General features: G+C 48.6%; 9 protein-coding genes, 1 long non-coding RNA gene and 1 other non-coding gene across 41 annotated transcripts in view; 6 read left to right on the top strand and 5 right to left on the bottom strand.

Annotated features, from left to right (window-relative positions):
• Positions 1-8,289: 8,289 nt before the first annotated feature.
• Positions 8,290-33,646, top strand: Dgkq (diacylglycerol kinase theta). 4 transcript variants are annotated; one of them, XM_013147349.3, is made up of 23 exons: positions 8,290-8,862; positions 10,787-10,866; positions 12,217-12,316; positions 12,543-12,628; positions 12,699-12,824; positions 12,969-13,122; positions 13,194-13,268; positions 13,344-13,444; positions 13,665-13,897; positions 13,975-14,065; positions 14,171-14,225; positions 14,341-14,402; positions 14,592-14,742; positions 14,994-15,029; positions 15,448-15,563; positions 17,058-17,209; positions 17,380-17,528; positions 17,726-17,904; positions 18,112-18,212; positions 18,292-18,438; positions 18,531-18,642; positions 18,717-18,869; positions 33,366-33,646. In XM_013147349.3, exons 1-23 carry the CDS (start codon positions 8,571-8,573, stop codon positions 33,450-33,452), a joined length of 2,838 nt encoding a protein of 945 aa, XP_013002803.1. In that variant the 5' UTR covers positions 8,290-8,570; the 3' UTR covers positions 33,453-33,646. The 4 variants fall into 4 exon arrangements, with proteins under 4 accessions (XP_013002803.1, XP_063086126.1, XP_013002804.1 ...); XM_063230056.1 differs by lacking the exon at positions 33,366-33,646 and adding an exon at positions 19,157-20,559 and having other exon boundaries at positions 8,291-8,862; positions 13,344-13,438; XM_003465011.5 differs by lacking the exon at positions 33,366-33,646 and adding an exon at positions 19,157-20,559 and having other exon boundaries at positions 8,293-8,862.
• Tmem175 (transmembrane protein 175) lies at positions 20,872-39,288 on the bottom strand. 4 transcript variants are annotated; one of them, XM_013147351.3, is made up of 11 exons: positions 38,976-39,286; positions 29,447-29,844; positions 29,242-29,280; positions 27,641-27,738; positions 26,010-26,061; positions 25,686-25,721; positions 24,953-25,036; positions 24,587-24,751; positions 23,060-23,138; positions 22,719-22,854; positions 20,872-21,630 (listed from the first exon to the last, which is right to left on the bottom strand). In XM_013147351.3, the coding sequence occupies exons 2-11, from the start codon at positions 29,597-29,599 to the stop codon at positions 20,958-20,960; spliced, it is 1,515 nt and encodes a 504-aa protein (XP_013002805.1). In that variant the 5' UTR covers positions 29,600-29,844; positions 38,976-39,286; the 3' UTR covers positions 20,872-20,957. The 4 variants fall into 4 exon arrangements, with proteins under 4 accessions (XP_013002805.1, XP_003465060.1, XP_023418760.1 ...); XM_003465012.5 differs by having other exon boundaries at positions 29,447-29,630; XM_023562992.2 differs by lacking the exon at positions 25,686-25,721 and having other exon boundaries at positions 29,447-29,630; positions 38,976-39,288.
• Positions 39,289-39,401: 113 nt separating this feature from the next.
• On the top strand, positions 39,402-83,312 carry Gak (cyclin G associated kinase). 12 transcript variants are annotated; one of them, XM_063230048.1, is made up of 28 exons: positions 39,402-39,688; positions 43,194-43,255; positions 46,618-46,677; positions 47,447-47,561; positions 52,218-52,360; positions 55,678-55,803; positions 56,400-56,489; positions 57,617-57,752; positions 58,244-58,356; positions 59,619-59,709; positions 60,603-60,726; positions 62,694-62,743; positions 63,238-63,386; positions 63,964-64,086; positions 64,663-64,796; positions 67,199-67,393; positions 67,595-67,712; positions 68,091-68,170; positions 73,719-73,912; positions 74,708-74,854; positions 75,667-76,143; positions 76,460-76,633; positions 77,524-77,634; positions 79,052-79,177; positions 81,262-81,504; positions 81,780-81,925; positions 82,541-82,717; positions 82,807-83,312. In XM_063230048.1, the coding sequence occupies exons 1-28, from the start codon at positions 39,544-39,546 to the stop codon at positions 82,906-82,908; spliced, it is 3,951 nt and encodes a 1,316-aa protein (XP_063086118.1). In that variant the 5' UTR covers positions 39,402-39,543; the 3' UTR covers positions 82,909-83,312. The 12 variants fall into 12 exon arrangements, with proteins under 12 accessions (XP_063086118.1, XP_063086116.1, XP_063086119.1 ...); XM_063230046.1 differs by having other exon boundaries at positions 52,218-52,453; XM_003465049.5 differs by having other exon boundaries at positions 39,403-39,688; positions 81,262-81,486.
• Positions 83,313-102,449: 19,137 nt separating this feature from the next.
• Cplx1 (complexin 1) lies at positions 102,450-122,514 on the top strand. 2 transcript variants are annotated; one of them, XM_003465013.5, is made up of 4 exons: positions 102,450-102,588; positions 103,752-103,848; positions 118,880-119,055; positions 120,903-122,514. In XM_003465013.5, exons 2-4 carry the CDS (start codon positions 103,818-103,820, stop codon positions 121,098-121,100), a joined length of 405 nt encoding a protein of 134 aa, XP_003465061.2. In that variant the 5' UTR covers positions 102,450-102,588; positions 103,752-103,817; the 3' UTR covers positions 121,101-122,514. The 2 variants fall into 2 exon arrangements, with proteins under 2 accessions (XP_003465061.2, XP_023418761.1); XM_023562993.2 differs by having other exon boundaries at positions 102,473-102,588; positions 103,755-103,848.
• An 8,379-nt stretch (positions 122,515-130,893) lies between these two features.
• Pcgf3 (polycomb group ring finger 3) lies at positions 130,894-183,853 on the bottom strand. Of its 2 annotated transcripts, none has more exons than XM_063230043.1 (11): positions 183,654-183,853; positions 173,513-173,551; positions 173,095-173,235; positions 172,430-172,547; positions 171,471-171,567; positions 170,547-170,602; positions 163,585-163,692; positions 162,039-162,127; positions 153,133-153,270; positions 149,042-149,122; positions 130,894-132,598 (listed from the first exon to the last, which is right to left on the bottom strand). In XM_063230043.1, exons 4-11 carry the CDS (start codon positions 172,536-172,538, stop codon positions 132,392-132,394), a joined length of 885 nt encoding a protein of 294 aa, XP_063086113.1. In that variant the 5' UTR covers positions 172,539-172,547; positions 173,095-173,235; positions 173,513-173,551; positions 183,654-183,853; the 3' UTR covers positions 130,894-132,391. The 2 variants fall into 2 exon arrangements, with proteins under 2 accessions (XP_063086113.1, XP_003465098.1); XM_003465050.5 differs by lacking the exon at positions 130,894-132,598 and adding an exon at positions 144,504-148,409 and having other exon boundaries at positions 183,654-183,849.
• A 136-nt stretch (positions 183,854-183,989) lies between these two features.
• Positions 183,990-210,887, top strand: Slc49a3 (solute carrier family 49 member 3). 9 transcript variants are annotated; one of them, XM_063230035.1, is made up of 10 exons: positions 184,003-184,450; positions 188,943-197,525; positions 199,377-199,950; positions 200,118-200,194; positions 200,633-200,770; positions 200,853-200,969; positions 201,263-201,415; positions 201,533-201,690; positions 201,797-201,906; positions 202,471-209,347. In XM_063230035.1, the coding sequence occupies exons 2-10, from the start codon at positions 197,262-197,264 to the stop codon at positions 202,677-202,679; spliced, it is 1,800 nt and encodes a 599-aa protein (XP_063086105.1). In that variant the 5' UTR covers positions 184,003-184,450; positions 188,943-197,261; the 3' UTR covers positions 202,680-209,347. The 9 variants fall into 9 exon arrangements, 8 of the variants coding, with proteins under 8 accessions (XP_063086108.1, XP_063086109.1, XP_063086110.1 ...); XM_023562994.2 differs by having other exon boundaries at positions 184,013-197,525; positions 199,377-199,535; positions 199,737-199,950; XR_010040824.1 differs by having other exon boundaries at positions 183,991-197,525; positions 201,801-201,906; positions 202,471-202,502.
• LOC111755500 (U6 spliceosomal RNA) lies at positions 189,573-189,679 on the top strand. The gene has a single exon (XR_002790050.1). It is a non-coding gene; the product is annotated as a U6 spliceosomal RNA (small nuclear RNA).
• Positions 201,532-210,695, bottom strand: LOC134471380 (uncharacterized). Its single transcript, XR_010040825.1, has 2 exons — positions 210,533-210,695; positions 201,532-210,388 (listed from the first exon to the last, which is right to left on the bottom strand). It is a non-coding gene; the product is annotated as an uncharacterized LOC134471380 (long non-coding RNA).
• On the top strand, positions 210,831-212,119 carry Atp5me (ATP synthase membrane subunit e). 2 transcript variants are annotated; one of them, XM_003465051.5, is made up of 4 exons: positions 210,831-210,984; positions 211,199-211,253; positions 211,421-211,519; positions 212,036-212,119. In XM_003465051.5, the coding sequence occupies exons 1-4, from the start codon at positions 210,949-210,951 to the stop codon at positions 212,059-212,061; spliced, it is 216 nt and encodes a 71-aa protein (XP_003465099.1). In that variant the 5' UTR covers positions 210,831-210,948; the 3' UTR covers positions 212,062-212,119. The 2 variants fall into 2 exon arrangements, with proteins under 2 accessions (XP_003465099.1, XP_063086112.1); XM_063230042.1 differs by having other exon boundaries at positions 211,421-211,583.
• Positions 212,120-213,421: 1,302 nt separating this feature from the next.
• On the bottom strand, positions 213,422-253,377 carry Pde6b (phosphodiesterase 6B). Of its 3 annotated transcripts, XM_003465052.3 has the most exons (22): positions 252,871-253,377; positions 239,342-239,494; positions 238,936-239,025; positions 224,525-224,665; positions 224,374-224,448; positions 223,898-223,962; positions 223,244-223,310; positions 223,014-223,061; positions 222,171-222,320; positions 221,795-221,938; positions 221,352-221,417; positions 220,356-220,502; positions 218,872-218,979; positions 218,399-218,508; positions 218,209-218,296; positions 217,829-217,929; positions 217,625-217,732; positions 217,361-217,424; positions 217,144-217,218; positions 216,808-216,891; positions 215,417-215,567; positions 213,422-213,989 (listed from the first exon to the last, which is right to left on the bottom strand). In XM_003465052.3, exons 1-22 carry the CDS (start codon positions 253,339-253,341, stop codon positions 213,928-213,930), a joined length of 2,568 nt encoding a protein of 855 aa, XP_003465100.2. In that variant the 5' UTR covers positions 253,342-253,377; the 3' UTR covers positions 213,422-213,927. The 3 variants fall into 3 exon arrangements, with proteins under 3 accessions (XP_003465100.2, XP_063086104.1, XP_063086103.1); XM_063230034.1 differs by lacking the exons at positions 239,342-239,494; positions 252,871-253,377 and adding an exon at positions 228,887-229,026 and having other exon boundaries at positions 238,936-239,017; XM_063230033.1 differs by lacking the exons at positions 238,936-239,025; positions 239,342-239,494.
• A 27,535-nt stretch (positions 253,378-280,912) lies between these two features.
• Positions 280,913-281,005, bottom strand: part of LOC100732458 (holocytochrome c-type synthase-like) — a 12,555-nt gene continuing 12,462 nt past the window's right edge. The window contains exon 5 of the mRNA XM_003465015.3: positions 280,913-281,005. This exon is cut by the window's right edge and continues 1,577 nt beyond it. The gene's annotated coding sequence lies outside the window, so the exon portion shown is untranslated.

Here is a 281,005-nt window from a genome sequence, read left to right as displayed (position 1 = left end):
AGGAATGCACTAAGCTAAGAGAAACCAACTGGAAATCCAATCCTGGTGCTATAACAGGAACAGATAAAATCTCAGCTCGGAAGCTAGAACCCGCACCATTGGAAGCCGCAATTTGAATTTCCTGCTGCTGCTGCTGCTGCGTCCAAATCGGCATGGCAGGGAGAGAGACCCTCGAAAGCTCTGAGAGAGGGAATCTGCGAACGGAGTTGAAAGCGAGACTAGCAGACCAGCTGCAGCCACAGCGTGACTTCCAACTAGCACATCACCTCTCAGTCCCCATCATGGTGCTGTACAGCTCCAACTGACCCAGAGGCAATGGGATTAATAACATGAAGCAACCTTTTACTACAGGTCAGCTGAGGCACCAGCTCAGGGAAGACACTCTGCAAGATAAGGGTGCTGTCCTCCAGGATAAATACACGAAATTCAGCCAACTGCTGCCCTCCAGATGAAAGGCCCAATAGATGAATGCAGTGACCCAGAACCAATGTGTGGATGGGTCCCTTATTCCCAGTGACTGCATACACCGAATGTATGCTTGCCATCCCATCAACTAAGGCTATTTTATTAAATGTTTTTGTTCTCAAAAGTTTTGCATTTCACCAGGTGGCACAACAAGGACTTAAACTAAGCCTAAAATTACAATCAGCAAGCTGACCACTTGGGGGTCTCATGTCCATGGACTATTAGACAACCAAGAGTTTCCCAAAAAAAGTTTCTGTCGTACAGGGCTTATGGGAATGTAAAATACAAGGGAGCCCTGCTTGCAACAAAAAGTTTTATTTTGTAAGTAATAAAATGTCTCTACTCTGAAAAAAAAAAGAAAACCTACCCAAAATGTGTTGTTATACATTTTAAGTAGGTTTGTTTTATTATATGTAAATCCTATCTCAGTAAAGCTGAAAAAAACCTGAATGGATTGGTGAACTGCAGATTAGACCTAACTAGAATTAAACAACTGGAAGATAGAGGGGGTAATTCATTCTGAAACACAGAGAGAAATAATGGAAACTGCAGGGTATCATGGTGTCAATAACGCTCACTAGAATCGGAGGGAGGGGTTGGAGAAATAACTTTCTACAAGTGGTGAAGGTTATGGGTCCAAAAGTATTGTGATCCCTGAGGGGAAACCCACAGAAGTGAAAACATAAGCACTTAAGAGTACAATAGCTAAGGCCAGAGACAATGGGGAGATGCTAGATTCAGCTGGAGGAAGAGAGACCCATCTCATCTGACAGGCCCATGGCAAGATGAAAGCTGACCGCCAGCAGAGGACAGTAGATGAAAGAAGGTTTGTGATCTCCAAACTGAATCACTTGTAACCTAAAACTCTTATGTGTGTGTATGTATTTATTATCTTATGTACTCTGCCACTGAGCGCCATCCCTAACCTCTTTTATTTTCAAGACCAGGTCTTACTAAGTTTCCCAGGCAGGGTTGAGCTTGCAATCTTCCTGCCCTGGTGTCTCAAAGTGTGCACTGCCACACCTGGATGGAAACTTAAAATTCCAGATTCAGCAAAAAGTACATTTCAGGCTGGATACAGTGCCACACGCCTATCTCAGCTACTTAGGAGGGTGAGGCTGGAGGATCCCTTGATCCCAGGAGCCCCAGGCTAGGGGGGCAACATGGCAAGAGCCCATTTAAAAATGAAAGCTGTTGGGGTGGGGGATTTAGCTCAGTGGCATAAGCGCCTGCCTTGTAAGCAGGCAGTCGTGAGTTTGATCCTTGGTACCAATAAAAAGGAAAAAGAAAAAAAAAAGAAAGCTGTTATATATATTTCTAAAAGAAATTATGACTGAATAGAGACACTGTAGAGAAACAAACTCTAAATATTTGTCCCCATCAACTTCCCATTGAGGCAAACGAGTGTCCTTGCAGCAGGAGGGAAATGGCCCTGAGGAAGCTCAGAGGCGCAGACAGAATGTGTGCCAGGTGGGCAGTTATCAGATGCCAAAATTTATACCACAGCTAGGGAACAAGACTGTGACAGTACCTGTGGCATCTGCTGTCCTCCTGGGCACACAGACTCTGCAGGCATAATGACATTAAGGATTTGAGATGAGATCATCCTGGATTATCCATCAGCAGAAATGTCACCAGTGTGTGCACCTGAGAGGATGACAGCGAGCTATGGAATCCAGAAGAGAAAGCTGAGGTGCAGCCCCACAGGTGTGATTGATCTCCAGTTTCAGCCGCTCCCCACAAGCTTTGGGTTTGTATTTGGGGTCTGCAATGTGAGTAGACAGGGTCTGTGGCCAGCAGTGGAGCCCACACATCTGCTGCGCCCTCTGCTGGGCACTGCCTGGAGCTGGGCTGAGTCCTGTGTCAGACTGGCCGGCTACGGGTGGGAGTTATGGCACTCCTGTATGCAGCCAGGAAGCCCCATTGCTGTTCACCCCTTGGGCCCCAGGGGGCTCTGAGGGTCTCCAGCACCTGGGGCAGGGCTGACTTCTGGAACCCCGGCCTCTGATCAGGGACGAGACAAGTGGGATATCTAGAGGCCAGGCCTTAGCTTCCTCTGTCTCAGGAAGGATTGGGGGGGAGGGTTCAGGTCAGAGTCAGTGAGGGTCTCTGCCTCCAGCCAGACTCAGGTGTCGGACATGGGCCCTGCTGAAGGCCCACAGATGAGACCACGGAGCAGTTTCCTGCATACTGTGCTTGCCTGGGGCTCAGGCAGTGAGAGAGGCTGTTGAAGCCACCACAGTGGGCAGCCTGTGACACTGGGGAAGACACTGTTGATTCAGATTTGGGAGTAGACTTGGTAAGTGAGGGCTGTGCAGCCCCAGAACCCGAAGGTGTCAGCTGTAGGTATCTGGAGTGAGTGTGGCAAGCAGATACGTGGTGACGGGGGAGGGGGGGGGCTTGGATGTAAAGCTTGGGCGCTTCCCGCACACACTGAGTGTGACAGACTGTAGGATACCCGGGGAGCCCTCAAAGGTGTGTAGTGTCACCTCTGCCTTGCTGGCTGTTGCAGTGCATGCCCTGTCCAGGAGAGGAGTTTTTACCTGCTCCTGCTGTGGACTTGGTGACTCTGTCCCGATGGGCTTTGGGGCTTCAAGATGGGACCAGAATCCAGCTTACTCACACACTGTGAGACTATGAGCCCCCCTTTCACTTTCCAGCTGAGGAACATGCAGAATTGTTCCCCTGTTTTGAGTAACCCACAGCTTGCATAGGCAAGGCAAGGTAAGAGCTCTGCCACTCTCTGTCCTTGAGATGATCTTGCTGAGTTCCGCAGGCTGGCCTCAAACTCATGAGCCTCCTGCCTGTCTCTCGAGTTGCTGGGATTAGGGGTGTGTACCACCATGCCTGGCCAGCGAAGCTTTGGCTATCAGAGGAGAGGGGAGGGTTGAGTCAGCTGGCTGCCTCCAAGTGGCCCTGCTCTGCCCTGTCACCCCATGCTCCATAAACTCTTGTTTTCCTCTTAAATAAAATGTAGATTATATTTCTAGGCAGGCAGACAATTTCCATCCTATTCTGATTTTATTTACCATGTGTTGTTACTTTCTGTTTCTTGATGCTCTGTCCTTTAGGGCCCTACCCTGGTCAGATTGTGAACCAACCAAAAGGAGTCCCAGGTACCTCCTTTAGTAAACTCCAGACTCTGTCCTCAGCCCTAAGTCCTGGGCCATGCCAGGATATCTGCCCTCCAGCCTGCACCCTGTGCCATCAATCCAGACTACCCAGCAGATGCCTGGCCTCCCCGACCCCCACTTTGGGACACCAAAACATGCATCTCCTTGGGCAGCACTCTAAACCTGACCACATCTGACTACATCTCCCTGGGACACATTTCAGAATGAAGTGTGGGTGGGGAAGGAGGAGGCCAGAGACAGAGCATGACCAGAAGGAACAGGTCTCGGGCACCTTGAACATTTTCTCAGTGGGGCCTTCAAAGGTGAAGATACACAAAGGATGGGGATGCAGCAGGGAGACTTTGGTCACATGACCACATGGCTCTGCAAAACTTGCCAGGGTATCATGACCATTGTGGAGCTGCAGCTTCCTCTCTGCTGCATGGGTGCTGGGGAAGTGGTGGCATGGCTGAATGTGGCTGAATGGGGCCTGGTGGAATCCACGTGGGTCCCTCTTGTCCACTTCCTGTTCTAGTAGGGCAAAAGCCAGACATCCTGGAGCAGAAAACAGTTTCCAGGAGCAAGGAGGATCACATCAACAGCAACTGCTAGAATAGAATTGGGATCTCACTGAGCAGCCAGGATGCAACAGTGTAGTGAGATGCATGGAAGAGGGTCCCAGGAGGCTCAGTCATCTGGAATCGCCCTGCTGCCAGGTGAGTCGGCAGGTGTAGCTGCCAGAGAAAGCTACATTTTCTTAAACAGGCTGGGAAAATGGCATTTCAGCATTGCTGTGAGACAAAAAATGATAAGAAACTATTATGGTGTAGCACACAGTCATGAATAAAAGCCACAGTAATTTCTGGTCAATGCTTGTGATTAATTTAAAAATGTTTAATTTGTTATGATTTTTTCTCTTATCCAGAATAAATATACCCTAATTATCTAAGTATCATAATTCCTCAGTCTTTTTTTCTCCAAAGGGGCCCCTCCATCCAGGATGGACTTCACATGTGCTGACCTGATCACCTGCCTGGCTTCCTGGGTGTCGGTGGAAGTGGGCCTGGACCTCTCTCACCATGGCCCACTTCTGTGCTGGCAGTTCTGAGCTGCAGGAGTAAGAGTCACACAGTCCCAGGACTCAGGCTTGGCTGCCCTCAGCACTGCTGCTCTTGGAGAGGCTGTGGAGGGGCCTGTGCTGGATATGTGGACAGCCCTCTGCAGGCAGGCCGAGCCTCCTTTGAAACAGCTCCCAGCTCTGCACTCATCCACATGCAATGCCTATTTGTAGCCCACAGTGGATGCTCAGGCAGCTCTCAGAACAGAAGCTGCAGGAACCACTGGCACACAGGTCCTACTGAGCTGGAACAGGGCCACCTGCTACTTAACATTTCTGCCCATTCTGTGAGGTGGTGTCCTTGTTGAGGTTTCTTTCTTTTTTATTTATATTTTTGGTACTGAGGATTGAACCCACAGCCTTCAAACTGACATTTACAGCACTTATTTTTTGAGACAGGGTTCACTAAGTGTTTAAATTGCCAGCTGGGCTCTAATTTGTGATTCTGCCTCGGCCTTCCAAAGTGCTGGGATGTGCCACCACATCTGGCTCCAGGCCTCTGCAGTGCCACATTTTCTGTACTTCTGAGCTTCCACTGGTGATAGAAGTGGTGTCTCAGGTCCCACCAGCAGCAGCTGTGGTGTGCCTCATGGAAAATATACAAGTGCCAGGGATGCATCCTCCCAGCCGGAGCAGAAGGAACCAATCCACAATGTGCACATACCCACAGCCATGTCTTTCCATGGGAATAGAAGGCTTGTTTTAATGTTGATCAGAGGCCAAAACTTCGACCAGGCTGGTGGGATCCAGCTGTCTATCCCAAGCAGCAGTTCCGAGTTCTATGGTTCAAGGGCTGCAGTCACCTGTCAGTGAGTTCTATGCAGGCCAGAACTGCCACAGTAACGAGTATCAAGCATTGATGTGACTGCCCAGAGAGCCACCTCCAGGACATCTAAAGAACATCTACTAATTAGTAAGAACCAGAAACCAAATAAACAGCTAGGATGTGTAACAGCTCATTATGGATCCCAGCAGCCAGGGCTGGTGACACTCCCAAACCAGCAAAACGCTGGTGTCCATACACAGCAATAGTGCCTGTGCAATTTAACTTGCAAAGGCTTTGGAGAACTCAGACAAAGTTCTGGGAGGAGCCAGTGCCCCTGGCCATGCGTCACAGACCCTGGTGTCTTAAACCACAGAGACACATCATCTCCATCCTGGAGGCTGAAAGCCAAGATAAAAGTGTCACAGGGCCGGTTCCTCCTGGGCTGAGAGGGAGACTCTTTCCTGGGCCTTGCTGTAGCTCCTGGTGATGCTGATTGTCCTTGGTGATGGCCTGGCAAGCTTCACCTGACCTCCACCTTCACACAGAGCTGTCCCTGCATGTATGTTGGGGTCCTGTGTCCAAATTTCCTCTTTTAAAAATATAGCAGTCCTGTTGGACAAGAGCCACTGTGAGAACTTCATTTATTTATTTTGGTTTTTTTGAGGTAGGATCTTGCTATGTAGCCCAGGCTAGCCTTGAATTCATGATAACCCTCCTCTCAGCCTCAGCATTACAGGTATATCCACCATACCTGGTGAGACCTCATTTTAAATTATTTCTGTGAGTCCTAGTGTCTAACTGAACTCACATTTTGAGGTGTGGGGGTACTCTATAAGAACTTTGGGGACATGATGTCCCCTCAAAGAGCAGTAAGAGAAGTGGACCCTCATCAGAACTGGATTCCATCTCTGGCACTGAGAAATGAAGCCCTCTATGTGGACTGCCCAGGCCAGGTCCTCTGTTCTGGGAGGGGCCAAAGGAGAGAAGGTACCCAGAGCTGCTGATTCTAGCCTCCAGGGTCCTCAGGAGAGGTGAAAGTCCTTCCTTGTGGACGCTGTGTTGAGCAGTCATTAGAGTTCTGCTGAGCTGCTGACTGCTCTGAGAGACATTCTAGGGAGCTTGGAGAGAACTTGATAGAAGGATCACTTATTTGTAGACCACTTTAATTAATATGCCGGAAATGGGAAGTTCTGGCTGTGTGTTTTCCTTTCTGTGATGTCTCCTGTGCACTCTGCTGGGTCCTGACTTGTCCTTGGGCACTGTTTTTCCCTGATGTCAATATAGAGTGACTGTGGGCACTGTGGCCAGGTCACAGCCCTTCCAGGTTGAGCCTGGCACTTGGAGGGTGAAGGTAGAGGGGCGCTGAAGAGTCAAGGACAGAGAGGATCCCCCAGTCAGAGGCAGAGCAAGGGAAGCGTAAGCATCTTGCTGACTGCCTCTGGACACTGGGCCAAGGGACAGCTAGTGTCATGGTTTATGTCTGTGGCCCCCAGGCCTCATTAGTTTGCACTGTGCATTTGTGATGGTTCATTGTCTAGTACTTGGATTGATGGTGTCAGTGTTACACCCACATAGGGGTGGAGCCAGGATGTGATGTAATGGCAGGAAGAAGGTGTGTGTTGCTCTTTTGCGGGTTCCTGCTTGCTGTTTGCAGCCGCCATGAACTGCGGCCCAGCCATGCCCGCCTGCCTTGGAGCCAACTGAGTGTGGACTGAAACCTCCAAAAACTGTAAGAAATAAACCTTTCCTTTCCCAACTTGGGCTTCAGGTATTTCTCTTAGCAACGAGTAAAAAGTAACTAAGACAGCTAGGAACGGGTGCTGGACTTTTCCTGAAAGCCTTACTGAGTCTTTGTACTGCTGGTTCCACCTGTTGGGATGTTCTGTCCTCAGCTTCCTGGGCACTCACTTCAAGCTGCTTGTCCACAGCCAGGGGTGTTTCCAGACTTACTTATCCATCAGTTTGAGGGCAGCCTGTCCAGATGCAGCCCTTAGGACACACTGCAGGGCCAGTGCACAGGGGACCCAAGGTCCCCTACCAGCTTCTCCTAAACAAGACCAGCCTCCCAACTTCCCAGTAGATCCCCCCAAGGGCAGGTGGTCTGCCTCCTGTCTGGGTCCAACTGTAGCAACTCCCACACAGGGAAATCACTCTCCCCTGCCTGTACCCTTCCTGGTCTTTCTGGTCCCTTGGGACTGCTAATTGTACTGTGCTGCGGAGTGTGGGCACCTCGAAGCCCATCAGGGACCAAGTGGGTCCCCACCAGGCCTCCTTAATTCTAATCCCTGACAAGGCCCACAGAAGCAGGGAGTCCAGAGCAGTGCTGGCAACAGAGACGGTGACTGTGTGGACATAACTCCCAAGAGAGGGCAAAGTTGTGTACACTGGGGCTGTCTCTCAGCTGAGCCCGACTCTAGCTGGCACTGTGGTGGGGCTGGGCCTTTCCCACCAGCTACAGTGTTACCTTCCTGTGAGCGGAGCTCCACGGGCCTTAGCCTATGGGCTGGACAGGAAGGGAGTTCCATCTGCCCTGGGACTTCCAGACGGTGCCGCTTCTCACCCAAATCCCGTCCTGCGTGGGAAGCGTGGGTCTGAGGAGCCGCAGGTGTCCCCAGCAAGCTCGAAAGCCCCGGGCTGATATCTCGAGGCTCTTTGCAGGGTAATGTAGTCCCAATTCCAGCCGCGGACCCGCCCATCCTCTCAGGGCGGCCACCCTAGCCCTGCAGGCCCCGCCCCTCACATGAGCCCGCCCCACATCCCTCAAGTCTCCGCCTCTCAGACCACGCCCTACAGACACCCTAACCGTCTCCCGGAAGTCGGCCCCTGCAGACTTTGACCCCAGACCCGCTATGCTCCCGCGACTCCATTCGGGGAGGTCCCGCCCCCTCCAAAGGCTCCTTCATGAGTCTCCTCCCTCCCGTTTTCTGGCAATCTCCACCCTCAGGTAGCCCCGCTCACCCTGAGCCCCCGCCCCGTGACTCGGTCCCGCCCTCCACGCGTGCGCAGTAGGCCGCGCAGTCGGAAGCCTGGAGCCGGTGGAGCACCGCTTAGTCCTCGCCTAGTACCCGGCCTTCTGCTCACCGTCAAGGCTCGGGCGGCTGGGCCGGGGATGGCAGCGGCCGCCGAGCCTGGGACACGTGCCTGGCTGGGCGACGGCTCCTCGAGGCCTGGCAGCCCGGCCTGCAGCCCGGTCCTGGGGGCCGGAGGCCGCGCGCGCCTGGGAGCGGGACGGGGGTCGGGGTCGGGGTCGGGGCCGGAGCAGGCGCCAGGGCGAGCGGGCGACACAGCCTCGGGACCCGCCGTACCGAGCCACAGCTTCCGGAAGGTGACGCTTACCAAGCCCACGTTCTGCCACCTCTGCTCTGATTTCATCTGGGGGCTGGCCGGCTTCCTATGCGACGGTGAGCGTGCGCCGCCGAGGACAGCCTGTCCTCGCGCCCGCCCGCGCCCTGTCCTGGCCCTAGTGCTTAGGGTGCAGGCCGGGCCTGGATGTCGTCCTCAGTGCGCGGCTGCCCACGGCCAGGCCGGCCCGCGTGAGCCCAGGCTGCCTCGCCCAGGTGTGGCATCCTGTCCTGGCCCCCACCCGCTTCCAGGCCGCCTCTCCCAGGTGTGGCATCCGGACTAGGCTCCCACCTTGCCTGGCCCGGAGCAGGGGCAGCCTTCCCTCCCCTGTCTCCCTACGCTATCCTGGAGGGCACGGACATTTGACACTAGTGTGTGCTTGTCCAGTCCTTCCTGCGCGGGATGCTTCATACATGGGTGCCTTCTGACCCATGGGAGTGGCCACCTTGATTTCTTTATCAGTTCTTAAACTGCCCAGGTGGCTCCCTAAGGTGGAGGCTGTGGGCATGTTGGCTAAATCAGCTCCACGTCTGAGCACACTGGTGAGAGATGGTGACAGAGGGCTGAAGGTAGAAGGCTAGACCAGTGGATCCACTGTAGAGGTGGAGCTCCAGATATGAGGCTAGGCCCTGGAGAGGTGAGATGATGAGGCAGAACTATAACTCCAAGGCTAGACCCCAGATCCTTGCAGAAGTGAGATATAAAGGCAGGACTCGGGCTAAGACTAGACTCTGGGCCCATTACAGATGTGACCCCTAAAGGGGGTCCTCCAGGCTGAGGGGCTCAAGACCCCTCAGCTAGTCTGGGGGCAAAGCAGCTCATGTGTTTTAGGGCTGGCTTGGGAGAGGGTCATAGGCCCCTCACAGGCAATGTCTGGAGAATGGGCTGGGACCGGGATAGACAGAGCCTGACCAAGGTGTGGAAAAAGTGGCCCCTCTGTGTCCAGGAGCACCCTTGGGTACTGCCTCTGGGGTGGAGAAGAAAGCTGGCCAGTGCTTTCCAAGTACAATGAGTGGGCTGCCCTGAGAAGGGTCTGACCTTCCTCCTGGTCCCCACTTCTCTCATTGTACCCCAGGCTGCTTTCAGGAATTTCCCCAGAGCAATCTGTGGAGGGACTTTGTCTTTCCTCTAATAGGGCTCTAGTGCTGAGCTGCAGGGTACCTTCTTGGGGAGCTGCTTTTTCCACTAGTGGGTGGCTTGAACCCCATGGGCAGTTTTATCCCAGGCAGTCTTGAGGTTGTGTCCCTTTGCCCAGTCCCCTGGCCTCTTTTGCTCTGCCCCCCACCCCCACCCCCGGCTCTGAATGTGCTGGCACAGGCTGCCTGCTGCCCCTTTAGGCCAGCCCTCCATCCTTCTTACACCTACCTGTCTTCCTTCCAGGAAGCAGCATTGCCCGATCCCTCCCACCCAGCCTTGGTTCAGTGTTCACTGCCTTTGGGGCCCAGGGCCATCTTCCCTCCTGGGGGTTCCTGCCTCCCAGAGTGCCCATTTGGCTGCCTCTGCCTGGCATAGCTATGGGGCTCTGAATGAGCCTGTGTAGCTGGGGGTGAAGGAAGGATGTCTTGGTTCAGCTCTGGGGCTGTACAGGCATGCACCAATTCACAAACACCCTGCCAGCTGGTAGCTCCAGGCTACCCCTCATGAGGTTAGGGCCACTCACTTGATGACAGGACACACTCAGCATCTTTCAGAATGGCCACAGTGCCAGGCCTTGGCTGTAGCCTGTCATGGGATCACAGTATCTGTGGTGATGTCCCCAGGGCTCTACTGTGGTGGTACTGACAGCAATGGTCCCCCCTCCCCCCCCTGCCCCGCTCAATGAGATGGGACCAGGAGACCTAGCTTTGGCAGGGCGACCTGCCGTGATGGGTGCCTGAGCCCTGCCACAGGATGCTGGTGCCCTGCTAAGGGCCTGGGGCTTTTATTGAGTGGGATGGTGGCTATCCAATGGGCAGTGGCAACTTGCAGCTCTCCCTCCCACAGTCTGCAACTTTATGTCCCACGAGAAGTGCCTGCGGCATGTGAAGACTCCATGTGCTGGCGTGGCGCCCAGCTTGGTGCGGGTGAGTGCTGTGGGCACGGGTGTCCGCTCCAGACCACACTGACCCTGCCTGTCTTTCAGCTTAGTCATACTTAGCTGGGGAGCTAAGGGCAGAGTCCTGCCCAGAGATGAAGCAGAGGAGCTACCAATGGGCTTCCAGAAGGGAGTTGTGTTGAGAAAAGCTGGTCCTGCCCAAAGGCCACAGATGACAGGAAATCTCCCAATGAGGAAGTTCAGGGAGTATAGGATATGTCGGGCAGGGAGCTGGGTGTGTGGCTGAGGGCAGCCTGAGGGGTTCTGGGGGATGGGCACAGTGTCCACTGCACCCTGCTCTACCTAGTTGTGACACTGACCAGTTTTGCAAGAGGTCACCATTGGGAGAAGCTGGGCCAAGAGCATAAGAGCTTGCTCTGTGGTTTCTTACAAGTGCACACAAACAGGCAGCTAATGTGACAGGCTTAAGATGGCTGGTTTTGGTCATGGGCTTCCCTCCATGGGACCCTTGGAGGGCAGTAAGCCACCTGGCTGGGGTGTGGGCTTCCCTTCTGTGGGCAGTGCTAGGCTGAGGAGGGCTGATGGTGCCCCCACCACATCCACTGACCTCTCCCACACAGCGATGGTGGGCTGGGTGCAGGACTGGCTGTGCAGTGGGCTCCAGTGAGGGGGGTCCACCTGCTGTGGGATGAGTTTGGCGGTGGTGTCCATCCCATGGCAGTGGAGAATGGCCTGGTTACTAGGCCTGAGTGCAGGAGGCCCCATGGGGATGTAGGTCATGTGTTGGGCACACCCTCAAGCCATCAGAGCTGGCAGGGTAGCCTCTCATGTGGATGTCCTAAGGCTGCAGCTTTCGTGAGTTCATTCTGAGTTTTCTTTTTTACTTTATTAAATTAAAAAAATTCAAGTATGTATTCCAAATATACACATGATGGAAATTTAGAGGATATAAGATTTTTCTGTTGTGTCTACACTAACTTCCTTTTATTGTGCCTGTTTAAGTTAGTATCGGAATCAGGATGACTGTCTACCCTTGCCTCTCTGTGAGCTCCCAGAGAGGCGTGTTGGGGACGTGCCTGACAGTTGAGCCCTCCTTCAGTTGCCTCTCTGTGGGCTCCCAGAGAGGTGTGTTGGGGACGTGCCTGACAGTTGAGCCCTCCTTCACTTGTGTGGTTTTAGGGCCCTTTCCCTTGCTCCCATTCTGCTTGATCAGCTCCAGGCCAGGCCTCCTGGGAGGCAGTGCCTAGCAGGACTAGGATATCCACAGACTGTCCTGGAGCAGTCCCAGCAGGACATCCTGGTGGGACCCATGGAGAGTGGCAGGCAGACAAGGGTGAAAGGTGGGCAGCCCAGACCTGAGGTTGTTTGTACCCTGCAGGTTCCTGTAGCCCACTGCTTTGGTCCCCCGGGGCTCTATAAGCGAAAATTCTGTGCTGTCTGTCGCAAGGTCCTGGAGACACCTGCATTCCGCTGCGAAGGTACAGTCCTTCACTCAGGCACCTGGGCTCTGCCATACACAGTGGCCCAGGGGCATGAGTGGAGATGTAGGGACTTCTAGGGGATGCAAGCCAGGCAGAGCACACTTGGGGTGAAGGGAGCCAGGCCCAAGGTGACAGAGGTTGGGTTGGCCCCAGCCAAGTGAGGCTGGCAAGGAGCATGGGAGTGGGGCGCTACCAGAGAGCCCTAACCCTGCCCACCCCCCAGTGTGTGAGCTGCACATTCACGCCGACTGTGTGCCCTTCGCCTGCAGTGACTGCCGCCAGTGCCACCAGGATGGACACCATGATCACGTGAGTGCATGGGAGCTGGGGCAGGATGGGCAGCTGGGGGCAATTGCCTGACTGCTCCCCTGTCCCCCAGGACACCTACCATCACCACTGGCGGGAGGGGAACCTGCCTTTGGGTGGACGTTGTGAGATCTGCAGGAAGACCTGTGGCTCCTCTGATGTGCTGGCTGGTGTTCGATGCGAGTGGTGTGGTGTCCAGGTGGGCACTCAGGAAGGGAAGGGCAGGGAAATCTCCAGTGGGCACACAAGATGGACTGGGGTAGTGGCCATCCAGGTGGGCATATGGGGATGGGATAGGGCCTTGCAGCCTCTGTGGGCACCAGCTTACAGCTGCGTCCCCTAGGCTCACTCACTGTGCTCTGCAATGCTGGCTCCTGAGTGCACCTTTGGGCGGCTGCGCACCATGGTTCTGCCCCCTGGATGTGTGCGCCTGCTATCCCGAAATTTCAGCAAGATGCACTGCTTCCGTATTGCAGAGACCACAGCCCCAGAGCTGGGTGAGCAGAGGGGAACCTGGGGGTGCAGGGCCAGACAGGGTGCTGAGTGTGAAAGCCTGCTCATCCCACAGGTGACAGGGATGATGGCATGGATGGAAGTGCTGCTTTGGGCCCTGGCAGGGATATGCCAGCAGCCCCTGAGTCCAGTAAGTGCCCCTAGTAGCCACATCTCACCCTCCTGTCCTCTTCTCCTGAATTCTTAACTGCTCCCCATTGACCAGGTAAACAGACCCTGAAGATCTTCGATGGCAATGACACCATGAAGAGAAACCATTTCCGCCTGGTTACTGTGCCTCGCCTGGCCAGGAGTGAGGAGGTGCTGGTAAGGGAGGTCTGGGATATCAGGAGGCCTAGTGCCCCTGGCCTGCAACCTTTCCCCTGCTGGCTCCCTACCAGCTCTCCTACACTGGGCTCCCCAACACCTGGCCTTCATCTGCCCCACCTCTCTCTGTGCCTCATCTCCTCCCTATACCTGGGCCCTCTACTCCTGCACGCCTGCATCTTCATACCTGTTCTCCCCACCGGTGCCCCACACCCTGTAGGAAGCGGCGCTGAGGGCCTACTACGTCAGTGAGGATGCTGGGAACTTTGAGCTTCAGGAGTTTCCTTTGCCCTCACCGGCTGCTGATGCCCAGGCCCCAGGAAAGGCTGGGAGTGGTGGCTCAGCGGAGGAGGATAGCAGCAGGGGTTCTGGGGCCCGTGAGCCTGAGGCCTGGGTCATCCGTGCACGGCCCCGCACCCAGGAAGTTCTGAAGATATACCCTGGCTGGCTCAAGTAAGACCCGAGGCTTTGGGTCTGGGGCAGTAGTGGGAGACTGGCCATGGCCCAAGCTTTGAGCGTATCCCCCACAGGGTAGGTGTGGCCTATGTGTCCATCCGGGTGACTTCCCAGAGCACAGCACACTCCGTGGTGCTAGAAGTTCTCCCATTGCTTGGACGCCAGGTGTGTATGGGCCATCTGGGGCCACTACTTCATGGCCAGGCGCTGTCCCTGTGGGTGTGCTGGGAGAGTACAGCCCCAGACCTGACACTCACCCCCCCTGCATAGGCTGAGGGTCCTGAGAGCTTCCACCTGGTGGAGGTGCTCATGGGCAGCAGACAAGGTGAGTACAACCTGTCCTTTGCCACTCCTGCCTGTGCCTTGCCTACCTGTGCCCTGGGCTCAGGGTGGCTGTTATGGAGGTATAGGGGAGTTGATGGATGTTTGTGCCTCTGCAGTCCAGCGGATGGTGCTGGCTGACGAGGAGTCCCTGCTCCAGCGACTTCGGGACATTCGGCAGGTCAGTGGGGCAGATGCCAGCTTCTAGGAGAGCAGGCCCCAGGGACCCAAGGGGCGTGTGGGCATCCAGAGTAGGCCCCATCCTCTCACATGGCTTCCACCAGGATGCCCAATTCCCCTGGTGGAGGAATATGAAACAGCCCACATGGGTGGTGCTGCCTAGCCTTCTCAAGCCCAGTCTCTTCTGCAGACATCCCTGCGGCAGGCCAGCCAGACACGATTCTACGTGGTTGAGAGCAGGGCTGTGGCCCCCCATATCTCCCTGTTTGTGAGTGGCCTGCCACCTGGCCTGTCCCCTCAAGAGTATGGCAGCCTGCTGCATGAGGCCATGGCCACCAAAGGTGTGACCCCGGGTGGAATGCGCACGATTGGGAGGGAACTGATGTGGGCTAGGTCCTCCTACCTTTCCCTGGGACTCTTAAGTGCCCTTCCTCTGTGGTCACTCCTCAAGGTGCCTGTATTTTGCTTGTGGAGGCACAGGGGCCCTGTTCTGGGGGTGGGCTTAGAGGTGCCTGGGCTATGCCACACTGGATGTGATGCCACAAGGGTTGGTCTGGGTGCTGGATACTCTGACCACCATCTGTCTGTGCAGCTGCGGCGGTGTCCGTGAGCCATGTCTACTCCCAAGGTGAGCTATTGCCTGACAACATCCCTGCCTGTAAGGCCAAGGCCACCCTTCTCTCTCCTGTGGGCACAGGCTTCTCTGCTGCAGCTGTCTGCCCAGTGATGTGTCTGGTTTTGTCCTGGTTCACTTCTGATGCTTTGCTGAAATACTCTGAGGCTTGGCTGTTGTCTAAGACTTGCCCTTTCCAGTCTGTGCCTTTTCTTGGGGAAGAGTTCATGTGCACCTGGCCTCCCCATTTTGGGTGCCCATAGCCCTGCAGTACCAGTGGCTCCAGGCCAGGGGTAAGGATGGGGGTGAGGGGCACCCCCCTGAACCCAGCCTTCCCTGGACATGGATCTTGTTGCTGTGGACCTCCCTCAGTGACTGACCTGAGCAGGTTGCATAGGCCAATCTGGCCTGAGTAGTGGCTCCCCTGTCACAGGTGCAGTGGTGCTGGATGTCACCTGCTTTGCTGAGGCCGAGCGACTGTACATGCTAGCGAGGGACACAGCTGTGCATGGCCGGCCACTGACCACCCTGGTGCTCCCAGATGTGCTGGTGAGTGGGCAGTTCCAGGCCAGTGTTCATACCCCTAAAGATGTCCACACCCAAGGATGTCCATACATCCATGCAGCTGGGCATGGTCTTGTCTGCCATCTTCTTGACTTTGCTGGGCTGGCAGGTTCCATCTTGATCAGCCTGCATAGTAGCCAAGGATTGATAAGGTTGCTCACTTTACAACAGAGGGTGGAGATCAGAGTATCTATACTTGTCCAAGGTTGCCCAATGGCAAGACCTATTTCTTGGGGCCCATGGGGCCAGAGTTGGCTATCTGGATGCTGAGGCCTCTAGCCTGTGGGGAGATTGCAGGATGCAGGACACTGCTGTAGACCAGACGAGTATGTACGTACGCTAGTGACTACCTCACTAAGGACAGAATGTGACTATTTGTGCTGCTGCTCACCTTGGTGTTTTGCAGCCCAGCTCTGAGCCTTGGGCTGCTTCTGGCCAGCTGGTAGAGTTCCTGATCTTGGAAGCTACTGTCAGGAGCCGGTAGTGGCAGGAAGAGGATTTAAGCACTGGGCAGCGTAGGGCTAGAGGCATAGCTTGTGGACATGGCATGTATGAGGCGACCCCAAGTTCTGCAACCAGACCCCACTCTGCACATGTGCAGTGCTGTTTGAGTCTCAGTCTGCTTGCCCTGAGGGTCCCAGGAGCCAGGTGTCCATGGCTGTTCTGCACCCTGAACCTTGATCTGTTCTGGGAGCAGCATTAGAGCAGAATGAGGCTGGCATCTGATCCTGGGGTGGGTGACACTCTGGGTCCCTCCTGCCTCTGCCCCGATCATTGCCCGTGGAGGCAGCCTTGCTGGATATGAGGCTGATGCCACTTTCTCTTTCCTGTCAGCTGCCTGCCCTGGGTAGTCCTGCCTACCAATGGGCCATGTGACCCTGAGTGTGTCCTTGCCCCAGCCACGGCCCACCCTATGGGTGTGCCTGGCCTGTTTGTCTCTTCTCAACTTACCATGTCATGAAGGCTCCAGCCCAGCCTACCCTGTCTAGATTCCTGAGCTGCTTCTTGGGCTTTTGTTGGAGAGATAGGTTTGTCCCAAGCCCAGAGGGTTGGGCAGCTGCCTATGTGCCAAGTACTGCCCCTGAGTACTGCTGACTTTCAAAGGATGTGGGGTGGCTCCTTGAGTCCAGCTGGCTGGTTGTGCCAGGCAGAGGCCCCTGTGGCTTCCAGGCTGATAGGTTCAGGGCTTTTGGCACATATCACAGTAAGTCTGGCCCTGGCCTTCATGCTTAAGAGTTCCAGTTGGCTGGCTGGCAGCCAGGGTAACCCTCTTGGGGAAGGCTGTCCTGTGTTCAGTCTTATGGTGGGGACCAACATGTGGCCCTGGGGCATGGCAGGTAAGGATGCAGCCTTGTCTTCCTCAGGAGGGATACCCTAGCTTAGAGAGATTGTGGTCCCAGGCTGGGCACTGCTACTAGCTGACATGGGGGACCACAGGAGACCTCAGGCCCCATCCTCACCTGTTCTTGCCCCTCACAGCACACGAAGCTGCCCCCAGACTGCTGTCCCCTCCTTGTGTTTGTGAACCCCAGGAGTGGGGGCCTTAAGGGCCGAGACCTGCTCTGCAGTTTCCGGAAGCTGCTGAACCCTCACCAGGTCTTCGATTTGACTAACGGGGGGCCACTTCCTGGGTAAGTGTGGGTCTATGGGCATACACAGGAGGCACCCTGCCCTGACCTTCCAAGTCCTCTATGTGGCTAGAGATGGACATTTGAAAACAAAAGGGGTATGTGGTTCAGGGTAGGTCCTGCCTGCAGCAGGGCACCCTGCAAGATGGCGCGTACTCCTTTCTCCCACACAGGTTCCATCTCTTCTCCCAGGTGCCTTGCTTCCGCGTGCTGGTGTGTGGTGGCGATGGCACTGTGGGCTGGGTTCTCACTGCCCTGGAGGAGACACGGCACCATCTGGCCTGCCAGGAGCCATCTGTTGCCATCTTGCCTCTAGGCACAGGTGGGGTCCTCCATGGAGCAGGAGGGTGGAACCACAGGGTATCCCTCCCCCAGGTTTTGCCCCAGGTCCATGGTGGGACCCCTGACCTTTCATGGTATCTTCATCCTGTGGTGGGGTCTCTGTCTTATAGGGGGGCTGTCCCATGGTAACCCCTCTATTGTGAGGTAAGGTCCCTCCACGTCTTGCCTGTGTTCCAGGGAATGACCTCGGTCGGGTCCTCCGCTGGGGTGCAGGCTACAGTGGAGAGGACCCATTTTCCATGCTGGTGTCTGTGGATGAGGCAGACGCTGTGCTTGTGGACCGCTGGACTATCCTGCTGGATGCTCACGGAGCTGCTGGTGCAGAAAACAGTGTGCTGGATGCAGAGCCCCCCAAGGTACTATGTGGGCTCTGGCCCTTGCTGATGACTCTCCTGTGCTCCCCTGCTCCCAGCCATGCTGTGGGGCACACAGCCTTCCTGGGGTGCTGAGTGGCTGTGCAGGGCAGCCCAGCAAAGGGCCCGCTGTGGCAACAGAGCAAATAGGGTTGGAGGGGAAGCAGCCAGACACAGCACCGGCATCCTGGAAGAGTGCTCTACCCCTAGATTGTGCAGATGAGTAACTACTGTGGCATCGGCATTGACGCTGAGCTCAGCCTGGACTTCCACCAGGCTCGGGAGGAGGAGCCTGGCAAGTTCACCAGCAGGTACTGCGGGGTGGGCAGGCGCACCATGTTTGGCCACGTGCTGCCCCTAGTTGTGACGCTGACTTGTTGTGCCCCATAGATTCCACAACAAGGGTGTGTATGTGCGAGTTGGGCTGCAGAAGATCAGCCACTCACGTGGCCTACACAAGGAGATCCGGCTGCAGGTAGAGCAGCGGGAGGTGGAGCTTCCCAGCATCGAGGGCCTTATCTTCATCAACATCCCCAGGTGTGCAGGTGCTGCCGCAACAAGGCTTTGCAGGCGTAGGCTGGGCTGGGCCCTGGGCCTAACTCTGGTACACCCCGCTGTCTCTCGGGCAGCTGGGGCTCAGGAGCTGACCTCTGGGGCTCTGACAGCGACTCAAGGTTTGAGAAGCCACGCATGGATGATGGGCTGCTGGAGGTAGTTGGCGTGACAGGAGTTATGCACATGGTGAGCACTGGGCCATGGGCAGGCTGCTGTGCTGCCCCATGGCCTGCTAAACTGGCTCCTCCTCCTCCTCCTAGGGCCAGGTACAGGGCGGGCTGCGCTCTGGCATTCGCATCGCCCAGGGATCCTACTTCCGTGTCACACTCCTCAAGGCCACACCTGTGCAGGTAGATGGTGAGCCCTGGGTCCAGGCCCCAGGACACATGATCATCTCAGCTGCAGGTCCCAAGGTATGGTGGGTGGCTGCAGCTGAAGGGTGGGTGGGCCTGGGCCCTCTATGCATCAGGAAGCCTTGGGAGCTCAGGTGGGCGGTCAGCCTTTCAGGCCCTGTACTCCTCAGTGGAGATACCAGGATTCTCAAAGAGGGCCCGGACAAAAGGAGCCTAGCAGGCTGCAGCATTGCCCTACCTCTAACAGCGCCTTTGTAAGCAGAGCTGACAGTGGTTGGCTGCATCCGGGTCCCAGGGCCACAACCTGGTGTCCCCAGCTCTGATCCATCCTGCCCATCTTGGAACAGGTCCACATGCTGAGGAAGGCCAAGCAGAAGCCCAGGAAGCCTGCAGCCATCAGGGGGGATGCTGTGCCTGCCCCTGAGGGCAGCGCTAAGTAGGGGCCTAGAGGTCCAGGTTGCATTGGAGCCGTCCATTCAGTGGACTTGTTGCAGCCCTGCCCACACTACCTTCCTGGGGCCAGGATGCCTGCAGCCCTTTTCTCTATCCAGTGTCACGTGGAAACTGCTAGGTGGATGGGGGCTTCTTTTCCCCAGCCCTGCATAGTGGCTGGGACAGGGGAGCACAGGGCTCCTGGCAGCATAGCACTGGAATGAACTGTTTGGCGGCCTCATGTCCCTCAGGCTATCCCCTGGATGTCCCTTTGGAGCAGACATCTGGCGTTCCTCCCCAGTGTGGGCAGGCAGTGTGCCACCCTGGTGGTTATGGGGTGACTGCCTCCTGCCTGGCTCAGAGGTGTTCCTTGACTCCTCCCTTATCACTGCAATGGGGTTCTGCCTGGGAAGGTGTTCATGGGTGCTGGGTGGTACCCAGTCTCACTTGGGAGAGGGGATCTCTGTTTACCCTCTGGCAGGGTGAGCGTGGGTGGCTGCAATGTGGCAGCTGGAGTGCGGGCTGGGCCCCGAGCATTCCTTCTCAAGCCCCTGGGTGAGCATGTAGTGCTTAAAGGGGACCAGAAGCAGGGCTTCCTGGTCCAATCGAGTGAACATGTAAATAACACCTGCCACATGGAGGAGTGGAGTGGATTTAATGCCCTTGTTGTTAAATGTAGCACTTTACATAATGCTGTTTGCCAGCAACCTATGATTTATGTGCACTGACAAAGACACAGCTCCCACTCCACCCAGGCAGCACTGCTGCTGAGCCCCACAGGGAATGCTGTGCTGGGACCTGCCTGGTGTGAGTGAAGCTCTTTCTGTGCCCAACAGCTGTCACCCCCCTCCCCCCATGCTGGAGGAATCTGACCAAAAATAAGCAGCTCACACATGCAGGGAGTCTACAGCAGCTCCCCAAAGCAAGGGACCACCAGGTTATGGTGCTGGGTTTGCACTGTAGTGGGCCTCAGCCCTGAGAGTGGTCAGCAGCCTCCCTGGAATGTGCCACACCACATCCCTTCCCTGCTTCTGTGAAAACTGCAGACACACACACCCTACTCTGTTGGGGCTCGGCATAGCAGTCCTTATGTTTACATCACTTACCATCTCCAGAAAAGTCTCTAATGGTATAGCTAGACTTTGACTTCAACTTGCTAAATTGTTTGTAAATTGTGCTCAGTGTGGTCTGTCTTCTATTTAAGTGAGATCACCTATAGGGCTGTGATCCTGAACCTTAGGCCTCCTCCTGTGACTTACTGCTACCTGAATGTGATCTTATACTTGGGACAAATAGAGTTGGGTTTCTGTGTCCTGTAGTGCCCTCCCTTGTTCTTGTGTCCAGTGAATGAGCATGGGGAGAGGGGCCAGTTGGACTGAGGGCCCCAGTAGTGCTGCAGGAACTGGGTAGCCAGTCCAACCAGCTGAATCTTAAGAGAGGTGCTGCTCAGGGCTTCAGGCAGAGGCCAAGGCAAATGGAGTGGGGTGGACAGAGGATCTGGGGTCCTGGGCAGCTTGGCTGCCTGAAGCCATTCAGATGCAAACCCAGGGCAGCTTGTTTGAAGTTAAGGGAGAGACCAGTATTTTTCTGGCAGTATCTGGGTGAGGAGAAGCAGAGAGAGAAGCATACATCCTCTGGATAGACAGTGTTTCACAGTGGACAGAATATCTACAGCATTGGTGGGATGGGCAGGTAGTGGGTATGGCTTCTGTAGTGCTAGCAGGAGGCAGGCAGGAGGGACTGGGTGTCAGTGTCCACCTCACTGGCCTGGCCTGGTGGGAGATGTGCTTGCCGCAGGGACTGTAGGCCCTGCAGGGCCACCAGGGCAAGGCGCACGAGCAGACGCAGCAACAGGAAGGCGAAGGGCACGGAGATCTGCATGAGGTGGAAGATGGCTGTGCTGAACCGGCTCAGCAGGCAGGTGGCAGTGAAGGCCAGCAGGCTGGCGCAGGGATACAAAGCGAGCTTGGCAAACATGAAGGCATGTTCTCGCCCACCAAACCGCACTGCTGGCTGTAGTGTCTCCGCCTGGTGCAGCAGGGCTGCGGTCCAGATGGCAAACTGGAAGATGCTAGCAAAGAAGATGATGGCGCAGCTGACGCGTACTCGCTCAAGCTCGTCCTGGGGCTGCCGGATGAAGGCTGAGGTCTGCTGGTAGGCCAGGGGTAGGCCACCCACAAAGGCCAGTGACAGTGTGTTGAGTAGCCCCATAACCTGTGTAGCCTTGCGGACGTGCAGGAAGAGTGAGTGGTGGGCGAACCATAGCAGTCCCACGGTGGCGAAGGAGCCGAAGTATGCCAAGAAGTGTGGCCCGTATTCACCCAGGGCTGCCACCAGGCTGCCGTGGAACTTCTCCATCACGTCCTTGGGGTTTGGCACGTTGTCCTCGCTGGGAAGTGAGAACACAGGACATCTGTGCCAGTCCCCTAGGCCCAGGTGGGAGAGGGTCTAAGTGTCACAGAATACATTTCAGGAGAATTGCTAGATACTCATCACACTGCTAAGTACCTCCAGCACTCATCAAAATGCATACCTGCCTGGTACCTGTGGGTTCCTTGCTGACCAGCAGGTTTAGGGCAAGCCCAGCCCTCCAAAAGCCTGGGGCCTCCCTGCCTCTGCACCCCTCTGAGAAGCACCAGCAGGGACCAGACACCACTCTGGGTGGGCAGCTGTCCTCTAGTGGTATATCTGGGGTGGGCACCAAGGAACAGCAACTTTTATCAGCTGGGTGCAAAATGAGTGGGCAGGATGGAGGCAGGATACAAAGCCTGGGGGGCTGCATGGGACAAGATCCACAGGGCACAGTGGCTTTCCTCGGCCAGGCTGTCTGCCCCAGCCACATCCTCCTACCCCTAAGGAGAAGCAAGGGGAGATTGTCCCTCATAATCTTTTTTTTTTTTGGTACCGGTGATTGAACTCACGATCTTCTACTTGCCAGGCAGGTGCTTATGTCATTAAGCTAAATTCCCAGTCTGTCCTTGATATTCTTAAACCAAGGCCTCAGGAATGAGGTACTAAGAAAGGTTTGCTTCCAATTTTTAAAACTTAATGAGTTAAATAGGCAGTATCAGGAAAGTAAGACTATCAGATACAGAGCATAAAACCAGAATGTTCAACATGTTTAATGCAGCGACTGTGCCCTGAGATGGGGAGTGAGGACCAGACAGTTTTTTTTCAAGAAAGACTTAAGTGAATAGGACACTTAGAAAAAGAAGCCATCAGTGAGTTCAGAAATCTAGCAGAGTTGAGTGTCAACAGTGGCAAGAGGAAGGGCTGATAACACAGAGGGGACTAAGCCCCAGGGGTGCCATGCTGTGCCAGGTCCCCTCTACCTGGAACCCCAACTCCAAACCACCCTCCCTCCACTTTCTGGGAACCCTGCCACCTCTGGTGTGGGGCCACTCCTCCTCTATATGCTCTCAGCTCACAAACGAGGCACCTGAAAGGGGACTGGACAGCCACTAGTGGGGTCCTCACCAGATGTCCAGGATGAGCAATGTGGCCACGATGGCATAGACCCCGTCGCTGAAGGCTTCTACACGCTCCTTGCTAAGGGGCTCATGCAGGTCAAAGGTGAAGAGCTCCACATTGTGGTCTGGGGGCTGCCCGTGACCTATGGATATGCCAGGAGGGAGGAGTTGGCCTGGTTCCTGTGACTGTGGGGCCAACATGACCATCACTACCCTCATCCCCAAGGGCTGGGTCATATAGGCCAGAGAGAGGAGATGGGTAGGGTACTAGGGATCAGGGCAGCCAGCCAGAGTCACCATGCAGCGTGTCCAGCCCCACCTGACATCCTCAGGGGCCTCAGTGCCTACCCACGAGCCTGTCTCTGCACCACCTGGCAGCTTTGCTGATGTAGGGGAGGAAGATGATGGTCACCATCAGCAGGTATGACTGCAGGGAGACACAGAAAGTCAGCACCTGCTCTCACAGGGTGGGAGCTGTGCACCCTGGAACCTAGAGGCTACTCCAAGGAAGGGGCAGCTGGAGAGACAAGAAAAACACGGCATTGTCATAGGTGAAGATACAGAACCCAAGCTCAGGACCCTATGCAGAGTGCAAGCATATCCACAGATAGAGTGGCAGCTTGATGGGAACACAAGCAGTGATTACAACTCAACAAAAGACTGGAACCCAACTGGGATCAGCTTTAAGACATGGGAAGACACTTGGCAGAAAGGACACCCAGTGCAAGGGGGCATCACCACCAACACCAGGACCCTGGAATCAGAGATGGCACCTGTTGATGAGGATGTAGAGAAAGAAACTTCACATACTGCTGATGGGGAGGCAAATAGCACTGTTACTATGGCAAACAGCGTGGAGTTCTCAAAAAACTAAACCTAGAACAACCACATGATATAGCAAGTCCACTGCTGGGTGTGTACACTACATCTCAAGACAAATGTGAAGAGGTGGCACATCCACTTTCACAGCAGCACTGCTCACAAAGGCCTAAAAACCCAGCATCTGTGACTGAGAACACTGGACAACAAACAGGGGCATAACTCTTTATAGCTCAATGCGATGACAGAGAATTGCACCACAGCCTCTCCACGTATTGCCTGCTGTCCTCCACCTGGCCTCATCAGACATGCCTGCCACCTTTGGACTGTCCCTCTCAAGCCAGGAGTTGGCTGCAGGCCACTACTATCATGCCCGCTCTCCTTGATGACTGCCTGCCTGTGCAGGCCTTACCTGTCCTCACCCCATGCTGGCCACCCTGTCCCCATTCCTGCTGCTCCTGACCAAGTGAATATAACCAAGGACACCCTGCCCAACTCACATCCCTCTTGCCACCTCTTTATGGTCCAGCCCCAGCCTGAACCACTGCCTTCATCTCTTCCCTAAGCTGCCGCCAGCACAAAATGATATCTGTGAAGCAACCAGGCCACATGGCCAGCCATGGACTTCAGCACACACTGAAGTCCACCCGCCTTCTTGCCCTCACCAGACGCCTTGCTGCCAAGGTACTCTGCTCTGCCTGGCCTCTTGATTTGGCCCTTGAGGGAGGGGCCAGCAAGGTCAGGTGTTCAGCAATGACTGTAAGGTCACAGGTACTCACCAGCTCATCTGCTCTACAACTACAGTCCTGGACATGCCCACTAAACACTTTCATCAGCATCTTCCCCCAGGGTGCAGCCTACTGGTTAGAAACCCAGTGGACTAAACAGTGTACATGTGAACAGTCAACGAGCTGGCTCTGATGTCTGTGCCACTCACTACCAAGCTAGGGTTCTCATTCAAATAGAAATTGGCTGCTGGCTTTCAAGCCCATTGGCAGGTCTGGGCTTCTGTGCTTGAGCTGAGCCCTCCCCTGGGGCTGTCCCAGCAGCACTCACCATGGGGAAGAAGAAGAGGGAGAAAATGGCTGCAGCAAAGCACAGCGCTGGGCCACGGAGAACGAGGAGCAGGATGTGCCGCTGGGTCTCGGCCCTGTGGGTGGAGCTGCGGAGCTGCGGGCTCAGCAGGTGTGGGAAGTGGAAGGCATAGCCTATGATCAGCGCCTGTGGGTGGGCAGGCAGCCTTGGTCAGCATACACAGGCAGGGGCTGGGGGGGCTCCTGGTGGCTGGGCACCCCAGGGTGTGCCAGGTGAGGATGGGAATCCCTGCCCTGTGCCTGATGCTGTGAGGACATCCAGCCCAGGTCAGTAGGGCAGTTGGCACCCACACATGTGCACCCTCCCACCTGCCAGTCGGCACCCTACCTGCACAGCCCCGATGGTGATCACACACACACAGAACAAGAAGATGCCCAGAGGCACATCAGGGAAGGTCACCATCAAGGAAAACTGTGTCCAAAAACAAAATTCATGAGATTATCAGGCCCTGCCCTGGAGCTGGCACTGCAGTGTGCCTCCTGGAGCCATGCTGCGTGCAGCAGACAGAATCAGCTCAGCTGGGGATAGGGCAAAGTGGGGGTCTGTCCATCTTGCCCCCCGAAGAAGCAATCCCACCCACTGAAGCAGGCCTTAATGCTAAAGTACTGTCAAATCCACTGTGAGTCCCCAGATCTGAATTTTCCGTATCACTGTTGGACTGACTGTAAGTATCAAACTGAGTGTAAACATGAGATCTGAATGTGAACATCAAACTCTGAATGCACTCTTGCTTCAGCCCTATGGGGATAGGTGGGCACAGTGCAGCAAGGCCTGGCAGGAGCTGGGGGGCCAGTGACCCTCTCATCTGTAGTCTCTTGGTTTTCGTTCCTTTTTTTTTTCAAATGGGTCTCAGGTCTCACTATGTTGCCCAGACTGGACTCAACAGATCCTCCTGCCTTAGCCTCCCAAGAACCGGGGAGCACTGTGCCCAGTCCAAGTGGTCTGTGCCTTTACCCATTGATCGCCACACCTTTCCCCTCCTTGCAGCCCTATGGCCGAGTCCCTGAACCAGTTCCCTGCCCTGCATTTCTAAGCAGGGATGGGAGCTGGCTGTACTCACTGTGTAAGGCAGGAGAGTGATGGTCATCATGCATGCCTAGAGAGGAGGGAGGGAGGGGTCAAGGTCGCATAGCCTGGGATAGGGGCACTGCAGGGCAGTGGCCAGGTGCCTAGAGGCCTGTGTCCCTGTCCAGGATGGGCAGGTGGGGTAGCTTTCCTTGGCATCCTCAGGCCCACAGCTGAGCTCTGGGCCACATTGCTGAGACATGGGGGCTTTCAGGGCCTGAGGGGCCAGAGCTGGGAGATAAGCAGCTGGCCATGCCTTGACTCCTCCTGGGGGATTACATTACAAACCAACATTTGCAAAAGGACAGGAAAAACTTACCAGGTTGAGCAAGGCAAGTGTATCATCTATTTTCCCAACAACCTGAAACAACCTACACAAGGTGAGAACAGGAAGAGAGGGGCCGTTGGTTAGAAGTGGTGTGAACAGGATAGAGCACACAGTCACGGCATTCCTAGCGGGCACTGTGCCCCTGAGCTGTATTCCCGGCCCAAGACGTGACCTTTGACCAAAACACTGCTCTGCAAATGAGGTTCAGAAAATTCAAAGACAATGACACACTTCCCCTAAAAACATATTCTTCATTCCCACGTGTTCTCTTGTTTTGCTTTCAGTTTAAAGTACTCAGCTCTGAAAAGAACCATTGCAGACACAAATGTGTACATGGGCACAGTGTTTCCAAAGCCCCTGGAGCAAGTTCATCCTGTGGGCCAGGGCCAGGACAGCCACAGAGGCTGGACTGGCCCAGAAGCCCTGGGGAGCATCCTTTAGCTGCCTGCCTGCAGGTGCATATACCAAGGGCTCCCTCATACAGTCAGCTTGCTCTCCACAAAGTGCTCTTTCCATTCCTTTGACAAGATTTCGCACACTGAGCTAAAGCTACCTTTAGCCAGGGAAAAATATGAGCCTGGCCTGCCAGATCTGGGCCCTACCCCAGGGTTTCCCTAGCAATGTCAGCCCTGGTTCCAGACACTGCAGATAGCACAGTCCTGCTCAGGGTTCAGCTTTCACTGAAAGCTGAACAGGGCCATTGCCTGGGACCCAGCAGCTCTGCAGGAGTGCCGAGCGCCTTGACTGTGCATGTAGGCAGCATCCTGGAGCAGGCAGTAAGCACAGAGCAGCTTCTCACAGCCCTGAGCAGGCCCAAGCCCCGCACCCACTCTGCTGACAGGGCCTCGGTATAGAGCCTCTGGAGAGTGAGCCACAATGTTCAGCCAGGGCAGCTGGGCAGAGCCAGCAGCCACCCAGTACTGCTAGCCCATGAGCCTCCCACACACCACAGAGAAAAGTAAAGTCCTCCCCCTGAGATCTGACCATGGCAGGCCATAGGCACCACTAGAAATAGTTACCACGCTGAGAACAGAATATGACATAAAATGTGTGGCATTTCCAGCACAGTGCAAACACTTAGCAAGATCTGTGGCTTTTTCTGTTCCCCAGCATTGACTGACAAGCACTTCCTCTGGACAGACTATTGCACGTCCACAACCTGGGGCTACAATGTTGCTGCCAAGGTTGGCAGTCAGGGCCCCTGGATCTTGAAGATCTGTTTTCTCCCCAGATCAAAGCTCAGCCCTTGCCCTCCAGGGAGTGGGACAGAGCTGGTACTGACAGGGCCCTGGCCCTACCAACACAACTCATCTGTCCTATCCTGCTGCCTGTTGTAGCAGGAGAGTCCCTGGCTGGCTGTTGCGCATGCCAGGTGGGAAGGCCAGCAGGAGGTGCTGAGTGGCTCAGGAAAAGGCCTGCCTGGGCATGTGTATGTCCCCTCCACTGTCCCAGGACAAAGCTCAGAACAAGAACCCGAGGAAAGAGCAAGCGGGGTTGGCCTGTTGACCCCAGCCCTTTGGAGAAGCACATGATAAGGTGTAGGGCCTGTGGACACCCTGGTCAGTGTAGATCTAGTGAGTCCCAATGGTGAGGACATCACCTTGGACAAAACTGACCCCTACCTGGCATGTGCGGCCCAGGCCACCGTCACGATTAGAAATGTCATCAGGTAGACAGCAATCCTGGTGGCTAGAAGTTTCTGCATACTTCTGTCAAACTCCTGGAGTAAAAGAGCACTGTTATGAAAACACAGTGACTATATTCCTGGGTTACCCCTCTCCCTCCTCTAGCCCCCAGCCCCAGAGTCACTGCTGTACTGTGGGGCAGATGTCCATAGGCGCCAGCACACCACAGAGGTCAGTGTTCTGGAAGGCCTTCTGTTCCAGGCTCCTGGGAGGAACCAGGAACACAGATGAGCCATAAGTGAGCAGGCAGAGCAAAAGGGCAGGAAAGACAGAGGGGCAGTGGCCTAGCCACCCCTCAGAAGCTCGCTAATCCCCTACGCTATCACCCTGAGGTTTACATTCCAACACATAAATTTGGGACGAGGACACTGACAGCACAGCAGGGTCAGACCTGGCATTGTCCAGGAAAGTGGCCCACAAAAGCTTATGGGACTGCAGGTAGGGCCTCCTTAGCACAGTGCTCAGTCCTGGCTTTCAAGAAGGGTCCAACCCTGAAGCCTGTGGCTCCTAAACTCCTCGGCCCATGTGAATGTAGATTTGAGTCTGCCACAAACTTCAGCCATGAAGCTGCTCTTCAAGTGCTATTGTATTCTGAATTATGGACGTTCAGCATTGACTGGTTTGGTCCCCTCTACCCCTCTACCCTCTGGTTCTAAGGATTGAACCTGGGGCATCATATACACTAAGTAACCTACCATTCTGCTATGTCCCAACTCTTTTTAAGAAGACAAGTCTTCTTAAGTTGCCAGTCTGGTCTTGAGACCTATAATCCTCCTGCCTCAGCCTTCTGAGTAGATGGTGTTCGCCACCATGCCCAGCCTCTTCCTTAAGGACAGAGGGCTCAGGTATGAAGTGCTCTTCAGCATTGTCTGGGACTCCCTTAGGAGATAGCCAGGCTTCATCACTTTTCTCTGGATGTGTCCATGAACATCCAAAATTTTCCTGAGAACCAGTTAGGACTGAGAGCACCAAAAAGTCTCAGTCTCCAAGATAGTGCTAATGCAGAGGGTTCGCTGCCCAGCAAGCGAGTAGTGCTGGGGTGACATGATCTCACTTGGGCCTCTCACGGTCTCATGGCTGCACTCCGAGAACTCCGTTCTGAGCCTGTGGTGAGATGTGCACTTCGCTGCACTCCGGACCCTGCCCACCTCAGCTTTCCCAGGAGCCACGTCTCCCTCAGAGCCAGCTTCCCCAAACAACATGGACAGCTTGGGCTGCCATGGGCCCTGTGGCCAGCTGGACGTGCCCTGTGCAGGGCGTCCCAACTTCCCATTCAGCCTTGACCACAGCATAGCAACTCTACTGCTCTGTCACATGGTGCCTGGGTCATGTGGGGAAAAGCAAGGCACAGTGTACACCCAGGCGCCTTCCCACATGTGGAGCTCTCCAATTCAGCAAGCTGACCATGGACACAAGTGCTCTTATACATCCTTTTCCTCTTTCTGCCTGGGTGGCAAGCACAGATGCCACAGTGGCTAAGTACTTCTCTCAGCAGGAGTCTGTCCCCCCACCCTAGACCGAGAAGCCTACCCTGTTACCTGCCCTGGAGAGATCTCCGTATGTGTCACAGGCAAGATCTGCAGGAACAATGACAAAGGAAGACACATTTCTTGGCTAGGCGCCCTTGGGAGGCTGTGGTACTGGGGACTCAGGGCACATGCTGGGGGCTCCAACCCATCCGAGGGACTAGGGACTTGAGGGTCCTGGGAGAGCCAGGTAAACCGCGGCAGTGCCCACACTAACCATGACGGTGGCGATGATGGACAGCAGTGCATCGCTGAAGCCCAGCATGCGGTGGGAGCTCTGCGTTCCCTCCTTGGCATCCTCATCTCTCCTGCCCAAGCAGGAGTCTCCCTGAGCATCTGGTACTAGCTCCGTGTGCTGAGGTCCAGACATGGTGGGTTTGCTGTCCGGTGGTCACAGGAGCCTGGGGAGGCGCACAGCTCTGAGCATGGAGTGGGGTGCTACAAGAGGCCACCCCCCTGGGCTTCCATCACGAGGGTGGCAGCTGGGCATGGTGAGCAGTGAGGGATGCTTCTACAGGTAGTCCCTCCAGATTTTGTAGCCTCCAGGTTAAAAGCACTAGGCTCTATCGCGGAATTCTGTGACTGGGCAAGAGATGTGCTGTGTCTCACGTGCCCCTAAAGAAGCAAGCAGTAAAGCAAGGTGTGACACAGGTAGGTGCTCAACACACCATGTCACTGAGAAAGGGTTTCAAGTTTCTGGGTTCAATGACAGGCTCTGCCCCATAAGGTGTTTTTATCCCAGACAAGTGATGCTCTGGGGCCAGTGTGGAACCCCACAGTGAGGAGCACACACAGCAGACACCTGGTGGCTGCCCTGGCTCAAGGATCCTAGGTGGTTTTCATGCGAGGCACAGGCCTGGGAAGGCACAGTGGCTGGCTCAGCTGGGCCCTGGGCAGGAAGGACACCTATGTCTGGGCACAAAGAGCTGAATGCAGTCACAGTGGCTGGCAGGAGCCAGCTGTGTAGGGTTGAGCACCCTGCATCCCAACTGAATGGGTTAGAGCATGACAGAGGGTCCACTGGGCAGTGTGCTGAGCCCCATGTGCAGCCAGGGGAGGGGGACAAGAGTGTGGCAGGGCCACTGTTCCGAGGGGGAGCAGTCAGGTGGCAGTGGAGTGGATCTAGCAGCACAGAGCCAGAGCAGCCTGAGACATGGCTCCTGCAGGGTGGAGGAGGGTTGGGGGATCGGTGGAGCTTAGCCTAGAAATAGCCGGAAGGGCTCCTTCAGCCCTTCCTGATACAGGGGAGCCACCTGCAGACTGCTGAGGGCACAGGCTGGGGCAGGGGGAAACAGTACCTGCAGGGAGAGGTGAACGGGATATTGTAGCATGGTATAGGAGGTGGGGGCTTCCCAGGCAGAGGTCAAGGCCACAAAGTGCATGTGTCACTGAGGAGGGTAGAGAGCAGGACAGTGCACCCAGGGAGGGTGGCTTCCAGAGTGGTAGGGGCAACCACAGTACAACAGATGGTCAGTGGGGGCAACAGCAGAGCAGACAAGAACAGTGAACACCAGCCAAAAGGACGTCCCAGAAATCCTATCCCCAAAACAGTAAAGGTGGTTTCCAGCAATTTCCAGAGAGGAAAACAAACTGTGAACAAATATATAAGCTATCAGGTCTACGACTGCAGCTCAGTGGTAGAATATTAGCCTAGCAGGTATGGAGCCCCAGCATTACAAAAAAGAGAAAAAAAAAAAAGAGGACTCAACTTTGCCAGCAATCAGGAATATAAGCGAAACGAGAGATATACCAGTTAGACACCAAGAGTCTTGTCAGCAAGAGTGGGCCAGCATGAAGGGCAAGGGACACCTAAGGGACCTGGGACATTGGGAGTAGAGATGACTGGCAACAGCTCCAAGGTCATGGTGAGCACAGCCAGGGCAACACAGCTGTGCCTCAAGGTCTGTGAGGAAGCAGCCACTGTGTATGGGGTGAAAAGGATGAAACCAAAACACAGCTCCAGCACTGCTCCCCTGCAAAACAAAACCGAGTTAGTGCTGCTCAAACATGGAGAAATGGAAGCCTTTGGGTACTATGGGGTGGGTGGGTGGGAATGTACAATGACACAGTTGCTGTGGAAAGGTGGAAGGTGGATGCTCAGAAAATTTAAAAGGGGACTGAGGACGCTGCTCAGTGGCAGAGCATTTCTCTGGCATGCATGAGGCTCAATGCCCAGCACTCAAAAAAAAAAAAATTAAAACCAGAATGCCTTAAGATCCATCAATTCCACTACTGGGACTATATTAACAAGAACTGAGGCAAAGATCCCAAGAAGTATTCATTCTCCCATGCCCACAGTCACTTTATTCACAATGACCCAGAGGTGAGAGCAACCCAAGTACCACCTGTGGACAGGAGGCAAAGGCAGTGCTCACACCCATGTACAAGGGACCCTATGTACCACGACAGGGCTCTGAAACATAGGCAGCAGAGTGGACTGCAGCATCAGGCTGAAAAACGTGCTAGCTACAGAAAAACACCACGTGACCCCACTGCTGTGTGGTCTCTCCAGCTGCCAAATCCACAGATACAGAAACAGAATGGGGCCTCAGAGCTGGGGAGAGTGGGAGAGCCTGTGATGAGCTTTAGACTGAGGGCTGGAGTCTGGGCATGAATGGTGATGGGCAGCTGCATGGCAAAGTGAATGAGTTAATGCCACTGAACTATGCTCTTAAAAATGGGTAAATGGTAAATTCTATGTGTTTTTTATCATAAACAACATAACCTGATGCCTGGCACTTAAGTGTCCAAGACAAGTCAGCTACATATTCACATACAAGATTGCTAGTCACAACAATGAAGGGAAGGAGACAAGACTGAAGACAGAGGACATGGAGTGGAGGGATAACATCACCAAGCATGGGAGGGTTTCTAGTGCTGATGGAAATAAAAAGGAAAACCTGGAAATTTGTGAGAGGAGATGGGTGAGGCTTTAGATCCTGGGGCAGACATGCTGTATGTGAAGCCCATACCTAGACCTGAGCACAACACACACCCAGTGGTGTGCGGTACCAGACAGACATCTTGGGATGGAGCCAGGGACAGTCTGGAAAGGGAGATGCTGGGGCTGAGTCTGGAAACATTTCCTGCAGTGACGAGTAAGAGACATCTATAAGTGTGTCCTCAGCACTGTTCCTAGCAGTTTAGACTCAACATCTTAGTCTTCACACATGCTGCAGAATTAAGTGAAAGGTGAGAAGGAACTGTGTGTAGGCGTGTGTGTCACCAGGAGAGCCTGGTGTGTAGCAAAGTGCAGAGGGCTTGAGAAGGCCAAAGCACAGGGCTCAAGCTGGGAGGTACACCTGAGAAAGCCATGTCTATGTCACAAAACAGCCCGCACCCCTTGCTGAGTCTGGATGCACCCTACAGATCATGGACTCCACAATCTTTTCTTCATGAAGATTCCAGACGTTAAGTCTATTATCACACATGTGATTTGCAACTATGTTCTTCCACTCTGATGGGCTGTCTTCTTATTTCCTTAACAATTTTTGTTTTGTGGTGCTAGGGATTGAACCAAGCCCTTAAGCATGCAAGACAAAAGCTTCCCCACTGAGATATACTTCTAAACCTCAACAGTACATTTCTAAAGTATTAATGGATTATTTTAAAAGCAGTCTTAGGTTCAAAGGAAAAACTGAGCAGAAAGTGTAGTTTCTTAGCAGCCCTTTATATTGCCCTGAAGCCATTATGAACATCTTGCAGAGTGGTGACCCAGTGCTGATATATCACTACCAAATGACCCATGGAGTGGCATGGTTCAAGGCCTGGTTGGGCGGATGGGCAGATAGTTAATTAGTAGACTGGAAGGATGAAGTAGGGTCCAGAAGAGCGTGTGCTGACAGTTTTACTAAGACAAAGGCCAGGCGTGGCCTGTAATTTGAGCACTGTGGGGTGGGTAGGGCTGAGGCAGGAGGATCACTTGAGTTCTGGGCCAACTAGGGCTATAAAGTGAGCTCAAGGCTAGCCTGAACTGTAGAGCAAGACCTTGTTTCAAAAAGACAAAAAAAAAAAAAAAACAACATGTCAACATGTAACACATCTATGATCACTGGTAACATCTCAGGGCACAGGCACATCCCAAGGTCACGCCTCATAAGCATTCACGTACCTGTGCTCATCTGTTTCCACACCAGGCCCACAGCATCCCCAGTGCCTGGCCTACACCGGATGACACCAGAAAAGGGAGTGTTTTGTACAGACCTGCCTCCTTGGACACCTAACTCACACATGACTGCATCTCAGAGCCAATACTGACCTCCTTAAAGGACAAGGAAGGCTAACCCCTAAGAGAAATGCTGATAAACAGCCTCATCACCAGAGTGCCCCAACCCCAGGAGTCACTTCTGCATGCACAAATGGCTTGTGCTTGGGGCAGATGCAGTGGTGGCATTGCATCCCCACTGCCCAAAGGTGTCTCTTTTTATAAACTCTACAATAAACTCTACCCAGACTTGTGTATGGTCCATGTGTCTTGGCTGAGTTCTTTCATTAAGGGCACAAAGAAGTGAGGGGCTGGTTCCTCACTGTCTCAGGACCCAGCTTCCGGGTTTGTAGTGTACTCTGTGGGCTTTCAGAAGTGTAGGGTAGGCATCCATTAGTATACAGAGTAGCTTCCTAGCCTCAAAATGCTTTATGCCCCATCCAACCACCTTCCCTCTCCAGTCCCTGGTCTCCAGTTTGCCTTTCCAGGTGTTGTGTTGTGTAATTACACAGTACGCAGCTTTTCATTTAGCAACATATATTTAAGGTTTCCTGAGGTCCTTTTGTGTCTTGAGAGCTCACTGTCTTTTATCACTGAATATTGCATTTTAAGGACATTTCATAGTTTATCCATTTACCTTCTGAACATGCTGCCCCCTTTCAGTAGTATACTTTAAAGTTCTAATTATGTTTTTTTTGTCATTGTGAAACATGGTTTCACTATATAGTTCAGTGTAGCGTTGAACTCACTTTGTAGCCCACACTGGCCTTGAACTGGCAGCAATCCTCCAGTCTTAGCCTCCTTAGTGCTAGGATTATAGGTGTATACCACCATACCATACTTAAATTAATTCTCTTAGTAAAATCAGAGGTTGAATTTAAGGCCTTTGCACTGAACTACATCCCAAACTCTTTTTTAAAAAAGTTTTTTGAGATAGTCTCACTAAGTTGCCCAAACTGGGCTTCAACTTGTGATCCTTCTGCCTCAGTCTGAGTGCTGGACTGCAGCTGTGTACCAAGCTTGGCTAAATTTTATAACTTTGATGAAGCTCAGATGATCTCTTTTATTGGTGTATGATCTATCTCTTCAATTTACTGAGGGCAGTTTTTTTTTGTAGTATTCAATGTGTAAGTCTTGCTCATCTTTTTAAAAACTTTATTCCCAGTATTTTACTTATTGATGCTTTGTAAAAGATATTTTTCTATTTTCAATTTCCAGTTTGTTGCTAGTATACAACACAATTAATTTTTGTACATTTATCTTGTATCCTGCAATCTTGCAAAACTCATTAGCTCCAGTAGCTCATTTCTGTAGATTACATGGGACTTATTTATACAGAATACGTTTTCAACTGCCCCTAGAGGAGGCAGACACTAGGCAGTACCTGGAGACATCTGTGCTGCCATACATGGTGTGTGTGACTGGCATCTAGGGGGCAAAGGCCAGAGCTGTCAGACATCCCATAACTCACAAGGCAACACTTCCCACCAGTATGCGGGAATGACCTAGCCCAGCACGTCCAAGGCCGAAGTGCCCTGACACAACCATGTTATCTCAAATCAAAGTCATTTTCAACCCAGATGTTCTTTTTCTTGCCTCACTATGGTGGCTATAATTCCCAGTGCAATACAAATGGTCACACCAGACCACCTCGATTTGCTGCTAATCTTAGGAATAAAACACTGTCTTTCATGAATCTGCATGAAGGTAGCTATGTTTTTCATAGATACCCTTACCATATGGAGGAAATATAATTTTACCTCTAGTTCACTGTTTTGAACTCAGGAATGGATAGAAAGGATTTTTTTTTTTTTTTTTTTTTGTATCAGGAACTAAACTCAGGACCTTGAGCTTGTCTGGCAGGTGCTGTGCCACTGAGTTATATCCCCTGCTCATCAGATATATTTGATATCAAATGCTTTTTGAAATATCTTGAGGGCTCATTTTGTTTTTTGTTTCTTTTGACATGGAGTCTCACTTGTTAGCGTAGGCTGGCCTCAGCGATCCTCCTGCTTCAGCCTCGCAAGTGGTAGGATTACAGATGTGTACCACAACACCTGGCCTGATCCATTTTCTTTTTCATTCTTAATGGTGAATTATATTGGCAATTCTTCAAATACAAAGCCAACTTTGCATTCCTAGGACAAATCCCAACTGGTTATAACATGTTACCTTTTTTATGTACAAACAACATCTTTTATATCCAAAATGCTTGGAACCAGAACTGTTTTAGATCTGGGTTTTTAAAATTTTGAAATAACTGCATATACTTTATCAGCAGAGCAGTTAGCACTCAAAATTTTGGATTTTGGAGCATTCTGTATATTTGGATTAGGGATACTCAACCTGTAGTGTTGGATATCATCTGCTAAAGCATATTTTACAACTTTTGTTAACAATGCCGTTAGGAATGAGTTGGAAAAATATTTCCTTTAATTCCTGTGATTTTAAGTAGGACTGGCATTATTTTTTAAATGTTTGGTGGGATTCCCAGAGGAGAGGTTAAAATCTGGAGCCTTCAAGGGAAGATTTTTAACTATAAATTTAATGTTTAGTAGCTAGGAAGTTATTCAGGCTACCTATTTCTTCTTGAGCAGCTAAAGTAGTTAATGCATTCAATGGATTTGTTCATTTAGCCTTAGTTGTTGAATTTATTAACAGACTGTTATGGATTGGAAACTGGTGGTCAACTTAACACCAGCAGAATTAAGTCACCATGGTGCTGAGTGTAGATGTTCCACTTGAGGAAAGCTGCCAGCATAGAGATGTGGAGAAGGAGAAGAAAGGCGAGGCGTTGTGGGTTCTCTATATGTTGCTGTTTGAGCTGTTGATTCTTCCAGAGAAGCTCTGGTCCTTACATCGAGCATTGCTTCCTGGCTCCGGAGGGGAAGACATGTGCTGCTTCATCTCCAGGATGAACTCATCATGCTGGCTTCCTGGCATGTACTTGACTGTGTTATCATCAGAGGAGCTTGGGGCCTCCCTGTCACTGAGAATGGCTGTAGTGCTTTTCAGGATAGCCCTGGTCTTTGTTGTGAGTGTGACTTCTCAGCTCCACCATAGAACCCTCATCCCACCAGCACAGCTCCTTTACCCCACTGGCATAGACTTCTAGCTTCCACCGCTGATATTTGGGCCTTCCCAGCATGGATTTGAAAAAAGACTGGCAAGAGTTCTTCTTGTGGGCTCTAGACCTCCAGTTGGACTCATGGGAGGCATTGCTATGAGTTCTGGGTCTTCATCTGGACTCATGTGGGACATTGCTGTGGGATTCAGGCCCTTGGCTGAATAGTCTATGTCGTTGGTGTTGTGGATAGATTTCCTGCATTTTCTTGTGTTAATGCTGGGTGACCATCATAAAATATTATAAACTCCATGTCCTGATTTTAATTGTTCTCCTGCCAATCCGACTACAACACTGTCACTATAATATCCTATCTCCTTAGTAGTCTCAAGTTCTCATTCCCAATAGTGTTAATTTTTGTCTTTTCTACTTCTTATTCAATGTGGTCAGTCTTTTTTCAGCATTATTGATCATAAAGAATCAGCTTTGTTTCACTGGTTTTCTTTCATTTTTTCTATTTCAATGAATTGCACTATCATCACACTCCTTCTTACACTTACTTTAAGCTTCATTTGTTTCTAATTTTTTAAAACACTCATTACTGATGAGACCTGTTTTCTGATAATGTGCTAATAGCATCTCACAATTTTGAAATGTTGTATTTTTATTTTCATACAGTTCCAAATACTATCTTTCCTTTGATTTCTTCTTTGACCCACAGGGAATTTAAAAGTAAGCTCTCAACTACAAAATATTCAGAGGACTATTAATTTCTAATTTGGTTCACTGTGGTCAGTGAATATACTTGATAGTGCTGAGTATTATCTAGCTTAGGAAATGTTCTTAATGCTCTAAGGAAAAAAAGTGTGTATTCTGCTATCATTGTAGAACTGTTCTACAAACGTTCATAATTTCAAGTTCGTAGATGATGTTTGAGTCTACTATACGCTCAGTGATTTTTCTTAGGTGCCTTTTCTTATCATTTATTTGTTTTTTGAGTCAGGGTCTCCCTGTGTAGTTCAGGATGGCCTTGAACTCCTCATGTAGCCCAGCCTGACCTCTAACACTGAATGATCTTCCTGTTTCAGCCTTCCAAGTGCTGGGATCACGAGTGTGCACCACTATGCCTGGTTCTATCATTTACTGACAGAAGAATGTTCTCCAATTCTCTCAACCTCTAACTACAGTTGTGACTTGTTGATTTCTTCTAGCAGTTCTATTAGTTTTTTTGTGTATTGTATAACTTTTTTAAGTGTCTATCTAGGATTGGTATATTCTTTTGATCAATTATTATGAAATAAAAGTCTCTTAAACTTGGTGATATCCTTTGCCATGACATCTACTACAGGGAAATCAAGACCACATATTCAGTTTTAGATACATGTGTATGGGGACAGGGATTTAGCTCATCAGCATAAGCACCTTCCTGGCAAGCACAAATCGTGAATTTGATCCCTGGTACAAAAAAAAAAAAAAAGTGTGTGTGTGTATGTGAGGTATCTTAAGAGTTCAGGAAAGAAAAATGGAGACACATATTTTGGTTTAGATGGTCAGCAAAAGTGCTCTACAAATATTCATGAAAATGTCTGAGTAGAATCTGGCTTTCAAAGTAGTTTACAGCACTTAGAAACCTCAACTTGGTCCTAGGTCACGCAGTATGAATTTACAGCCTAAAACCATAATGCTTTCTAGTGAGTTATTTAGGTTTCTTGCAATAGCTGTTTTAAGTCTTTTCCAAATCACAGCATAAACCTTAGGGTTTCTACTTCCTGTCACTTTTAGAAGATGCCTTCTTTTCCTCATCAGAAACCAGAATTCCTTGTTTCATTCCAATAAACACAAAAAGTAACCTGCAACGGCAAGCCATTTTTCCTCCTTCTCTCTTATTCGAAAAAATCTTTTTCCTATATGCCCAAAGCCAACACCCTAACATGTACTCTGAATGCCCCTGTTCTGTAGCCTTCTCTTTGCGGGGTACTTTCCATCTTAGAATACATGGCCTTTCTCACACAGTTCCCTCGTTACTCTATGTACCATTTCTGTCTCACTAGCGCTTTGTTCCTCCACCGTGACCCACGGCTCAGATCAAACTGCTCTTGGTAAGCTGCCCACGAACTGGCTGTCTCTAGGTCCAACGTACATCTTCCCATCCCTTTTCTATTTGACTTTTAAGATAGCAGGCGTTAATCTGCCTCAAAAGGTATTTTTTTAAAGTTTGAAACCCTGAGATTAAGATGATGATGACTAGGCTTCCACTCTGCAGGCGCAGGGCTGTGTCTTACCTGCAGGGGGCAGCTTTGGGTGGCTGGTGGCACTCGGGACTCTGGATCCTATATTGCTAGATAGAACTTTGCAACACAAGCTAGAGAACTGGGCTTGTAACACTTTAAACCTTCAGCCTTTCAACAGCAGCAACGAATTCATTTTCACTCTCACCCTAGGTGGGCTAAGAAGCAAACACCGATGTGTGCAGGTTACCTAAGGGTCGTCTCTGGTGACTGGTGTCAGAAGCCCTCGGGCTGCTCAGGTCTCGCTTTAGCTCGGGGCATCAGCGCCAGCTGCGTCGTCTTCAGGCAGTCCGCAGGGCGGCTCCAGCCGAGGCGACAGTTAAACAACGCTGCGCGCCCAACGCCCCCGACGTCCACGCTACCGCGGCAGGCAGAACCTCGCGGAAGGGGACCGACAGCCAGACCAGCGGGCGCGTGTCTAGAGCGGGGCCCGGGGCCAGCCAGCTACGTTTGACACTGGCGGTCACCAGCGTTATTGCTAGCCTCCATACCGGTCTGCGCCGCCGCCAGCAGCAGACGGGAAGTAAGGAGCCTGCTCGCGCTGAGGAAACAAGCGGCGTATTTCCGGATCGCCGCGAAAGGGGCGGGGCCGAGGCGCAGCGCCGCAACGTGCTCGCGCTTCTACATCACGGCGCGGACGGAAGATGGCGGGGCTGTTCGCCGGCTGCCGCTGATCGGGCGGAGCGGAGTCGGACCCGCAACTCTGGCCCTGGCGCCGACCCGAGTCTGGCCCCCACTGCCTCCGAGCGGCCATCGCCATGTCACTGCTACAATCTGCGCTCGACTTCCTGGCGGGTCCTGGCTCCCTGAGCGGAGCTACCGGCCGCGACCAGAGCGACTTCGTGGGCCAGACTGTGGAGCTGGGCGAGCTGCGCCTGCGGGTGCGGCGAGTCTTGGCAGAGGGTGAGGCCCGCGCCGCGCGGGGGCGTCGTCAGGCCGCGAGGGGCAGGGTTAGCCCGGCTCGCCAGTGTCAGCGGAGGTTAGATCGGGTCAGGAGGTCATCACTGTATGTGTATGGGGGGTGTCAGGTCACTGTCAGCGGGAGTTAGATCGGGATTGGGTTCACCGCTGTCGGCAGGGCTCAGCGAGGGTTAGGTCATTGTCAGCAGAGCTGACATAGATCAGGGCTGGGAGGGTCATCACTTTGAGCGGGGGTCAGGTCAAGACTGGGAGGGTCTTCACTGTGAGTGTGGGTCAGGTCAGGGCTGGGAGGATCATTACTGTCAGTGTGGGTTAGGGTCAGGAAGGTCACCACGTCAGCAGGTGTCAGGTGAGGGTGAGAAGGGTCACCAATGCTAGGGAAGGAATCAGGTCAGGGCTGGGAAGGGTCTCCATGATGGGATCAGGGTAAGATCAGAGTAGGAAAGATTTCCACAGCCAGGGCATGGGTTAGGTTAGGGCATGATGTGTCACCATTGCTTATGGTGTGGGTCAGGTCAGGGCCTGGGGATTACGGGGAGAATATGAGTCAAGACCTCTGAGGGTGACTGCTGAGTGCGGGCTGGGTCTGTCCAACGCTGGGCACACAGTTGGAGGGACATAGGGCCCGAGTCAGTCTAAAGAGTCATGGTCCTGTCAGGAGACCTGGGTCTGCAGGCACCTCCACTGTCTGAAGTAGAGGCAGTGACAGTAGGCGGGAGGCCCAGATAACAGGCTCAAAAGGCATCAAGAGGTAAGCAGAGCTCTAGAGAAGGGCAAAAGCATGGCCCTTTGCATCACATCCAGGGATGTGCACCTGCGGGTTTTACTGGTCATTTGGATGTTGGGATTGGCTCTCCTGATTTCTGGGGTGCTCTTCAATCAGTGGCTGCACATGGTGCTGAGGCAGTGGAAATCCTGCTGTCCTAAGTGAGGGTAGAGGGTGGACAGTCTGGGTCCCCGAGTCCCAGTTTCTCTTCTTACAGCTCCTGGCTGTAATCTATGAAAGGGCTTGCAGGATAGAGGCTGTCAGTTTGGTGTCCTGAGGTGTCTTTTGTCAGATTTGTTCATGCTTCCTGAATGTCCTTCCCCACACAGATTGATTACTGGTGTGCATGGAGTTACCATCTTTAGGTTTTCCTTGCCTTTGTTCAACGATTCCCAGGACTATGTCAGGTCTCAACGCCTGTAAAGTTCCTGGGTGAAAAATACTTGTGTTCTGCAGCCTTGGTGTGGGGAGAAAGAGTGAGGCCCTGCTCAGTACTGCTAGCTCTTGGGGCTAGAGGATCTGGCACAACATTGTGATGCCCTTATTGTAGAAGACCTGAAGGGACATTCTGGCTGTAGCATTGTCTAACATTTCTCTACTTTGGAAGCAGATTTTTGGGCGTGATTTAGTGAGGTTTGGCCAGAAAGCGGGAGGGTTCTGTAAAGTAGGAAGCTTATGCAGGTCAGGCAGCAACCGGATGCCGAACAAGGAAGTGAGCTGTGGCAGTGCAGAGCACTTGTTTCCCTTTGCTCTCTAGGTGAGCCAGGAGAGAAAGAATAACCAGGGCAATTATGAGCCAGACTTCCTCCTTTGACTTAGTGGTTTGAAGCCTCCTTTTGAACTGAGACAGGGTAAGAAATCTGTAGTATTTTACGGAAACATTTAAACAAGCTTCTGTACACCTGAGGCAAATATGTTTACTGCCACTACCGTTTACTGCCACTTCCTTGTTCAGGAAAGAGAAGGGAGGGAGGATTTAGTACTGACTGACAAACAGAGTTTTCAGGAAGTCATGACCCAGAGAAGTGGGAGAGGCTCTCTTTGGGGCCAGGATTGCCTGTCTTGCGTGCCAACAAGCGTGCATTCAGATTGATTTGAAAAGCAAATTATTAGGTAGTCGCAGTGCACTGATGTTGTAGCACATACTACTTTCCAAGCATGCCTAAGAGTCCTGATCTTGAAAAATTTCCTCCATGTTTATCCTACAGTTTTATGGTTTTACACTTGTATATTTATATCCATAGCCAGCCGTCACTATATGATCAATATATGTTTAGCTTTTTAAGAAATTGTCAACATTTTCCAGAGTGGTTGTATCTGTTGACATTTCTATAAGGCGTGTATGTAGGTTTCAGTTGCTCTACCTCTAACAACACTTGATCTGATGAGTATAAAATTCTAGACATTCTGATAGGTGTTTAGAGTATCTTATATTCTAACTGTAGGTTTTTTGTTTGTTTGTTTGTACTGGGGATTGAACTCACACTTGTCAGGCATATGTTGTACTTTAAATTTGCATTTCTCAAAAAAATTTCCATTTCTCTAATGGTAATGATGAAATACCTTTCTATGTGCTTGACTACCCCTAGTGTATCCTTGTTGATGTGTCTGTGCTTTTTGCTCATTAAAAGGTTTGATATTATTGCATTTTTGGATTTATGTTTCCTGGGTAGAAGTCCTTTTTCAGATACGTGATTTGCAAACCTAATTAGTGGATCTTCTTATTCTCTGATTAGTGTATTCAAAACAGCAGATCTTTTTTTATATAGTTCTTTTATCTTTTTTTTAGATGGTGTTTCTGTGCTTACGTTTAAGAAATCTATACCTGATGGTATAGAAATAAAGTTGATTTTTGTATCTTGCTTTTATGCCCTACAACCTTCCTAAATTCACTTATTAGTTATAGTAGCTGTTCTTTGGAGATTTCACCAAATTTTCCATGCAGGAGATTATGTTACCTGAAAGTAAGAATGTTTTTGTTTCTTCTTGTGATCTGAATGCCTCTCATTTATTTTCTTCTAATTGCACTGAAGTATGATACCAAGTGACAAGGACATAGCCCTTCCTTGCCCCTGGTTTTTTTTTTTTTTTGGTACTGGGGATCGAACTCATGATGGTGCACTTGCAAGGCAGGCACTTATGCCACTAACCTAATCCCCAGCCCCTTTCCCCTGGTTTTTGAGGGAGGATTCAGTTTCACTGCTAGGTAGGATGCTCCTTTTATCCTTTATAGATACTCTCTACTCCAAATTTGGTGACAGTTTAAAATTTCACAATGTTATTCTCTACTGGGAGAATACTACAAAAAGTTTAGCAAAGGCTGGGCATGGTGGTTTATGCCTATGATCCCAGAGTTTGGGAGGCTGGGGAAGGAGGATCATGAATTGATGGCTATCCTAGACTATATAGTGAGATTCTGTCTCAAGAAAAATGTTTGGTGAGTTAAATCTTAAAACCATCTGATAAAAATCTCAGAAGAGCTACTGTTTTCAGAGTATTGGCTTTTGGTTTTGCTGATTTCCCCTACCTTGCCCCTTTTTACTGATTGACCTGAGGCTTGCTTTCCTATCATATCAGTGGCAGTGGTGGGTAAACTGAGTTACAGTTCTTCATGGGAAACAAATTCTTGTCTACAGCCACAAGGCTAGGTCTGTTTTATTTAGTAAAGGCATTTCTAAATTTAAATCATAGTATTGAACTGATACAGAATTTTATTTTCAGGAGGATTTGCTTTTGTGTATGAAGCTCAAGATCTGGGAAGTGGCAGAGAGTATGCATTAAAGGTAAAGAGAATAGCTGGTGTGTGTGTGTGTGTGTGTGTGTGTGTGTGTGTTGTTGGTTTATTTGTAGGCATCTGTGGAACTGTTTTCAGAGATGGGTCCTTATTACTCATTTTGTACCTGCTTTACAATTCATCTATCTGTCTTCTCTTGTCTCCACCTTGGGTTGGGGATGTCTTCTAGGTTTTCTAGCTGATGGGGTGGGGGCACTAGTCAACCTTGGAGGCAGGGTGAGAGTGATCTCACTGAGGGGTCACAGCTCCTTGGTTCCAGATGCCAGAATAAAGATCCAAGAATTGAGAAATTCAGAAGCCACTTGTGGAATTTGCACCCACAGAGCATGTGCAGATAGGGTCATGGTGGGCAAGAGGAGTCTCCATGACCTTGGTGCAGAGCAGGGCAGCTGTGATGTTTTCCTGAGGCACTACTGTAGGCCTAGCTGCTGAGAGCTGGGTGGTCCCCACTAGTGGATTCCAAAGGGCCTGGATTTGGCTGTCCTTGGCTAGTACCAGTGTCTGCCTGTTGGATCCTCTTGCTTTCCCTGTCTGTCTTGTTTTACTCTGGCTCCTATTTCTATTTGCTCTTGTGTTCTTGCCTTTTAAGGGTTACTCGAGGATTTTTTTTTTAAGGATCTTTAAACTTCTGTCTTGGATACTTTTCTCTGGTTGCTAGGACAAAATACCCAACACCCAAAATTAAGGAAGGAGAAGGTTTTATTTTTGGTACCAGAGATTGAACTCATGACCTGGTGCTTGCCAGGCAGGCACTTCTACTGCTGAGCCAAACCCACAGCTACAGGAAGGAGAGGTTTATTTAGCTCACGGTTTGTGGAAGTTTCAGTCTGTAATGAGCTGGCTTCTAAGCAGGATGCATGGCACAGGAATAACACTTCAAGGTGGGGGAAGACAGTAAAAGCAGTAAAAACAAAATGCAGGGAGCAAGCTTCTCCTCCCTTATATTTTAAGTAGGCTATGCCCTGAGGTGAGTGTAGCACTCACACCATCTGGCACAGACTGAGGATATTTACAAAGCAAAGACCTTAGCTCCCTGCTGAGTCCCGTAGTTAAACTTCTAAACTATTCAAGTTGACAGAATGTATCAACCATTACAGTTAATCAGGATCTAGAGAGAAAGACATGCTTATTATCATTTTACAACTTGAACATTATAACACAAGTTTAACAATCCTTTTGTTTTTTTTTTTTTTTTTTTTGGTACTAGGGATTGAATTAATGACTTTGTGCTTGTCAGCAAGGTGCTTGCACGAGGAAGCTAAATCCCAGCTAAGGTTTAACAATCCTTAACAACCAGTATTAAATCTGTCAACATTATATTACATTAATATTCTGCCCCTGGCCCCTCAAAGATTAATACACATCCCTTTATGCAAAAAGCATTTAGTGCACTTGCAAGAGTTGCCAAAGACCTAATAGTTTTAATATTGCTGAAAAGCCCAAGTTCCAAGTCTCCTTTGAGATTTAAGGCAAACTCTTAGCTGCAAGCCACTGTATAAATGAAAACAAAGTTAAATACTCTAACATTCAATGGAACAAGATAAACATTTTCATTCCAAAAGTTACAAATGGGGATACAAAGGATTGGGACTAAAGCAAGTCCAAAATCCAGCAGGCCAAACATTAATTCCTGTAGTTCCATGTCCAGCATCTGAAGTAATCTGTGGCACATTGTGAGCTCCAAAAGGCCTTGCATGGCTCTACCCCAATGCACTTCTGGTAGTTGTAGCTCTCATAGCTTCTCTCTTTAGGCCTGCTTTGCTACCTCCTTGCAGCTTAGATGATCCATGTTCTTGGCTTTTCCAAATGTCTGGAGTCTCCACTGCACACACTTACAACTTCACACACTGCCTGGCCTCCCAGAATTTTTTTCCATACCAGGGATTGAACTCACAACCTGGTGCATGCCAGGCAGGTGTTTGTGTCTCTGAGCTAAATCCCCAGCCCCCTCCTAAAACTCCTGCTTCTTTATATACCTAAAACCAGTACCATGTGGATGATGCCAAGGTCTGCTGCCAGCAGGAGCAGTAACCAGGCTTTCTTCTCTCTTGGCTGTAGGGATCAAGTGCCTGGATCACTGGGCACTCTGACTCCAATTCTGAGGAACAAATTTTCTACACTGTTGTCATTCTGGAACATGGTGCTCCACGACCTTCTCCTCAAAGCAAAGTCTTTCACTTTTGCAGTTTTGAGGCTGCAAAGGGTGGAGATTTATTGCTTTTTTTCATGTCTTCAGACCATCTTTTCTGTGCTGTTTCTTCTCAGCAATCAAGATTTCCTCAGCTCTATCTTGCAATCCACCGCTTTATTGGCGCTTCCTTTCTGGCTGGACTCACAATGTTTTAAATCATCCTGTTGGGCTCTTTGCTCTTGATTTGCAACATAAATATGGCTAAAAGCCTACAACAGTTGCGGTACCACATTCTCAACATTTGATTGCCTTGAAATTTCTTCTGCAAGATTAATTAGTCCACTACCTTTAATCTCAGACTCAGGTAAAGTCTCTGGATACCAGCAAAATACAGACTAAACTTTTTGCCAAGCCATAACACACATTGTCAGGAGTCGAATAACCAATACAGTCCTTCCCAGCAGAAACTTGAGCTTGGTCTTTACTAGCAGGATTTCCATGAGCCTTTAGATCTGAGCTCTGACCAGAATCCCCCATACAAAAAGCCTAAGGCATTCCAAAACTACTCTTTTAGGTGACATCTCTGAACTTTTCCAAACTCTTCCCGCAAGCTATTCTCAAAGGCTCTTGAACTGAGAGGTGAGGTACAGTCACAGAAATGACTCCACTTCGCTAGTACCAAATTCTATCTTGGTTACTTTTCTCTCATTGTTGAGACAGAATACCCAACACTCAAAATTAAGGAAGGAAAGGTTTGTTTAGCTCAGAGTTTGTGGATGTTTCAATCTATAATCAGCTGACTCCAAGGAAAGGTGGCATGGTAGAGGGGTAATACTTTAAGGTAGCAAAAGACAGCAAAAGCAGCAAGAGCAAAAAAAAGGGAACAGGCAGCTTTTTGATTCCCTTATATTGTAAGCAGGCTGCCCTTCCAGGGCAGGTGTAGCACTTACCATCTCCAACCCCTCCTTTTGCACAGGATGAGGATATTTACAAAGTAAGAATTATGGTCCTTGCTGAGTCGCTTAAACTTCTAAACTTTTCAAATTGATACAGTGTGTTAACCATTATAGCTTCAATCAAGTCAAATATTAAAATGCAGCTAAACAGGTTGTGGGCTGTCAGATGCTGTGCCTTTTCTGGAATATTTGTCTAAGATAATCCATAATGTAAAGTGCAAGGTAAATGATCTTCAACCTTCCTCATGTGCTATTCCCCAACAGCGATTACTGTCCAATGAAGAGGAAAAGAACAGAGCCATCATTCAAGAAGTTTGCTTCTTGGTATCCTTTTCCTGGGCCTGAGGTCTGGTGCCATCACTTAGGGAAGCACTGACCTGTGTCAGGTTGTGACCATCAGCCACCAGAACCGGCTTTGTGTCATTCTGCAAGATATGTTAAAATTGGCCTTTTCCCTTTACTGGGTTTCTTACAGATTATTTCCAGTGAAAAGTAGTTTTTTCCCTGCTTTTTACTCCCTAGGTCATAGTAAAAGATTCAAAGATTCGGGATGAGGGGTTGCGGTTCTTACTCAGAGATCTCCTTGCCTGGTAGTGCTCCCCCATCTGGCTGAAGGCCTAGGTGAGGGCTGTGTGGACAGCCATGGTGCCAGCAGGCTTCCATGTGGCCTCCTGCTCAGTGCCTGCCACACACAGATGATGGGTATGTAGGCTTTTCTTGTTCTCTGCTGCCATGCATGTCCTCTAGGACTTGGGCCTCACATTGCTGCTGGATGGATCTGCTTCTTTCTTCAAACTTTGCCTGCTCAGAGAACAGGGTGGCTACCCAGCCGTGGAAAGCATGGACATGGTAACACTCATGGCCTCCCTACTGTGGCACCCTAGAGCCTCTGCCTGCCTGCATCGCTCTCTCTACTGCTTTCTCATGCATGCTTGGCTTCTCATGACCCCATGTGGCCATCTTCATCTTTCTGTGCAGCCGGGATGTAAGGTAATTCGAGTATCATAACTGAGCTCTCAGTGCTTTATATGTTTTAAGTGTACAGAATTGAGGACATGTTCGTATGTGTTCTCCTTTAACAAGATATCTGCAGAAAAAACTCTCTGGCCACCCCAACATCGTCCAGTTCTGCTCTGCAGCATCCATAGGAAAAGAGGAATCTGACACGGGGCAGGCAGAGTTCCTGCTGCTCACAGAGCTCTGCAGAGGTAAAGTCCCTCTGGGGCCCAAGGAGACTGCTTGTCGACATGTTTCTAGGGTCCTGTCAGATGGCACTGGTCTTAGCAGAAGGGACAGGACAGGCATCTGGTGATCTCAGTCATCTGGAAGGCTTAGCTGGTCCCTCTCTGGGTTGTAGGCTCTGAGGAGCAGGGTCATTCATGTCTTCTCAGTGACAGAATGGGCTGGCACACAGGAGGCATTCAGTGAGCTTGTAGGAAGGGAGAGCAACACAGTCACATTCCTTGTGGCTGCATTATGCCTTGGCAAAGAAAGGGGCCTTCGGAGGGGAGGTGACTTCCTTGAGGTCAAACACAAGAAGGCGTCAGGACAGGGAGAGACCAGAAAGTTGGTAAAACCCTTGTGGAGTGCTGTTGGGCCAAAGTGGTTGCCTGGGTGATGGTGAGCTGCTGAGTCCTGGCTCTGGCTGCGCAGTGGGGAAAGGAGTCTGGGGGTGGTGGCTCCTCCACCGAGCAACTCAGCTGCAGAGCATCTGCTGGGAGCCAAGTGTCTGCTGGGTTCAAGCTCTGTTTCAGGCCTTGTTGTCCTGTGAGGGAGCTCTTCTCTAGGGCTGTGGCACAGTGGCTCTTTGATGTCTGTTTCCTGGGCAGTGAATATAGGCAGAAGAGGCCCAGAGGAGCAATGAGGGAGACTGAGTCAGGGAGCCCATAAAAGCAACCCAACTGTGTGAGAGCTGCCGCCCACAGGGCATAAGACAAGCTGTTATGGTAGTCAGCATGGGTAATGGCGACTAGTGGAAGACAGAGGATGCTAGGGCAGCTGGGATGACAGGTGGAAATGGTGGGGTCAGCTTAGCTGAAGGGAAAGGCGTAGAGGTGCCCACGGGGCTGGGGTTTTGCTGAGTGGAAGGAGGCAGCACGGTCTGTGCAGGGCTGGAACCTTTACTGGCACCGGCAGAAAGCAGGGGGAACAGACTGAGGGGATTCTCTGGCCCTGTCAGGGAAGGCTCTGCCCAGCTGTGCCCTCACTTGTGCTTCCTGGACCCCTTGCTCACCAATGACTAGATGGCCGTGGTCCCTGTGGCATCTGCTATGCATGGTCAGGAGTTCACTGCTGTGGCTGGGACTGTGGTACCTTAACTCTGCACAGTCACCCTTGCATGGATTTTTTTTTCCCTCCTCAACTTTTTATTTTGAAGTTTCAAACCAACAAAGAACTTGGAAGAGGCACAGTGGACACACCAGATTTTCCTTTGTATCACCAGATGTCAGTCATGTTACCAGCTTCCATGTTCTTGCTGAACCGTTTAAAGAGAAATTGCAGATAGCAAGTCTCAAAATCCTTTTTCTCATGTGTAGCCTGACTGCAGTCCCAGATCTGTCCCTAAGGAAATCTATGTGATGTAACAGCATGGCAGCCTGTTCTGCTGTCTTCAGCTGTCCTCCGTATTTTGGTCATGCTGCCCCAGCCCCACACAGCGCCACATAGTTCCTGTGCTGTGGTTAGTTGTGAGGCCACCTGTGTCCTTTCTGCTCTGAGTGGTATTTCTGCCAGCTACTCTGTTGGCAGTGCATGATGTCTGGGAACTGGTTTTGAGATCCTGGGCTGCCCCCACAGTTGGGAAAGATGCGAGCCTTGGTGGTATAGACATCTGCACTCAGCCTTCACCTGGAGCCTTCCCATTCTTAGGTGTCAGTTGCTACTTTGATATTCAGTTACAGAAGAACATGTGCCAAATAAAAAAACAGGCAATGTAGAGTTGAATAGATGCTTACATACCTAGGGCTTGTTTTTTGAGTTTTTATTTTGGTTTAGGTTCTGCTTGAGACTAGGTCTCATTGTGGAACCAGGCTACCCTTTAACTAGCTATGTAGCTCACGTTAGCCACTAACTTGCAGTCTTCCTGCTTCAGTCTCCCAGGTAGCTAGAATTAAAAGCTTGTACCACTATACCTGTCTAGGAGTTTACTACATGTGCTTACTTTTAAACATTCCTTTTAAAATCACATATCTTTTCATGCCAATGAAGTGTGCCCCTTACCCTTGAGGACTTTTTCCCAGACCAGCAATGGGTGCCTGAACCAAGGGACAGATCAGAGCCTCTGACAGCTGCAGCATGACTGTGACAGTTGCTCTGATAACCAGGATGGCTACTGACCCAGTGAGAATGGGCTGGGCCTTGGGCTACCCCCAACAGGGACCGAGTGTGGCAATGTGAGATTCTATCACACCACTTGGGATGCCACAACATAAACCCTGTGAATTGTCTGTGTCTGGAGTATTCTATTTTATGTCTTTGATCATGGTAACTGAAGCCTTGGAGGGTGGGCTGTGGGTGAGGGGTAGCTTCCTGCTCACCTCACCATGCTTAGAGGCGGGGGTTCCTGAGGCTGAGACAGTGCTGGTAACTCATAGGTTCAGTGTGAGAGCTGGTGAAGCTGGTTGAGTCCTGTACTGTGTGGTGGACCAGATGGCAGTCAGGGCATGACTCTGCCACCCCGCACACTTGGACTATGCTGGTTGAGGCTGGGGTGGGGGTGGGGGCCCTACAATATCATTTTCCCAGGTGCTGTTTAAAATGGACCCTACCCCCATCATTTGGGAAAGTTAGAAGTCTTTGCATGAGTAGGTTCTGGAGATCCTAGTCCTGGAGGATTAGAGTGGAGCTGTTGAAAACAAAGGTATACTGCTGTGGTACCCACAAGTGGAGCAGTGAAGAAGTTGGAGGGTCTGGGCTCAATTGTTGTCCCTAGCTGCCTCTGTGGGGAACGAAGGGTCCAACTCCACTGCCCAGTTCCACACTCCAAGGGAGGCCATGCTTCCTCTCATGGTGACTCAGAGTCCTTATGAAGTGCAGTGCCTGAAGGGCATGACACCTCATGAGACTGCCCTGTGGGGCCAGAATGGGGGTGCAGAACACTGGAGATTGGAGGACTCGGGGAGCACTGTGCAGCAGCAAGTCAGGCTGAGGAGGTTTCCAGGCCAGACTCCCGAAGCTGAGCTGAGTGACTGCTGTGTGTCCTCCACTGCATGGGGGCCTGAGGGGAAGGGAGGGCTCTTTGGCCATTCCTACTGTCACAGGTGGAGTTTTTCTTTCTGTGGTTTGTAGAATGGGACTGGAACTCAGGGCAAGTGCTCTGCCATTGAGCTATATGCCCCCAGCACTAGAATTTTTATTTTTAAAAATAATCCCTTAATTCTCCCTAAGAATGAGCCACTGAGCACAACACTGCCCCTGCTCTGGCCTCTAGGCCTGGCCCTCCTTCCCTGGGCCCAGCCAACTCTTCCCGTTCCTCCCGAAGCCTCAGTCCCTTAGGGTTGTTGCAGACACTGTGGAGCAGATTGGCTTGGGGGTGGGGGTTTCAGTCCACCCAAGGTTGGTAGCCAGGGTAGCCTGGCCAGCAGAGCCTAAGATCATTCCAGGCTGGGAGCTGGGAGGGCATCCAGATTTGGTCTGGAATCCCTGCTGTGGGCATGTTCCTGAAGCTCCAGGTTGAAAGTTGCATTAGAAGTCCTTGCTCTGAGCTGCAGGAGGCCAGACACATATGAGCCTATGTTCCCTTTCTAGAAGTTGCAGGGGCCTGGAGGTTACCAAGGCTGCCCTTGGAGCGCTAGCATCTTACTCTGGTACACCTTGAAGCTGCTGCTGGCCCTGCTGTGTGCAGGCCCCAGGGTCCCTGTGCTGTCCAGGTGAAGCTGACAAGCTTGGAAGCCTGAGCTGCGGCAGAGAAAGGGGTGCACATTCAGATGAGGTGGGCAGTGAAGCCCCCGAAAGAGGTGTGAGGTGTGAGGACAGCACAGTTGGGAGCAGGGAGGAGATGTAGTCACTAGAGCGGTGGCCCTGATTTGTTGGCTGGCGCTGTGGTGTGGCCTAGCCTTGGAGCTGAGTGGGACCTGGATTGTGGGCAGGGGATGCCTGGGGGCTGTTCTGTGGAGAGTAGGTGCTGGGGCCCAGAATCAAGGCTAGGAGAGGTGTAGGTCGAAGAGGCCCCAGGCAACACCATGCTTTGGGCTACAGGCAGAACTGAAACCTATGGTGGAGTGGGGTGGCTGGAGAACATGTGGGCCTGCACAGGGCACCAGCAGTATCCTAGCCGTGATGCCTAGATTCTCATATCTAGTCCCAGTGGAGCTGGTGATCCCTTGAGAGCAACTGGGTGGTGTCAAGCCCAGTGCAGGTTTGGTGTTGTGTGCACAGTCTCGGAGGCGCTGTGGTAGTACTGGTGAATATCGTCTGTACCTAAGGAAGGGCAGTAACCTTTGCACAGACACATTGAGAATTCATGTTTGTCATCATCACTGCAGGTGGTCTGTAATCACTCTCTGTGGCCCTGTGAAGCATGCAAGTCCTTGATCTTTCTCTGCCCAACTAACAACTAGGATGTGTTTTTTTCACTTGGGCCTCCATTCAGTGGCCTCGCTTTTTGTGCTGCTCCATGCCTGCTGCCCCTGAGGCGTCCCACACCTGGGGCTGCAGTGATACCTGGTGTCCACAAACCTCCTGCAGCAGTGGAGAAATGGCAAACAGCACTGGCTATGCAGGCTGACTGGTCAGGTGCCAACTGTGGCTTCAGATGAGCCAGTGAATACGAGGTGCTGCACCAGGCAGACCCAGAACCCACCCCTGGCCTGGAGGGCATGACATTTTTTGGGTCCAGAGTGATTGAATTGAATTGTCTCTTTTAGGGCAGCTGGTAGAATTTCTAAAGAAAATTGAAGCTAAAGGCCCTCTGCCCTGTGACACCGTCCTGAAGATCTTCTACCAGACATGCAAAGCTGTGCAGCATATGCACAGGCAGAAGCCGCCCATCATCCACAGAGACCTCAAGGTGCCAGCTATGGGCACAGGTGCCCTCACGTCATTTCATGCTCTGGATCCCCCAGGCCGAGGCCTTGTGAGCGCCTCCGTCCGCTGGGCTCAGGCACTGTTCCCACTCTTGCTTTCCTCCTACCACGGTGGCATGGCATCCTAGGGCATGTGCATGAGCCACCTTGTGTCCTCAGGGTTGCTGCGGCCCTGCCACCTGTTCTCTGTCCTGCAGGGTCTCTGTCCTTGGAGTTGACCTCCAGTATAATGAGGTGGGGTAACAGACCTGCATGTTGTGAGTTCACCTTTTCCTGATTGTTAACAGTGAATATTTTTGGGTTTTTAGTCATCAGTGTCTTACTCTTTAGTTGGCTTCCCTTTAGTTTTTACTTTTTTTTGTGGGCCCTACAAGTTTGATTCTGTGTAGCTCTGTGTATGTCCTTGTTGGGGGCTTCCTAAGGCTATGTGTACTATGGGAATTTTTTGCTATGTCCTGGTCTTTACTTTGCTGTTGTCTTGTCAACTCCAGACTTCAGAGAATCACCCAGTATCCACCAAGCTTGTCTTTGACCTGACTTCTTACCAAGGCAGATTTTTTTGTGTTGAAAGCTTTTTAAGCTGTTTTATTCAGAGACTCCTGTGTGCTCATCTCTGGGACCTGGAATGTTTTTTACATCATTGTAGCACTCAGGCCAGCAAAGCAGACATAATCCTGGGGGATCAGCTCATGAATGTGTGGTTGGACAATGCACCCCTGCCAGGCCTTCAAAGAAGGTCTATAGGCCTCTAAGTTCCTCTCAGTGCTCAGTCCACTTTGACTGCCTCAGGTATTATACTCACCTGGGACTGACGGTGTGACTCAGTAGGGGCAGCATCTGTCTCTCCACCAGAATGCCCCCCCTCGCCTGGCTTCCAGAGCCACAGCTGCCTCAACTCAGGTGGGTTCTGCCCAGGAGCTGGTTGTTTGCCTACTCCCCCAGGTTTCTGGCCTTCATGTGCCTGTGAGATTCCAGGGCATGGGGTTTCACCTCAAGTGTCACATGGTATTGGTCTCAGTGCTTCACTGGTCCCCCATTTCACTGTGCTTTCACTTCCCCTGGCCCAGGGTCAGGAAGCAGTTTTCCATGGTACATACCTGGTTGGGGTAGGTTTTGTCCTCTGTGATTTTGACTGGGCATTCTACGTGTGAGTCTTCTCGTAGAACTCAGATACCATGGTGAGCCTGACTCCCTTGATTGGACTCCCAAACTCAGAAACATTTGGAAAACTGGTTCTGAGGTGATGAGGTGACTGGTGGCCAGATGCCTCCCTGCTCTGCAGACAGTTGTCTGCCTGTTCTGGGATCCTTCAGGATTCTCCTCTTCCTCCTTACCTTCCTACCTCTCTCCTTCCTCTTTGCTCTTTTGTTCCATAATTCCTTACTCATTTCTTTTTGAACTTTGTGCAAACAGGCTTATCTTCTGAGGTTCCAGAAGCACATTGCCAGGCTCACTATGTGGTGAGCCAGGGTTCTTGGGCCCTGTAGTGCATCTGTCTTAGTTCTGCCTTTGGCCCCAGGGCTTCTGTGGATGCTGAGGGTTTTATTAGGGCATCAGAGTCTTTGCCTGTACTGTGACAGGGGTTAATATGGTATATGTGTGCTTGCCTGTGTTTTCTTAAGGAGAGCAAAGAACAGGATAGGGTGAATGAAAAGTCTGAATGTGAGCTTGCCCTGCTGTGGACTGTTTGTCCTCCAGTGCAGAGGGTGCAAGGCCCTCTCCAGCCTACTCTGCTTCGCCCTATGGCTGTGGTGTAAAGAGCATGTGCCCATCTGGCTGGTCGTGGTCTTGTAGCCTCAGGGTCCTGCGGCAATTGCCTTGCCCGTGAGGCTGCATCTTCCCATCATAGGACTTGGGTTTCCTTCAGGTGCCTGTTTTTCTTTTGTTCTTTCCCTGTGGTTTTCAGGCACTTGGGGCAGGGGTTCCCCTCTATGACTGCCCTGCTGCTATCTGGGGTGCCTTGGTGATGCATGTCACTTGAGGGCTGTAGGCATCTTCGGGATGCCAGGACATCATTCCTTCTTGCTACCTCTGTGGACTTGTGTCCTCCTTTTGGGCCAGACCCTCCAACTCCACTCCACTTCAACCCACATCTCCACAGGGCATCTTGCGGTGAGTGTGGTGCATCCTTGGGCCAGTGTCTGTGCTGTGACTAAAGCCTTGCACAGGGACTTTTCTGCTCCTGTTGGCTCTTTTGGTCTCAATCATGAATCAGTTTTGTAAAGTTGCACCAGACTTCTGCGAGTTGATTAGCATTGTTGGAATTCTGTAGCATGGTTGATAGACTTCTGTGAGGAGCCATTAGGGCTGTGGCACTGCTGGCTACAGGGTTTGGGTCCAGCACCCTTCTCTGGGGAGCACATCCTCCAGGACAGTCGCCTAAGGAGTGGGCATGCTAAACTGTGAATCTGTGGACCAAAATCCATGTAGTTTCACATGTCTGAAATGCTAATCTTCCTGTGAGCCCTTCCCCCAGGCATTTAAAAAATATGAACTGTTCCTGGATTGGAGATCCTGGCCAGAGTTGGCTTGTACAGGGGCCACTACTGGGGCCACTGGGTCAGTGTGACATCTTAATGACATTGTACCTCTTAGTGGCTTTGTGGTACTGTGTTGGAAGCTTGGCATTTCCCTTTGTGCTTTTCATTTAAATTTCATCTCAGTTGTTTTATGGTTTTCCATGAGGGAGATATTTTGTCTGTTATTAAGTTTGTTCTTGGGTTGTATTTAATTTAATTACAAGTGACTTATTATATTCTTTTGTCTTTTGTGTTTTCTGAGGGCTTGTTGTATCCTGTGATTAATTGGGATTATCTGTTTGATTTATAGTGATTTTAACTTTTTTGTTTTTCTGAATTGTGGGTATATTGCTTCTGATCAGAAAGAATTTAAGATAAGGCAAGACATTGTGTACACCCATAGTCCCAGCATTTGGGAGGCTGAGGCAAGAGGATCACCATGAGTTTAAGGAGGATCACCATGAGTTTAAGGCATACCCAACATAGGGATACCCTATCTCAAAAGAAGAGTATAAAGTGAGGCATAGTTCCCTTGAAGAAAAGCCTTGCTGACCTCCAGGAGACCCTTCATCCCTAGCTCTGCCTAGGAGTGTGTGTGTGTGCTGCATTGCTGCTGCTGGTGTGGAATTGGCTGCCTCTCTGCAGTGGGGGGGGGGGGATAGGGTCCGTGGGAGCTGTGGCCAGCATCACCTGCCTGGTGGGACTGTCTGCTAGTCCCATCTGATGCACCTGTTACTTTTGCTGAGCTATGACACCTATGGCTGTCTCCTGGTGTCTTGCAGGTTGAGAACTTGTTACTCAGCAGCCAGGGGACCATTAAGCTGTGTGATTTTGGCAGTGCTACCACCATCTCCCACTACCCCGACTATAGCTGGAGTGCCCAGAAGCGAGCCATGGTGGAGGAGGAGGTGAGACCTGGTGGTGGCGCTGTGGGCTGAGGAGGCCACTCTGGGCCACTATGGGCCCCTTTCCTCTCCTTTTGGCTCTTGTAACCTTTGGGTGCAACTCTGTCTCCCCAAGGACCAGGATGTGGAGATTGCCAGTGCCAGGCTCCAGGGCCCTCAATGTGCTCTCATGGCTGTTGGCAGCTGAGTGGGATGTTTCAGCTCATTCTCATGTCAAGAGGCTCTGACCCTTGTTCTCTGGGGTTTTTAAAATTATTGTAAAACACGTATAGCATGAAATTTACTGCCGCAGTCATCCTGAATGCACGGCTCAGTGGCAATCAGTACACTCAACATCACTGCCACTTACCTGCAGAGCTCCTCTGTTACCCACACAAACATCTTTAAAGTATAGTTTAGAAACCACTTGCATGGCTTATTTCTGCCTGGAGAACCCCCTCCAGCCGGGCTGTCCCTACTTCAGTCCAGGGGCCGAGGCTCTTCTGGGGCCTCGTGGGAGGATCAAGAGCTGCTGTGGATCACTGCAAGACTAAAAACACTGCTTGCCTGTAGCTTTTCTGTGAAATAGTCATCTTTTTTTTTTTTTTTTTTTCCTTCAGATCACAAGGAACACCACACCTATGTACAGGACACCAGAGATTGTAGACCTGTATTCCAACTTCCCCATTGGTGAGAAGCAGGATATCTGGGTGAGCTAAAACACTGCCCTGCTGGTTCTGGACCGATGTCCTGGTCAGAGCCGTTTGCCTCTTCAGCCCCCCCATTCCTTCGCTGTCCTTGCTCTTTATCTTGTGAAGACTCACTTGAGTGCTAGTGGGATGACTAGGACCAAGCCAGCTGGTATTGCTGTGACTTTGCCTGCTGATGCTGCCCAGAGGTATCCTGCCCTTCAGGAACGTGTCCCATAGGCCAAGGGCAGCTCTCCATTCCCACTGGCAGTGGCCAGCCAGCTCCATGGCAATGCCTGAAGGGCTTGCATGGGGTAAAATAGTGTGACCCTGTCCAACTGAGATAGTGGCAACCCCTTGAGGCACAGCTTAGCCCCTTCCCCTGCCAGCCAAGAGCCTCTGGTTGTCTTGTTGGTCTTTGATTAACTGGCTTCCCTCAGACCCCTCTCTGGCTTTGCTCACTGTGCTAGAGTGGCTTATGGACCCCATGGACATGTTGACACTTAACCTACTGGCTTGTTGTAGAATGTATCCCTGAAGATGCAAGGAGAGGCCCAGGGTGGGTAATGGATCCCCAGCGTGCAGATCCATCTGTTTCACTGCATGGGAGCTCCCTGCACCCTACCAGGGCCAGGCCTAACTCCCTGGCATGTGTCTGTGTTGGGTCTGAGTTGAGTCTGCTGTGCTAGGGTGGGGAGAACCCTATGCATTGGTGTGTCAGCTTGTTACATCTTGGCCCCAGCTTGTCACCTCTTGGCCCCCCAGCAAGTGGCTTGTGACAAGTTACTCTCAGCACAGGTCTGGGCATGAGGACACAGCTGACATGATTCATCTGGTCCCCACTGTGATGCTCCTAGAGCTGGATGGGGCTGAAAACAACCTTTTGATCTGAAAATAAGGGTTTGGAACTTTGCCTCTATAGTCCAGAGAGATCATTTTTCTGGATGAGCATGGAAGGACTGAGGCTTCTGGTGTGGGTCACCTTGCCAACCTGCTCAGCCAGCATTCATGAGCTGAAAAAGGGATGACTTGTAAAACCATTGAGACTTTGGCAGGTGCTCTCCAGGATTCCCAAGGATGGGGCTGCCCCGTGCCTGGCTTTCAGCTTGTGCACTGGAGTCCAAGGCTAAGCTCCTGCTCTCCCACAGGCCCTGGGCTGCATCCTGTACCTGCTGTGTTTCCGGCAGCATCCTTTTGAGGATGGTGCAAAACTGCGAATTGTCAATGGGAAGTACTCAATCCCGGCAAATGACACACAGTACTGCGTCTTCCACGACCTCATCCGTGAGTCCTCGCGCATGTGCTGCTGGGGGCCCTGCTGAGTTCTGAGTGTCACCATCCCACACCTCCTACCTCTGCAACTGTCCAGCAGTATCTCAGTGGCTTTGCCTTTTGTGAGCTTAGGCTATTCTAAGTGGCCCTTTTTTTATGTGTTTTGTTTTGTTTTCAGCACTGGGAGTTGAAGTTATGGGAGCACTGAGTTATGTCTACCCCTAGCTATTTTTCTGTTTTGAGACAGGGTTTTGCTAAGTTGCTCAGGTTGGCATTGAACTTGAGATTTTCCTGCCTCAGTCTTTCTCAGGGTAGGCATTTCTGGCATGCGCCATCATGCCTGTCTTGAATGGCCATTACTGCTGACTGTATAGTTTTCTCCTTGTTCTCTTGCCTCTGATGTCAGTATTGTGTGTATAGCAGATGGGCTGGTGCTACTGCCCAGCCTGGGCCTAGGACTCTGTCCAGCGTGGGCTGGGCATGACTACTATGTTCTGTTGTAGGCGCCATGCTTAAGGTCAACCCTGAGGAGCGGCTGTCCATTGCAGAGGCCGTACGCCAGCTGCAGGAGATTGCAGCTGCAAGGAATGTGAACCCCAAGGCGCCCATCACAGAGGTGAGGCCTGACATCTGTGCTGACCCTGCCTGCATTGAGGGGTCCGAGGTGTGCGTTCTCAGCATCACCTTAAGATCTCCTCAGCTGGTGGGTCCTGCCACAGCCTTGGGGAAGTCCAGTGCTTGGGCCACCCCTGAGGGCTGCTCTGACAGCAGTCCAAAAGTCCTTGCCCTGGATGCTGCAGTGCATGAGGTCTTTTAGTTCCTGGGCTTATGCATTCAGTCATGGCTCAGGGTCTCAGCTGTGGTCACTCTCAGGCTCAATCTGCAGGTCAAGGACAGGCTGGGGAGAGTGGGCAGGCCAGGCAGCTCTTCGGCCATTTGGCTGGAAGCACTTTTTGAAGTAGCAGTGAGATTGCAGGGAGTGGATGAGTTCATAGGTTCCTTTGGGTCCCACCTGTTTGCCACCCTCTCCTGGAGCACTGGTCCTTTTTCTGTGGTTTTGAGTCCTTTCAGCCTTGAAGCTGGAATTTCCCAGGGCTGTGGATGTGGGTCTGTGGAGGGTGTGTGTGCCGTGTGGAGAGGTCAGAGTGACTGGCCTGAGTGCTTAGGGATGGGGACTCTACAGGGGGAAGGTTGAGGGTGCTCAGGGTTCTGGTTTCTATGGAGGTGGCATTGAGTGTATAGGCCAGGGGTCAAGGAGTGGCAAGAAATGAGGACATTGGCTGGTGGATCCCCTCTGGGGGCACTAGGCAGGGATAGCCTGAAGCTGGGTGCCAGGTACTCTGGGTTGGTAAGTGGATGGTATAGATGACATCATCAGGACTGTTGGGAGAACTGTGGAGGTAATGAGTTGGTTTCAGAAGGGACCGAGAGATTGAGAGTGACGGATGGTTTTACACAGGGTGACTGAGCCTCTGTGCCTCTGATTCTTAGACCCTTCTGTAACCTGAAGATGCCCTCAGTTGGGTGTGGGAGCTGGGCCCTCGCTCTTCCCACTATCCAGAGAGGAGTGGCCACTTGCCAAGGGGAAGACGAGTGCATCTGACTTTAGCACTTACAGAACCCCTTAAGCCTTTCTCTGTACCAGAGAACATCTCATGGCTGGAGGAGACAGAGGGCCAGCCCACCTCTGAGCACTGCTAGTGCCCTTGGGTTGTGTGTAGTCTACTCCTGCTCCAGGGGTCCAAGGGCTGGTAAGAGGGAAAAGGAGCAAAAGGAGATTGTAGTCCAAGGGCAGGGAGGATCTGCCATGAGCAGGGCTCAAGCAGCAGCCGAATGTGGCTGGCTTGTGGGAGCTCACAGTACCTCTGACTCTTCCAGCTGCTGGAGCAGAATGGAGGCTATGGGAACCCAGGGCCATCCCGGGCACCACCCACTCCTGGGGGACCTTCAAGCAGCAGCAACAGTGGAGGTGAGACCTGCCTGCCCCCACCTGCAGGGTGTCCCTCTGCATTGTGCCCATGTGCTAGAAACCAAGTCCTCATCTGGTGGACAACCTGTCTCATGGGAGCTTCGTGGGAGGCTGCAGGCATAGGGTCCTTGAGGCTCCACAATTACTGGGACTCTTGCTCAGCTGAGTGGAGGTGCTAGTGTGGTGTCAGATCCAACAAAAGCATTTATAGACAGTCAGCTGAGGGTAGTTGCAGAACAGGGCCAGAGGGACAGGGCCATCCCAAGGCAGTTGTGGGCACCTCACTGGGCAAGGCCCTGGCCCTCCTGGTGTCCAGGTTGTTGATGGGGTCGGCCTGGTGGGCACAGCTGGCCTGTCTGCAGCTTCTGTCCTGGGGTCCAAGGTTCCACAGAGAACTCCACCGAAACTTCAGCTGGGCCACAGAGAAGATGATCTGAGTAGAGTGTCTGGCCCCTGTAGGGTGAGCTGTAGGGTGTATGCAGGCAGTAGGGTGCCTGTAGGCAGCATCACAACCTTGAGCTGACACAGGCGAGGCCCCTCCATCTCTTTTCAGGGGCTATGGCAGGCTCTCTGAGTCCCTCCCAAGCTGTCTATTCCCTGAGGAGGGCCCTGGGTCCATATGTGGTGGGGCCCACTTATGCCCTATGTGGCCAGTGTCTCCATGGATTGTGGGGAAAGGGCCTCACAGTGTCAGCTCTCTGCCTGCGGTACTACACAGGGCCTTGGTTGCCTCTGCACCAGCTTGCCCTCAGAGCCTCTGAAGGCCTCACACAGGACCCTGTAGTTTGGGAGCTGCTCCGTTGGCCTCCAGTTGGAGCTCATGGCCAGGGCAGTGTGCCTCCTTCCTCATGCCCCATGGCCCTGTGACCCTCTGAGACCTGTTTCCCCTACAGCCCTGGCCTTAGCAGAATATGACCAGCCCTATGGCGGTTTCTTTGACATCCTACGGGGCGGGACAGAGCGGCTCTTCACCAACCTCAAGGATACCTCCTCCAAGGTCATCCAGTCTGTGGCCAAGTAAGTGCAGGACAGCCTGTGCCAACCTCCCTCCTACCAAGTGCAGATGTGGGGAGACCCCAGCAGTCTGCAAGCTAGAAGCACTGTCTGTGGAGCCCTTTGTGTGTTGGCTCTAGGCTCACAGCACCCATCTTAGAGTCTGGCTCCCTCTGTGGACACCCTTGTACAAGTGCTGTTTGTTTCTGTGATGTAAACCAGCAAGGCGGTGATGGGGTGCGGTGATCCTTCTCCCATATATTTCTCTTTAGTTAACATGGTCACCATGGAGGCCTGGCCACAGGGCTGAGCAGTGTTTGAGGTCACATTCTGATATGGAGAGCATGTGATGGGGCCAGAGCTCTGTGGTCACACAGCCTTCTAAGTATGGTGACACTTTGGCCTCTTGGCTTCTTTTTTTTTTTTTTTTTTTTGTACAGAAGACTGACCTCAGGACTTTACACTTGCAAGGCAGGCATTTATGCCACTAAACTGTATCCCTGGCCCTTGGCTTCACTTTCTTTTGTGTCATAATTGTCCGTGAGTGTTCACAGCTCTGACAGTTGTATGTATGCACCTGTGAGCATGCATCATGCACTTGTGAGCATATATGTGTCTTACAAGTGTGTGTGCTGCTTGGTATGAATGTGTACATGTGTGAGTGTGCAAGCATGTCATACATGTGAGTGCATCTACTACATTGTATGAATGTGTGCAGACATTGTGAGCACATGTGATTTCTTCCTAAGAACAGAGCTTCACACGCACTTGGTATGTTGGATTGACTCCAGTAGCAGTGCGTTCCTCTAGCTTTGGCTGGTCTCACAGAGCAGGCCGAGTATGGCCAGATGGTGGTGAGCACCCCAGCTCTGTACCCAGAGTGGCCCTACATTCTTGTACCTCCCAGGCAGTATGGGTTGTAGATCTGATGGATGTACCTTTCTGTGTCCCTGGAGCCTACCTGCTAGACTAGAGTTTGAAGTGGATGTGAACCCTGTGGTGCTTGGTCCCTTTTCATGTTTGTACCCTGCTGTGTCCTCCACGCACCTGTGCAATTCTCCAAGGGTGGCCAGGTCACTGCCAGGTCTGGTGGTTTGCACTCAACTGTGTGTTCTTGTTTTGTTTCTTGCTGGTAATTGTTACATGTACACTTGTCCTGGTCAGTGGTTCCTCTGCTAAATTTTGGAGTACTGGGCTTGCCTGCTCTTCTGTCTGTTTCACTTGTCACCTTGGTCAGCAAAGCTTTGGCCTTAGCTAACTTGTCTGTAGTTCTGCAGCGCTTGGTCCTTAATCCTTGACCCTTGTCTTGGTGGCTTATCCATAGTGGTGAGTGAAGAGTGTGGCCGTCCTGCCCTGGCCCTGCCCAGGGGTGCAATGCAGCTCCCTGTGTTTCATTGCCAACTGGCTGCCTTTGCACTCTTCTCCCAAAGCACTTTTGGCTGCTCTTCCAAAGCTTTTTCTCAGGACAGAGTCTAGAATGAGCCTGTAGGTTTCTACCCAGTTAGCGTTGGTCTGTACTTTATTGGTTTTGTTGACTTGCTTAGGGAATAATTGACCTCTCTAAGCTGACTGAAGCCACCACCAGGAATGTATATGTCCCTGTGGATTGGGGTTCCCTTCTGCCTTCTGTGGCCTGCATGGGGCCTTGGGTCATCTGCCACAGTGCCCTACCAGTCCTTGAACCAGCAGGACCCATGCCCACCATCCATGATGACCTCACCTTTGTATCCTCTCTGAGAAACAGCTCCCACTGTTGCTTCTCTAGGACCTGTGGGAATATAGGAAGGCCATTGAATCCCTGCAGGTGCTGATTGCTGTATAGTATCATGTGGGTATCACTATCGTATGTACCATGTGGCATCCTGTGAACATGATCACCTCAGGATGCAGCCTGTAATGGGGTGGACTCTGTTTTCCAAGACTGAACTCAGCTAGATGTGATGTGCTATCTAGTATTTTCTATATAGTTATACCTTCTTCTCTGATTCCAGCTATGCAAAGGGCGATCTGGACATATCTTACATCACTTCTAGGATTGCTGGTAGGTCAAGGTGTAGGGTGCATCTGTGCCCTTTCTGTGCATAAAGACAATTTGTGGGTCTGGGCTGGTAATACCAGAGGTGGCTTGCTGCCTCTTTAGCTTTCTAGGTAGCTGGGAATTCTGCTGGGCCTGGGCACCATCCCAAAGAGGTAATATTTGGGTGACCTAGGTCTAGTGTAGTTTCTGGCCCAAGTAGTGGGCAGCCCAGTTTTGGCACCATCCGGAGGAGCTCTGAGGTCATGGGATGAGGCCACACATTTACACTAGGTCTCCAAACAAAGCATAGTTGAGAACACTCACCATGACACTTGGAGACCTGCAGGCCCTCTCAACCATGTCTGTGCAGTTGAGTGGAGGGATCTCCCATGTTGGTGGTCTGAATGCCTTGGGCAGTAGCGAGGCTAGGCATCCCTGCTAGACAGGAAGGCAAGTGTGCGTGGCAGGTAGAGAGAGCTCCTGGGGTCCTGGGTGGCTGATGGGCAGCTCTGTTTCAGTGATGTCATTCCCTGCTGAGGGCATGGAGTCAGCTATCAAAAATAATATTGAAGATGTGCGGTTGTTTCTGGACGCCAAACACCCGGGCCACTATGCTGTCTACAACCTGTCCCCGAGGACCTACCGGGCATCCAAGTTCCATAACCGGGTGTGTGGCCATAGGTTTTGTCTTGGTGGGATGTGGCGGTTTTTCACTGTCTTTAGTGCAGTCAGTCTGCCCCTAACTGTGCTAGATTGATCTTGATCTTTTCCCAGTAGCCTGTGGTACATAGATGAGGCTCTCACCAGATGAGGCTCTATGTAGGGAGCTTGGGCCTGGAGGAGCAGCGCAGGGCAGGCCAGGGTAATCTTGAGGGCAAGTGGGATGTGTGTCTTGCCAGGGAATGAAGGATGCTGCTTGCCAGAGCTGGGTACCTCCTTTCAGCCCCCAGGGGAGTGAGCATCTTGACACAGAATCTTCCCTGCTTTTATGACCTAAGGCACAGGAAGGGTGACTCGTTTTGTACTGTCAGTGAGTTATGTCACATGTCACAGAGGGCCAGCAGCATAGGCAGATACCTGCATGCGAACTGTAGTCAAGGAGGGTGCCCAGGACAAAGCTACCATATCCTGGAAGTCCCAGGGGGTGCTGTTGGGCCAGGCAGGCAGCTGAGGAGCACTGGTTATGTGTTGCCAGCTGAGCTCATGGCATGACTGGCAGCTGAGCCAGTGGGACCTCTCCATAGGTTACCGAGTGTGGCTGGGCTGCCAGGCGGACCCCAAACCTCCATAGCCTGTACACCATCTGCAGGAATATGCATGCCTGGCTGCGGCAGGACCACAGGAACATCTGCGTCGTACACTGTATGGTGAGTGCACAGTGGCCCTGTGGTCACTGGGCCTGGGTGGGGGTGTTGCCAAGTGGGGTCAGGCAGAGGCAACCATTGCCATAGCAGGTTCTGGCCTGGTGGATGGACCACTGGGGAGTTGCTGTCCCCACTGTGCTTTGGCTGTGACCCATTGGCTGACTTAAAGGCTACTTTGTTGCATAGGGACTTCAACTTGGCTCCCCCATAGCCAGGCAGATGAACCCCTAACTCTGGTTTTCCATCGGACAGGGTCTGAGGACGGGGTCTGTAAGCCTCTTGTAGGCAGCTTAGGTGCTGCTGTGGGTGGTGTTGGTGGAAGTCATTCAGATATGGGCACCTGTGGGGCCAGCACTGAGTACTGGGTAGACAGTGACACTGCCTGGCCCCATGTTGCAGTAAAGAGCCCTTGTTCTCTGCTGGCCGTGAATCTTATGGCAGGGGTAAGAGTTCTGAACGTACCCTAAACTGCAGTGTATCTTCCCTATGGCCACAGTTGTGGGAAATATACAGGAACCTCACTCCTGTCCCATGCATGTGTGGCCAGGTAGGAAGGAGCCCTATGTCCCTTTGTCCTAGGATGGGAGAGCAGCATCTGCCGTGGTTGTCTGTGCCTTCCTGTGCTTTTGTCGCCTCTTCAGCACTGCTGAGGCCGCTGTGTACATGTTCAGCATGAAGCGCTGTCCACCAGGCATTTGGCCGTCCCACAAAAGGTACCAGGGATCCTGGCTGAGGACAGTGACACCTCTGGCTCTGTGGGCACTGAGGTGACACTGCTCTTGCTGCATTCATTCACTAACCCTTTCTTAGGGCTGAGTCAGTACCACTCTGGGTGCCAGCACAGTGGCACATAGCAAACTGTACAGACATACTGCAGCCAATATACCTGTCCATGTCCCGGGCAGCAGCTCTTCCTGCAGGTGTGGAGCCTGGTATGGCCCTGCTCACAAGGCCAGCTCTGCCATCAGATGCCATGCACACAAGCCCTTTTCCCTCCTTGCTGAGAGGGGCTCCCTCCCCACCCTATGAAGGATGCCTAGCTCGATCCTCTCTAGCCTGTTCCAAGTCTGCTGCGTTCTCCAGCTTCACCTACCCACCTCTACACCTGTGCTCTACAGTGACAGGGACCTTTGTCTGTCAGATTGGAGAAGCCAATGCATGGCATAAATGCTCCCTTGATGAGCTTTATCTGGTGAGGACTTAGGGACCTGGAATAGCCTCCTCCTTCCACAGGACTGGGTCTTGGTGTAGTCATCAGAGGGTCCTGAGAGTAGGCAGCACAGGAGCAGAAGGTGATGTAGTACTATGAGGGACTCCTTCCCCTGGGGGGCAGAAATGTGACAACCAGCTGGACCTTATCATGCTTCCAAATCCCTTGGAACAGCTTGAGCCACTCCAGGCCCCAGTGTCAGGCACTCATTGTTGGTGCATACATGGCTGGTCATAGGGATGAGGTGGAGCTTGGGGGCTGCAGCATAGGAGTGTACACTCCTCGCAGGCAGTTCAGTGTTCACAGAAGACCAGGAGAGGTCGAGGAACACACAGGCCCCACCTGGTCCTTTGCCCCTTGGGAGCAAAGGGGTACTAAGCACTGTTTTGGAGCTTTTAGAGAAACGTAGAGTAACTGGTTGTGCCCATGGCCCTAGTACAGACGGCGCAAGGCTCAAGGTCCAACAGTGATGTCAGAGAGGAAGACATGCACGGGAGTGGAGAGAGAAGCCCTGGAACGCTATAAATGGGCCCTGCCCAGCTGTAGAACCAGCTGCACACAAAGACAGCAGAGTCAGCGAAGGACCAGAGATCACAGCTCTGGCAGGCCCTTGCAGGTGGCAGGATATGAATGTGTGCAGTCCCCAGAGAATGGGGTAGAAACACTGGAGGAAACTGGAGGAGAAGCATGGGAGGTTCCTGAGTTCACAGCTGACTCCCAACACCCAGGAAGTGCAGGACACTGAGTGGGATTGAACCTAGACAGATGAGGAAACCCACTGAACTTGTCTTGTTGCAGACCATTGCCACCAAATGCAACCATGCATTGGAGGAGCCTGTGTAGGGCAAAGGTTTGGACTGTAACTTGTCTGAAGCCCTCGACAGCTGGTATACATGTTAACTGCCATAAATATTATGTCAGCCAAGAAAAAAATGAAACCATAGACATACCCAAGAGAAGGTAAAAGATAAGAAGGAAAGGAAACTGAGAATGAGGACAAGTGGACAATGCTGATGTGGCAAAGGAAGCGAGAAAGGGCAGTCATCAGTCCAGGGAAGGTGGGGCTGCTAGTGTGATGTCTGCAAGAGGAGATTAGGACAGTGTGGAGCTGGCAGCAGTGGCAGGCAGACTATGCAGGGCCAGTCACTGGATTCTGTGTCCAGCCCATTCAACATAAGTAGTGTTCCTTCACTTCTGGCAGAAGAATGTGACATCCTGACTTTGTGCAGATGCCTGCTGGGCCGCCACAGTATCCAGTCTCACGGGAGCCTGCGGGAGGTGATATTCTTCCCCCATGGCTGCTTCTGAAGGACGCCTACAGAAGGAACCCCCACAATGGGAAATAAGCATAGGATTCCCCTAGAATCTCCCCATGGGAAAGTAAGAGAAGCTGGGTCACCAAAGAGATAGAAAACATATGGTAGTGTGATAGTATAGACTTCATCATTTCTCTTGAGATCCGTGGAGGAAGTAGATAGGAATCAGAGGTCAGCGCCCCACCTGACATCGTGGGGAAATTGTGACAAGAGAAACTGACACATTTCTTTCAAGTATGCAATAAGAAAGAATTTTGAACCATTACTCAAAGCTCAACAAACTTATAGGGTGGGAATCATACATAGAAATGTGTTCTCAGGCCACAGAGAGTAAAACTAGAGCTTAGTAACAGACAAACATCTAGAAGAATGCCTAAATATTTTAGAATTAAACACCTTCTCAATGACTTGTGAGTCAAAGAGGAAGTCTCAAGGGTAATTTAAAACAATATTTTGGACTAAATGAAAATTACAGTGTTAAGTTTGAGAAGCCACTAAAACATTGCTTCATGGGAAATGTGTGGCATTGAGTATGTTGAAGATCCAGTGTGTCGTGCCCTTGGGGACACGCTGGGCATGTCTGCCCCAGGTACATCGAGTACGTGTGTGACATGGTAGCAGAGGAGCCCATCACGCCGCACAGCAAGCCGATGCTGGTAAAGGCTGTGATCATGACCCCCGTGCCGCTATTCAGCAAGCAGAGGAATGGCTGCAGGCCCTTCTGTGAAGTCTACGTGAGGGATGAGCGCGTGACTACCACCTCCCAGGAGTACGACAGGATGAAGTGAGTGCAGATGTAGGTGTCCCTCCTGTGCCCCCAGCATACCTCTGAGCCCTGTAGGAACAGGAAGCCATGTTACCTCCTGAGTTCGAAGAAGTGGGGCCTTGGGTGGGGTGGGGTCCTTTGTTGTGCGCATACCACCAATTATGAGAGAAACTGGGAGTCCTTGCTGTGGTTTGTGAGCTGTTTCTTATTCTGTTCTAGGGAGTTTAAGATCGAGGACGGCAAGGCAGTCATCCCCTTGGGCATAACGGTTCAAGGCGATGTGCTCATTGTCATTTACCATGCCAGGTCTACTCTTGGTGGGCGGCTGCAGGCCAAGGTAAGGCTACCTCAGCCGAGTATGCTGCCAGCTCCCTGAGCTCTCAGGCCTCAGCTAGGCTGTGGAGGAGCTGCAGCTGTCCCGTGGGCCGGTCCCTAGCACTCCATGCGGCACCTGCGGATGGGACTGTACCCAGAAGTTCCCTGGTGTGGTACCACAAGGGGCTGCTGGGCATGGGCCTTGGGCCCCCCTGCCCCATGCCAAAACACTGCTGCTCCCTCACGGCCAGCACCTGGCATCTCTGTGTCCTAGGGCCTTACACGTTGCAAAGAAGGGGTAACATGATCCAGGCTTGGGGGCTCTGCTTTTGAGCAGGTCCTCTATGTGACCTGAACCTCAGCCCCAGTCCCTTCTTCAGCCAGGCTTGCTCTCTTGCAGATGGCGTCCATGAAGATGTTCCAGATTCAATTCCATACTGGTTTCGTGCCTCGGAACGCAACCACTGTAAAGTTCGCCAAGTACGTGCAGGATGGGTCAGTCTGTGGGAGGCTGTGGATGTGGCAACCAGCAGGTGGGTGCTGGTCACACTGGGCCTGGGACCCACCTATCCTAGGCATCAGGGCTCCTGGGGCCCCAGTAGCTTTGACTTTGGACCTGTACCTGTGGCCTGATCCATGTATTTCTTTCAAGACTTTACCTGCTCAAAGCCAGATGTGGTTTAAGCTGGCATGAGAGCACTTGATGTGCTTTCTGAGCACCATGTGTGACTGCTCTACTGGGCACTGAGGTTGGAAGGAAGATGCTGGCCCTTGGACTTCAGAGACAGATGTGAAGCTGCCACGAGGAGAAGGCCTTGGGTGACACGGCACTCAGCAGTCGCTGTGTTGTGACGCAGGAGTCGGCTCTGCTCTGTGGGACAGCATGGCACAGTGTAGCTGTGGGCAGCAGAAACATGTCTAGGCTTGGGCATTTGGGTCTGGCTGGTGGTTCTTCTCAGATTCACTGGGCTGGACCACACCTGTAGGGAGCGGGACTGCGCCAGCTCCTCTCACTAGGTGTCTGTTCTTGCTCTTGTATTGGTACCTTATTTATTTTATTTTCCTAAACCTAGGCTGTCTGATTCTTCCCACCGTAGTAGAGGCATGCTTTTAAAAATCTCTTTAAAGACTAAATGACTGAAGATCAGGAGGAAAGAATATGTGAAAGCGCTGCAGGATTTGGATAGTGGGGTTAGTGAATGGGGCTGGGAGCAGAATGGCTGTGGCCTGAAATCTGCCCTGATGCTTTGGCCTGCTCCCTGTGCTGAGATACAAAGGGGCAGGGACTGTCCTGCGGAGATGATTAAGGTTCAGTTCAGCTGTGGGCCAGGTCCTTTATCCACTAGGACTGTGGCCTTGTCAGAGAAGGAAGAACAGAAACACCGATGCTGTCCTGTCCTTAACACTGTGGACTTAAGGACCCAAGGCCCTTAACTCAGGACTTTGCAGGTCCCCAGCAGCCAAGAGCTCTTCACCAGGTGGCCACTGATGTTAACCCTCTGAGCCTCACAACTATAAGCAGGGGAAACCTTTATTTGTAAATTACTGAAGTCTTTTGTGTTCTGTTATAGCAACAGAAAACTGACCAAGACAGTATATTCTAGAAAAGTGGGCAAGATAGAGAACCTCACCAGACCTGGAACGTACAGAGAGGCAGATGTGAGTTTTAAAACAAAAATTTCACAGCCAAAATGAATTCAGGAGGGGGGTTTAGCCACAGATTAGGTAATGAGTTTGTAGGAAAATGTCTTTAGCTTGCAGAACAGAAGAGGCTGTGGAGAGCAAGACACTTGGACTGGTCTGGTGTGCTGTGTCTAAGGTCTGAGGGTGGGAGGGAGAGAGAACACACGTGAATAGCTGCCTGACATGGGAGAATGGACTGCAGTGGTTCCCAAACCATTGCTGTCGGTAGCAGTCTTCTGTACTGATGCATTGGGCTGTCCTCAGAAGCACTACAAACACTGCAGGCCTGGGTAGTAAAAAAAAAACCCCACCTGAGACCTTTACAGTCACAGACTCCATGGAGTCATCATCTATAGACTGACAAGGCTGATGACTGATTTGGCACAGAGCAGCATACTGCCAGTGCTGGAGGAAAGCCACCTGCCTTCTACATCCAGTGAAGCTGTGTTCAGCCAGAGCTGTATTCAGATTTGTGTTCCAACCAGCAAAGGGAAACAGTGGCAGCACTAGTAGCAGAGTCACTGCCCAAGGTGGTGGGGTACTCTGGAAGCAGGCCTGAAGTGTTAAGAAGGCTTGTGGTGGAATTAGGTGCTGATGACCACAATGTGAACAGCAGGACAACATTGTGGATTTAGGACTTTCCAGCCACTCACCTGAGTTTTTCAGCCCCAGCAAGCTCCATAGTGCCCGGCAGGAGGTGGTGCTATAGCCAGGACACTGGTGAATGGCAACACAGCCTCATAGGGATATAGTCCCAGGTCAAGGCTGCAGGGGCATGAGCACGGGCCTGGACAGGCTGTTCACAGAGGGCCTTGTGTGGTCAAGGCAGTCCTGGACTGTGAAGCTAGAGGATTGACCATCAGGAAGAAAAGCAACTGCAGCTGTGGCCCCTGGACCTGTGGGCAAGGACCAATGTCACCTTCCCTTTGAGACTGCTTGTGCTAATGTTTGGACAATAAGTGTTAAGTCTTGGTCCCAAACATGGCTGTTCTGTACATTTCTCAGAGAAATTACTGCCTTCAAACTGATGGCACCACCAGGCTGAAGAATGGCTTGGACAGGCCCAGCTTGGCCAGTAAATAAGTTCATGAGGGGTGTGGGCTGCAGCATTACCAATGTTGGCAGTGTGCCTCTGCTAAACCACAGGTTTTATAGGGTTTAGATCCCAACAGCAAAAGCTGGAACCAAGAGCAGCAACCCAGAGGACAACCTTGCTGGAATGTGGCGAACTCCACGGGGCCTACTACAAGGATGCTCTTGGGAGAGGGTGTGCAGAATTAAAAATGAAGCCTTGACAGAGGTCATGGTGTCCACCAAGGGATTGTTGGACCTAGCCTCTTCCTCCCTCCCTGGCACCCTTGCTTCCTGGCTGTGCAGTGAGCGTTCTTCCTATACCACAAGCACCTACCACAATGTATTATTCTGCCACAAGCCCAGAGCAACAAGACCCATTGGCCATGGACCGAAACCTCTGAAACAGAGCGAGTAACCCTGCTCTCAAATTTGACATGCAGGTGTCTGTTTGGAAAAAGCCAACACTCGCAGCCTGGGCCTTCTGAGCAGCAGAAACCCACTTCTCACCAAATGGCAAGGCAGGATCTATCTGCTGAGTGCCACTGTTCTCAACTAGGGCTCCTCACGCATCTTTGCATGGCAGAGGCAGGAGCCACCCTATGCTGTCATTCGCTTGACCCCACATTCCTGCTTTCAAATGCAGTACAGGCATTGGGCTCATGGGTATCTACCTGGGGCCAGGGCAAAGGAGTGTAGACACAAAGCACCTTCCAGACTACATGGAGGCACACAGTTCCTCAGGAAGCCTACCTGATTGCCTATTTGGGAGAAATCTTTCTCATAGCATGCACAAAAGCTATTTTGAGACTGGTCACACACCCGAGTTCACCAAGGCTCTATGGCATGGTTCCCAGGAGAAAATGCAGGCTGTCTTTACCACCTTCAGAAGCCTCTTAATGGAAAACTGTGAAAGGAAAGGTTGGTAGTTTATGTTAAGTCCGGTCAGTTTTTCATCAATAAGCAACTTAATAGGTTGCTAGACAGCAGTCCTGGGAGATGTGTGCCTGCCAGACAGAAGACATGTGCAGAACACTTGAAGAATTATAGAATAAGGAAAGCAGCCTGTTGCACACAGGCAAGGTGTGGACATGCAAGAGGCTTGTGCATCTGGAAAGGCTTGCCGCGTCAGTCACCAGTAAGTTCAGAAGCCATCACACATTCTGCCTTTGGCCCAGACAGCAGGCAAAACAATAGAATATATAGGTGAAGTATGGGGTGGCCACAGCTCAGGCCCTTGTACCCCTGTGTGTGTATCCTAGGGCCCTGGGTGCCCAGAAACAGGAGGACCATCAGCTACTTGCTGTCAGTAGCTGGGCCTGGAAAACTCAAGGGTCCCTTGGCAGTAGGATGGCCACGCTGTGCTGTGCATGTGGGGTGGGGTGGGGAGTAGGGAAGGCTGGGCTTTTCTGCCCTGTTCTCGGGGTGAAGAGCCAGAGGCCTGGCTCCTGTGGGCAGCCCATGTGTGCCACTGGGCCTGGGCATTGGAGGAAGAGGAAACCATTCGTCATGGCTGTGAAGGCTGGGAAGCCCCAGGACCCAGCACCAGCATCTGGTGAGGGCTGCTTGGCTGTGGCCACCAATGGAGGAAGCTGGGAGTGCCAGAGCCAACCCTGCACCCGTTTCCATGTGACAGCACAGCTTATCACCTGCAGCATTGACTGTTGTGTTGAGGTTAAGTTGCCAGCACCTGAGTGCTGGGGTCACATTGGGGCCACACTGTACTGTGTCGGGCATACTCATCCTGCAGGTGGTCACATGTTCACTGAGACAGGCTTCACTACATCACCATAGGTGGATGCAGGTACAGAGGCTGGAGAGAGGAAGGTGGAACATGGATGACCAGATACTGCCTTGTACCTGTGCCAGTCCTTGGAGACTGGCTCATAGCAGGCCAAGAGACCTGAGACCATTGAGAATCAGAGGTTTCAATGTCCAGGTCAGAGTCAGGACTCCAGAGAGCATCTTTGTCATCCCAGACAGGCATTTCAGAAGCCCCTCCATGCCCTTGTGGAGCCTGACTGAGTTGGTACCCGACCTCCAGAGCTGTAAGCTGAATCCTAAGGTGCAGGCCCCAGGGGCCGCCCTCCTGCTCACAGACTCCCATTGTTCCCTCACTGCTCTGCAGGCTCAGGGCCAGTCTCCAGAGCCAGCCAGACTGCAGGCTGGGTGGGGGTGGTGCTAGGAGCTGCCACCTGTCATCCCTGAGTAGCCCACCTGCCAATCCCACCTGGCCTCCATCACCTCAGCCATGTCTCTGCGCTAGCTGTGCCCACTATCTGTGACTTGGGCTGGAAGAACCAAGGGTCCCTGGCCAGAGGCCCAGTGAGAAGACGTGTCACAAAGGGTCCAGTCTTCTGTACACTGGAGTCGTGTCTGATCCACAAGGAGAAGCCAAGGGTGATGCGTGTCACCATCACACCTGCTCATGTCTGAGGGAGAGGTGGGGTCAGCCAGCACTTTGCCCTCTAATGCACTATCACCGCTGTCCCAGTGCTGGTGACCAGGGAGCTGTCCATAGGTGCCCTCCGCATCTGGGCTGGAAAGGGTCATCACTTTATTGTGTTTTTAGTGTTGAGGTTTTTTTAAATATAAAATTTAAGTATAATGTGATTTTTTCAGGCAGCAGATGATGCAGGCCATGGCTTAGAGTGCTGCAGAGCCACCCTATTAGGATGGTGCAGTGAAATGGCCAGTGTCACCACCTGCAAGGCCTGTTTGCAACTGGTGGCGCAGGTTGGAGGCCCTGCAGTGCCCCTGCCTGTGCACCCACTTCTCACAGCTTGGGCCAGCTGGGCACAGAGGTGGCCCGCCTCCCTGGCCCCACTGCTGTCTTGCACAAGATCCCAGAGGTCTTGGTTCATGGCTGTCTGGTAATGGTTAGGGACTCCTCAGGGGATATTGCTGTGTTTATGGAAAGTATACTTACCACTAGCTGAGCATCCATGATGCATGTACAGTTGAGGGGACAAGGACTGAACTGTTCTGGGTTGCCTCCCCTCATGACCTCCACCTGGCATAGGCATTGCTGTGCTTTGTGGCAGCTATCTTCTCCTCTAGTCACTTCTGAACACTGGCCCCTTGTGGGTTTGGGGGTCATGGGCATAGCCCAACCTTCCTCAATGTTGACGGAGCCAGGATGTAACTTGGGTGTGCCAGCCCTTGCTGGGGGATCATTGGCCCGCAGGGGAGGGCCGCTCAGAGCAGTGTCATGGGGGCTGAAGGATGAGTGAGCATCTTACAGGTGGTCCTGACCTGTCTGTGGGACCCACAGGTATGACTTGGATGCGTGTGACATTCAGGAGAAGTACCCGGATCTGTTCCAAGTAAACCTGGAGGTGGAGGTGGAGCCCAGGGATAGGTCATGCCAGGAGGCCCAACCGTGGGAGAACACCAGCATGAGAGGGCTGAACCCCAAGATCCTGTTTTCTAGCCGAGAGGAGCAGCAGGACATCTTGTCCAAGTTTGGTAAGGTCACAAAGGTACAACAACACATATAACATGCCCACTTGCAGATGGCCTGGTTCTGGCCCCTGTTGCTGTGTGCAGTAGCCTGTGGAGTTCTGGGCTTCTCTCCAGCTGGCAGCACTTTACCTGTCTGGAGCCCTGGTCCTGATGCTGGGCCCCTGCTGGAGCCATGGGAGCTATAGGAGGTGGTGGGGGGACTCTCAAGACTGTAGCTTAGAGGAAAGGGGCCATGGCATCGATACAGCTGCATCCCACACTATGTCACCCATTGCAGGTATCACACCCCCAGCCCAGCCTCTCCTGGGAGGTCCTTATTCTCGGGGCATAGTAGACTCCTTTCTCTGAAGCAAAGCGGAATTCCTCTGCAAGCACTTCAGCCCTGGAACTGCTGCAGGGGTCTTGGTGGGGCGACTGTGACCCAGTCACTACCTGGGATTCGGTTGTACCACTTGGTGATGCGGGTCACATGTGTAAGAAGATTTGCCTGGGGACCTGTAAGTCATGTTGGTGGCCCCTGTTCAGTTAAGAGGCCTCCTTAATTCAGAGCAGCTCCATAAAGTAATATAACCCCAGGCAAGCAGGACCGCTAGAGTCCTGATCTGTGTTTCTTCCGTCTTGCCTGAGGTGATTTCGTGTCCCAGGAGGGGCATGCTTACCTCCATCATGTCTGGACCCTGCCACCCTGTGTCATGGCTGTGAGTGTCCGTGGCCAGGCTCCCCAGTTGTCCCCGACTATGGGCCTTGTCCCAGATCATACACTGCCACAGGTAGCTAATGCCAGCCCTCTCCTGGCAGGGAAGCCAGAGCTGCCCCGGCAGCCGGGCTCCACAGCTCAATATGACGCCGAGGTGGTGTCTCCAGAGGCTGAGCCTACGGACTCGGACTCACCGCAGAGCAGCAGCGCAGATGTGAAACACTTCCTCCACATGCTGGATTGGCAGGGTATGGTGGGGTGCGGCCCTCCTTCCACCCTAGCATGGGTGTAGTCCACGTGTCCGTCCCCCCCTCCACCTCCGTGGGCCTGAGGCTCCATGCCCATGATGGTACGGCATCACCATGGCCTGCAGCTGGGTGTGGGTTCCTGGGCCCCCTATGCCAGCTGGATTTGAATGTCTCACACACCAAGAATTGCTTCTGTGTTCTTAAAAATTTAAATTAAAAAAAATTGCCCACAAAGGCTATAGTGCTGGTTCAAGCCCTCAGACATTTGTGGCCAAGTCCTCTGCATCCGGCCTGCCTTGCGGCCCTGTGGGTGTCATGTCCCCCCACTATTCCCTGATTCACTGCTGCTATCTTGACTGGATTTCCACTCTGCCTGGCTCTCCTCCGCCTCGTCACTCAACCAGACACCTAGGAGTCATCCCTCTGGTTCTGCAATCCAGGGCCACAACTCCCCACCCCCTGCCAGGAATGGAGGTTCAACTAGCCACTCCTGAGGAGTGCTGGTTGTATCCCCGCTGGCTGAAGAGTCACCCATGGAGTGGCACACGTGGTCCTGGAGAGGCCAGTGGAGCCCCCTACAGTCAAGGCTCAGGGAGGCGTTAAAGCAAAGCCTGGAGCTTGCTGGAGGGGCATGAGGCCCAGGCCTCAAGACATGCACCTCTTCTACCTGTATCAGTCTCTAGGTGCAGTCTCTAGTCTCTTTTGAGGCTGCAGTTCGAGACAGCTACCCATGTATCACCCTGTCCTGTCCTCATTTAGCCATACCAGCCTATAGCTCTACTGACATGTTGGGTTTTTTTGGTTTTTTACAGGAGAGAAAGAAACAGAGACTGGTATGGAAGGATCGTCTTCTAAGGAGAGCCAGGCTGTCCTGATCACAGATAGAGACGAAAGCGAGGCATCAGATGAAGAGGCGGCCTCAGTCCCTAACAGAGACAGCCAGCCTGGGGCCAGTGAGGACTTACCAGGCCCCATTGCAGGGAGCTGGCAGCAAGACCTGATGCTCGACACAGCCACCCCAGCCTCACCACAGGAATCCAGGCCTCAGGAAGATGGCATTGACCTCCTGGGGCTGCACTTGGAGGCAGCCCCAGGACCAGCTGCCTCTGCATATACCTCTCCGGCCCCCTCCAGCAACACTGCCCTGCTCAGCTGCCTCCTGGGGCCACCTGAATCCACTCTGCAGGGGCTGCCCAATGACCTGCTGGGCAGCGAGGCCCCACTCCTGGAGAGTCCAGCCCCTCCTCTGAGTGTACAGAGCAACCCACAGGGAGGACCCCCTGCCACAGGTACACCCTATTCCCCAAATGTATGTGCCATCTTGGAGAAGCCAGCCTTGGCTGTACAGTGCCAGGCCCTGCTTGCTCCTGCGCACTGGCCCAGCTCGCATCCTGGCAGCCAGCCTTGCCCTCTGGCCAGATAGCATCTCTGGGATGGGTGTCTCAAGCTGCTGGGTGTTGGAAAACAGGTGTCTAGGCCCCTCCTGTGGGCAGCAAAGGCCCAGGGCAGATGGCCATGGGTCTGGGCACAGGGCAGTGGCCCAGGCTGTGCTTGTAGAGCCCTAGGTGCCTGATGTAACCACTGACCCTGGTGCTATCTCCACAGCTGACCCATTTGACCCCCTCCTTCTGGCTCCTGATGCTGACTCCCAGCCCTGTTCCCAGCCTGACCTCTTTGGCGAGTTCCTGCATGCAGACCCTGTGGCAGCTCCAGCAACCTTCCCCGAAGTGCCCACCAGCAGTGCCCCGCTGCCATCCAGTGCCACCTTCCTGCCCCTAGGTGAGCATTTACAGCAGGCTGTGCTCAGGAGCCATGCCATCCATGTGGTGGTGCTCTCTAGCTCCAGGGCGCCTGTCGGGCACTCACAGGGTTAGGACACTGATTGACCCTTCTGAAGGTTTTTCTTGGACTCAGGATTGTGGCTGTGAAAGGCAGGCCTGCGTTACCTGAAGCATTTATAGGGGTCAGGCTCAGAACTGAGTTTGGGAAGCTGAGGCTGGGAGGCATGAAGGCTGGTGTGCTGGTGAAGAAAGTTGTACCTGGGATGGGGCCTGGCTCCCTGGGGCAGCTTTGGTGGAGAGGAGGCCCACCTATTTCAGATGTGGTCCAGGTGAGGGTGCTCACATCATCCTTCAGAGGAAGCTCAGTGCTGAGCAGATGCTCCTGCGTGCAGCCCACAGTTCCTGGCTAGCGGGGGACAGTCCAGGCTGTGCACGCGGGGCGTATGGAGGACACCCACGTGTCCGCTGTGCCATGGAGCCCAGGGGCTCAGGAACCATGCGAAAGTAGGTCCTGGGCTCTGCATGGCTGCACAAGGGTTTCTGAGCTGATCTTGGACAGCATGCCGGTGTCATTCTTGTGGCTGCCTTGTGAGGTGCCTCAAAGTACCCTGTCAGTTCGGTGGCCCTGTGTTGCATCCTCATTGCCCATCAGATAGTGCCAGGAGGCAGCAAGGGCTGAGCCCAGCCTCAGCTCTGTCTGCTGGCCAGGAGAATGCAGAAGTGGCAGCTGCTAGGTGCTTGAGTGCTTCCCACCACATATCCGTGTGGGCCCCCAGGCCGCATGGTCCCTGCACACTCAGCCTTCTCACACAGGAAGGGAATGTGAGTACTGGGAAGGAGGAGGCCTTGGAGGGACCCTCGTCATGTTTCTTTGGCCACTTCTTGCAGGGAACCTGCCAGCAGAGCCCAGCAAGGTGACAGCCTCGTCCAGTCACCAAGACCTGCTGGGAGGATGGGATGCCTGGGCCGAGGCTGCTGTGCCCGAGCTGGCCTCAGAAGGTAGGGTACCAGCTCAGTTCATGACAGGTGACGGCACCACTTTCCAGAGGAGTTGCTGTCCACCCTGCATGCTGGTCCCCGGGGGTGTACTTGGTGACTGTGGGTGCTGCAGCCTTCTGTCCTGCGGGCAGATGTCTTGGAAGCTTCACATTCTGTCCCTGTGCCTCTGTGGGATTCTAAAAGACCAATTTGTTTTGGTGCTGCGAGCCCTGCTCAGATGAGAACCCCTGCACCCCTGTTGCTCTCCAGCCCTGGCATCTCCCTTCGGGACGTGCTGATCAGACTATTGGCCTGGAGCAGCTGCTGCCCTCTTTCTTGTGCAGTTTAGTGATAGCTTTAAAGATGCTTCACCAGTTCCATGGGCTATTGGTGCTTTGGATTAGCATACTTCATTACAGACCAAGGTGACTTGTATTTCATATATTTTTAGTTATTCTTCGGAGAATTTACTTTTTTGCTCCTTTCTCACGTAGGGAATTCTCATTTTTCTTACTGATTTGTGAAAATTCTACATATGAATAATCACTGTGGGGGCAAGATCTCACTGTGTAATTCAGACTGCGCTTGAGTTCACTACATAGCCCAACCTGGCCTGGAACTTACAGTGATCCTCCTGTCTCAGCCTCCTGAGTGCTGGGATTACAAGAGTATGCTATTATACCCAGAAATTTTTTTTTTAATTTTATTTAAGGAGAAAAAAAAAAAAAAAAAAAAAACCAGAAAAAGGGTACAAGTTATACAGAATTCAGAAAAAAACAATAGGAAATCACTAGTTAATTACATATTGTCATCTTAGAAATAGTTGTTCAAGTTACAAAATTAAAGCATATAGAGGGGACTTTCAAACAGTGAGACTGCAAACAGTTTTGTTCAGTGATCCAACAAAACTCAGTAATACAGTTATCTATCTTATATACTTAAATATATATGCAGTTATATCTTTTAGAGAACTTTCTTTTCCTTATTATACCCAGAAATTATCTTTTTTCTCTTTTTTAATGTCTTTTTGAGTCAGGGTCTCACTATGAAGTTCAGGCTGGCCTTGAACTCTGTGTAGTCCAGGCTGGCCTCAGGCTCATGTTGATTCTCCTGTCTCGGCCTCCTGAGTGCTGGGATTACAGGTGTGCTGCCACACCTGGATGAATAGTCATAATTTTTAATGACTGCATAATATTTCATCAAGGAACAATGTGATTTAAGATGTTCTCCCATTTATATTGTTGTAAGGTATGTCATGAAGAACACTCTAGGTAGATTCTACCAAGTTGTTCCTCACTGTTGGAGTGATGTGGGTGTTGAGCAATTTATTGTGGACAGGCTCATTTGAGTGGTGGTTCTGTGCCCTACCCCTGCTCAGGCTGAACCCAAGAGTCTCTGGAGGGTTTTTCTTTGTCTGATAGCCTCCATCCTTCTCCAGGATCCCTCTTTCCTTCTGGAGCTCAACTGACCCCTGCCGGTCCCCACCCCAGCCAGACCAAGTCTCAGAGCCTGGATCCATTTGCTGACCTCGGTGCCCTCTGTGACCTTGGCTGCAGCCTCCCAGGTAAGGTGAGAGCAGGCCCTGAGTGCCTGAGGCAGCAATGGCTGCCAAGTGTCCTTTGGACACTTTTTTTTTTTTTAAAAACCAAGTCAGAGTCTTAGTGTATAGCCAAGGCTGGCCTCAAACTCATGGTGGTCCTCCTGCCTCAGCCTCCTGAGTGCTGGGATAACAGGTGTGCACTACCACACCCAGCCGTTGGCTAGCATGTGGTACCCCAGTGGAGACTGTGGCTACGGGTCCTGCCTGGCTAGGTGGTTGCTGTTGGGTGGTCTTCTCGTGGCTGTGCTGGTCCCCGAGGTCCCAGCTATGCAGTTGCTCTGCTGGCCTCGTCCTCTCCCTGACCAAGAGTTCTGGGCAGCCGTGTGATTTGGGTGTGCTGGCCTCAGCCCGACCCCCTCTTGTCTCCTGGCCTCCTGCTGCTGTTGTTCTTTTCTGGGAGTGTTTTTTTTTTTTTTTTTTGGTCTTTTTCCTTTTTATTGGTACCAGGGATCGAACCCACGACTGCCTGCTTGCAAGGCAGGCGCTTATGCTGCTGAGCTAAATTCCCAGCCTCAGGAGTGTTGTTCTTTAAATTCTTGGGTTAAAAAAACAAACAACAAAAAAAAACAAAACTGTGCTGTTTTCTGAGGCTGTGTCCCTGAGAAAGGCTCCCCTACTGTCTGTCTTCCGCCCTGTGTGCTGGACTGAAGTTGCCTCCCTCTGGTGCCAAGGGTGCTACAGGTCTCAAAGCAGAGAGCTCTGAGGAACATGGTGCCTTTTCTGGAGGGAGCCTACAAGGCTGACAGCTGGGTAGAGGATGGGCCAGCTCAGCACCACAGACAGCAGCACAAGTTGCTTCCCCATGCCTGTGCGCCACGTGGTGCCTTCTCTGTGTGGAGAAAGCCATATCGGGACTCGAGATTTGGCTAACTATAGCCCCAGCACACGGGAGATGGAGCAGCCCTTGCAGTTGACGAGCCAGGTGCAGGAGCCCTATAGACAGAGCCCAAGAGCAGGCTAAGTGACAAGAAGCCGAGCACCACTGAGCCACACTGGAGGAGACAGACCAAGTATCTTGCTAGCAATGTGAGCTGTCTCCTGAGAAACTTGAAAAGAAAATGCAAGACAGCCCCAAATGAATTAAAAGGAAAAGAAGAATTTTAAAAATCTAAAAACAACTTTAATTTTTAGAAGAATGGATAGAATTTACAGATTGACAAAAAAGACAAGAGATACCTTTGCAGAGCCCAGCAAGCCAACAGCAAGAGGGGACATCTTGCCAGGAACAAGCAAAGTGGGACGTCCCACAGTCAGGAACACGGTGGGCATGTTCTCTGTACTGCCTTGTGCACCAGGAGGCTGCATGGGAAACATGGGAGATAGAAACCTCCTGCACCCTGCAGAGGCAGCACCCAGCCCTGGGAGGTCTAGGAAGCAGACTTCTCACATGCACTGGTGGTAATGCAAATGACAGCCACTCTTGGTCAGTTTCCTGCAAAACTAAACTGCAACTGCCACACTTCGCTGCTGGTTACCCAGAGAAGTCTGCAGTGGCTTCTTCCATATGCTGTCTGTGCTGGTGGCAACAGGATGGGTGAGGTGCACTTCCATGCCAGGAAGCGCCCCTCCCTGTCAACAGCTGACTAAGGGTCTTTGAGGGTTCAGAGATCCCTTGTGGGTTCCACTTGCAGGATGCGGTGGACTGCCAAGGGCCCAGCTTGTGTCAGTTAGCCATGGTGCTGCCGGAATCTGCACTATGGAAGAAGGCACAGACTCTTTCTTTGGGGCCATGTATGCTGGCATCGGCAGGTACCACCCTGGGAGACCGGTTGCAGTCTCAGGGACCCTCAGTTTCTGGGATTCTAATTACTTTACAGAAGTTAAAACATCACATGCAGGTTTGAAGTGCTCAGGCCACTCTATGCATTGGGAATGCTGGCCTCCATCTGCTGTGGATGGGTGTGCAGGAATGTCTCAGTGTCTGCCCCTCATACATGTGAATGGAGCAGGCCACCTTGAGTGACTATGTGTCCAGGTCCAGCAGCAGTCTCCCTATCTGTATAACCGCTGTGTGACAGTGGCCTGAGTGTCATGTGGTCTTCTCCCAGGCTTGGCTGCTGGACCCCCACTTGGAGGCTTTGTTCCCAAAGCAGCCCCTTCACCCAAAGGCGGTAGCTCCTGGCAGACAAGTCGGCCACCAGTCCAGGGCACGTCATGGTCCCCCCAGCCCAAGATTCCTGCCAAAACTTGCGTACCGCCAAGGCCAAACTACTCCATGAACTTCAGTGTGATTGGGGACCGAGAGGAACGGGGCGTCCGCATGCCCAGCTTCAGTGAGTCACATCCGGGAGGTGTGTGGGGTCTGTCCTGGGTGGTGGCAGGTCTCATCAAGGTGCCTATGGTGAGGTGTGGCATCCTGCCTGTTGGCATCCACCCTGGCCTCACGCAGTCCTCCCAGCGTAACTTCTCTGTCAGGTTTGGCAGATGGTATTTGGGGGCCCACGGTCTCTTCCTGTCCCTTTTCTGAGGAAGCCTCAGAACAGAGACTTGCCCTGTTCTGCCCACCAGGGGGCTGGGCAGAGTGGGAAAGGGGCAGTGTCTCTGCAAAGCTCCTGTTCTCTTCCAGCTCAAAAGCCAAAAGTCTCAGAGAATGACTTTGAAGATCTGCTGCCCAACCAAGGCTTCTCCAGGTCTGACAAGAAGGGGCCAAAGACCATGGCAGAGATGAGGAAGCAGGACCTCGCCCGAGACACAGACCCCCTCAAGCTGAAGGTGTGTGGGTGAAGGGCTGGATGAATTTGTGTCTGGGAGCTGGCACCCCAACACATGGCACCTTTGCCCAGAGCAGGCAGGACAGGATGGGTTAGACTTGCACCTCTTGGGCCTGAGGCTCGAGTAGAAGTTCTGCAGCAAAGCACCAGTGTGGGCAGCAGTGTCACCTTAGGCTTCTCTGACTTGGGACACTCAGTATGGGGCAACACATGACACCTTGGTCAGCTTTCCTATCATGGGTCTGAGGAGCATCCTTATTTGCAGATTAGGGTGGTACGTGGCTCTTAAGGGCACAAGCTCTATCCAACCACAGAAACCACCTTGTCATATTGGGCCCTGAGTCCTGAGCTGGAGTGACTGTGCCAAGGGGCCAGGATTTGTGTCCTGCGAGTGACAGACATTGCTGGCCCAGAACACTGCTATGATATGGGGGACCCAGGGCAGGACTGAGGGGCTGAGGTGGAGCCCTGACAGGTGAGAGGGATGGAAACTGTCTGGAGGTGCCAGGCTATCCCCAGGGAGCTGCCACTGAACTCCCCCATGGCCAACAGTTGGCAGCCACTGGGAGGACGGTGCCAGTGGGCTGGTGCTCAGCGTGTGTGGGGTCTCCCACAGCTCTTGGACTGGATCGAGGGCAAGGAGAGGAACATCCGTGCGCTGCTGTCCACGTTGCATACAGTGCTGTGGGATGGGGAGCACCGCTGGACCCCTGTGAGTATGGCTGACTTGGTGACACCAGGGCAGGTGAAGAAGCAGTACCGCCGTGCGGTGCTGGTCGTGCATCCGGACAAGGTGAGCTGGCGTGGTGGGGTGGGCGAACAGGCAGGCAGGTGGGATCGGGAAGCCCGCTTACCGCTTCTTGTCCCTGTTTTTGTTTGCAGGCCACAGGGCAGCCCTATGAGCAGTATGCCAAGATGATCTTCATGGAGCTCAATGACGCCTGGTCTGAGTTTGAGAACCAGGGCTCGAGGCCCCTCTTCTGAAGCCCTGCAGTGGCTGTGTGAGCACTTACAAGGTCAAGGCCAGGTTGGTCTTGAGAGTCTCCCAGGCTATGGGACGCGACACCGATGCAGCACAGGCAGCCCAGACCCTCCGCTCCCTGCTGTCCCATGTGGTTCCTGGACAAACACCCGCCTGCAGCGCAGGGCAGAAAACATTCCAAAGCTGAATTTTGTTTCATTTTTTTTTCCTTGTCCCAGAGGAATGGTGTTGATTTATGCTTCTTCCACAGTTGTCACAGTTTGTGATTCATCCTTTGTTTGGTGTCTGTCACCCTCCAGCACGCTGTTGACTGTGTTCACTGCTGTTACTTCCTGGGCTGGAGTGTCCATCCCACTTTGTAATCAGTCTGATGATCGTCTGTACATAATTAAACTTTTTCTGATGATGCTGTGGTCTCCAGCCTGACATTGGCTGTGCCAGGCTGTCTCCTGTCCCCCTCAGCCTGTCACCTGCCACTGCTCCATTGGATCTGGACCCTGACCTGCAGCTGGGGTGGACACCAGTATGGCCAGCAGTATCTGAGCACTGCACTGGAAGGTTCTGGAGACAAAGCAGAAAGGAGCCTGGGCTAAGGCGCAGCCTCACTCCACTTCTTGAGAGCTCCTCCTCACCGTCTTCCCCCAAGTTCAAGACCCCATCATGGGCTGCAGAGTCGGAGCTTGGTTCATTGCTTGGACACCTGCTCTGCTGGCCAGGTCTGAGCCCACTCAGGCCTCTGGGATGACTGTAGGCCATTGATGTAGTCTAGGAGGTCGCCTACAGCAGGCAGGCCAGGAGCATGGAGAGCCCAGTTACTGCTCCCGGGCACATTGTCCAGAACTTCCTGGGCCCAGGGTGCCATGAGACTGAAGAGAGAGGCAGACAGGTCCAGGGTCACTTGGTGATGGTGGCAGCAACACTGGAGGATCCTGCAGCATGGGTCAGAGGAAGGGCGCATACACTGGTCAGGACAGTGACATCATCAAACTGCTACCCCAGTTTCGTCTTAAGCCAGAGTGGTCGGGCTTGTCCCTGGCCTCAAGTCCTGGTGTGAAGCCCCATGCGGGGCTCTGAGGGTTTGGTCTGTTCACAGTTTGTGGGAAACCATGCAGGTAACCTCTCTACCCTGTCACTGAGGTGACAAGGAGTGTTGTGCTGCCCATAGGCTGCCCTGGGCCTTCAGGATGGCTCTTGTTGCTTGGATTAAAACCCGTTACCAGCAGTTCTCAGGACTGCACCTTCATGGCAGTGACGACGCTGGGTCTATGGGCCCTGGTGTCCCCTCACCACTGGCCACTTGCTGCCACCCTGTCCAAGGCCCCACATAGCTTCTTTCTCTAAAATATGAGTTGTATCCAGGGACGTGAAATGAGGCTGTTGCCCTTCTTGGGATCTGTGTCAGCTGCCTGGGTGTGGGGCAGAGAGCAGAGCATGTTTGAAGCCAATGGCAAAAACAGTGTGTTGAGGCTGTATGTTGTCAGGGATTGTGACTCAGGACACAGAATTTATAATATTATTTATGATAGTCACCCAGAGTTAAATACAAGAAAGTTCAGGAAATCTGTTCATAACACTGAAGACCCAGAATATTCAGACAAGGGCCTGGATCCCATAGCAATGTCTGCATGAGTCCAGCTGAAGAGCTGGAGCCCATAACAATGTTTCTCATGTGTCCAGCTGGAGGCCCAGAGCCCACAAGAAGAACTCATGCTAGTCTGTTTTACAGATTTGCACTGGGAAGGCCTGCAGGTCAGCAGTGGGAGCTAGCAAGTCTATGCTAACAGGGTGAAAGAGCTGAGTGTTCTACATTGGAGCTGAGAAGTCACGCTCAAAATAGGGACCAGGGCTCCCCTAAAAGTATCACAGCCATCCTCAGTGACAGTGAGGTCCCAAGCTCCTCTGACAATGAAACAGGTACATGCCAGAAAGCCAGCATGACAAGCTTTTCTTGGAGATTAATCAGCATACATCTTCCTCTCCAGAGCCAGGAAGGTGATGCTAAGAACCAAAGCTCCTCCAAAGTGAACCACAGCCACTCTCTGCAACAAGGTCCCAAGCTCCTCCAATGAGAATGGCCAAATTCATACTGGGGAAGCTAGTCATGAGCTCTTCCAGGAGAACCAACGGCTTGAAGCAGCAACACTTAGAACACACAACGCCTAGCTCTTCTCTACGTCTCTGTGCCGGCAGCTTTCCTCAGATGGGTCATCTACAATCAGCACCATGCTGATTTAATTCAGCTGGTGCTAAGTTAATCACCGGTTTTTAATCCATAACACTGCCAGAAACGCTCGGGGACCCAAGAATGAGGACCACCAAGAGCCCCAGGACTCCCATGGGACCTTGTGCTGGGAGAGGGAACCTTGGCCACTAGAGGGCAGTGTGAGGTGTGGTTCCTGTCATGACTGTGGCCAGGATGGGTAGATGTCCTGATTTCAGTGGGCTCCTAGTCACCACCTAGGACAGGAGGAGGATCCCAGAGGGAGGCTGCTAGTGTCTCTGGAGGATATGGAAGTCTCTGCAACCCTCCCCCTGGACGCCCCTGGTGGGGCCCTGGCTGTTTGGCCACCTGCAGAACCTGTAGCCCACAGGCCCCTGAAGCTGCAACCTGATTCTGTCACTTGCACTCCAGCTCCCAGAGCAGTACCTCCCATTTTCTTGCATGGCCGCTATTTTTAGTGTCAGTGCTTTTAAAGAATAATGAGCAACCTAAATAGGTGCTGAGACACTCACATCAGAGTTGTTTGCAGGCAGTCGCCAGCCCAGCAGGCCCTGCAGTACCAGGAAGGGCAGCACTTACCCTAGACCTGGCAACAAAGGCTGGGATCTGGGGGTCTGTGGGGCATTTGGGCAAGATGGGCATCCTCAGGGTCCCTGGAGCCCAGGAAGGGAAGTCAGTCCTGGGCACGGCCACCCCTGGCATCTCCACTTCTCTGCCCTGGCCCTCAGACATTGATTGACTGAAGCTGACATTCTCCCCACCACTGCTGTCCCTCACACCTCCCCTTCTAGGCTCAGCCCCAGCCTGCCCTTTAGGATACTGGCTAGCTATTGGGGCTCCTAAGGGGCAGGGGAGCCCCTCCTAAAAGGAGGGGTCCTAACTGCAGGTCAGGGGACTGGTCTAGGCGGAATTGAGGCCTGGCCTTCCCTTCGTCAGTGTCTTCTGCCCTTGCTGCCAGCATTGACAAGCATGCATTCACAGCCAGGCTGCTGGCCATGCCCTCCTGAGCTGAGTCTGGCTCTGTTCTCAGGATGTAGACCTGAGGTTTGAGGCACAGTGGATGTCCACACACAGGACCCACGAGAGACTTGCTGGTGCTGCCTCCCACAGAACACACAGCCACACTCACCCCAGGACACCCGTGAGAGGCCAGCCAGAGATGCCCATTGGGGGACTCAGGCCTGTGCACACTGGTGCATCCTCTTGGGAAGAGCATGGCTGCTTCCTGCAAGTGAAATGTGCACTTCTTGCATGACTGCATCAACCAGGTGCTTGCCAAGACCAGTGGCAACATGATGCACAGAGTGCTGTAGCTGAGGGCTGGGCATGTGGAGGGGAAGAGGGGCCATCTGCTGGCTGGTAACATGTAGGAGAAGAGGGGTGCCAACTGGCTGCACAGCAATGGTGTTGATCTTGGGTGTATGCTCAGTGGAGGAAGCCACCCTGAGGCAGAGTGTGGAGGCACGAACCAGTGCATAGGACCGGCAGCGACGGTGTCTGTGGAGACCTAGCTCTGCAGGTAGAGTCCCTGTGCCCCTGGAAGGTACCTGCGCCAATGGCTCCCTGAGCCCCTGAGCAGCACCAGTGGGGCATCCATGACCCAGGAACAGGCCAGAGAGCTGGGCGCACAGACAGTGGGGTTCTGGAAAGGGCTGGTGAGACCCCCAGAGGATGAGAGGCCAGCCACCCCACCTGTCCCTGGAACTCCTGCCCCCTCCAGGGACCTGGCACATGGCTACAACCCTCCCACACTCTCCTGGGGACACCTTGGGGGAGCCCTGGCATTTTCCCCAGTGCATGGCTGAATAAGGGAAACCCCAGGCTTGAGGTGAGAACTTGTCTTCACCACAGCCCTGCAGGACCTGAGACTTGGCCCCTCTGGGTGTGAGCTGCACTAGGGAACAGATCAGATTGTTGTCACATCTGTGAGACAGCCACTGATGTTCAGCAGCTGGAGGAGGGGCAGGCTGGTGTCCTGGGCCCACATCTGGGAGTCTGCTCTGCCTTTGGCTGGAAGGCAGCATCGCTGGCTCTGCACCCTTTCAGCCCTTCATTCACTCAGCAAACACAGGCTGACCTCCTCCAAGTGCCCTCCCCATATCCAGCTCACTCAGCCACACAGAGGGGCTAGCACAGTGAGAGGCGAGCGAGATGGGATGCCTAGGAGCAGAAGGGAGCTCTGGTCCACAGCACTGCTCTCAACTGCTCTGCACTCACCGACTGAAAAGCAGAAGTGATCAGAAGCTGAGTCCTGAGAGCCCCGCCTCCAGAGTGAGGTTCAGGTCCTGCCCACTTGCCATGGGGAGGGGACAAGGCCAGGCCAGGCTCATCCTCTGGGAGACCTGAAGATGTCTGAGGGTGTGCTAGGAAGGCCACTAGCTCCAAGATCTGCTTCCTGCCTGCATCCATGCCCACAGCCCCACATGCACCCACCCAGCTCAGCCCCTAGGCCTGGGTGCCGGACTGAACCCTAACTAGGCCGTCTCCATGGGCTTGGGAGTCTGGCAGCATAGGCAGACTCCTGGACTCCTCCCCTCGATCAGTGTTGCACTTACCCATCCGGCACCTCCCCAGGTTGCTGGCCCCTTGCCCTGCCTGCATTCAGATTTTCCTTGGGCCAAGTGGGAGGTCCCTGTGGCCAGCCCCCACCTGCAGACCTTTAAACTAGAGGTGACAGGGTGCCCCCCATGCCTTTTGGTTCTGAAATACCACAGTCACTGTGAAGAGAGGCCCGGCGCAGCCCCTCATCATGGCCGCCAGCAGGCGAGCTTGTGAAAACCTGCAGCTGAGACCTCAGCCTTCACCCCAAAGCTGATGGAGCATCAGGGAAGCAGCTCCCTTCCCATCCCACCAGGAACTGCACAGAATGTATGAAGCAGCTGTTTGGGGAAGTGAGCAGCAGGCAGCAGGGAGCAGGAGCCAGCGTAGAAAGCCTGGTATGTGGTCAGAAGTCAGAGTTCAGGGGTCAGAGGCAGAGCCCAGACAGGAGGGAGCCCCAGAAACCTTCCCAGGGACACACGTGTTGGTAAGTATGGAGATGCAAACGTGTGTGCATGAACATGTGTGAGTGTGACAGGAACTTTGACAAACAGGAACAGAAAGAGTAGAAACTTGAATATGTGGATAAAAAGCGAAGGGTCTTTTTCTCATTTTAAATATTTATGTTTAAAGGAATTGCTAAAGTTAAAACAATCCCAGTGTATGGTGGAGTTTATGATATACACTGAAGTAAAATAGCATCAGAGCATCCTCTGTCAGGTGGGAGGCAGGACACGGCCTGATGGCTGGCAGAGATGAGTTAATGTTGAGTACTACAAACCTTGGCAGACCCTTTAAAAACAAAAAGAGAAAAAGATAAAGATGTCACTAGTGGTGGAATGAAACTGTGGAATCCTATAAGGTAGTCATCCAATTCAAAAGAAGTCAAGGAAAAAAGAAGAAATAGAAGAAATAAAAAACAGGTCAGTTAATAGGTTAGTTAAAATGTAAGAATATCAACTAAAAGGGAGCAATTTTCAGAACAGGTGAAGAACAATGTCCAGCTATTACTGTGCATATGAGCCCATTGTAAATAAGACAGGAAGGAGTGAGGTACCACACAAAAAGTACTCATGGTTAATGTTCAATGCCCATGTCAATATCTCAAAGTAGACTTTAAAACACAAAATTGACAAGCATTTCACAATGATTCAGGGTTAAATATATCAGGAAAACATAACATTCCTAAATATGCATGTTCATAATAGAGGAATTTTGTGATATAGAAACAAAAACTGACAAAGTTTTAAAGATAAATACATAAATCAACAATTATAATCAGCTGTCTCTATACCCCTCTCGCAGTAATAGAACAAGTAGACAGAAAATTAATAGATATATAAAACCGTGAACAACAAACTGACCTCATAGATGTTGCAAAGGCTGATGCAATCATGTTTTTTTTCAGACGACTATAAAGCATTCACAAGGGTAGAGCATGTAAGTCTCAATCAGTTAAAAAAAAATAGAAATAGTACTGAATATGTTTTCTAATCAGAACAGAGAACTCAGTTGTAGAAAAAATATCTGATCATCATCCCTGGGTACTTCAAAACTAAATAGCAAACTTCTAAAATAACCCATGGATTAAATAGAAATTACAAAATAAGAAATGAACATCAGTGTGTCAAAATTTGTGGGAGACAGAGCAATGCTAGGAGAGGAGTTTATAGCTTTAGCTATTTATATTAGAAAAGGAGTATCAAGAGTAAATTTTTGGTTTTGGTATCAGGAATTGAACTCACGACCTCACACTTGCCAGGCAAGTTCTGTGCTGCTGAGCTGTATTTTCAGCCTCAAGAGTAAATTTTTTTTAAAAAAAGAGTAAATTAAACCCAAAATAAATTGAAGGAAGAAAAGAGTAAAAATAAGTGCATAAATCAATGGAATATCCAACTGTGGTACACATATCTGTAATCCCAGCACTTGGAGAGGCTGAGACACGAGGATTGCTATGAGTTGCAGGCCAGCCTGAACTGCATAGTGAGACCCTGTCTTAGAAAGACGAAAAAAAAAAAAAAAAAAAAATCAATGCAATAGAATCTAAACCAATAATGAGGGGAATCAGTGATCCTGAGCTTTGAATTTTGAGATCAATAAAATAGATATCTATAGACTGCTCAGTAAATAAAAGAGACAAGATATAAATTACCAGTGTCAAGAATGAAAGGACAGAGGGCTGGGGATTTAGCTCAGTGGCATAAGCGCCTGCCTTGCAAGCAGGCAGTTGTGAGTTCAATTCCTGGTACCGATAAAAACGAAAAAGACAAAAAAAAAAAAAAAAAAAAAAGAATGAAAGGACAGGGCTTTCAACTCTGAAGCCCTTTACCACCTTATGGTAATTGTCTATTCTCTTTCTTTTATCCTTTTCCCTAAATAAACCATCTTTTGTTATACTTTAAAAAAAAAAGAAAGAAAGAAAAAGAAAAGAAACATCACAACAGGATCTACTGACATTAAAAGAATAGTAATATTATTAATAATTTTATACCAAACATTCAATCCCTTAGGTGAAGTGTACTACTTCTTTGAAAGATGCAATTACCAAAACTGACAAGAATATTTGGAAATTATATAAACACAATAGGATTAAAACTGAAATTCTTTCAGCTCACTTTCACAAATATCTGCACAATCTTACTTATAAAAAGTCCTTGCTGCAAAAAGAATAAAAAATCCACAAAATATAAGTAGAACTAAGTACATGGAGAGATACACATTGCTCGTGGATTAGAAGACTCAAGAATATGAAGATCAGCTCTCCTAAAGCAGTCTATACCTTCAATGCAATCCCACAGAAATTTTCATAGAAATGTGCTAGCTGACTCTAAAACTGAATTTAAAAACATAACCTAGAAAATCTGAAAAAGTTTTGAAAGAGTACAGAATTAAGACACTTAACATTCCTGCCTGTGAGACTTCCTGTAAAACACAGAAAATGTGTTGGCTTTGGCATAAGGACGAATCACATGGATCAGTGGGACAAAAGAGAAAGGGACCCAGCTACATACACATCAACTGATTTTTTTTAGAAAAAAATTTTATTTTATTTGGAGGGATAGCAGGAATTGAACTCCACCTCATGCTTGCAGGCAAGTGCTGTGCCACTGAGCTAAATCCCTAGCCCTCAATTGATATTTTGATAAGATTCCCAAAGCAAATCAATGGGGGAAAGAAAACTTTTCCAACAAACAGTATTTGAATAATTGAGTATCCTTAGGAATAAAAATGAAACTTTTACCTCCTTATGGTAGCCACAAAAATGGATTATTGTCAAGCATGCTGATACATGCCTTGTGGTCCCTGGACTGTGGGAGGCTGAGGCAAAAATATTTTTTAAAAAATAGATCATAGATCAAAATGTAAATGAAAACTACAAAACTTCAAGAATGGAAAACTGCAAGCTTGTTGCAGAAATGATTTCTTAGGTAAGAGTCAGAAAATGACAAACAGGGTTGAGAGAGAAACAGGTTGACTTGAGCTGGGGTAGTGGCGCACATCTGTTGTCCTAGGTGTTCATGATGCTGCGTGGGAGGATTGCTCAGGCCCCAGAATTTCTGGCCATCCTGAGCAGGGCAGGGAGGCTTCATCCTATACACACACACATAAAAAAGCCAGCAAAAACATACAGAAGAAGTGAGCAAATGGACTCATTACAATTAAGAATTGTTCCTCAGAGATACTTAAGAAAAAAGGAAGGTAAGGGGCTAGAGAAAATACATGCAACTCATGTACCAAGCAAAGATTTGCATCTAAAGTATTTAGAAGAAAAGTGTTGCGATCCCCACCTCACACTCACCGCTCAGGTGAGGACCTGAGCCCGGGGCACTGGCGCTGAGCAGGCCCCGCCACTGGAGCACCCCCAAGGTCCCCGGGTGGGTGAATGTGTCCTCACCACTGCCAGGCCCACGCAACCAGAGGTCCACGGAGCCGCAGCTCCCGCCGCCCCATCCACCAACTCCCTGGATCTGGGCCCTGTCCCGGAGGGTGTGAGAAGAAGAGCATGTTGTGGCATCACGGGCACGGAACCGGACCTGCTGGGATGCATCCCCACCTTCACACTCGTGGCTCACGCAAGGACCCAAGCCCACAGCACCCGCTCTGAGCAGGCCCCCGCTGCCAGAGTGCCCCTAAGATCCCCAGGTGGGTGGGTAAGTCTTTGTCGCCACCAAGCCCGCGTGACTGGAGCCCCACAGAGCCACTGCTGCAAACAGAGCCCAGAGAAGCTGCTTCTGAAAACACCTCTTCAGACAATCAAAAATACAGAACCAGAACTTTCCAGTTTCCTGCCATGATCAACCAGCTTTGGGGAATTGGGCCTGCCTGCCTGCGCCCTGAACTCTGGACTGGGCGGCCTAGAGTGTGTCCCCACACCATCCCAAGGCCCTGGGAGGGAGTTTAAGATATCTCAGGTAACAGCAATTTGGGGAGGGCAGCAAAGTTCCCTTCAGCATGCTTTGGAAAGACCCTAAGCAGTATGGAGAGGGCCAGAGACCCCCTGGACACACCTGTCTGAAAGAAACCAGAAACATGACAAGAGATAGAAATTTTAAAAAAAACCTCCAGCCACTGGGAAAAATAAGCCCAGGAGAGATATATACAGAAGAGAAACAGTGCAGTAATCATGCAATATTAGATACCAGCTTCAGCGCACATAAAGAAATACCTTAATGACCTCATAGACGAATTTAAAACTGTACTTCTGATCCAAGTGAGGCAAGATATAAAAAGATTAATTAAAGAAATGATGAGCCCCTCCCAAGAGAACACAGGTGGAAGAACAGAGGAACTCAGAAAAGGAAGAGAAACCTTTCATGAAGAATATAAACAAAATCTAGAATACATGAAACAGATCCAAAGAGACTACCAGGAAACTAAAAACTCCTTTGAAAGCTGGCAAAATGCCTTGACAGAAACTAAAGTTGGCCGTTTGAAACCTGAAGAGAGATCTATGGTGTGTGATCACAAAAGAAAAAATCTCTTTTAAAATAACAAGGAACCAGGAAGAAACAATTCAAAGGCTAGAAGATGACAAGAGGATTTATAACAAGTATAAAAAATGTGAACGAAGAAGCAGGAGTAACTACAAATGAACTACAAAGAATATTCACAGATATAATTAAGGAAAACTTCCCAAGCATAGAAAAAAGAAATGATATCCAGATAAAAGAGGCATACAGAACTCCAGCTACCTACAACCAAAACAGATCTACACCCAGACATATAATAATCAAGATTCCAGAAATCCACCACAAGAAGAGAATATTAAAAGCAGCCAGAGAAAAGATTACCTACAATGGAAAAATTATCAAAGTAATGACGGACTTTCAACACAAACTCTCAAATCGAGAAAAGCCTGGGGGAAAATAGTCCAAACCCTGAAAGAAAATAACCTCCAGCCAAGACTGATGTACCCAGAAAACTCTCTCAAAATTAATGGAGAAATGAGATATTTCCAAGACAAGGAGGAACTGTGGAAGTTCATGGCCACCCAACCCTACAAAAAATACTGAAGGACATTCCAGAGAGAGAGAAAAAAAAATACCAGGATTCCAACAACAATGGCAGAGAGGCCTCAATGAATGGGGCAGAAAGTGGAATGAAGGAGTAAAGTGGACAAATAATAGCAGAAGAATAAAATGGCAGAAATGAGGCAGAGACAGTAAGCTATAATCTTTAATATAGATAGCCCTGAGACACTAACAAAAAAACACAGGCAGAGTAGACTAGGAGGCAGGATTCATCGAGAAGCTCTAAATAGGAGATCACTCAACCTGAAAGAGAGTTAATAAACTGAGAGTCAAAGATGAGAAAACAATGCTATATGTGACAGGAAACCAGAGAGAAATAGGGACAACTCGTCCAGATAGACTGGAAAGCTATGACACTTTTGGGCAGTGTAGAACTACACAGCTGCAAGGAAGGACAACCTTATGACTTTACTAAGTAAAGGAGTACAGCTCAAGATTAAGCTCAGGAATAAAAAGGTTTAGCAACACTCATATAGATAACAGTTTGGCCCCCTAATCTAAAAACTAAAAGAGCTAGTGGGACCCAAAATATACAAAGCACCCCGAGAAAGGGAAAAGGAAAGAACTGTCTAAAAAAGGAAGGAGAGGGCATTGTTAGTGTATCAGGATTTAAAAGTCACGGTAGTCTTATTGCTCCGTTTAGTTTTGATTATTTTTTGTTCTGGTCTGTCTACCCATATTAGATTTGAGGGCACAGACAACTAACCCCAAAATAGCAGGTTATACCATGGTAACTATCCTTAATTTCCTACTAACTTATACTGAAACCCTGTATTACTTACATTGTCTTACTATGACTGATCTTATTTGAAGCTGGTTTGTTAGACCACTGTTTAGCCTTGACTATTGTATCCTTGGTAGTACTAAGTCTGGGAGTGGAGAAAACTACTCTGAAGATGACAAGATGTAAAAGATACCCATTCTGGTTTTGATTATTAACTGCTTACAGTTCTACAATATCTCCAAAGTTGTGTTTTTAATAAAATAGCTATGTAATGTTATGTTCAGTTATATTATGCCTGATGATGTGGACAGTTCTATTGAAAATGACAAGAGAAAGCATAGTAACTACTGTAGATTGTGGTCCTATATGTCTTTTTCATTTCATGTTTTTTCTAGGAATTTATTTTGTTGTCTTGTTTTGATCTGTTTTTCCCTATAATACATAAAGGATAGATATACATGTAGAGAGTCACACATGGGAAGAATTTCTGAACTATTTACGGGAACAGATTATATAATACACGATGTAATGAATGGATGCTCTGAAGAAGAGACACTAAGAAACCCAGTGCTAATTCTGTAGCATTATGATATGAAACCTAGCAATACTATTATTCACTGTTCAGAATGATGTTAGTCTAGTCTCTTATGTTCAGTTTCAGCATATGTAAAGATAAAGACAGCTAGTACGAAGAGACTGAGAAACATTATGGTAGACATTATTGATTTTCTCAAAATCAGGTTTGAAGACCTGAAAAGCCTTCATCATCCTGTAATGATCTGATTAGTTCTATAATGTCCAGTATATATTCAATGTGTGTGAAGATGGGGACAACTATTTGGAAGAAAACTAGAGACAATAAGATAGTGAAGATCTCCAGTGGACTTGCTTTGAAATCTATGTTTCATTAAAGTGTTTCCTTATCAACTGTTTTGTTCTGTTTTGCTGTGTTTAATCTTACCCTCTTTAAGTTAAAAAACAAGTGTGTAGGACTGATAACCATATTACTAAGTTCTTGGATCATTGAGCAGAACTGTTTGTAGTGTCATTGTTTGAATATCACTTTGTATGCTTTAATTTTGTAACTCGAGCAATTATTTCTAAGATGACGGTATGTAACTTATCGACTGGTGATTTCTTACTGTTTATTTTTCTGAAATTCTGTACTGTTTCTACTCTTTTTATCTGTTTTTTTCTTTAAATAACAAAAAAATTGAAAAAAAAGAAAAAGTGTTACAACTGAGTCGAGCATAAACTACTCATTGTTCTTAAAGGACAAAGTGTTTTGTGCATATTTCATAAAAGAAGATAGGAGATGAGGGTGGTAAGTAGGAAGGATAAGTCCAGCAGTAGCTGCTGGGAGGAAATGTAGGTTTCAACAGCAGTGAGGCTGGAGGACTTCTAGTTTGAAGGCTGTCCTGTCCACCTGAGGGTGGGGCCCTCAGGCCTCAGACAGAGGTGAGAACAGTATGGTGCAATCTTCCTGGAAAACATTTATAATAAGCACAATGTGACTGAGCCCCTGTGCACCTACCACTAATGGGAAGCCTGCTTCCCTCAGGTAACCAGCGCAGGCAGGGAGAGACAGCCAGATACACCTGATGTGCTTGCAAGCTGTCATTGGAGATGCTTGCTTCCTGCAGGCAGCCAATGCAGGCCAGAAGAATTAGACAAACATGTTCCTGTGTGCCTGCTGCCATAAGGCGAGTCTCAGTGTAGCCATGCAGGCTGAGAGAAGCAGCCCTGCCACCACACACCCCTGGCCATCGAGGAAGCCTCAGTGTAGCCACATGGGTCTGGAGGAGCTTGCCCCACACCCCACTGCCTCCCCAGGAATCTAATTTCAGAGAAATCCAGGTGTCTGGCCCATCTCCCTGCACTGCAGAGGGGCAGCCAATGCAGAAAGCACCTGGGACCCCACAATCTGCTGTCCAGAGGAACCCAGGAAAATGTCAGGATGAAGGAGCAACAGGCAATCTCTGACTTCCTGCCTACACAGAACAAGTCCAAGAGACACAGACATAGAAGAAAGTGGAAGTTGCTTACCTGAAATCTCTGGGATGATGGCAACTGAAATGAAGAAACTACTTCATGAGGCTGTAAAAGAAATCAGATCAGGAATAATAACTCAGGTAAGAAGAAATGACAAACGTAAAGAAAGGACTGCTGAGAATAACTAAAGAAGAGAGAAGAAAAGCATAGGACATTGAGAGAAACCTTGAATGAACATTGCAGAGAAGAATTGGAATGCATGAAATAGACTCAAAGAAATACCCAGGAAATTAAAAACTCCACTGAAAGCTGGCAAACCACTTGGAAGAAACTGAAGATGGACTCTCAGACCTTGAAGACAGGATGGTAGCTAGCAATTGTGAAAGGAAAAAATCTCTTTAAAATAACAAAGGGAATAATAGTCCAATGGCTGCAAGGTGATGCAAAGAAAAATAATTCAGGAGTGATAAGAGTCAACACAAATGACATAAAAAGACTATTTACAGAAACTAGCAGAAAACTTCCCAAACGTGGGAAAAGGAACTGGCATACAGATAAATGAGGCGTATAGATCTCCAACTGGCCATAACGAAAATAAATTTGCCCCCAGACATATATAATAATCAAGATTACAAAATTTAGCACAAAAACAGACTATTTTTTTTTTTATCGGTACCAGGGATGGAACTCATGACTGCCTGCTTGCAAGGCAGGTGCTTATGCCGCTGAGCTAAGTCTCCAGCCCCAAGAACAGGCTATTAAAAGGCTGTTAGAAAAAAAAAAATAGATCACCTATAAAGGAAAAGCCAGCAGAATCACAGCAGACTTCTCAACACAAACCCTTGAGTCAAGAAGATCTTGGAGTGAGGTATTTTAAATCCTGAAAGGAAATAACTTCCAATCCAGATTGATGTACCCCGCAACACTATCTTTCAAAATTAATGGATAAACAGGATGCTTCCATGACAAAGAACAACTGAAGGAATTCATGACTACCAAACCAACCTTAGATGCAGTGCTGAAGAATATTCTAGAGAGAGATAAAGATGATCCTCGTTCCAGAAATACTAGTAGAAGGGGGTCGCCAAACAGGGCAGGCAATTGAATGGAAGGGGAAAGTGGAGGGGCCAACCACAGGAGGATAGCAGGGCAGAGACAAGCCAGTGCATGTTGGCTATAACCATTAATATATAGGGCCTCAATTCACCAATAAAAAGAAACCCAGAAACCCAGAGAGACTAAATAAAGAAACAAGATCCATCAATATGCTTGTTGTATACAAGAAACACACTTAAAAGGAACTTAATAGATCAAAAGTCAAAGGAGAGAAAACAATGTTCCATGCTACAGAAAACCATTAAAAAATAGAGATAACTTGTCTGTCAACCACGGAATGGATAAGAAAGGTATGGTGTTTTTATACAATGGGAAGCTGCTCAGCTATAAAGAAAGATAATCTCAAGACTCTTGTAGATAAATAGACGCAACATAAGATCACGTTCATGGGTGAAATGACACATAAGGCTGAGCATGATGTTTTCTCCCTAGCACAAAAAACTGAAGGAGTTTGTGGGATCCAAAATGTACACTAGGTATTGTGAAGGTGATGGAGGAGGAAATATCTAAAAAGGAAAGGTGGTAGCCATTGTTAATTTCCTATTATCTTGTTTTGAATTCTGTGTTGTTTTCATTAGGACTGATTTTATTCTTATGTTTTGATTGTATTATGTCCAATGATATGGGCAGCTATTCTGAAGATAACAAGAGACATGGCAGCCATTGTTGATTTCCTATTATCTTGATTAGAAGTCGTACTGTATCACTTTCATTGTTCTGTTTTGATTGGCTTTATCCTGTTTTATTTTGTTCAGTTTTATGCTCTTTAAAATAAAAAAAAATGAGTGTGGCTGGATTCCAGTTGCAGGCTCCGCCTCAGAGAAGCCAACTCACATTTCCTTGCATTGTACTGAGTGTCCAAGAACCTTTATTCATCACACCAAACCAGTAATGACGTAGATACCGGGTGGGAAGGGAACCGTGACCAGCAGAAAAGAGGCTGACACAAAAGGCACAAACTGCTGGCTCACTCTCCCTGTGTCCATCAGAGCTTCATGGTCCTGAAACAAGCTCTTGGCCCTTGCCAGCTGTGTCCTTCCAACCAGTGTCCTAGACACAGCACCGACTGTGGGTGAGGAGGAAGTGGGCTATGGGGCCCTGTGCCTTGCTGCTCTCCAGGGAGCCTGGGTGAGCCCATGTGGTGAGCACCATTGCTGCTGTGCCCAGGGCCTCACAGGAAGGCTTGAAGGCCCACGTTGCAGAGAGGGTTGGGGCTGCTGCTGGCACCTATCACGTCCCTGGCTGTCCCTGTGGCCCAGACTATGCTCTTCAGGTTGGGTCATGTATGCCCTGTGTGGCCAGCTGTGTCCTTGGGACCTTTCCAAACTTTCCCACCCCATCTGCACTTTGGCATTGTCCTGCTGCTGCACTGCCCAGGGTGGACGTTGGTTCTCCATGCTTTCTCGAGTGATGTCCCAGAATTCCCATCTATCTTCCACCCTGGTACCACCTGTGTGACCACCGTCTGGCCAGAGGCCTTGCAGGGGCAGGATGACGTGAGCCTCACTGCAGATCAGGTGGCTTTTCCCATCACCCAGCCAATGGCAAGTCACATCCATATCTAGCTGTCCTCAGAGGCCCCAGGTGGAGAGAACATTTGCCCCGTACTTCAGCTCAGACTTGCAGACCAGTGGCTGCAGCTGCTCCTCAGCATCGCTGGGCTTCTGGCTGTTTGTGTGAGGAAGCCCAGGCTGCCTGTCCTTGCCTTGTGAATACCACACTCCTCCCACTGTGCCCTGGCCTTGCTGTTATGGTGTCTGGGTCCCTGACCTCAGTTTCCCTACATCCTCCTCTGCACACAGAATATTTGAGTCTCTGCTACTTAATAGTCAGTGTCACCGTGGTTCAAAAACCCATGATTCAACTTTTATTCTACTTTTTATTGAATTGACACTACAAACTTTGGATCAAGATTTCCCAGGGTCAGATAGGAGCAGTCTGCTGTGGCGCCAGGATTCCCTGGTAGAATGAGGTTCTCACAGTGCTTGGCTGGAAAGAACCCGCCAAAGGAACCATAGAGGCCCAAGATACTGGGTTCAGAGGCATAGGCTCAGGCCTGGGGGCAGCAAGAGTTCACTCAAGTGAGGATAGGGAAGATGGGTTATACCAAACCCTCAGCCCGAATGGAAGGCCCCAAGTGCAGCCCCAGGAGCAGCCTGTAGGTCCAACCACAGCCCAACTCAGCCTCCACCCTCAAGGGACACTCACAGCCCTTTCCTGGCCCCCACATCTCTCACTTCCTGGACTCAGGAGCACCCAGTGCACCCCAAGGTGCAGCCTGTCTGTCTCCACACCAGCCCCTCCCCCGGGCACTATCCTTAGCACCATGCCCCCTCCTGCCCCAGTCTGAGTGTCTTCAGCTTTGCCATGTGGACACTGCACAGCAGGATCCACACCTGTGTCCCTGGAGTGACAGTTCTTTCTTTGAGGACTGGATGTAACTCCTCCTGTGTGCGTGTGCCACTTGTTCTCCCTCATATTGAGAGTGGCATGGAGTATCACTTAGGGTTCTGTGCTTTGTGCTGCTCTGACCTGTGGGCTCTTCACATGGGTGAGATGTCCACACTCCCTAACCTTCCCCAGCACCAGCCAAGGCCAGGCTGGGGCCAAGCCACAGTGGCCAGGGTTGGGGGCTGTGGACCTGGGATGGCCTTCCAGAGGATGTAAGCCAGGCCTGGCTGACCCAGGAAGAGCCCAGGCAGGTGACTGGCAAGTCGACCCTTTCTGCCCAGAGTGCTGCTCCTGGCTTCATGGTGGTAACTGGGCACCGCTGGACTGTGGCTGGTGAGTCACTCACTGCTGGGAGATGGGCTGTGGCACATAGAGCTGCTGAGTCCTCGGCTCATGTTCCCACAAGCCAGCCTTGCAGAGAGACCTCAGGATGGGAGGATGCCAGGTGCCATCCTGCCACACTCCTCCCATGCACCCCCGGCAGTTCTCTGCACCTCTGAGCTCCTGCAGCTGGATGCTGTCCTCCTGGCCGAGCAGCCTGAGGGGATCGGGCCACAGTTTGACACCACAGCCCTTATCCCATGTGATGGAGAAGCCACCCCTGCCCACCACAGCCCCAAAGCAGAGTGACTCCACCCCAGGCTGTACACCTGCATCTTACCTGAAACACGTCACCCCAGGCCTTCCTCTTGCTCTTGGAATGTCTTGGTACTCTAGGCCAGGGGAGGCAGCTGGCCTTTGATGGCACAAGTTGGGTGCAACAAAGGTTGGAGGAAGCCAGCTTGCCCTGGATGGTGACAGGCAGCTAGAACTCCAGACCTACACATGGGCTGCAGAGGGCCACCGTCTTCCACACTGGGGCAGCCATGGGAGACCACAGCCTGCACCTCCTTGGTCCCTAGTCAGGGTTCTGGGCCTGTCCTCTAGCTCCTGGATGGCTTGGCTCCTGCCCTGGTTGTTTGGGGTCCTGCAGCCCACAGAGCGAGCCTGAGGCATGGGCTCTGGGGTACCCTGATGTTTTGCACCATCCTGAGGTCCCCCAGGAGGCTGAGAGCCAGGGCTGGGGCCTGGACAGTTTGACTGTATCTTGTGCCTGGCCAGCATGAGCTGGTGGAAGGCTGGGTGCTTTGAAGGCCAAAGGAATGGACTGGGCACCCATGTGGGAGGCAGTGAGGCTTGGGATGGGCCCTGCTAAGCGACGTCCACCAACTGGCTTGTGTCCCATCCTCTCCCGGGACTCCAAACATGGCTCCTCTTTCCATCTCCAAGTTCTACGGCCACAAAGGACAGCATGCCCAGGGCTCTTGGACAGTGCTGACTATCCAGGTCCAGGTATGGGTGTGCATGGCTGTGAAATGTCTGCCCTCTCGGAGTCCAACCTGGGAGAAGGACAACTTTTCATCCTGCTTCTCATGTGTTCACTTTTCAAGTGAAGATGAAGTCTTGCCGGAAATGGTGGCACCCACTGCTGTGCTGGGTGCTGCCTTACCGAGTTTTCATTTATGGTTTTTGGATCACCTCAGCCACGTGGGTCCCATGACAGAGATATACCAGGCCCCACTAGGGCTGGAAGTGACTCCAGAGAACCCTGCCAGCAACTCACCGCCTTCCACACAACCCACTCACTGGCCATCAGCCCCTTATCCCACCCTATTCATCTTCCCCAAGTCCCATTGTCTCCCTGGATAGGACCTTGAGACTTGTAGCAGTCCTCAGCCCTTCCAGAAGTGTCCTCATTGTGACCGGGTGATGGCTGAGTCTCCCCCAGTTGTATCCGAAAAAGAAAGCTGAGAAAGATAGTTGCCTGTGTGGGCAGACATGCAGTAAACACAGAGAGATGGGCAGAGACAGGGAGAGACAGAGATGGGCAGAGACAGAGACAGTCAGAGACAGAGGGAGGCATAGAGACTGAAGGAGATGGGATAGAATCTAAGGCTGGCAGGGCACTCTCCTCTGGACAGTGCCTGTCCCTGGCCACGTGGCAAGTTCTGCATCAGCACAGAGTCTGCTGTTCAGTGCAGGGTCCCCTAGCCTTAGATCTGGAGGGTGGACCTGGCACTGGGCTTCTGCTCAGAAGCCCAATCCCTGGGTATTCCCATTCTGAGAAACTCAAGCTTTCCTGGTGCCACTGGGACCCAGCAAACTGCCCAACATAGAGGTAATGGTCCAGGTCCAGTATGGGGTCAATCTGGGGTCTTGTGGGGTACAATTTTTCCTTCCCAGGCCTCGTTCCTTCTCTGGTCGTCATCCTGGATCTCACTCGCTGGGTGGAAGGCTGGGCAGTGTGGGCTCAGGTGTATCCATCTTGTGCACAGGATTAGGTGCCTGGCACACTCCCATGGCCAGCTTGGTGCCATTGGGGCCCCGGTAGCTGTGGAGTTTCCCCCCACCCTGCAGCAGGAGGAGTGGGAAGTGCTGGGGTTGGGACTCCTGGGAAGCCCGGTACCCACTCTTGGCCTCTCTGCTGCCAGGGTGACCTCTGTGGAGGTCCCCATTGACCAGGGAGGAGGGGCCAAGGCACAGACAGTTGGGCTCCCAGGGTGGATGAGGCTCTGTGATAAGTGATGCAGTGTCCCTGCAGTGTCCACTGATGGCCATGAGCCTGCCTTGGCAGGAGCCCAGCGCTCCTGGTGTCCCCGCACGACCCTGGCCTGTCCGCCAGGGACCTGGGTAGGTGGGCCAGAGCCGACCTTACAGTGCCTACGCCCTACAGTGCAGCGGCGGGAAAATCAGGTCGGAAAGGGGGCAGGCTGGCATCTGCAGTGACCTTCAGGAGTCCCTGCCCGGTGTTCTGCACTGGGCGAGGGGGCTCAGCCTCCGACCCCAAGCAAGAGCCCGCAGCTCTAGGCGGGACAGGCCAGTGCGTTGGCAAAACAGGCTGGGGAGGGTTGGCTGGACTCGGGGGGTCTCGGGCCAGGCGCGGGCGTGGGGGCGGGGCGCGGCTGTCGCCTCTCCCGGAGCCACCGCCCTCCCTCCTCGTCATGCGGGACGCGGGCGGGGGGCGGACGCCTCCTGGTGACGCGCCCTCCTCCTGCCCTTCAGCGCCGCCGCAGCCGCCACATGGACCCCGCCGGCCCGAGCGCGCGCCGCCGCTGACTGCAGCCGGAAGGTAACTAACTGGTCCTCGCGATCCCCAGACCCCTTTGCTCCCAGACCCCTGCTTTGGCTCCTGGATTTCCCCGCATCTCCGGTCTATTCAGATCCTTTCGGCGCCCCCAGCGTCCCCCAGTACCTCTAGGTGCCGCGGGCTCCTGCTCAGCCCTGAACCCCCGCTCCCCACCTTGAGCCCCTAGGACCCCTGACTACCCTTTCCTTTACCCGCCCCATGTCCCCCGCTGAGCGGGCGCTGTCCACTGCGCGGTGCTGAAGCGGCCCGCGGTCCCTGGCCGCTTCTGAGTCCCTGCGCCTTGTTATTGCTGTCTGCATCCCTCTCCCGTTGCTCAGGACATCCCGAGGCCACCGGCTCGGCCCCCTGCCTGCCCACAGAGCCCAGGGTCCTGGTCAGGGCCTCTCAGGTCCCTTCCCCCAGGCAAGCGAAGTTTGGAAGAGAATAGCTTTGCGGCAAAGGCCATCTGGGATCTCTCCCATCACCACCCCGCCTTGAGTTCCCAAGGGGGTCTCTTTGGCTGCCCAGGGACAACTGTGAAGCAATAAGTCCCTTGGGACCTGGGCTTCTGTGCCAGGTGACACCCCTCAAGGCAGGGGCACTGCTGCATTATGGTCTTTTAGGAGGCCCCCACAGAATTGCCTAGTAGGCATTCCACACTCAATGCCCCCACCACTTTGGGGGCTATACCCCTGCATCCTCCTCTGTTCCCTCCCCTCGCCTCCCTGCCAATGCTATGCCGAGGGCCATAGAGGTCACTGGAGTCACCCAGGGACACAGCCCAACCTCTGGAAACTATCAGCTGCCACAGAGAGGGTCTGAGATCTGCCATTCTCCTCTTGCATCCTGTAGACAGACTACTGCCCCACATGTGGCCAGGATCACCCAGGGGCCGGTGACCAGAGGCGGCTGAGAGCAGGGCCATGACCTTCAAATGCCCTGGGCCCCACCCCCACTGCCTACAGCCTGGTGCAAGGCTTCTCTGTGGGCCCCAGTTGTGAGACCCCCAGTAACAGCTGAGAGCCAGGTAGGGAACACACAGGGCCAGCTGGGTAGGGTGCCCATCCTGGGCTGAGTTCGAGGACTGAAGCCTGGCAGCGAGGACCCTGGCAGGACCAGGGGACACAGAGGGTCTGAAGGAGGCCTTAACCCTGTGCTCTCCCCAGCAGGGACTCTGCCTCCTCCTATGTGAGTCCTGAACCCAGTGGTCACCGAGGAACCAAGCCATCATCATGGAGTTTGTGATGAAACAGGCCCTGGGAGGTAGGAGGGCTGGCTGGGTACAGGCACCCACTTGGTCATGCATGCCCAGTGTTGGGGGCCAGAGGAAAGAGGGGGGGTGCCCACGACCCCTCACTCACATCCGGCCTGGGCAGTACTGCAGTGGCAAAGCCATAACAGCAACACGGTGGGACAGGGTGGCACAGAGCCAGCTGTGGCCTTTGGCTAGGACTTACCTGGGTGAGGCCAGCATGTTCCCTTGGGAACCAGAGCTGGCTGGATACAGGACAGGAGAAGGTTCTTTGTGACTCTCAGTCTTGCAGGATGAAACACACATCCATGTGTGTTAGGACCTTGGCCTATGCAGCCTGGGACTGCCGCTGGACATGGTGCCCTGTCTCTGCCTGGCCCAGGGCCATCCTCATATAGCCAGAAACTGGGCCTAGGACTGGAGCTGGCAGGGGACGGTGATCTGAGTTCCTGCAGAGGAGCAGGGATTGTGGCAGGAGGGCTGGCATTTAATGGCAGGGGTGTCAGGTCAGCTCACCCGTCAGGCCTTGGCACTGTCGTGGGTGAGTCTCAGACCCCAGAGCTGCCTCCTGGGTTCCTCAGAGCTCCTGGGAGACACCTGCCCCACTGGTCACTGGCTACAGTGGGTTTCAGGCTCTGTGGGAGACACACAGACAGCAGCATGTCCCAGAGAGAGGGGGATAGGTAGATGTCCTACATCTCCAGAGGAATGCTGGCCACTGCCCCTCTCCCACCCAAGTCAAGAGGAGGCTACTGGCTTATAGGAGGCTGGTGATGTCACCACGTTGTTACAGGCCAGCATCCTGCGCTGGTTGGGACCTTGTTCTAAGCTGCCAGTTCCAGGCTGTTCCAGATAATTAATTAAGTGGCTAATTCAGGCCCTGAAGTGGGCTTTGAGAAAACCAGAATATCTGATTTGCCTGTCTACATGGCTGAAATTAGCTGAGTAATTGCCAGCCTGGGTTCCCTCTTTGTTCCATGTCAGCCCAAAGTTTCTCCTGTGGCAGCAGCAGTGCAGCTTCTTGGATGCCTTGGGAGCCCCAGGAGGGTGGCCGGAGTGGGCAGGGCTGTGGCACATAGGGTGGGAAACACTCTTGCCCTGGGCATGCGCTGTGACCGAAATATCGTCCACTTCTCCGAGCGGGCACAGCCACCAGGTCTGGGGCACCAGGTCCCTCTCACTCACAGGGATCAGCTTTGGTATCTCCACTGTGTGTGCAGCAGACAGGAAAGGGCCGGACACAGACGGAGGTTCCAGGTGGACAAAGCCTGGGGACAGACCAAGCCTGACACTGGGCAGCTGGAGGAGGCTGCAGAGAGACAAGGACAGGACAAAAAGGACAGCCACAAACAGATGGAGAAAGAGTGAAAAGGACTTGGGGCGCACAGGCACAGAGGGGCTCTGAGAAGAGAAGGGAGAGAGGAGGAGGAGGGGGGAGAGAGAAAGAGAGCAGAGACAGGAGGTGCTTGCTGAAGCACCCTAAGGCTTATGGTGGTGCTTGGACCTGCAGAACCAAGGCTGGAGGCAGTTGGGGAAGACCCTGGGCCAGTCCACACCTTGGCACTCCCTGTAACGGGGCTGGTCAAGCCCGGTCACTCTTGGCCTTCAGGCTGTCTTCCCACCACGGAGGAGAGAGTGGCCAGGCATACCTGGTGTCTGCGGCTCCAGGGTGCGCAGTTCTGAGCTGCTCACCTCAGTCCTACTGTGGAGTCCCCAGAACAGCTGGGCTCTACATGGTACTGTACTGTGGGGGAGCGCAGCCAGGATTTGGGGACCTGGGCAGGGCAAGGGCCTTGCACGCCTCTGCCCTGCCTGCTCTGCCTGGGTCCCCAGCAGGTTCCTGGGATTCTCTGCCCTCAGAGATACTGACAGAGTAAGGCTGGGTCCTCAGTAGAGCTACAGGCTGAACTGGGCTGCAGGAAGCAACAGGTGCAGAGGGGACACTCCAGGTGCGTGCGAGGGAGATGCTTCTGGACCAAGTAGCCTGGTGACAGTAACCTGAAGTGGCTCAGCCGTGCAGTTGGGGACCTGGTGGCGGCAAGTGTTGTCCTTGGTTCAGCTTTCATGCTCATCCTGCTTCTCACAGTCTCAAAGTGGCTGCTGCTGCTCCATCTGGCATCATAACCCCAATCAGAGGGAAAGCTAAGGAACAATCATTCACCTGCTCAGTGCTGTGTTTGAGAATCTCTTGGGGTTTCTTTTTAGGCATCCTGAGCTAGAAGTAGCTGAAGTGGTAAAGGCTAAGGTGGATACCTGGATCCCCAGAGGTCAGGAGCAGGGCATTGAGTGGGAAGTGCGGGTTTTCAGGCCCCTGCCTCTACCCCTCACAGGCAGTGTCCTCTTTTCCTGCAGGCATCAGCAGACACTTGAGGCTGAAATACCAACACTTGTACTTTGCGTGCTCTTAGCTGAGCAGAATTGCCTCTTGCCCCAAATCCTGGTGGCTGGAGGACCCTTGAGGGAGGCGCTTTGCTGAGCCCTGCAGGACAGTGCCCCTCAAACTCTGCGGCAGGGAGACAGCCCTTCTGTGTCCACTTGCTCTGGAGGATCCATATTAACAGCTCCTGTACGCATGCATGTGGCTAAGCCCTCACCCTGCAGGCCAGGCCAGGCTTGGTGCAGGGAAGTTAATCAGACAGGAATTAATGAAGCTTCTGACGGAAGCTGGCAACTCCAGGGCCCAGACCTTGAGAGCCTGGCCCAGCCCAGAAAGGCCCAGGAGAGTGGTGTTGGCTGGCGATCCCTGCCCTGGGGTGGGGTTGCCATGGGGCACAGGGCAAGTGCCCAGCCAGGGCAGGAAGCCAACAGCTGCGTCTTTCCAGACCCTGCCCCATCAGCCTGAGCTCTGGCCTCTGCAGCTGCCTACTGCTGTCCTCTCTCAGCAGCTGGTGACCAGGGGGACGTCCAGGGACACTGCTGAGCAGCACCCTTTTTACCTCTTGGACTGAGACAAGCACAGCCCCTGTCTGTAGGCTCAGGGCTTCTGGGTTCCTCTCCACAGGGCAGGTAGCCCACAGAGGCCAGCCTGCTGGTCCTGTGGGAGGGGTGAGCTCTGAGACCAAGGGTGCTGGACACTATCGGTGTTGGCGTGGCTGCTGAGCATGGCTGTGTGCACCCCAGGCCCAGGAACTGGAAGATGAGTTGGCTGTGGGCTCCTGCTGCTGAAGCCAACTCTGGGGGAGGCCTTCTGGCCCCGTGCTCTACCTGCAGCTGCCGCCACTGGCCTTGTCTGTGTCCTGCCCTTTCCATGGTGGCCCCTCTCCAGCCCTGGCCCTTTCCCCTGACACTTGCCTCCCTCCTCGGCACCCTCCACCATGGAGGCCAGATTCCTGGGGGGCACATCACACGGTGAACATGCGGTGAGGGTGAGCTGCAGGAGTCATAGCTGCCCTGAAGCTTGCGGCTACCATCTGTCACCGAGCCCGGCCTGGTGTGGGGCCCTAACTGGCACTTTCATCTTGCCCAAGTCCTTGGGCATCCTCTCCCTGGGCCAGGATGGCAGCACCTGGGGGTCCCCAGAGCAGCTATGGGGGGCAGAGCAGGCAGACTTCAGAGAGGGAAGGAGCCAAGGCTGCTGGCCCTCCAGGGGCGAGATCTAGAGGGACGGGCAGGAAATAGGCAGTGAGCTTGGCTTTGGGGCCAGGATGGCTTCCATGGGGCCTCAACCAGTCCCCGGGGCCTTGGTTGAGGCCCAGCACCCAAAGCCACTCAAGTGCCACAGCATATGCACCGAGGCCTCTGTGCCCCTCACCATGAGGCCACTGGTGGGCAAGGGGTTCAGGCCAGCATGACAGCTCTCAGGGGCAGGGCTGTGTCCACACCAGGACAGGAGTAGGCCCTCCAGCCAGAGTGTTTTTGCTTGCTTTTTTCGCTGAGCAGTGGGCAGCAGGTGGACGGCAGACTCCAGTCCTACCCAGTGGTCATCTCTACCGGGACCCTGAGGCCTCTTGGATGTGAGTTTGCTCCTTGGCCCAGAAAGCAAAAGGATTCTGGCTCTCTGGGGTGCCATGCTCTGCCACAACCCTCCTGGGGCCAGGATTCTGAGGGCAGTATGGGGAGGTGCCTGGGTCAGGCAACTCAGCAGGTGCATCGCCCACATCCTATTTGTAGAGATCTGTCACATCTTGTCCTTACTCAAAATTTCCTCCTAGAAGCCAAGTGTGGTGCATCTCTTATTCCAGTGACATTGGAAGCTGAGGCAGGAGGATCACTTGTGCCAGAAAGTTCAAGGCCAGTCTGGAGACACAGTGAGGCCCTGGCTGAAAAGCACAAATTGCCAAACATTCCTCTTACATAAAATTGCCATATGATGGCTTAGTCTCTGCCTGGACATCTACTTTGATGCCTCGTGTCGATCCACTGGGCCCCCACTATCCTTCTGTGGTTGTTTGGCTGCACTGTGCTCTGAAACACACAGAGCCTATTCTCCTCTCTCACGCCAGGGAGCTGACACCCTTCTGCCTGCAGGTCTGCCTAAGCCTGTCTTCTCTGGAAAACGCTTTCTTGCTAGATACAGTATTGCTCACCTGTCATCCCAGGACTCGGAGGCTGAGGCAGGAGGATTGCAAGTTCAAGCCCAGCCTGGCCACTTAATGACTTAGTGAGACCCTATTTCATCTTCACATATGGACTAGACTGAGTTCACATTTTGAAGTCTTATGCACACTGTGGAATCTGTGTGCCCAGGGCATCTGAATCCTTATGGATCTTTCATGTACTTTTTAAAAGTATGTGTTTTATTTTTGACTGAAATGTGGTCACCTGGGAGGATCCATAGCTCAGAGTCATACCGTCTCTCCCTGGAGCTTAGGGTCATCCAGATGTCCCTGCGATGGAGGCAACTGATGTTTTTTGTTAAATAGCAAAATTTCACTGTAGGGAACTGAAGCAATACAGAAAAGTACAAGGAAGAGATGTAGCTAACACAGATACCGGCCATTATGCAGGATGATATTTGTGGGGGAGGGAAGGGGGATGAACCATATTAGTGAATTTCCCTGCAGGAAACAGGAGGAGCCTGCTGGAGAGGGGAGCTGTGCAGGGTGGGTGCCACGGCCGCCCTGCCACTCACATCACCACAAACGCGGCATTGCTTAGGGCACTGTGAGGTCCCAGGCCAGGACGCACAGCCCAGACTTCGGAATGCTGCCTGCTTGGTCACAGGCTGTTAGTTTTGACCTCTGAGATACCGCTTTTCACTGCCCGGCAGCCGTGCTTCCACAAGGAGACCGTCGTGTGCATAACGTATCCTAATGGTTTTTCATGCCCTCCGCTCCCTCCATCCCTTGGCCCCCTTCCCATTTACAAAAAGTCAGTCTCCCTACTTTCTATTGTCTTTTAATTCACTTTATTTGTATTTTGGGTTTCTCAAATAAGAGAAACTGAGAAATATTTAAGCTTGAGTGTCTGGTTTATTTCCCTTAACATGGTCTCAAGGTGCATCTATTTTCCTACAGATGATGCAAGTTTATCTTACTGATGCTAGAGAAGTACCCCACTGTACGTAGAGACCACGTGTTCTTTATCCACACTTCTGCTGATGGGCATATAGGCCACTTATGAGGTTTAGCTATTATGAATTGTTGCTGCTATTTTATGCACGGTGCTGCTATAAACTTGAATATGCATGGATCCCTGTATTCCTGTAATATGTAATATTCCTGTAATATGATGTCTGTAACTTTTTTTTTGTTGGGGGGAGGGTACCAGGAATCGAACTCATGACCTTGCATTTGCCAGGCAGGTACTGTGCCGCTGAGCTCCATCCCCAACCCAGTGTCTTTAGCTCTTTTGGGAAGATATCTAGAAGGAAATAGCTGGGTCAGATGGAGTTTGCAGGTTAGCATTTTGAGGACTCTCTATACTGATTCCTACAGTGATTTACTAGTTTGTAATAGCGTGGAAGGGCATTTGTTATTAATTCATTTCTGTGATGGCCATTCTCTCAGTATTGTATAATTTGGTTGTGAAGGCTGACCTCCAGGACGTGATTGTTTTCAAGGCAGAGTCCCCAGGGCAGAATCTGGGTCCTGTGGTGTCAGGGTGACCCCCACTCCAACCCCAGTGCTCACAGATTCTGCATGGTGAGTGTTGGGCGGGGGCTCTGTCCCACTCAGAGAAGAGGCACGGGAGGGTGCATCTTGAATGTGGGTGACACCTGGCATTTGCCGCCATCTTCCCACTTGGGGTGTGGGTGTGGCGCTCGAGCTGGGGGGGCACATGCATTGTTAAGTACCCTGCAGTCTGTGATCCACAAAGCAGTGATGAGTCAACAAGCCTGAGGGGCTCCGTTGGGTGCTGTACTTCTTTCCATCCCCTGGCCAGGTAGGGTACACAGCTTCCCCCCCAACCCTCTGCCAGCTGATTCTTTCCCACGGATTCTCCCCTCACCCCCAGCAGCCCACAGTGGCACACTTTCGCATGGATGCCAGTTGTGGCTGGCCATGGCTCTGTCCTGGAGAACTGGCCTTTCCCACTGGACTGGTGACTGAGGCCTCAGCAGTTTGTTTGTGAAGCAATTTCTGGGTGTGCCTGGGTGAGCTGGGGTCTCTGTTCTCACTCATGGGATGCAGTTGGTCTGGGTAAAACGCCTGGTTGGAAAGGAATTCCTCGGAACTTTGAAGCCATTTCTCAGCTGTTCCAGCTCATGATGTTGCTGGTGAAAATTCAAAGGCCAATCCTATTTACACGGCTGTGGCCAAGACATCTGGTTAGTGTGTAAGTAATTAATATTACAGTCAAAGGCACATTACATGAATCCCCCTCAAAGCCCTTCCCCTGGCTTTGAACACCATTATTCATACCATCATTCTTGCCACTTTTCTGAAGCTGGTCTGGAGTTCTCTTTCCACAGCGTCTACGACGTGTGAGCAAAAATACAACAAATGCTGCTGCTGAGCACCATCAGCAGCTCATAAAAGCACGACCTAGTGTTCCCACCTGAGTTACCAGATCTGGCACTGTATGACTTCCGGCTCTTCCCTTAAGTTAAAATGACCAGGGAAATGTTTCGAATCATTTCAGGACATTGAGGCTGTCAGTTGGTTCTTTCCTAGCTTGTTCTTAGTATTTATCAGGGGAGGTCAGAATGTTAGATTAAGGATAATTTTCCCCACAATTTCATCCAGCTTTTCTTGTTATCCTGACAATGTGCTCATGATTATGACTTTTTCTCTTTGTCTTTTGGGAATACTTGGGGTAAAAGGAAAAGGTTGTCCAAGTTGAATAAAGAAATCAAGATCCATGCCTGCAATACCAGCCCTCAGGAGATTGAGGCAGGAAGATTGCTGTGAGTTCAAGGGCAGCCTGGGCTACATAGCGATTTCAAGGCCAGCCTGAACTGAATAGTGACAACCTGTCTCAAAAAATTGAAGGAAAAGAAAAAAAAAAAAAGAAAGAAAGCAAGCATCAAGAATGAATGAACCATTTGAAGGCAGAGAGAGTACCAGGTATAGTGGTGCTGGACTGTAATCCCAGTACTTGGGAGGCTGAGGCAGGAGGATTGCTGAACTCAGGGCCAACCAGAACAACACAATGAGACCCTGTCTCAAAAAGTAAAAAAGCAGGGCAAATATTTTGAGGAGGTTAATGGCCATGTGTCTTCTACTCTAATACATTTTTAGCAATTAATATCATGCCTTTATATACATGGTCTGATTTCTCAGGGGCATTTACAGTTCCTCTTTGATCATGGCATTCAGAAAATTTGAGATGTGGGCCTTGCTGTGGGTCTTGTTTTGTCCACTGTCGGTGAGGTATTCACTTTGGGAATACTTTTTGCCTGGCTTCCTGAAAATGTGTCTCCCCATCCTCTGTGCCCTCTGCAACTACTGAGCTCAGCTGTGGCCTCCCTGCCGAGCTCCAGTCTTTTTATGTTCTCTGTTCTGTTCACCTCTCTTTTGTTCTACTTTCTGAGGTGTTGCCAAATTTTATCTTCTAATATTTCAGCTGAATTTTAATTTTCTGCATTTATATCTTTCATATAGTATAAAAAGAGCTTTCTGGGTAAGGGTATTAGCGTGGGTCCCTTTACACCCCTGAGTGGTCCATCCACGCAGCAGGCAGCAGGCAGCCCGGTCTGTGAGCAGCCCCACCTCGGCTTTGTGTCTCACCCTGCACTGTGGCCTGTCCTGGCCCCAGCTTCTTTCCTTGCTAGAGATGTTCCCTGGGTGCCTGTCCCAAACCCCATGAATGCCTGGCTGGCCCTGCTGTGTCCAGGGAGCAGTGCTCTGGCCTTCCTGGTGGCCGTGGTTTTCTCTCTGCAGAAATGGACAGATGTGGATGCTGTGCACCCTGGAGATGGATTTGGGAGCAGCCGCGCCCTGGGGCTGAGGGAGGTGCTTCTTTCAGGACACTCACACTGCCCCTGTCCTCTCAGTGCCAAGGATGGGTTTCTACTGGGCACCTCTGGCTCAAACTCTCTGAGGAAGCCTTGCATCCTCTGATGCCTCTGTCGACTTGGGCATGAGGCTGAGTGGAGGAAAGGCAGTGGACCAATTTCTGTTACTCGAGTCACTTGTCCACGCGGGCTGTGGCAGACGGACCCAGGTTGGGCCTTCCTATGCTTCCCCTGGCAAAGACAGTGTGCAAGCCCAGGGAAGTCTCTTTCCCTGGATCACTGATCACATAGGGGTTGGGGTATGAACCTGTGATTTTGGGGACACACAGAGCCCATAGCTGAGTTGTACTCTCTGGTTCAGACACTGACTATGCTGTGACAAGGACCGTACACTCTTCCCCTAGGGTTTGGGCAGCCTTGACTCAGAAGAGGCTAGAGCTGGAAGAGGTACAGGGCTGGCATGGGGAGCAGAGAGGGCACAGGGATACTACCCACACTGGGAATGATGATGAGGTCCACAGGAGGTGGAGCACTATTCTGTCACGTTGAGAGGGCACAGACAGGCTGAAACAGAGCAGTATCTCAGTGAGTCAGTGTCTTCTTGTCATGTCCGCAAGGCAGACCTGGTCACACATCTCCAAACTGCACCCTGACAGTGCATAGCATAAATGACACCAACCGAGATCCAGTCAGACCTCTGCTGATCTAGAGTACATGTCTAGTTCACCTCTGTCTCTCTCTGTCTGCCCTCCTTTCTTTCTTGATACTGAGTCTCATTGTGTTGCCCAGGCTGGTCTCAAATCTTGAGTTAGAGCCATCCTCCTGCCTCAGCCTCCTGAGTGCTGGGACCACTGGCAGGTGCCACTGTGCCCAGCTCAATTCTACTTTTAATTACATGTTTTGAATAATAATAATAATAATGTGATTCAACATTTTTCATTTGCTTAGCAAAGTTTTGATTGTTTAGTAATCAGCATTCATGTTCATTGATGATTGATATATTTTAGATGAATTTTTGTTATTTACCAGTGCCTTCTGATGTTTGCCATTAACTTCAGGATTGTCTGGTGTTTCTGTTGTGTACATCCCTAAAGTTCAACCATGGGGCTGGATGTGGTGTCCTCAGGGGGTGTGTTTTCTTGTCTTTTTTTACCATGCCTGATAATTTTGGACAGAATCGAGCTGAGCTTCGAATGCACGAAGTCAGACAAAGCTAGCTGAGAAATAGACATACTTACCGTGGCAGGGTGAGTGATAAAGGGTGGCAGCTCCATAACCGGCAGACTGAAAAATTGCAAAAGCAATAGGGTGTGCAAGGCTGGAACAACATAGTGGCCAACCTAACCTACAGACATTACCAGTATCTGAACACAGCCAACCGGAAGCACATTCTGTCCAAGCACGCACAGAGCATCTGCAAAGGCAGGCCATATTCTGGGTTACAAAACAAATCCAGAAAATGTGAAAGGGTTCAAGTGATACAAACATGTGCTCTAGCCACAGCAGAATGAAATGAGAAGCAAATAGCAGAAATGTGTTGGTCAGTTTTCTGTTGCTATAACAGACCATCTGAGATAATCAACTTAAAGAGATGCAAGGTTTCTTGGGGCTCTAGTCCATGGTCATCTAGGCCTGTTGTTTTAGGGCAGCAGCAACATAGCACCTCAGGGCTGGAGTGTGGGGTATGATAGAGAGAGAAGCAGGCTGGGTCCCAACCTTCCCACCAGAGCACAGAGGCTGAGCTCCATTGCCCTAGAGCATCACCAGCTGGCAACCAAGCCTCTGGCACTTCAACTCAGGTAAAGAAAGACATCTGGAAAATTCCTAGATATCTAGTCATATCTAGTATGACTCTTTCTGAATGACCCATAGGACAAAGACTAAATCAGAAGGGAAATTAAAAGCATATTGAATGGAATGGAAATGAAAAACAACAACAAAAAGTCAAAATTTGTGTGCCTCTGCTCCTCACAGAGGAGGCGGGAGGGCACACTTCCCACCATTACTGTCCCTGGAGAAGCCAGCACAGCTCAGGTGCTCAAGGGGCTGTAATGACCCCACATTTGGGGGTGTACTGGATAGGACCTGAGGAAACCTGAATGGACAGTGGACACCAGCAAGCACTGCGCCCACCTCGGGGATGCCCTGACTATGGCTTCTCCGACAGGGAGGTGGACTTGGGAAGCAGCGGCACTGCCTCTTACTGTAATTACTCTGTGAACCTAACAGTCCTCGGAGCCTTTCTTGAAAACATGCAAAGAATTGGGACAGCTGCTCCCCTCAGATTTAAACACCTAAATCAAAAATGGGCATCTGAGGTAAATACACGCTTTTCAGAGGAAGAAATACAAACAGTAAATAAATATGTGAAAAAAAGTTCAGGCTGGGGATTGAGCTCAGCAGTATAAGCACCTGCTTGGCAAGCGCAGGGTTCTAAGTTTGATATCCAATACAAAAAAAAAAAAAAAAATTCAACATCACTGGTCATTCAAGAGATGCAAATTAAAACGACACTGAGATTCCACCTCACCCCCCCAAAAAGGACTAAGTCAACCAGTAACAAACGCTGGTGGGCTGTGGGGGAAAAGGAACGATTCTCCACTGTTGGTCAGAGTGAAGACTGGTGTAATCACTGTGGAAATCAGTGTGGAGATTCCTCAGAAAACTAGGACTAGAGGTCCCATTTGACTCAGCTATTCCTCTTCTGGTTATCTGCCCAGAATTAAAAACATCATACCACAAGGGATGTATGTGCACCCATGTTTATAGCAGCACAGTTTGTAATAGCCAGATCTTAGGAACAACCTAAATGCTCATCGACTGAGCAATGGATAAAAATGATGTGATATTTTTATACAATAGAGCATGGCTCAACTATTAAGAAGGATAAACTGGAGAATTTATGGGTAAATGGATACAACTTTATTTATTTATTTATTTATTTGTCTTTTTCATTTTTATTGGTACTGGGGATTGAACTCACAACCGCCAGCTTGTAAGGCAGGCGCTTATGCCACTTAGCTAAATCCCCAGCCCCAGGATGCAACTTTAGATCATAGGCATATGTGAAATAAATCAGACACGTGCAAACATCGTATTATCTCAATAGTGTGAGACACTGAAACTATATATATATATATATATGATAGTTAAGATAATTATACTACTGATTTCTTCAAGTTCACTGAGGTGAAAGATTTGTCCTGGTATTGTTCGGACAATTGAATGTAGATGTCTTGTGCTCTGGGTGAATGATTTGGGGATGACAAGGTGCAATGTATTTACCAGTTGCCTCTTGATTGATGTGGAGTTTTTTCTCTTTGAAATAAAATGGATTTGAAAAAACAAAACAAAAAAGGAATAGCTGCACCCACAAGGAGGGCAGGATAGCATGTGAAAAGGCACTAGGTATCCTTGGCTTGAAGAAAACACAGCTCAAAGCTGCAGGAGGCCGGGTCACACTCATTACCAGGCCAGCCAGCTCTGTAGGAGCTTAAAGTGGTGCGGCCAGTTAGGAAAGTTCAGCTGTTTCTTTTCCTTTCCTTTCTTCCTCCTTCCCTCTTTGTTCTCTCACTGTTTCTCCCTTTTTTCTCTTCCTTCCTTCCTTCCTTCCCTTTTTCTTTTTCTTTCATGCTGAGAAATGAACTCAGGGACTTCACATCCATTCCTTTTGCTAATTTTTGATTTATGAGACAAGAGCTCACTAAGTCACTGAGTTGCCCAGGTTGGGCTTAAACTTTTGATTCTGCCTCAGCCTCCAGACAGCTGGGATTACTGGCATGCACCATGTGTGACTTGCTTGACTGCTTCCTACAAGTGAAATCTGGGCTCCTGTGTGATTTTGTCGCCTGTGTGGTCCTTTTTAAGGGCAGTGACCATGCAGTGCACAAATGTCCACAGCTCAGGGCCACCAGGTATGGAGGACCCATGGGTGCCAGCTGGGAGGACAGGTCAGGGTGGATGCAGCAACAGAGAAGCCAGCTGGCCACATCTGTGGTTTCCAGGCTTCTTCTGTGGAGGTCCATGAAGCACTGAGGCACAGCCTAGAGTGAGGGGTGGATTTGCACCATGGGGGTGCAGATGGGAGGAGCCACACAGGCTGCCAAGGACCCCCTGGGTGATGTTCTCGGGTCTTGGTGTGTTCACATCACTGTCCTGTGCCAAGCACACTAACGTATCCCTGCCGTTGGTCTTCGTGTATGACTCCTGCCTATGTCCTGCTGGGCCACAGGTTCTTCCCTGTGGTGTTGAGGCTGATTAGGGGAGAGGATGTGGCCACCTGGAGCCTTTCCCAGAGGAACAGGGAGGCTCAACCAGCCTGGTTGTCACCCCTGCCTGCCTGCCTGGCTACAGGGACAGGTGGGTGCTTGGGGTGGTAACCCCGTATCTGTCTCTGCTCTTATGTTTGGCTGATGTTCCCACCGGACTTGGGCCCCACTCTGTCTCCTTCTGTCCCTGTCGCTGTCCTTTTCTCCTCTGCCTTAGTTTCTCCCTCTACTCCTCCTCAGCTGGCAACACTTGTGCTGATTTATAAAAATAACCCAGAGGATTTCCTTTTTTCCTCCATTCCAAGAACACTCTAAATATTGTGGGAATTATCTGCTGCTTGAATGTTTGAGTGATCCCATCTGTGAATTCTTAGACATCATTGTGTCTTTTACATTCTTTTGAAAATGAATTTTGTACAAGGCCTCAGGGGACTGTGTACTGGGGGTGAGTTGCTGCATCCCTGGCCCTGTCACCCCTGCTCTGGTCATTTCCCTAGCTCAGGCTTCTCCTGCTGCGCCCATGTCTCTCACCGGGGCCTTTCCTTGTTTTGTCAGCTAGGCCTTCCCAAGGCACCTGGTCCTGTAGGTTGAGGCATTGCATCTTCTGCAGAGTCCTGCAGAGGTGCAGCTGCTCTGAGTATCACCTGTGTTACCTCTCAGCTGACAGGGGTCTTGCACTCTGAGGCTGGGTGGTGGATCACAAACTTGTCCTTACTTTGAGAGCTGTTTATGTGGCCCAGCATGTTCCTGGAAGCTGGAATTATAAGTCACTTAAAGTGTGTATTTCTCTTTATTGTGAGGAGAACACAAACATCACCCTTTCAACTAGTTTTAAAGTACGTAGGTCTGGAGGCTGGAGATTTAGCTCAGCGGCATAAGCACCTACCTTGCAAGTGTGCAGTAGTGAGTTTGATCCCTGGTATCGATAAAAACAAAAAAGACAAAAAAAAAAAAAAAAAAAAAAAGTACATAGGTCCGTGGCATCAGACACATTGCCTGTGTTGTGAGAACCATGTCTCCTTCCAGAGGCTTCCTCTCTGACCCCGCAGGAAGGGGTGCCGCCTGTCCCAGCCTCAGTGCATCTGACCAGGTGATGTCCTCTTCCTGGGACACCTCCCCTCCCTGCCTCTCCTCTCCCCTCCCTTCCCCTCCTCTACCCTTTCCTCTTCCCTGTGCGCTCTCTTTTCTGAGTCCCTCCTCTTTCTTCCCCCTCTCCTCCCTATCCTACATCCTCATCCCTTTCCCTTCTCCCCCTACTCCTACCTTCCTCTTCTCAGGTCATGGGCTTCACTCCCTTTGTTATGGTTTGTGTGTAGATGTCCCCTCAAAGCCTCAAGCAATCATGCATAGATGGGGCTTTTTCAGAGGTGGCTGGATCTAGAGTGTGTGATTGACTTATGTACAATGTGAGGATTAAAGATGTGTGATTACTCAATCAGTCCACTGATTGGTTTGACATCACCCTAATCCCAGAGGCCCCTCCTCCTAGGGGAGGTGAGCGCATGTGAAGACAGGGTTCTCTTCCACCTACACCCACAAAGGCAGAGTGGTCTCTCCAGGGCTCCTAGGGGAGGAAAAAGCACTCCAGATCCAGCTGTGGGGAGGGCAGGGCATGGGAAAGATTCCACAGGGTCACTGGGTTCCAAGATGGATGCTGGCTGTGGACATGAGAGGTATGAGCCACCCACTCCTCTCCTAGGGTTGGTTTACATGAAGTCCTGGTCTCTGATCTCCTTTAGTTTGGGCACTCCTGGCAAGGATAGTGTCAGAAAGGGCCCCGCACCATGCATGGTAAGGCCAAGGCACTATGGGGGTGGCTGGAGCAGGGCTGGGTCTGGGTTCGGAAGCTGGCAGTACCCTGCTGTGCCCGGTGGGCAGGGGCCAGTCTCAGGGATGAGCCCAGGGCTGCCCGTGTCTGGGTGCTATGCTACTCAGCTCACCAGATCAGATGAGGGCCAGGGCTTGCAGCTGCAGTGGGAGGCCGTAATTATAGGTTTCCTTCTTGCAGGCCCAGCAGCAGGGCGTGTGGGGAGGGTTGTGGGGCCTGCGAATCAAGCACTCACAGTGGGAGGGATGCCTTGTGCTGAGCCACTCACAGCATCTGCCCAGCCAAGGATGCAGCAGCCCAGGCAGAAGCTGTCCTGCCATGAACCTGCACCCCACTGCACCTGTCCTTGGGCTACACGGGGAGGCCTGGGAAGCAGACCACAGCTGTGCACCACAGACACACAACTGCAACACAGCCATACCCTCCAGTCCAAATCCCATTTAAACCGCCGGCTGCTGCCCGAGTGTAGATCCACACATGTACTGCACATACACACACACACACTACACTCTCACCAGACAGCACTGAGCCTCTCCCCTAGAGGGACACTGGCATCTGACCCAAGACATGGAAGTCCTGAAAGTCTGATTCTGCCTTTCTGTCCCCAGGGGCTACCAAGGACATGGGGAAGATGCTAGGGGGTGATGAGGAGAAGGACCCCGATGCAGCTAAGAAGGAAGAGGAGCGCCAGGAGGCACTGCGGCAGGCGGAGGAGGAGCGCAAGGCCAAGTATGCCAAGATGGAGGCTGAGCGAGAGGTCATGCGGCAGGGCATTCGTGACAAGGTGGGCACCAGGCACATATGGGGCAGGGGCCATGCTCTCTCAGGCCAGCCCGGGCTTCCTCCCACCTCTGTACAGCTCTGGGGAATCCCAGGTGGATGTGGCTCATGTTGGGGGGTCAGCACCCTCTTTTCCTGCAGGGGGGCTGTCCTGGGATCCTGGCACGCAGGGAGGTATAGGGAGGGGTGGGTCCACCCATCAGGTGTGTGGCCTGTCAGGGTTTGCCCCCAAGGCTCAGGGCATGGCGTCAGGCACCCAGGGCTAGTTCCTCTGCAATTTGCAAGATGGGTAGGTGGCAATCTGAGGGATATGGTGAACATGTCCTCTGGGTACTGTTGCTGGATGCAGTTGCCTGGCATCTTTGATCCTAGTCCATGTGGGGCTGGCTTTTGACTCTGGAGATGGCCTGATTCCATCCCTGGCCAAATGACCCCAACTCTCAAATTCAGTAGAGGCAGCTGCAGGCTCAGAATGACCCTAAGTCTCCGTGTACAGACTGGACTCAGGCCAAGCTGGGTGACCCATATCCCAGCCTTATGTCCAGCACCACTGACCTGGTGGCTCAACCCTGTGGAAGGCTCCCTGCCCCACCACCTCCAGATGCCTCCATGTGTCAGGAGCAGAGTCTGCACCCTGGTTGGAGTGAGGCCCCACCTCGTTCTGCCACCTTCCCAGTCCACAGAGTCCATAGGACCTGGGCACAGGCCTAGCGCTAACCTGGGAACAGGACCAGTGAGTGCCCCAGCCCCTCTTACCCCACTGGCAGGGCATTGGGCAACACGGTGACTGCCGCCAGCACTGCCCTGCTATAACAGTGCCATGGTCATGGGGTTAGGGGCGTGGTGCCCTGGGATTCCAACTGGAGGTGCCCCCTGCCTCTTTACACCCAGAGACACCTGCACCCCGCAGGGAAGAGACAGCTGCCTCCATGGAGACATCTCTGGGACATCCCCTCTAGTGCATTCTGTGTACTTCTACACAGTACACAAAATGGGGCAATCCTCCCTGCTCGGGTGGTTTCTTGAACCTGAGGTCTGGGACCAGGACCTAGCTGAGGGTGGTCTGTGACCCTCAACTCTGGGGCCAGCTTGCTCCGCTGTCTCCATGTGAAGGGTTCGCTGTCAGCTGGCTCTGGCCTCCCCAGGTTTCTTGCACTTGCTCCAAGAGGGTTTGGGCAGGGTGGGCATGGAGGCATTGAAACCAAGGCTGCTGAACCCAGACACCTTCCAGCAGAAATTCATCCCCTGGGTACTAGAGGCCTAGAGAGGTCCCTGCTGCTGCTTCCAGCTCCCTGTGGCTTCTGTGATGGCAGCACTCTCCCAAGTCTGTCTGTTCTGAGTCTGTGTGCTCTTTCTGTCTCTTGAAAGATGCTCTCATTGGATTTAGGGCTCCCTCAACCCAGGATGAGCTTATCTCCATACTTGCCTTAGTTACTCTACAAAAACCATTTCCAACTACAGTCATGCTCAGAGTTCAAGGTGACACGTGACATCCACTGCAGAGGGACACTGGGGATGGGCATGTAGGACACAGAGGTAGTAGAGGCCTGGCATCTTGCTGTGTTGCTGAGGCCACATCTAGGGCCCCTGCTGAGGCCTTGTCCTTGTCATGGCGAGGGACCCTGGCCAGGCCTCCAGTGGAGGACTAGGGGACAGGTCCACCTTGCAGGGAACTTGAAGTCTGCTGCTGCTTTTTTTTACCCAGGGCAGCTTTCAGGTGCCCTTGTGCTCTGTGGGGCCCCGAGCTCCTCTAGGGAACCCCTTCTCCTGAGGTGTTCCTATGTGAGGTGGGCTGGACTTCCCTTGGGCCTTTCTCTCTGGGTGTCAGCCACTTGACCCCCCTCCCCGCAGTATGGCATCAAGAAGAAGGAAGAACGTGAAGCTGAGGCCCAGGCTGCCATGGAGGCCAACTCAGAGGGCAGCCTGACCCGGCCCAAGAAGGCTATCCCACCGGGATGCGGTGATGAGCCAGAGGAGGAGGACGAGAGCATCCTGGACACAGTCATCAAGTACCTGCCTGGGCCACTGCAGGACATGTTCAAGAAGTAACACGGCCTGGCAGCCGGGAGCCGAAGCCCCTACCTGCCCCCTGTACAGACCCTCTCAGAGGCCCCCAGGGACATCGGGAGCAGCACGGCTCTCATGCCACTATAAGCCATAGTCCTAGGTCCACCCTTCCCGTGCTCCTCCCGTGCTCCTCCCACACTGACCGACACAGCCCCCCATGCTGGTTGGACCCCCCTGCCCACGCATCCACCACCCAGGGTCACCCCAGGACCAGCCCCTCATCCATGCTGGGTGTGGTCCATGCAACATGGGTAGCTGTGGGGTTTGAACTCAGGAGCACAGCCATAGTTGGGGGTGGGTATCTGGGTAGGGCAGCAGCGGCACCTGGCCCATCACACACGACCTGGGTTGCTGGGCCTGATAAACCCTGCTTCTGTCTTCCTGTCTGTTCTGCTGCCCATGCCAGCCCGCCCAGGCCTTGCTGTCTGTGTCCACAGGTCTCTTTCTGTCTTTCCCTCCCTCCTCTGGGAGGCTCGCCTCAGCCTGTTCCCATCTCAACCAAGGGAAACAAAGAAACAGGTCCAGAGTTCTGTTACCTGTGCAGCGCATGCTTTCGACCTGCTCCTCCCTGGCACTGTGGTCCCAAAGGGGCTCCTCCCCTTGCCAGGGGACACCTGCACTCCAATGCTTTGGAGACCTGAGAACATCAAGAGGGGTGCTGACAGATGGGTGCAGGGGCTCAACTGTTCCTGCCCTTCTTCGTGGAATGGTGTAGGCCCCAGGTAGGGGCTGAGGGGCTCCCTGCGCCCAGACCAACAGACCCAAGGGAATTGGCAGAAAGACCCTAGTGCATTGTGTCCACCTTCCTGTGCCCCTCCCTCGTTTGCCTCCCCCATGTTTAATTTGCATCACAATATGTTGAATCTCAGGTAAATGAGGTCTTCAGTATTTGATGAGTTTTATCTTGACAGAAAGGCTGTTGCCTCGCCCGACCCCTAGCCCTTTCTGTCTACATCAAAACTGCATTCAGTGTCCATGGGGTGGCAAGCCAGGGCCATAGCATGACACTGATCTTCATGACCTTACATAGTTCTTAGAGAAGCCATATCAATTAGACTGCAATACTAACCACGGACACCCTTCCGTCCAAAGAGGCGAAGCATGCCCGGCGCCTGCGCCCTGCTCGCCCCTGCCATCTTTTGCTCCTCTTAGGTCCACGTCTTTTTAAAATGCTTGTTTCCACGTTGAAAAGCCAGCTCTGAGCAGCCTGGGTGTTCTCTCATGTCAATTCCAAATCCGTGGCCAGTGCATGGGTGCCCAGGGCCGCCGAGCTTAGCTAGATTTGTGGGTGTCACTGTCTGTTTGTCTGCACCTGGCCTCCTCCTGCATGTCGGAGCCCTTGTGTGTGGTCTCTCTGGATGGAATCACAGCCAATAAACAGTGATTTCACACCGTGTGGCTGTCTATCAAGTCCCCACTCTGGCTGGATGACATCTTCCTGCCCCATCAGGTAGAAGATACCTCCTCTTGCTGGGGCAAATACTGGGTGTCAGGTCCTGACATATCCCCTGAGGGCAAGCCTCACCTATTATCCCTGTCTGGAAGGCTGCCTGTACTTTTGAGGCCTGTGGCAGCTCTAGGCAGTCAGACTAGGGGGAGCTTGGAGTCCATGCTTACACTGTTGAGTCTTCCCCAGCCCCTCTCCTCTGCAGCTCTGGGTCCCATATTTTTCAGGGCTAGGGCTGAGACCAGATAACACTTGCCTCCCCTCTGGGGGTCATGCCCATGCCCAGTCCACCCTGATGCTCAGTCCCATCCTGAGGCTATGGCCACTGATATCCCTAGAAAAGCCTTGACATACCTCTTGGGGCTGTCTCCCATAAGGTAGCATGTCTGGGTGTCCAGTGACCTTCCAGCAAGATCAGGCTATTCTCAGAAGGCAGAATGGTCCTCTATCCCTGATGAGGTCGCTCCAAAGGAGCTACTACTCTCTACCACAAAAGTGTCTCCCACACCCACCCCCTACCTTGTGGGGAGTGTGGGCCCTGGATGGGGCACTACTGAGCCATTCAGGGGATTGCCGTCTACAGAGGGAACACAGCTGTCCTTCCCAGCCAGATCCGAATGTCAGTAGGGTCTGGACAGCATTTCTGCAGCTTTGGCTGCTTCATGTGGCCCCCATAGTTCACCACTCTTAGCCTCCACTACTGGACACCCTGTCCTCCACTCAACGCCTTGTCTAGATCCTGCCTGATCTTGTGCAGTGACCTGGGTGTGCTAGGTTAGCTGGGACTTTGATCAGCCCATCCTACAGCAATTGGTTGGATCCTGGCTCCAGGATATGGGGTCTGAGTCCTCCAAGGAAACACTGGAGCCAGGCCCTGGGTAATCAAGATCCCTGCTCCCGCACCCTCTCCAGCGATGACAGAAAGATAAATTCGTACTGTAAGAAGCAGTAGATTCCACTATGGAGGAAAATGGCTATGGAAAGAAGCAGAGTGCAATGCTGAGCGCTGCTGCATCCTGGGTGGTGTGGGGACCACAGAGGCAGGGGGGAGATGGTGTCCATAGGAAGGTGCCATTCGGGGGCAGGGACGGCAGGGGCTGCTCTGTGTGGTTCACCTGGCCCCCTCCCCTGCGCAGGCCCTCGCGGCTAGCATCGCAGTGACAAAGGGGTGACTTCCACGCTAGGAAGGCGCCCTGGTACTAGAGCGGACCCAGCCTCTCCTGGCAGAGCCACCCACTCAGCCATCCGGGTCCCGGAGGCACGCTAACAGGCCCAACAATTAATCATTTTGTCCAGATCTGCTAATCCGCAGCGAGACAAACCCTGTTGGACCTGCAGAGCCAGCGGGGCCGGAACCCTGGGTCCGGGCCACCTGTTCACACCATCTGGTCCCCGGCAAGCCTGGGACCGAGAAGGCGCGCAGGGGACGGAGGGGCTCGTCCTGACAGCCCGGTGCCGCGCAGCGTCGCCGCCAACACAACTCTTCCCAATCCCTACTGAGTGCGCCTCTCGCCTCCGCTTTTGGCTCTGAGAAGGTCACGTGCAAAAACGTGCGCGGCCAATCAGAGCCAGAGAAGCGATATTGCCGGGGGAACCCGCCCCGCCCCTCCTCCGTGGGCGCCTGGCTGCAGACTCCGGCTTGGACCAGGTTTCTCAAGCCTAACCCTTGGCACCCACGCTCTTGGAGGCATCGCCTACCCCGGCCCTCTGCCTCTGGTTCCGCCCCCACGCCGGTCTCTGACCACGCCCGCTCAGTACCACGCTCAATGGTGGCTTACGCCTCCTCCTTTCTGGCCTAGCCTTTCATCTGACCCGGTTTCACCCCTCCATTCTGGCGGCTCCCTCAAGCCCCACCCCTTTGATCCCGCCCCCCCTAGTTCTTCCTCTCTAACCACGTCCCTTATAGGCCACGCCCTTCTAAAAATACCCCTCTGTCTCGCTGCCCTACATCCAAAATTTTGCACTACCCTCCCTCCCCCCTCTCAATCCTGCTCCTCCCCAGGCCCCGCCCTCCTCTGCCCCTTCCCTCTCAGGCCCGGCTTAGACCACGTCTATGCAGTGGGCAGTGGATTCCGCCCCCAACCCTCCCGGCGGACAGTCACGCCTGTCGGAGACTCAAGCCCAGCAGAGAATGCCTCAACCCGGGGATAACACCGCCCGGGGCAGCCTTCCCCCATAGTCTTTTACTCCTCCAGGCTGAGGCAGAGAGGACAGGGACCCCGCCAGGCTCCTTCCAGGTCCAGCAATTAGGATTCAAGGGGCCCAGGGCTGAGGGATCCAGGGGTGCCAGTCCACATCCTGCCCTTGGGTGGCTCGGAACCCCCAGCAAGGGCTGCCTCCTGTAACTTCACCTGCTGTCCTGGGGGCCAGGACAGGCCGGGCACAAGCTGAGGACCCACTCCAGGCTGGCTCTGAAACCGTGGTAGGGTCTATGCTTTCCTAGACCGAGCTCGGGCTGCATGCAAGCCTGAAGGATGCCAAGTGCTGAGAATGCTGGGTGAAACAGACTGGTCCACAGGTCCACTGGTGCCAAGCTAGGGGAAGGTTCTCGGCCAGAGTACTGAGCAGTCTTCACCACTGGCCCTGGATGCTCGAGGTTTGTGACACATACCTGCACGTAGGCCCAGGGCCAGTGGTACCTGGGAAGGTTTGCGCCTCAGAGCATGGGCGTCGAGCTGCAATTCAGTGAATATCCATGTAATAAGACTATCTCTTGCACCCTTCAGTGAGTCCACTGAGATTCATGCTGTATAGAGAACAGAGGACTTTGCCTGAGGAGATCTAGGGCCCTGGTCAGCTGGATAAAGGCCTGAGGTTGGGACTGGACAGGAGTGGGTCATGGTAGAAATGACCAGGGAGGGTCTGTTACCCTGGCAGAAAGCAGAAGGGTCATGGAAGTAGGCAGATGGCTATGTGTTGCTGGAGGAGCTGCAGGTGGGCACTGCCCTCTGCTTCGCTGCACCAATAGCCATTGGGGTCTCCTCGAGCTCTCCCATAGGAAGGTTCTGCACTTGGCCAGTCACCAAGAACCTGATCTCTCAAAGCATTCCTGGGTTTCAGGGTCTGTTGCTCTGACTCAGCCTCTGTCCATGTATGTCCTCGGGCAGGGTAAGAGAGTGGGCACATCCTGTGGCACTTTTTGGTGCCCTCTGCACTCCTCTCTGCCCCTAGCCATGGCAGGGCTAGGAATAGGAGCAGCAACTTGACAGGACTGTAGGCAAAACATCAGAAATAAGGTAAAGTAATCAAAATTCACCAACCTGGAGAAATCTAGGCCTGGGGCAGGGAGTAAGGAAATATAAAGCAAGCAAATGAACCTACCATGGGCAATCATGGCTGTCCATGACACAGCTGAGAATTCTGGGTGGTCTAATCTGAGAAAGATCACAGCCCAAATGGAGTTGTTATGATTTATATCTGGATGTTCCCCCAAGCCCATGTGTGCTCAAAGGTGGGACCTGTGGAAGGTGATTGGATTAGGAGCCTTGTGGCTGCCTGGTTGGTGTTGGGAGGTGAGGCCTAGTTAGAGGAGGAAGTTCACTGGGTCAGTGTCCAGGAAAGGTGTATGTCTTTCCTGGCTACTTCCTTTGCTCTTCCTGTCCCTATTCCCTAAACAGCTCTCTACCAGACCCTTGTGCTATGCATTCTACCTGGTGGGGACGTAGCTGAACAGACTAAAAGATAAGCCAAATAAACTTCTATTCTTTTTAGTTGTAAGTGTCTGTATTTTGTCTCTACAACAGGAAACTAAGCAGGATGGTTCACACAGATACAAATCCTAAGTCAGTATGCAAGCTGGAAGTCTCTGCCAGAGGTGCAAACAGCTTATGTGATACTCTGCCCCTGAGGTGGCTTCACAGGGTGCACAGCATGGTAGGGGAAAGGGTGACTTCACAGTGGAGCCACCTGCAAACACACCTCAGGTAATCCAAGTGACCATCACTAGTGACATGTTGCATGGCAAGCTGTGCAGATCTACTGTGCTGTGTGCAGAAGGGCATAGGACTTCTGTGGTTTTCCTCTCAGAAGCCATCACCTCTGTCCAGTCATCAGAAAATCATCAAACCATCCCCAGTGTGGAATGTGTGCAACATACCTGACCACCCCTCCTCAGAACTGCTAAGGTCACCAAAACAAAGGAAGCCTGTGAAACTCACTGCCAGGAGAGCCCAAGAAATGTGACAGGTGAATGTCATGTGGTGTCCTGGGAAAAATCCTGGGACAGAAAAAAAAAAAAAAAACCAAATAATCCCTAAGAGACTATGAAGAGAATGCTCTGGTTCACAGTAGTGTGGCTATGTGGACTCATTCACCACAATGAGCTGCTAATACCAGGGAGCTAGTCAGGATCCAGGAGCTCTCTCTGTACAACCTTCCTTGGCAAAAATGTACAATGATTCTCAAATTAAATCTCTTTAAGAAAAATTCACTAACCAGAAAAGGAGTAATCCAATTCAATTAACATTCAAACTCTAGCAAGTAACAGACATAGAAAAGAGGGGTCCCCTCAGCATCCACTTGCCAGCAGAGTCTCAATCATGTAGGATGGAAAGTTGGGACTTCCTTATGAATTCCTCTTCTTCCAACAGGACAAAGTGGGAAAGGCTGCGGGGAGAGGTTTGGTTAAAAAAAAAAAAGAGAGAGAGAGAAATAGAGTCAAAATTGACTTCACTGTGAGAACCCCATTTTGAATGGAGCAGGATGGAAAGAGCCAGCAAGATACCAAGCAGCCACTTTATAGAAAAACAACCAAACAAGTCACTTCTGAGTACAAAAACACAGACAAGAACACAGGCTAGGAGAAAAATAACAGGAGAGCGGAATAGAATAAAGACATTAACCCAATAAAACCCAAAGTTCTGAATGAAACAGAATGTGACCAAAAAGGTATCAAATGAAAGGGATTTAACATATCTCTTCAGTGATGAATAAAATAGATTAAAAACCAGGAAAAAGAGTTGGAAGATTGTATTTCCTATTTCAAAGAGAACAACAGCAAACTTGGCCTGATGAACAGAGAATTCTTTTTATTTTTTTGGTCTTTTTCCTTTTTCTCGGTACTGGGGATCAAACTCGTGACTGCCTGCTTGCAAGGCAGGCTCTTATGCCGCTGAGCTAAATCCCCAGCCCCGAACAGAGAATTCTTTTATTGTTTTGTTTTGTTTTGATTGAGACAAGGTCTTGCCATGTAGTCCAGGCTGGCCTTGAACTTGCCATGATCCTCCCAGCTCAGCCTCCCAAGTGTTGGGGTTACAAGCATGTGCCACTACACCTGGCCAACAGAAGTCTTTACTCAACTGCAGAATATACAGGGGTACCAAGAATCAAATTCAGGATCTCATGCTGGCCAGGCAGGTGCTGCACACTCTTAAGGTTCATGTAAATTTTTACAGAAGTCAACTGTCCAGGTCACAGAGTCCCTATAAAACTCAGGATTAGGGTAAAATGGGACTTGTTATTGCCCCGGGGTATCTGGTCTGTAGATCAAGGGAAATGATCAGAAAATCCCATATGTTTGTAAATTAAGCTTCCATGTTATCCATGGGGCAGAGAAGAAATCAAAGTGAATTGTTGTTTTTAATGTAAGTCATAATTGACTTAAAATCTAAAGAGCAACCACTTAAATAACAGAATTTAACTATGTTTGTCCAGCTCAAAAACTAATAGAATAACAAATGAAACGAAGTAAAGGTAATTTGTATACAGGGGACAGAAATAGAGGGGAAGGAAGCAAACAAAGTACAAGAAAAATGGCAAGAATAAATCCCCATACCCAGTTACATGAGACAGCATAGCAGATGCCTTTGCATCCTCATGTGGCCCCTGTTCTGCTGCTGGGTATGGTCCTGTCCTGGTCCTTCCCAGCTGTCCTGTATCTGCTGCACCCAGTATCTGGTCTGGAAGGCTGCACCACGTGTGAGCAGCTAGCAGTTCCTGGTGACAGACACGGTCCTCAGCAGCACCTGGCCTCACAGTGACCACCCCAATCTTCAACCCTGGGAAGGAACAAACCTCCGCTGTCCCTTTGTCACCTGTGAGGCCAGCACATTAAGCCACTTGCCATGTATCAGAGTATTTCAGCCCCTGTGCTCAGGGACATCTTATAGTTGTCACTCCTCAGGAGAAAAGACTTAGTGTCCAGTGATAAAGGCCTTTTTACAGGAATAAGGATATGCATAGTGAGGTGGAGAAAGTTCATGAAGCATTGGGTCCTTCTGTGATAGAAAAGGAGACAACCTGCCTATTGTCAGGCCACTACACACTGCTGGCAGGAGGGGCTGTTTTGTCATTTCTGGCTCAGTCTACACTTGCTATGCTCAGACCTACTGGAGGGTGCTCCTTTCTCTCATGATACATGAGGGCCACCGAGCAGCTTCATGGTATTTTGGGTGATGGTCTGCCTAGTGAGGAGGCAAGGCTGGAGGGCAAGGCTGTGCTCCTGTCCCTGAGTCACCACCCCTTTGCTGGGCAGACTTCCAGATGGTCTAAGAGCGGGCACTCTGGATTAGTCTGAAATGCGGCCATTGCTTGCCAGATGGTGGCAAGGATGTGGTGCCAATGGCTCATGCAACATGCTATGCAACTGGCTCATGCAAACCTAGCTAGCCATGTTGGGACACCCAGTGTCTTGAGTGAGAAAGGGCCATTTAGAGGGGCTGCAGAAACTGCAAGAGACCTCAAGTGGCCTGAGATCCCATTTCTGTGTAGCTAGAGAGACAAAGTGTCAGCCAGTAGGAGAAAAGAGATGCAGGGCTGCACAAAGACAGCGAGGAAGCTGCTGGGCTTCCTGTGTTGTGCCAGGCCTGATCTAGAGGAGTCTTGCAGATCCCCACCTCTTGCGAGAAGACGAGTGTCCCTTGTCTGGAAATGTGGACAGGAGCTCCCAAGATGACTCTTGCGCCCCAGGCTGCCCCTGCAGCTGGCCTGCTCTCATGGCCACCATTCCACTGTGCAGAACTCTGACACATATTGCAGGAAAGTTCCTGAGCAGAGTTCCTCAGTGCATGCGCCCTGAGATGCCAAGACTTCAGTCTTGGCAAGGATTCCTGGAGCCAGTCCCAAAGCATGGTACAGAAAAAAACCAATGTCTACCATATATGAGATGGAGACACAGGAATGGCCTCATGGGGACATGAAGAGCAAGGCCAGAGGTCATCATAAACTAAAACATAGGGCTGCAGTGTGCCACGACCCAGTGTGGCTCCTGGGGTTCTTGAGGTTAAGGACCACCATAGGTGAAGAAAATAAAGACAAAGCTGGAGTCAGGTGTTGCCCTTATCTTCCTAATGGGAAAAAAGGAACTGCTCAATCACTGTAGCACCTTTATTTATATACTGGGAAAGATGATGTCCATTTCAGCCCCTCTGGAATGTCCATTCCAGCAACCCATTGCTTGGCAGGCCTGGGCCCCTTGCCTTCTTGGTGCTAGAACACCTTGTTTACACAGCTTGTTTTGGTCTTTTCGTTTTTTTCTGGGCTGGCCTTGCTTTCGCCCCACACATGTAATCAATCTCCAGCTTCAACTGCTCCCTACATATCCTTCTTTTTTGTTTTGTTGTTGCACAGGATGGGTGGTCAGTTGAAGCTAGAGGAACTGTGCTGGAGAGCTCTGTAGATCTTTTTATTTTAAGTGCAATCCAAAGATTTTAAGTTCCTGCATTTCGCAATTGAAACCCTATGCAGTCCATTAATCTGTGACAGTAGTCAGCCACCAGTGTAGTTGGCAACTGCCAAAAGGTATTAGTGATTTGAGTTTCTTTTATAGCATATTACTTTAGCATTGTTTTATAGACCTTTAGTAGTTGTACATTTTCTGCAGATGTTCAAGACCAAGTTAAGGTGAGACCTGTTTTAAACACAATCAATTTTTGTTATCTATCAAGGTCAGTTAGGCCTCCTCAGGAACCTTGGAACCAGCTGTAGCACCTCTTAGTTCTTCTGTCAGTGTCAGCCGTTCGGATGAGTCACGGCCATTGCTTGATCAAGTTGCTTTCTGGGAAAGCTTGGGAGATTTTTGCTCCTGGTGACTCTCCTTAGGCACACCACACACCGATCACTTTCCTCAGTGGTCTCACAGTCTTCTTGATCAGAATATCAGGGACTCACTGAGTATAGGATTTTAACACACAGCAGAGGTTCTCTCATGTCCTGAGTCCTCACTGACCTTCAGGGCTAGAGCCAAAATACTGGTTGTCCCCTTGGCCTATCTGTCTCTCTAATTGTTGGTCTCTGTACCTCGGATGTTGAACATCCAGAAGAAAAGACTGACAACAGTACAATGTAGTAGAGGCATTATCATCTTATCTAAATATGAAACATCTTACAGCATAAAACAGAATCATTATTTTTTATTTAACATTTAAATACCTATAGAATATTAAGTTACATATTTTATATAGAAAATCAGAAATCAAAACCATATCTGATGTTATAACATGAGAATCATGATGACTTTTTTTTTTTTTAACACAGTTGAATTTACATTTTTTTAAAACAGAAGATATCCCCTTTCTGGCCAGTCATCCCTATCTAACACATAAAAGCCTTTACCTAACTTGTTGACCTTTAGTAGGAGGTACATCTCATAAGCATTTGTTAGAGGCAGAGGTCTGAATCTGAAACAAAAGGTTGTCGCCATAAACAATCTGTTTTTACATCTTCAAAGACCTGTACATCTGGAGGCATGAATATATGAATACACCATGAGGTTAACGACAATCATTTGTCATAATCATATGAAAACCTTTGTATGGGCATTTTTAAAATCAAAAACCTTTGGTATTATTTCTTTTAATGATGACCACTGTGAACATATTACAATAATATTTATATAACTTTAGTTGGGGATGTCTCCCATAAGGCTATGGAGATCACTGGGGCCTCCAATCAATGAACAAGAGCTGGTAAAATGTTACCAGGTGACCAATTTCTTATTCAACAATTGAAGTCCTGTCTAATAATCTCAAAGCCAAGGGATTTTTGTTTAATAATTTTTCTTAAGAAAACTCCAATCATAACATTTAACATATTATTTTTGAACAATGAGACTCTCAAATTATGATAAGCAACAATGTACATTACATTTACACAACTGACTTCAGCATCATTTTGACTAACTGGGAACCCCGGTGGAAGCATGTTTTGTGATTCTATAACTCAAATAAACCTTGATTAAATGATCTATAAATGCAAAAGAAAAAGGGAAATTGCTGAGCTCAAAATAAAAAGAACAGCTGTTCACAAACGGACAAATGGACAAATATGGACAATCTGTACAAATTCAAACAGCCGTAGAAACAAACACAGAGTTGTTGGTGTCCACAAGAACTCTCCAAATTCCTGGAGGCTATTTCACTCCCCTTTGCTGAACTACCTCACTTCTTATACCCCGTGTCCTGGGGTTTGAAACACCTGTCTCTTCCAGCACCCCATGCCCTCAGGGTGTTTCCCAGGCACCCTGTGCCACTTGGACACTCCTGTACGGGCACTTGTGCTCTTGGCTCCACATGTGTGAGTGATTACTAGCTCAGCGGCTTCCAGCAACAGCTTAACGGACAGGACAAACAGATACACAGACAGACTTAAAAACATCTTTCACAATCAAAGTGTACTCAAATATATTTTAGCCAAACTGAGTTACAAGAAATTTTTAAAATTGTAGAATTTGTAATTTTAAATAGACTAGTCACATTTGTTGTAGGTCAGTTAGCAGAGGTCTCTTATCAAAGAATTTGAAAAAGACAAACTCTTATCTATAATTAACATATTTTTGTCATAGGACTTAGCATGTACTTCTATCATCTATTTCAACTTTTTAAATTTTTGGTTACCATCTCCTGGGCATCTTGGGTAAATTAAAGTTGATTCTAGCTTCATCCTTTTCTAATGGACTGTGGCGTGGTCTCCAAGGCATCACTGCCATAAGAATCAACATCAGCTTCTTGAGAGGTGGAATCAACTCCTTTCCTGGGTTTGGGCCCACAATACAGCTGGACAGCACACACTGGCACCCAGGTAGGTCATTTAGCTTTTCCTAGAAAAACACAAGCACACCCTTGACCCCACATTAGCACTTGACTGGGTGCTTTCATTGTCCAGTATGAAGATCTTTCCAATGGACTCTTTTTAGATTTGATTTGATTACATTATCTATCTGTTGAGGTAGTTTCATCTTTATTAGAATTTAAACAATTTAAATGGCATTTACTGCCAAGTGAAATCTATTATGAGATGAACTCTCCCTTTTGTTTTTTTTGAAATTTAAATTGTGAACACATTTAGCTTACTTTTAGACCTGAAGGTTATAAAGAATTTTTGTGGTAAGGTATAAAGAAAATGGAAACTGCATCTTATATTTAGGTACCTTGGGCTCTCCTGTGACATGCAGGTGGTGCTCCTGCTCTGGGCTGGAGGCCCTGCTGTTGCTGGAGATCTGAGCACCACTGCAGTGTAAATTTTTGATTCATAAGGCCTGTGCACAGGTGATGGGAAAAACCAGGGTGACTTGGGTAGACCAGAGCCGTGTCCCACCTCTCTAATAAGTATCAGAAGATCCAAAATCCTTAGGTAACCTTTCTTTATTTATATATTTTCCAATTTTTGCCAAGGGAAGAACAACCAATTGAGCAATACAATAATCTAGGAGATTTCAACTGTGTTTTGAGTAGATTGAACCAGCCTGAATTTTTAGAATTTTTAAAGATTAGTTATTGTATTGGTTATCTGAAGTTGTCTTTTGTAAGAGCATTTTGTAAACAGGAATCAGCAAACTGCAAATCAGGACCACATTACCCCCCAACCAGTAGGAGCCTGCCGGGCCAAGCAGGGCCAGGCGATCTCGGAGAAGCTGTCTGAGCTGTCACACCCCTACTCTTTGGCAGGGCTGCTGAAGGCCCTGCTGGAAGTTTTTCTTTTATAACAGTTTTGAATTTACATCGAGTGGCCCAATGATACCGTCTTCTGCACTCTGGACAGATAGTGGAACGTTTTGCTGAATGGACAGTTAGTGGCTCATGATATGGGCAGAAAAATGACAGATTCCAAAAAAATTTTAAAAAGCGCTTTATTAACTGAGCTCAGCAGTGATCCTGTCCCAGGAGGCAGTCAGGAAAGTGTGTGCCTGAGCCAGGGACTGCAGGGAGTTATAAAGTAGCAAGCCACAAGGGGAGGAGTCAGGGTTTGTCCCTTTAAAAGGAACCAGGTAGGCAGAACAAGCAGTTACAGAAACCAGGGAGGCAGGGAAGGGTTACATGGTGGGTGCGTTACAAGGTTGCAACTTAACTGGCAATTATACAAGTTCTACGGGAAGAGAACAAGTTATAATGAGTGCAGCACATTTTGGGTCACTTTTGAGCTTACAACCTTCCCCAATGCTTTTGGTCATTGAGTCAAATCTTTGACTCTGTTGCATAATCATATGTAGGTAACTGGTTATATCCTTTTTGTCTAAGAATAAGCATTGTAACAGCTTGAAATCGGTCCTGGATGTGTTTCAAGAGGTACTTTATAATACATGGGCCAATGGTTAAGGCAAGTAGGAAGAGGATAATTGGTCCTATCAGAGCAGAGAGCAAGGTGGTCAGCCAAGGGGATAGTGAGAACAAGTTTTGAAACCAATTCTTGTCAATTTGTTATTTGCTGTTCTTGCTAATGGAGTCTTTGTTTTTAGTTTGTTTATGCTATCACCTATGACTCTAGAGTGATTGGCATAAAAACAATAAGTCTCTCCTAAGGCTATGCATAAGCCACCTTTTAAAATGAATAATAGGTTTAGGCCCCTACGGTTTTGGAGAACCATTTCTGTCGAAGACCCTAGGGGTTCTTCCAATTTGGATATAGAATGGTTTTTTTTTTTTTTGTAATTTTATTTAAGGAGAAAAAGAAAAAAAAGCAGAGAAAGGGTACAAGTTATACAGATTTACAGAAAAAAAATAAACAGTAGGAAATCACTAGTTAATGAATTACATATTGTCATCTTAGAAATAATTGTTCGAGTTACAAAATTAAAGCTTATAAAGTGGACATTCCAACAGTGAGACTGCAAACAGTTCTGTTCAATAATCCAACAAAACTCAGTAATATCATTATCTATCTTATACACTTAAATATACATGCAGTTATATCGTTTAGAGCACTTTCTTTTCCTCTCTTTTGTACAATGACAATTACACATTTTGGGTTTTGTTGCTCCCACAGTTCTTACTACTTTTTTGGAAGAGAGTAGAACCAAATGTGACATAACAGAACAGAGTCAGTCAAATCAAAAGGGTGGGCATAATAGATAATGTAAAAGCATAATATAAGGTGATCAACAATGGTTACCATAATGCCTCCCACTATCTCTAATAGAACTGCCTATATCATCAGTTATAATAAAATTGAACAAAACAGTAAAGAACAAAACCAACAAAACCAAAACATTGGAGACATTATAGGTCTTCAAAAGTAGATAATAATCAACCAGAATGGGCTTCATAATGAATCCCACTATTTTCACAGCTGTTGCCTAAACTTTCAAACCTGGTACTATCAAGCAAAGCAGAATAGAGGAACATCAGCCAAAACAAGATGGTGAGAGCAATACAGGGCTTTAAATCAAGATAATGGAAAGTCAAAGTGGGTTACTATAATATATCCTGCTATTTTTTGTTTATTTTTCCCTTAATTAAAAGGATAAAAATAAAGAAGTAAATAATAAAATGGAGAGTGAGATAAAAGAGGGCATTAACAGCAAAACAGCACAGATCGAAACATAACCATTTAAGCAAAATAGTGTTTCACCACAAGATAATCCCAACATAAAAGTAGTTACCATATTGTCTCTTTCCTTGAAATCTTTGAGTATAACTTCGTATACTGTAGCATCAAATATATCAAAACAATGTAAAACCATTTAAGAGAATGACAGTATTACAGGGTATTTAGAATCAACTAACAGAAATGAACAATGGTTTCTGTATAATCTCCTTGTCTATAAAAGTTTTTGCTTATACTATCATATATAATAAAATCCAGTAAGATACAACCTGTTTAGATCAATGGAAACAGAAGAACAAAAGCTTGATGAGACTTCAAAACAAGATGATACTAAATCAATATTACCTCTTAAGACGTCATTTTCTCCAAAATAGCTGTTCCTATCATTCAATCTTCTCTGCCTCATTTCTGTTGAGCTCTTTTTCTGTCATTAGTTGTCAGTTTGTCTTCTTCATTTTGTTTTCTGTTCCATTCATTGTGGCCTCTCTGCCACTATTTATGAATTCTTTGTATTTTTCTTTTTTAGAATATCCTGCAGTATTCTCTGTAGAGTTGAATTGGTGGTTGCATATTCCCCTAGTTCCTCTTTATCTTGGAAGCACCTTGTTTTTCCATCAATTTCCAGGGATAGTTGTGCAGGATATATCAATCTTGGCTGGAGATTATTATCTCTCAAAGCTTGAATTATTTCCCCCCACGCTCTTCGTGATTTGATGGTTTGTGCCGAGAAGTCTGCTGTAATTCTGATGGGTGTTCCCTTGTAAGTGATCTGTTTCTTGTCTCTGACAGCTTTTAATATTCTGTTCTTGTATTGGATTTCTGGAATTTTAATTATTATATGCCTGGGTGTTGCTCTGTTTGGGTTGTAGGTGGCTGGGGTCCTGTATGCTTCATACAACTGAGTATCTTTACCTTTTGCTAAATTAGGAAAATTCTCCTGGATTATTTCTGTGAGTAGTTTTTGTAGTTCATTTGTTTGTGTTCCTACTTCTTTTATGTTCTTAATTCTTAAGTTATAGATCCTCTTATCATCTTCTAGTCTTCGTATTATTGCTGTTTGTTTCTTTGTTATTTTTAAGAAGTTTTTCATTTCATGCTCCCATATTACAAATCTGCCCTTCAGTTCAGATAATCTGTCCTTAGTTTCTTTCAAGCTGTTATGCCAGTTTTCGATAGAGTTTTTAGTTTCCTGGTAATCTCTTTGAACCTGCTTCACGTATTCTATGCTTTCTCTATTTTCTCCATTAAACAATTCTCCCCTCTTTTTCTGTTCTTCCATTCCACCATCTGTTTTTTCTTGGGTGGTGCTTAGCATTTCTCTAACTATTCTGCTTATGTCTAGCTTCAGGTCATTAATAACTTCATTCCTGAACTTGTCTATGAGGCTCTGGACATAGTGCTTTATATCTATTGGTGCTGTGTCTGCTATTGCCTCTTTCTCAGGATTGGGGGCCGAGGAGCCTTTTTTATTGCTGCCTCTTCCCATATTCTTTGTTCCTTATATATGCAAGCGTATATAGGAGGCCTAGCTTCCTTCCCTGTCAGCCACAGTCTGATTGAATTGCGCCAGCTAGGTGTTCCCACCCACCGCAGCGCACCAGGAAGTTGCAGACCAGGCAGCCTATGCGGGCCCGCCCCTCCAGGTCAATCTACCTTCAGGCGCTGGGACCTGGGTTGTGCTAGCCTACTGGGTCTCAGCCAGCAGCATCACATAGGCTAGGCACTGCTCGCCAATCCTGCTTGAGAGGGGGATATGTGACTGAAGTCACTGCAGTGCCCTGTTCCCACAAATCTGCCCGGTCCCAGAATGTCCTCTGTTGGAGTCTCCTAGACAGTGGAAGAGTCCCAGTTTCACTCACTGCAGGTCAATGCACAGCTCCCTGCCCATCCTGCTTTCAACTCTGTTCACCAATTCCCGTTCTCAGAGCTTTTGTGCGTCTCTTTCCCTGCCTAGCCGATGTAGACGCAGTAGCAGCGGCGGGAAACCCAAATCATGGCTTCCAATGGCGCGGGCTCCAGCTTCCACACTGGGGCTTTTCTGTTCCTGTTATGGCACCAGGATTGCATTCCCAGTTGGTTTCTCTCAGCTCAGTTCATTCTTGGGTCAGCGGGGCATATCTCCACTTGTTTATGATTCCTTACTCCGCACCATTCATGAATTCTAAGCTGGGTCTTTCAGAGAGCCTCCGTAGCTGCTACTATCTGTCTGCCATGTTCTCCCAGAAGTCGGATATAGAATGTTCTAGTGTTGCCAAATCTTTGTCTATTAGGGCACTCAGTTCTCAGCTAGCTTCAGTCACCAATTATTAAGCTTGTAGCTCTGAATGCTGTGGCTCCAAAGAGACCTAGACCCATCAAAACTGGTATTAACATAGGAACTGCTTGAGCTGTCCTAAAGAGGTCAGATTCTAAATTTAAGATTTTTTTCCATTAGTGCCAGAATACCAGTAAACTTGGGGAAATACATGTGTAAGAATACACAGTTTAGTATGCCTAGTAAATAGATCAAGCATGACACAAGGAGTTAAACCTGAAGTACAAGCAAACCAAGATCCTGTAGGGACTTCCAGGTGTTGACTTGGTGCCTAAGAGACATTAGTTATTATAATAGAATCAGAACATAAGTTTGCATAGGGGCTAGAGTTGAGGGTATAGGCAGCAGATCTAACATAAGTTCTATTACCTTGAATATTTTTAAAGGTAAGGATGGGTTGAATTATGGCCAGCTAACAAAGCAAGCTGTATATGACAAGCAGAGAGGACTATCAAGAGCATTTTGACAATTTAAGTTTAAGGGGGGTCTTAGTCCGAGTAATGGTCCATTTATCTGTATCCTGAAGGGAGGACTTTGATATGTGAGTGATGTATCCAGGTAGGTTTTCCTGCTACTTTGACAGTCATAGGGGTGCTGAGGATGATGGTATATGGCCTGGTCCAGTGAGGTTCAAGAGAAGAAATGCAGGAATGGCACTTAAGTGGCACTTGATCTCCTGGATTAGCAAAAGCGGAGTTTCTGGTGTGGGCAGAAATTTGGCTTGGTATTCTCGAAAGAGTTGGTGGATGGAAGTCAGCACAAGTTGAAGAGCCTATAGGGACTTAATCAAACTGGTTAGCAGTCTCTGCCATATGAATACTATCAGGGTGGGGGATGAGGGGTGGTGGTCTCTCATAGACTGCCTCAAAAGGGGTTATTTTATTTACATATGGAGTACAACACAAGCACAGGAGGGCAAAAGGAAGGAGACTCATCCAGTTTTTGCCGTACTCTAAAATCAATTTGCTAAGCGTCTCTTTCAGAGTTTGGTTTATCCTTTCAACTTGACCTGAACTTTGGGGATGGTAAGCACAGTGAAATTTCCAATCAATCTGTAATAACTGAGCAACTTTATTAGTGATGGAAGCTATGAAGGCCAGACCATTGTTGGATGCCATAGATAAGGGAAGGCCAAATCTAGAAATTATTTCATATAAAAGCTTTTTGACAACAATTGAGGCGGTTCGGTCTTTGTCGAATATTCCTCAGTCCAACCAGTGAAAGTAACCACTCAAACCAGCAAATATTTATGTCCATGTGGTCCTGGTTTTCCCATGTACATGAAGTCAGGTTTTTAGTGTTCTCCTAGAAAAGTTCTCCGGTATCAAATTTCCTCTGACTTTGTGGTGACTTTGGTATTTACTTGTAGACATTGTGGGCATCTTTGACTGACTTCCTTTGCTAATTGAATCAGCTTGGGAATGAAGTACTTGTTCCAAAGCAACTCACTCAATTTTGGAACTCCTAGGTGTGAGGCCTGGTGGATTTGAAGAATTAGGTCTCTTTCTAAGGTAGTGGGTATTAGAATTCATCTGTCTGGCAACTGAAACCAATTTTCAGGGGGCTCTTGTTTTGCTTGCAGTTGTCTAGCTAGCTCGTGATTTGACTTGGAATACACCACTTGGGGTAAATAAGGGAGTGGCAGAACTGGCAGCAAATGGGCTGTAGGCTGCACAGATGACTTTAGAGCTGCCTCTCGAGCATTCCTGTCAGCGAGTGCACTTCCTATTGTGATTGGATCTTTTCCCATTTTAATGGCCCCTGCAATGCACCATTGCTATAGATTTGGGGAGCCAGACAGCAGCTAACAAGTCCAAGATAAAGGATCATTCTTAATTTTTGAACCAGCAAAGGTTAAAAGCCCCCTCTCTTGGTAGATTGCCCCATGTACATGAATGGTAGCAAAAGCGTAACAGCTATTCGAGTAGATAGTTGCCCCTAGATCCTCAGCCAACTTTAGGGCCTTCGTGAGGGCAATGAGTTCAGCCCCTTGAGTGGAGGTGCCTTGATCCACAGGTTGGGCCCAAATTACTTGTGTTTGAGTGGTTACAGTCACCCCTGCCACCCATTTACCTTCAAAAAGGAAGCTGCTACCATCGGTGAAATATTCATCATCTGGATTCTCTAATGGAAGATCAGTAAGGTCTTGACAAAGACTGGCAGTGATAGAGAGCAAGTCCATGCAGTCATGGATGGGTACCTGTGGGTCATCATCTGACAGCAGAGTTGCTGGGTTTAAGATGGTAGTCTCCTTGAATTCAATAAGGTCAAGAGTTAAGCAAGGGGTCTGGTACTGCACAATCCTCGTCCTGAGGAGGATTTCAATTGCATGAGAAGCCACAACTTGGAGTTTCTGTCCAAAGTTAATTTACTGCCTCTTTTATTGCCAAGGCAGTGGCTGCGATGGCTCGAAGGCAATTCGGCCAGCTCAAAGAGACTGGATCCAACCTTTGAGAGATAAGCAACTGAGAGGTGCCATGGTCCCAACATCTGAGTCAATACCCCCTTTGCTATCTCATGCTGTTCTGCAATGAACAGCAGAAAGGGTTGGGTCAAATCTGGTAGGGCCAATGCTGGAGCTTGGGCAAGGGCCAATTTTAGTTTTTGGAATGCTTGGCTTTCCCTCTCAGTCCAAACAGGTGGGTCAGAAGGGGTTCCCCAGCTGTAGCATGGGGGGTTATGTTCAGCAGACAGAGAGGTATTCAAAGTGGGACGCTTAGAAAGTAGCACCCTTCCTTGCCACATGGGCACCTGCGGGACAAAACTCTTGTTCACCGGCAGAGTGTACCCCACTCAGTCTTAAGGAATGAAGTGGCGGGGGTGTGGGCAGGGCCAGCACGTGGCTTTAGGGATCCCACTGGCAACAAGAAGCCAAGCCCAGAAGCCAGCACGACCTAAACTGAAGGACAAAAGACGCTCCCTAATATGGGCAGGCATACCACATACCAAAGGGAGTCAGGGAAGATGCCAGCCTTTGCGGCCCGTATCGCCTGCCTTACAGGATAACCCCAGTCCCTATCCAGCAGGCGGTATGATTTGAGAGACTAGTGTGTTCACATCAGAGAGGCCTCCAATAAAGGCCAACTGAGAAGTTGATGGACAACGCCCCAGGTTAGGCTACAGGAAAGGAATTGGGGTTCCAGCCTGCCATTCCTCCCTGCAGTGGAGAAGTGAAGAGAACAAGGCTGAGCCAACATTTAGGATTTTTTTGGAATGGAAACCAAAAATTGAACTCAGGACCTTGTCCTTGCCAGGTAGGAGCTTATGCCACTGAGCTCTATCTTCAGCCCCTGAGGCTGCATCTAGAGACGAGCTCACCCAATGTGGCGAGGAGCAAAACTCCATGAAGGTGAACCTGCAACTCTAAAATAAGAGCAGCCTACCAGGAACCAGGAATACCCATGAGTCTCCATTCAGACTGCAGATGAAAGCAGCAGAAAGGGCAACTCGCAGAGGATGTGCTCCCCCGGAAGGCAAGGCCAGGAAGACCAGAGCACACATGTGAGTAAAGCCAGCCCACAGTGTTGTGTCGTGGACAACCAAGCCAATGCAGAGTGCTCAGGACTAGAGTAATCCTCTAGTCCTTTCACAGCTTTTAGACTATGGCAGAATTCACAGGCTCAAACCCTGAATGGGTAAGTCACAAGACAAATGATGCTCACCAACTGCAACGCCCCGTGTGCAACTTCTTTGCCAAGAGAAGTGGGTCACAGGGGCTGAGCTGTGTCGAGAGCCTGCAAGGCCTGTGTAGGCCCTGCCATGCTGTACTCTGGCAGGAGACAGCAACAAACTTGGAAAAGCCAATCTGGTTTCCTGACAGCAGCAATGTTCCTGTGCTCCTATTCCCCAGCGGCTTAGGAACAGCACTTCCTCTGACAAGCCTGTGCGACTGTGGCCACGACAGGACCGAGTCGGGTTGCTTATGCACAATGACTTTCTGAGAGGTGTTTACCTAGGCCACTGGGCCAGACTCCACGGCTCTGGTTGAGCTCAAAAAGGGCAGCATGGTGCTCCATGCATGGATGAGGAGAGTGAGAAGAGATCACCTGGATGACTGGAGGAACCCAGGGGGGGCATCCTAGGCCTCAAGATTGTGCTGTGAAGGGCACCTGAATGCTGCTAGGCACCAGGACTGACACTCACTGAACACTTCCAAGAAGATGCTAAGGCGTCAACTCTTGACCTAGGTAGTGTCTTCCATTGCAGTAACCACCTGCACGTGATGTGTGTGGAAGAGTCAAGCAGCTCCAGGAACAGAAGTCAGACAGCCTCAAAGACAGAGTCTCTTTCTCTGGTCTGTAGCCCATGGCATGCTTGCATCCTTGGCAGTCAGCAGGGCCAAGGTCGGTGCCTGCATCCTCACATGGAGGCCCCATCACAGAGACCCTGTGTGCCTGGCTGCCTGGGGCATCTCACACACGAAGAACCTTATGCGTAGCATGCCATGTAATTTTCATTCACATAGTCCTCTGGATGGCTTATTCTGCACTAGGAGATAGTGGTTACCAAATCCAATAAGCAGAAGGATCCCTAGGGCAAAAAGCTGCTCTCCAAGGGGAAGTCCACATGGTAAAGTGGAAAGGGCTTCACCAACACAACGGTGCTGCAAAGCCACCCATGGTGCAACCTTCAACATAATCCAATGGCTGAGGTGCTGGGCACTCTGTCAACCTTTCTTCCTATCCTGCAAATTAGGACTACCAATGACCAGCTCCTGGGATGGGAAACACCTCTACAGATGAGGGGCACGTGACAAGACCAGGCACCGACACACAATACCCAGCCAAGGCAGAATGACATAGCCCTCTACCCAAGACTCAGCCTTCTTCTGAGGGCCAAACCCAAGCCACAAAACAGCTGCAGGGTCTATGCAGGACAAAAGGAATCAGAGACAAATGCCAACAGGACCCCAGGATTGATGGTGTCAGTGCTACACCCACAAAGAGGTGGAGCCAGGATGTGATGTAATGGCAGGAAGAAGGTGTGATTGGCTTTTTGCTGGTTCCTGCTTGCTGTTTGTAGCCGCCATGAACTGCAGCCCAGCTAACAGCAAACCTTGGCGGCATCCACAAGGTGCTGATTTTAGGTGCAAGGAAAATGCACAAATTCTGAGGGTAAGACGGCTTCCACCTCGATTACAAAGGGCCTGGCAGGCCAAGCAGTGTGCCCCTGAGAGGGCAATTTGTGAAGATGTAAAGGTGAAGCCAAAGGTGCAGTGGAAAGCCCAAAAGTTTAAAAAAGCCAAGAATGTGGATGATCCAAGAAAAGCTGCAAAAAGCACAGAAGATTTAAGAGAAAAGCTGCTGGAGTTAAAATCGCCAGAAGTGCCGTGGGAGTGGAATCACCCAAGCCTTTTGGAGCTTATAACCAGTTTGCTTCAGATGCTGAGCGTGGAACTCTAGGACTTAATGTTTGTCCTGCTGGATGTTGGACTTGCTTTGTTTCCAATGCTTTATATTCCGCTGTTTGTAACTTTTGGAATGGTAATGTTTATCGTGTGCCTTTGCATTTCAAAAATGTTTAACCTTGTTTCATTTGTACAGGGGCTTACAGTTAAGAGCTTGCCATAGATCTTAGAGGAGACTTGGGACTTCAGACTTTTCAGCAATGCTAAAACTGTTAGGACTTCGGCAACTCTTAGAGATGGACTAAATGTCTTTTGTATAAAGGATGTACATGAGTCCTGGGGGCCAGGGGTGAGATGTCTGTGGCCCCCAGGCCTCATCAGTTTGCATTGTGCATTTGTGATTTGTTCATTGTCTAGTGCTTAGATTGATGGTTTCAGTGCTACACCCACAAAAGGGTGGAGCCAGGATGTGATGTAATGGCAGGAAAAAGGTGTGACTGGCTTTTTGCTGGTTCCTGCTTCTGTTTTTAGCCGCCACAAACTGCGGCCCAGCCCGCCTGCCTTAGAGCCAACTGAGTGTGGACTAAAACCTCCAAAAATTATAAGAAATAAACCTTTCCTTTCCCAACTTTGGGCTTCAGGTATTTTGTCTCAGCAACAAGTAAAAAGTAACTAAGATACCACCCGACATCAAAAGAAGGTCATTCGAGTTCACAGAAAGTCCTCAGCCTTTTAGGGTAGACAGGATCTCCATATCTGGCAGCTGGATCCCTAAAATCCTTAAAATGATTAAGAATGAGTTGCAAGGGTAACAAAGGGGAGGAACCTGTTTGGTCCATAATAGTAGACACGCGAGACAAGGGTGCAGAGAAGCGAACAAAGACAAGATGGTGGAGGCCTGCCACACAGACAAAGACAACATGGTAGAAGCCTGCCACAAAGACAAACACAAGATGGCAGAAGCCTGCCTCATAGACAAAGAACTATCCAAAAAGCTGTAACAACTGGAGCAGGTTCTCGACTTTGCAACCAGGAGCTGGTTAAAATCACCAGTTGGCCACTCTCCTGCTTGCTAATCGTAGAACTGTCCCAGGAATTTAAAATAACCAACTTGCTAGCTGCAGTCTAGCCTAGGAAAAGCATGCTTTTCAATTGAGTAACCCAAATAGCCCCACAAAAAATCATCTAATTTAGTTAACTCAAATTAATCAGCTAAAAAAACCTCTAGGAAACAGTTTACATATTAGGTCTGGCTCAAATTATAAGGGCTCGCAGTAATAGATGAATCAGGATTACAACGGGAAGATAAAAGTGTTTGGGAACTAAGACAAGATCTTGGTGACGTTTCGCTGAGGTGGGAGCAAGTCTGTGAACTTGACTCCCCAAATGTGCACCCAATGAATCCATATTTTGTTGCATCTCTGGATTTCAAATGCACAGGCAGAGAGGGCTGACCATTCCTTAACAGATCATGTCTTATACTCTTACAAATATTTTATATAATAAATTTCCAGCCTCAGAGAATTTTTTCTTCTGCTTTTATTACAAGCATATAATATTAATTGGCAAAACACTGAATACAAGCTTCACTATCATGAAATCAAAACATTAAGCAATATTTCAAAAAAGATTTTAGACAAAAAACTAGTCACCGATGATACAAAAATTACACACCAACACAAAGCATAAAAAATGTAAACTTTCAAATTAAACAGTCAAAAATATGTATCTGCATTATCATTTCCATACACTGTGATAGCTTTCATTAGCTTCCATGTGCCGTGGGTGAAGGCTCAGGCTGAGCTACTGTCCCCGACCTATATCACTAATACCCATCTGAGTTACTGGAATGGACACTCACACCAATGCTGCATGCACCTCAGGGACACACGCCTCAGCTCACTCTTCAGTGTACTCAGGGATGGGACAGTAACACTCGGAGAGGCGGCCATGGCCCCTCAGCCATTCCCGAGGGGCACAATATGTGTAAAGATTATAATGTAATTTAAGGATGATTTTTTACTCTACTTATCCCAGTGACTTCCTTAGTATATTTAAGTATGAAGGCAGAGAAACACATTTATTTTCATGTTAAGGTCACATGTGATGTGATAGGGCTTAAATGATTTCCTGAGGAAACAGATAAACTGGATTCTTTTGAGATTTAGCTATTTGCACTAAATTTATTTTGAATGTTTTGAGATCACATTAAGTATTTACGTACAATGTAGAAATCAGCTGGCTCATTCCTAGGTCATTCAATTGGGGGACCCATTTCAGATCACTGTGAAACGCCATACTGCACGCCTCCAGAGACAAAAAGACACTGAATGCCAAGCACAGGCCTCAGGGGCTGGCAGGCCAGGAAAGCAGCACCATCAAGACTGCAGGCTGAGGCCACTTGATCCCAGCACCAGAACAGTGGGCCTAGGGTCCAATGGGCTGCAGTGGCACTTGTTCTTGAATATTGCTGGCAGGTATTCACACGCCCCCCCCCCCCATACACACACACACACACACACACACACACACACACACGCACGCACGCACACACGCATGCACGATCCCAGTAACAGCATTCATAGAGCAACAATGAAAAAGAAAAGCCAAACAGGCAAATGCATATATTTTGAAATTCCACCTATATTCCCTTTCTGTTTAGCAGAATCGATGCTACATCACAATTTAAACACACCTAATAATGCATGTTGGAATCTATTGCACAAAAGCATAAAAATGCTCTTCATCCCTATAAAAACATATGAATTAAAGCCTACTCAAAGTAAAAGAAGCTTGCAAAACATCTTACAATTTCATCTTATATGCCTGTAAATAAAGCTGGACCACCAAAACCAAACAACTGGATGGGAATATATGATAGAAGGCTTAAAATAGAATAAATAATTTTATAAAGTTAAGTTTTCTTTTTAAACCCCCCAAATCTTAAATTCAATATTATATATTCTGAGTTTTCTATTTTTTGTGAAAACGGTGTCCAGCGAGACCACGTGCGGGAGAGCCTGGTCCCGCCGCTGCCGGAGGTGTGCAGGGCCCATCTGACAGCCTTGGCTTTACCAGCACAACAGTGGTGAAAACAACTTCACAGCAACTCCATCTGCTAAGAAAACTTACAGGACCAATCAATAACTGATCCTGGTGTTCATGCTGGAAAAAGTAAAATGCAGCCTTTGATGTCAAATGAGAGCTTGACAGGAATGAAACGGACCATCCAGAGCGTCCACAGATGCAGGTTCCTCCACTCCTGGCTCTGAACTAGGTAAGGCTACAAATCAGACCACAGGCAGAGGGTGCCAGGATGGTCCTGCAGTGAAGACAGTCGCATGGTGGAATCTTAGAAAAATAGGTACTTTTGCTGCTGAGGTTTGATCAGGGTAATGGTGACAGAAGCTGGGTTGCTTAGGGTGGGTGGCACCTGGCCAGAAACTGGGCTGGATACGATATCCCACCTTGCTGCACATTGAAATCTATCAACTTAGCACCATAGCAAGTCAAGTGACTCCAAAGGTAGCTACAAAGTTACAAATATGAGATTATACAGCAATATTAAGTTTGCTATAAAGGTGAATTAACTTTATTCGAATTTGGAGGCTCAAACTGTTTAATCCTTCTTTAGTTTCACCACACAGGAAAATACCTAAATTCTAATGTTACACTTAAAACTGCATTGTGATAATGTGGTTTTACAGAATGCTTCAGCAGTACATGTGGTTTGAGGTAGACAGGTAATATTTACTCATAAATCCTTGTGTAGTAACTCTAGAAACGATTTGGATGAATAGCCAGCTCAGGAAATGGAATAATCCACACAGTCCTGGGCTTGAACAAAGAGGTGAGTTTTGACCAACTTCTAACCAAGGCTTGTGTTCATTTTAGAAAGGCCTTGCATCAAAGCTTGCCTGAACAAGCTAACGGATCTTTCCTCATGATTGACCTTAGGTCTCACTGGCCACTACTTCTGACATTTTGTGTACGTGAAACAGGAAGCAGAAGAAAACAAATGGAACTGGATGCTGACAAGCCCAAACACAGCTTTCAAAGCAAATCCAAGAAAAAGTTCCAGTCACTAAGGGAAACACACAAAAAACCTGGCCCTCAAACATATGGAGATCCTCTTCTACCCAGGAAGGGCCAGAGGGGGCAACCCAGACCAATGATCAGCTTTGGTCTTGCTCATTAGCAAGGGCCAAAGAGGGAAGGTCAGGGTGGGCCCAAGGCTCAACCAGACCACAGCCTCCAGGCAGCATGGCAGCTGCTGTGAAAAGCAGCCCCAGCTCTTGCAGGCCCACTCTCAGGTTTGAGGGAACAATGTCTCTGCGCTGGCGGAGCTTATTTTCTCCTTTGACAAAAACATCTCACATTTGGGAGGGGAAGATCTTGCCTGTAACCAAAAAAGCAACTTGGGCTGGGTGGAACTGGTCCCAGCTGCCTAGCTCAAAAGCTGCCTTCTGTGAAGCAGGGCCACAAAGCACAAGCCATCTCTCCTCGTGGGAAGGAACCTAGAGACTTTGGTCCCCCCAAGTCGGGAGGCGGTCTCCCTACAGGCTACACCTCCATCTGATAAGCACCAAAACAAACACCACCATCGTTCTCACCACCACAAAAATGGGAAAGAAAACGTAGGAAATTAAATAATGGCACCAAACAATTTGTGCCAATTTTAATAAAAGCATTTTAAAAAACAAGAACTGTCTTGCCGGTCAGTGCTTACCTGGCAAAAACACTTCTGGTCTACCCTGCTGAGTGTGCCTGAATTGTGATGGGAACCCTGGGACAACAAAGGCCAGACTGGGGCTGGGTGGTGCCATGCAAGTGGGAACTCAAACACTGTGGCTGGGTCATGGTACTATGCAAGCCTCTTTGGGTACGCTTTTAAATTAAATTTTTACATATCTTCTAAGTCTTCAGGAAGCTAATAGCAACATAAATATCATTCACTGTGAAAACATGTTTCAATAACTTAGGAAGGACTCAATAAAAGTAGTATTTTTGAGGCTTATCATGAAACCCAATCCAGGAACTAAACTGAAATGAACTCTTGATTCTCAAGACCTGGAAAGCAAGCAAAGGCTATCCATGCCAGAAGGTGGCGTGGACGCCTGCTGCAGGCGCTCATTCCTCTACCTGTGGGCTGGAGCCAGAGACGGGCACATTTGGCTCCATAAAACTGCGAAGTGTTTTCATCCTCTGTAAACGCGTGCTGGTAGTGTCTTGTTGGGTGTGGATTCTTTTATACAAAAGTTATAAATATTCTCTATTCAGAAATCTGGTCTGCACGCACCCAGAGGCAACATTTTTACGGTGCAGTCACTGTGGACAGCCAAGTGCAGCAGGGTGCAGGCCGGAGTCTGCAACGCAGGCTCACAGCAAGTCCATCTTGGGTCTGTAGTGCAGCAGGAGGGGGGCCTTCTGCAAGACAAGGACACATGGCCTCAGGGGGCAGTAGGTAGATACTGAGCCCACATACATGTGCTCAGAACAGCGCATGAACACACCTGTTCTTGGGTGACGTGCAGCTGCAGAAGCCCTGTGTTGTCTAGGACCAGGGGCCAATGCAGCGCTCCAGTCCCACGCCAGACTATGTGCCACTAACTCCACCTCTGTTCCTCCCACCACCCAGTACCAGCTCTGCTCTGAACCCTGGCCTTGCTCATCCCAGCCCACCCCCCTTGCCATCAACCTGGGCCCTGGGTCAGTCCTGGGCCTTGGTCATCCTGGCCCAGTTTGGCCATCTAATATCCTATTGCCCTAGGTAGCAACTTGGCTGAAAGAGCAGCCTCCAGACAAGGACTACACCATAGGCTTTCTGCCTCAGAAAGGCACCCAAAGCCTCAGGCGTTTGCTCTGACTAGAGTGGTCACTGCCCCTGGCCCTTGATATCACCAGAGAGGAGTGAGTGAGGACCCCAGGCCCAGGGAGCCTGGCCTAAGTGGATGATTTCAGAAAGACAAGTGTTTCACAGCAAACCCTGTGGCAAAACACGCAGACTGCATCCCATCAGTCTGGAAACCAAGCAAAAAAAAGCCAAATAAGCACCTTACCTTGAATCTCCACCGTGTGACCACCACAAACTTGAGGGTGTGGTCCTTGCCCAGGATTTCCTCATTGCATAAGATGTCCAGCTAGGGGAAAGGAACTATGGTTAGGCACATGGTGGACCTACAGAGAGACCAGTGCCAATTAGGGCAGTATATGTTCTGGGTGTGGTGGCACCCCGTCCCCCCAGTACTTGGGAGGCTGAGGCAGGAGGATCATTGAGAGTTCGAGTCTGGACTAGGCTACAAAGTGAGCTCAACCAGCTAGCCTGAGCTGCATAGTGAGACACTTCTCAAATATAACAGAACAAAACAAACAAACAAAACTAGGGCAATGTGAGGAATAAAGTGTGTGAGTCTTTGAAATGTGCCCCTCCCCGGGTACTCTTAACGGGAGGAGTCTGGATGTTTGTTTACTCATCTCATTGTTAATGGATGCAGACATATGCTATCTGTCAGAAGTGTCCCTGCAAGGGTCACCTCTCCCACAATGAGGACACAAGGATGTGACCTGGCCTGACTGCTTCACACATGTGGTGAGACATGCATACTCAGCCCTGCCCCTTTGCCCCAAAACTGCAAAAGCCCAGGTCCCTGACTGGCTTACTGTCTCTAAGGAGGCTGTCCACTTCTGCAGGGGCCCTTCACTGTACCTCTGCCTGAGCCAAGAGCCATCCCTATGCCTACCTCCATACACTAAGGAAAGGCCACTTGGTGGCACCATGGTGCCGGGGGGCGCAGGTGGGAGGTAGAGTTACTCACCCACCATCCATCCCACAGAGCTATGCCACCAAGCTGTCTCACTAAGGGCACCCTGTGCCCTACATGTCCCCTGCTGGCTCTTGTCCTCTCACTGTAGCAGGGGAGGGAAATAATCACCCCAGGTTTTTGTAACAGACTATTTTTAGAGCACTTTTAGGTTCATATTAAATGGAGCAACATGACCATCCCCACTCACCCTGCTGGCCAATCCCACCATCCATTTCCACATCCCAGCTCTCCTTTGTTCAGACAGGGAACTGATGCTGATGTGTAGCCTGTTTCATCTAAGAAGCTGCCCAGTAGGTGTCCAGAGCACATGCCAATTCCATCTCCAAATAGTGCCCCATGCTGGCTTCACCTCACCAGTGCCAATGCCCAAGCCTGGTAGTCTAGCTAGTATCAGTACTATCTCACTGTTGACTTCATTAGGGTTTGCCTGAGTGTACAGGTGGTGACCCAGATGGTCTCCTGAGTTCTTCTCTCAGTAGAGGGCAATAGTTGCCTCTGGGTATCTGTGTGGCCATTCAGTTACCTCCTAGTGGGTGCAGCTCTGCTTCACCACACACTGGGATGAGCACCACAGGTGGTTGCTGCCCCTGGCAAGCTGTGGTGTCCTTCCTGATGGTGGGTCCCAGTGATGCTTGTCCTCAGTGCTCAGGTCACTATCTAGCTCGTATCTGTGGAGATGGTGCCCTTCCCACTGCATCCTGTGAGACCACTGTGACATCCTAAAGACTGACTACCTACCATCTGCAGGAGACATATCTCATGCTCTCTGCCTGGCTCCTGAGGATGACATAGCCCTGTGCCTGGAATTCAGCCTCTTCTGGTGCCTCCTCCCTTCCAACAAGCTTAGCACCTCTATCTCCACAGGAGCTCATTGTAGTCAAGAGTTTACGAGAGAAAATATTTAATACAGGACACATAATTTATAGGATTATTTTATAATATTCACCAAAGAGTCAAATGCAAGGAATACAGGAGATCTGTCCACACACCAGAGACCTAAAGAATCTAACTGAGGCTGGTCCGATGGCAGTGGGTTATCAGAACTTACTAACATTAGTGTCACTAAGTTGATATACCACCCCCCCCCACTGCTAAATTTGACTGGCTTTAAAAAAAAAAAGAATCTAACTGAGTGCCTGGATCCCACTGCAATGTCCATCTGAAGACCTAGAGTCCATGACAATGACCTCCATGAGTCCAGCTGGAGGCCAAGAGCCCACAATAATGTCTCATACAAGTCTGTATCAAGTATCCCCACTGGGAAAGCCCAAAGAGCAGTGATGGGAGCTAGAAAGCCAGCAGGATAAAAGATCTGTGCCACCAAGCTGAGGAATCTGCTTGGCTGCTAGGAAGCGAAGCTCAAGGTAAGGACCAGAGCTCCCCTAAAGAGACCTGCAGCCATCATCAGCTTCAGCAAGGACCCAAGCTCCTCTGACATTAACAGCTGAGTTCCTATCAGGAAAGCCAATGTGACAAGCTTCTCCAGGAGAATCAACAGCATACCATCTTCCCCTCTAGTTCCTGTTATGCTGTTGGCAACAATCCTCAGGTAGGTCCTCCACACCCAGTACCATGCTGATTTAGTTCAGCTGGTGTTACAAGTAGACAATTAGTTAATCTATCACACAGGCCTAGCTACCTGCCTGTGTCTGTGTCTCCATAGAGAAAATAGAACAACAGAAACTTAGTAAAAGGACACTTCATTTCTTTCTCTCTTTTCTTCCTGCATCTGGATTTGGTTTTTCCAGTGGGCTCCAGGTGGCTGGCCCTGGCCCCTTGATGGCTTCACTGAACCCTAGGCCCTAGCCCTGATCATAGTACCAAAGCCTAGAATTCTGAAGTAGGTGTGGCAGGGCTGTGCTCCAAGGGCTCCTGGGTACCTCAGTCTATTAGTTGTAACAGAGCAGCAAAGGCTGAGGCACTGACGAAGAGCAGAGTTCATTTCTCACAGAGCTGGGGACTGACATCCAGGTCATGGCACTAGTATTTGGGGAGGCCACAAGCTGGAAGAGTAGAAAATGAAGCCTGTACTCAAACCTTCTACATGGCTCAGGACCTCTTTCCTGAGGGCTCAGGATCTCACTGGTCCATCTCCCCGAGGCCCTACCTCCTAGCACACTGCACTGTGGCAAAGTCTCTGACATGGGGCATCTGGGGGACACATTTAGATATAGAGAGAGGACTCCTTCTGTGCTCCTGGCTTTTGGAATGTGGCTGCCGTCGTGCATCTCCAATCTTCAGCCTCATGTTTATAATAGACTGTCATCAGATTTAGGGTTCAGTAGAAAATTCGGAATTATTTTTTCTTAAGATTCTTAATTTCATTACACATACATATGCCCCTTCTCCAAAGGCGCATCCATCTGCAAGTTTGTCTAGAACATGGGGAACACCTGGCTCTCTCCTTGCCCTCTCTGGCTTCCATGTCCATTTTCCACACAGTCTGAGAGGGTTTTAAAAGCTTAACTTCAAACCATGTATCCTACCTGGGGTTCCCACTGAGCCAACCCCTGCTGGTAGTTTGTACCCTCACACAAGTGGCATTACCAAGGGTGCTGGGGTCCCATGCTTGTTCACAACTCTCTGCCACTAGCCACAGCACTCCAGGTCTATTTTAGTCTCGGTAAATGATCAAAACTGTAAACTATCATATCTACCCACCCAGTCAATCATGGAACTAAAAAATAGAACCCCCCTCATGATGAAAACCTTCAACCAGTCCTAAAGTAATCAATTCTCCTGGGTTTTAAATCTTTATTGTTGTTTCCCATATTACCATGAAGGGCGGGAAAAGAAATAAAGGGGCTTTTTCCTGATTAAAAGTTTCAAAGATCCTGAACAACTGCTTCTAAGATAACAATATGCAATACATTAAGTAGTGTTTCCTAACTTTCTACTTTTTGAAATTCTGTATCATTTCTAACCTTTTTTCTATTTTGCTTTTTAAAGTTTTTTTTGTACTGGGGATCGAACCCACAACCTAGCGCTTGCCAGATAGGCACTTACACTGCTGAGCTAAACCCATGGCCCCCATCTTGCTTTTAAAAAAAAAATTTTTTTTTTTCAAAGATACAAGGCATAAAGGATATAATTAAAAAAAAAAATACAAGGCAAGTGTGGAGGTGCATGCTTATAATCCCAGCACTCTGGGAGGCTGTGGTAGGATTGCAGGTTTGAGCCCAGCCTTGGCAACTTAGTGAATTCCTACCTCAAAAATCAAATCAAAATCTCCAAAATTGTTATACATATACATCTTAAATATTTAGAATGCTCTCCTTTCACAAATGAACACCCTTGATTGTCTATGTCCACAGTACACAGATTACCTCATTGAAAGAGGAAAGGTTGAGCTTCTTGGCGATGAACTTCTTCAGGTGCAACACAGTGGCCTGGGCTGAGCAGCGAATCCACTTCCGTTTCAGGCCCCGAAGTTTGCTGCTGTTGCACTCCAGGCAGATGCTCACCTAGAGGAGAAGGCAGCATCATAGTGGGTCCCCCTGCATCTGTACCCACTGACCCCAACTGTAGAAGGCTGGCCTCTTTGAAATCAGACATCTGCTTTATTCAGACTGCAGAAAGAATTGTATTTCAAGGATCTTGTACAAAGTCTCTTAAAACCTGTTTAGTGTCTGCCTGCCCTCTGAGCAATACACCCTCAACAATGGCTTCCTCATACATAGTAATTCTGAGAGCTTCATGTTCACCATGGGCACTGAGATCTTGTGTTCTGCTTGAGTGGCTACCCCTTGTAGGAAGATGGCAGAGGTGGCATGAGGTGAACAGGTTTATAAGTAATGCAGATATAGGCATAGCCTTTGCTGCTTTCTTAGAGCTGCATGGAGACAAGTGAATCCTTAGCAGAGAAGAAGCCACGAGCAATGTCAAGTTGTGGCAGTGCATAGTGGGTTCTGTTCCAGATGAACAACAGCTCAGCTGGATCAGAGTTTTGTATACCTTGATTCACAGTCAGGTCAGCTAAAAGTGAGCCTAGGATCTTAAAAGCCGGGGACGCCTGGCAATGAAAAGGCAACCTGCTTTGGGGGAAAAGCCTATTTCAGACCTGCTGAAGAAGTCCACCTACCCAGACGACTGTATGGCAGCACACACAGGGTCTGAAAACTCAATGAAAGTATCAATAAGGGAATTAACAGAAATGTGTGTCTACAGTTGTTAGAGATACAAAAAGAAGACTTTAAAATGTAAGAACAAGCAAGCATAGGAGACAACCAAATATAACAAGCATTTACTAAAACTAAAGACCCACTGGATGGTTTCACTAGTCTTGGCCATAGACAGATGAAATTCCTGAAGGTTCATTTGAAGAAATTACCCACACTATTTTTGATTCGTTTTATTGTTTTTATTCCCTTTAAAATAAAAAAAAAAAAAAGAAAAAGAAATATAGAAACAATGGAATATGGTGGTACATGCTTATAAATCCCAGCATTTGGGGGATGCTGAGACAAAAGGATCACGAGTTTAAGCCTGGCCTTGACAACTCTGTGACTTAGCATGACCCTCGTTCAAAATAAACAATAAATTAAAAAATGGCTGGTGAAGTTGTTCAGTGTGAAGGCTCTGGGTTTAATCCCTGGTTACCCAGCCCCCCCAACCCCCCCCAAAAAAGTAGCATACAGACAAAAATACCAATTAAGATAACAGAACAAAGGAAAGCTCAGAGAAAGGAATACAGATTGACAAGTCCAACAAACTCAAAAGCTCCCAGAGAATGAACAGAAAATAAGGGAAAGATAAATTTTAGGGGAGAATGATTAAGGAGTTCCCCAAAACAAGGAAAAATACAAACCCTTAGATTTCTAATCCTCAGATTTAGGAAGCAAATTTAGATAAAGAGAAATATACACTCAATTTAAAGGTTCCCTGAAGGGCAGTTCACAGTAGGGCAGGCAGTGCCCAGACAGCAGAGGTCCCACGACCTAGACAAAAAAACTAAATAATGGTCACAAGTAGTAAAAAAATAAAGCTGTCTACAAGCAACTACAAAAAGACACAGTCTAAGAAGATAGATGCTGATGTAAGAAGTAAGACTGCCATGCAAAGTTGGACCCTGGCACAGCTAGGATATAGGGTACCTGCAGACTCAATTACACTTGGAGTTTTTCAGATGTGTTTATTTAAGCACTTTGTAACCAACAACAGAAGCAGGGTAAAAAAAAAGAAGTTAAATAAAATTTACTAGCTGGACATGGTGGCACGTGCCTGTAATCCCAGCACTCTGAGGCTGAGGTAGGAAGATTATTGTGAGTTCGAGACCAGCCTGGGTTACAAAGTGAGCTCAAGGTCAGCCTGAATTGCACAGTGAGACCTTATCTCAAACACAAACGCACACACACACACACACACACACACACACACACACACGCGCGCGCGCTTTATTAATTTCCTGACACCAAAAGCACTGTATGTGTGAAAGAGGGACACAGAGAAAAATATGTATAAAAGAAAGTGTAAGATAAAGCAGAAATAAACTCAAATTTAACTGTGAACACAGAAAATATAAAATAAGTTGCCAGCTAAGAACTTCTTGTTTGGTTAGTTAAAAAAATTTAAGAAACCAAAACACAAAGCAAAATTTTAACCTAAAGAAAGTTGGACTACCTAGATTAATTAGATAAAGCAGGTTTTAAGAAAAAAGACAAATGAAAAAAACCAGTAGGGATGGAAGGTACAAACCCTAACCCCAAACCTTGTACGTGGGGCCAGACGTGCACAGGTCCTGCCCTACATGTCCTGAGTGCAACAGTCTAGGTGTAGTGGCCATCGGGGGACACTGAACTGAGCTACCTTGCCAGGCTCGGGCTAACCTCAAAGTGTAGGTCTCAGATCCACCAGGCTTCCAACCAAAAGGACAATAGCTACTGCAAATTCCCATGAGAATTTCCAAACTAAAGAGGCCACTCTGGGAAGGCAACAGCTAGCCTGAGTTCCCCACACCTCAGGAACTGGTCCTCGCGGGAAGCTGAAGGAAGCTAGAACTTGAGCAAGTAGCCAGTGTGCGTGCCTGCCAGCTAGCCTGCAGCGAAGCACGTGTGCACAGGGATATGGACCCACAGTGAGACTTTCACGATGCAGTCTGAGGCTGCGCCATGCCCCATTGATAGGTGATGCAGGTGAGAAAGTTAGCTGATGGTGGGTGGGGGCTCTACCAAAGGCCCCATCTCTTCTCTAAACATATTTACAGAACTTCCACTGGAATTGTCTAGTCAACTCAGCAGTGACTAGTTTCTAATTTTTAGGTAGAACACCAAAGTGCTACAGTTATTAAGACAGTTCTTTTTGTTGTTTGTTCTACTGAGCTGAGGGTCTGCATTTCCCAGGCTGTTCTAGAACTCCTGGGCTCAAGCAATTCTCCTGTATCAACCTCCTGGTCATTAGAACACTAAATTAGAAAAATAAAAGGATACTTGCTTAACCAAAAATCGCAACTCTGGTAAAATAAGTAACTGCAACTGAGTGAGGTATGTGTGGTTTGAGCACATCGGGAGGCAGCAGATCTGTGGACCAGAACAGGCCTGTAGAGACTTGCGGTTAGCTCAACTCATTTGGCCCACCTTCAGCAAGACAGCAACTGGCCCTCCTCCCACACAAACGAGCTCAGTGGGTTATACCCTGACTGTGAAAAGCAAAACTTTAAACTTACGAATGCAAAACTTTATCTTACAAAACAAGGTAGGTGAACCTATTTATGACCTGGGGGTAGGGAAGCATTTGAGGTAGAAAATACTGACAAATTTAATAATGCCCAATTTTAAAACTGTAACAATGGGCCACGAGCACTGGATAGAGAAGCCTGCAAACACAGTAACAGGGCAGGCCATCCCTACACAATGAGAAAAGAATTGCACAATGCAAAAATGGACAAAGAACACATACAGGGAGTTTTTAAGTGAAGGAATGAAGCAACACTGAAGAGATGTTCAGCACCACTGGAACCTGGGCGAACACTGAAAAAGATGGAGTCCACTGTTATGGCCACACTGGGCTGAACTTCGGAAGCCCCACTGTGAATGCAGTGAACTGTAGTTTGTTGCTACATACTGAATGCAACAAGCTCCAGCATACTTAGTAGGAGCCAAGCAAAGCCTGTGCCTTGGCGTATTGCCAATGCACCAGCAAGTTCCACAGGTAGCTTGCAAAAACATAGCAAATTCAGTGTTTCTGTACTTGCTCAAAACTGCCAAATACCTGCCTAGGCTCAAGGCCATGGTGGGCCCATAACCACTCATGTAGAGCCAAGGCATGCAGCACTCCGCAGTAAGTGCTGAGACTCGTTATCCCCATGCTGCATTTCCTTTTACAGGTTAACAAGGGTTCACCTGCCACAGGGCCTCCTCACCTTACTGCCTGCCCTGCTCAGGTTTCCCTGTCCTCTCCTACTCTGGCAGCCCTGGGACACCTGCTCTACCTGCTTTTGCCCTGTTCTTCTTTGCCCACATAATGCCCCCCGACAGCCTCTTTCCTGCCACAAAGCATCTGACCCTGCCTCTCTACCAGCTGCAAGGTCCCTGAAAGTAGAATGCCATCTCCCCAGTCACTGCCTAGTACAATTCACACTGGTGTGGCAGAGCCTAGTGAGTAAACACATAATAAGGTGACACTATATGGATGGCAGAGGCCACTCTGGGAAGGCAACTCTTTTTTTTTTTTTTAATTTTATTTTAAAGAGAGCAAAAGAAAACAGAATGAAACAAAGCAAATCAGAACAGGAAAATGCAAGCAACACAGCACTTTACAACAAAACAACTGGACATCAACAGTAGCTAACATAATGTCTCTTTTCTTTGAAACTGTTGAGCATACTTTCACACACGAAGGCAACTCTTGGCAGACATATTCAAGCAGAATTCAGAGTGAGAATAAACTGAATTCTCAAATCTGGGTGCGAGAAGGACTAGGCTAGAGGATGCTAGAGACCTGAGGTTGACAAGCCTGATAAAAGTGGGAGAGGGGCTAGGGATTTAGCTAGTGGTATAGCTGCTCCTGGCAAGCCTAAGGTCCTGAGTTCCATTTCTGGTACCCCCCTCAACACACACAAAAAAACAAAAATGGAAGAGATGTGAGGAACAAAAAGACAGAAAGCCCAAATGACCTTTCGAATGAACAAAGGTAAAGGAGAGGGACTATAAGGGAAAGAATTAGATGCAGGAAGCAAGGGTGGAGCTGGGGGTTGAGCAGCACAGGGGACTAAGGTCCCAGGTAGAACAGCACAGAGGACACAATTTACCTGTAAAGCATAGGAATTGGTCTATATGGGGAATTTCTATGGAAGCTATGTCACTGTCACTTCTGTCCAGAAGACAAAGAACAGAGGCCTTCCTGGTTTGGAAGATATTATGAGTCAGTAAACCTGATTTGTATTGCTCAGCAGTTCACAAAACTGGTTTCCCTCAAAATGGAACAAGATTGACCCATAGCTTGTTCCTCAGCTCACAAGCAACTAGGGGTCAGTGGCTAAACTGTGGAGTCAGGTGTGGCCACACCTCTTCAGATGGGAAAAAGAGCCTGTATATGTAGAGGCACAGTGAGCAAGAGCCTCCTAATTTCCCGATGAACCAACTGCACAGGAGGAGCCCAGCTACAGTCCAGTGTGGTCAGGAATCACCATGTGGTGGCTGTGGACACCCAATCTGTTCAGCAGAGTGGGCAGGACCCTCTGCATGGTGCCAGTGGCTGCCCACCCACCTAGCAGAGAACCCAGACCAAGGTGCCAGGTTAGCAACAGATGTAGGTGGGGCGGCTTGCACTTCTACGACTGGCTTTCCATTTTCTGCTTCTCATGTTTAGTGTTAAAAGTACATAATCTAGTCAGTTCATCTGAATGATTTAGAAAGTTTACAAGGAAAAATTATTTCAAATTTAGAATTCTGTATCTGCCCAAATTACTCAAACATGAAGGGAACAGTAAAGACCATACTGTCACACAAGTACTAAGAATGTTGACCAATCGTGCACTGCTCTCGAGTGATGCAAGAGTACAAAACAGACCCACTGAAGAGGAAGATAAAGGACATACTCAACAGTATACAAAAGAAAAAATAAAACAAAAGCCCCTAAAACTATAAAACTTCTTTTAGCTGGGGTTGGTAGCACATGTCTATAATCCTAGCACTCAAGCTGAGGCAGGAAGTCTGTGATTTCAAGGTCAGCCTGAGCTACATAGCAAGATCCTGTCTCAAAAAACCAAAATATACAAAAATTAAAAACTTCTTATTAAATCTAAACAATTGGTAGTATCGTGTCAAAACTTGAATAAAATTAAGTAATAATTCCTTGAATAAAATTAATGGAAATAAAACTACAAATTATCAAAAATGATCTGGAATAAATCTTTAAATGACAAATATGTAAGTTGAAGCATGTCTAAAAACTTAAGAGCAGTCACAAGAAGAAAAAAACATTTAACATTCTCAAACTACTGGAGGAGAAAAAGAGAAAAGAAAACCAAAACCCAATCTAGGAGTCAATAGGAAAGAAAAGAAAATACAAACAAGATGCCTCACACCCAGGAGTTAGACAGCAGTTACCACAGACATGAGTGTGCTCAACTCCTCTACTAAAAAAAGACAGAGACAGAGAGAGAGAAAGAGACAGAGAGAGAGAGAGACCGACCTTGAGATGGGTTTAGAAGCAACAATAATAGAACTTCGTACAACCCATATGTAGATCACCACAACACAGAAAAGGTCAGAACAGAGGCAGCAACCAAAGCAGCAGGTGTAATGTTTGTGTCAGATATGACAGGACTCAAAGTTCAGAAACTTCAGAGAAAGAGAAGACCGTTGCAGTGATGCGAAGGGATCACTGGGAAGGGATGGGATGTGAGTCATGAGGCCGGGTACCCCAACAACTGAGTAAACGAAATGTAACTGAGAATGACAGAGAGCAACAGACCGAACAGTAATGACAATACTGAGGGACTCAACACACGGACAGGTGCAGACGCCTGGCAGCACCTCCCTGGCCTGCTCTGTGCTTTGTCATCGTCAGCCTAATAGCTCCACATGTTGTAACTGTGAAGCCAATCAGTGTTCACAGAAACTAGGACAGACATCACTACCATCGTCCTCCCTTCACAGGTGGGGAAACTGAGGAGCAGTTGTAATTTGTGAAGGCCATGTGCCAGTTATTGAAAGAACCAGAAAGCAAGCAGATGGACTTCCAGGGTCCATGTGCTTAGCTACCACATGGACAATAAAACCAGAAGCAGGAAGAACAGCTGGACCCCAGTCCACCTATACCAGTGGACACAAGAGAGTTCAGCCCCTAAGCAAAGGTCAACATATAATGTCTGTCATCAGAGGAGGACAAGAAAAGAGCAGAGAACTGGCAGCCAGTGCAGGGTGCTCACTTAAGATTCCTAGTTCAAAAAGGTAAGGTGATGGCACTGGAGCCTCACAGAAACGAAGGCCACAGTACACCAATCATCAGCATTGGGACCAAAGTCAAGAGGGATGTGACTAGGGACACTGGGAAAAGCACACAGCCTGGAAAGTGTGAAGAGATAGTGTACACACAAGGAAAGTGGTTAGCTTCATAAAGCCCAAAAAACCTTCACATATGCTTTAAGAAATCAAGTACTTGAAGTGAAAACAACTAACAAAAGACAGCAACTTTAGGCTGGGCGTGGTGGTGCAAGCCTCTAATCCCAGCACTGAGGGAGTGGTGGGTTTGAGGCAGGAAGATTGCTGTGAGTTTCAGACCAGCCTGGGCTACAAAGTGAGCTCAAGGTCAGCCTGAACAGCATAGTGAGACCTTGTCTCCTCTCTCTCTCTCTCTCTCTCTCTCTCTCTCTCTCACACATACACACAAAGAAAAGAAACTTTTGAAATGCTGGGGTTAAAAAAAAGACCAAAATTATTAACAGCAGTGAAAGAATTTTAAACTGCAAAAACAAAGATTAAGTAGAGGAGAATATGTGTACAGTTCTATATACATCCATAGAAAATCATACCCAGAAATGAAGATGGGCCTGTGGCAAGACTGCAAGGTCTCAGGTTGCTCCTAGAGCTGGGGCACAGATGAGAACACCACCTCTCCACTGAGGCCAGCAAGACAGGATCCACTTGACTCAAATTTGAGGGTCCACCAAGCTACCCACAGATAATGCTTCTGTTATCTATTATCATGCAGTTAGAGAAGGTGATCTCTGCTCTCGCTGCCTGTAGGTCAGTCACCCTACCCTCTCACCAGCAAGCAAGACCCTATCATCAGGTCCCGTACATACACAGACTTGTCCCTATTTCTTTGGCTGTCATTGGTAGTGCAGAAGTAGATAAACTAAAAACAAAGATTTGACTATTCTGACCCCAAACCATGCTATGGTTACTACTTCTTCTGATATGATCAAGACCAGCTCTGTTTTCTGCAGAGATGTAGCAACTGCTCTTTATATCCACCTTCCTGTGAGATTATTTCTAGCCATCTGCTAGACCCACCATGAGGCCAGCTCAAGGGAATCAGCATCTCATACCAGCCTTTTACCCTGGGTCATTCAGCAAACCCTTAACAATTCCCTATCCATTCCTCACACCTCCCAAACCCTACATGCTGATGTCATCACCTACAGAGCCAAATGAGGTTCAACTATTTTTCAGCTCATTATCAGGACTTATGTAAGATAGTATTACCTGAGAATAATAGCAACTTTTGCTCTCATGTCTGTCTCGTTTTTGTTTCTACATGATATGGGCTAAGGCTCTCAAACTCATAGCTGCCTGGCATTTGCTTATTCCTAATTTTAATGAGGCAATGATTCTGTTTCATTATGAAGTATGAACTGCTCTAGGGCGTTCTATAGACAGGAGTACAGAATTTCATGAGACCCTTCCACAGCGCCTCTGTGCTGCTCTTGTTTCCTTTTTCACTGAGTAATGTGATACATGGGCATGAACAAAGTGTTATGTGCTTACTTCCTTTCACTGTGCTGCTGGGGTCCACTGCTCTCCTGCAGTTTGTACAGGCCCAGGAAAGCTCCCGACAGACAAGGGACAATGTTTTGAATGGTGAAAACCTGTAGCTAGGCTGAAGAATATGAACCTGAGTTGGCCTGACACTTTTTATGTTTGAAGCGTTTTAGTCCATGCTTAGCACTTTGGTAACTTAAAGAAAGATAAAGTAAGGTTTTGAGGGAGAAAGCTCTGGGGCATTTTATCTTGGGTTTCCTGAAACACTGCAGCCAAACAGTGATGAAAACTGCATGCAGAGTACCCACCTGCTCGTCACTCCTGTGGTAGTCATTGTCTTCTTCCTGTCTTTCTTCTGCTGTCTCTTTGCTTGAACTGTCATCTGCTTTGGTTTCACCTTTTAGCATAATAAACAGAAAACAGGGTATAGGCTGAGCACCCCTAAGCCAAAATCCTAAGTGCTCCAAAATCTAAAACATTTTGAGTTATAAGGAGAAACTTCCACACCTGACTCTATGTGACAGGTTGTAGCCCAACACAGGTACACTAACAATATTGTGTAAATGTACCTTAAGGGAGTGTAAAACTTATATAATACAAATGCATTCATGTCTAGACTGTCTCCAGATATTTTAGATAGGGATACTCAGCCTGTATTATGTAGCCTAAAATGTTACACTATTTTAAAACTAGGACACACTCTAAATGCGTTGATATCCACTCTCCCAATAGTGGACATGAGAAGCCTGCTACGTGTTAGAGCCACGCCACAAGTGGCTCAGAACACTACTTTCCTCCACAGAGCAGGCCTCCCTGAGGCTAGCTGGGCTTGGTGGGCTTGTCCATAGATGTCTGGGGAACACTAAAGTACTGGCACTGGTGAGAGAAGCAGACAGCTCCCAGAGCCATGCAGAGCTCATCACAGCAGCCCGTCCCAGGGACATCTCACTCCTGCAGTCTTGCTACACTGTAGTAGTCAAGACCAGCTTCTCCCAACTCCCAGACATTCCCCACTGACCTCTGCAGCCTGGCCTGGCTTTTCTCAACACCTGGCAGCTGACTCTTCCAGTGGTAGTGGCCAGGGTGCTCTCTCATCTCAAACAATCAAGGAAGTCTAAAGGTTCTCCCCTCTCTTCTGCTGCCCTCTACTCTTCTCCTCTTTCTTTCTTTCCTTCTTTCTGTACCGGAGGAATGAACCCAGGGCCTTGCCAGACAATCAATCTAACACTGAGCTACATTCCTAAAAAGATTTCTCTCCCCCACCCCAACCCCTTTGGTTCTGGGATTGATCCCAGGGCCTTTACACCCAGCCCTATTTATTTCTTTATTTAAATTTATTTCTTAATTTAAATGTTGTGACAAAGTCTTGTTAAATTGTCCAGGTGGTGCTCAAACTTGTGATCCTCTTGCCTCAGCTTTATGAGTGATGAGTTTACAAGGCATATGCCAGATCTGATATGGTCTAAATTTCTTTCCACCAGAAAAAACAACAGATCTCAAAGATTTGAATATAATATTTAGAGATCTTAAAGTATCATTAACTTTATGACAAAACCAAATCATTATTTTTCCATTTTATAATAAAGTAAGCAGAGTTAAAACCTTATCAGTCCACCTTCCACTACTTCTTCATAGGCACTATGCTCCCTGCCCTCCGCCCTCCACCTGACCTCCAGGCCCTTCCTGGGTCTTCTTGCTCTCCATATCAAAACTCCTACGTGTGGCCACCCTCCTGAACCATGGGTCTGTGATTTTCTGGTGAAACCACCATGGGCTCACCTGGAGACAGTGTGAGCCCATGAGAGGCCTGATAAGCCAGCTACCATAACTTATGCAGCACTGTGGGCCACTCACCATTCCGGGGATCCAGGTGCTGTTTTGCAGAGCATGCCTCCCCCTTAATGTCGCCTGGCACCTCCATGCCCAACTTGTGATAGAACTCCCTCTGTTTCCTCATCTCCGCTATTAAAAATTAACAGACAACATGTTATATATATGTATCAACTCCCTATGATGAATGTAATTACTGTGTACTGAAAACATATACTTAAAAAAAAATCAGTGTTTAATTTTAAGCAGACAAGGAATTGTAGTAAAGTTCTGTACACAAACATCACACAAAGAGGGCTGTAGGTTCGGATTATGGAGTTTGGAGACTGCTACTAGTATGGAAAGAAGTGCAATGTAAACACTTGAGTCAGGCTGGGATTTTGCTCAACAGCATAAGTGCTGGCCTAGCAAGCTTGAGCTTGTGAGTTCAATCCCTGGTAAAAAACAAACAACAACAACAAAAAAAAAAACACTTGAGTCGGATATGGTGAACAAGCGCCCATATCACAGGCTTGTGGGAACACTGAGATGTGATGCTGGTATTCAATGCGAGAAACTCCAATGGACAGACATGTTCTGGACCTGCTGGGGACCCTCCTGGGACCATGACAGCAACCTCCTTGTCCACCTATGTCATGGACACTCAGACATCACTACAGACAACAGGTGACTGCCAGAGGCCTCAGGTGTCTTGTGCACCCCCCAGTGTAGCCTTGCTACCCAGTCCCCCATCATCACTGCAGCCATAACAGGCAACAGTTTTGAGTTGCACAGCACTAGTTTACTAGAGAGATGTCCAGGGCAGCTGTCTCATCCCAGAACCCTGTACCTGTAAGGTAGGCTGGTGGGGCTCAAAACCTACCTGCGGGAGGACAAGATAGTATCCAAGTCTATCCACAGTGGGTTAACAGTGCCCTCTTGTGTCTATGGCCAGCAGTCACAGTATAACAATCTAAGGGAAGCAGTAGACAGGCAGAATTTCCTGTGGAAGCTGTCCATTTCCCTTTCATCTACATTATCAAGCTTTTAGGGCAGCTTATACTATCTTGAGATGGCCAGCATGTGCCCCTGATAGCTAGTCCAAAGGGGCTTCCAAGTGTAAGCATGAACTGTGCTCTCTGGGGCAGGAAAGCAGGACCACGATGGCATCCTGCATACCCCAGAGCAGGATGTGAGACAAAAACAGTTACTGACTTTTAAAACATCACTATTGTTAGACTGTGGACTGAACCAAGGGGTTTCGCACTGAGCTATATCCCTAGCCCATTTTTTATATTAAAACAGGGTTTCACAAGTCACTGAGTTGCCCAGGCTAGGCCCGAACTTGCAATCTTGTATAACCCTCCCTGAATGTTGGGATTACAGCAACACACCAAACTACTTTAACGTTTAGAAGCAAGTGATAGAGCACAAGACACGGGTTACTACTCATGACACTCAGGTGGCAAAATTAAAATAACTATTCAACCCACTGACCTATAAATTGCTCTGTGAAAAATAATTTATGCATAGGTGACTAAGAAATGCTTCATTAAACTCTGTGTATGTGTGTGGTACTGGTGGACTGAACCCAGGAAGGGCATCCTACCAATGAGTTATAAAATTTGTGTGTTTTAAAATTTTATTTTGAGATGAGATTTGAGTTGCTTAGGCGGTCTAGGTCAAACTTGTGACCCTCCTTCCTCAGCCTTCTAAGTAGCTGGGATCACACACCTACACACACAATCCTGCTTCATTAAACTTTAAAAAAAAATTTTAAAACGAAAAAATAAAAACAGTACAGAATTTCAAAACACAATAGATTAACAATTGTTAATATATTATATATTGTTATCTTCAAAGTAGTTGTTCAAATTACAAGATGCAGGCATGAAAAAAATGATCAAACAATGAAAGCACAACAAACTGTTTTTTTTTTTTGTATCAGGGATAGAACTCATGACCTTGCGCTTGCCAGGCAGGAGCTTATTTTGCTGAGCTAAATCCTCGGCCCTAGGCCCTAAACTACTGTTCTTTTTGATGAGATCAGTAGTATAGTTCACACACACACACACACACACACATTTCTTCTTTTCTCCTTTTTCCCATTTGCTTCATTAAACTTTTTTTTTGTACTAGGATAGAGCTCATGACCTTGCATTTGCCAGGCAGGCAGTATGCCACTGAGCTACAACCCCAGCCTTGCTTCAATAAACTTTTTTTTTTTTTTTTGTCTTTTTTGTTTTTATTGGTACCAGGGATCGAACTCACGACTGCCTGCTTGCAAGGCAGGCACTTATGCCACTGAACTAAATCCCCAGCCACCTCAATAAACTTTTTATCTGTGTATTTGTTTTCTCCTACAGACCAGATCTTCAAGAGAGCCTGGGAGAGCCAGTCCTACACAATGGCAATATAGGAACAAGGGTATAAGGCCATGAGTGATATGAAAGGGAGACACCTCTGGAAGAAAGGTTGTGCACAGGCTCTGGCAAGACAGCAAAGGGGTTAGCTGGAAAAGTGCTCTGGTACACACTACACAGCAAGCAGCTCTGCAGTGAAGCAGGAGGCTGGCAGTGAAGCTTCAAAGGGGACCACTGAAGGCAGAAGCCTCCGTGCTGATGCCTTGTTTAATGCTCATTTCTTTACCTTTTACCAATCAATTAAAAAAAATGAAGATAGAAAAATAACACTCTTTAGGCCAGGGGATAAAGGTGCAGAAATATTAAACTGGGGCCTTTCTGATGTTACATCTAAAATACTGTAGGTTTGACACAAAAATTCTGCTAGTAATCCCAAAAGTATCCAGGTAAATACATCCAGGTAAATTTTGCTAAAGTCTTACATGTAACATTTTATCATGGCTTGTGTCTAGGTGTGCCCCAAAGCCTCATATGATCACAGATGGAGCTTTTTCAGAGGTGGCTGAATCTAGAGTGTGTGACATGAATTGAGTTATGCACAATGCTAGGCTCAAGGGCACTAGGATTAAGATGGTGAATGCTCCTCACCCTAAGTTGCCTGAATACAAGGGCTAGAAAGAGCTGTGGTCAACCTTTGCTTGTTTTGCTACCTTCTCCCTCCCGACCCCCACTGTTTCTCCTCTACAATGCCACCCTGCCTGGGAGCCAGCCAATTATGCACTGAAACCTCTACATAGCTAAATAAACCTTTCCTACTTTGAGTGTCAGGTATTTTGTCTCAGTGAGAGAAATATAACTAAGATACACTAAAAAATCAGAATCAACTGAAATGTGTGTCTGAGAGCAGACATCTGGCCAGGTATAACTGCTGCAGCAGCGATTCCTCATTCAGCCTTCCCAGTCATGCTGTACTTGCTGCCACCAGAGGGGACTGGCGAAGTAAAAGCAGCACAGGTGTCATGTGTGTGGGTCATTTCAGCAACAGAACCCTGAAGCTACTGACAGTGAGCAATATGGGGTATGCTTGCTGTCCAGGGGCACATTCTTTGATGTGATGCTATGGTAAAGAGACTGCAACACAGAACCAGCAGAGGCTCTACCAGTGACACCCTACACTAGTAATGATGAACCTTTTAGGGTGTTCAGTGATTACAAAGAGTTAGCTGTGGCACACATGCTATGGGTTTGCCACCAATGCCTAGACTAAGAAACTGAAAGCTAAGGGCACTGATGCAGGCCCAGCTACACAGGAGCATGAGGCAGGTGGAGACAAGATTGAGAGTACACTGGGCAACTTATTGAGATGCCTCAAAGCAAAGTTTTTAAAAAATATAGCTCAGTGGTGTAATACTTACCTATCATTTGTGAGATCCATACAACCATCTAGCCAGATGCAGGCAAGGCATCTGAGACCACACACCACTCCCAGTAAATTGTTCAACCCACTGGGCCAGCCTGATGGAGGAGTCTACAGGCTATGACAAGCATCATGTGGTGCTAAGAGGCTGAGCTCCAGGAATCAGGAGCAAGCCCAGGGTTAGTGACTCAGCCAGCACATGATGGGATTCCAGCCTGGGCCACAGACATTCCCTGAAAGGGAAAGACCTGAGAACCTAGCCTTGTAGCCCGCAGGCAAAACTGAAGTTTTGCATAGAAGTCTGGTGACAGGGCAGAAATGAATATCTATAATTTTCTATTGATGAAGTTTAAAATACAGCAATGAGAATCAAGGACAGTTTTCTGGAATAAGAAATATAGGATCTGTTTTGGGGGACAACACTTGCCCAATTGAGTTAGAAGTTAATGCTTCCTATTGAAACTGATTAGACATGTCAAAGTTCATCTGTCCTGAGATTTTTACATGTATCATCTTTGAAAATTTCTTTCCACACAGAAGCACTGACATCTGTCTAAGGAATATAATGTTGATGCAATGTGTCACACTGCACGTACCTGTGGGATGCTATGAAATTCTACTCTTTATTCTCCATCAAATCATTAAACTGCAGATTAATCACTTCTCCTTGAAGGTCAAGTGGAAACCCCTCCAGTGGAAAATTAAATGGATTCTGAAATATGGAAGCTTCTTTGCACTTGTATCAATGTCCAGAATACTTCTGGATCAGTAACTACACCTAGAATAGATCTGCCACAGGTGAGGATGCAGATCTCATCTTCCCCTAACTTCCAAAGGCTTGGGATGGTCCTGTGGAAGTTGTGGTTCTGATTTGTGCTCCTCGGCCCGTGTCGGAGACTTGTTGCCCAAGATGGTGCTGTCAGCAGGTCTTAGATCACTGGGGATGTACCCTCAAGGGGATGGTGGGACCCCAGACTCTTCTCTTTTTCTCTCTTGCTTCCTGGTCACAAGGTAAGCAGTTTTGCTCTCCATGGTGGCTGACTTGGCATGGGGCCAATCAACCATGGACTGAAACCTTTAAAACTGACCCAAAATAAATTGTTTCTCTAAAGTGGATTAACTCAGGTACCCTGCCACAGTGACAGAAAGCTGACTAACACATGCTATTGGACATTATGTGAGTCAAGCAGCATAGTTGTAGAAATGACTTTCCTCACTCTGCAGTGTTATTTCACCTTATGCTATAAGACTGACTTGACTCAGAAACATGATCAAGTACAGGAAAGCCAAGTCAGAGCCATTCAGTTTAACAATAGTGGTTAAAGTGCTGCTTCTCATTTACAAAAGTGCCAGTTTCCACCCTTAGCTCAAAATGAACAGAAAAAACTAGAAATACACACATACTTGCTTACTGCTAAGTCACAAAAATTCATGTGATAGAGAAGTTAGGATATTCAGTTTCTGACTCTGACAGAAATTCAGAGCTCTGAAGACAGCCATGGCAATACGAGTGGCCAGCAGCAGTCTAACAATGAAATCCACCATGGTCAGCACAAGATTAAGGTGTTCTCCACAAGATACTTGTTAATAAAGGAACTGCAAGCCTCAAATGCTTGACATTTTTATAAGCTTCACTGCCTTGTCCAGCCTTCCTTCTACCCACATGCCTTAGGGCAGTTCTTCGCACACTTCCCTAGGGTGTCCAGGAAAACCCTCAGGGGCTATTCCTCAGCACCCTACCCAGCACTGACTCTACACAAGCCCAGTGCCAAAGACTTGGGGACACAGGCACTGAGAAGTGATAGCCTTGCTCTGTACTCATGCCAGTGCTGCTTTTCCATCCTCCTCCATTCTATGCCATTCTTTCGTCAGCCTAATGGTCTAAAAAAACCCATTTCCTTCCCTGGACATGTCTCTCCCAGAAAGTTTTAATAGACTGGCTATGCCAGGCATGGTGGTGCATGCCTGTAATCCCAGCACTTGGGAGGTAGAGGTAGTAAAATTGCCATTAGTTTGAGGGCAGCCTGGGCTATGTAAGTGAGTTCAAGGCCAGCCTGCACTAAACAGTGAGAACCTTTCTCAAAAAAAAAAAAAAAAAAAAAAAAAAAAATCAAAATAAAAAAACAAATAATAAACTAGTTATTAGTAAATAAACCCTTTCTGGGTCTGGTTAACAGCTGAGCCAATCAGAAGCTTACTCTGTAGCCTCAATTTCACTTATTTTGTAATGAATTCTACAAGGATGAACTATTCTGTTTTAAACTTTCACTTTTTTCCAGACGCAGCCATCTTCCCCATAATTCTTGTGAGCTGTGATGTCTGTCTGGGGACAGCAACTCCAGTAGCAAGAAGGTCCGACACCTGCAGACCACTTTCTTCTCTTTCCTTGTTTAGACACAATGGGTACAGACTGGTAACATTAAGTTTTGGCAGAGTGTTGACCCAAAGTGCTTGACGGACAGGCTGAGGTTCATTGTGTGCTGACTGAGTAGTCTGTGGTCTATGACAAGACCTGCTGTCACAGCACGGAGAGCGGGCACATGAAGTTGGCAAATTAGCATGGCTGTGTTCCAATGAAACTACAGAGGTGCCTTGGTTCATGAACTTAATTCACTCCATAATTATGGGGAAGATGGCTGCGTTTGTGTTCATTTGGGGAAGATGGCCAAAGTTGTGTTTATCACCCGATGAAAAGTTCACAAACAAAAGCAAAATTTTGCCAAATGCTTCTGTTTATGAACTGAATTGTTCACAAACAGCATTCGTGAACCAAGGTATTACTGTATTCATGTAATGTAAAATTTTATTTTATAAAATATTCACGTATCACATAGTATTCTTTGGGTTTTTTTTTTTACAACCATATAGAAAACATTTTGTGCTCACGTGACCTGTAACAGCAGGTGGCAGGTCAGACATGCTCCTTGGTCACCTGCCAGTATAAGGAGGGACCAGAAAGAAAGAAAAATGTAATTTTTTTGTCCTAGCAAATCTTCTTCACAATAAAACCAACAGGTACTTTCATTGTGTCTATAAGAGAATACCTTGTCTTTAGAAGCAGAATGTGCTGGGCATGGTGGCACATGTCTGTAATTCTAGCCAACGCATCTGGGAGCAACTAGGTATCTAAGACATTCTGTCTGCACTACATAGTCACATGAGAAAAGGACGGTTCTGAGACCACGTCCCCAAGTATGATCCAGAGCTGAGGAGGTAATGACACTTACCTTCCTGGAGGCCTGGCACCAACTTGTAAACAATGTCCTGCATGGTTCTGTCATGACTGCAAAGCAATGGAATAATTAAGAGTCAATGAGGAATGTTCATTCTGTAACTCTCACATATTTCTCACTTAACCCAAATTTCTGAATCACAAACTTAGTTTCGGTAGAATTTTCCTCCTAGCTTGGAAATAAAAATGCCTGATGCCAAAAGTTACCTATGTCCTAAGCTAATTAATTATTTAATTCAGGTGCTAGCTGCTTACAAACACTTCAAATAATGCTACAGGTTATGACTAGATGTCTCCCCAAAGCCTCATGTGGTCATAGATGGAGAGTTTCAAAGGGGGCTGAGTCTAAGGTGCATGATGCTGGGGTTAAGGGTGTTCCACCCTGGGTCTGGGCGGCACCAATTAGTAGTCATTGGACACCTTTCGATGCCCATGCCACAGGGCACAATGGCCATGGATGGGGCTTCTCCCAGAGATGCCCATGTAAGGAGCATGACCCAGGAGTGCTGTCTGAAAGCAGAAGGGCTGCTGAGAGTTGGCCGCTCTTACTTGTATGTGGGGCCCTTGGGGATCCTATACTGTCCATGTACCCCTTGGCCATGTGTGACCACTTGTACAACTCCACAGTAAGAAGCTTACCTCCAGAGCCTGTCTCCAAACTTCTCCCTTGAGTAGCATGGAGGCATTTCATTTCCTCAGAGCGGTTCCTACCCTGAAACTCGTGCTAGGCTCTGTGTCCTGTCCCCACACAAGGCCACGCTGATCTGCACAAAGGTGGGTCCAGGGCCACCTTCTGCTTCCAACCTAACACAGCTGGTTCAGTGCAGCACTGAAATTCCCCAAAGGCCCAGTGCTCACCGGCTTGCCATCTGATGCAGTGTGGAGTGGCCGTGAGCAGCCTCCCAACTGGGGCACTCACCCAATGTACTGTAGCGGGTGGCTCTGGTGGATCACAATCCTGCAGGTGGGGCAGGTGTTGTTCTCCTCTAGGTACTTCACCAGGCAGCTCCTGCAAACTGTCAGTACACCCAGGTGAGGGATCATGTGGAGATGGGGATGGCACCCTGTACCCAGTGAACCTCACAGGAGCGGACAGCACATTCTACCTCACCCAGAGCACACCCATCTGCCCCTGCACAAGGCCTCAGCTCCCACATGAAGGCTCTGAATGTGCCTAGGTGCCAGCACCCTGTCCTCACCTGGCCTAGGCTTGGGGACTGCATGGGAAGGGGACAGTGAGGAGGCAACAGACAGTGGGTAAAGGGCTGAGAGGCCATCAGAATACAACTACATTTATATTTTCCATGAAGTTGACCTAAAAGATTACACTTCTTTTGCAGCATGACTAGGTAAATAACAATGAAAATCAAAGTATTCCTGCCAGTTTCTATCAATACAACTAACTTTAAAATCAAAATTGACAAGTGTTTCCTAAGGAGAAAATACAAAATTGGAAATCATCTGCACTTCAAGTTCACTTTAATAAGGTATTCCAGGAGGTCCATGGTACATAACCTCTGTTACCAGCAGCCACACTTCTAGATGACCACAGCATCCACCTGCTATTCCCACACAGACTGAGATCCCAGATAATCAGAACAGGCGATCAGGTGTGAGAAGAGCTAGTAGATCCCTCTCTCTGACAGATGTGAGGACTTTACTCCAACTTAAGACATAGTTATCTCTCTTTGCCAGGCATGAATACCATTTCTCTCAGGGACTGAGGTACTGACCACAAAAAGCTGGCTTCTTACATTCAGCTCTCCTAAAGAAGCCTCACTTCAGGGAACTGTCATGGTATTTTTAGTTTGACATAATTTTCCCAGCCCTACTGCCTTCATGACCATGGGGCTGGCTGGAGTACCCAACCACACTTACATGTGTGCAGGCACTCGGTCACCGTTGTGGCGTCAATGAGGTACCCACTGCACAAGCGGCAGGTGATGTGGGCGTTTATGTCCCAGAGCTTTATCTTTCTGGTCAACATCTTTGGCTTCTGTAGGAGAAATACACATATAACTAGCAACATGCAACTGCCGCTAAGTGCTATCCAGGGCTCAAGCACGACAATGGCCGCAGCACAACATGTGTGAGCCACCCACACTGAACCCACTTCTGCAGCTGGAGGACACACTCCATGGGGAGTGGCATGACAATCCCCTTGGCACACTGCAGCCATGGGGGATACACCCTACTCTGGCCTCTCTGTTCCCATACCCTCCTCCAATCCCAGTGAGGGGAGGTTAGGCAGGCTCAGCAGGAGGGGACTTTATGGAGAAGAGGAAGGCAGGCAGAGAAGGGCCTGGAGCTGGGGATACAAGGTTGCAATGCTGGGACACCCAGGAGTGGGAAGAGCCCATTTGAGCAGCTGAGGTGGAAGGAGCTGGGGCAGAGTTGCCTGATCAAGAGCACAAAAAGGCTTCTCAGGGACATAGTGAGCACTCAGCAGCAACACAACACCCACACACACAAGAAACCCTGCAGATGGAGCCACTTTGCCTCCCCTGGATGCCCTGTGCATGGAGACCCAATCTGGGCCTCACCTCCTCTGGATGTCTGCGTGTTTCTCCTCCTGCCGTGGCATGGAGGCTTCAGGCCACCATGCAGATATGATGATTACTCCTCACGCTGCTCTCTGGTTCACTTCTGCACCTTCCTTCTGGCCCTTGCTCTCTTTCCATTTTCTAGCAGAAAAACAAAACTATTACCTCTGGTCACAGCACAGCATTGATGTGGCCCCTGGATAACCTTGCCCCACAGATCCTCTCTCTGGAGTGCTAAGATGATAGCTCTATCTGAAACACGGAGAGGAAAACCAGGTACAAAGAACTCCACCTAGTGGTTGGAGATGATGCTTGTAGGACCTTCTTCATGGCTCTGATACTTACACCCAGCACCACACTTGGCACAGCACATCAAGTCCTGGCCACTGAGAAAAGGAAGGGACTGATCTGTACTCACCTGCAAGGGAGAGCTGGAGTCCCTGCTACATGGTGAAGCCTGTTGGGAGACAGAGCAGGTGTTACTATGGGAAGACACAGGATACCTACTTGCAGTTCTGTACCTTGCTTGGTGAAGCACGCCTGCTTGTTTACTTGTGCAAAACAGGCAACGGGAAATGAGAATTAGCCATAAAGGAGACTCTATCACAGAGACACAGCCTGGTGTTTCCAAACCCTGGCCAGCCTAGAAGCTATCAGAAATCACAAGCAGAGATGCAGGCCTGAGGTGGAGGAGAGGTTCCAACATACACACTACCATGGGGGCCTTAAAGGTAGGATGGGACCCCCAGGGCAGATCAGAATGCAGAGCCTGGGGAGGGGCAGCAAGTGGCAAACTTTATTACTGGATTCATGTGAAGTCTGTGATTTCTGCGTCCTCACATCCAGACTGAGCCATCTTCTTTCCAGTCACAGATATTCCCATCCACTCAACGAATATATGCTAAAGACTCTGTGGATTCTGGCCCAGTGCTGGGGCTCAGAAGATGAGTATGAGGACAGCGAGTATGGTGTTCACAGTACCAATGGCTGAAGGCAACAACAGGGCAGCAGGTATGGCTAGGGCATCCCTGGCAGCATGACCACAGGGTCTGAACTTGAATGACCACACAGGGACTCTGGCTCATGGACCAGGCAAGTGGGGGCTACTACACTGTGAGGGAGCCCTAGAGCTTCACTGGGCTGTCCAGGTGTCATTCTCCAAAGTCACTCTTTAGGGCTCTACTAGCAAGAGACCCAGGGCTTCAGGATGACACAGGGATGCAGTCAGTTCAGAAACAAGCAGCTCTTGCATGCATAATCAGGACCCTCCTTCTGTACCCACATGGACATTTCTTCCCTTCAAGTTCTTCCACAGCTGCATTTTTTAGCAACCAATTTTTAAACTCTGCTAACTTTCACCAAAAGAGCCAGTCTTCCCAGGACTAACAGGCATATCGATGAGTTCAGACGATGAGCAGATGTGCTACTTGCTGCCCTCTTCCCAGGATGGCAGCCTCTAAGCACAGGAGAAATACTCAAGTGGTTGCTGGACTGAGGAACCAGAAGTTTTAATTGTATTTAATTTTCATTAAGTTGTGGTTTGTGGGTCCATGTCCAGCTATGGGCTCCAGACCTGAGTGCCACACAATTCACAGAGACAGTACTTCACAGAGGTAAATCATCTAGTATGTCCAGAGCTGACAACTGCTAATCAAGCCAGGAGGAAGAGCACCAATGGACTGCAGTGCCGACACACAGGCAGGACATGAGCATAAACAGCACCGAGAACAACTTTATGCCAATAAAAATGGAAACGTATATGAAACTGATGAACTGCTGAAAAAATAATCCATATGAATTGGGACAAGTACAGAAAACCCATTACTATTGGGTTGAGGGGGTAGTTATAAAATGTCCCTCAAAGAACACTCCAGGCCTAGAAGTGTCCAAGAGGCTCCTCCCAACCTGAGAACAAACCACTCTATCGATGAGGACATCAACAATAACAATAACAAAAATATTTTGGGGTTGGGCTGTAGCTCAGTTTGGGGGATGCGATGCTTATTTAGTCTGTTCAAGGTCCTAGGCTCACTTTCCAGCACTGGGATTTAAAAAATAAATAAATAAACAAACAAACAAACACAAAGCTAAAGACAGTATTTCCAACTCACTTCACAAGACTAACTCCATGTACACCAAACCCTGACAGGTCCAAGCTGAGAGGAAGATTACAGACCAGCCCAAGCCTCACCAGAACATCAGCCACCCTCATCCGGCAACACACAACAGACAAGGCCATCTCTCCAGGTGAGGTTTATCCCTACAACACAGGGGGTAGCCATGTGAGAAGAAAAAGTCACTTACAACTAAAGATTAGAGAAAATATATTCTTCCCAACTGACTCATAAAAATCATTTGATAAAACCCATTGCCATTCATGATTTTTAAAATTCTTTCTTTTTGGTTTTTTGGGACAGCATCTTGTATAGTTTAGGCTGGCTTCAAACTCGCAATAATCCTCCTGCTTCAGCCTCTCAAATGCTGGAATTATAGGCATGTGCCACCATGCCTGGCTTAAAAATTCTTAAACTAAAACTAGAAGGAATTCTCTTTAACCAAACAAAAGTTCCATGAGGAGCCCTCATTACTACATACAACTGCTGTAAGATTCATATAGGACGTCTACAAGTCACTGGCAGGAAAAGGTATAGGCCCACCAGCAGAGAGCAGGTGAAGATGATGACCCCTGCCACATCCTGGGCAGGTACTGTGGAGGGGAAGGACACCTACAGGTAAGAGTGCTCACAGAAGACCACATGGGGACATCCCCAGGACACAGGGCTTCCCAAAGCATAGCTGGGCCAGCTTGGCTGGGTTGTCGGATCCTTGAGTCAGCACTAGGCTGGTGGACTGCTGCATGTATGCATGTGCGTCTAAGAAAAGAATACATAATAATTGAAACAGGACAGCAAAAAGCAACCTTAGAGGCCAAACTGGAAAGACCTCTGAGCCTCTGCTTGGTAGTGAGTACCTGCCATCCCCATGTAGATAAAGTCAGAGAAGATACTAAAGAAAACAACCTTCTGATTTCAGGCGAGACTTGTACAACAGAAAATGAAGAGCAATCAGTTTCATCAAAAACAACTGGCTTATTTAAAAACACTAGAAACTGAAACACACACACACACACACACACACACACACACACAGACTGGACGTAAACATAGTCCTCAATGTCCTCACCTACTTGGGAGGGTGCTACATGGTATGTCCCTAAGATACACATACCCTGTGTGCATGTCTGCTTCTTGACTGAAGGTATAGGAATGAGGGGGCCCTCATATCTTGTTTTGAGTTCAGGCTGGGGATTTATTTTGAGACACAGTCCCATTAAGTCACTGAGGTACCCAGGCTGGCTCTCACTTGTAATCTTCCTGCCTTAGTCTCCTGCTGGTGCTGGGATTAAAGGTGTGTGCCACCCTGTCTGGCTCACTTCATGATTCTTGTAGGCAAATAAGAGCAGAATCCTACTGAGGCACTGGCTCCAGAGTTCTCTCTTGCTCCCTTAATGTGCATATGTGCTCCCAGTAACCTGCACTGGGTAGGATCTATAGACCTCGAGTCTGGTCAGCAGCTGATCCTAATTTACCACAGAAAGATATGTGAAAATTTAAACTGAAATATTAAGCTTGTCTAACCATCCTGGTCCTACTTCAGTATTGGAAACCATAAGCCATGCTTCCCAGCTATATCTTACAAAGCCTTGGGAGACAAGAATGATCACCGAAACTCAATACGACAAGATGCTATCATTAATGTGGGTGACCTGCCTGAGATCAGGCTGAGCCCTGAGCAAGTGACATCCATCAGAGTGAGCATTTAGAGTAACACCTATCACATTCCAAGCCAGTACATGGAGCCTAGGCCAGCACTAGAGTTTCTAAGAAAAACATACGAGCAGAGCTGGGCATGATGATGCACACTTGTTATCCTTGAACACAGAGGAGCTGAAGCAGGAGCACTTCCAAGTTCAAGCCCAGCCTGGTAAACTTAGCAAGACACCATGCAAAATAAAAACTGAACAAAAAGGGCTGGGTTGTAACTCAGTGTTTAATCTGTAGTACCAAATACACACACACACACACACACACACACACACACACACACACACACACAGGAATGAGTCTTTTTACAAAGTAAATAGCCAGTCACAGACCTCTACTTGGACTGGCCGTTGCTGCTTTGATGGTCCCAGAGGCAGGAGCTGTACTTTCTGGCCCCAGCGACCCATCCACATCAATACTTCCAGCACCATACTGTTGAGACAATAGTATCTTCTTTTGTGGCCAACACAGGAGAGCCATGGGTACACATTGGCTGAGGACCTGACTTGCCACCTCTCTCTCACTCGTGTCCCCAGGAACCTTGCAGGTTCCCCCCATGGCTAATGATGGGAGATGTTCCAAGATGGCTGTCCTCTAGGAGGCCTGTGGTCAACTTCTGATGGCAAACTTGATTATGCTGATTAAAACCTTCTCTGAAAAAGCAGCATCATACCCTGTCCATGACAAATCACAGGTTTATGCTGAGACTGGTCCTTCCAGGTCTGGAATATGGATGCAGAGGTACCTAAAAGGCTAATCAACAGTACTCTGGGCTTCACTGGCAAATGGCACTCTGCATGCTGCCTTAGCCACCACAGGAAGGTAGCCTGTTGGGGCCCTGGACTCATCCCTGTACCTCTTCCCTACTCTGGGTGCTAAGTCCTTTCCTAGTGGCAAACTGTCCTGGAAGGGAATCCGTCCTTTCAGAAAACCTACCAGCCTTGGGCTCAAAACTTCTCAGAACAGAAATACTCCACCTGCAATGGCTTCTCCATGTGCTACCTGACTTTGGCTAGGAACGACAAAACACATCCCCCATGAGGACTCTCTGAGTAGTCAGGATGGACAGATGCAGTCTCATACCAGGACTCCCTGAGCATGGTGGCGATAGGGGAAGATATCATCCCACACCAGGACTCAAAACTCACTGCACATGGTCCTTTGTGGCCAGGCTTGATGTATCTGGCTCAGGGAAATTGCTAAGGAACATCTGTTCAGAAGATCTAGCTGGAAACTAGCTGAGGAAATGACACACCTGTCCACCTTCTTCCTACTGTTTCAGATCCTAAGTTACCTCAGGTGTTACCACACTGTATGCAGCTGCTCTAAGACTTCACAATAGTGAAAAGATGTGTAAAGATTAAGCAAATATACAAACGGAAAATTGTGTTTCTGGAAGCAAGTGTTGGGGACCTTTTTCATCTGTCAGGGTTGTTACTACAAAATACCCTCAAAATGGTGGCTCACAAACAACATAAATGAATTTCTCAGTGCTGGAGGTTGCTTCAAGTGCTTCCACAAGGAAAGTGGGCCTGGGTGTCTTTTATAAGGCACTCATCCTCTTCAAGAAGGCGCAGCTCCCAAAGGCCCACTCATAAGGTCCCTATGTTAAGGTTAGGGTTCCAATCGGTGAGCTTGGCTGACGGCATATGTTCAGACCACAGCAAATGCTCAATGCATAATTCTTTCAGTTTTTATGTGTTTTATTTCTTGTAAACATTTGAACCAAAAAGTAAAATAAAGCCCCTTGAAATAAAAAGAGAGCTCAACCTTCTCTGCCCCAGCCTCTTGGCATGCCAGTGCCTCACCCCTTTCTCACACATGGCTAAGATGGTGATCAGGGAGCATTTTGATGGTTTTAGCAATCAAATCAGGTAATACATGCATGGTCTTCAGAGCAGAGCCACAGTGGGCAACAGTCATAATCAGCTCTTAGTTATGGTGTGACACAAAGCTCCTACTTTGGCCAGGCCCTACTCAGGAAGCAGAAGATGAAGCAGGCAGGACATGTGGGACACTTAAAACCCTATGAGACCCATCCAGCATCCATGGGCCCCAGGACCCCATGAGGCTCTAAAAGACCCACAGAGGACTTTTACAATAATGGGCTTTGAGGCATCTGTAGACATCTTTCTACTCTTTGTGTGCTTAGGAAGCATCTGGGATTTGCTGTTAAGATAGCAAGGTCAAGCAAATACCAATGCATTTCCCAAAAAAACCCAATTAACTTCCACCTTCTACATTTACCTAAACACTAACAGTTTCTCTTCAAAAAAGCAAATCGGCTTCACCATGGGCCAATAAGGACACACTTGGGCAGCTGGGAGTTTCCTGGTGCACTGGGTGGCTCCTTTTTTTTTTTTTTTTTTTGTCTTTTTCCTTTTTATCGGTACCGGGGATTGAACTCACGACTGCCTGCTTGCAAGGCAGGCGCTTATGCCACTGAGCTAAATCCCCAGGCCCTCACTGGGTGGCTCCTTAAGAGTGCTGGGGCAGCACTCACAGCTGCTCCTGGGGTTCTGGCTCTCATGATTTGATTCTGGTAGATCAGAAAAATATTCTGTTATTGTTTTTTTAAGGACCCTACATTTTTAAAATTTAAGGACAAACCATCAACTTGTGAACTGAAGAAGAGCTCATTTTGGAAGCAGGATGGACTGTGCAGCATTTTCACATTAACCACAGGTATTAAAAGGTTGATAGTAAGACAACAGGGAACTGTCTCTAAGTCTTAACATATTTCAAATGAAAAGAAAAATCATACCTTCAACTTTATATCTAACTCTGAACATGACAAGGCCATAAATGAAACAAACTCTGCCAATGAATAAAGGGCAACAGAATAAGACTCACATGAAACTTGCTTTATAATCAAAATCAAACAATCTAAACAAAGAATTCCAGTCAAAGGCAAAGGATCCCCTCCTTACCAGCAGCCCTGTGATCTTGAGTGGAATCTCTCAAGGTCTAGAAAAAGGGAGGGGAGAGTGCCCTGGCCTACACCCTTACCCAGGAGCTTGGCATATGTCTCGTACACTATTTCAGAGAGGACATACACAACCGATTGCACAAGTAAAATGTACTAGTACTCTTTCTTCACATATTAAAAATGCTTAAGAAAAAAAGTTCTTACAAAGCAGTTTTTGGGACCACATAAGTGGCAGGAATAACATTAAGGGACCTTGACCTAGGGTCAGAGGACTCAGTACCACATACCACTGTTTGAATCTGGAGAGGTCTCGTGGCTTAGCATAGTATTCTAGGTGGTCAGTTAATTCTTAGGTTACCTTTTTCTATTTGTAACTTATCTTTCCTCATTTGCAGAGTCCATGCATGGAAATGATCTCTGCCATGACAGCAATCTAAAGAACCTGCACAGCTTGACCAGTAGGACTACTGGAACACATTTCTCTACATGCACTCTTGATTTGCTCACAGCATGAGTGCAGGCCATGTAGCACCTCTGACCTGACAAAAGCCAGGCTCACAACACTACTGCAAGTCCCCCTCCTTCTGGTATGCTCGCCCCTCAGGGTCTCTACTACTCTTCACAGGAGCCACGGGTCTTACTTCTAATAAAGAGAATTCAGCAAAGTGATGGGGCCCACTCCTAGGTTAGGTTGTAAAGACTGACTTCCTTCTTGTCAATGTCTGGCTCTGTCACTTGCTCCCCCTTGGCTACCTTTCCGAGGCCCCAGGAAGAGAAACTGTGGTCTTTAGCTGACTGCTGTAGAAAGGAGCCTGGATGGGCACTCTGCCCCTGGAGACCTCAGATGAGGCACCCAGTTAGTATCATAGGGCTCTACTCACAGAGGCTGCTGTAGGGTGAGCCAACAGGCCAAGCCTGGGGCCCTGACCTGCAGAGACTACAGGGTGACCTGACTAGCTAGCTGGGTCTGTCTCAGACTACATGGTAATCTGTTTGGCCAGGCCTGGGTCCTTGACCTACAGTGACTGCAGGGTGACCTGCCAGACTAGACCTGTGTCCCTGACCCACAGAGTATGTAGGGTGACAATTGGTGCTGGCACGGGGCACCAAATCTTGGGGTGATTTGTTCCACTGCAACATATATACAACCACTCCATACTATTCACACCTTTAAAATCCACAAAGAAGAAATTGAAGAGCCCAATCAATCAATATTGAACACAATATTTCTGGTCTCTTCCAAAACTTCACAAAGCAAATTAAATTATACAAACAGTAAATGATGTCAAAAGAAAGAAATTAACTCAGAAGTAAGCACTGACACACAAGTCTCAAGTGTGGCTACATCTGGAAATACAAGTTTCTAGGCTGGCCCGTTCAGGGGTACCATTTGGTTGACAGTGCTATAGAATCTAGTGATTTCTCAATGGGTGTAGTGGTGCACACCTGTAATTCCAGCACTGGAGGCAAAGCTGTCACAAGTTTGAGGCCAGCCTATGCTATACAGTGAGTTCAAAGCCAGCCTGGACTACACATTGTCTCATAAAACAAACAAACAAACAAAAAAGTTGTTTCTCTTCAGGAACTAAGAAATAAAATCCAGAACTGGCCTGTTTAAGGGTCCCTCTTGGGAGTCCTGAGAGCACAGAGCTTCAGGACTTACGATAGTTCAGGACTATGTTCAGACTAAGTTAGTTCAGAACTAACTTACTTACCATAGGACTTACCATAGTTCAGGACTATGTTCAGGCTAAGTTAGTTCAGAACTAACTTACTTAGTTCAGGAACTAAGAAATAAAATCCAAAACTGGCCAGTTCAAGGGTCCCTCTTGGGAATCCTGAGAGCCGAGCTTCAGGCCTTACCATAGTGCCAACTCCTGATGAGCCCAGTGGCTGCCTGCCCTTCACACCTCTGCTAGCTGTCCACTTGCCGATCAGTACACTCCTTGATGCCTGTGGCAGGCTACTCTGGGGGCTGGACTGGATCCTGTCCCGTGGCTTCTGCTTTCTGGAAACACATCCTACAGGGTCAGCCCACCCTTATCAAGAGCGGCACTCTGTGAGATCTTAATACTTCATGAAGCATCTCCACCTACTTTTCTATGACTACTAGCAACCAAAGGAAAACACAGGCAGACTCTAGATAAAAGGCCACTTTGAAGTTTTCAGAGAAACAAAGACTGTTCCCTAAGATCCACTAATGCCTTCCCTTCCTCTCTGGAGCAGATTGGGAGTCAAGATGCCAACTTGCCACCCCACAGCCTAGTCCTCCACTTTTCAGGCTGTGGGCCATCTGCCCCAAGTTTGGGCCCAGAGAGTCTTGTCTACTCAGGGAGTTCCCTGGACACTGCATGCTCCCTAGGACCTTGTAGGAGGGGAGTGAGACAGGAGGGTGAAGGTGCTGGATATTGACTGAGGCATAGGCAGGTGAAGCCCACAGCTCAGCAGAAGAGGTACAGGAACAGCTCCTGGGTTTGGGCACCACAAAGTTCTGAATAGGGCACCTGGAGCCCTTGAGGTCAAAAGGAGAAACCCAACCTTGCCTTGCAGCTGGTCCCAGATCCCTGCCCAGGTACCTCTAAAGTCTGTGGAGCCAACTCAGAAATTCATAATGTTGGGGTACTCAAGGGTTGCAAAAAACAGCAGGTGTTGAACCTGTGGGGCTCACGTGACCAGAATTCCCACATGCCGGACCCTGCATAGCAGAGGGATACAGGGGGCCAGCGACACAGGCTCAGGGCATTTTCAGTGCCTTCTTAGTTGTTCAGACCCCTGCCCCCATGCTCAGGGTGTGTCTTAGTGTTCTCTGATGCAGATTCTCCTTGACAGGACCCTGATCCCAGATGACACTCTGGGTTCCTGATCACCAGAATTTCCAGAATTCTATGTCAGGAGCCTTCCTCATAGTGTAACCTCAAAGTCTCAGTTTCCCAGGGATAAAAAGACCTGAGGGTCCCAAAAGTGCTCAGAGGATTGTGTTAGGACTAGGTTCTGCTTCTCCCAGAGGGCTTGTTTCACAGTATCAACCTCTCCACAGCCCTGTCCCAGGGTCCCAGCCCTCCCTGTGTCCTGCCATCCTGTCCCTTCTGTGACCTATCCTGACTTGGACCCCTTCAGGTCCTTGCATTCTCTGGAACCTAACGAGTCCTCAGGTCCAGCTCTGCTTGATGACACTTCCCAAGGGCCCAGGGGCCTGACCCTCCCCCATGGACCTGTCGTTCCCAGTTACCAGTGCTGCGTGGGCCCTGACCAGTCTCAGGGACTGACCTTCCTTGGTGAGTGCCCTCCACAGCTCCTGCCTGCTCCTGGGTTCTGCCCTTCCTGGGGTCCTGCCTGGCCCGAGGTTTTTGCCCTTCCAAAGTCCTGCTCTCCTGAATTCCAGCCTAGTCAAAAGTACTCCGGGATCCCACTTCAGCCCTGGTCAAGGTCCTGCCAGGTCTAGGATCCAGAGTAGTTTGGAGTCCAGCCTGGTCGAGAACCAGCCAAGTCCAGGGTCCTCCCTGGTCCAGGATCCTGCTTGGTCCCGGTCCAGCCTTGTTGGGGGTCTCGCCTTGTCTGGGTCCTGCCCTTCTCAGAGTCCAGCCAGGTCGGGGTTCCCGGGTCCGGGTCCTTCCTGGTCTGGATCCTGCCTCCGTGGCCCCCAGGTCGGGCTCCAGCCTCGTCGGGGTCCTTCCTTCCCGGGGTCCCGCCTCCCCGCCAGCCCGCCGAGAGGCTCTGGGCTGATAGCTTTCCGCCGGACCTGGGCCGAGGCCGCGGCCTGAGGAGCGGGCGCGCGGGACCAGGCCGGGCGGGGCGGGTTCACTGACCTGCGTCTCGGGCGGCGGGCGAGCGGGCGCACACGGGGGCTCGCCGGGAGGGGGAGGGGGCGCCGCTCCCTCCCGGTCCCCCCCAAGAGGAGGAGAAAAAAGCCGTCCGGAGTTTAAAACAAAGAGGCGGAAATGCCCGAGCTGAGCCGAGCGCCGTGTCGGGGGCGCCGCGGTTGGAGCATGCGCAATATGCAGCACGGCTCCCACCCGGCGGTCGGAAAGGGGCGGAGCCTGAGGAGGGCGGGGTCAGGGTGGGGCCAGAGGACGCAGGCGCATGGGGGCTGCTCGCCACTGAAAAGATGGAGTTGGTGGGGCGCAGTGGGCGGGGCGAGGTCCGGAGGCGTGGTTACAAGAGTAAGGCCGGGACAAAAGGGGCGTGATCTAGAACAAGGCGGAACCCGCAGGCTCGGGGCCGGGCGTGGTCACCAGGGAACTGCCTCGTGCCAGCGAACTTGTTGGCGCTGCACCCCCAGACTTGGGGGCCTTTGCCTTGGGCCACGGGGGGCTGGCCCTGGGAGAGGTTCCTGAACGGAAGCCACTAGCTACTTGCATTCTCTTCATCTCGAGAACCTGAGAAGTGTGCTGAGCATCGCGGGCAGACAGGTGCAGATGCACGCTCAAGCTGTGAGCCCCGACCCGGACATCCATGCCGCATGAGGGACAACAGGGAAAAATGCGTGTTGGCCTTGGAGACAGTGGTGAGCTGGTCTGGGTCTCCACGGGGGGCCGAGGCCAAGGAGGGTTCGCTGGCGCCGCGGGACAGCTATGTGAGACCCAGGAGCTGGAATCCCGTGAGGGTGAGGCTCAGTGAAGCGTCTATGATTGTAACATCTGGAAATGATGGTCGTTAAAGTGACCCCAGAGGTGCTGACGTGAACTCTGGAGTCCAGGAGCAGCCGTTCTTCAGCAGGGGATCATAGTCCTTAGCCATGGCCTAGGGACAGGGGAATGAGAATGCACAGTGGATTCACGGTGGGTAGTGGGCTCAAGGGAGCAAGGCAGAAAGTGCAGATGTACAAGAGATGTTTGAAAGCATTAGGGTGCCAACGCAGGCAACCAGCTGTGGCTCTGTGGCTTTGTTGCGGGGCCAAGAGGCTGCTCTTTTCTGTGAGCTCTGATGGTAATGCTGATGGGTGGCCCGCTAGAGGGAGACTACCAAGGACAGAAGGCTGCTTGGCAAGAGGGCCCTGGGCCAAGAGAGCAGCTGCCTCTACGGCAGCCCAGCAGCTCTTTTATGAGGCTTGCTTGGAACCAACGAGGTTAGAACTTGTCCTTCTGCTGGGATGTGGTTAGAGAATTCCACTCCATATAGCAACTCCTGGCTTTTCCTGGAGGCCATCAACTCTACCAGCTAGCTCTAAGGATAGGTCTCTGGGATGCACCTTCTCTCCAGCCCTACTTCCACCGTGGCCAAGAACTGATGCAACAGAGCTCACCCACACAGCCCCCAAAACCATTTTCACTATAGAATAGTGACTCCTATAAAACCTTGCCCCTCAGGCTAGCTGTACTCCTATAAAACCCTGCCCCTCAGGCTGCACTCCTTGCCCCAAACTCTCACCTGGGTGCTCATTGACTTAGCAGGGATTGCCCCTCTGGGCATTGGCCCAGCTGCTCCCTGCCCCCACAGTGTGCCTCAGTGCTCTCCTGGCCTTACATGCTTGTGAAAACCTAGTTCTGGACTGTTGCCATACTGGCGAGACTGTCAGGAGACGGAACTCAGTTGCTTTTGGGAGTGGAGGGAGCTGGGCAGTATCCAGCAAGTGACACAGGCACTGAGCCTTTGGCCCAGCAGCAGTTTTCAACTAGGATGTGTCCCAAACGTGCACTGGCAAAAATACAAAACACATAGCACCTGCCTGACAAGTGCAAGATTGTAAGTTCAATCCCCTGCACCAAAAACCAAATAAAACAAAACAATGCAGGCACAAGACCATTAACTGCAGCATAATTTATAATAAAAAAACTGTTCATGTAACCCCCTAGGTGTGATCAGTTATATAAGTGATAAAACCCCCACATCTTGGGCACCTACACTTGGAAGAGATGCCACCACACTTTTTAAAGTGATTTTCAGCAGGACATAGCCCAGAAGTGGGGTGGGTGAGGGTTTGCCAGGTGCTGTGTCTGCCAAGGACAATATTGAATATGCTGTCCATTTGCCTATATTGAAAATCCTGTGGATTTGGGGAAGATGGTGGCAGAAGCAGGAATTTTCAATCAAGTCCTCCTGTGAAACACAAGAGTGGCAAACAGGAAAACAAAACTCAGGTGACAGCACTAATTACAGAGCCGGGTGGAGGCCAAGCTCCAGGCTTACCACGTAATTAACACATCTACACAAGGTCCTTGTCACCCTGTTACAGTTTTGATCTAAAATGTCCCTTAGAAGTCTCAAGTGTTCAAAAATGAAACTTTTGAAGATTGGATCATGGGGGCACTGTACTGGTCTGGTCAGAGGAGGTGAGTTGCTATGGGTGGGGTATGACCTTGTCCCCAGCTCCTCTCCCTGTCTGCTTCCTGGCTATGATGTATTGAGTATCTTCTCCTTGCTGTGCAGTTTCTGCCTTGGAATCAACAACCATGGACTGTGGCCTCTGAAACCTTCCCTTTAAATTGTGGGTGTCAGGTATTTTGTCCCAATGACAAGAAAACTGAGTTATACCCTCTCAAGCAACTGAGACACTGGACAAAGCAGATCAAATCATGATTTGTAGTACTTGGGACACTAAGGCAGAAGAATCACCATGAGTTTGAGGATAGCTTGGCCTACATAGCAAGACCTTGTCTACAACAAACAAAGAAATCATGATTTTTCAGATGGGACATCAGGCAATGAAGGCCTTGACCCCTGAGAGAGGGATGAGATAGGGCCCTAAGGGACACACAGCTGGAGCCAAGGTAGGGTGTCTGTTATGATTTGTGTTTAAGTGCCCCCCCCAAAGGGGCAGTTGTGGAGGTAGCTGAATCTAGTATTTGTGATTGGTTTGTTGTCTAGTGCTGGGATTGGCAGTACAAGTGCTGCACTCACCCAGGGGTAGGTAGCCAGGTACAATATAAGGGAGGGACTGAGGTGTGCCTTTCCCTTTTCCTCTTTTTGTTCTGGTTTGTTGCTGGCATGAACAGCTGCCCCTTAGCCTCACCACCTTGCCTGGGAGCCAGCTGAGTATGGAGTGAAACCTCCAAAAACTGTAAGTTTAATAAACCTTACCTTCCTTCATTTTGGAGATCAGGTATTTTGTCTCCGCAATGAGAGAACAGTAACTAAGACAGAATTTGGTACCAAGAGTGGGGTTGTTGCTGTGACTGTACCTGACATGTGATTCAGAGCCTTTGGGAATGGCTTGTGGGAAGAATTTTTGAAAGGTTTAGAGATGTTCCCTGAAGGAGTAACACTGGAACACCTTAGGCTGTTCTGTATGGGAGATTCTGGTCAGAGCTCAGAAGACCAGAAGGCTGATAGAAAGCCTGCCAATAGGGGCTGGGGATTTAGCTCAGCGGCATAAGCGCTTGCCTTGCAAGCAGGTGGTCATGAGTTTGATCCCTGGTACCGATAAAAATGAAAAAGAAAAAAAAAGAAAAGAAAGAAAGCCTGCCAATAAAGACCAGGCTCTGGAGATTTCTGCTGGAAAGTACTGCATTGGTAGTTGGACTCCACAACTGTGTATTATGGCTTGGCAGAAAGTTTGTCTGCATTTTGCTCATGTCCAGAGACTTGGCCTGAGACTGAGATTAAGGGTGGTGGACCAACTAATCTGACAAGAAATTTCAAGGCAGTCTAATGTTGAGGTAGTGGCATGGCTATTGTTGGGGGCTTTTAGCCAGATTTATGTTGTGAATCAGGAGCAAAGAGTCCAGCAGGATGATTTGAAATGTGAGTTTGGTCGAGGAAAAAACTCCCATAAAGGAATGGGGATTTAGCTCAGCAGCATAAGCCTCTGCTTGCCAAGCACTAGGTCATGAGTTTGATCCTCAGTACCAAAAAAACAAGGCAAAACAAAACAAACCTCCAGTAAAGCTGGACTGCAAGCAGCAGTAGGTCCCCATGCTTTGTAGCCTCAAAACTGCAAAAGTGAAAGATTTTGCTTTGAAGAGAAAGCTGCAGAGTGCCATGTTCTAGAATGGTGGTGGCAGCAGCCACATGAGGTTCCAAAATGTCAGTGGCTGCACCAAGTTCCAGAATGGAGGCAGCATAGAGAATTTGTTCCTCAGAATCAGGTTCAGAGTGCCCAGTGATCCTGGCACTCTACTCCCTACAGCCAAGAGAGGAAAACCTGGCTACTGCTCCAGCTGGTAGCAGATCTTGGCAGCATTCACATGGTGCTGGTTTTAAGCACATGCAAAATGTATTAGTTCTGAGGCTTAAAAGGCTTTCACCCTGATTTCAGAGGGCCTGGGAGGCCAGGCAGGCAGTGTGCCCCTGTCAAGGTAGTGTGTGGAACTGTGAATGTAAAGCCAAAGGTACAATGGAAAACCCAAAAGTATGGAAAAGCTAAGAACATGGATCATCTGAGGAAACCTGCAAGGAGGGAGTAAAGCCAGCCCAAGAGAAAAGCCATGGGAGCTACAACCGCCAGAAGTGGAGTCACTCAACCTTTTGGAGCTCACAACCAGATTGCTTCAGATGCTGAGTATGAAACTCCAGGATTTAATGTTTGCCTTGATGGATTTTGTTTTGGTTCTAATCCTTTATATCCCCCAGTTCGTAGCTTTTTAAATGTTAATGTTTGTCTTGTACCATTGTATGTTGGAAGTATTTAACTTTGTTTTTTTTTTTTGTACAGGAGGTTACAACTAAGAGTTTGCTTAGATCTTGGAGGAAACTTGGGACTTGAACTTTTCAGCAATGCTGAAACTGTTAGGACATTGGCAACTCTTAAGAGATAGATTAAATGTCTTCTATGTAAGGGATGTACATGAGTCTTTGGGGGCCAGGGGTGGCATGTTATGGTTTGTGTTTAAATGTCCTCTCAGGGCTGGAGATCTAGCTCAGTGGCGCAGTGCCTCCCTGGCAAGCATGAGGCCTTGAGTTTGATTCCCGGTACAAAAATCAAAGCAAAACAAAAAACAATGGTAAAACATACACTTAAATGTCTCCCCAAAGGCTCATGTCATAGAGGTGGCTGAATCTAGAGTTTGTGTTTGGTTCATTGTCTAGTGCTGGGATTGGCAGTGTGAGTGCTATTCCCACCTAGGGGTGGGTAGCCATACACAGTATAAACAGGGACTGAGGGATGCCTTTCCCTTTTGACCTTTTTTGCTTTTGTCATTTATTGCTGTCATTAACAGCTGCCTCTTAACCTCACCACCCTGCCTGGGAGCCAGCTGAGAAACCTCCAAAAACTATAAGCTAAGTAAACCTTTCCTTCCTTTTTTTTGGGGCATCAGATATTTTGTCCCAGTAAAGAGATAAAAGTAACTGAAACAATGTCCTTGTGTGCCCACTGACCCAGGAAGCCCTCATGGCCCACTGGCAGTCAGCATGCTTCTAGCAGTGGATAGTAAACTAGACTGCTCTGTTCAGTCAGATACAGTCAGGAGGGCTGGAAGGGATCAGAGTATTTCCAGATAACTTAGCTCTGTCTTGAAGGAGGGTCTGCTGAGATTCAGACAGTGAGTATGTGCAGGGAAGTAGGCAGTAGTATCCCTGGTCAGGAAGAGGAGCATGGCCTGTGGGGAGAGGCTGGTTACCCACATGTCTGAGAAACAGGACCAGGGTAACACAATGTTAGGGGTTGCAGACCATGTGCTGGGCCCTCTAGAGCTGGGAGGATCAGATGAAAAGATAGATACCTCCTCAAAGGCTTGCCAGAAAGACAGGCACGCCTGTCACAAGGATGGGAATAGCATAGAACAAAACACATCCACAGGGGCAAATACAAATGTGCAGTGCAGTTTAAAAAAAAAAAAAAAAACCCAGTGTTTGCTTCAGCAGCACATATAGTAAAATTGGAATGATGCAGAGAAGATTAGCATGGCCCTTGCCCAAGGATGACACGCAAATTCATGAAGCGTTCCATGTTTTTTTGGGGGGCTGGGTATTTAGCTCAGTGGTATAAGCAGCTGCTTGGCAAGCATGAGGTCGTGAGTTCGATTCCCAGTACCCCCCCCCAAAAAAAACCAGTCAGCGGGTGTTGTAGAACTTGGAAGAACCAGCTCCTCAAGGAAAACTGTTGGAGAGTGGAGGCTGTCAATTGTTTATATTCTCATACAGACTCTGCCTCCATGCTGAGCAGGTGAAGGTTTCTCTCCATAAATGATCCAGCATTAAGTGAACAAGAAATAATGGAGTTAAAGTAGCCACATGAAGTAATGGCTGTGGGTGGTGCCCACCAGGGACATGTGGTTGTCTCTGTGGCTCTTATGGAAGCAAACACCATCAGCACCCTCAGGAAGTCTTGCCAGAAACTCAACCTGGAACCAAATGCACAGAGGCTCAGACGTCTTTCTGCCCTGGTGTCCCTGGGAGCCAAGATCTGCCCCAACTGCCTCCTGCCACATATCTGGCAAGGCAGAGGGGAGCTATAGGCAAAACTTCCTGCAGGAGTAGCCAAGCTGCTTCTCCCTCTTGCCCTCTTTCCCCTTTCTCACCTCAAATCCTCTCCCAAAGAAAGTCCTGATTTGAGTCCTAGCTGCATGCTCTGCACCCCGCATCCTGCAGACCATGGTTAGGTTTCATATCCATCTGTGGGAAATGCAAAACATGGGAACAGGCATCCTGGGTTGTAAGCAAAAACCTAGGGCAAGGGACTGGGGATTTAGCTCAGTGGCATAAGCGCCTGCCTTGCAAGCCTGTAGCGGTGAATTTGATCCCTGGTACAAAAAGAAAAAAAAAAAAGACAATAAAGGTATGCAAAGGAGATAATAGGTTGAAAAGGAAGTAGAAGGAGGGCTGGTGCCTTCCCTAGGGTCTAACTAACCCAGACAAGTGCATCCTACAACAATCAGGGATTTTAGGCAGCACAGTGATGCATACCTGTAATCCCAGCACCTGGGAGGCTATGGTAGAAGGACCAGTCCAAGTTTTAGGTCGGCCTGAGCAACATAATGAGACCCTGTCTTAACCCCTCCTCCAAAGACCTGGGGATTTTATTTAGTAACAGTGTATCAATATCAGTTCAATTGAAGCAAATGCTCTACACTGGTACCAAATGTAAATGATAGCAGAAATGTGAGTAGAGGCTGGAGATTGGCAGTATGTGAGAATTCTACTCTGATTAATTTTTCTGTGAACCTAAAATTGCTCAAAATAAAGTCTATTAATTTTAAAAGGCAAATTTATGTATAAAAGTTAAAATATATTCCAAAACCAAACTAGTGTGGACCTAAATAAATAGAAAGACTTCTTATGTGCATAGACGGGGGAGACATTGTGTTTAAGGTCCAGTATGCCCCAAAATAATCATTGAGCACAGTCCATACCAAAGGTCAACTAGCTTCTTTGTAGAAACTGACAATAAATTGAAATTTGATGCTAAAGTTCATATGGCAGTTCAAGGAACCCAGATAGTCAAATGGTCTTAAAACGAAGAACAAAATTGGCAGAGCCTTACTTCCTGATTTCAAAACTTAGTGCACAGCTACAGGGTTAGTTAGAGTGGTGTGGCATTGTCATAAAGATGGATACATGGATTGACAGAGCAGAATAAACCCCGCATCCACAGCCAGTGGATTTTTCAAGGATGCTAACACAATTCAATGGAGAAAAATATTGCTTTTCAACAAATGTTACTGGGAAAACCTAATATTCCTGTACAAAAGAATGAAACTCCTAATATCTACTACCTACAAAAGTTAAATAAAATGGATCAAAGACCTAAATGTAGAAGATAAAATTATGGAAACATTTCTGTATTAGAAGAATAAACATAGTCATAAATCTTTTTTTTTTAAACCAGGAATCAAACTTAGGATCTTGTGTCCCTGAGCTGTGTCCCCAGCCCCTCATAATATCTTGACCCTGGAATATGCAACAGTTTCTTTGACTTAACGCCAAAGGCTTAAGTAACCAGTGAAAACAAATAAATTAGGTTTGTCAAAATTATAAATTTTCCTGTTTCAAAAGACACTATGAGCAAAGGGGAAATACAGATTATGGGGGATTTTGGGGTATAAGGCGTTTACTTAGTAGCAAGCTACTGGGGATGGAACCTAAGGCCTCGCATGTGGTAGGCACCACCATTCTACTGCTAATCTATATCTCTAGGCCTTCATATTTATTTTTTAAATTACTGAGACAGGATCTCAATACATTGCCCAGGTGGGTCTCGCACTTGTGATTTTTTGCCCCTTTATTTTCCATTGGTACTGGGGATTGAGCCCAGGGCCTTTACATCAAGCTACATCCCAGCCCTTTCTTTAAAAAATTTGAGACAGGATCTTGCAAAGTCACTAAGTAGACCACTTAGTTCCCCAGAGTGCTAGGATCATGACTCAACAATGAAAAGATGGGCCAGGACTGAGGCAGGAGGATCACTGCAAGTTTGAGCCTAGCCTGGACTACAAAGTGAGTTCAAGGCCAGCTTGGGCTATGTAGTGAGACCCTGTCTCGAAACAAAGCAAAACAAAATTTTTTTAAACAATGAAAAAATGAATTTGCAATTAACATGAACAAAGATCTGAATAGATAATTTTTCAAAGAAGATACATAAATGGCCAGTGAGCACATAAAAAGATGGTAACGTCATTAGTCACTAGGGAGGTCTACATCAGAACCGCAAGACACCACTTTGTACCCACTAGGATGGCTTTAATTAAAAAGAGGCAAAAATGAGTTTTGGTAAGAATGCAGAGAAACTGGGACTTACAAGTTGTTGTTGGGATATAGAACTGGTTTGAACAGTTCTCATTTCCTCTAAAGGTGAAATGTGAAGTTAACATATAAGTCTACAATCCCACTCCTTGGCACAGAGCCAGGAAATAAAGACAGTCATCTATATGGAATCAGATATGTAGCAGTCAGAGTAGCAGTACTCAGCAGTCCCAATGTAGAAACACCCAAATGTCTATCAACTGATAAATAAAATGTGGTATATCCATGAAGTGAAACATTTGGCAATAAACAGATACTAATATACATGTGTTGGGACCACCTGTATCTGTGAGATGGGTGAGGGACAGCACGAGGCTGGCTGCTGCTTGGTCCAGAGGTCTTGTGTCTTATGTTTGTGTACATGCACAAAGCAGTTATAGGTTCATACAGTCATGAGAGAGCACATTCCCAGGACCTTCCAAGCTCTGATCCCACTTTACACCACACACATGCACACACACACAAACAGTACAAACCTGTTACAACTGCACAGTCACCAAAAATGAGATTCCTGTTTTGTCCCAGACAGACAAAAAATAGAAAACCATTGCACACCACATATATACACAAGACAGACACTGATCTCCCACCCTACACCACATACACAAAAAATTAAGCATCATTTTAAGCTGCACACAAAACTCATAGCCTAACAATGCAAGAACATACACCAGATACCAGTCTCATTCCAGACACATACCTGACACAAAAGAGTGTCAAACTCTACACAAAAAATTAGACACACACACACCATCCTACCTCACGACAGATACACAAAAAAAGTTGCCCATCTCACACCACAGACACACGAATGAGGAAACTGGCCCCTTCAACCCCTTTCTGAGATGCCCAGCTTTGAGGGCAGGGACAGAGGGACCTATGGAGTCCTTGGTGGGGGCAGCAAACTGATTACAGATATTTGTTGCCTCAGCTTTGGGGTTCACATGAGCCCCTTTGCTGGACAGAAGGGGATGATGAGGGCACCAGAGCCTACTCCACTTGGGCTACTGGACCATGGGTGGCAGTGACCCCCTCCCTTGACACATAAGGATATAGCCACAGGTTTGTGAGTACTCTGCCTTCACTCAGTCCCTTCCATATTCTTGCGAATAGAGCCACTTCCTGTTTTTGGAGTCTGGATCATCCTGTGCTGACTTAGCTTGTTCTGCGAGGTGTTGTATGGGGGGTTTTACCAGCTAATCCAGAGGAAGAGAGGTGTGTTATCCCATGACATGAGGGGAGAGGTATGTCTTGCTGCAAGAGCCAGACATCCCGGGAGGATCAGCAGGCATATGTGGAGTGTGGGCATATGAGAGGAGCTTGCCTGGCGGGCCTGGCATAGAGTGGGCCAAGGCAAAAAGACTTCCACCTACTCCTTTACCTAGGACCCGGTTCTTACCTAGGACCTGGTGCCAGCCAGTTCTTGATCCAGACATTCTGGGTGGAGGGGTGCCTGCCCTCACAGCCTTGGCAGATAAAAGCCAAGCAAATAAACAGGATGGGCCCCTGACTGTCACCTCATAGGAGGTTATCATTCCTGTCGTTCCACAGGACGGTAGCCTTGTCCTCCACCCCTGACTTTCTGGCATTGAACAGAACACAGGGGGACTCATGTTAATTTGTGTTGACAGAGACCACATTTGATTTTTAGAAAAGGAGATGAAGACACCGAAACACAGGTGTAGCCAGAAAACTGGCCAGATGTAAGTGACCAAGCCTCTGAAGGTCATTTTCCAAAAGATGCCAGGTGGCTTGTGTTGTCCTCAGAGGACACCTGGAGACTGGGCCTTCCAAAGGTGTGCCAGGTGCTAGAGTTGTAGGTGGTGTGTGCACCTGCCTGTGTTTCTAGATCTGAATTCAAGACTAGCAGCTCAGACTTATATTGGAGATACTTCTTGAAATTTAAATAAAACTGCCACATTGAATGAGTGATGTTCCCATTCTGTGGGATTTCTTAATCTTATATCTCTTACACTGAGATAATCATGAATTCACACAAAGATATAAGAAACAGCACAGTGAGGTCCTGCTCCTTCTGTCAGCCTGCAAGGTGACATCTTGCCAACTCCACAGCATGAGATGACATTGATGCAACCTGCCCACTCACCCTGTTTACCTCAGGCTTGGTGTGTGTGCGGGCACTTGGCCTTATACTTCAGCTATGTGTCCATGTCCATGGTAAAGGGGCAGGACATCACTACAGGTGTTCCTGGCCTGCCCAGACCCTGAACCCTAGCAACCACTACTCTCTTCTCCAGACCTGTGTGTGTGTGTGGTACTAGGAATCGAACTCAGGATCTTGCACTTGCCAGGCAGGAGCTTATGCCACTGAGCTATATCCCCAGACTCTTCTTCAGTTCTCAAGGTTTACTTTCCCAAAATGGTGACACAAATGGTGTGCTATTCCATTTCCAGTTACTATGATGAAGTCCCTGTGGCGAGATAACTTTGCAAAAACAGAGACCAATACAGCTCATGGTTTTGGATATTCAGGGGCCTGGTGCTCATATCAGCTTAGCCCTGTGATGATGTCATGGTGGGTGATACTCTGATAGCCAGGCATGCAGAGAATAGAAATCATCTAAAGGCAGGAAGCTGGGGCAAGGGCAGGGACCAGGCTTTCTCTCTCTTTTTTGTTTAGTAAACAGTCTCTTCTGAGAACTAACTTGGGGTCCCACGAGAGCTAAAGAACTACAATGATTGCTTCCTAGGGCAGCACCCCAAATGATCTAAAGACTCCTCCAGGCTCCACCCTTGAATGTTCCATCCACCTCAACACCAGCCCCTGGGGACCCAGTTTCCAGCACATGAGCCCCCAGGAAGACAAGAACATGTTTTAAACCACATTCAGCCATACCAAGTAGAGCCACACAGTATCCCTGGACCGAGCTGTTTCTTTCAATCCTGTGCAATTGCCTGGGTTGCATGTAGGTGTTTGGAAGTATTAATAGCCATTTATACTGAGTAATATTTCCTGTTATTGAGGTCCTGCTTGCTTAACCATTCACCTACTAAAGGACACTGGGAGATTTCCAGCCTTTGATTATCACAGATAAAGTTACCACAGGTTTGGCTACAGGTTTCTGTGTCAATATGAATTTTTATTTCTCAGAGATAAAAGCCCAAGCCTGCAACTGATGTATCAGATGAGTTTCATGCTTGATTTGAGAAGAAAGCATGAATAAATTGAATATGTGGTTTATAAATATCTTTTCCCAGCCTAGTATGCATGGACCTTTTGATAAGAATTTCATTTAACCTACATGTCAGTCATTAAAGGCATGCATTCCTTTAATTTTAGGTATTCAGGAGGCTGAGGCAGGAGGAGCACAAGTTTGAGGTTAGGTTGGAGAATTAAAAAAAAGTTTCAATAAAAGTAGGGGCTGGGAATGTAGATTACTTGTACAGCACTTGCGTAGAAAGTATAAGGCCCTGGGTCTAATCTGTACTACTACAAAAAGAAACAAAAAAACCCTGCAAGTTGAGTTAGGGAAAACTGACAACTTTACTGTGTTGACTTTGGTCATCCATGAACATGGGATGTCTGTCCATTTCTTTAGCTCATCCATGGTTTTGTTCATTGTTAGTATTAGGTAAGTACTGCAGACAAATACTGAGTTTATTTCCAAGTTTTTAATTTCTTTGAAGTAACTAAATGTATTTTGTCTTTAGTTGTGGCTTCCAAATGTTCCATGTTGGTGCAGTTTCCAGGAACACAACTGATTGTTGGGAGCTGGTCTTATGTTCTGCAGCCATGCTGAAATCTCCTGTTCCACTTGTGAGAGCTGGGAGTAGGGGCAGAAGCCCAGTGAACCCTGTGCACCTGGTCCAGCGGTGATAGTTCTGAAACCTCCTATCTGCAGCTGATGAGGGGCAGACTCCCATATATGCTAGGTCTCTCAATACTGAAAACAGTGTGGACCCTTTCCATCTGTCAGGTGGGGTTGGGAGCATCCCAGTCCCAGTGCAAAGACAGCACCAGGCCAGAGAAGAAGGCTTCGAGGTGTCCTCATAGGAGGTTGTAGCAGGCAACTCCATCTTGCAGGCACATAATGCCCCATAAGATTATGCACACATGCTGAAGCCTAGGGCTGCACAGTTGCTTGTCTGACAAGTGTCCCATCTTAGAACACTTGGGAAAAAGGCAAGGGTGATGGAGACGGCCAGACTACAGGGTAGCAAGAGCTAGAGGAACTCCCATTCCAGCCTCCCCCCTCCCCCCAACCAGAGAGCCAGCCAGGCCAAGGGTTGGAGACCTCCCTCCGCTACCACACCCACCTCTCACCCATTTTCGCAGAGGAAACCAGATGGCACCTTGGCTGTGTGTGTGTGTGTATATGCATGCAGAGCTACCTGCTCTCTTGGGCTAGGCACTCCATCCTCCCCAGGACCACTATGCAGCTCCTTCCTCCCCTGAGCAGGTCTGGCTGTCTGTAAACTGAAGATAGCCTCCTATTCCAGAATGGCCTCTCCCTGTGACTTTCAAGAATGCAGACTCAGCTAGGGCTGGGTGGCTTCAGGCCCCTTTTCCCACATCTATCCCCGCGAGCCGAGCAGCTGTGTCCCCTGCAGGAGGGGATATTACCCTTGGGCCTATGGCAGGGTCTTCAGTCCTGGCCTCTGACACTCCAAGGCTCGGACTCCACCCACTAACCAGCGCGTCACCAGGCTCTTGCTTTGGGGGCGGGACGGAGCCGATCACCTTATCCCTCTTCTTCCTGTACCCTTAAGGACAGTCTGAAAGCCTGGAGGTCAGGAGGCTGGCGTGAGGTGGTCTGGGACCTAGGGAACTGGCCATGGCAGAGGGGGCCGGGACAAGGACAGCAGGGGACCTTGGGAACGCGGAGACTGAGCAGGACAGCAGAGACCGGCAGGACACGGCGGGGCACGCTGAGGAAGAGCCAGGGACGCCTGGAGACGGACAGAGGACTGCAGCAGACCTCGGGGACGGCCCGATGGCAGGCGAGGACGCCAGGGGCGGGCCAGGGACCCCTCGCACCTACGCGCGGCGCTGGCTCTTCCTGTTGGTCATCAGCCTACTGAGCTGCTCCAACGCCACGGTATGGGCCCGTAGGGGAAGGGAAAGACCTGTCCTGGCTTGGCCTTGTTCTCCAGCCTGCGGGACCCATTCTGTTGCCCCAGCACCAGGCTAGATTTCCTTGGATAGGGACCACATCACCTGAGCACACCTTGGGGGGGGCACCCTTGCTACTCGCCACCCCTCTACATCCTCTCAGACTCAGAGTAATTGCAGGGGTCCAGGCAATAGGGGCTTCCAACCTATAGTCACCCACACATTCTCATCTCTTTACATGAGTGCGGAAACCTGCAAGGGATGAGGAAGGTGTAGTCTCCAGCACAGATAGGGGAACTGCAGCTCAGGCAGGCAGGTAGGATGGCCAGGAAACTGAGGCCAGGGGCTGGAGTCCAGGCTTGGCCCATGTGTGAAGGCCTATGGGGCATCCAGGCCCTATTCTCCCTCTTGCAGGCTGGGTGTGGGAACTCAGCCCTGAGTTGGGCCTGGGGCCTGGTGCTGCAGTGACTCCTGGAGCGGTCAGGGATGAACCAGGACTTGGCTTGGCTCTGGGCCCTGCATGGGGGTGTAACTAGCTTTGGGTGGGTCACCTGAGGCTGGGTCTTCCTGGTTTCTGGGAAGTTCCTGGGAACTTGGGTTGGTTCTGCTGTCATTATGGAGCTCACAGAAGCCTAGCTCTGATGCCAAGAACCGTGGTGATCCCAACCTGGGTCCCTGTTGTGGGCAATGGGTTCTCTCAGCCCCCATTTTCTCACCTGCAGCTGTAACTAGTCTCTGAGAGAATGACTTGGGTGAGGCAGGGAGACTACTCACAAGAGGGGATATGCTGGACAATGCTGGGTGCTTGCAGCAGGCATGTCTGTCTTCTACACCTTTGTTTCCTGCAACTTTTAGACACAACACTGACCTGCCCATCCCTGGTCCAAGGCTCCAAAGGGACAAGGACAGAGCTCTGGGAGGCTGATGAAGGCTGGTTGGGTTTGGTTTGGAGGGATGGGCTGTGTGTACATACCATGCCTCCTGTCTGCTGGGCTGGGCCTGCACAGGAGCTGCTTAGACTGGGAGAAGTCTGAGGAGAAAGGAAGAGAATGTAGCCATTGCCCAACCTCCCTGCCTCGTAAAGTTCTGGGAAGCCTGATGTTGTTGCTCTGTCTTTGAGGCATGTATGGAGTGGTTTGGATGAGGAACTGATTTCTGACACACTTCTGAGACACCCGTCCTGCGCACCCACAGTCTCTTTCCCAATGCTGGGTAGCTCTTCCTCTTGGCTTCCCCACCCTCTGCTGCTTGGTAAGCACTACAGGTTGCACCTGGTACAAGATCCAGCCTGAGGCTAGGGACTATCCCCTGTCTAAGAGGCCTCACCTGCCCAACTTAGGTCTTCTGAGTGTGGGCCAGCTCATAGCCCAGCTGTTCATCATGAGGCAAGACAGAGGTGCCACTGAACTCCAATATCCCTGAGCTCTGCTGTCCCTTTGGCTCTTTCCCTGCCCTGATAGACCCCCACCTTGGCCTTCTAGACAATACTGCCAACTGCCTCACTAACACCCAGGACTCCCACGCCTCTTGTCCTTGTCCTCCCTGGATGCCCTGCAGATGGCCCTCATGGTTTTCTTGGAGGGTCAGGTTTGGCCTTGTGGGGTCATCAGCCTCTGGGTCTGCACCTAGGCTGGTCCTCTGCCCAGTGCCCTCCTAGGAGTGATGGTGTGAAGGTGGGTCTCTAGAAAAAAGACCCAGAGGTCATGCCTGGCCTAGGCAGGATCCCCACAGCTCTCATAGGACTACCCACCCTGTGCCCTCAGGCTGACTAAATCAGGCAGCAGGGCAAAGCTGGTGGTGGAATGTGGCCCTGGATGACTCCTGACTGTCTCCACAGCTGTGGCTCAGCTTTGCACCTGTGGCAGATGCCATCGCCCAGCACTTCCTCTTATCCATGGACCAGGTCAACTGGCTGTCACTCATCTACTTCGTGGTGGCCATCCCTGGTGGCATAGCAGCTATCTGGGTCCTGGACTCTATGGGGCTCCGGGCAGCAGTAAGTCACATCCTACCCCTGGCCTGCTCTGGGACTGGTGGGCCCCTGCGTTTGGGTATGCTCCCATGGCCTCCTGCGCAGACCAGGGTCTACCAGTCCCATTGGCCAGACTCCCAGCAGAGCTGGCGGGCAGTCGGGTGGCTGGACATTGAAGTCCCTTGTGGTCTAGAGTGGGCAGCAGCCTTTGGACTGTCCCTGCAGACCATCCTGGGGGCGTGGCTGAACTTCTTAGGGAGTGCACTTCGTGCCCTGCCCTGCGTCGCTGTTGGGATCCCTAGCCCATTTGCCTTCTTCATGGCTGGCCAGAGCCTCTGTGCTCTGGCCCAGACCTTGGTCATCTTCTCTCCGGCCAAACTGGCTGCCTTGTGGTTCCCAGAGCACCAGAGAGCCACGGCCAACATGATGGCCACCATGTGTGAGTCTTAAGGGGAAGCCTTTGCCATCCTGGCCAACTTGGGACCTCTACCTGGAGCTCTATGGCAAAGGCCAAGGCACTAGAGCCAGAAAGGTGTCCCTGGGGGCTGGAGATAAGTGCTGGCCACAGCTGGGCTGACAGATTTCTTTGCCCATGTGTCCATCCAGCGAACCCTCTGGGCATCCTTGTGGCCAACCTGCTGTCACCTGCCCTAGTGAAGAAGGGAGAGGACATCCCCTTGATGGTGAGGGAGATCATGAGGTGCACATGAGTTGTGCCTTGCTGTGTGTGCCTAAACATGTTCATGTGGTGTGGGTACCTGTGTGCTGTATGTTCATGTTGTATGTACATATATGTGGCTTGTACACACATGTACTGTGTGCATAGGTATGGTGCACATACAGGTTATGGCATGTACATCTGTATGACATAGCTGGGTATGTTAGCATGACCTGCTTACTTATGTGGGAGTGCACGTGTCCATATGTTGGGTGAGTTGGGCTGAAAGCCAGGCCTCTGTATGCAGCCCTTTGGTGCAGGTGAGGGTGGGGTGGCACTGCCCACCATGTCCCTGGGGTCCATGAAGGAAGGCAGCGTGCCACCACAGAGGGCAGAGCAGGGCTGAGGTACACAGGGGTGTATGTGTCCTTGTGGCCTCTATGACCTCACCCCCTCTCCCCAGCTTGGCGTCTACATCATCCCTGCTGGTCTTGCCTGCCTGCTGGCCACTACTTGCCTCTGGGAGAGTGTGCCTCCCACCCCACCCTCTGCTGGGGCAGCCAACTCCACCTCAGAGAAGTTCCTCCCTGGGCTCTGGCTGGTGGGTGCTTAGCCCTAGTTGGGTGGGGAAGGGCTCTAGCTAGAAGCCCTGGGTCCTGGACTGAGTGGTGCCTTTCCTCTAGCTCCTGCGGAACAAGGCCTATGTCATCCTCGCCATGTGCTTTGGGGGCGGCATCGGGGTCTTCTCCAGCTTCTCAGCCCTCCTGGAGCAGATTCTCTGTGCCAGGGGGTACTCTAGTGTGAGTACCAGGTCTGCCTGGAAGGGAATCTCTCCGATGGGATTGCCCCTTGTCCCAGTTCAGTGTCCATGCCTAATGGAGACCATGGAGGTGGTGGTCACTCACATGTGCCTTGTTCCTGGCCTCCATATGTCTGCCCTCTTCTCTCTAGCTTTCTATGTGTGGTTTGGGGCACACTGGCCCCAGGGTCCAGCCTTCCCTTCAGTAGGCAACAGGGTTCCTGCCCTTGGGCCCTGCACCAATGAGCTTGCCCCCTGCCCTATGATATGTGTAGCCTTTTCTCTCTCCTCCAGGAGTTTTCAGGCCTCTGTGGGGCTCTCTTCATTGTGTGTGGGATCATAGGGGCACTGATTCTTGGCCTGTATGTGGATCAGACCAAACATTTCACCGAGGCCATCAAGATAGGCCTCTGCTTGGCCTCCTTGGCCTGCGTGGCCTTTTCTTTGGTGAGAGTCCCTGGAACTGAGACCACCCTGAAGGGTAGAAGTGGAATGGGCTGGAAGGGGAGTGGTCTGGTCTCTGCCTGCAGGGCATCTCATCTGGTGCCTACCCTGTCTCTTCAGGTGGCCCAGCTGCAGGGACAGGCCATTGTGCTAGCTGTCATCTGCTCCCTATTTGGACTCTTTGGCTTTGCAGTGGCACCTGTGGCCATGGAGCTGGCTATCGAGTGCTCCTTCCCTGTGGGTGAGGGAGCCGCTACAGGCCTGGTCTTTGTACTGGGGTGAGTGTCCCTCCCCTTTCCCTCTTTAGGCTGTGTACCCATCCTGAGCATAGCATCCTGCTCTGGAGCTTGGGTAGTGCCTGGACTGAGGGCCATATGTATCCAGGCAGGCTGAGGGTGTGCTTATCATGGTGCTGCTGACAGCACTGACTGTGCAGCGCACAGATCTGTCCTTCTCCACGTGCCAGCATGGTGAAGACTCATTAGACTGGACAGGTAAGTGTCCATCATCCTATGGCCCAGGACCCCACAGAGCCACAGCAAAGAGATAAGGAGGACTGCTCTGGTCCAACCTAGGAAGATTCCCCCCATGTTTTGCTACCTTTCCCTCTCTTTGGTGGGTGGATGCCTGGTGGGCTCAAAGACCTCTGGGCTCAGCCGGTTAGCTGAAGATGTGGGCAAAAACACAGCCTTAGAACATATTTTAATACCTGGAAAAGAGAGAGAGAGAGAGAGAGAGAGAGAGAGAGAGAGAGAGAGAGAGAGACCAGAGCTCTGAGAGGGAAAAGGAGGAAAGGAGACAGAGATGGGATAAGAGACAGAGACACAGAGACAGAGAGGATAGTTGGGCACTGCACACCCACATCTGGGGTTCTGGGGCTGAACACACCCCAGATGTTGGGCCCGGGAGTGAGGCTGTGTCCTAGATGTCCCTGTGGTCACCACTGTTGGAGCATACAACTGACTTGGAACTGCCAGGGATTCCATCATTGAGACCACCCAGACTCCACTGTCAGGGGAATGTGACTGCCAAGGACAGAGCTGTGTTTGTGTCCCCAGTTTCCCTGCTGCTGATGGCTGGCCTGTGCACCCTCTTCACCTGCGTCTTGGTGCTCTTCTTCCATACCCCATATCGGCGCCTACAGGCTGAGTCTGGAGGGCTCCCTCCACCCAGGATGCCAAATCCCACCCCAAAGCTACCCCCCAAAGCTCCCCAGGAAGCTCCTGCCCATTCCACTGGAAGACCCCCGGATTCTCAGGGACTGTGACCAGGGACACGTATGAGGGGAGGTGGGCGAGGGCGCCTGGCCACCTTGGTGTACAGCCCATGATCTGAGAGGAGGGACTGGCTCAAGTCCTGGACACCTTGGGCGAGGCAGGATGTCCCTGGGACCCCAGGTGGACTGGGGCTGCAACCTGAAGAGCCCTGCTGCATAGACCTGGACCCAGTCGACCCAGGTGACCAGTACAGGACAGTGCGGGTGGTGCTTGCAAGGGGGGGGGGGTTCTGGGTAGGTTGGAGAGGTGGGTGAGCGGGTGCCAGGGTCCCTGTGGAAGGGACATACATAGGTGGGTCATGGGTCCATGTTTATTGAGCTAGGCAGCTTGGCCTGGCTCACTCCTACCCACAGGTGCACACGTAGCTCAGCACCTTGTTGTCCAGGTTGCCTGCCGCATCTATGGAGGCAAACTCCAGCAACTGGTTCACCTGGAGTAGGTGTGGGGGTGGCAGGTTGGTCAAGCCTGGCAGCCCAAATACAGGTGGCAGACCTCAGCACCTCCAGGTGGTGTTTCTTGGTGGACTGGGCCGCAAAGGGCATGGCAGGAGGCCGGGGCAGGGCCAGGGTGGGGATGAGCTACTGCCTAGCTGGGGGACCCAGGGCTCAGTGGGAGAGTGGGACAGGTAGGGAAGAGCAGCGTGGAGAGGTAGGGTAGAGTAGGGTGGAGTGGACACAGCATGAGATGGGGTGGAGCACACAGACCCAGGACCGTAGTGCTTCAGGCCACTAGTCTCTAATTCAGAGGTGCCAAGTGTCCAGTCCCAGTCTTTGGGCACTATGGGAGAAGCAGGAATCCCAGGTGGCATTGATTCTGGGGTGTGGATTTGGGCTAGGGTGAGATGGCCCTGCTCTGAGTCCAGCCCCTTGGACAGGACAGCCTCCAGCTCTGATTTGAGTGCTCCCTAGTCAGCTCCGTCCCCCTAGAGAGATCCCCAAGTCTGAGTGCCCTCTGTCCTGCCCAGAGCAGCACTGCAGAGCCTTCTGACTCACTCAGGGGTGCCCCCTACATGTTTGGTCTTCAGAGCCCAGGAGGGTGGAGTGGGGTACAGGCACCTTAGTGGCAGCTGGGGACAACTGCAGCCATTTGATGCTGAGGAGGGAAGTGCCCACCTAGCTCCCCCGTGGGGCTTGTCGCATCTGAACCCCACCTCCATGCACTCCTGGCCATCTGATGATCACCAGTACCCATGGACACTCAGCAGCTGATGGGGTCAGAGGCTGCTGGAATTTTTCCCTGCACCTGGCCCAAGGAGACCCAGCCCACAAAACTGCAAAGGGCTGAGCAGAAGCTGGAGAATCTGACACCAGGCCCTCCATCCCTGGGCTCTCACTAAGTTACCCAAGGACTAGGCTCTTGGAGTCTCTGAATGGCCCTTGAAGAATGGGAAGTGGGGAAAGAAAAATGGGAAGTGTCTGGACCTGTCTGGGCAGCATGCTCCACACACCCTGGGTTGGGGATTCTGAGGAAGCCAACACTCACTACTTCTTGTGGATGCTGCCTTTGCCAGCTGGATCCAGCATCATGGCATTTAGGATGGTCATCTTGGTGTCACTGCATGGACACCTCAGAGTGCCACCTGCTCAGGGCTCCAGGCCCATGCCCACTGTTGGAGGCCTCCCTGTCATTTTAGCCCAGGCCTGGGGGTGGGGGTGGGATGGGGTTGAGAGCACAGGACAGAGGCCACACACAGCTGGAGCTCAGGCCTTGTCAGGATTGGTCCCAGGCTTTTTAGGAGCTGGAAAATAGGCTTTTTTGGTGAAACATCTGGATTTCTAGGTGCTAGGTGCTAACTGAACAAACACAGAGGTTTCACTGGCCAGCTTCTCCCCAAATAAGCTTAGGAACATGGTGGGGTTGAGGTCCCTAAAGCCTCCTTGAGCTTGGCATCCAGCTTGTCATCCTTGCTGGTTTTGCCTGTCAGGCAGGGTGCAGTACCACAGTGCAGGAACACCATGGCGTGATCTCTGTTGACTGCCAGGTGACCCTATGGGGCTGGCCATGCAGTCATTTTTCAGGTGATCCCAAAGTAGTACTGGGTAGTAGGAGACAAAAAAGAGAAGGCCCTCAGCCCTGGGGTGTAAGGCCTGGAGAGGGAGGGGTTCCCTTCCCCAATCTCAAGCTGGGGACACTGGCTGTGGTGGAGAGGGAGAGGCAGAGTGGGGCAAGCCGGGAGCTGCTGCAGACATAAGGTAAGCCAGGAAGGAAGGCATTCACCTTGGACCCGGACCCTGGGGAGAAACCAGACTACTTCCCAGTTCTCAGGGCAGGGCCAGAAGAAGGTAGGCAAAGGCTCTGCTGGTGGAGGGACTGCTGAGCTCTGAGGGAGTGATGGGCCCCTGCACCTCTCCCAGGTCCATATGCCCATCCCAGGCACTAATGCTCTGGCTGGCCCACTGGTCTTGTCCACCTGGATGCCCCACCAGCTCTAGGCAACCAGGGGCAGGTCTCCCTCCTGGAGGAGGTGAGACTCCTCTCATGACCTGAGGGGCAATAGCCAGCTGTCAGGGCCAGTGCCTTTGCTTAGCAGAGGAAGAAGGGCATCCATTCTGCCTCCTGCACATGCCCACCGAGAGAGGTATAGATGCCTTTCAGATCCTCGTCAATGAAGCCCTCCTGGCTCTGACCCATGGGTGCGAATGCCTAGAAACCAAGGCAGGCCCTTAGGGCCATGGCTGACTGCCTCTGCCTCTGCCTCTGCCTCCTCACCCAGGGATAGTCAGCCAACATTGGATCAGGGGCTCCTGGTGGGAGAGGGGCTTGCCTCCTTAAACTCCTGGATCTGGGTCTGCACACAGTTGGAGAAGACTTAGAGGAAGCCCACTGGGTACACAAGGTACCACAGCTTCCTTGGGAAGGCTGAGGGTTCCTAAGCACTATTGGAGGAACTTCAGTGGCATGCTGTGATTTGGGAATCTTAATTCAGACAGTAAGGGGGCTCTACTTGCTACTGGAGGGGCCCAGGAAATATGCTGTCCCCAATCCTATGTGCAGGAGGAAGCACAACAATCCCTGAAGCCCTAGCAGAGCATGGTGCTTAAGACTGTCTTGCTGTGTGTGGCCCTGGAGGGTTCCAGGGAAAAGGGATGCTATGATGGGTATCAGGGTTTCTTGAAGGTCCAGACTCACCTTCATCTTGCCCCAGATTGTCACCAGGGTACCCATGGGGTCTGTGCTTCTCACCGATACCCATGGGCCACTCACCATGCCTGAGTCTTCCTGCCCAGGCTCCATCCCACTTGACTTAAGCTCCTGCCTGGTCCCCCAGGATAGCTCAGGCTTCAGCTGCCACTCCCTGCAAGGACAGGTTTCAGGCCACCCAGGGGATTGGACAACTGCAGAGCAAGCATGAGTGGTCTAGCAGACTCAGATAGCCCCTGTCCCCAGCTTCCCCAGGCCTCGATGATGTGTCTTCAGAGCTACCTACCATGCCCTGGTCAGGGCCTAGGATCTGAGAGTCCATATAGGCAGAAACTGCCTATCTCAGAGGAAGCTGCCTTTTCCAGAGAGGCACAGAGGTAGTGTCCCAAGTGTTTGGCCAGCACTTGGTGTATGTCAGGGCTCCCACTCAGATCCATCAGCAGAGCTCCTGGCCCTGGCCCATGTAGCAGCAATGGCTCCTTGGCCCAGGAGGATGACATTTTGGGGGTGGACCAGCCTTGGAGATGGCTAAGTGACTCTGAGGGTCTGGGATGGGGCACACTTGTACTGCCCCCCACCAACCCCTGGTCTTTCCCATACTCCCTGGCCTGATGGGAGAAGGAACCTGTTGTTGGTGCTGGAAGTCAGATGCCATGGTCCAGGGAGTAAGTCGCAGAGTAGGAGAAATGGGTGGGTAGGCTAGGCCCTGCAGCTCTGGGCCTGGAGAACAGGCCTTGGAAGGCTGGCCTGTGCTTGGCAGGGGCAGCCGGGTCCCAGCAAGTGAGGGTGGATGCAGGTGCATGTGGCCACCATGCTGGGTGACCCTTCTCCCTTGCACATCTCTGAAACCCAGCCACAGGTACAGTGTTCACTGTGGTAGAGGCCCAAGCCCCCAAGGACACAGCTGTGATAGAAGCTCCCTTCCAGGCGCTGCTGCCTGAGATCCCCTAAGCCAGCAGGACCCAAAGAAATCATGTACCTGGGAGATTCTGAATGGGAGAATGTGGCCAGGTATGGGGGGCTAGGTTGATAGAGAAGAGCCACACATTCCAGGGCCCTGGACAGGCTTGAGGCCCTGCAGAGGTGGGGAGTCCCAAAGGTGAGCAGGCTATAGAGCCCCAGGGAGGATCCCGAGCTCAGTACTAAAGACAGCAGTAGAGCTGGAAATATTAGGACTTTGCATACAGCTGACTCTCGACAGGTGCTGGGACCCTCTCTCCTCTGTGCCTGAGAGCCTGACCTGACCTGGCACCAGGGGTCTTCCTTGGACATTACTGCATAGGTGTCTTCTCTGCCAACCTCCACCCTCAGCCTGCTGCCTCTGCCTTAGGTCCCCAGATACACTTATTTTTGGCTCTGGAAGTTGAGCTGCTGAGGAATATGGTTTATGTTAAATCTAGTGAAGGGAAAACTCATGGTCACCTGAGGTCATCTTCTTATAGGTAGCTAAGTTAGAAATTAATATACAGTCAGAGAGACTAGGCCCTCAAAATCAGCACAAAAAATAAAGACATCAAATTGGGCAAGGTGGTGCACACCCATAATCCCAGCACTTGGGAAGCTGAGGCAGAAGGACTGCTATGTGTCTGAGTCCAGTGTGGGCTCTATAGTGAGTTCAAGGCCAGCCTGGACTACATATCAAGACTGTCTAAAAACAAAATAAACCCCCCCCAAAATCCTCAACCAACCACATAAATAAAATAAGTCAGAATTGTGATTGGAAATGCATCTGAATAAGGCTATGTCTCAAGATATATATGTAACAGCTAGGACTACATGCCTTCCCAAGGGATAAACAGTAACATGAAGTTATACAGTAATTAGTACCACCTGCTCCATTAAGTCCAGATAGGCCTCAGTTGCGCAGGTGGGTGGCCAGACCATCTAGACCCATCCTATCCCCAGAATGCCTTTGTTCTTTTCATGTATCCTCATTACATGACTTGCTTTTCTATTGGGTCAGTATTAGCTAAGTGGCCCTGGGAAAGGAGTATATAGAGATAACTGAACAACTGAAGGACCAATGGCTCCCAGAGCTGGCTAAGCCTAGGAACACTCCTTCCAGCCACACAGGCCTGTTAGTACCAAGTCACTTTTGTCTACACAGTACTTAAGGAATTGAGAAACTGGCTGTGGCATGACGTTTTCTCTCTTGCTTGTGGAAAGCTTCACCTCATGCAAGATCCTTTCCTGGAGGAGTCCTTTTCATCTTTCATCTCTGTCTCATTGTGTGGTAATATATTATTTGACTATGCTTATATCTGCTGATTTTTTTCTTTTCTTTTTTCCTTTTTTTTTTTTTTGGTGAGACAGGGTCTCACTATGTAGTTCAGGCTGACTGGTCTTGGAATTTGTGGTGATTCTCCTGCCTCAGCCTGTGGAGTACTGGGATTACAGGTGTGTGTCACCATGCCCAGCCCCTTGCCTTTTTTTTTTTCTGGACAGGGTATTACTATGTAGTTTATGCTAGTTCATGTTCACTCTGTAGCTCAGGCTGGTTTTGAACTCACAGCGATCCTCCTGCCTCAGCTTCCTGTTAGGATTATAGGGGTACATCACCATACCTAGTACTGTATTTTTATAGCCAATTTACTTCTATCTTCTTTGGGGGGATCTTTTTGAGACAAAGTCTTGCTGTGCAGTTCAGGTTAGCTCTGAGCTCACTTTGTAGCCCAGGCTGGTCTCAAACTTGCAACAATTCTCTTGCTTCAGCCTCCCCAGTGCTGGGATTACAGGCATGTACCATCACACCCAGTACTTTATTTTTATCTGGTTTTTTTTTTTTTTTTTTTTTTTTTTTGTCTTTTTCCTTTTTATCGGTCCCGGGGATCGAACTCATGACTGCCTGCTTGCAAGGCAGGCGCTTATGCCACTGAGCTAAATCCCCAGCCCCCTATTTTTATCTTTTTTGTTTGTTTGTTTTTTTGTTTTCCTTTTTATCGGTACTGGGGATCGAACTCATGACTGCCTGCTTGCAAGGCAGGTGCTTATGCCGCTGAGCTAAATCCCCAGCCCCCTGTTTTTATCTTTTAAAAAGCAATGTGTGGCTCTCTCTGTGCATATCTGAACCTCAAATTTCTGTGGCCACATAGATGTGACTCGTTGCTGTCAAAGACCACAAACTTGGCAAATTTGACTGAAAGGGAAAAACTGTATAAGAGAAGTTGTTCTTTTAAAAACTTTATTCTTTTGAAACTACCTGGCTCTGTAACTGCTTACATAGCTTTTGTAATTACTTTCTTGACCCTTGTAAACACAAACGTATAACGGAACATGCAGGATGCCTGATTGTATTACTGTACCAAACTTCAAGAACTGATGATCATTAATCTACTCTTGTGACTGATGATTTCACCCTGCTAGCTAATCAGAACTGCCAGGATGTTCTGTCTCTCCTCTGTAACTCCTCCTTGTACATCATATAAAAACCCTAGATCACTGGAGAGCCTGGCCTGATATTCTAGGAATGATCCCCATCAGTGCTGATTGACGTAAATAAATCTACCTCCAAATCCTAGGTGTCTTTTCACTGTTTCTGCTTGCCATTGCATGATATCTAATAGACTGATACTTATAGTTCTCCTGTATCAACCTGTCCAGCAGCTCAAGAGCAGGAAGAGAGAGTGAAGGGTATTTTGTGCGGTCAGGAGGCTTGCAGGTTGCAAAGAACCATGAGGCTGAGGAAGGCTGGGTTCTGCATCTTTCTTGGGGTTGAACTTTGGTCTGCCTCCTCAGGGTGGGCATGAGCAGGGAGCCCTGTGGGATGGCCCCAGTATTCTAGCTCCTGGCCAGGCTTGAGGGGCTAGGGCCTGGGGCTAGTGGGATAGTCTCATGTTTGCAATGCTGCATTGTGTTCTTTGGAAAATGGGATCTGTTGAGTAAGAAAAAGTGGGCTGAAGGGGCTGTCATTGGATTGCATCGGAGAGATAAACTCTGATAAAGGATTTATAAGAGATTTAGGATACACTTGTGAGCAAAATGTGAGCCCTCAGAAAAATGAGATGCATTATTTCCTGGAAGGGGAAACATTATACTTCTTGAAGGGTTGGAAACCAAGGAAAAGGTGTTCATCTTCCCTCACCCCACCAAAGGTATCAGATCATTGTACTGAACTGGTACGGACTTTCGTTTAGTAATTAAAACAGTCTTTTTTCTTTTTTTTTTTGAGACAGAGTCTCACTATACAGTTCAAACTGGCCGTTAGCTCACTATGTAATTCAGGCTGGCCTTGAACTCAGAGCAATTCTCTTACCTCTGCTTCCTAAGAGCTGGGATTATAAACAAGTGTGTTCAGCTAAAACATTCTTTGAATTGTCTCTACTGGCTCCTTTATGTTGGGATCAGATTCTTGCTCTCCAGCTTCTTAACTTCTCAGTGAAGCTAATTTATGGATTTTTAGCATTCCTGAGGAATTGTGGGCATAACAGGAGTCTAAATTTACTCGAAGGCTGATATGGATAGCCTTGGGTGTTCCTGTAAGTTGCAGCTTTCTTAAAAATACAAGTTTTCAGGAGGGTCGTTGCCAGGCCAGCCTTGATTACCTAGTGAGAACCTGTCTCTGAAAAAAAAAAAAAGTACAGTTTTTAGTTATTTATCTTTTCTCTACCATACCTTTTATCTTTTCCTACCTCAGTGGACCTTAGTACAAGGCCCAGCTGGGTCCCTCATTGGGAGGCGGGAGAGAGGTCACTAGGGACCCTACCGCTTCATGGGCTCAGAGTCTGGGTCGCGGGACAGCTCCGGAAGTTGAGGCCTTCCCTGGAAATTGCCGGATCCTCCTTGGGTGCAGGCCTGAGGGCTCTGGGAGGCCGTACTCGAGATCACTCCGCATGGTCCCCGACTCCCGTAACGTGGGTCTGAATACTCCCTAGGGCTCTCAGAGAAGCGCTAGGCTCTGCAAGTCATCGCTCTCCAGCATGACACCTGCGTCCAGTCTTGGTCCTCGCTTGCTTGCGCTGTGACGTCATCACTGAGCGGGACGCAACACTCACTGTGGCCAGTAGAGGGAGTCGCCCTGCCCCATACTCCGCTATCGCGCATGCGCACACTCCACTGACCCGGACTTCCGTGCGTTCTCCCCTGCTCAGTTGTGCTTCCGGCGCGAAGGTCAGGAACAAGATGGTGCCACCAGTGCAGGTCTCTCCGCTCATCAAGGTGAACTTGGTGTCGCTGGCGCCGTGTGGTGCTCCAGTCCCCTGCATGCACCTCTCTACGTCCCACCCTCGTCCTCGACCCCGCGACCACTTTCCTTCGGTCCCCGGGATACCCTGCCCCCCACTCCTGCTTTCCATGCCCGCGCCCTCGCCCCTGCGCCCACTGCCCCTCTATCCCCACGACCCCCACCCCGCACTGACGCCTTGTCCCACAGCTCGGCCGCTACTCTGCCCTGGTTGTTGGCATCGCCTACGGAGCCAAGCGTTACAGTAAGTGAGCAGGGAGGGGCAGGGCGCTGGGGACCATATTGAGGGCTGGGAGTGAGGGGCTTCGCCCAGGTGAGGGACCTAGGGCGAGCGGTCGCAGCCACCAGGAGGTGGGCTCCTTTCACCCAACGTCTTTGGGGAAGGAGTTAATTTGCCACCCCTACTGCTAGGTTACCTGAAGCCTCGGGCAGAGGAAGAAAGGCGGGTAGCCGAAGAGGAGAAGAAGAGGCAGGATGAGTTGAAACGAATCGAGAGGGAACTGGCAGAAGGTATTGAGTACGCCTCTCAGAGCACCCTGCTCACCGGCGTTCAAGATCAAAGAGCTACTGCTGAGTAAAGGAGGAGACTCTGCTTCACTCACATTGCTGCCCTCCCAGGAGCGGCCTTGTTTGGGGGGGGGGGTGTCAGCACAGTTTGCTTTTAGAGGAGCCCAGGCCCCAGATTGGCACCGTGCAGTGCCTGTACCACCCGAGGACTGTCATCTGCTCCTCTGCTGACCCTTTGGCAATCCCCTTGGAGTTTTATGTCGCCTGTGTAAAGGTTTCTGTGTAAAGCAGATTCTGATATGTTTGAAATTGAAACTCTTAAAACAGGCACACGCCTGTAATCCTAGCACTCAGGAGGCTGAGGCAGGAGGATTGTTGCAAGTTCGAGACCAGCCTGAACTGCATAGTGAGAGGCTGTCTCAAAGACAGAATGAAACAGAAATTAAACTCTGAAGTGGTCTTTGTAGTTGGTCTGAGAGCCATACAAGTTGCAACACATTATTTCTTTTAACTTTTCAGCCCAGGATGACAGTATACTGAAGTGAGAAGAGCCAGCAGTCTGCATTGCCCCAGCTCCAGTGGATGAATAAAGCTTCTGAATTATGTGGTGCTCTGGCTCCCTCTCTTTGCTGCCCCAGCTGTCCATTTTCTGGACTCCAGCTCAGTAGTTGTGCTGCTTTCCTCAGGGCAGGGCTCTGGGAGAGATTTCAAAGGAACTAAGAAGCATTAACTACCCTAGAACCAAAATGCAGCTCACAAGCTGAAGGAACAATGCCTGTGTTATCTTGTGTCTACTGGGGGTTCGGGATGTAATGGAGCAAGTTCCAGCCTCTGGGGTGCTGTTCAGTCCACTCTGGGCTCTCCTTACTGCTCTGTCAACAGCCAAGTTCTCTGGTTAAGCAGAGGAAGTTACAGGGTGGTGTTGGGGGTGGGGTGAGCTCATGCCCTTACACTGGGAAGGTGGACGCTCTGTCCTCAACTCACAACCCTGCTGGGGTCTTGGGGAGGTGTCCCTGAGACTGACCACGTCCTGACACTGAACTATTCAGGCAGGCTGGGGTATGTGCCAGGCAGATGTCCCTCACCAGGCTGGGCTCCTGGGCTCCTGTAGGTGGTGAGCTAAGCAGTCCTGGCTTGTTGGTTCAGAATAGAATGAGAGGGTGCTGCTACTTCCCAGTTGCATGCCTTCAGCAAATTTCTATGCTTAGACCCCAGTTTTTGTTTGCAAAGTGAGTTGATTTGCAAATATGAGGAGAAACAGCACACAAAACATTTCAAAACACCTTTTGGTTTCTGTGGGTGAAATTGATACATGTTCCCATCTGATATCCCAGCTTCTGGATCCCTCTGGTTGCTGCAGAATCCCTTGGAACTTTGAGACCCCTGGCCCCTGTCTTGGTCTCTTGTAACAAGTCTCTGAGTGAGGTGAAGGTTAAACCAGCTCCCCCTTGCTGCAGGCAGGTGGCTGTGCTGGCTGTTCTCCCTTTACCCCACCCTGGAAGTATCCATTGTGAGTGTAGCAAATGCCTTGGTGCTCACAAGTGTCAGCTGTTATTTTCGGCATGAGAATTGGGAGTTCAAGGCCAGCCTGGGCCATGCAATGAGACTTACCTTAAAGAAAAAGGGTGTGTCACTTTTCACTAGATGGTAACCCTTTCAAAGGTGAATGGTGAAGTTTGGTGGGACTTTCTGTCTCTTTCTGTAGCCTCACCAGCATTGTCACTGGCAGTGACAGGTGCTCTAAGCAAAGCTTCCCCCTGTAGGGCTGGCAGCTTCAGGTCCTAACCCCAGGATCTGTTACAGATCCCCCTTCCACTGCTTCCCTGCCATGAACAGACTTTTTTGGCACAACTTCCTGATGGGTCACACGCTATGAGCCCACCACAATAATTCCATCATAAAACATGGGAGAGTTGTTTTTTCTTTATTCCAAATTCCTGGGTACGTCTAGTAGAACCGATGGGATAGATGTTACTATCTACATATGTGCATGTATGTACACATACTGTTCTGAATGTCAACACTCAGGTTTCTGACTTCCAGACTCTCTTAGATAGTGGGAACTATCTAAAAAAATCAAACATGCTACACCATTGAAGTTATAGTTGGCTTTAATTCATAAAAACAAACCTTAAAAAAATGTATCCAAAATTATCTTTGGTCACTTTTTCTGCTTTCTTTTCCTTCTTTTATTTCTTTTTGAGAGGTCTTGCTATGTAGTCCAGCTGGCCTTGAACTCACTATGTAGCACAGGCTGGCCTTGAACTTGCAGTGATCCTGTTGCCTCAGCTGTGTGAGTGCTGGGGTCACAGGCATGTGCCACCACGCTCAGTACTTCCCTTGCTTAACTTATGTGCAACCAAAGGCAGAGCCCCAGTCTAGCAATTGTGTGGAGGGAGGGAGCCAGTGGCTCACAGGATGCAGCAGGTTGAAGACTTGGGTGCTGGGTCACCGTTGCAAACTTCCATGCCCACTGCAAGAGGAGATGGACAGTGAGCAAGCACTTTCCCTCCCTGTACTCTGTGTGTCCTCTATTGGCTCCTGCAGGACAGCAGGTGGAGTGGGTCCATACCCAGCCTAAGCTGATTAGCTGGGTTGAGCCTGTCTTAGAGCTTTAGCCTGTGTTGACACTGTGCCCTAATTTACTGTCAGTTCCAGCTTCCGGAAACCCAGAGGTTTGTGCTGGCTTTCTGCCTACTGGTAGGAAGAGAAGGGAACAGCAGGAAGACCAAGTGGGATGGGCAGGACAGGCAAGAAGAGCAAGGCAGTGCCATTGGGACTCTAATTTGGGGTGCACTGGCCAGCTGAATCACATTCCCATGATGTGGGGTGACATGGAAACAAGTTCTGGTCAAGGTGTGCTAACTGTTGTCTTTTTTTCTTTGGTTACGATTTTTTTTTTTGTCTTTTTTTTTTTTAAGACAGGGTCTCATTGTGTAGTTTAGGCAAACCTGAACTCAGTATGCAGCCCAGGCTGGCCTTGAACTCACAGCAGTCTTCCTGTCTCAGATTCTCAAGTATTGAGATTGCAGGCATGTGCCATTATCTGGCCTTCTTGGTTACTAGCACTCCTTACCCCTATACTGGGAATCAAACTTAGGACTTGTGTTTGCCATGCAGGTGCTCTGCTGCTGAGTTCTATTCTGGCCCTTGGTTACTTGGGAGGTTTTTTTGGTACTGGGAATTGAACTCATGATCTCATGCTTACCTGGCAGCCATGCCACTGAGCTAAACCACCAGCCTCTGGGTTACTGGCTTTTGTTGTTGTTGTTGTTATTGTTTTTGCCTTTTTTGAGACAGGGTCTCACTATGCAGACCAGGCTGGCCTTGAGCTCACTTTGTAGCCTAGGCTGGTCTTGAACTCACAATGATCTTCCTGCCTCAACCTCCCAAGTGCTGGGATTACAGGTGTGAGGCCTCATGCCCGGCTTGGGTTACTGTTTTTTGTTTTAGAGTTGCAGTTTTGTTTCTTAGGGTGACGTGGGGCAATGGGTAGATTTTCTAAAAATACTTAGGTAATTTCTGCTTGTGGACAGAACATGACAGGTGCTTGGGGAGCTTGGCTTCTTTGTGAAGGAGGAGGCAGCACAGTTACTTGCTTAGAGAGCAAGAGAAATCCCAGCCTAGGTCTCAGCTATGGGGAGAGGCCTCTTGCATACAGTGCCACTCTGCTTTTCTCTAGGTCTGACTGCTGCATGGCCTCTGCCACTTTGCTGCTTGCTTCCTCTTTCTTCCTCCCTCCCTCCCTTCCTTCGTATCTGGTACTGGGAATCAAACTCAGGACCTGTGCTTGCCAGGCAGATGCTGTGCTGCTGAGCTATATCCTTGACTCTCAGTTTGCAGCTTTGGCATGGGGTATTAATCAGGGGCCTGGCCCAGGCCAAGGCAAGGGGCCCAGACCTTTCTTAGCTGCTCTGTCTTCGTCCTTCTTCTTCTCCTCCAGAACCTTCACTTTCTCCTCATACTCGTCAGCCAGTGCCTTCCACTCCTTCCTGTTGTTCTGCAGACGGTCGAACATGGGTAGGATCTCCTCGTGGAAACGGGAGAACTCCTGGGGGAAATTGGAAAGCCAGGCCTGTCTGCTTGTTCCTGGAGAACTTGATGTTGACCTCTGTCCACCCCACTTGGCCTCTCAACCATGAGGACTCCTGAGATGTTCTTTTCCCAGCAAAGCCCTAAAGGAGGAGGCTTGGGGTCTGGGATGTGTGTGCTCATGATACAGACAGAACAGAAAGTGTCCAGGTCACGGCTAGGCCCCTGCAGATGGGCTTCTGTCAGGCAGAGTGTAGGCAGAGACAGGGCCCATCTGCTTCTCTCACATGCTCATACACACAATCACGTGTGTACATGTAGTGCACACATGGTAGTATACACTACAGATGCACAGATTATGTGTGCACACTCCATACGGATATGTATAATTCAGACCTGTCATGTGCTTCACAAACCGTATACACATCACATGCACATGTGCAGGTATCATGTACATGTCATGTGCATGCGCATCACACATGCATACCCACCTATTACATGATGCAGTCTATTTGCACACATCACATTACATGTCACAAGTCATATCACATGTGCACACCACAAATCACACATACACAGATCACATAGTATGGATGGAGTGAAGAAGGCAGCAGGAAGTGTGTATGTTGGCCCTGACCTGTGGCTACCAGAAGAAAATGTCCTTGCTTCTACCTGTGTAGCTGCTCAGCACAAGCCTCGCTTAGAACCAGACAGCATCCTCCTAGGACAGTGGATCAGTCATCACTACCAAGAGCAACCAGAGAAGCCTGGCTCCCACAAGCCAAAGTGTCCTATGAGGCCTTATATGAAGCTCTGTAGTTAGGTTCCTATCACAAGTCCCTCTAAATCCTGCCAGGTGTCCTTGGAGACAGACAACAGAACTCTGGGTTCTGTAGGGAATAGGGCCCTTGACTAACTGCAGGTCCCATCGGGGCAGGCACCCTAACAGGCACAGGCCATCCCAACCCTGCCCTTGTCTTCCGGGTCACCCTAAGCAAGGTATACCTTGGTCCTATGTGTGCTGGGCCATGGGTGGGGTGACTGGGAGGTGTATGAGGACACTTATGCCTGGGAAGCACCTGGCTGGGAAGCACATGGGGTGAAGGTGGGTGTGCAAAGCAGGCTAGGTAGGGCCCCCCATTTACTGTGTCAGCCTGGCATGTGGCCACACAGCGTCCCTTCTCCTGTGAGGATGCTACTGGCTCCCCCTGCATCCTCCCCCAGCCACTGCCAGGTTAGCATGGATGCCTGGCGCTCACCTTGTACACAAATGTGCACACGAAATCGATGAAGCCGACCTGCAGCTTGGGGAGCTCAGCCGCCTTGTTCCGGTCCATCATGGGCTTATGGGGAAATGGAGGGAGGTGTCAAAGGGCCTGGGCCCTCATCCCTTCCATATTATCCTCCTGCCCCCCGGGGCTCTTCCCAGGGCTCTGGGACTGGCAGAAACCTGGCTGCTTCAGCTTCCTCAACTTGAGCCTTTGTGCAGGTGTCACCTGCACCCTCTTTCTACAGAGCTGCCTAGGAGCCCAGCCACCATGAGTCCTGGCTCATGAGCGCTGAGGTGGGTCCAGTGTCCTGAAAATAGCACTCACAATGGGCTGCTGATCCAGGACTGTCCTCTCCAAATCACCTTGTTCCCAGAACTCAGCAGCCACTAGAAGTGCGACCTGGGAACACAAAAGGGTGTCAGGAGTGGGGCCTGGCAGGCATGTGGTACCTGCACATGAGGTCCCCCTGCCATGAGGTCCCAAATGCTGACCCAGAATGCCCTGGGTAGGGCACTTGGGTCAGGATGCCGGCCATCCTGACCTTGCTCTGCACTTCCCAGGGCTTGGTGATGGCAGACAGGTCACAGGCAGTCATCATCATGGCCCTGTAGGCAGAGAAGGCACAGCCGCAAGTCTCACAGTGTGGTGAGGGTCAGGCCATTCCTGTGTGGCTGTGATGACCAAAGGCCACAACCTGAGGCTCACAAATCCTGCCCTGTCTCCCTGAAACGGGTAGGTGAGAATGGGGCAGTCCCCAGTATCCCAAATAGGTTAGAAGCCATTCTTGAAGGGGATGCAAACTCACATGACAATCTCCTTCCGTGTGGTCTCCAGGGACAGGTACTCCACCCAGCTCTTCTTGTCCTCATAGTTCTTGGACTCGTCCACAATCTTCTGGAACATTGTCCTCTTCCTGGAAATAGGAAGGGGACAGTGGTGGAGGGTCCCCATCTCTGATGTGGCCATGCACTCATCTGCCCACCTGCCCATGCCCCATCCCTGAGCGCACTTGAAGTAGAGGGCCAGGTCTGTGGCAATAATAGCGATGTCCATGAGGTGTATCACATGCTCGTGCTGCCGCCGGTTCAGGTTCTGGTAGATGTTCAGGCTCTGTGGGGGCTATGTGGTCAGCTCAGGCCAGGTGTCCCTGTTGCCTAGGACTTGGGCTAGGACTTCTTGCCCATGGTGCTTGTCTGCCATAAACCCCAGAAGGACAGGACAAGGACCACCTTCCCTGTCCCATGATGTCCTCTCCACTTGGTGTCCCCTATATTTTAGCAGTTATCTTCGTTACCTTCCTGGTCACAGGCCTATTCTGTTCTTGCTCATAGCCAGGTCCCTATAGCGATTATGCCCACCCACAGAACCTGGCCCAGAGCAGATAAGGACCTCTTCAGCCAGCAGGAACTTTCCGAACTCCAGGTGGTGCCGCTCCAAAATTGAAGAGCCATGGAGCTTGGCCAGGGGGTTCTGGGACCTGTCACAGATTACATCTCTGACAGTCAGAAAGGGCTGCCCACAGCCTGCTCCTGTGCCGTGACCCAAGGCTGTGACCCCACTGACCCCAACAGGTGCCTACTTCATCTGGTACAGGTTGTTGGTGCCACGGTGGTCGATGTCATGGCACAGGCCAGCTGTAACCATGGCAAAGGCTTCCAAGTCGGTGTAGTAACTTTTCAGCTTGCCTGTCTGTGGGGACAGTAACATATGGGTCCCCCTGGGCCAGCAGTGGTGGCCCAGAGAGACCTGCTCCTTGGTAGCCTGAGTACCTTACCCACTTTGGAGAGCCAGGATCTTTTCACACCTGGGGCCCCAGGCCTGACTCCCACCTTGCTCTAGGTCCATCTGTGTGGTGCTGTGGCTCTGTGTGTGGCTTATGGCCCCTGTGTGTGTCTTTGAGGCCCCATGTATGACCTGATATGTTTTTCCATGGTTCTGCACATGTCCCTACATCTCCACATGTCTCTGAGTGTGTGGCCCCATAGCTCTGTGTATGACCCCATGGCTCTGTGTGGACCTTTGTGTGGCCCCATATAAGTACCCATCGCATACCATGAGCAGTGTGAACATGGTCTGAGCCACGTTGAAGCCATGCCTCCAGTTATGGTAGGTGATTCTCCGATAGGCTTTGCTGACGGAGTACAGGAATCGCACCAGGACCTGGGGCAGAAGACAGCCAGCCTCTGAGTCCACACCAGCTCATGTGGTCTGAATTGTGAGACAGGCTCTCAGATCCTGTCTCCCTGTCTCTGTAGTTCCCAGGCCCATGCCTGCCTTTCCTAGGTGGGGCTGGCAGGAAGCTGGAGCCAAGCAGATAGAGCAGCTCTAGGTGCTGAGAATTTGAGGCCTCATCTCTGGCCCTGTCCTAATCTGCAAAGAGGATCCCAAGACTGTGCCTTTTTTTTTTCATTACTGGAGTTTGAACACAGGCTTTTTGCGCTGAACTACATCCCTACACTTTAATTATTTTTTATTTTGAGACAGAGTCTTGCTAAGTTATTAAGTCTCCAAACTGGGCTTGAACTTGTATTCTCCCACCTCAGCCTCCTGGAGTGTTGGGATTAGAGGTGTGCAGTACCCTTCCTGCCTGGATATGTGATATTTTAAGGGAAAAAAGTCAGTTTTATGCATGACTGCTTTTCATGGGTCTGCTTTTGGGCAGGAGGGGAGATTGTAGAAGTAATCTCTGGGCAGGGGAGACTATGGGCCAGGGGAGATTCCTATTGCTTCCACTGTCATATTTAGGGCCAGGAAATTATTTGGAAACACTTTTTATATTGTCAATATTTTTGCCAGAATTTTAGTTTTCCTTTTATATGTACTAAAATTTCTTTATAAAATTTCAGTCTTTTTCTCTTGTTCTCTGGGGAGCATAAGAAAAGAGGATTGATTGCTCCCTTGAGCTGTGAGGAAGGTATTACTGAATAGGAGTAGGGCAGAACTGGGGCCAGAGCAGAAGCTAGCCCTGTGGGGTTCTCTAGGGACCCCTCTGGCCAGCTGAGAGGATGCCATGTGTTTCCTGTTTGGCGAGGGGCTGCCTTAACTAACTCTATATCCCAACCCAACCCTGTTAGTGTCCAATGGCACACATAATGAGAACTGTCTGGAACTCCTGTTGATCTAATTTCATGTCATCCATCTACCCACCCACCTACTCATCCACCCACCTGCCCTGTTCACCCACTCCTTCATTCACCTACCCACCCACTCATTCCTCCACCCACCCATTCATCCACCCACCTGCCTGCCTACCTATCCACCCACCCAACCACCCACTTGCTTACCCATCGGCCCACCCATTCAGCCACCCAGATGGCTGCCTACCCATTCATCCACCCACCCACCCACTCTATCCAACCACCTACCCATCCAGCGACCCATCCAATCACCTGTTCTAGACATGGTTGCTATTTATATTTTAGCAGTCCTAAAATGAGTATGTTTGGCCCTCTAATGTTCAGTTAGAAATGGGACCTTCATCCTAACCACATCCCCCAACTTCCCAGGGGACCTGGATCCCTAACCATGTCTCCCACCTCCTGGGGAATCTGGAACTTCCGGACCACGCCCAGTTCGTAGTACATCTGGATGCCACACTTGACCAGGTCCATTTCGGTGCATTCCAGGTCAGAAAAGTGGAACTCATAGATGTCAAACTTGGTGGGTCCAGGCAGCTCTTCCTTCTGCGGGGGGTGTGGGCTGAGGGAGTAGGCCCACTGCAGTGCCACCTCTCTTGTTCTGTCTTCTTTCTGCATCCTCTGTCCAGTCAGATGCCCCTGCACCTCTGGTGATGTCTACCCTCCAGACACTGTAGTCTGTGGCTTGGGTACTACATGGCCCTGGCTCTGCCCATCCTCCTGTCTGCTCCTAGATAGTGACCCCATGATACTTGCCTGGCTGGGCAAATGGGGTAGTCTTGGAGAAACAAGTGAGCACATGGGAAGGTACATATGGGTATAGACTTAGGTGGACACAAGTACACATGTGCTGACACACCCCATAGACACAGGCTCACAACATGACACCAACACTGCTGATTTCCAGAGCCCAGTGAGCACACTCATACAACTCAGAGGCTACAGGAAGAAGAGCCCAGGCATTCTGCTAAGGCACACAGGCAATGGAGATGGAGACATTATACCACCAAGCTGGTCCTATGACATTCACTGGGAGACACATGAGCACATGAACACACATGATGTATATGCATGTGTATACAAGGCACACAGATGCATACACACTGGGGTTCACAGGCAGTGTGCCTTGTCCTACTGGAGGAGACAGTACAGGTGGACACTTGGTCCAGTGGTGTCTAAGAGACTAAGAAGTGGGTGGTTCTGGAGAGGACATGGGGACTGGTGGGAAGATACCAGGTCAACTCTACAGGACAAACACTCAGATCCAGGAGCACACCAGCACCGTCACATGTCCACCAGCCACAGCAGCACCACAAGGTGGCATGCTGTGCCAAGCACCCTCCTACCACTGCAGCAGTGACAGGTGTCTACCAAGGATGGGAGGTGGATTCTCACCAGAATTTTCCCTAGCTCCTCCTCCTCACAGTCAGCTGGCTCCTTCCCCAGGCGTTCCCTTGTTGGCTGACAGACAGCAAGAGTGGGTTATGGGCTCAGGTGAATGATTGTGACATGGTGATAGTGTCCCCTCCACCCCATGAGCATGCTAGATAAGGGGCCTCTGGATCCTGAAGGGCAGTGTCCCTTGGCCCAGGCACTCTAACTCCTATGAACAAGGCTTGTGCATGGGTGGCTCCCTCTCTTTCCCTCCCATCCCTGTCTGTGGGTGACCTAGGAGACCCACAAGGCTTGGTCACATCCTTCAGAGCTGAGGCTGAGGCACAGGAATGTCCCAGGGCTGGGCAGAGGGAGCAGGGGCCAGGGCTGGGACCAGCCATTGGGGCACAGGGACATGTCCCCACCGCTGGGCTCCCCACCACCCCCAGAGAGAGGGGCTGTACCAGGATGGCCTGGATCTCATCCTTGTCACATCTCACGTGGTACAGAACCATGTCCTGTGCAATGTCCTTGCGGTTCTCCAGCTTGTTCATTTTGTCATAGGTGTCCGTATTCAGCACTGACCAGCCCAGGAACTGTGTCAGGGACTGAGGGTGGATGGTAGCATCCCTGAAATACCCTTAATGCCCTGGTGAGCACCTGCTGTGTACCTGCCTATGGTTTGGGCAGATCCCCAGTCTCCAGGTCTCCCACAGCTCAAGAAGTGCCTTTGAATGGACATCTTGGCAGTGCCTCAGACCACCACACTCCCTGATGTACACAGACCACCCTCAGCATCCTGTACCATCTTGCAGGGCTGCCTGTGATGCCAGCATTTACCTCCATGAGGACCTCATCCTGCTCGTCAAAGGGTTTCCCATCCTTCCTGTTATAGAAGGTGGCCACCCCTACAATCTCCTCCTTCTTGTTGACAATGGGCATGGACAGCACATTCTTGATGACCCAGCCAGAGTCGTCCAGTGGCCCCTCCTGCAGGGAGTGGGGTGGAGCTGAGTGCATCTGGTCCTAGGCCTGGCCACGGCTCTAGGGCCAGTGGGCTCGATCTTTTCTGCCTTCAGGTTATGGCATGGGTTGGGCTTCCTGTCTTTCCACCTGCTACCTAAGACCTTGGTGCCCATGGTGTCTGCGGCAAACCTTTCCCACTAGAGATGCCTCAGCAGCACTAGCTTTGGGGTGTGTGAGGGCTGTCACCCACAGGAGGAGGTGTGGGTCCCACTCTGCCTTCCGTTTAATGTTCCTGGAGCCTCCCTTTTCCATTTTGCACTGTGAACCATGCACATCCTGGACAATGGGCCTGTACAGTAAAATATGGACAGTGGACCATTCCTCCATGACCCTGGATACAGTGTGTTCTCTCTAGTGCCTCCAAGAGCTGCCAATGCACCACACCCCCAGGCAAAGACAAGTAGAGCAAGGGGCACTGAATCTTGTGGGGACTAGGTGGCACCAGCCGAGCCCAGGTAGGATTAACTAAGCCCAGACCGGACCAGCTGATCCTCCATGGAACACTGCCCACCTGCAGACCCATGAGCAGGAATACAGCTTTCTCATCATCAGTAGTTGTTCCTTAAAATCAAAATCTAATTCAGCCCATGATTTATGAACCACAATACTTTCTTTTCCAAGCAAAGCACACAGTCTATGTGGTGAGTGAGTAGATACCTGGAACTTGAACATCTCGTCAGTGGAGGTATTCATGATGTTACAGATCTGGAAAAGGAAAAATGTGTCACCCAGAGCTGTTGGCAGCATTCTGCGATCCACACCCTGGCAGCTGCGATCCACACCCTGGATCCCAGGAGACAGTTCTGATGGGCAAACCTGCCCCTTGTCGGTGGGCTGGGAGTGGGGTGTAGGGGAGGGTGCAGGCTGGGGAGGGGCTAGGCACTCACAAAGCCACTCTCCGCCACATAGGTTGGAAGGCCACTAGCCAGGGCCCAATGGTCAGCCGGGGGTGTGCTAGGGAGAGAGGTAGAGGGTCAGTCTGGGACTTGGCAACACATGAGCATCTGCTTGGTCCCATCCTCAGCTCTGGGAAGACAGAGGGTGGAGATGGGGAACCCAGGGAAGGTAGAGAAGCCAGGCGATAAGGCTGGCCCCTACCCAGTATGTATTCCCTCCAGACTCAGCGTCAGTTAGTTGCCTGGTGATTCTGGTCTTACTCAAGTTTAGGCCTGGTCCTTAGATCCTCTGCCTGTTTGAGGCTTGGGGATGGATGCTGGATGGACTCAGGAGTAACTGGATCACTGGCCACACATTTTTGGCAGGCCCTTTAGGGCCAACCCTTGCCCTGAGTTCTGGATAGAACGCACAGGGTGTGAGGCTACTGCAGATCCCTCTTGTAGGATTTCTCTTACAGCTAAGACCTGACAGGGCACCTGGGACTCACCTTACCCTGCGCTGTCCATCCTTCAGGCTGGTCAGACCCTTGATTGCATGAGGAACCTCCCTTACCACAGCACAGGGGCTTTAGGACAGCAAGGCCCCACCTATGCCCCCAGAGCCAGGCATCTGGGAGACACAGCTTATGAGGCCCTGGAACTTACGGGATGACCTTGATATCTTCCTTGCCATGGAGAATGTAGTCGATGACTTTGTAGAAGACAATTTCCTAGAAATAACATGTCAGCATGGGGCTCCCCATCTGCTCCCTTGAGGGTGAGAGCCAGTACCCTAAACACATGTAGCACCCAGATCATCACATATACCGCACATGGGAAACCACATCCACATGCATCCATGTGTTATACACTCACACGCATATATATACATGTACACAGACCAGCCCCCACACATGAACACATGTTGTGCAGTCAGAATCAGATCCACCTTCCTTCTGTGTCCACCTGCCCTGTGTACTCCCGGGGTCCACACACGGGAGCTACTGAGGCCAACACAGCCCTAGGCTGTGGATTCTGAAAAGGGGGAGATAGCATCCACACTTCCTGTTTTCTGCTCTCCCTTTGCTCCTAGAACTGAAGCTAGAGGAGCCAGGCTGTGGGCCATATCCCCCTGGACTCACCCGACCATCGGGTGTGCGAGGGCCTGAGTACGGTTGAGCCTCTCCCATCAGCACAGGCCACACGTCGAAGAATTCCTGGGCCAAGAAGAGGAAAGTGAGGAGGCAGGTCATATGCAACCAGGCTGGGTGTCCCTGGAGCCCGCAGGCTTACCTTCTCCTTGGTCATGTCCAGGAGGGCCACTGAATACCGTTCACAGTTCAGGTAGGCCCGCACGGTATAAAAGGCCTTGTGAAACTGCCGCTCGATGTCTGTCAGTTCCTCAAACACCTTATTGGCCGACCAGAGCAGCACCTGCAGGCATGGCGCGTGGTAGGCCAAGGGACCCACCTGTCTGGCTGTGCTAGTATCGGAGGCCATGTATACCCAGCTTAGTTTACAGGCATCTGGCCATAGTGGCTGGCTGTGCACCCCAAGGACACTGGTTGAGGGTACACAAGGAGACCACCTGCTCCTTGGCCTTGGGGCCCTGGGAGCTGCTGGGCACGGTGGCCTGCTGCCTTTGGCTACATATCTGCTATTGGCTAGTGCTGGATTCATGGTCAGTGATGAGTGAAAACTGAAATGGTTTACTTTGAGATTGAAAAGCAAAAACCTGAACTGCCATTCTCCACCTGGCTGCTGTACAGCCTGTGGGAAGCTGGGGTCTGAGGCTCTAACATCACTGTCTGCTGGATGTCAAGCCTTTTTGCATCTCTGCAAAGTGCATCTGAGGGTGATGTACAATGGGTACTGTCACAACTTTTATCTAGATGAACCACCCCCATCTCGCCCAAGGCCCTGTGTGCTCATAGGTGGGAATTTTCAGAGGTGGCTGGATTTAGAGTGTATGACTATGGATTTGGACTAAGATATGGAATATTGGACTAAATATGGAATGTGAACCTGGACTAAATTAGCCAACTGATTGGTTTAGCATAGTTCTCGGTATTTTGTCCCAGCAATAAGAAACTAAGACAGGTGTGCACCACAGAGCCCTGGGCTAGCTCTGCCCAGACCAGTCCTGCTATGCCCTGGCTCCGGGCCTGGCCAGGTTCCTCCCCACCAGCCTCACCTTGTTTCTCTAACACAGGTCCTCTGGGAACCCCACCAATCCTGTGTATCCTCTGCCCTGCAACGTTCCCTGCCAAGGGTCAATCACTCTAGCCCCACCCCATCCTCATAGTTTCCTTGCTTGGCTTCTTCCTGAATCCCCCTCTAGAGCACTCCCTGCTCTGCTGTCAGAGGAGGGAAAGACCATGGAGACTCGGCCTCCCCACAGTTCACCCACCAGGGGCCTTCTCCTGCCATCAGCTCCCTTACCCCAGCAGGGTGTTCCCCTCTTCTGCCTGCCACTGTCCAGGAGCTGACATTGTGGAGTAAGTCCTGCCCCCTGGATGATACGGCTGCATGTGGCATGTATTCCTTCCCCCAGCACTCAAGCATGCCTATACCCCCAGTTGTCATCCCACTTCCTCCCCCTTAGGGACTCAGGGCAGCCCACCTGTTGCCACTGCCACCTGTCCTGCTAGCCTCTGCCACAGGAAGCTCAGGAGGAAAAGGAGCACAAATTCCTGCATAACTGAGTGGCAACTGCCTGATGAGACTAAAAGCACCCACCAGGGAGTCCATGGGGGAAATATCACATCTACTGGGGACAGATACAGACCATATCCATTGAAGATAGGCACACACCACATCCACTGGGGAAAGACACATGGCCTCCCCTGAGGAAAGACACACTCCGTCCACCAGGAGCAGACATACACACCATGTCCACTGTAGACAGATGCGTACCATGTCTTCTGAGCAGATCAGAGGAAGCTCAGGGACCCACCCTGCCCACACATTCTTGATCTACCCTTCTTCCTCTCCCCATGCAGGTCAACCCTTCCTTATCTTAGGCTCAATACAACCTCAGGCTGGTGCCAACTCAGATCAAGGACAGTCTGCACGCCAAAACCGTGGTTCCCTGTGGAGTGGGCATCCACACCAGGACAGAGCCTGTCTGCCTCAAGGAACAAGGTGTGCAGCCAGACTACCTGAGACCCCCAGCCTGTCAAGGACACTTGGAAAGTGCATTCTTAAGAAAAATCGCTTGACTTTGAAATGTTGAAAACTTGCCTTATTTTTTTTTTCTGTAGTTTTATAGTTTTAAGTCTAGGTTTAAGTCTGTAATCTATTTTAGTCCATTCTTAAGTAAGAGTTGAGGCCAGATTTATTTTTATTCTGTGTGTGGGTAGCTATTTTCCCAGTACCATTATGAAGAGGCTGTCCTTTATCCCACTGTATATTCTGGGCATGTTTTTTTTTTTTTAATCAATCAAGTTTGGTTAATATGGGTTACTATTGAGTTGTTCCATATCTGTTTTTACGCTAAGTTTCATGCTGTTTTGAAAACCAGTAGTGTGATGCCTGCAGTTTTGTTCTTTTTGGGTTGATTGCTATGGTTATTTGTGGAATTTTGTGGTTCCACATGACTCCTAGAATGGTTTCTCTATTTTGGTAGAGAATGACATTGTAATTTTAAAGGGATTGCATTGACTCTATACAGCATGTTGGTTAATATGGACATTTTAATGGTAGTAACTATTCCAGTCCATGAACATGGGAAGGTTTTTCCACTTATTTGTGTCATCTTCATTTTCTTCATAGTATTTTATAGTTTTCAATATATAGTTCTTTCATTTTCTTGTTAAATTTATAGCTAAGTGTTTTTATTTTTTTGAGCTGTTTTAAATGAAATTTTCCTAAATTTTTTTCAGGATAGAAACACTACTGATTTTTATGAGTTTTATAATTTTTTTTTTGTTTTTGAGCAGGGTCTCACTATGAAGTTCAGGTTGGTCTTGAGCTCACTTTGTAGCCCAGGCTGGTCTCAAACTCTTAATGATCCTCCTGCCTCAACCTCTTGAGTGCTGGGATTACAGGTGTAAACCACCATGCCTGGCATAATTCTTCTTTTTTTTTTTTTTTGGTACTGGGAATTGAACTCATGACCTTGTACTTGCCAGGCAAGTGCTTATACCACTAAGTTAAATCTTCATCCCCCTGGCACAATTCTTTTACCCTGCAATTTTACTGAATTTGTTTACCAATGGTTTTTCAATTTTTTTTGGCTTATCAGTTCTAATAGCTTCTGTGGCACTGCTCTGAGGAGTGATTTTTTTTTTTTTTTTTTTTTTTTTTTTTTTGCATATAACCCCAAAAGCACAGGCTATGAAAACAAAAATAGGAAAATGGGATTGCCTCAAAGTAAAAAAGTTTTGGCCTCAGAGAAGACATACAGATGGCTGACAGATGTATGAAAGAACACTTAGTGTCTCTAACCATTAGCAGAAAGTGAGGAAAACCCACAAGGCGATATCATCTCATGCATACTAGATTGGCTACTTTGGAAACATGAAAGATGAGTGTTGGCCAGAGCATGAAGAGAGACCGAAGTGGCCTGTGGGTGGAGATGTAAATCACCCAATTGTTTTGGAAATCGAGATGGAGGCTTCTCACAAAACTGAAATGGACCTGCTGTGTGATCCAGAACCTCACTAGTGGGTGATTCCCAGCGGAGCTGAATTATGTCAAGGAGAACTGCACACCTGTGTTCACTATAGCACTGTCCACAAGGAGGGTTGAGACGTGGAACTAACCTGTCCTAAAATAAAATCAGCCAGGGACAAGGAGACAGACTCCACATGATCTCACTTACGTGTGGAACCTGGAAAAGTCAAACTTATTGAGGAAGAGAATGGCTGCTAGGGTGGTGGTGGGGGCTGGTGGAAAAGGGAGGGTAGGATGGCTGGCATACATTTCAGTTAGGCTGGATTCAGTTAGGCTGGATTCAGTTAGGCTAGGAAGGCTGGGGAAGGAGGATCATTGCAAGTTTGAGAACACCCTGAGCTACAAAGTAAGCTCAAGGCCAGCCTGAACTACATAATGAGGTCCTGTCTCAGAAAAACAAAGCAATTCTCTTGTTAACTGGCCTCCTTGTAGACAGCCTGTCCTCACAGCTGGATTCCTCAGGCTGGTTTCTCAAGGGCCGTTGGATATTGTCCAATTCTGGTGGCCTAAGTACAGCAAGTGGTGACTGGTATCACTCTACGTGTAAAAAGAAAAAGATTTTAAATGTTCTCACCAAGCAGGAATGATAAATATTTGAGGTATTAGATGAATTGTTTGATCTAATTATTCCACAAGCATACATGTATCGAAACACTACATTGTACCCAAAAGATAGGTAAATTTCTTTGAGTGTATATGGTACTGAGGATTGAACCCAGCACTCTCACATAGAACTCTATCATCAAGCCCTTTAAAAAAAATTGAGATCTGGTCTCCTTAAGCCACTAACTTGCCCAGGCTGGCCAGAATTGAATTGACAGATGTATGAAATTTCAGAATTGAAATCTTCCTGCTTCGGTCGGTTTCCTAGAGTATGAGATTATTGGTGTGTATCAAGGTATGTACAATTATTATTTGTCAATTAATAGTAGAATAAATCTGGAAAACTATTGGAAACATTAAGCTAGGTGCCAGTACCTGATGGGACAAGATGTGTAGGGCCAAGGGGTGAGTACTCTCTTTCCAGGTATGGATCATGCTCTCCATGTCTTCAAATCTCCAAGGCATCAGTGACTCTCCAAGGCCCGGGCCTCTGTCCATGTCTCCATACACCTACCCTGCATCAACCAAACCTGGGTGGTGAGGGGAGTGACCTGGGCTCAGGTGGTTCTGGGGATAGATAACATGGGAAGGGAAGCTGACTTATGGAAAAGGTTATCAGTTATGGAAGGAGGCTTCAGGATGTCTTGAGGGGCAGCCAGGCACAGTTCAAGGACCTGGGACCTACTCAAAGGAAAAAACCTGGCTTCTCTGCCCTTGCTCCAGTGATCTCTGGGCCCACAGCAGGTGCTCTGACCTCCAGAGTCCACACTGGGGCTCTGGTGTCCTTCAGAGCATTGTCACCACAGGTGTTGTTGGTGTAAGTTTGAAGGGGTTGACCTTAGGGTGCAGGGCAGTGGTTGTTTTAGGTCTTAGGGGCAGCATGAGGACAATATCCAGTGGCCCTTGAGAAACCAGCCTGAGGAATCCAGCTGTGAGGACAGGCTGTCTACAAGGAGGCCAGTCAACAAGAGAACTGTTTTGTCTTTCTGAGACAGGACCTCATTATGTAGTTCAGGCTGGCTTTGAGCTTAGGGTGTTCTCAAACTTGCAATGATCCTCCTGCCCCAGCCTTCCTAGTGCTGGGATTATAGGTGTGCACCACCATGCCCAGCCTAAAAGAACTGTTTTGAAGACTGTTCCTCATGGACTAGACCTCAAGTCTCCTCATGCTGAATGTGACCACAGACCTGCATCCTAAGGTCTTCTAAGGTAGGAATGTGTCCAGTGTTATTGCCAGTATTCTTATTTTATGGTGAACTGCTGACTATGGACTGTTTAATCTTCATGAATTAAATTTAAATTATTATCAAAAACTGTAATTTAAGGAATTATGCAAAGGGAAAAGATGATCAAAATCTCAACTAATGCTCTCATTCCTTCCTTGAAACTGACCCTTGCCTCTGATCTTAAGATATTTACTAGGGAAGGACAATGGATACCAGGACCCCCTCCCCCATATTGAGGGCATTGTGGTAGGGCTCCAAAACAGCCCCTTTAGTACTTCCAGTCTCTTACACTGCCTCCTGACCTCTAAGCTCCCACTTCCCACCAAGTGGAAGTGAATTCTGCAGTGAAAGCTGTAGCTTCTTCCTACTTCCGTCCTTGGGAGATTTCAGATGAGTTGTCCTCAGCTCTGGACTCATTGGGTAGGACAGTGAGAGGCCACAGACCTACCCCAAGGTGCCCTCAATTGCTGCACTGGAGTGGACCAGGCAGCTCCCAGACCACTCCCAGATAGATCAGAAAGGAATTCCAGCAGCTCAGATGCTGTTGGGAGGTTCTAGCTGGGCAGGGCAGGAGATGAGGACACAGCAGGTACTAACTCTGCGCTGCCTGGTTTGGGGCCTGGAGGAGGGTGGGTGAGTGACTGAGGAACAGATTTAATTCTTGCTAACTGGCACTCCTGCAGCTCTGGAGGAGGAAGGGAAAGTTTGAGTTCAGGCTGCACCACAAGCCACAGGCTGCCTTGGCCTGCTTGTTACCAAGGCCTCTTCCCAGGAGGAGCTAGCTATAAGGCTGGCTCCTGCTTTCTTTGAGCTAGGTCCTGGGAAGGCTGCCCAAGGCAAGCCCTCAGAAGCAGCTTTCTCAGGACCTGGCACAGGATGAAGCAGAAGTTACTGAACTCAACAGAGCCAGCATGCTGCCTGTCTGTAGGCTGGGGCAGGTCCAGGCTTCAGCCTTTGTTTCTGAAGTGCTGGTTTGTTCACTGCTGGGCTAGGGCTGGGAAAACCACACACAAACCACATACAGGTCTCTGACTACTGAGCAGGGAGACTGAGAGTATGTGAGGGGAGACACGCTGAGGTGCAGGGCTCAGTGGGGTGGAGTGGGGTGTGGACCTATCAGGTAGAGAGCTAACCTAGTCTTCCTGCAGTGTGGCTGCGGGAGGGGTCAGGGCCTGGTGAGATCCACAGTAGGGGGCAGATGTGAGCTCCTATCCCTGCCCCCACAGTGGTGTCTAAGGTGTTAGGGTGACTTTGACCTTGAGTGGTTGGGGCTAGGTCTGGCCGCTGGCCCTTCCCCAAAGAAGTAGCACCAGGGCGACTGGGCCTAGGGCCACGTAGGGCCTCCTGGGGCTTCTGCTGGGCCTCTTCTCTGGGCTTGAGGGCTTCATGGCCATTTTTTCACTCTGGTGTTTGTGGGCTCAGCCAGCAAGTTCTTACTGGCTTGTGTCTGCAAACTATCCTAGGGAATGCATCTCTGCAGACATCAGTGAGCCCTGGAAAGCAAAGCTAGAATACTGCTGGTGCAGGGACCTGGAACTGGTAAGTTCTCCACAGACATCTTACGAAGGAGTAAAACCGTCTTACAGGTTCGGCAACAGTTGCAAATACATCTTAGTTTACCAGGATATCAAGTAAGAATCATCACCTTAGACCTGTTAGAGAACTGAGGTCCCAGGAGACCCCAATCTGAGAGGCAGGGACAGTCACAGTGAGGCCAGCTCTCCCAGAGCCATGCTCAGGCACTAACAGTGGAAATAAGGGGTCATGTGGATGGTTGCTGGAGGCTAAGAGGACAGGGAGAGGCCCTGACCATGCTGGTGTCCATGCTTTTGAGGATTTTCTTTCCAAGGGCCTGGTAGGCTCTTAAGCTGAGAAAAATCATTCTAGCAGCAGAAGATAAATGAACCATTTAAAAAATATGCCCAAAGTATTCTCCTTAATGCTGTCACATCCACCTGAGGAAAGGCAGCCAGCCAACCCCAGCCTTCCTACCTCACCCAAAGGAAGGAAAAAGAGGCCACAAACACTTAAGGTCACAACCCAGTGACACATCCTTGACAGACTCAACTCCAGGACAGCTGCAGAGGTCCTGGTTCTGTCACCAGTGTTGCCCTCACTCCATCCTGAAAAATCCACAAATGAAAACCAAAATCAAAGAGAGCAAGAGAAATGCTACAGACTAAGCAGTGTCCCCTAGATCCCTATGTTGGGCCCTGACCCTAATGTGATGTTTATGGGGTACAGACTTCAGTAAGTATTAGTGTCACATCAGGCTTTGAGGCCCTGCCATGGGGTTAGCATGCTTATAGAGGGCAGACAAGGCTTCGCTGCTCTGTGCTGTGCAAGGAAGTGACAGTGTCTTCCCCAGACCCTGGTGGCAACACTTTGACTTTGGGCGTTTAACTTTCAGTGGTAAGTGACACAGGTCACAGTCCACAGGCAGTGTTAGAGGGTGCTGAGGCTGCAGCAAATATTAAATACAGCCCAGGTCTCTAGCAGGGAAGTCACATGGCCAGGGATGCAATAGATAATGGCCACACAGTGAAGCTTCCATTAAGCCCACTGTTCTGAGAGCTGTGCATCCACAGGAAGAAAGGAGGCTCTATCCTGCACCATGACTTGGCAGTATCTTTAGCCATGCTTTTTGTGATGTTCTTTATAGTAAACTGGAAGACATAAGCATTTCCAAGTTCTGTGAGTTGCTATAGCAAATGAATTGGACACAAAAAAAAGGGATGCTGGGAGCCCAGGGCTGGGCTTGGGTTGGCTTGACTGTGTCCCCCAAAGCTTGGTGTGCTGGAAGCTTGGTTCCCAGCAGATGATGCTAAGAGGTGGTACAAAGTAATTAGGCTATCAAGATGCTGTCCTGGGAGGGATTAATGTGGGTCCTGCAGAGAGAGTGAGTTCCTCAGTGCCTCCTTGCCTCACCCTGTGACCACTCTTGTGTATGTTGCCATCATTGTGACATCATCTGTCACAGGCCTTCACCATGCTGAGCAGACTCATACTGCATCCTTGAGCCTCCATAACTGTGAGCTACGCAAACCTCTTTTTCTCTATAAAGTGCAAGCCTTAGGTATTTTGTTATAGCAACCGGAAGTGGACAAATACATCAGATTTATAGCTGCCCAGTCAGAAGCTCAGGTAAGAGCTAGTATTTGCAACTGGTATCAGTGGTGGGGATGTCTGTGGGGCCAGATCTCCAGCCAGGTAGCATCAGAGCTGAGTGGATCAGAAGACATGTGGCTGGCATCTGCTGCTGCTGACTGCTTGCTTGGCATATGGGAACAAATCTCCACACAACTGGGATCACAGTGCTCTTTGTTGAGACAGCACTGGAAACACCAAATTTCTTTCCTTCTGTGTCTCAGGGAGGAACACTACCTCATGCATTCTGTAAGGCCACCATTGCCCAATGGCAAAACCAGATAAAGGCATTAGCGGAAGAGTAACTGCAGAGTAACACAGCTCACGAACACAGATACAATTTTTTTTTTTTTTTACAAAATGCTGGTAAACCTGTCAAACAGCATATGAAAACAATTATATCCCATGAAGAAGTAGTATTTATTATAGATGTACAAGCCTGATTCAGAATTTAAAAAGCAATTAATATAATCTACCATGTCAATAGGCAAAAAAATTTACATGGTCTTATCAATGCAGAAAAACTGAAAAAATATAGCACTCATTCAGAATGAAAATCCTCAGCAACTAGAAAGAGAGGACTTCCTCAACTAGACAAAAGAGTTCTACAAAACCCTATTCTGGCATCATGGTTAATGATGAACTGAGCATGTGGTTCATGCTTATAATCCCAGCACTACAGGAGGCTGAAGCAAGAGGATTACAAATTTTAGCCCAGTCTGGGCAATTTAGAAAACTAAGGAAGACCCTGTCTCTAAAAAAAGTTTTATAAGTGCTGACAATGTAGCTCAGTGAGAAGGCAGTGGATTCAATCCCTAGTACTAAAAACAAAATGGAATGGGGTGGAGGAAGATGTCTTCTCTCACTGCTCCTATTCAACATTATGGTTAAAGTCCTAGCTGGTGTAACAAGACAAGAAAAGAAAATACAATGCATGAAAATTGGGAAGGAAGGAATGAGCTGCTTTTGCTGATAACATGATTGTCTATGACATGAAAATACTAGGGAATTGCTAAGAAACCCTGGAACTAGTAAGAGATTGTAACAAGCTCACAAGTAACAAGGTAAACATACTCTAGTGGATCACTTTCTTTATAACAAAGACAAACACCTGAAACATGGAAGTAAGGACACCACACCACTTACATTACTGCCCCAAAATAAAAATATGCAGGTATAAATCTGATGAAATACATGTAGGATCTATGTATAGAAATCTCAAAACTCTGATGAAAGAAATATAATATCTAAATTAACAGGCATTCTGTGTTTGTAGACCAAAAGACTCATTATGGTTCTTCCCAATATGGTCTGTAAATTTAGCACAATCCAAATTATACCAGCCATCTATGGATGGATATTGAAAAACTGTTTTTAAAGCTAGATGGAGAGGAAAAGGAAACACAATACAGAAGAAAAAGAACAAAATCAGAGTGGACGTGGTGGTGTACACCTGTAATCCCAGCACTCAGGAGGTTGAGGCAGAAGAATCACTGCAAGTTCGAGGCCAGCCTGGGCTACATAAGTGGTTCAAGGCCAGCCTGTGCTAAATAGTGAAATCTTATATAAAAAAACAAAAACCAAAGTCAGAGAACTTCAAGACTTACTATAAAGCCACAGTGATCAGGATAATATGGTACTGGTGACAGAACAGACATATCCACGGAGCAGAAGAGAGGCCCAGAAATAGATCAGATGGATAATCCATTGACCTCTGAAGAAGAACAAAGCAGCACAACTTTCACAAAATGAATTACTGAGCTAAGTGTAGACAATAAGACTAAAAAACTTCAGCAAGATGACATAGAGAAACTGTAGGGTTTATAAGGAGTTTTTAGGTACAAAGTAAAATCTAATCCATGAAGAAAAATTATGATGAATGGGATTTAAAACTTTTATTTTGCCAAATACACTAATAGATAAGGCACACCTGGGAAGCAAATATTTTCAAAACATGTCTGATAAGGGACTTGTGTTGAAAACATTTTTATAAACCTTAAAAATAAACAATAATGACACAATCAATGCAATTTAAAGATAGGGCAAAAGATCTGAATACTTAAAGGAAGTGTAAAATGTGTGAGTGTCAAACAGGTATAAAAGAAGGTCCTCAATACTACCTGTCATTCGAGAACCGTATATCAAACCATATATCAAACTTAAAATGTTGTGAGTTTGACAGAAAAGTGTGTACTACAGAGATAGAGCTGAGACCTCGATTGCTGAGAAGGAACAGAGAAATAAAAAAGCTAGCCTGGGGCATCATGGGAAGCAATGGGTCTCTACCTTTTGCAGCCTCAAAACTGCAAAAGGGCAAGACTTTGCTCGGAGAATAAAGCTGCAGAGTGCTGTGTTCCAGAGTGGCAATGGAGACAACAGGAGGTTCCAAGATGGTGGCAGCCTCACCAGATTGCAGAATGGTGGCAGCACAGAGAAGCTCTTCCTCACAATCAGGTTCAGAGAGCTCAGTAATCCAGGTACTTGACCCCTACAGCTCTGAGAGAGGAAAGCCTGGCTACTGCTCCCTGTGATGCTGGTTTTAGGTAAATGGAGAATGTATGAGTTTGGAGATTAAGGCAGCTTCCACCACAATTTCAGAAGGCCTGGAAAGCCAAGCAGTGTGCCCCTGAGAAGGAAGTATATAAAGCTGTGAGGCCAAAGGTACAGTGGAGACCCCAAAAGTTTGGAAAAGCCAGGAACATGGATCATCCAAGGAAAGCTGAGCAGAGTGGGCTTGAGAGAAGCTGTGGGAGCAGAAACCCCTGGAAGTGTAGTGCGGGTAGAGTCACTCAAGCCTTTTGGAGCTCACAACCAGATTGTTTCAGATGCTGAGAGTGGAACTCCAGGACTTAATATTTGTTCTGCTGGATTTTGGTCTTGCTTTGGTTTCAATGCTTTGTATTCCTGTTTGTAACTTTTGGAATGGTAATGTTTATTTTGTGCCACTGCATGTTGGAAGTGTTTAACTCTGTTTTCATTTGTACAGGGACTTGCAGCTATGAGTTTGCCTTAGAGCTTGGAGGAGACTTGGGACTTGGATTTTTCAGCAATGCTGAAACTGTTAGGATTTTGGCAACTACTGGAGATGGACTAAATGTCTCTTACATAAAGGATGTGCATGAGTCTTTGGCAGACCAGGGGTGGAATGTTATGACTTGTGTTTAGATGTAACCCCTCCCCCCAAACCTCAAGCAGTCATGGTCACAGCTGAATCCAGCATTCATGATTGGTTCATTGTCTAGTACTGGATTGGTGGTGTGAGTCCTACACCTGCCTGGGGTGGAGCCGACATACAGTGTAAGGGTAGGAAGAAAGATTTTCTTTTCTCTTGCATGGTTCACTCTTGCTGTTTTGGGGCGGGGGGACCATGAACAGTGGCCCTGCTGTGCCACCCTGCCTTGGAGCCAGCTAAGTATGGACTGAAACTTCCAAAATGATAAGAAATAAACCTTCCCTTCCCTAATTTTGTGTGTCACGTATTTTATCTCAACAATGAGATAAAAGTAACTAAGACACCTTCGCAGTGCCTCCCTAAGGTATGTAACGGACCAGGCAGTCATGCACCTTGGCTGAAAACACATACAGTGGTGTTTGCAGCAGCTTCACTCATCACTGCCTATGCTGGAAGCAAGCACTCTGCCTCTCAGTAAGTGAATGGATAGAGAGAGCCTGAAACATTCAGAAAAAGCAGTGTGATTCAGTAATAAAATAATTTGTAGCTGAACAAGAACATAGAGGAACCTTAAGAGCATATACTTAAGTGAAAGAAGCCAGCGTGGAAAGGCCTCACAGTATGTAATTCTCTATCCAACATTCTGAGGAGGACAAACTGTGAAGACAGTAACAGTCTCTGGGAGTTCAGTGGAGGTAGAAGGGGAATGAGTATGGGGAGCACAGGGAAATTTTAGGGCAAAAGTTATTCTTTATGATGCTGCAAGGGTGGGTATATGTCATTCTGCATTTATCAAGACCTATAGCACTTTACAAAAAGTGAACCTTAATATGTACCAAAAAAATAAAAATATATTTGTTACCTTAGGGGTCCCAAGAAAGGCTGAAGACTTGTCAAGAGATTATTACAAGCAAGTAGAAGCCGCTCCCTTTAGGGACAGGAGAGGTGCTGATTTACTTAAGCTTGTAGACAAGTGCCATTTGTGAGAATGAAGGCAAAAGATACTTTGCTCCACAGAAATGTTTTCCATGGGAGAATTGGCTGACAACCCCAACACTATACTCTAGACCATTCGGGTGGTTGGTGGTGGGGGGAGGACACCACAGAGGCAGAAGTGCACTTTGCAAGGTATGCAAGTGTTGGTTGTGAGGTGACTACATTCAGGTATGTGTGCTGTGTGTGACCTGTTCAGTAGACAGGTGTGAGGTAGTGTCCTCTGCAGGGTGAGTGAGTATGTCTGACCTGCACACTTTGTGTCTGAGTACATGTGTGGTAAATGACCAAGTTTTTTTCTGTGCACTGATTTTGGATGGTGGATGGCAAAATATGTAGTGTGTGGTGGTGTGAATGTACAGTATATGTATATGCATGACTGCTATGATACGTGAGTGGTGTGTACTCTTTCATTAAAATGGAGGTAAGCCATGTTGTATGTGCCTCTGTGCTGTGATGTATGCCCTGTGGGGTGTGTATCTGAACTGTGCTGTGTGCCGTGTGGGGTGCACATCTGTGCCATGGTAGTGCTGTGTGGGATGAGCATCTGTACTGTGGTAGTGCCATGTGGGATGAGCATCTGTGCTATGGTGAGTGCTATGTGGGGTGTACATCTGCGCTGTGGTAGTGCCATATGGAGTGCGCATCTGTGCTGTGGTAGTGCCGTATGGGATGAGCATCTGTACTGTGGTAGTGCCATGTGGGATGAGCATCTGTGCTATGGTGAGTGCCATGTGGGGTGCGCATCTGTGCTGTGGTAGTGCCGTATGGGATAAGTATCTGTGCCGTGGTAGTGCCCTGTGGGTTGTGCATCTGTGCCGTGGTAGTGTCGTGTGGGGTGTGTATCTGTGCTGTCACAAGTATGGCATGGCATATGTGGTCGTGGAGGGGTGGTCTCTAGGACCAGCAGCACTTGGGGCCCCTTGCTGCTCCTGGTTAGGATTCACCCCCAGGGGAAACATCTGCCATGGCAGGTATCTGTGTCCTCTGCTCACCAGCCCCTGTGCCCTGGCCCTGCTTCCCATGGCTACCTCCCTGATGTGCCCCTATGCTCCTGTCTCCGTTCCCTGTCCCTTGGTCACCCTCCCCTTGAGTGCCTCCAGCCCATTCCTCAGCATATCTGACTTGTCTTTGCTGCTGGGCCCCTCTTGGTGGTCAGGCAAGTCTCTCCCACCCACAGCCTACTTTGCTCTCCTGATCCTCAATGTCACAGCCTCTGTCCTCCTCATAGCCACAATGAAGGCCAGGATATTGAACCTTGTCTTTCCCTGTGCCTTACCCCAGCTGGGGTAGTTGTGGGGCAGGCTGTGGGGTGAGAGATGAGGTGCCTCTGTAAAGGTTCATTCCAGGCACCCATGTGTTCATTGCAGACCTCAGGGAGGCCAATGTGGTCCCTAGCTGTGAGCCTGGTGTCCCTAGGAGCCGGGAACTTTGGTTCAGGATAATGGGCAAAGGTGGCAGCTCTTGTCATTCTTAATAGGTCCACAGTAGGTGGCCAAGGTCTCATTCATAGGCAGAGCAAGAAGTAGAGAAGGTCTAAAGTGGCCTGTTACCTTCCCGGTCCCCAAAGCCACCTTGGGTATAGTATTTCTACAGGTATCTCATCCACTGTGTCAAGGTGAGAGGAATATCCAGGCCTGTAGAAGGCCTCCTGCCACTACCCCTGCCCGGAACTGAGAACCACCCTGGAGGATGGCTCCCCACCACCAGCCCACCTGTGGGGAGTGCAGCACCCATGTGGCCAGTCTTTCCCTAGCTGATAAGGGAGGGGCACCTGGCCCTACCTGGCAGTTGTGTCTGGCTCAGACAGAGCTTGAGTCTCAGCTGTTCACTGGGACAGGTCAGCTTGGGAGGCTGGGGACAGGGGATGAGTGGGTGTGAAGTACCTGGCCTCGGCGTGTCTCACAGTTGTGGAGGTAGCTTAGGTGATGGATCTTCAAGTTTAATGTGGCAAAATTTAAGTACTTTGTGAAGACCTGAAACAGCAGGAAACAGCAGGAGTTAGAAACTCCAGATTTCATATGTGCCAGGTATGTGCTTGGGAAGGACTCTGAGGCCACTGGCTGTATATGACACAGGAATAGGCACACTGAGAGGCTATGTTCAGCACCCACTACAGTGGGCTTGTGCATACAAGCTCAAGTGTGTATGATTGGCACCTGGCTCACACACATGGGTGCACAGAGGGACATGGAGACAATGCATGTAGGTAAGTTTGGAAGTGTGGTGAGATGTGCACACAGGCCAGCGTGTGTGAAAGATACAGACAGCAACATGTCTCTGGACACTCACATCTTCGTCCTCACTTGTGAAGGATGGGCCGTCGAGCTTATTCACTGCCATGATCACAGCAATGACATCTTTGCCATTCATGATGGGCATGGCCAGGATGTTCCTTGTCACATAGTCGGTGAGCTCATCTGCGAATGAGCTGAAGTGGGGACACTGTGGCAAGAGGAGAGAGGTTGTTGCTGTGGACAGGCTGGCCAGGAGGCAGAGGCTGAGATCCAGGAGGTTGCTGCCCAGACCAGTGCCGAGAGGCTGCATGGCCCTGCTGTGGGCAGTGGGTACTCCTCCACCTCAGCTCCACCTATTCAACCTCCCGCCCCGTCTGAGCCATGAGCCCCGACTCCCAACCCTGGAGCAGTATCCTCAGCCCCTCACCCTGCCCGGGCTGAGGGCACCCTGTCAGCTCCTGATTCCTGAGTTGGTCTGGTTGCCACAAGTCAGACTGTCCTAGTCTGGTGACTGCTTCCTGCTTACGCTCATTCAAGCCAGGCCTCTATATGCTCTTCCTTGTTGGTCAGTGAGGGATGAGCCTCATTCTCATCAGTGGCACATCTGTACGATGCTCATCAGAACAAGTGCAGCTATGATCTGGGGGGAAGGTGCCCATTCAGAGTCCATCAGCCCTTCTGCCACCACCATCTGTGGCCCATCATGTCATCTGCTTTGCCCATGGGTAAAGCTTCATCTACCTCTGTTCCCATGGAGGGGTCCCCACTCATACCCTCCAAGATGTAGGTACCCTCCAGTCCCTGGTCTGAGCTTTGCCTCCACAAGGAGCAGGAGGTAGGCTTCATTTCAGCCTGCACATCCCAAGTGAGGGCCTGTCAAAGCTTCCGATGGCCTTCAAAGAGTAGGATGTGGCTGAGTGCCTTGGCACATGTGCCAAGGTAGACAGGTCTGGTATCAGCCTCAATGGGGTCAGAAGCTCCTAGAAGCTGGGGATAGCCCTGTGCCTTTCCTGGTCCATCCACATTGTCCGCCATACTGTCGAATATTAAAGGATGCTTTCAGGTGGCTCAGCATCATGGCTCCAGCTGCCCCGATAACCTCCCACAGTTTTATCCAACAGGACATCAGAGACGGCCACTGGGGCCAGGAGGGCATCTGACATTCTTCAGAGGGATACTTGTGGTTGCTGTCAGCTTTCCTTTCCTGGTCCTTCCTCATTCTCAAAAATGTGGATGCCACCTGTAACTACACAGTGCCAGAACATCAGCATGTGAAGAGGCAGCGTGGGAAGATGGGCAACAAGTGCCAGCAGAGGGGGCATCACTGGGGTTTGCACCAACACTGTTGTAGGGAGACATGAGAGGCTGCTGGCTACACTGATGCCCAGGGGTTCCAGGAGGTGGAGCTGAGACAGCAGTTGCTGCAGGAGAGAGACTGAAATTAGCATGAATCCTGGGATTGCATGACAGATTTCTCACTGTATGTCATGCTGTCGTTGTGAATGTGCCAGATAGGACACCTCTATCTCTAGAACAGTCATGAGCACCCAAGGCCAGTACCTGATACGGGTAGTTATCCTCACTTCCATTTCCCTACTAGCACTCCTTCTCTCCCACCCAGAGCCAAATTTTACAAGTCTCTCAATAAGCCCATCAGCTCCTGCAAACTACACAGGATAGTAGCCTTCAAACAGAACATAGAAATATAATAGTGTTTCTGAAAGAGTAGACCGAGACCTTCAGATGATATGCCCATATCTTCATAGCCTAGCCTTCAGAAGATACATACAGGTCCTTAAAGTCCTAACTCTCAGAGGAGGGAAAATGGTCCTCATGTCCTGACTCTCACAAGAAGAACACGGATCCTCATACCCTGACCCTCAAATGAAGAATATGGATCCTCACACTCTGACCCCCCCAAGAAGAACATGGACCCCCACACCCTGACCCTCACAGGAAGAACATGGATCTTCATACTCTGACCCTCAAATAAAGAACACGGATCCTCAAATCCTGACCCTCAAATGAAGAACATGAGTCCTCACACCCTGACCCTCAGTGGAAGAAGAATGATCTTCACTCCCTGATCTAGAGAAACTACATCAGACACAGATCATATTCTGTGCAGGTTATCCTCTTACCAGTTTTGTCCTGGTACTTTTTCCCCTTCTCAGGCCTAACCCTATTACCTCTTGCAACCCATACCACTAAGTTTGTTTTTTCCAGAAATCATAGAATTGCCTGTGTCCTTTCTTTCTCCTTGTGACCCACTATTCCCTGGAAACCTCACCATATTTACTGCTTTGTCTTATGCACAAATCTTCCCTTCAGTACTTAAATATTGCTGGGACACTATTTTTCTTTTTTATTTTTGTACTAGAAATTGAATTCAGGACCTCGCACTTTCCAGGTAGGCACTTATTGGGATATTAATTGGGCCCTATTTTTAAAATTCCTTCACAGTCCTTGGGGCTGGGGATTTAGCTCAGCAGCATAAGCACCTGCCTTGCAAGCAGGCGGTCATGAGTTTGATCCCTGGTACCCATAAAAATGAAAAAGACAAAAAAAAAAAAAACAAACCAACAACAACAAAAATTCCTTCACAGTCCCTCATCTGTCACACCTTCCCTGGGCATAAAATGAGTTTCCTTCTCAGGCTCTGGTTTTAGCTTTCCTGCTGAGGTCAGCACAGTTCTGACCTTTAGCTGACAGTGTCTGTCTGCCCTGGCTTGCCTGCCTGGCCATCCTGCTTCAGGAGTTGCATACCTGTGCCAGCCTCGCCTTACGGCCCTGCTGTAGGATCTTCACCTGTGCCCATGATCCAGGTCCTGGAGCCCCTACAGGTGTCTCATAAGACCCATCTCATCCCAGGATCAGGGTCTTGTAGTTTAGGGCTGGTGGCCAGACTAAGGCTTGGTCACCGTAGCAGGTTGAGCTGACAGCTGGGTCTCTCTGAGCACCTGGTTTTGACTGGGATCACCCTTCATTTCCTAAGAATTTCTGCACCAACTCCTGGCTGGCAGCTACCTTCCTGAGCCTCTGCAAAGCCCCCAGGAGATAATATATTCTCATGAATCTCCTGGTCTGACTATGGAGTCTCCCCATGATAAATTCCTGCTCTACCATAAGCAACATGTCCATCCCATGTCATTTCCTTTTCTTTCATTCAGCTTTGGTCAATCTACTGCTCACATAGCACTGAGAGTTTTGGCCAGCCAAGGTAGCCACTACCTGGCCATGGTCTTCCTAAGCCTCAGCAGCACCTCCACCCCCACCTCAGCAGCACCTCCATCTGTATCTCAGCCTGGTTGTTCACCCCCAAACTCCAGAGGCCACAGGACAGCACCCCTCAACGTTCTCACCAGACCCCCAGAGCCCAGCCCTTTCTGGGCTGCTGTGTAAATGTGCATGCGAAATCAAGGACTAATACATGGGCTCCCCGATTCTGAGGAAGCTCTTCCAGGGAAAACCCAGGATGAAGGTCAGAGACCCTGAGGAGGGAGGTGGGCAAGACTGCGCCCGAGTGGGTCTGAGTTCTGCCCTAAGTGTGGTGGCCGTGGCCCAGGCATAATCTGCTGAGCCTTCCAGTCCTTACTCACTATGCGTCTCTCTAGATGACAAAGGTGAGATGGCTTTCTTTTGGGCACTACTCAATCATTGGTTGACTCATTGTAGAAGTTTCTGATACCAAGGTGAAAGCAATTGTTCTCGTCAGGCCTAGGCAAAGCAAAGGCTGGGCATTGAGGTGGGGAAGGCAACACCCTTAACTTGTAGAGGGCCCCGTGAGACCCCTTTTCACACCCTGACTTCCCCTGCATCCCATCACTGCATTATCTGAGCCAGCAGGAGACCAGATGAAGTGCCAGGGAAGGGCACCTACCTGGGAGGGCCCCTTGAAGGCAGCTCTTGCTCACATCACCAGCCCAGGGTACCACACTGAGCTGCTTGCACAGTCTCACCTTCCAAGACGCCTGTGGTTTAGTGCAGCAAGCGTGTGTCTACAGCATTCTGTGGTGCCCTCTCAAATTTGGCGTGTCTCTCTGGTTGTTATTTAGGGATGTGGTGGTGTCTGAGAGGAACACATGGCTCCTGGTCCCTCTGTGGTCCTGTTCCTAGGATGTGGCCTTGACACCCAGTGGACCTTTAAGGTAGAGATTCCCTGCTGGCTTTGGACCTGGTTTGAATGAGGTCACCTAAAGTAAAGGATCTCCACAGTGCCTTTGGAGACTATAGAAAGTTTCTGCCTTTCCTGCAGGCCCTTTCTCTATGTGGACCCTGTTCTGTCGTAGTGGTCAAATGAGCTCTTCTTCCTCCTCCTCTTCCTTCTCCTTCTCCTTCTATTTCTTTCTCCTTCTCCTTCTCCTTCTCTTCTTCCTCCTTTTTCTTTTTTATTTGTTTTTTTGAGACAGGATCCTGCTGTATATTTCAGACTGGCTTTGAATTCACTGCAGAGCCCAGTCTGGCCTGGAACTCGCAGAGATCCTCCTGCACAGCCTCCTGAGTGCTGGGATCATAGGCATGTGCCACCTCACCAGTCCAGATAAACTCTTCTTGGCATGCCTTGGTTAGCAAGCTGTCTGATCTGCATACTTAATCTACAGTTGTGAGGACTCTCACTTTGGTTGCATCTTTGAGTGATGAGCTAAGGTGTACAGGAGAGCTTCCCTGGAGACTCTGGCTGACTGTACAGTGGCTCATCCTATGCATGTCTTCAGAGGCATGTGACCACATGGACATCGTGTGGCCATTCTGGGGACCATAGAAACTTCTCAGCTCAGGTGTTAAAGCTTAGGTGTGGTGCTGAGAGGCTGTCTCAGGGCTAGTTGACTCTCTTCCCAGACTCGTCACTGCACCTAGAGTGGCCTCTGCTGCTTGAGCTACCGTGGTACTACTGGATCTTTCCACAACTGTCAACTCAGCTTTCAACATGAAGCACCTAGAAGTGAGGCGAACCTACTGCATGTGTGCCACAGCAGGCTATTTGTGTCACTGAAAGCTCTAAAAGGTTCAGGGGATTTGACTTGAGACACAGAAAGGCTAACATTTGCTGTTTGGGCATGCTACTTGGGAAAAGACACTAAAAGTGTGAGAGGTCTTTCCTAAGAGCAGAGGTCCAGTCCCTATGCTGTCCCTGCCCCAGGAAAGGCAGTGCCTGACCTCCGGGAAATGGGGCCTGACCAAGAGCACACACCAGACTCAGAATCTCCCCATCTCTTAGGTCTTCTCTTTGTCACTTTTCTTTTGACTGACTCTACTTCTGTGAAAACTTTATCCCCTTGCCACCTCCTGCATGAAACTGGGGCTACCCTTCCCTCTTGGTTCCTTAAGTTTAACTCTCCATCCAGCCAGGACCTAAAAGATAAGCAGGCCACTGCCTCTGAGATTTATAGTTAAGACCCTAACAAACTGGACAACAACAAACAGAAAATAAAATTTATCAAAGTCTCTGTGATGCCAAAATAAAAGCAAGGGCTTTTATTTTAAAAGGAAAATTATGAACTCTAATCTGTATGCTTGTATATGTCTATATGTATATGTGCTGTGAATCCATGAGTTTTTTTTAACAAAGATTTATAAGCTCTTGATTTTTAATTGGCTTATGGGTGCTCATAAATAAAACACACTTAAGCTTGCTAAAAATATGTAGTAGTTAATCCAAATACTTTTTCATTCATATAATTTAAATAAATCTTTGTAAATAAGCTGATTTAAATTTTGTTGGTAAAATATAAATGAAAATGCCTTTGGAATCGCCAGTGTATGTTTTGCTGCTAAACATCATGAGTTCATAAAATTATGAATCCAGTCTAAGAACAAAGTAATCTTTTTGGAACTGATATATAAGGCTCATGGAGCATCACTGTCCACATTGATGCATCATCGAAGCGGGTCTGATATGGACATAGGCTGCTTCTGCTGGGATCAAAATTATAGAAATTAATTCTGATGTGAGGATCCAGGAGCAGAGGGAGGCTGCACCCTGCATGTCTTTGACCAAAGAGGCCTTCATGATGCTTGTGCTGGCCTGCAGCCTCAGTTTCATCAGCTGTCTGTGTGTGAATCAAGAAAAACAGTTAAAAATACACAATAAGGTAAATGTAGATGGAAAAATGTTTATAAATTAGCTTCTCATGCAATGAAGATTTTGAAGTTATGTCACATTAAGTAATAGACACTCATAAGAGTCAATCCTAGGTGACTTAAAGTACTGAAATGTTAATTGCTTCACAAGGAAACATGTCTAGAAATTATAAAATAAGTTGAATAGACTGTTGGTACATGGCAAACCGTTTAGAATGGCTCATTCTCATTCTGCTGAACTTTCAGAAGATTAAAGTTACTAAGAGTCAAAAATTCTAGTTGATAAATATATAATCCTATATGCAAAGAATATCAGAGGACATATTTTTTTTTGCATGAGAATTTTGTGGAAAAACTAAAGGCCTAAGCAGATGTCAGATTTGTGAAAGACAAAACTTATAAAAGAAATTTGTAGTGAGCAAGCTGGTTGCAATAAAAATTCTGGTTGCTTTGTCTAAACATTGAGCATTGGTACACTGGCACAAAATCAAAATCATGCCCATTATTCTGAAACAAGGACAACACCCAGGCTTTCCCAGAGTGTTGATCTCATTAGTAAAAACTGGCAACAGAGCAGGGCATGGTGGTGCACACCTGTAATCCCGGTACTCAAGGAGGCAGAGGCAGGAGGATTGCTGCAAATTTGAGGTCAGCCTTGGCTACAAAGTGAGTTCAAGGCCAGCCTGAACTGCATAGCGAAACTGTCTCAAAAAGGAAAAACAAAAAACAACAAACAAACTGGCAATGGTTTTTGCTTTTTATTCTGAATCCTGTATTTTTAAAATCTCAACCATTTTCTAACATTAATTTTTCCTACCTCACTTTGTATTTAGCTTTTTAACTAAACTGGTGGCCCTCTCTCATCTTTTAAGTCAGCTCCTGTGGGATTTTTGTTTTTCTTCCTGATTCTGCCTTGCTATTGTGGGCTGAGGCTAAAAATGTTTATCTTAATGGCCAGGATTATGTGAATCTATACTGTTGGCCTTTCTGATGTATTTGAATTGTTCATGTAACCAGACATTTCACACCCATTTGTTTCCAGAGAGTTGCACACAAGACACCAGATTTCGGGTTTTACATTCTTTCTTTTTGGTCCTGGGTATGGAACCCAGGGCTGCACAGCTAGGCAAGCGCTCTACTCCTGAGATACCTACTGCAGTCAAACCCCTACTTACATTCTCTATCAAGAGTGGAGGTGCCATATGCGCTTTCAGTACTGAGCCAGTCTGAGTGCTGTTCCCTGAGGCAATTCCAAAAGGCCTTCCACTGAGGGCAATTTGCCTCAGGAACTTTCTTTACCTTTTAACACCCAGCTCAGAAAACAAAGATTTTGTGTTTGCAAGATAATTGCTTTGTTTCTTGTTTTATTTTAATTATTTTTTTTCCATTGCTTAGGAAAACTGAGCCTTAAAAGATGTAAGGTTTTGTATTATTTTGATTTGCTTTTTATATCTGTCTGCTTTTTAAGCCTTTTATTATCTTTGGCTAACTGCATGACTTATTCATTATGATGCAATACCATTTTCAACAAATGTTTTAAAACTTTGGACATTTTGGCAGTCTTCTTCAGGACCAAAGTTCTAAAGCAAACCTATTTAACCTTTAGATCTTGAGATTTTCCAGCTTGGTCCCTCGAGAACCTCAGAGGATGCCTCTTTAATCTTTTGAGATGAAAAGCTAAGCAGGTTTAGCTGGCATGTTGGGCTGTGTGAGAGACATTGTCAAACAACGGGTGTGTTATTGGTGCAAGTGTCCTACGAACCCTGAGAAACGTGAACCAGTTTGAAGACCGCGTAGTGTGATGCGCTCAGTCTGCTATTCTAAATGCCAGTACAATGAAAACTGGAATTTCCTTGCTAATTGCTGAACTCTCATCACAGTTTTAACCATGGTTACTGTCTTTTTCTTTTTTGTTTGTCTTTGTCTTTTTGAAACATAGTCTCACTATGCAGTTCAGGTTGGATGTGAGCTCACATTGTAGCCCAGGCTGGTTTTGAAATTGCAATGATGCTGTAGCCTCAGCCTCCCAAGGGCTGGGATTATAAATGTGTGCTACCACGCCTGGCTATTCTGTTTTTTGTGATTACCAGTTTTGGGTGTTCCCTAAAAGCATTATAGTTGGATTTATGGGAAAGACTGACAAATACTCCTGAATACAGATTTCTGATAACTAAATAGAAATAGAAATTCTGAGAACTCTAATGAAAAATCGATATGGTCCCTGACATTGGGAATGAAGATGGTATAGAACAACATTTAAGCCTGCAAGGTTGAGAGAACTAGTACAATCTATGGCATTTTATGTCTTTGTTTGAAATACTGTTGGTTCTTAAATATTTTTGTTTGCTAGATTTAAGAAAATTTATTTCCCAAACTGTCTACAGTTTACAGCAATGTAATAAAATACAGTTTTGTAAACAATATTGGAAACAATACTGGATTTGTGCATCAATGCCTAATCTCCAGGGCTCTATTTACTCACCAAAGACTGCGTGTTGGAAACACTAATTTTTTTTTCTCCCTACTAGATTGTTCCAAAATTTAAAAACTGTGTTGGCATTTCTTGATGTTCTTTTTTTTTGGTACCAGGGATTGAACTCACGACCTTGTGCTTCCAGGCAGGCACTTGTGCTGTTGAGCTAAACCCCTGGCCCTTCTGTATTGGCATTTCTTTTTTTTTTTTTTTTTTTTTTTTCACTTTTTATTGGTACCAGGGATTGAACTCACGACCTCCTGCTTGCAAGGCAGGTGCTTATGCCGCTGAGCTAAATCCCCAGCCCTGTATTGGCATTTCTTACAGCAGTATGTAATATGCACAGGTTTGAGAAGATTCTGTTCTTTCTGTAACAGTGTACAGCTGGAAACCTTGCCTTTAACCGTGAAGCCTCATGTTGAAATGTGCATGGGACTCGCAGTCTTTGGTGAGTAAATAGAGCCCTGGAGATTAGGCACTGATGCTCAAATCCAGTTTCTGCTTCAGTTTGACTTTCTGGCTTCAGGGGATTTTAAGTCTGTGATTTCTGGATGGCAAATAAGATTTCTTTCTGCATTTACGTACATGAGTCAAATCTGATAAAACTAAACTCATTTTACAAATTAAAAGGCAGGAGTCAATGTGATTACAGGAAACTCGTGTAAGTTTCTAAGGAAAAAATTATATACACTTGTTATCAGACTGTAATTGTTCATTGTTTTCTAGTTTTTATTACCTCCTGGTAGGTAGATTACATTGGATCCTAAATTCTAGTTTTCTCTATATTTGGCCTCAGCTATCCAGCTAAGATTAGGAAATATTCTGTCCTAAAACCCTATAAGCTAGAGCTGGACAACCTGAGGTAAATTTCAAAGCATAAGCTATATGCCATGTGTGGGCCTCATGGAGAATCCCCAGGTGGCCGGTGTCATAGCCAGTACAGAGGACGAGCAAACCATGAAGGGCTTGAGGTCGGAACAAGATTCCCTATCGTAACAAGACTCAAGTCCCTCTTAACTTCCCCTTGCTTATGTATACCTTTTTCCTCCCTAGGGTTATGATATGAAATTTCACAATCAATAGCTACTTTGGCTAACTTGACAGAACCTGGTCTAAGAAATCCAAGTTACACACTGGGTAACTTGTCCAAAATTATACTTATGGTCCTTTTTAAATAACATTTTTCCTAATTATGATGCCTGTCATGGGTTAGTAAATGGTAAACATGCTCTGGATTATCTACTGGTTAAATGAGAAAAAGTCTGTGCTGTTACCTAGACTACAGCCGTGTCTTAGTAAATCCTTCTGGGGAAACTGAGGCTGACAGCATAAAACAACTCTAGTTGGTCTCACCACTTCCGGTAGTGGTTTGACTCATTTAGTTAGTTATCTTCAAGCCAAAGTGCAGTGCTCAAGCCATTATAAAACCTAAGGGTTGTAGCTAGGTATAGTGGCCCATGCCCATAATCCTAACACTCGGGAGACTGAGACAGGAGAATTACCATTGAGGCCAGCCTGGGCTACATAGAGAATTCAAGGCCAGCTTGAACTGCACAGGGAGACTATCTCACAACAACAATAGTAACAACTCCCGGTGATTTCTGATGACTGTTCACATTACTTTGTACTATTTCCTTTTAGAGCTGTACCTACTATCTGCCAAATCTCTGCAGAAGTATAATACTTAACTAAATAACATTGACCTAGCACTTTAATGTGATAGCCAGTGAGTGCTTGACGAGGAGCTTTGTAATAACATGAGGATCTCCTAGGCCTGAGAACTTCTCTTTCTGGCTTCCTTTTTGCTCAAATGTGACTAAGAGTCTTGATACTGGCTCTCAGCTGTTCATCTCCACCCTCACTCCACCAGGGGGCCTGATCAAGCAGGACAGGTCCATTCCAGCACCAAGAATACTTAGAAGCTGACTGCAAGTTGGTGGATCAGTACTTTTTTTTTTTTTTTAAGAGAATGATCATAATCCGAAGAGAGACATGTGAACATTGATGATCCTAGGATGAAACCCTTCCTGTTAGATTCATAGTTGAATCAGGCCATAAGAAGAGAAGGCTCATTCCTGTCTCTCTGATATACTTTCACAAGCACTTTCCAAAGGTGTGCATGAGAACTTTCTGCCTATTTCACATGCACCCTAGGCTTTGCAAACTCCACTGTATATCCCAATGTACAAAAGCTCATCTTTAATATTCTTGAAGACTGCACAAATGCAGACAAGATGCCTTGGAACACCTATCTTGCCAGAGCACCTCCACCAAAGATCAGATGACAACTCCTGTCCCAAGTCCACGAGACCAAGGGAACTTTATGAGCAGCTTATGTGAGTTTTTCCCTTTTGTCTTTAAAATCTTTCCCCATTTCTACCTCCTTGAATATGCCCAAGTTTACTATGACAGGTGCATTCCCATTGCAATCCTCTGCTATTGCCAAATAAGCAACATTATTCTTCAGGGATTATTTAAGGTGACTTCATGATACATTCCAGAACTCCTCCTTGCTAAAGGTGTGTGGGACATGACTGGACAGAGCCACCAGCCATGCTGCCTGGTTGGATTTGGACATGTCCAAGGGAAGACAGAGAGCCTAGAACCTAATCTCTAGAATCTGTGGGATCTCAGACACAGGACTCTGTCTAGACCTGAGCTAGGGTCCAGGAAGATCATACATAGCTTGCATCCTGGTAGGACCATATCCCATAGGTCCAGGCTCTGTCTCCCAAAGTGATGCCCATGAATCCATAATACAGCTGTGGGGTTTGGGGACAGATGAATTATCAGGTCATGGGCATGGCCTAGCACCTTCCAGAGTTCAGTCCCACATCCCAGAACTGCTCTAGGCTCATGGAAGACAGTACAGCATCCTTTTTCCTCTACACAGCTATATCCTGGACAGGCCTCTGGGCAGAAGGAGGCCTACAGGTCAGGATACTCCCATTCCAAACCTAGCCTGATCCTTGGGTATTGGGTGCTCTCCCTTCTGAAAAGATGTATGTTTATGGCTCCGGGAGCAGCTGGTTTCCCACTGCCTGTTGGTTCTTGCCTTACATTCAGCATTGATCTATGCTGAGGTCCACTGTGCTCAGGGCCCACCTGTGCTCAGGGTCAACCTATGCTCAAGGTCCACCTGTGCAGAGATGTATCTGTGCTGAATATGCTCAGTTCTGCTATGCTGAGGTCCACCTATGCTCAAGTCTGTCTGTGCTAAGGGTCACCTGTGGTTAAGAGGTCCACCTGTGCTCAGGTATGGTCTGGTTTAGCTTCTGTAGCTACCTTATGAGATATCCTTTTGAGCATAAACAAAGGTGAGCCTCAGTGTGGCTGGTGCTATGAGTAGCTCCCTCTCCTAAGGGGGGATTAGCCCACCATGTGGAGCTCCCTGTACCATGTGTTCACATCGCCACTCACACAACAGACCAGGCTGCTTGCGCTCCTCATGGAGGGTGCTGACTAGATGGAGAAATCCAGAAACCCAGCCCTTCTAATGCTCCTCTGTGGTGTGGAAACCTGGGGTTTGCTGGTTTTGATTCTGGTCTCTGTTCTTCCAGTGTGGGGTTAATGAGACCAGCACAATCAGAGGATTTATAGATGTCAAGGGGGCAGTCACTACTCTACTGGCCACTGACAAGGCCCCATGGAGGCCCGTTCTAAGTAGGCATCAGCATGGGGATTGGAGAGATAGGAGGGACTGCAGGACACAGACAGCCCTGAGCAGCAGGATGGAGGACAGTGTGGGAGTCTGAGTTACCCACAGCACAAGTTAGATGGTGCAGCAGGAGGATGTCCAGGCTCAGGGCAGCTGGGCACAGGGCACTGTCTTTAGGGACTATGTGCTGAAGAGGAAGAGAGGGAAAGAGAAATGGAAGGAGGCTGGGGATGTAGCTCAGCAGTACAGCTCCTGCCTGGCAAATGTGATGTCCTAAATTGGATTATAGCTATCAAAACAAGAAAAACAAAACAAAACAGAGAAATAAAAAAAGAAGGAAGAAAAGGAGGAAGCAGAATAGAAGAATGGAGGATAACTCAACCTGAATTTCTTGTTTTCCTAATTCATGCTCCTAATATTCCATATGACTCAGGGTGACCCATCTTAAAAGGGAATGAAGACCAAGCTAATCCTGGAGATTACTATATTCAGGTCGCTGGATGGCAGCCTGTTTATAGCAGATAAGTGTAAGAGGATTGCCACCAGCGCTTCCTTCCCAGCCTTCCAGCCTGAACCAGGAATAAGGGCAGTGGGAGACTTTCTGTTTCCTTCTCTAGGAGGAGGAGGAAGAAGGGAAGGAGGCTTGTGTAGCAGCAGTTGAGGTGGCCTGGGTCTCTTGGGGAAGGAAGGAGAGCAAGAGGGAACAGGGAGAGAGCGGGTAGGGAAGAGCTCCCCAAGTGCTGCACACCTTGTGCCCATGATACCTGGCCTAATCACACCTGACAGCTTGGTCCTGTTCAGCCAGCCCCAAAGCAGCAGTTTCCATTGCTCCCTCCCTGCCTCCATAACCCCTGAATCTCTGGTCACTCACTCTCTGAAGTGCCACACCTCATTTTAGCCCTGCACCAGCATGGTTTCTGCATGTTGGTGGAGCTCCCTTTCCTGTGGCCACTGTACCAGCTCAGCTCTGACCCTTTCAGGGTCCTTTCCGGACACTGCTAGAAAGCCTTGGGACCTGCAGTCCACAGCTGAGGCTCCAAGTGCCTCCTGAGACTGAGCCTGAGTGTGCATGGCCTGGGGCCTGATCAATAGCCTCTGCTTGAGGAGAATTCCTGAGACAGGGTTGATGAAGTGACTCTTTTCCTGGAAACTGCAATAGGGATCTCTGTAGAGCTTCCTGGGGCTCCTTCTGCCAGAAATGCAAGCATGCAACTCTGGGAGGGACTAGCAGCAGTTGGGCACATGTGACCTGAACTGGCAGGGAAGGGGTACATGAACTGCATGGAGTGGTCTCTTAGGCTGGGCCAGAGGCTGAGAGCTGACCCTGAGGGCCCAAGGATGGCACAAGCCCCATGGGATGGCACACACCCACCTCTGTTACATCCTGTACATTCACCATCTTCTTGGTCTGGGCCACGTGGCCGACCACTCCGATGTCCAGGGGGAAAACAATCTCAGAGTCGGGTGGCACCAGGCAATCTTCCAGGACACTGCCCAACTGCACACTGAAAAGCCGTGTGGCAAGCTCAGCCACGCCATTGCGCTGGCGATACATGAAGAGGCTGCAGCGGTCAGCATGCAGGAGGGTACAGAGATGCCGCAGGATCTTGAAGACCACACGTTCCATGTTGACACTCTCCTGCATGTCTTGCACCAGCTCGAACAGCACCATGCTCTCTTCCACCTGACACAGCTCCCTCAGGCTGCTGCAGTCCACTGGGTGCCTGTTTCCACAGGCCACAGACACATTCTCAGGGCTCAGCTTCTTCTCAAAGTACTGGTGGGTAAAGTCAGGGTTCCCATCCAAGAAGCCACGCGCTTGTTCCTCGCTGAGGCTCATCATGTCCCTGAGCCGTCCCCCAGCGGCTGTTCCTATGGGTGTGCATGGACTCTACAAAGTTCATCGTCAGCAAAGTCTTTCTTAGTGATGATTAGGGAGCGTGGGAGGCAGCTAACTCACACTGGAGAGGGGGCCTGTTGCTCCTGCCCTCAGACTACAGGCATCACCTCTCCTGGGAATGGCCTATTTCCTCCCCTGAGAAAGCAATCCCCTTCGGGGTTGGGGGACTCCTTTCTCTGGGGAGCAGGCTGAGACCAATCCTCAAGGAAAGTGATTCCAGGACTCTTGCTGCCTGGGTTTGGGTTGGTCCTCCTCGGTGCTCAGGCCTTAGCTCAGATATTTGGGGGAGGACAATGGGCACTAGCCCTGCCTCCAGAGATGAGGCCACCTGAGGAAAAGGTTGTAGGGTTGGGGGCACCAGATCTAGGATGCCCACTGCTCTTCAGTGCCTGTATCCAGCTCCTGGACCAACACTGTCCTGGTGTCATCAGGTGGCTGTGGTGTCCCTGACTTGACTAACAAAACACCAATTTGACTTCTCTGGCACCCTTGTGTTTCTGGGTTAGCTCTCTGTGCTGACCTGCAGCAGCTCTGTGGATGCCACATGCTTCGCTGAGCAACCTGACACATCTTGTCTGTGTCTAACTGGGGATCTACATGTCCAGATGGCAGCAGTTGTCTCCAGTGGCAGCCTCAGCTCTTTGATTTGGGAGCAGTGCAGAAATTCGCCTCCTGTGAGTTGTGATGTGATGACAAGAAAAAGCTGGATCAGACTGGAGGACACAATGCCAGTCTGCCACTTTCTTATAGAAGCTGTGGATGTGTGTAGATATGTGAGTACACACAGGGGTGTGCATGTATCATGGGTATGTGTGTGCACATGTGTGTGTATGTGTACATGAGCATGTGTGCACAACTGCAAGTGCTCACAGACAGCAGGAAGGTGGGTAGGAGCTCTGTCTTTGGTCCAGCACACCTGGCTGTGTGTACTTAGGAAAAATGTATTTAATCCATTGTATTCATAGAAAGCAGAAAGAAGAAGAAGAAGGAGAAGGAGGAAAAGGAGAATGAGAAGAAAAAATAAACTACAACAAAATTGTAAAGTACATCAATCAGGGGTAACAATGGTACATACATTGCATAATGTCATCCCCAAATCATTCACCCAGAGCACAAGACATCTGCCTGCAATTGTCTAAACAATACCATTACAAATCTTTCTCTTCAGCAAATTCAGAGAAATCAATAGTATATCTTAGCTATTTTTATATGCATATACATACATGTATTCATGTTTTTTCTTTAAGCTTGTCACATGAATGAAACAATACTATATTTACATGTGTCTTATTTAATTCACTCATGAGTGTGTTCTCAAGATGCATCCATTTACCTATAAAAATGTCCAGTTTAGCATCTTTTTTATCCATGCCTGAGTTGATGGGCATTTAAGTTATTTCCAAGATCTGGCTATTATAAACTGTGCTGGTATAATCATATGTGCACATATATTGCTGTGGTATGACGTTTTTAATTCTTTTGGAAGATACCCAGATGAGGAATAGCTGGGTTGACTGGGACCTCCAATTCTAGTTTTTTGAGGAATCTCCATGCTGATTTTCAGAGTGGTTGCACCAGTCTGTATTCCCACCAATAGTGGAGAAGGGTTCCTTTTCCCCTACAGCTCCACCAGCATTTATTATTGGTTGATTTCTTGATACTAGCCATTCTTCCTGGGGTGAGGTGAAATCTCAGTGTTGTATTAATTTACATCTCTCGAATGACTAGTTATTTTGAACATTTTTTCATGTATTTATTTGCTATTTGTATTTCTTCATCTGAGAAGTGCATGCTCCTTTCGGGTGCCCAATTTTGAATTAGGTCTTTAAGTCTGGGAGGACTGATTTTTTTGAGTTCTTTGTATGTTCTCGATAGTAATCCTTTGTCTGAGGAACAGCTGGTAAACATTTTCTCCCATGTTGTGGGTTATCTCTTCACGCTGTTGGTGGTTTCTCTTGCTATGCAAAAGCTTTTCAATAGAGTGAGATCCCAGTTGTTGATTCTTTGTGATAGTTCCTGTGCAATCTAGTTTTTATTCATAAAGTCTTTGCCTATACCAATATCTTTGAGAGTTTTATGTACTCTGTCTCCCAGCAGATTTAATGTTTCTGTTTTAATATTAAGATATTTAATCCATTCTGATTTTAGCTTAGTACATGGTGAAAGATATGAGTCCAGTTTTAATTGCTGGCATGTGCAGAGCCAGTTTTTTCTAGCACCATTTATTAAAAAGGCTTTCTTCCAGTAAATGTGTTTGGCACCTTTGTCAATGATAAGGAGGCTTAGTGTGTCTCCAGTTGTTTCTGCACCTTCTAATATATTCCATTGATCTTTAGGTCTGTTTTTTTGCCTGTACCACACTGTTTATTATTATTATTATCGTCATCATCACAGTAGATTTATAGTATAATTTCAAGTCAAGGATTGTGATGCCTCCTGTCTTGTCTTTGCTGCCCAGGATTGCTTATTCTAGGTCTCTTCTGGTTCCAAATGAATTTTAGGATAGTTTTCTCTAATTCTGTGAGATATGCTATTGGACTTTTGATTGGGATTGCATTGAATCTGTATAATAGCTTTGGAAGTATGGCCATTTTCACTGTATTGGTTCTTCCTACCCAAGAGCATGAGATAGCTCTCCATTTGCTAATGTCCTCTTCAATCTTTTTCAGAGTACTGTAGTTTTCAATGTAGAGGTCTTTTACATTCTTTGTTGATTGATTCCTAGGTATTTCATTTTTTGGATGCTATTGGAAAAGGTATTGTTTCACTGATTTCTCTCTTAATGAGTTTGTCATCATGTAGGAAGGCTATTGATTTTTGAGTGTTGACTTTTTAATCAGCTACATTACTGAATTTGCTTATTAAATCTAGAAGTCTTTTGGTAGAGTTTTTGGGGTCTTCTCAGTAGAGTATCATGTCATCTGCAAATAACAGAAGTTTAACTTCTTCCTTTCCTATATTTAGTCCTTTTATTTCTTTCTCTTGTCTAATTGCTACCGCTAAAATTTATAGGATTATGTTGAATAAAAGTGGAGACAGTAGACATCCTTGTCTTGTTCCTGATTTTAGAGTGAAAGCTTTCAGTCCATTTAGTATCATGCTGGATGTTGGTTTGTCATAGATGGCCTTTATCAGATTGAGATAAAGACCATCTATCCCAATTTTTCTCTAGGATTTTTTTTTTATCATGAATGGTTTCTGGATTTTGTCAAAACCTTTTTCTGCATCTATTGAGATGATCGTATAATTTTTGTCATTGGCTCTGTTAATATGGTGTATTTTTACACCATATTATGGTGTAATTTATGGATTTACAAATGTTGAACTATCCCTGCATCCCTAGGATGAATTCCACTTGATCACGGTATACAATCTTTTTGATGATTTGCTGCAGTCTGTTTGCCAGTATCTTATTGAGGATTTTTGAATTGATGTTCATTAAGGAGATTGGCCTGTAAAAGTCTTTCTTAGTTTGGCTCTTCTCTGGTTTTGGAATCAGAGTAATGCTTACTTCCAGGAATGAATTTGGGAGTGTTGCCTACCTTTCAATTTAATTAAAGAGTTTGAAGAGTATTGGTGTTCACTAAATTTCTTGTAGAATTCAGCAGTGAATCCATCAGGGCCTGCCTGGGCTTTTCTTTGTTGATAGGCTTTTAATTAAATCTTTGATTTTATTTATTGACATTAGGATTATTTAGGATTTTTGTATCTTCTTGATTCAGCTTTGGTAATTCATATATATCTAGGAATCTGTCCATTTCTTCTGCATTTTCCATATTATTAGAATACAAGTTTTCAAAGTAGATATAGATGATTTTCTGGATTTCTGCAAGGTCTGTTGTGATTTTGCCCTTTTTATTCCTAATTGTATGGATTTGAATCTTTTCTTTCATTTTTGATAAGGTTGGCTAAGAGTTTGCCAATTGCATTTAATCTTTCTTTTTTAATTTTTTATTTAAAGAGAAAAACACAACAAAACAAAACAGTAAAAGGGTACAAGTAATACAGAATTTCAAGACAAAATATACAGTAAGAAATCACTAGTTAATAGATTACATATTGTCATCTCAGAAACAGTTGTCCAGATTACAAAATTAAAGCATACAAAGTGAACATTAATACAGTGAGATTGCAGACAGTTCTGTTCAATGATCCAACAAAAACTCAGTAATATGGTCTTATATCCTATACATGCAGTTACATCCTTTAGATCACTTTCTTTTCCTCTCTTTTTTACGATAACAATTACACATTTTGGGTTTTATTATTCCCACAGTTCTTACAACTTTTTCTTTGAAGAGGAAGAAAAAAAACCCCACAAAAATCCAAAAAGAAACGAAACAAAACAAAATAAAACAAAAAACCCTAATGTGACAAAGCAAAACAGTCTGAACAGGAGGATGGGCATAGTATATAATGCAAAAAGAGAATACCAGGTGATCAACAATGGTTACCATTATGCCTCTTACTATCTTAAAAAGAGTTGCCTGTATCATGTGGTATAATAGAATTGAACAAAACAGTACAGAATAAGACCAATAAAACCCACATTGGAGACCTTACAGGACTTCCAAAGAAGATAATAGTCAAACCATAAATGGGTATCATAGAGTATCTTGTTGCCTTCAAAGTTGTTGCCTATACCCTCAAACTTGATACTATTAAACAAAACAGAATATAGTAAAATCGGTCAGAACAAGATGTGGAGAACAATATAGGGGTTCAAATCAGGTTAATAGGAAAACAAAAAATTACTATAAAATATCCCGCTATTTTTAATTTAGTTTTCCCTTAATTAAAAAGTAATAAGAAATAAATTAATTAAAAAACAGAAAAAAAAGAGGGAGGAGATTGAGATAAAAGAGAACATATCAATAGAACAACACAGGTCAGAACCGAACAATTTAAGCATCATTGTGTTTCACCACCAGATAACCTGACATAATAGTAGTTACCATAGTGTCTCTTTCCTTGAAATAGTTGAGTATAACTTCGTATACTATAGCATCAAACTTATCAAGACAGTGTGTAACCATTCAAGAGAATGAAAGTATTGTAGGGCATTTAGAACCAGCTAACAGAAACTGAACAACGGTTTTTATATTATCTCTTTGCCTATAAATAATTTTGTTTATACTATCGCATATATTAAAATATAATAAGATACAACATGTTAAAACCAATGGAAACAGATGAACAACAACTTGATGGGACTTCAAAACAGGATGATATTAAATCAGCACTAGCTATTACACTGTCTTATTTTCTTCAAAATAGCTATTCGTACTATCACAGACAATAAAATCGAACAACCCAGATTAAAACCATTCCAATTAATGAGTGAAAACATTATATGGCTTCAAACCAATATGATTGGGAATCATGATTACCACGTGCTTTTATGTATTCTTATCACTTCTTATACTAGGGAAACTATTCGGTATTTATACATGTGGGTTTGATTTATTTCACTTATGAGTATGGTCTGAAGCTGCATCCATTTATTTATAAATGTCTCAATGTGATCATTCTTTATAGCTGAGTAGTACTCCATTGCATAAAAATACCACAACTTTTTTATCCATTCCTCAGTTGATGGACACTTAGGTAGTTTCCAAGATCTGGCTATTACAAATTGTGCTGCTATAAACATGGGTGCACATATATCAGTGTGGTATGATGCTTTCAATTCTTCTGGGAATATGCCTAGAAGTAGAATAGCTGGGTCAAATGGGGCTTCCAATCCCAGCTTTCTGAGAAATCTTCAGACTGACTTCCACAATGGCTGCAACAGTTTACACTCCCACCGACAGTGCAGGAGAGTTCCTTTCTCCCCACATCCTCTCCAGCATTTGTTGTTGGTGGTTTTCTTGATCTTGGCCATTCTTTCAGGAATGAGATGAAATCTCAGTGTGGTTTTAATTTGCATTTCTCTAATGACTAATGATGATGAACATTTTTTCAGGTATTTATTTACCATTTGTATTTCTTCATCTGAGAATTGTGTATTCATTTCAGATGGCCATTTTTGGATTGGGTCTTTGAATTTAGGGGGTTTGATTTTCTTTAATTCTTTATATGTTTTAGACAAAAGTCCTTTGTCTGAGGGACAGTTCACTAAGATTTTTTCCCAGTTTGTGGGTTTTCTTTTCACTATGTTAGAGATTTCTTTTGATGTGCAGAAACTTTTTAATAAGAAGTGATCCCCAGTTATTGACTCTGGGAAGTATTTCCCGTGCGGTTTGAGTCTTGTTCATGAATTCTGTACCTACCCCTATGTCTTCAAGGTTTTTACCCAATTTGTCTTCCAATAGATTTAGTGTTTCTGTTTTAATATTTGGATCTTTGATCCATTTAGATTTTATTTTAGTATATGGTGATAGGCATGGGTCTAGTTTTAGTTTTTGGCATATGGAGAGCCAGTTTTTCCAACACCATTTATTAAAGAGACTCTTCTTCCAGTGAACATGTTTGGCCGCTTTATCAAAGATAAGGGGGTTGAGTGTGTTTGTAGTTATGGTTGTATCTTCTAATCTATTCTATTGATCTTCAGCTCTGTTTTGATTCCATTACCATGTTGATTTTACTACAGTTGGTTTGTAGTATAACTTCAAGTCAGGTATTGTGATGCCTCCTGCCTTGCCTTTGCAGCTTAGAACTGTCTTTTCTATTCTAGGTCTCTTCTCGCTCCAGATGAATTTTAGGAGTGATTTCTCAAGATCTATGAGGTATGTTGATGGTATTTTTATTGGGATTGCATTGAATCTGTATAACAGTGTTGGGAGAATGGCCATTTTCACATATTTATTTTTCCTACCCATGAGCAAGGGATGTCTTCCATTTTCTGAGATCATCTTCAATTTCATTTTTCATTTTCTCTGTATAGGTCTTTCACTTCTTTCATGAGAGTAATTCCTAAACATTTCATTGTTTTGGTTGTTAGTGTGAAAGATGTGGCTTCTCTTATTTCTCTCTGTGATTTTGTTGTTGGTGTATAGGAATGCTATTGATTTTTGAGTATTGATTTTGTATTCAGCCACATTGCTGAATTTATTTATTATATGTAGGAGTCTTTCAATGGAGTTTTGGGGGTCTTCTATGTAGAGTATTATATCATCAGCAAATAACGATAATTTAACTTCTTCTTTTCCTATCTTTACGCCTTTTATTTCTCTCTCTGGTCTAATTGCTCTGGCTATTATTTCCAGTACTATATTAAATAGGAGCATTGATAAGGGACATCCTTGTCTTGTGCCTGATTTTAAAGTAAAGGCCTCAGGAGAAGGAAAGCAGCCCTCTAGAGGCCTGACCTTCGCAGGAAGCCACAGAATAAACAGCGCCTCACGGAGCTCCTCTGCTCTGAATGCTCAATTGGGCTGGAGGCCAGCGGCACCGAGGGCTGGAGGCAGCGCACACAGGAGGCCAGTGGCTGGGGCCCAGCAAGCCCACACCTTGGAAAACTGCAGCAGCTCCTGCCTCGGCCACAAAGGCCCACAGGAGCCGATGGAAGGACAGCAAGGCCTCCTGGAAGGTTTCCTAAATCTCTCCGCAGGACTGGTCTCAGAGTGGATCCTAGAGGTCCCAGCAGGCATCTTTTCATCTGGAAGATGCCTGTGACATCTTGCCCTGAGCACCGAGTCTCCAGGATGCATGGGAGCCCTGGGTAGGAATGGCACAGGGCCCACGGGCACAATATCAGCCGGCCCTGACTGCAGAAGGAGGCCACGTGGATGCTGTCAGGACCAGACCCACCTGGCATCCAGTGCACCCAGCCTAAGATCCTCGGTGGGCTCCAGGCCATGGCATCCTGAGCCTGGGGTGGCCCACCATGACAGCAGCTCTGCCCAGGCTTGGATTGCATGACCCTTGCAAAGCAGGGTGTTAAAACTGGATTGGAAAAGAAAAAGGAGAAAAAAGAAAAAGGAGAAAAAAAAAAAAAGAAGAAGAAAAAAATAAAGTAAAGGCCTTCAGTTTTTGGCCATTTAGTATGATATTGGCTGTTGGTTTGTCATAAATGGCCTTTATTATGTTGAGGTAAAGACTATCTATTCCAATTTTCTGCAAGGTTCTTATCATAAATTAATGTTGGACCTCATCAAAAGCTTTTTTCTGCATCTATAGAAATGACCATGTGATTTTTACTTTTGACTCTATTGATATGATGGATTACATTTATTGATTTATGTATGTTGAACCATCCCTGCATACCTGGGATGAATCCCACTTGGTCATGGTGTATAATCTTCTTGATGATTTGCTGCAACCTATTTGCCAATATTTTATTGAGGATTTTTGTGTATGTGTTCATTAGGGAGATTGGTCTGTAGTTCTCTTTTTCAGTTGGGTCTTTCTCAGGTTTTGGTACTAGAGTAATGTTGGCTTCCAAGAATGACTTGAGAAGGATTGCTTCCCTTTCAATTTCATTGAAGAGTTTGAGGAGTGTCGGCATTAGGTCTTCTTTGTATTTCTCGTAGAATTCTGCAGTGAATCCGTCTGGGCCTGGGCCCTTCTTTGTAGATAAGGACTTAGTTATGTTTTCAATTTCATTAATAGAAATTGGGTTATTCAGCAGTTTTACATCTTCTTGACCTACCTTTGGTACTTCATATGCTTCTACGAATCTGTCTATTTCTTCTGTGTTATCAAACCTTTGAGAGTAGAGGTTTTCAAAATAGGTGTCGATGATCTTCTGTATTTCTATTGGGTCTGTAGTGATTTCGCCTTTTTCATTCCTTATTGCATGAATTTGAGCTTCTTCTTCCCTTTTTAAAATAAGGTTGGCTAGGGGCTTATCGATTTTATTTATTTTTTCAAAGAACCAACTCTTTGATTCATTGATCTTTTGGATTGTTTTCTTAGTCTCTATTGCATTGATTTCTGCTCTGATTTTTATTATTTACTCTCTTCTTTTGGCTTTGGGCTTGACTTGCTCTTCTTTTTTTTAGATGTTTGAGGTGTAACATCAGGTTAATTTGTATTCGTTCTGTTTTCCTGATGTGGGAACTCAGTGCAATAAATTTTCCTCTGAGGACAGCTTTCATTGCATCCCACAGATTCCGGTAAGTTGTATTTGTGTTTTCATTTGTTTGTAGGTAATGTTTAATTTCTTCTGTGACCCACTGATTACTCAAGAGTGTGTTATTCAGTTTCCATGTGTTTGTGGGATTTTTGCAGTATCTTTTGTCATTAATTCTAATTTCATAGCGCTATGATCCGATAACATGCAAGGGATAATTTCAACTCTTTTGCATTTATTTAAATATGTTCTGTGCATTAATATATGGTCTATTTTAGAGAGTGACCCATGTACTGCTGAGAAGAATGTGTATTCTGTTGTTGTTGGGCAGAATACTCTGTATATGTTTATCAAGTCCATTTGTTCACAGGTGTGATTCAGTTCTTTTATTTCTTCGCTGATTTTCTGTCTGGTTGATCTGTCCATTGGTGTCAATGGTGTGTTCAAATCTCCTGTTATAATTGTATTACTGATAATTTGGTTTTTCATTTCTGATATTGTTTTATATAACTGGGTGCTCTGGAATTTGGTGCATATATATTTACGATAGTTATCTCTTCCTCTTGAAGTTTTCCCCTAACCAGTATGTAGTGACCTTCTTTATCTCTTCTGATCATTATTGGTTTGAAGTTCACATTGTCTGCACACAGAATAGCTTCCCCCACTTTTTTGGGGGTTCCTGTTGCATGAAGTATTGTTTTCCATTCTTTGACTTTCAGTCTGTGAGTATCCTTTTGGGTTAGATGGGTTTCTTGTAGACAGCATATGGTTGGATTTTGTTTCTTGATCCAGTCTGCCAGTCTGTTTCTTTTAATTGGTGCATTGAGACCATTTACATTAATAGTTATAACTGTTATATATTGGTTTATTGTTGACATGTTATATTTCTGCTGTTGCATCTTTATATTTCTGTTCTGTTTAAGTGTCTGCTTTGTTTAGTGGTTTTTTCCTAAGTGTATCTAAACTATCTTTCAGTATATTTTGCAGGATCGGCTTGGTGATCATGAAGTTCTTCAGATGTTCTTTGTCATGGAAGTATCTTATTTCTCCATTGATTTTGAAGGACAGTTTTGCAGGGTTACATCAGTCTAGGTTGGAAATCATTTTCCTTTAGGATCTGAAATACTTCACTCCATGCTCTTGACTTTATTGTTTGTGCTGAGAAGTCTGCTGTGATTCTGATAGGTTTTCCTTTACAGTTGATCTGTCTTTTCTCTCTGACTGTTTTTAATATTCTATTCTTTTGTTCGATTTCTGGGATGGTCATTATTATATGTCTGGGTGTAGTTTTATTTTGGTTATTGCTATTTGGAGTTCTATATGTTTCATTGATCCTGATATCAGTTTCCAATTTCATGTTTGGGAAATTTTCAGCTATTACTTCTCTAAATATTCTCTTGACATCCTTCATGTTGTCTCCTTCTTTTTCCTTTATCCCTATCAACCTTATGTTGTTTTTCTTTGTGTCATCTTGCAGGTGTTGAATTGTTATTTCCTGATTTCTTGTTATTTTTAAAAGATCTTTCCTTTCCTGTTCACTGGCTGCAATCTTGTTTTCCGGGTCTGAAATTCTATCTTCACATTCATTGAGGTGGTTTTTACAACTTTCAATGGAATTTTTGATTTTCTGTATATCACTTTGCATCTGTTTTATATATTCTGTTTGTTTCTTGTATTGTTCATCCAGGGATTCTATCTTTTTGTTTAGTTCCCCCAATTGTTTAACTGTGTCTTCTATAAGTATGTTCAGCATCTCCTTCATTTCTTTTATCATTTCTTTTTTTACCTGAGAGATTATTTCTAGTTTGAATTCCTTTAAAGCTTCCTGGAGTTGCTTCTTTATTTTGGATACTATTATTTCAGCTATTTCAGATATATGGCATGTATTTTCTTCTATGTACATGGCTCCTAGGCTTTCTTGGGATGGGCTCAATGTTTGATATTGCATTTTGGTCTTTTGTTTTGTCATTTTCCTATATTTCCATGTTTCAAGTGTTCCAGAGTTTCCCCTGGGTGTGCTAGAAATTGTCTCTTATCTCCTGGGCTCCTGGGACTCCTCTGTAGCTCCCTCCTTGGGCAGCGGAGCCCCTGGATTAAAAGAGAGTTGCCAGGCTCCTCTCAGGTAGACCTAAAGCCTCCTCAAACTGCACAGTTTCCCCCTCTGGTAGCAAAGCTCCCCTGACGGAAAGAAGGCCACCTGGTATGGTCCAGGCAATCCCAAATCCTGCCAAGCCCAATCTAGTGTGGCTGCAAGCCCAGCGGACACCCAACCCCCTAAAGCAATGATCTCATACTCTCCCAGGGATTGGATGTTGTGTAATCATCCAGCTCCTTCGATGGCAAAGCTTCCCAGGCTGATAGAGGGTCCCCCTATGGCCTAGGTAGGCCTCAAACCTCCTTAGCAGGGCTGCTCCCTCCTCTATGCAGTGGCAGTAGTGCTGGTGCTCTCCAGCTCAAAAGAGCAGGCAAGGCTGGAGCAGGTTCCCGCGGCTTGGCCCAGCTGGGTCCTTCCGGCTGGCAGCTGCTGGGCACTCCTCTGGCGGGAAAGGCAGTGGGTGGGGCTGGAATGGGGTCCCCCATTTAATCTTTCAAAGAAACAACTCTTCAATTCATTGATTCTTTGTATTGTTTTTTTAGTCTCCAGTGTGTCAATTTTTGCTCTGATCTTTATAATCTCCTCCCTTGCACGAGCTTTTGGTTTTGCCTGGTCTTCTTTTTTTAGAAGTTTGAGGTTCAACATTAGGTTGTTTACATGTGCTTTCTCTGTTTTTCTGATATGGGCATTTATGGCTATAAATTTCCCTCTTAAGAATGCTTTCATTTTGTCCCACAAGTTCCAGTATGTTGTATTGTCATCATTCAGCTGTAAAAATTGTCTAATTTGTTCTTTAATTTCATCTGTAACCCACTGGGTTTTTTCAGTAGGGTGCTATTTAATTTCCATGTATTTATGAAGTTCTTGAGGTTTCCTTTGGCGTGGATTTCCAGTTTCATCGCACAGTGGTCTGATAGTATGCAGGGGATAATTTCAATTCCTTTACTTACTTTTACTTGAGCATGTTGTGTGAGTCAGTTGTGTAGCTTATTTTGGAGAATGTCCCAAGTGCAGCTGAGAAGAATGTGCATTTTGATGTTGTGGGGTGGAATACTCTATAGATATCTACTAAACCCATTTTTTCAAAAGTTTGAAATAGTTCTAATATTTAATTATTCATTTTTTGTCTAGTTGATCTGTCTTTTTTTGACAGTGGGTTATTGAGGTCTCCCAATATGATTGTATTAGGGCTTATTTGATTTTTCATGTCCATTAGTAATTGTTTTATATAGCTGGGTGCATTGGTGTTTGTTGCATATATATTTATGATTGTTATCTCTTCCTCTTGCATTATTCCCACTACAAGGATGTAGTGACCTTCTTTTTTTTTTTTTTTTTTGTAGTGACCTTCTTTATGTCTCTTAATCAGTCTTGGCTTGAAATTCAGTTTGCAAATATAATAGTTACTCCCACTTTTTTATGGGTTCCTGTTGCATGGAATACTGTTTTCTATCCTTGGAATTTCAGTCTATGAGCTTCTTTTTGAATTAAATGTGTTTCTTGCATGCAGCATATTGTTGGATCTTGCTTCTTGATCCGTTTTACCAGTTTGTGTCTTTTGACTGGTGAGTTGAGACCATTAACATTGATGGTTATAACTGGTATGTATTGACTTGTCCTTGTCATCCTGTTGTTGGCTCCCCTTTGTTATTCTTTCCTATAATTGTTTGCTTTTCCTGATGGATTCCTTCTGAGGGGGTCATGGAGCTGTAGTCCTTATTATCTCTTTCTAGAATGTCCTTCAGAACATTTTGGACTGCTGGTTTGGTGGTCATAAATTTCCTCAGATGTTCTTTGTCCTAGATTTTCTTTGTCTTCATCTTATTTCTCCATCAGTTTTGAAAGATAGTTTTGGAGGATACATCAATCTGGGTTGAAAGTTGTTTTTCTTTAAAACTTGGAGTACTTCACTCCAAGCTCTCCTTGACTTGAGAGTTTGTGCTGAGAAGTCAGCTGTGATTCTGATGGGTCTCCTTTATAGGTGATTTGTTTCTTTTCCCTAACAGCTTTTAAAATTCTATTCTTGTGTTGAATGTCTGGAATCTTGACTATGATATGCCTGGCTGTAGATTTTTTTGACCCTTGCTAATTGGAGCTCCATGTGCCTCACTTATTTGTGTGTCAAATTCTTTTTCTCTATTAGGAAAGTTGTCTGTCACAATGTCTGTGAACATGTTTTTAATGTCATTTGTGGTATCTCCTGCTTGTTCATTGACTGTAGCTAATCTTAAGTTTTTCTTCTTGGTCTCATGTAGCAGCTGCTGAGTTGATTTCTCCTGGTTCCTTGCTAGTTTTGAGAAATCTTTCTTTTCTTGGTCACTAACTGCAAGCCTGTCTTCAGTATCTGAAATCCTGTCCTCACATTGGCCTAATCTGCTTTGAATATTTTCAATGAAGTTTTTATTCTCATGGATATCTGCTTGAGTCTGCTTTATGGATTCGTATGCAGTGCATCCATAACTTGCTTAAGCATATCAATTTTTTTGTCTGTGTCTGCTCTAACATCACTAAGCATGATGTGTATTTTGGTAATCTGTGTAGTTATTTGAGAGATTATTTCTTATTTCATTTATTCCAGAGCTTCATTCAATTGCTTTCTTGTTACTATTCTGGAAAGACCTGGTAGGGGGATTTTGGATTGTTCCACCTCATTGCCCCGTGGGTTTGCCTTTGGTGAACTGGATGTCTGGGGTTGCATCTTGTTTAAGTATCTTCTCATTCGTTTTCTTTTTCAGCTTAATTTCTGGAGTAAATTTCTGCTTGTAAATTGCTTATGGTGGGTTGACTTAGTGGTGGTATTTAGAACATTTAGGTGATGATTACTTCTCTGAGGTATCTTACAGGTGTAGCTGGTTTTTGGGTTTTGAATCTGTTGGAAGATTTTACCTCTTTGGTTTGTTGGAGATGAGGAGTTGTTGCTTGTTTGGTCTAGTCCCTGGTACTTTGGCACTGTACCACAGTGTTTTCTATGACCCTTAGTTAATCTCAGTTATGGATTATCAAGGCCAACAGCTGTTTAGAATAGTTATGTCAATTTTGGCTGTAGTGGTACCAATGGCAACAAACACAGCCTAGAAAACAACAACCAAGCTATCCACTAATTTGCAACTTTTAACCATATGAACTATATTTGTGATTATATAATAAAATGTTAAACAAATCAGATAATTATATGCAATATGTAAGTCCATAATGTGCCAGTTTTGCTTTTGGGGTTAAAATTTAAAATGGATGAAGGAGAAAGTAGAGAAGCAGAAAAAGAGAATGAGATTACAAATAACACTGGAGGACAAAGATGGATCCTGCCAACTTGGAGAAACTGGTACAGAAGATTGAAAGATAAGAGAGGTGGAAGAGATAAAAAGTAGAACAAAATAGAACCACATCCACAAAGAGGATAGGAACCACTCTCACTCATATAATAAAAAACAATGAAAGAGAAATAAAAAAACAAACTGAACAAAACAAAACAAACAAGAAAAGAAAAAAAAAAGAGAGAAAAACCCCTAAAAAACAGAAACAAAAACAGAGTCCACTTCTAGGATTCTCTGGGTTCACCTGTAGATGATCTGTGGAGACAGAGTCCTGAATCATGCCTCTGTATTCCAGCAAGTCAGTCATTTCTTTATGGAGGAGTAGTAGATAACCTTAGCAGACCTGCCCCAAGACCAGATTCATTGAGCTCGCCACAGTCCAAGCAATTTCCACGGGTCTGCGCACAACTAGGAGTTGCTGGAGAAAGCCAGCAGAAGTTCTGGGTTTTGGGCTCATCCAGCCTGACTCCAAAATGGCTCCCAGCCAATTGCTCTGTGTCCCCTGCACTCACTGCCAGCCAGTGCAGTCTTACACATCCTCCATTTCCCTCCACTGCTGCATCTCTTCAGAGGCCTCTGGGGTTACCGGCTACCACTCTCACTGTGAACGTGTGTCCCCAGGTTCCAATAGCTCCTCTTGCACAGTGAGTCTGACTCTGGATGAAAGTGCCACTAGCTACCAATATTTTCTTTGAAGTTTTTCATTTTATTTTCTCTGTGGCCTTTAATTCACACTTCAGATTCTTCCTGGGTCCAGGGGACCCACTTCCCTCCTTCTTGTCTTCCTCATGATTCTATATTCCAGTGTCTGGATAGTAACTCTCAGAGAGACTTTTTCCTCTGCCCTTAGAAGAAGTTTAGTTTGGAAGGATTTCTGGACCCCTCCTAGGCAAGCACAAGCAGTTCTATTCCAGAAGTCTCCAGCTAGGGAAGCGCCCTGGGATTCTTTCTCACTGGACTTTGCTATGTGAGACTATTATTTCAACCAGGATATAGGGTCTGTGTGTGTTTCAGCTGGTGAAGACCTGAGTGTGTGAGTGTGCACATCTCTGTGTGTGCACAGGGTACAGGTCCTTGACGTTCTTCCAGTGCAGGACTCCAGTGAAGCTCCTCACTGGCTCCTGTGGCTGCCTCAGGCTGGGAGGCTGATTGAACCTCACAGCTGCCCATCTACAGTGGGCCAAGCTGGCCAAGCAGAGTCAAGCCAATTCTGTGATGTCCCTGCTTCTCCCTTTTTTCCTAAAATAGAGTTTCAGCTGGGCTGGTGCTGGGGTGGAGTGGAGTAGGCACAGGTGCTGAGGATAGGCAGAGATTGAAGGATCTGGGGCTGGACCTGGCCTGGCATGCTGCATCTGCTGTTGAACAACCAGTTGGTTCCATTGAGGCACACTCTCTCTGCTCTTCCTCACCCCCCCACCTTGTGCCATTACTGGACTGGTCCCACTCTGCTGTGTCTTCCCAACTATACCCACTCCCCAGCCTGGCCACCCCAGAATGGAGGCAAGGAGGTCACTGGCTGGTAACATAGGTTCTGCCCTGCTGGGGACATGAGACCCTTGGACTATGAAGGCCTTGGCTTGGAGGCCTTACACAGCTCTAGCCCTAGCATATGTAAGCCCCTGATCCACCTGGAACCAGAGAGCCCACAGGCAGGCAGGTCCAAGAGTGCCCAGGAGCTAACACACCATGCATCCCAAAGCCAAGTTCTCGGATCCACATCTGTTCACATCTGGACTTTCTGAAGATTGTGTCAGTCTTCAGAAGCACTCTGCCTTTGTGGCCTTGTGAGTTTGTCCAGTTTTCCAAGAGTGAGGGCCTTGGTTGCAGGCTTGTCACTGGGTGCAACTTCAAGTTTCCCTTGGTGGGATACTCTTGGCTAGAGGACACAAGGTTGTCCATCCTTATATGACTGGCCTCTGTGGTCCCCCACCTTCCTTCTGCAAAGGTTTTTTGATGATCTAAGGCTTCTGCTGCCTTTTCTAATGCTGTGGTCTTCTGGGTCTCTGTAACCAGCTGGAATCCATGGGGATAAGGGGTTGGGGTGTTTTGTCCTGGGAGGGCCTGAAAGGCTGTTTTGGGGAGAGGTGGTCATGGTACAAGGTGAAATGAGGCTTTCACCCCACCCTCTATTTTTTTTAGATAGGATCTCATTATAATGGACCGGGCTTGAACTCACTATGTAGCCTAGACTGGCCTCAACCTCCCAGAGATCCTCCTGCCTCAACCTTCCCAGTGCTGGGATTACAATAGTGTACTGCCACACCTGGCTGAGCATTTCAGCTTTGAATTTTTTTCAAATTACCACAATTTGTTACTGATTTAAAACGAAGATAAAAACGTGAAAGTAAATAAAATAATCAAATGCAAGGGTCACAGGTCATAGCCTGTTTACTGGTGCTGAGGGTAGCAACGTTGGGAGTTGCAAGGGGGAGCCAAGGAAGGAGAAAGGGATCTGAGGGTGCAGTGTGGACTCCTGGGTCCTCTGTCTTATGTACCTAGGAATAAGATGGCATGATGCCAGCCTGAGGTCATGGAGCCATATGGCAGAAAGTTTTCATGTCACCAACCCAAATTTTGCTGAAAAAGGAAAATTTGGTAACTAAAAGATTTTGAGATGTAACTAGCATGCTTCACAATCAGGGTTTTGGTGCAGTGTTGTGTGTGCATTTGTGTGTGTAAGAAAGCATGTGGCCACTGGAACTTATAGCCAACAACAGACTCCCTGGGAGCCTTGAAGATGTTAATCAGCTTGGACCTGGGGTCCAGCCAATGTCAGAGCTTTGTGGCCATGAGCATCTGGTCAATGAGCCCCAGCTAATCTCCGATGGGTGGGGTAGCCTCCAGCCACACCCAGCTGCACTCAAGAACTAAATATCCCTTCCTTTTTATTTTTTCAAAACATTTTTATTGTGGTAAAGAGCACAACATAACATTTACCATACTAACCATTCTTAAGTGTACAATTCAGCAGGAAAAAAATTTGTAATTTGTCACCACCAGAGTTTCCCATCCTGAAACTCATCAGATCCTGAGTCCTGGCCCCAACCTGGTCACAACAGGCTATGCTGGTTGCACAGCTGACTGTGTAGAACCTTGGAGGCTGAGCCAAGCAGCATCTGTGCTTTGTGTCTGGGTTGTTTTGTGGAGCATAGTGTCCTTGAGGCCACCCACACTATTGGGCAGGTCAGAATCACATTCCTCCTCAAGGCTGAATAATACTCCACAGTGTGGATGAATCACAGTTTGCAGATGCTGTCAGCCCTCACTGGACATGTGGAATGTTCCATTTTAGTGAGAAACTGTGCATGAACTTGGGTATCAAATATGGGCAGGGCACCTCTCATATTTGGTTGTGGAAAGGACCTTGTAAGAGAGGACTGTGAGACAGTGGAGTCCTTAAAGAGCTGAGTGTGCCCAGCATGCAAGGATGGGAAAAGGGGAAGCCTTGTTCAAGCATGAAGGACAGACAGAGATGCTGGTGGCTGTACCTCTTAATCAATCAGCTGGTGACCCTAATGCTGCCTCCCTGGCCTCCTTCTTCCCTTGACCCCCAGGATGAGGCTCTGTGACCATCAGATGGCAACAGCCCCTCAGCTTCCGCCATGTGCCCAGATTGGGGTGGTCACTGCCTCAATACAGCAGGGTAAGGAAGCCCCTGATGGGAGGTGGGTGCCTTTTCCTGGGGTCCTGAGGCTGGTCCCTGTTTCAGACTGATGTCCAGGGCTCACCTCAGCCAGGTGGCACACAGGACAAGGGCGTGGAGCATATGGGTGCCGCTGCCATCACCTTGCCACCTGGGTGCTGGAGGCTGCTGTTGTGGTAACTATGAGCAGGACCCATCTTTGGCTGTGTGCCCTGGTAGCCAGGCCCCTGTCTTACTGCAGGATCACTCTCTGGATCCCCTGGCACCATGCGGTGGGGGTCATGTCCTCCCTGAGCATGGATGTAGGGCTGGTGTTGGAATGGGAAACCACATTTATCACCAATTTACAGTTGTCCTTGAAAGCAGACAGCTGCCCCCAGACCTTTGGAGGATGGAGTGGCAAGGTTGAAGATATGAGTTGTCACCTCATGGGTTGTGAGGGATGGGGCTGAGCTGCTGTGATACCACATGAGCCTGGGGTACCGTGGTGAGCTCTGTACTGCTTTTGGGGTCATTGTGCTTATGGCTTCTACCTGAGCTACTTGGGAAAGGCAGGGTTTGGACAAAATTGGGTCCTGCAGAGCACATTTGCAATCATCAGCAGTGCAGGCCATTCCTCAACTTCTCCCAAACCCTGGAGAAAAGGAATAAAGAGGCAGGTTTGGGCTCTTGTTCAGAGCAGGTGCCGACTGCTGCTAATGGCAGATGCTAAGATGCTAAGCAATTGAGTGACTGCAAACCTGCGATGGGGGTGGGATTGGGTGGAGTGGGTGGGCACGGGCATCTTGAAAACCAAATATTCTGGCTCAGAGAATTAGCTCCTGTGTAGAAACCTGAATTGAGGGTGAGGTGGGCCCCTGGACCTGCTGCTCCTATGAAACTGCCCCCTGCCTCAGTGAGGGATGACACCCTGCCCTGCAGCTGGCCACAGGTAACTGACCCATGGCTTTGCTGAAGAGGGGTGGACAAGAGTGTTACTTCTAATCAGCCTGGTGTGGGTCCACTGTATCCTGTTCCTTGTCCACAGAAATAGCCTGTCCCTATTGTTCTCATGGCTAGACTCCCAGAATGAGAAGGATGTATACAGCCCTCATGCTCTTGCAAAGTGTGGGTGACCAAGGAGTGACTTTGGCTGCTGTAAGCTGTGAGCACCTAGTCCCTACAAGTTATTGACTTATTTTTAATCTAGTATTTAGAGGGTTGATTAATTCTATCCCCAGTTCCAGAGATATTAACATCTTTTGTCTATGACATGCCCCCTCATATCCAGTTTTATCTGTCCACCAATCACTGGTTTATCAACTACTTGTCCATCCATCCATGTTCCTTCCTTCTCTCCTTCTGTCCTTTCTTGCCTTCTGCCTATCATTTGTCTACCACCCATTTCTCCCTTGATCATCCAGTCCTCCACTGACCTCCTTTCTGAGGTGGTTGTGTATGTTTACCTTGGTTCCCATCCTTTTAAGATATAAATTGTCTGTGTGCACATCTTTGTTCATAGACTGCAGTTCTAGTACCAGCTGTGTGATCCTGGGAAAATTACTTGCTTTCTCTGTGGCTCAGTTTCTCCTCATGGAAAAATCTTCTGTGCCTCACAGATTAGTGGCTAACTACATTGATCTCTGTAGGACATATGGGACAGTACTTGGCTTGCAGATGGTGCTATGTGTGTTCAGTGTCACTATTTTAAAATTTATTTTATTGGTATAAGTTTGTGATATGTAGTAATTACATTTGAGTTAGGGAATTGGTATGTATATACACCAGTATAATTTAGGCTGGCCTTGTACTTTGTATTTACAATGGCCTTGAATTCACTATGTAGCCCAGGCTGGCCTTGAATTAATGATGATCCTCCTGTCAGTCTCCCAAGTGTTGGAATTACAGACATATGCTATGATGTCTGGCTATCTTGATCACTTTTGATCCTTTCTTCTTTCTCCCCTCCCCGGTATTATTATTTTGAACATATAAAAAGAGGTGAGTCACATTGTTTCCCACTTTATTCATTTGGCACTGCTTGTAAGATCCAATCTGGTTACTTGAATTGTCCTGTATTTCACATCGTGCCTTCACTACATTTTGTACAGCAGTACTGGCATATCAATGAAAAAAGTAAAACTCTACATGTATGTAAATTAGTGGAGGGTTGAAAGCCATCTCCTGAACTGAAGTCAGATGGTGATGGGTTCTTCTCTGTAATGCTGACATCCATGTGTGTGTTCACTGTGGGAAATCCCTGATGTGCATTGTCGCCTCCCTGCAAGGAAAGCCATGGTTGGGACACTAGTCAACTGTCCAAGGAAGGCCTTCTGGCCTGACTGATCTTTGCAGTAGGTCTAGAACCCAGCTCTCCCACTGCACTGAAGTAACTCCCAACTTTACACAGGACACCAGGGACATCTCTAAGTATGTCTGTGTGCCATACTCCAGGGAGTGCTTGTGCAGCTCTGTGCTTCATCAGAGGGAACAGCTGCTTAAAGAGTGAAGGAGCTGGTACCACAGGAAGGTTTCATGTGTGATTTCATGAGCACCAGGTGAAAGAAAAACATGCAGGAAGCCAGTGGTCACTGTGGTCAGATTGGGGTCAGAGATGCAGGACTGTGAGGAGGACTGGTGTAGGAGACCCTGTGGTCACAGTGGGGAGGATGCAGGGTCTTGGCGCTCTGATGGGAGAGACAAATGTGACATGTCAATCATATACCAGCAAGGTATTGAAAGTCATTGTAAGAACATTGTAAATGTTCTTAACATTTTCTTCAGATAAGTTTTGAAATGCCACATTTGAAACTGAAATACTTATCTGCTTTCATTTGTAACTCAGTATGACTGCTATTTTGCAAAACCCACTCTTGATTTTTATAACTTTGTCACCAACAACAGCATTGCAAATTGGCCCTGAATAGAGGTCTGATTGCTGTCTGACTCAGCAGGGTCCCCACGGCTGATCACGTGCTGGCTGCAGAGCTGGGTGCTGTGTTCATCGAGGCTGAAGAGCACATGGCAAGCTTCTCTGTGAATTGGGAATTGCTCTGTCAGCCAGGTGCCATAATGGCTGTAACCACAACCCATTCTGAATTAAGTCTGTACTATTCACATTTCCAGTCACTTTATTTAATCTACACAGTCAATAGAACAAGTCAGCCTGACTTACAGCATTTGCAACTCAGCACCACAAGTTCACCATGGTGGCTGGTCTGCAGTCACCAATGGAGTCACTTGGAAAGGGCTGAGGAGAGAAGCAGCCCTATGCATTTCCTTGGCTGGGGTGTCAGGTGTGAATAGTCTGAGAAAGCAGATGCAGCAAAGCAGTGTCCAACAGAGAGGGGTGGCTTTAAGGATTTTTCATCTCTGTTGTAATAGCACTCATTCAGTTGTAAGTGAATACAATTCTTGGGAATACCTGTAATTAATGACCAGCTCACAAGATTTTGAAGGCTTTAGCTTCAGCTTAGGAGCCAGTCTGAGCCCCAGCTCATCCCTGACTCCATGACAGTTTCGATCTCATCAAGGGATCCCATAAGGAGATCAGCAGCCGAGGTACCAGGAGCCTCTGGCAGGGTTGACTGTGCGGGACAGCCTTCCCTCTCACAACGGCAAGGAAATGGTTCCTGCCACAGCCCTGCCAGCCTTGATGGAGGACCCTGTGCTAGGTGTGCCTGGTGTTGAGGCCCAGATCCCTGCCTGGCTCCTGGGCCATAGCAGCAGGAGAGAGCAGGTTTTGGCTGTTTGAAGCCACTAAGTTTGGGATAACTTGTTACACAAGAAGAAAGGTTAATGAGTGTTGAATCCCTAAGTTTGAACTGTAATTCAGAAAAGAAAAATCCATTTAAAAATGTTTATTTGCCTAGAGCTTTGTAAGGTAGGGTCTGAAATGCTAGAAGATTCTAGAAGGGCCAAACTAGAGGCAAGAGTGCAGCTCAGTGGGGTGTGCAGGCATCAGGAAGGAGTCAGGCCAGGAGCTGGCAAGACCCAGCCAGTGGCACCACACCCACATTGCTAGGTTTGGAGCCTGGTAGGCAAGATGATAGAAATGGCAATCTTCTAGATGTGCAAATAAAAGCCAGCAAGTGAAATGAAATGCGGAGCAAATTCTGTGCTGTTCACAAGTGCTGTTAAGGATGAGGGGCTTTTAGAGAGGTGTGAACATGGACCTCCTTTGGAGGGAGTTCTCTCACTGGTGTTCTGTGCTGTTTTCTGGCTGCCTTTGCTCTGTGACCACTTTTGCTCTATGAAGCAGAAGATTCTGCTTTGAGAACCAATGAGCCCATAGAAAAAAACCCACTGAAACTGTGAGCTAAATGAACTAGTTCCTCCTTCAAGACTGTCTATGTCAAGGACTGTGGATATCTCAGCAAGCAGGGGAGCATCGCAGGTTCCAGAGGCCCCGCGGCCTGTGGTAAGTGCTCAGCGCACTCTGCCCAAGGCCCAGACTGTCCGGGACTCTCCAGGCTTCTGGGTGCAGTGAAGTGGATAAGTGGGTTTGAGGCATCTACATCTGCCTCCCCATCCCAGCTGCGCTTGGAGAACTGTGGAGCTTCCAACAAGCAGGGGGGGGGGCCACACAGTGTCCCTGAAGCCCAGCTTATCTGGAACTACGGAGTTCTAAACAGGCAGAAGAGGGCCACTGGTTCTACAGGCCCAGTGGCTTGGGGTAACAGGGTGCCAGAGTCTCAGGAGCTGCGAACAAAGAAGGGGATTTCCAACAGACCTTCAAGAAGCTTTCAAATAACTTGAAACACAGAAATATAGGAAAGTAACAAAACGAAAGACCAAATTACAGCCTCAAACCTCTGGCCCATCTCAAGAAACCCTAGGAGCAATGTATATAGAAGAAAATATATGCCATTCACCTCAAATATTGGACACAGTAGCTACTGAAATTAAAAAGCAACTCCAGGAAGCTATAAAGAAATTCAAACTCGAAAAAATCTCCCAGGTAAAAGAAGAAATGATAAAAGAAATGAAAGAGATTCTGAATATATCTAAAGAAAACACAGTTTAAAAAATTGGAGGAACTAAACAAAAAGATAGAATCCCTAAATGAGCAATATAAGAAACAAACAGAATACATAAAGCAGATGCACAGAGATATACAGGAAATAAAAAACTCCACTGAAAGTTGTAAAAACCACCTCAATGAAAGTGAAGATAGAATTTCAGACCTTGAAGACAGGATTGCAGCTAGTGAACAGGAAAGGAAAGACCTTTTAAAAATAACAAGGAATCAGGAAACAACAATTCAACAACTGCAAGATGATGCAAAGAAAAATAACATAAGAATGATAGGGATTAATGAAAAAGAAGGAGACAACATAAAGGATGTCGAGAGGATATTTAGAGAAGTAATAGCTGAAAATTTCCCAAGCATGAGATCAGAAACTGACATCAGGATCAGTGAAGCATATAGAACTCCAAATAGTTATAACCAAAATAAAACCACACCCAGACATATAATAATCACCATCCCAGAAATCCAACAAAAGAATAGATTATTAAAAGCAGTCAGAGAGAAAAGACAGATCACTTATAAAGGAAAACCTATCAGAATCACAGCAGACTTCTCATCACAAACAATAAAGTCAAGAAGAGCATGGAGTGAAGTATTCCAGATCCTAAAGCAAAATGATTTCCAACCTAGACTGATGTATCCTGCAAAACTATCGTTCAAAATTGATGGTGAAATATGATACTTCCCTGACAAAAAACAGCTGAAGAACTTCATGAACACCAAACCAACCCTGCAAAAAATATTGAAAGGCAGTTTAGATACACAAAGGAAAAAACCACTAAGCAAAGCAGATAATTAAACAGAACAGAAAGATAAAGATGCAACAGCAGAGAAATAACATGTCAACAATAAACCAGCATTTAACAGTAATAACCATTAATGTAAATGGTCTCAGTGCACCAATCAAAAGAAACAGACTAGCAGAATGGATCAAGAAACAAAATCCAACCATATGCTGTTTATAGGAAACCCATCTAACCCAGAAGGATACTCACAGACTGAAAGTCAAAGGATGGAAAACAATACTTCATGCAGCAGGAATCCAAAAAAAAGCAGGAGTAGCCATTCTGTTTGCATACAACGTGAACTTTAAACCAACAATGACCATAAAGGACAAAGAAGGTCACTACATACTCGTTATGGGAAAATTCCAAGAGGAAGAGATAACTATCTTAAATATATATGCACCAAACTCCAGAGCATCCAGTTATATAAAACAACTATTAACAGAAATGAAAACTCAAATTATCAGTAACACAATTGTAACAGGAGACCTTAATATGCCATTGACACCAAGGGACAGATCAACCAGACAGAAAATGAGCAAAGAAATAACAGAACTGAATCACACCTGTGAACAAATGGATTTAATAGACATATACAGAATATTCCACCCAACAACATCAGAATACACATTCTTCTCAGAAGTACATGGATCATTCTCTAAAATAGATGATATATTAGCTCATAGAACATACTTAAACAAATGCAAAAGAGTTGAAATCATCCCTTGCATGTTATCAGATCATAGCGCCCTGAAATTAGAAATTAATGATAAAAGATACTGCAAAAATCCCACAAACACATGGAAACTGAATAACACACTCTTGAGTAATCAGTAGGTCACAGAAGAAATTAAAGAAGAAATTAAACAATACCTAAAAGAAAATGAAAATGCAGATACAACTTACCGGAATTTGTGGGATGCAATGAAAGCCGTCCTCAGAGGAAAATTTATTGCACTGAGTTCCCACATCAGGAAAACAGAACGAATACAAATAAATAACTTGATGCTACACCTCAAACAGCTAGAAAAAGAAGAGCAAGTCAAGCCCAAAGCCAAAAGAAGAGAGGAAATTATAAAAATCAGAGCAGAAATCAATGCAATAGAGACTAAGAAAACAATCCAAAGAATCAACAATCAAAGAGTTGGTTCTTTGAAAGAACAAATAAAATCGATAAGCCCCTAGCCAACCTTATTTTAAAAAGGGAAGAAAAAGCTCAAATTCATGCAATAAAAAATGAAAAAGGTGAAATCACTACAGACCCAATAGAAATACAGAAGATCATCAACACCTATTTCAAAAACCTCTACTCTGAAAGGTTTGATAACACAGAAGAAATAGACAGATTCTTAGAAACATATGAAGTACCTAGGCTAGATCAAGAGGATGTAAAACTGTTGAATAACCCAATCTCTGTTAATGAAATTGAAAATGGAATTAAGTCCTTACCTACAAAGAAGAGCCCAGGCCCAGATGGATTCACTGCAGAATTCTACAAGAAATACAAAGAAGACCTAATACCGATGCTCCTCAAACTATTCAATGAAATTGAAAGGGAAGCAATCCTTCCTAAGTCATTCCTGGAAGCAAATATTACTCTAGTACCAAAACCTGAGAAAGACCCAACTAAAAAAGAGAACTATGGACTGATCTCCCTAATGAACACAGATGCAAAAATCCTCAATAAAATATTGGCAAATAGGATGCAGCAAATCATCAAGAAGATTATACATAATGACCAAGTGGGATTCATCCCAGGAATGCAAGGATGGTTCAACATACATAAATCAATAAATGTAATTCGCCATATCAATAAAGCCAAAAGTAAGAATCACACAATCATTTCTATAGATGCAGAAAAAGCCTTCATAAGGTCCAACATTCATTCATGATAAGAACTTTACAGAAAATTGGAATAGATGATCTTTACCTCAATATAATAAAGGCCTTTTATGACAAACCAACAGCCAGCATCATACTAAATGGCCAAAAATTGAAAGCCTTTACTTTAAAATCAGGCACAAGACAAGGATGTCCTTTATCATCACTCCTATGTAATATAGTACTGGAAGTACTAGCCAGAGCAATTAGGCAAGAGAGAGAAATAAAAGGGGTAAAGATAGGAAAAGAAGAAGTTAAATTATCATTGTTTGTAGATAACATGATACTCTACATAGAAGACCCCCTAAACTCCATTGAAAGACTCTTAGATACAATAAATAAATTCAGTAATGTAGCTGGATACAAAATCAATACTCAGAAATCAATAGCATTCCTATACATGAACAACAAAATCACAGAGAGGGAAATAAGAGAAACTGGATTATTCACATTAGCAAGCAAAAAAAATGAAATATTTAGGAATTACTCTTATGAAAGAAGTGGAAGACCTATACAAGGAAAATTATAATACACCGAAAAAAGAAATTGAAGATTATCTCAGAAAATGGAAAAACATCCCTTGCTCATGGATAGGAAGAACAAACATTGTGAAAATGGCCATTCTCCCAAAACTGTTATACAGATTCAATGTAATCCCAATAAAAATACCATCAACATACCTTATAGATCTAGAGAAATCACTCCTAAAATTCATCTGGAACCAGAAGAGACCTAGAATAGCAAGGACAGTTCTAATCAGCAAAGGCAAGGCAGGAGGCATCACAATCCCTGACTTGAAGTTGTACTACAAAGCAACAGTAGTAAAATCAACATGGTATTGGAATCAAAACAGAGCTGAAGATCAATGGCATAGATTAGAAGATACAACCACAACTACAAACATACTCAACCACCTTATCTTTGATAAAGGAGCCAAGCAGGTTCACTGGAAGAACGACAGTCTCTTTAATAAATGGTGCTGGAAAAACTGGCTCTCCATTTGCAGAAAACTAAAGCTAGATCCATATCTATCACCATGTACTAAATTAAAATCTAAATGGGTCAAAGATATGGATATTAAAACAGAAACACTAAATCTATTGGAAGACAAATTGGGTAGAAACCTTGAAGACATAGGAGTAGGTAGAGAATTCATGAACAGGACTCAAACCGCATGGGAAATACTTCCGAGAATCAATAACTGGGACCACTTCTTATTAAAAAGTTTCTGCATGTCAAAAGAAATCTCCAGCATAGTGAAAAGAAAACCCACAAACTGGGAAGATATTTTAGTGAACTCTCTCTCAGACAAGGGACTCTTGTCTAAAACATATAAAGAATTAAAAAAACCTCAGACCCCCAAAATTCAAAGATCCAATCCAAAAATGGGCATCTGAGATGAATACGTACTTCTCAGATGAAGAAATACAAATGGCAAATAAATACATGAAAAAATGTTCATCATCATTGGTCATTAGAGAAATGCAAATTAAAACCACACTGAGATACCATCTCACTCCTGAAAGAATGGCTAGGATCAAGACAACCAACAACAACAAATGCTGGAGAGGCTGTGGGGAAAAAGGAACTCTCCTGCACTGTTGGTGGGAGTGTAGACTGGTACAACCTTTGTGGTCAGTCTGGAGATTTCTCAAAAAGCTGGGATTGGAAGTCCCATTTATTCCAGCTATTCCACTTCTAGGCATATTCCCAGAAGAACTGAAAGCATCATACCACAGTGATATATGTGCACCTATGTTTATAGCAGCACAATTTTTTTTCAAAACCATTAACTATCAGCTTTATTTAAAAAATATAAATATTTGACATGTACAACTTAAAATTGTTGATTTTTTAAAATC

The sequence above is a fragment of the Cavia porcellus genome, unplaced genomic scaffold, assembly GCF_034190915.1.
Source record: "Cavia porcellus strain 051 isolate PalLab524CR breed Dunkin Hartley unplaced genomic scaffold, mCavPor4.1 scaffold_18, whole genome shotgun sequence".
Lineage (NCBI taxonomy): Eukaryota > Metazoa > Chordata > Mammalia > Rodentia > Caviidae > Cavia > Cavia porcellus.
The sequence above is the reverse complement of the archived record's forward strand: the minus strand, read 5'-3'. Positions and strand labels throughout refer to the sequence as shown.

Bases quoted from the DNA above. Each gene is read 5' to 3' on its own strand.
- Dgkq (XM_003465011.5), top strand. From the start codon at position 8,571: ATGGCAGCGGCCGCCGAGCCTGGGACACGTGCCTGGCTGGGCGACGGC. The intron at 13,445-13,664 runs GTAAGGGAGGTC...CACACCCTGTAG, and splicing joins CCAGGAGTGAGGAGGTGCTG to GAAGCGGCGCTGAGGGCCTA. The intron at 18,643-18,716 runs GTGAGCACTGGG...TCCTCCTCCTAG, and splicing joins TGACAGGAGTTATGCACATG to GGCCAGGTACAGGGCGGGCT.
- Tmem175 (XM_013147351.3), bottom strand. From the start codon at position 29,599: ATGTCTGGACCTCAGCACACGGAGCTAGTACCAGATGCTCAGGGAGAC. The intron at 27,739-29,241 runs GTAACAGGGTAG...CTTTTACTCCAG, and splicing joins CGGAGATCTCTCCAGGGCAG to GAGTTTGACAGAAGTATGCA. The intron at 22,855-23,059 runs GTAGGCACTGAG...GCATATCCATAG, and splicing joins GTGCAGAGACAGGCTCGTGG to GTCACGGGCAGCCCCCAGAC.
- Gak (XM_063230046.1), top strand. From the start codon at position 39,544: ATGTCACTGCTACAATCTGCGCTCGACTTCCTGGCGGGTCCTGGCTCC. The intron at 56,490-57,616 runs GTGAGCTAAAAC...GCTCTCCCACAG, and splicing joins GTGAGAAGCAGGATATCTGG to GCCCTGGGCTGCATCCTGTA. The intron at 67,713-68,090 runs GTAAGGCTACCT...GCTCTCTTGCAG, and splicing joins GTGGGCGGCTGCAGGCCAAG to ATGGCGTCCATGAAGATGTT.
- Cplx1 (XM_003465013.5), top strand. From the start codon at position 103,818: ATGGAGTTTGTGATGAAACAGGCCCTGGGAG. The intron at 103,849-118,879 runs GTAGGAGGGCTG...TTCTGTCCCCAG, and splicing joins GATGAAACAGGCCCTGGGAG to GGGCTACCAAGGACATGGGG. The intron at 119,056-120,902 runs GTGGGCACCAGG...CCCTCCCCGCAG, and splicing joins GGCAGGGCATTCGTGACAAG to TATGGCATCAAGAAGAAGGA.
- Pcgf3 (XM_063230043.1), bottom strand. From the start codon at position 172,538: ATGTTGACCAGAAAGATAAAGCTCTGGGACATAAACGCCCACATCACC. The intron at 170,603-171,470 runs GTGAGTGCCCCA...ATTGCTTTGCAG, and splicing joins CACCCGCTACAGTACATTGG to TCATGACAGAACCATGCAGG. The intron at 162,128-163,584 runs GTGAGTGGCCCA...TTATGCTAAAAG, and splicing joins GCACCTGGATCCCCGGAATG to GTGAAACCAAAGCAGATGAC.
- Slc49a3 (XM_063230035.1), top strand. From the start codon at position 197,262: ATGGCAGAGGGGGCCGGGACAAGGACAGCAGGGGACCTTGGGAACGCG. The intron at 197,526-199,376 runs GTATGGGCCCGT...CTGTCTCCACAG, and splicing joins TGAGCTGCTCCAACGCCACG to CTGTGGCTCAGCTTTGCACC. The intron at 200,771-200,852 runs GTGGGTGCTTAG...CCTTTCCTCTAG, and splicing joins TCCTCCCTGGGCTCTGGCTG to CTCCTGCGGAACAAGGCCTA.
- Atp5me (XM_063230042.1), top strand. From the start codon at position 210,949: ATGGTGCCACCAGTGCAGGTCTCTCCGCTCATCAAG. The intron at 210,985-211,198 runs GTGAACTTGGTG...CTTGTCCCACAG, and splicing joins AGGTCTCTCCGCTCATCAAG to CTCGGCCGCTACTCTGCCCT. The intron at 211,254-211,420 runs GTAAGTGAGCAG...CCCTACTGCTAG, and splicing joins CTACGGAGCCAAGCGTTACA to GTTACCTGAAGCCTCGGGCA.
- Pde6b (XM_003465052.3), bottom strand. From the start codon at position 253,341: ATGATGAGCCTCAGCGAGGAACAAGCGCGTGGCTTCTTGGATGGGAAC. The intron at 217,219-217,360 runs GTCAGGATGGCC...TTGTGTTCCCAG, and splicing joins CCTGGGAAGTGCAGAGCAAG to GTCGCACTTCTAGTGGCTGC. The intron at 216,892-217,143 runs GTGAGTGCTATT...TTTCCCCATAAG, and splicing joins TCCTGGATCAGCAGCCCATT to CCCATGATGGACCGGAACAA.